The following is a 267,762-nucleotide window of genomic DNA, read 5'->3' on the forward strand; positions in this document are numbered from 1 at the left end:
CAAACATACGATTTGTTGTTTTTTTATCAAAAAAACCAACACACAACCAAACAAAAGTTTAGTTGTATAAAAAACAACAACAACGCCAAAAGAAACAAAACACAAAAAAAAAACAAAATACGCAAAGCTTGCACATCCAAACATACGTTTTTTTGTCAAAAAAACCAACACACAACCAAACAAACGTTTAGTTGTATAAAAAACAACAACAACAACGCCAAAGCAACAACCATACGTTTTGTTGCTTTTTTGTCAAAGCATGCAATACATTGTGTTTTTTGATGAAATTTTCAGAGGTTGTCTCGGATTTTTGCTCATATCTCCGTTATTTATGGACGGATTTTGCTGATTTTAAATAGCAAAATTCTCGAAAGTATGTCTGACAGAATTGTTGAAGATTTGGATCCCGGAGATATCTGGGGCCTTCAGAAAATTGATTTCAACAGACAGACAGACGGACAGACAGACAGACAGACAGACAGACAGACAGACAGACAGACAGACAGACAGACAGACAGACAGACAGACAGACAGACAGACAGACAGACAGACAGACAGACAGACAGACAGACAGACAGACGGACATGGCTTAATCGACTCCGCTATCTATAAGGATCCAGAATATATATACTTTATAGGGTCGGAAATGAAAAATGTAGAAATTACAAACGGAATGACAAACTTATATATACCCTTCTCACGAAGCTGAAGGGTATAAAAATAATATACGGAAAGTGTTAAAAGCATAGTTTGTAAGCTTATTCTTGAAGACAACTTTAATTTTAAGAAAATTTTTTCCTTTTTTTTGTTAAAATGGGTAAGAAAACAAAGAAGAAAAAATTCGTGAACATATTTTAAAATTGAGGAAAGGTGGGAATTCGTTAAGTTCAATTGCTAAAATTGTAGGACGTGCAAAGTATATAGTGCAGACTTTAAAAAAAAAAAATTCTGAGTCTCAATCCCTAGAAAAAAATTTCCCCTAGATTTGAGAGATTTATAAAAAGTGTTGTTAGTAAAAATCCTAAAACAACAGCCTTGGAAATTCGAAACACTTTGGAAAATGTCCAAAATATTAATGTTTATTCAGAAACAGTGCGAAGTATTTTGCAAAAAAGCGGATTCCATAGCCGCGTACCAAGACAAAAATTAATAGGCGAAATAAACGACTTCGCAGTTAAAGTGCGGACAAATCAAAAGATTTCTGAGCGAATATGCATTTTAGTGATGAAAGCAAGTACAATTTATTCAGTTGTGAAGGGAAACAAAAAATTTGGCACAAACCTAATGAAGAGCTGCCTCCGAAGAACCTCATTCCAACAGTTAAGCATGGTGGTGGTTCGGTCATGGTTTGGGACTGCATGTCGGCGAATGGAGTTGGAAAACTGTGATTTGTGGAAACAAATATGGACCGATTTTTTCATTTAGACATTTTGAAAAGCTGTTTGAAATATTCCGCATGTGTTTTGGGTTTTAGTGGTGCCTGGTATTTACAGCAGGACAACGACCCCAAGCACACTTCGCCTGTTGTCAAAGGATGGCTGCTCTATAACGTCCCGAAACAACTCCATTTGCCTCCCCAATCACCAGACCTGAATCCCATAGAACATTTATGGGATGAATTGGAACGGCGCATTCGAAAAAAAACTTACAGGAACAAACAAGAACTTAAAGGTGGCTTGGAGTATGAGTGGAATCAAATAACGTCTGAGACAACAAAAAAACAGGTATTTTCAATGAGGAATCGATTGAGGACAGTAATTGAGGCAAAAGGAGGTCCAATAAAATACGAATAAAATAATATATACCTGAAATTATTTTTCTACATTAATCTTTTTTTACAGTACGTATCTGTGTTTTTTTATAAAATTGAAGTTTTTAATTTTAAATTTAAATATTGAAATCAATATTTGTGTTCATTTAAAATAGTTTGGTTTATTTACTTTTTTTAAATATCACCAATTTTTGTAAAATTAAAGAATTTTTAAGGGGTTTGGAAAAGCAAATCCCGCAATTCCCAAAAATCAAACTAAAAATCTAAATTTTCGCATTTTTTGGAATTTTGCCCAAGCTTGTTACAAGTGATTTCTAAATCGTTTTGATTTGTTGGGTATACATTCCAAATTTAAGCAATGGTAGCACTAACCTTTGCAGGCAGCAGCTGATTGTTTCTGTTTCCAATAAAAATCTGTTCCCAGTACTCTCAAAAATTGAGTAACCATTGTTTACAACACTCAATACCAACCAGCTGATTGCTGTAAGAGTGGAAACAGCAATTAAGAACAATCATCTGTTTGTTGCCAACCACCAATTTAACAGGGAACATTTGTAATTTAGCTAAACACTCAATTACAAAACAACTGTTAAGGGAGAAATCTTGCAAGCTCATGCGCATTTAGTGAGCGAGAACTTAAATAACACAAGAGTTGAGTAAACAAGGTGAGCACCAACATAACAGCTCACTCAATGGATGAGTGTATTAAAGAAAAACTATAAAAACCCTGCATGGCAACCGGCCGGAATAGTAGCTTTGTAGCACTGCTGGTTAACGCGAGTTTAAGTAGAGGGAAGCGAACAAATTTGTCAAGAACACAGAATGTGAACAACTCTGTTAAAGTAAAGAACTAAAAACCAGGCAAATATTACACACAACGACAAAAATACGAAGCTTTAATAAAAGAAAAATTGTTGCAAATTTTAAGAATTTTACATGTTTTTTTAAGTTTTTTCATACATGAAATTGTGTATTAGTGTGTTTGTTGTTTTATTTTTTTTTAAGTGTTTGGCTTGAACATTTTCGCATTTTGTTTTAAAACGTTTGTTGGTTATTTTAAGACGAACTATATAAATAATTAATAGTTAGGAAAATAAAATAAGAAGACAATGATGACGATGTTTTAATGTAAAATGTGTGAAAACAGATGGAAAAAGTAAAAAAAAAAGAAATAATGGAAGTTGTGTGAACTTTTTGTTACTGCAATATTTTTCCATTTCTGCAGCAATAGACAATAAATCTGCCCTTAGCAACAAACTAAAAACGAATTAAATTTCATTTAATTAGTTTTCTTTTTGCCAAATACATACCTACAATAACAAAAATTACAACAGCTCTTTAAAGAGTTTAAAAGTTTTCAACTAATTCCAAGGGAATGAAGAAAGAACAAAGAAAATAAGCAAATTACACGCGTGAGTGCCTGCAGTTAAAAAGTCATAAATAATTAACGCCGCAAACATACTTCAACATTTTGTTGTTTAAATACAATAAAATTACACATTTTCTATCTACTACTAGTATTTAATTTCCTTTTACGTAAACTTGCCTTTCAAAACAACAAAAAGAAAATTGTCAGGTTAATTTTTCTTTTTACAATTTTTCTTTTTAACTGTCAACCGAATTTGAGAATAATCACTGTGAGAGTGTAAATATCACACGCACTCAAATGAACACTTTAGTATTATAGTATGTGTATTTGTTTGTGTTTAATTCAAGACAACGGTTAATTTTTGTATGCTTTTTATACAGTGCTTGACTAAACAAAAATACCAACAACAACAACAATTAAATAAACTTTTATATAAAAAAGATAATTTTTATAACAGAAGGAACAATAATCCACTCAAAAAAAAAAGTTAGCGTAATTTTTGTTTTTCGAATTAAGTTGTGATAAAATTTAACAAAATTTTGAAAGAAAATATAAAAATAAAGTTTGAAGCTTACGCTTTTATAAAGAAGCTTTACGTTCAAAATTTGTGTGAAAAACCCGTCAACACGTTACCACCAAGTCCCGCACTTGAAGCTGCTGTAGAGGCAACAACAATTGATCAATGTTGTTTTCATAACATCAACAATTGCTCTGCTGCCAACTGCCATCCGGCTAATTCCACAACATTTTCATCATCTTTAGCACAAGCATTGCCGCTAGCCGCTTTGTCTACAAGTTCACCTGCAACGCCTGCTGCTGCTGTTAGCATATCAACGCATAGACCGCCGGTTTCTTCGTGTACAACCGCCACAGTTACAACGAATTTATCATCATCAGCTCCTCCAGCTTCGCGTAGCAGCAGCAACGTTTTGATCGGTTTGGATCACATCTTCACATCATTCCTAATGAAAATGGAAGTTTTGTCCGTGCAAAATCATCACATTCAAAAGCAATTTGGTGTTATTGGTTCAACAAAGGTTAAAAAAGGTAAGTCTATCTTATTTATTTAAACAATGTTTGATAGGTTATTAAAAATCGAAGTTAGTTAAATAATTGAAATTAAAATACATAGAATTAATTAGCGAATCATTCATGCACTGAATTAGCAAAATTTAGAATTCATTTTTCTCACACAAAAAAATTATTGGAATGAAATTTTAGTCAATTCAAATGAATTTGGTAAAATTGAATTTCGATTCGTTTCCAATTCAAATGAATATGTCAAAGAGAATTGCAATTCATTTGAATTGAATTAATTGAAACGAATTAGAAAAAAGAATTAGCAATTCATTTTCAACTCAATTTTTGTACTGAATATTTTTACTTTGGTAGGAGAAATTTCCATTTTTCATTCCCCCTAGAATAGAATTTGATTGATTGCAACTCATTTTTGATTTCTAATTCATTTGAATGAATTCAAAATCAATTCAATTCAAACTAATTGGAAATGAATTGCAACTCACTTTAACAAATTCATTTGAATTGGAAAAGAATTGCAACTAATTTTTACAAATTCATTTGAATTGGAAATGAATTGAAATTCATTTCTGAATTGAAATTCATTTCAGTCTAATTTGTTTGAATTGATTAAAAATTCATTTAATTCTTTTTTGTTGTGAAAAGAATTAATTAAAATTAAGCTAATTCGTAACGAATTAAAATCAAAAAAGAATGATTCATTTACAGCTCTGGTACATACCTACATTGTTAAACACAATGGGAGTAAGAGTAAATCGTTTACTGTGTCTGTACTTTCAGTTTGAACTAGGGATGCCAATCCCGAAATCACGATCCCGAAAATCCCGGGATTTTTCGGGATCGGGATTTCCCGAATCCCGGGATTTGTGAAAAAGAATCCCGGGATTTTTCGGGATTAACAAATCCCGAAATATTATGAGATTTTTTATATTTTAGGAAGATTTTTGAAGCACCCAAAATACTTAGAAAGCTAAATTTCAGCATATTTATAATAATCTCTCTTCAAATCCAAACGCAGCCAGATTTTTTCATTTGAATCAGGAAGCAGCACGTCTCCCTTCCATTGAAAGGCTTTTACACAATTTACACTTTTACGAAATTTATGTTCAAGTTATTTTCTGAAGGGGCAAATGTAGTCCGATTTCCGCAGTACTTTACAGTATAATTTCAGAGTACTTACAACTTATTTTGTGCAAAATTTTGTAAGGATTGCCGCATAATCAAGATATTTATGACTGCTCAAACAGTACTCCGTGGGGCAATTGTATGGAGCTAGGGGAAATCATGGACCATTTATTTTAATTTAATGCATTAGTTTTTGATTTGTTATATTTTTACTTAAATATATTAATGAAATCAATAGTTTTTATTGTTGAATTTGATGTTTTTGACGTTTAACTAAAATCCCGAAGTCCCGAAAAATCCCGAAATCCCGAAAAATCCCGGGATCCCGAAAAATCCCGGGGTCCCGAAAAATCCCGGGATCCCGGGATTTACATTTCTAAAATTCCGAATCCCGGGATTTGTAAAACCCAGTCCCGTTTGGCATCCCTAGTTTGAACGTATCTAAAATTTAGATTCCAAATCATACTTTTAATTGTCCTAGCTTCAGCTCAGAAAAACAACTTTGTCTTAATAAGAAACGTCATTAAATGTTGTGATAAATATTTGGCAAGTACAGACACGGGTAAATGAGGCGAGTAGTAATCGAATAGTTTTTAGAACCTCTTTTAAGAGCTAGTTTCTTATTTGTCAGTAAAACGCAGCTTAACACGCTGTTATATTAAACCTGAAACATATTTTGCCGGGATTTAACCAATGATTGTGTTTCTCACTAATGGATTAATTTTGTCTGAAAATACTTTTCAGTCAAATCACATGTGCATTCCTCAAAATTTTTCATATAAATATGGCAATACTTTAAATTTTATTAGAAAAAGCAACCCCGTACATGACTTGTTTTGTAAATTTTAACTTTGTAAAAGAAAAAGTGACATTAAAGTATATAAAATGTATATTAAAAATTATGTTTATGTTAATAAAGCAAATCAACACATGGAGCTGCTGTGCTGAATTGTTTATTTTATTTTTCATCTGATTGTGCTTTGGCATTTTATACTTAGGTTTAACTTACCAATGATGCTCAGTTAAACCTAGATTATATAGTAAATAAACAATAAGTGAGAAACGTTTTTTACAATAATTTGTTACAACACATACCTACAACATTTTCTTCAATGGTTATCAAATGGCGTACAAATGAATTAGTAATGGAATACCACATTTGTACAATAATTGTAAAATCAGAATATTTGAACTTAAACCAGTATTATTGATACATTTTTGTGTAGGTTTACGACTGCTTTTATAGGTATATTTTCAAAAACAAATAAGAAATTTTAAACACACATAAATTGTTGTGGGGAACTTTCAACATAAGGTATGGCAGCTCCTAGAAGTAAATCAGAAAATAAAAGAATCATTTCGAAAGGATATTGTTGCAATACAGATCCCGTAATTGCGACCGGAATTTACGGGAATTTTTTTTTTAATATCCAGGAAACTTTTATCCAAACATTTGTTTCCTGCATAGATAAAATAAATTTGTTGTAGTTTGTTGCCAGTTGATTATATCCATAGATTTTTTCGATACTAGCAACAGAAAATGATGATTTAAAGAACCGAATTTTGCCGACCCAATTAAAATTTTTCAGCCCAAGGCGAATTTATTCGGTGATTTAGGCGGAATCATTTGATTATCAATAAATTCGGCTAAAATAATCAAAAATATTTTCTCTGAGTCACATGAACAGAAAAACGGGAAAATTAACATTTCTCGACAAATACAAATTGAAAAGTTAAGTTTTTAAAATAATAAAATCTCTAACCCCCATTAAAACGAAGTCTGGTTATGCCTTAACTAATAGTTATATTGTCGGTTAAAATTATTTTTGTATGAAAATTGTCAGTATAACTATTAGTTAAAACATAACCAGACTTCGTGTTACTGGGGGTAAGGATATTGATATACCTACTTATAATGAAAATAATGACATAATACTGGTTTATATTTATTTTACATACATTCTGATTTGGTATTTAACCTCGGACCTCTTAAATCTCTTTAAATCTTTATAACTCAAGATGTTAAGAAGCAGTTGAAGAAAGAAGTTTCGTAGAAGTAGTTCCGAAAGTGAAAATGACAAAAATCATTGAACAAAGAACAGTTTAAAACCCTCCCGAAAAGCTTCCAAATTGTTGGAAAATAACCATGGTTGCTTCTGTCATGGAAAATAACTAGGTTTTTAGACAAGTTATATAGCCTTCAAATAACTTGAAAATAATGCTCATTTAAGGCCGCACAATGGGGCAGAATCAAAATGTTTTGGAAATAAGTCTGGCATTTCTAAACGGCTCGTCCGATCGGGATAAAATTTGACATGGGCGGCGCTATGTTGGCTCAAAGTAGGGAACCTTCGACATGTGAAATTTTTAAACACGTGCAATTTTTTTTGTTTCCCATCCGATTTCAAAGTTTTTTATATTTTTGGAAAGCGATCGGCTAGGTCCCCTTTTTTAAAAATATAGGTCGAACTTTTGGACCGAACGGACTCGAATTTTTTTTTGTTTGGTTAGATAACTAAATTACGAATAACATACAAAATATTTCAGAGCAATATAAATTATGGAACCAAAAATAAACGATTTTCAATTTAAATATTCAAAAAATAGTTGATTTTTTGCTGTTTTTTGGGCGATATGGTGACTTAACTCTTTTTTATTAAAAATAAACTTACTTTAAGAACATATAACAATTTTATATTTTACTATAAGGTATCTTTACGAAGAACATTTTGGTATAAAAAACATATCCTATTTTTCGAGTATGTCGCCCCTATTCCCTTCGGAATGTGACCTATTTTTTATCAAAATTTCAACTTTGGGCCACACTTTCTAAAATCCCAAAGCTGGGATCAAAAAACGGGAATGAAATTACAAAAGCAGTAATTTCATTCATAGCGAATCAACATCTCTGAATTAGGTCAATATCACTTATAATTTGTAAGTACCTTAATCTGATTTCCTCAAAATAAATACATACATATGTACCTATTAACTTATTGTAGAATATTTATAAATGAAAATAAACCACAGTGTTATATAAAATATATAGATATAGACTACTTCTTTTAAATCATCACTTTGCTAAGTTCATATTCAAACTGACGATGTTCTCCACAATTGTTTATACATAAATCCATATTAAAATACCACAAAACAAATTAAATGTTCATTCTTAATTACGAATTCTTTAGAAACGGTTTTTCAACACACAAAATAATAAAAAAAAAATAACTATGATGTACATCTGTAGTTACATATGTATTTTTATACAATATATAAATTAAAAAAATACAGTTAAAACAAATTTGAAAAGGTCATAAATTTACATGTCATCAAAATTGAAAAGTACTTTTGAAAGATTTGTAAGTGTTTTTAATAATTCCACTTGATTTGAAAAGGTCAGGCACAGTACAAATTTGTTACACACTTCAGTCATGTCTACAATCATCATACACTCATTATCTCGTTATATTTGTGTACAATTTCAACCACCTCATAAATGTTTGAATGTAAAATTGATTTCAAAAATATACGTATGAATTTATGTACAAATAATATGTAAATGTACATACCTACAACATGACTCTGTATCGTCCATTAAATACCCGCAATCATTTATTCAAACACTAAACTGGAGGAGAACAAAAAAAAACACGTTACTTTTTTGTGAGTTTGTAATTTATTTTAACGTGCATAAGTCATTTCAATTACATCTTTTCCAATTCATTTAATATTTATGCAAATTCTACCAAATATTTTGTATTGTTTCTTCAATCGTTACTCAAAAAAAAAAAAACAACCCTTTTTAATGCTAAAAAAAATTATGCCACAATTTACAAAATGTCACGATATATTTATTAGACAAGAAATTGTAATGAACAAAAAACCAACATAAATTAAAGTCGTAATAGAAGTGTTAGAAATAAAAAATGGAATGCCCATAAAATGGCTGGCTACGTTTTTGAATAATTATGCAAAACCGGTAATAAAACATAATTTTATATAACGGTCATTGTGGTTAACACATATTGTAAGGATGTTCATTATAAACTCAATAAACAAGAGTTTTTCAACATGAAATTATAATTTATATTAGTTATTAAATTTGGCATTTAGTTTTAACGGAATCGAAATCTATACAGAATTATCTATCTAAAAATTCGAAAGTCGAATTTTGAAGTTACATATTTATTCTGCACTAGCTGACCCGGTGCGCTTCGCCACCTCAATTAGAAGAAAATAGTACTATTAAGTCTCCCACTTTTGTATTCGCATTCACTAAACCATAAGTCAAGTTTGAATTTTAAATTTGTATAGCATTTCCAATATTATCAACTAATTTTGTTTCTATAATACTTAATATTTAATAAGTTATCACAAAACCGAAAAAAAAACCGAATCAGATCGGTTGTAAATTTTTTAAAACCGAAACAGCGGTTTTGAAATCCTTTTCAAAAAAGTACCATTAGAATAAAGAAAAAGTACCAAAAAGTCTCCCCCTAGAATTCTCACTCACTTAAAACCATATACGCTTAATTTCATATTTTTATGTCCATTATTACAGAAAATTCAAAAAGTACCATTTAAATATAGAAAACTTACCAAAAAGCAGCCACTTATGTATTCCCACTCACTCGGGTCCATATAAGCTTTATTTCATGTTTCTAGGTTCATTGGTGATGAAATTACAAAAAGTACCATTCGAATAAAGAAAAAGTACCAAAAAGTCTCCCCCTAGAATTCTCACTCACTTAGCACCATGTATGCTTAATTTCATGTTTCTAAGTCCATTGTTATAGAAAATTCAAAAAGTACCATTAGAAGAATAAAAAAGTGCCTATAGTTCAGTTCTCACATTTTGGTACCTAAATATAATCACCTATTTCTAACACTAACTTCACTCAGACACATATCAGCTAACTTTAATGTCGATAAGTGAAATAATTTAAAATATTAAAAATGTACCAAGTTTGAAATTTAAAAATATTCCATTTTGCAAAAATTGTTTATGTCTCAAAAGATTAAAATCTGTGTTAATGTGCACAATAATAAATATGTTTTAAAAAAATACCAAACTGTTTACCCGGATTTGGCCCAATATACACCTTGGCACTCGAGTTCCAAAAAACAATCTGTTAGTTAATTTTTCTATGAATCCAGGAACCAATGTTGAAAAAATGATCAAAATTGGCTTAATAATTTCAAATAAAATGTATTTTCCCGATTTTATTCCCTTTTTGGTACCTTTTTTATCCCCATTGCGGTGGTAAAATTTTATTCTAAGAAAAATCTGCATCGTGGTGGGAGTTGATAATAAAATTTTCGTATGTCTATGTCAAATTATAGAAAAACATATTTTATGAAAAAGTACCAAAAATAAACACAATTTTTATCCCTTAAGGGTTCGAATTTCCACAAAGTACCAAACTTACTTTTTTTTGATAAGTAAAGAATACAATTTAAATTTTGTTTCTATGTTTATTGGTTTAAAAGATACATAGGGTGCAAAAAAAGTACCAAAATACAGTTTTTATCCGTTTTCTCCCCTTTTTTCGAAAAAGTACGCAACACCTGTCAGCTTATTTTTTTTGTATCTTTATTAGTTTTGAAGATATAAGGTTACCGAATTTACCCTTTTTTACCCAAATCCCTTCTTATCGGATCGTTTTTGGGAGGGAGGAACCCACAGTTAAAATTTCATGGTTCAGCCATTTGGACTGTGCGATGATGAATCAGTCAGTCATTCCGTCAGTCAATAATGTTACTCTTTTATATATAAAGATAAACAACTGTTACGAACAAAATCAACTATTGTGAATGAAAAGTTCATGGGAATATCACGATAGCAATTTTCCCTTCGAGGGAAATGGATATTTCATGGGAACATAAATTTTGTCAAAGCTCTTTTCGACAATAAATGGTATAATTTTAAACCGAATTATACCATAGGACTCTACGACTCAAAATTAAGTTTGGGTGTCTCCACGTTTTGTTGTGTCATTTCAAAAGTTGAAATTTTACTTTCAGTATTACCCTTCCATCTAGCCCATTCTTATTTCACTTCCAGTCTGCTATAGAAAAAAAATCATATTTAGGTTATTACTGCAAAAATATTGCCTGTAATGAAATTTAAAATTTCATCCAACACTTTAGCTATTACTGCATGTTTACCCCGTATTACTGCATGTCCAGTATGAATGTATTTGTTGTCTCAAAGTTTGACTTGGCAACAATAACAGAGAGTAATGATGGTAAATGGAAAAAAAAACTGAAAGCCTAATACTGCTGTATTCCACTACGAGTATGACATGGATTATGCAACTTCCTGTTTTATCCTATCACCAATCGAGTGTATTAGGGTGGCCCCGTTTTATAAAGTGGTCCGATGTGGTTCTTACATGGAACCAATTATGGATCGATCTTCATAAAACTAGGAGTGTCTGTATATTTAAGTGATTTTTGAAAGTGGACCTAAAATGGGTCTATGATCAAATGTGGACCAATATACACAAAATCCAGCATATACAAGGTGGCGCAAAAGTAATCCTCCTATCAGAAAATGCTATAAATTTTGCGATTGGCCGCTAATGTCAGTTCTCTTTTGACATTTGTGTAGTAAACACATGCGAAATACACGTTAATAAACAATGTTACGCTACACTGCTCCAAAACGCGGAATATTGCTGACTATTTATTTGACCAATAATAAAATTAATTACAGCCAAAAAACATCGGAAGTTTACTTTTGCGCCACCAATATTACCAATCAGTGTAAAATTTCGATATATGTTTGATATCAATGTAGGTTAATGTGTTTTTTGGAAATGGTATTTATATTGGAGTTATGACCAATTATGGACCGATGTTCAAAACATTTTGTACAGCGATTTCTATATAAATATATTACAATTATTTATGATGAATAACAATATTTTTAAGAGATTTTTGCGTATTTAAGTGAGTTTAGGTAGTGGAGATATGGTCAAATATGGACCGATTCAAACAAAATTTAGTTTTGCGATTTATTTTTACATTAAACTCATGTTTGCTGAATTTTTTATGGATACTCTATTCTATAGGGTTTTATATGTATATCATGGACAGATTCTCGCCATTTTCAAAGAGACTTGTCCCTTTATCAGAAGAACAATATGTGCAAAATTGCATTATTATATTATCTGCAATATATTTGAAGAAAATAGCTAAATATTTTTGAAAGCTTGTCTTACGTTTTAGTCCATAACTCTAGTTCTACTTGACCGATTTTGCCCATTTTCAATATCAAGCATTTCTGATAAACAAAGAATATTTGAGAATTATTTCATTCCCCTAAGTTCAGAAGGACAGACATAGCTTGATCGTCTTAGATCTGCCATAAATATTTTGATGAGTTACAAACGAAATGACAAAATCAATATAACCGCTACCTTTTTGGCTCTAAATACTTTCACATAGTAACAATTTTCTCCTATTCAAATCATCTTGAAAAAAAGTTTTAAGAGATTTTGTTTTTTCAGTTGTGGTTGTCATTCTCGTGGAATTGCCCATATGTATGGACATACGGTTATTGGTATAACAACTTACAGAATTGATATTGTAGAACTAATAATGGTGATGGTTATAAATGAAGTAATCATTTATTTTAGTCGGGGCATTCCTAATATACTTATGTATGTATGCATACATGTAAATAACTGGATACATTCTCATACAAAGACAAGTAATGTAAATTAAAGGGAGTAAAATAAAATAGGAAAACAAAGTAGAAGCTAAGCAAAACTTTTACAATGGAAAACGGAAAAAAGTGTATGTGGCCCTACATTTGTAATTTTTTTGTTCTACATACGACATATAATTTTTAGTTCCGTTTCTCTAAAGTTTCAAAACAGTTAATATGTGTTTTTTTTTTGTTCCGGCAAATTGCAGTCAATTTAATTTTACAATTGAATACACTTTTCATAAGAAAAAAATTAAAAATGTACAACAGTACACTGTAGCAGGACAAGTTATAGTGTATTTTTTTCAAATGTAAACGCCTTGCAGTCCTTGGAACCAGTTCCGAATTGAACAAAACTACAATTGTTTATCAATCTTTGGCCATCTGTCTTCTGGCAAAAAATGTTGCACTTTTTTAACAGAGCTTAAGTGAAGTAATGGACTTTAAAGCAGGACTTGTGTGATATTATCAAGATCAATCCCAACAAATATGGACCCTTTTAAATACATATCTTTAAACAAATTCTGGAGTATGCCGAAATTCATTTTTTTAAGTGAGGGTCTGGAAATACATATATGTATGTATTTATATACATATGTACCTAGTGTAAAATTGAAGGCTGTTCCTGCCTTTACAAATGCAGGACAATTAGAAGGATAAACAAACATCAATAAATACTTGACCTGCATTTTATTAGATTTCACAGGAGATTGACTGAATTTTTATATTTTCCTTATTTTTTAATTACTTATATGTATGTACTTAGTTTAACAATTATTACATCATATTCCTAAATATATTTGTTTTGTAATAAATTTAATAAAAAGGAATATACTATGTATCTATAAATCAGGATACCTTAACACATTTTTTTTAAATAAAATGTCAGTTACGTCAATTGGTCTTATAAACGAAGACATGTCCAATACAATTAGTCACTCACTCGCACATTAACTAAAACTATTTCAATGGCTTTCCGTGCATTCAACAGAGAACAAATAAAAAAAAAATTGTGAAGGATATTTACCGGGTTTTTGCTACAATCGTTCATTTACCCGTTCGTTCGTTTGCTCATTCATTCATTTGTTCAGTCGCTTCTTTGGCAGTCACTGCTATAATTATCGTTACGAGAAGTTAGCAACAAGACAACAATTGTGGCTTGATTACAAGTACAACAAATTGTAAAGGAATAACTACACATATATAGAATACATACATACAATGCAATATCCCAGCAGTTCTATGAGACTGTCCCGAACTAGTGATTTTACCCATCATTTAGGGTGGGACTAGTTACTTCGATAGCAACGTGACTAGTTATTTTAACACGTGCTTGTCCTAAGCATTGTTTTGATTACAATGGGACTGTCTGAAAGCTGGTCCAAAGACTGTCCCGAACTAATGATTTTACCCATCATTTAGGGTGAGAACTACTTACTTCAATAGCCACGTGACTAGTTATGGTTACTTGATCAGCTACGTGACTAGTTATTTTAACACGTGCATGTCATAATCAGGGGGTCAATTGAACCTTTTTGATTATAATGAGACTGTCTGATAGCTGATCGAAAGTAGTCAACGCTTCTGGTGGGTAAAATAATGTGCAGTAGAAAAAAAGTTTAAAGTGACTTCACCATAGGTTACTAAGAGACACTAAAGTGACTATTGACTTCATGCTATGTTACATGGGATATCAGTATACTTAAGCAAAAATAAAAATAAACTGTATGAGAATTATATCAACACAATTTGTATAAAACCAGTTTGTACGAATTACTCACAGAACGATTGAAGTGACTACACTCCAGATTACTTAGAGACACTTAAGTGGCAATTGTCTAGATTACTTGGGACGTATAAAATAACCAATTGTCTTCTCTCTGCAGTACGAAGAGCACATACGTGTCAAATAACCAAAATATATAAATTGGAGTCAGCCAAGTGATTAGACATTTGTGACAATTGCTTCCTTTAAGGGATACATTGATTACTTGCTTAACTGCTGGTATTTGTATTTATTTCGTTATGTGTATGTACTCGTACGTACATATTTTACATCTTTTTTATTCATTTCTTTGTGGTTCTATTTGTTTATTTCGTTTCCCTTCTGTCAACAAGTTCACATATAAAAATACAGCAATCATTATACTTTAATTATGGGTGACCAACGACTACAACCGCCGTAACGGGCAGATTTGATTTATAGGTATTTTGTAGATTTTTAGATCTAAAACTAGCAGTGTTTTGCCTTACATATGTATAGTATTTATTTTTAGTGATTTATAGTCCATTCAGAATGACACGCATCGCAAACGTTCGAGTCAACGTATTTATATTGCTGCTTCAAACGAAAACTTACCATTGATGCTCAACTTAGTGTAAATTGAAGCTCAACCTAGCCCAAGTTAAACTAGATTTAAGCTCAAGCTAAACTCAACTCCCTAAACATATTGTTACATTTTTACCTTTTAAAAACAGTGGTTTATTTCATACTTTTGATTGCAAATAAAAGCAGTTTAGTAGTTTAAAATTTGTTACAAATCTTTATTTATTCAAAATGTACAACAACAACAGTTTAAATAGTTACTATGTGTTTTTAATCCACACACGTTTATAATGCACACACTTAAATTACACTTTTTAATGTACAAGACAGTTGATGTTAACTCTAACAGCGCAGTCACTATTATACACACTGCCATTTTCATTCCTGTAGTCTAGATTCTTAATGGTCAAAACTAGTACATACATATATTTGAATTCTAGAGCTTTCGATGTTCATGTTAGCATCTTAAACATTGAGTGTTTCGATACCTACCAACAATGCTAATAACTGCATGGTTACAGACCGTTAAATTCAAATCGCTATTGCAAATTCGTAAAAATATACTATTGAAGCTCATGTTAGACCACATAAAGACTTCTCAATGAAATCCAATTTAAACTAGATTTAACCTATGATTGTAGTCAACATAGACTGCATAAATACCTAACCCTACACTACATAAAGACCTACGTTTAAAGCTCAATTTAGAACATACAATTGAATACCTGGCTAAAGACCTGCGAATGAAACTCAACTTTGACTTCATAAAGACCTACGATTGAAGCTAAACTTACTTAAAAATCCAGGATTAAGAGTCTACTTAGACTACATAAACCATACCATATGAAGCTCAACTTAGAAATACGATTTCTCAGTTATGCCAACTGTGTTTTTTTAAGCCCGATAGAACGTATGAAAGTGTTAACTGTCAAACGAACTATCATACTACGCTTACTTTTTGACATTTGTGATCAGTATACTCTGGCAAATCATCATGAATATATTGTTATTTGAACAACGCTAACAAATTATCCAAATTTACTTTGAAAATTAGTTATAGATTCGCGCATCTTATAGACGACTGCTTTATCACAAAGTACCTATACAGAGGCGTCAAATTTGTTCAAAAACACTAAAATCAGCTTTTTTTGAAATTGTTTCGATAGAAAGAGAAAACAAATTTGCGGTTTAATACAGACAGTGCGTTAAAACAAACAACCATATAAATAAGCACAAAACCAAACCAGTTGAAATTGTTTCGAACGAAAGAGACAAATATATTTTTTTTGCCGTGTCGCCTCTGTATACTTTGTGGCTTTATTGCAAAATTATGTTCAGCTAAGAGGCTCATTTTTGTCTTTACGAATTTGTTAATAAACAAAATTGCCGCATGATTTTTGCCTGAAAATGTGGATGACATTGAACCGTGAAAGATCTGGTTTCAACAGGATGGCGCTGCGTGCCATATTCATAGCCATCAAGGTCTGAATATTATCGAAATCTCAACGAAATTTACAGTACATTAGTGTTGCCAGAACTCATTCTAAAAACATGCAATTCTGCATAAAAAGTGCCAAAAATGTAATCTGGTTATTTTGCAAAATAAAAGTGCATTTATGTTAATAAGATGCTCGTAGCATAGATAAATATCGTTACCTTAATAGACCCTAACTCGTGTTTTTTTTTAAGTCGAAATTTTAAAATGTGATATATGAGCGGACCTTTTATCGAAATAAACGAAAATATGGGCTTAAAAAAAAACACGAGTTAGGACCTTTCTATATTAAGGTAACGTATGTACCTACATTGATCGGAAACTCTCCTGTCAAAACCTAACTCAGTGGTGGGAATGTATTATTAAAAATACATATCCATATGTGAAAACATAAATATGTACATATGTATGTGATTTTTTGTGTAATATTTTTGTTAGTTTTTTTCTAGTTTCCGCTCTGCAAATATAAACGTACTTCTTTGTGCCATATAATTTGATCAATTAATTGTTTTTATTTAAATAGTGACTACGTCACTAGCTGACGCTGCATAAACGAAAAATAAAAAATAAGAACCAACAAAAAATACAAAACCAAGAAATTTCAAACCGGCTTGCGACATCGAAAAAAAATCATCATTTCTGTATGTTGTATTTTCCATTAGTTTTTTTATGTGTTTTGCAGCAAGCACGTACTTGCATGAGAACGGCTGATTTTACAGCTGAGTTACCAGGTGATATTCTGCAATACTGTTTCTTTTCCATTCCCACCCCTTTCAAAATATAAAAAAAGTATTCAAAACAAACAGCTTATATTTTCACTCAAAGAACAAACTACTTTGCGCTCTCATTATTTCTGGTAAAAAAACACTCAAATTTTAATATTTTTGTTTTGCAGACATACATAGTTGCCGGATGAATTTGATACAAAATCGTCAAAATTAAGGACATTTTTATACAGTGATTTGGTATTTTTATAGAAATATACAGGGTTAACGAATATAGGAATTTATAATATATTATTAAAGGTATTTTCAGACTACAATACAGAGTATTAAGACTTGTCAAAAACGTATGTAAACATAAATTGTATTCAAATAATACAAATGATATTTATTTTGATTTACGGTCTGTGTTGGTATTCACAAATGCTTTAAAACTATTCAAAAACTATAAATACAAATATGAAAAACTATAATGTGAAGAAAATAAAAATAAAGTTTGTTGAAAAATATCTAAGACCCCTTTCACACTAGGCAATTTAGTTGCGCAAGTCTCTTGTGTTTGTAGATGCCAGAGGTAATGTGGGGTTAAAGAGAAGAAAATTTTACATGCTGTTTTGTTGTTGGGCAAGAGACTTGCGCAACTAAATTGCCTAGTGTGATTTAATACTATGATTTCAATCATAGTATTAAATATTATTATTTCGATAATATTTTAATTTTGAAATGTATTAATACTATGGTATTTAATTAATGGGGTTTCTGATTTAATCGAGCAAATAATTTATCGAGGTTTAGATTTAATCTGTTAATTTTAAATTATTCGATTAACCGAATAATTTCCATTTTAAATTGAAAAAAAAACAAGAATTTTGTGTACTTATATAAGCATTTGGTTAATAAAAAGAACAAAAACATAGAAAACATATCATTTCAACAAAACAATAAACATCTTCTGAAATAATCTTTTAAAAAAAGAATATAATTTAAATGATTTCTTTTTAAAAGATTTTTTTTTTTTTGTGATTTTGTCACTGATTGTAGATGATGGAGAAATCGATAGTAAGGCATGATAAAGAATATCCAATTTCTCAGTGATAAAAGACTCGTTTCAGTAATGTCTTCAGTTTCGGCTATTACCATATCGTTCTCTTACTCATTAGGACAAAGTTCATCATAGAACATTCTAGAAAAATGGGTCATTTGCAAATTCCTTAGTGTCAGTTAGTACTATGCTTCAAAAAACTATTGCTAGAAGGTTAACCGATTAACGGTTAATCGATTGAATGCCCTAATTAATACACAGTATTGTCTGTAAACATAGAGAATAGACATAGAGCGGAAACTCTCCTGTCAAAGACCTAACTCAGTTGTCAAAAACCTAAATGGTGAGAATGTATTAGTAGATAAAAACTATGTGAAAACAAAAACAACACTCGTATGTGTGATTATTTTGAGTAATTTTTTTGTTTGATTTTTTTTCTAGTTTGTAAATTCCATAAATATAATATTGGAATCGACTTCAGCTTATCGTACAGCATATACTCATTTGGAATAGTTTTTAAAATAAATCAGAAATTAAATATCATGTTTGCAAATTTATTTAGACAAATTACTATATTGTACCGAAATTAAAAAAAAATCGTTAAATATAGGGCAAAAATCACCAAAGCGACAAAAAAATACATCAGGTAATACTCTTTTCAAATAACAACAGATGAGAGAATTTGTTAAATTGAGTTTTTTTGTTTGGTTTTGAGTTGAGTGTGATAGATAAGCTTTTTTAACTAGATGAGATTTTCTTGGTAAACATATGATTTCTGCACGCGACCAAGTAACAACAGTTCCTGACCTGCGCTTTACTGAGAAAACAGCTGTTTGCTAATTTCACGGACATGTGTTAAGTTAAACAAATGTGCAGAACAGTGTTGGGTAAAAAATAAAAAGGGGAAAATATATACCAGTTCAAATCAAGTTAGTTTGCTATAGAATGTAAAAAACTCATGTAAATGTGATACCAACATATATTTTAAAATGTTTATTTCAATATTAATGATCGTGTAGTTACTTAAAAATAAATGTATGTTTTCCTTTTATTTCTAGACTGGACAAGTTCCCTAACACCACCCTCATCAAGAGCAAATCTACAGGGTGAACCCACTACACCATCATCTACCGCCACCACAACTGTGTACAATTCTCTCCATAGCCCAATAGAACATTTCGACGTTGTTGATGGTCTTAAGCCGCAACATAATTCAGCTTATTTCACTCACGCTAACACCAGCCGCCATACTCATTCCTCCCACCACCACCACAGTCACAATTTTGACATGGAAACAGCAACTGCAGCTTCTGCATCACCCAAAGGTGGCATTGAGACATCTGGCAGTCCTCATTATGCATACAATAATAATCTCCTGTATTGTGCTCCCAATACCACAACAGTAGCCACCAACACCACAGCAGCATCTTCAATACACACGTCATATCATTCCCCTCTAGCCGGCATACCCATTGCCGCATTGTCCCCTTCGCCGGTCTCTTCGACTTTGTCCACACCCACCGAAGCCACAGAACATTTTGGCATTGCACACGATGACGATGTAGATGCGGCTGCTGTTAATGAACTTTCGCAGCGTTTGCAGGCTGAATTACGTGCTGCCAAAAGTCGTCATTTATCATGTACTGAAGTCTCCTTGCCTTGGGATTTAACACCTCGTATAGCGGCCGATATGATTAAAACATCGGAGAGGGAACCGTGTGGTGTTCGAGGTTGTGCTATTTTTATTGATTTTGAAGATGAGACAGGCAGTGCCAGGTAAGATTTGTGAAAAATCATAGCTTTAAAGGTCGCATGTTTCTTTACTTTTATTTAAGTTTTTATTGTTTTGTTTTTTATTTAACTAATTTGTATGCAATTTTTGATAAATAAGTTTAAATTAGTTATTTAAAACAATTAAGGTAATGATATTGAAATTGAACATGAACATTTATTTGGATTTGCTACAAAATAACACATTTTATCAGAACTAATGGGGGTTGTAGGCCTATCTGAGGACATACTAAAACCATTTTTAAAGATTTTGAAACACCCTCAAAATTGTGAGTTACATATTTTGAAAAAAATGTTTTAGGGTAGGTAGTAGTACTTTAGTACCTCACACACATTTTTAAACCTATTTCAAAATTATAAACAATTATGGATAGACAAAGAATTAAGCTTTCATAAAATGTATGCATAAAATATATATTCCATGAATTAGGTAAGTTTTTATAAAAAGTTTCGCATTTCTTTTTATTTTTTCGTAATTTTTTAAATAGATATTTTTCTCTGAAAACCTATTTTAGCACAGTGTTTTAAAGACAATTTTATATAGAAAAAAATGAAACATTACTTGTTAAAATCGGTTTATTATTTATCCTTTGTATAATTCTTTGAGACAAATAATAAAGTTCTTCAAGGTCAATAAGGATAAATTCAACAGTTTTTGCGCTCTCCTTGAAGTTGTTTTGTAAAAAGTTCACAGATTTGTTTGTATAAGTTTTCTTTTTTTCATTTGAGCTGGGGGAGAAAATACTTAAAAAGGTGTTAATGAAAAGTTGAATAAATTTTGCAATTTTCATCCGATTTGAAGAATCGAAAATAATGTTTTGTTAAGAACTAAATTTTATTTATAAATTTTTATAAGCTTTCATATAAAAATAGACAATGTAGACAATTAGTAGCTTTTCATTTTAGATATTCTTAACAAAAATAATACTTATAACTTAAAAATTTATCATAAACTTTAAAGCCTAATCAGTTTTAAAAAATCCGTTAAAAAAATTAAAGTCGGACAAAAGCTGACTATGTTATGGGTCGATTAGTTGACGAACATCACTGAAAACGTTTTTGAGGGTGTTTCTGAAATTTGTAATGTACTGAGGGAGACCTAGGTAATTTTTCAAGTTTTTTTTCACTTTAGTACCGTGTACTGCACACTCAAATTTTATTCCATTTCCATACTCAACATTTTCAACTTAGAACATACCAGAGTGAAGGAAAGAGACTCATAACTGTTTCGTTGATATGTGGGTGAAGTTAGCTACGAAAGTTAGCTCCGTTTTTTAACATTTCTATGTTAATGTATAAACTAACATAGCTCCTACTCAAAGACTGTTAAGTTATCAGAGCTGCTATATTACACTCAGTAAACATTTTATCAATAAAAACAAAAAAAAAGGGGTTTACCGATCATTCAGCTTTAATATATAATAACATATTTTTTGGATAAAAAAAAAATAAATATTTATTATGAACAATCGTTGATATTTTTGCTTGTACAGTATTATCTCCTTTTGAAATCCGAAAAATTGGCCAAAAATGGAAAGGTGCTCCTTATCTACTTAATGGGGTCGAAAGCCATGTATTCATAGATTTCAGAACTGTATTGCCTATATTCAGAATCAGTATAGCATTTTTGCAGGAGCATTTTCAAAATTATGAAATTGTGAATTTTGTCATATAAGGATTTTTTGAAATCCGAAAAATTGGCCAAAAATGGAAAGGTGCTCCTTATCTACTTAATGGGGTCGAAAGCCATGTATTCATAGATTTCAGAACTGTATTGCCTATATTCAGAATCAGTATAGCATTTTTGCAGCAGCATTTTCAAAATTATGAAATTGTGAATTTTGTCATATAAGGATTTTTTGAAATCCGAAAAATTGGCCAAAAATGGAAAGGTGCTCCTTATCTACTTAATGGGGTCGAAAGCCATGTATTCATAGATTTCAGAACTGTATTGCTTATATTCAGAATCAGTATAGCATTTTTGCAGCAGCATTTTCAAAATTATGAAATTGTGAATTTTGTCATATAAGGATTTTTTGAAATCCGAAAAATTGGCCAAAAATGGAAAGGTGCTCCTTATCTACTTAATGGGGTCGAAAGCCATGTATTCATAGATTTCAGAACTGTATTGCTTATATTCAGAATCAGTATAGCATTTTTGCAGCAGCATTTTCAAAATTATGAAATTGTGAATTTTGTCATATAAGGATTTTTTGAAATCCGAAAAATTGGCCAAAAATGGAAAGGTGCTCCTTATCTACTTAATGGGGTCGAAAGCCATGTATTCATAGATTTCAGAACTGTATTGCCTATATTCAGAATCAGTATAGCATTTTTGCAGGAGCATTTTCAAAATTATGAAATTGTGAATTTTGTCATATAAGGATTTTTTGAAATCCGAAAAATTGGCCAAAAATGGAAAGGTGCTCCTTATCTACTTAATGGGGTCGAAAGCCATGTATTCATAGATTTCAGAACTGTATTGCTTATATTCAGAATCAGTATAGCATTTTTGCAGCAGCATTTTCAAAATTATGAAATTGTGAATTTTGTCATATAAGGATTTTTTGAAATCCGAAAAATTGGCCAAAAATGGAAAGGTGCTCCTTATCTACTTAATGGGGTCGAAAGCCATGTATTCATAGATTTCAGAACTGTATTGCTTATATTCAGAATCAGTATAGCATTTTTGCAGCAGCATTTTCAAAATTATGAAATTGTGAATTTTGTCATATAAGGATTTTTTGAAATCCGAAAAATTGGCCAAAAATGGAAAGGTGCTCCTTATCTACTTAATGGGGTCGAAAGCCATGTATTCATAGATTTCAGAACTGTATTGCTTATATTCAGAATCAGTATAGCATTTTTGCAGCAGCATTTTCAAAATTATGAAATTGTGAATTTTGTCATATAAGGATTTTTTGAAATCCGAAAAATTGGCCAAAAATGGAAAGGTGCTCCTTATCTACTTAATGGGGTCGAAAGCCATGTATTCATAGATTTCAGAACTGTATTGCTTATATTCAGAATCAGTATAGCATTTTTGCAGCAGCATTTTCAAAATTATGAAATTGTGAATTTTGTCATATAAGGATTTTTTGAAATCCGAAAAATTGGCCAAAAATGGAAAGGTGCTCCTTATCTACTTAATGGGGTCGAAAGCCATGTATTCATAGATTTCAGAACTGTATTGCTTATATTCAGAATCAGTATAGCATTTTTGCAGCAGCATTTTCAAAATTATGAAATTGTGAATTTTGTCATATAAGGATTTTTTGAAATCCGAAAAATTGGCCAAAAATGGAAAGGTGCTCCTTATCTACTTAATGGGGTCGAAAGCCATGTATTCATAGATTTCAGAACTGTATTGCTTATATTCAGAATCAGTATAGCATTTTTGCAGCAGCATTTTCAAAATTATGAAATTGTGAATTTTGTCATATAAGGATTTTTTGAAATCCGAAAAATTGGCCAAAAATGGAAAGGTGCTCCTTATCTACTTAATGGGGTCGAAAGCCATGTATTCATAGATTTCAGAACTGTATTGCCTATATTCAGAATCAGTATAGCATTTTTGCAGGAGCATTTTCAAAATTATGAAATTGTGAATTTTGTCATATAAGGATTTTTTGAAATCCGAAAAATTGGCCAAAAATGGAAAGGTGCTCCTTATCTACTTAATGGGGTCGAAAGCCATGTATTCATAGATTTCAGAACTGTATTGCTTATATTCAGAATCAGTATAGCATTTTTGCAGCAGCATTTTCAAAATTATGAAATTGTGAATTTTGTCATATAAGGATTTTTTGAAATCCGAAAAATTGGCCAAAAATGGAAAGGTGCTCCTTATCTACTTAATGGGGTCGAAAGCCATGTATTCATAGATTTCAGAACTGTATTGCTTATATTCAGAATCAGTATAGCATTTTTGCAGCAGCATTTTCAAAATTATGAAATTGTGAATTTTGTCATATAAGGATTTTTTGAAATCCGAAAAATTGGCCAAAAATGGAAAGGTGCTCCTTATCTACTTAATGGGGTCGAAAGCCATGTATTCATAGATTTCAGAACTGTATTGCTTATATTCAGAATCAGTATAGCATTTTTGCAGCAGCATTTTCAAAATTATGAAATTGTGAATTTTGTCATATAAGGATTTTTTGAAATCCGAAAAATTGGCCAAAAATGGAAAGGTGCTCCTTATCTACTTAATGGGGTCGAAAGCCATGTATTCATAGATTTCAGAACTGTATTGCTTATATTCAGAATCAGTATAGCATTTTTGCAGCAGCATTTTCAAAATTATGAAATTGTGAATTTTGTCATATAAGGATTTTTTGAAATCCGAAAAATTGGCCAAAAATGGAAAGGTGCTCCTTATCTACTTAATGGGGTCGAAAGCCATGTATTCATAGATTTCAGAACTGTATTGCTTATATTCAGAATCAGTATAGCATTTTTGCAGCAGCATTTTCAAAATTATGAAATTGTGAATTTTGTCATATAAGGATTTTTTGAAATCCGAAAAATTGGCCAAAAATGGAAAGGTGCTCCTTATCTACTTAATGGGGTCGAAAGCCATGTATTCATAGATTTCAGAACTGTATTGCTTATATTCAGAATCAGTATAGCATTTTTGCAGCAGCATTTTCAAAATTATGAAATTGTGAATTTTGTCATATAAGGATTTTTTGAAATCCGAAAAATTGGCCAAAAATGGAAAGGTGCTCCTTATCTACTTAATGGGGTCGAAAGCCATGTATTCATAGATTTCAGAACTGTATTGCCTATATTCAGAATCAGTATAGCATTTTTGCAGGAGCATTTTCAAAATTATGAAATTGTGAATTTTGTCATATAAGGATTTTTTGAAATCCGAAAAATTGGCCAAAAATGGAAAGGTGCTCCTTATCTACTTAATGGGGTCGAAAGCCATGTATTCATAGATTTCAGAACTGTATTGCTTATATTCAGAATCAGTATAGCATTTTTGCAGCAGCATTTTCAAAATTATGAAATTGTGAATTTTGTCATATAAGGATTTTTTGAAATCCGAAAAATTGGCCAAAAATGGAAAGGTGCTCCTTATCTACTTAATGGGGTCGAAAGCCATGTATTCATAGATTTCAGAACTGTATTGCTTATATTCAGAATCAGTATAGCATTTTTGCAGCAGCATTTTCAAAATTATGAAATTGTGAATTTTGTCATATAAGGATTTTTTGAAATCCGAAAAATTGGCCAAAAATGGAAAGGTGCTCCTTATCTACTTAATGGGGTCGAAAGCCATGTATTCATAGATTTCAGAACTGTATTGCTTATATTCAGAATCAGTATAGCATTTTTGCAGCAGCATTTTCAAAATTATGAAATTGTGAATTTTGTCATATAAGGATTTTTTGAAATCCGAAAAATTGGCCAAAAATGGAAAGGTGCTCCTTATCTACTTAATGGGGTCGAAAGCCATGTATTCATAGATTTCAGAACTGTATTGCTTATATTCAGAATCAGTATAGCATTTTTGCAGCAGCATTTTCAAAATTATGAAATTGTGAATTTTGTCATATAAGGATTTTTTGAAATCCGAAAAATTGGCCAAAAATGGAAAGGTGCTCCTTATCTACTTAATGGGGTCGAAAGCCATGTATTCATAGATTTCAGAACTGTATTGCTTATATTCAGAATCAGTATAGCATTTTTGCAGCAGCATTTTCAAAATTATGAAATTGTGAATTTTGTCATATAAGGATTTTTTGAAATCCGAAAAATTGGCCAAAAATGGAAAGGTGCTCCTTATCTACTTAATGGGGTCGAAAGCCATGTATTCATAGATTTCAGAACTGTATTGCTTATATTCAGAATCAGTATAGCATTTTTGCAGCAGCATTTTCAAAATTATGAAATTGTGAATTTTGTCATATAAGGATTTTTTGAAATCCGAAAAATTGGCCAAAAATGGAAAGGTGCTCCTTATCTACTTAATGGGGTCGAAAGCCATGTATTCATAGATTTCAGAACTGTATTGCTTATATTCAGAATCAGTATAGCATTTTTGCAGCAGCATTTTCAAAATTATGAAATTGTGAATTTTGTCATATAAGGATTTTTTGAAATCCGAAAAATTGGCCAAAAATGGAAAGGTGCTCCTTATCTACTTAATGGGGTCGAAAGCCATGTATTCATAGATTTCAGAACTGTATTGCTTATATTCAGAATCAGTATAGCATTTTTGCAGCAGCATTTTCAAAATTATGAAATTGTGAATTTTGTCATATAAGGATTTTTTGAAATCCGAAAAATTGGCCAAAAATGGAAAGGTGCTCCTTATCTACTTAATGGGGTCGAAAGCCATGTATTCATAGATTTCAGAACTGTATTGCTTATATTCAGAATCAGTATAGCATTTTTGCAGCAGCATTTTCAAAATTATGAAATTGTGAATTTTGTCATATAAGGATTTTTTGAAATCCGAAAAATTGGCCAAAAATGGAAAGGTGCTCCTTATCTACTTAATGGGGTCGAAAGCCATGTATTCATAGATTTCAGAACTGTATTGCTTATATTCAGAATCAGTATAGCATTTTTGCAGCAGCATTTTCAAAATTATGAAATTGTGAATTTTGTCATATAAGGATTTTTTGAAATCCGAAAAATTGGCCAAAAATGGAAAGGTGCTCCTTATCTACTTAATGGGGTCGAAAGCCATGTATTCATAGATTTCAGAACTGTATTGCTTATATTCAGAATCAGTATAGCATTTTTGCAGGAGCATTTTCAAAATTATGAAATTGTGAATTTTGTCATATAAGGATTTTTTGAAATCCGAAAAATTGGCCAAAAATGGAAAGGTGCTCCTTATCTACTTAATGGGGTCGAAAGCCATGTATTCATAGATTTCAGAACTGTATTGCTTATATTCAGAATCAGTATAGCATTTTTGCAGCAGCATTTTCAAAATTATGAAATTGTGAATTTTGTCATATAAGGATTTTTTGAAATCCGAAAAATTGGCCAAAAATGGAAAGGTGCTCCTTATCTACTTAATGGGGTCGAAAGCCATGTATTCATAGATTTCAGAACTGTATTGCTTATATTCAGAATCAGTATAGCATTTTTGCAGCAGCATTTTCAAAATTATGAAATTGTGAATTTTGTCATATAAGGATTTTTTGAAATCCGAAAAATTGGCCAAAAATGGAAAGGTGCTCCTTATCTACTTAATGGGGTCGAAAGCCATGTATTCATAGATTTCAGAACTGTATTGCTTATATTCAGAATCAGTATAGCATTTTTGCAGCAGCATTTTCAAAATTATGAAATTGTGAATTTTGTCATATAAGGATTTTTTGAAATCCGAAAAATTGGCCAAAAATGGAAAGGTGCTCCTTATCTACTTAATGGGGTCGAAAGCCATGTATTCATAGATTTCAGAACTGTATTGCTTATATTCAGAATCAGTATAGCATTTTTGCAGCAGCATTTTCAAAATTATGAAATTGTGAATTTTGTCATATAAGGATTTTTTGAAATCCGAAAAATTGGCCAAAAATGGAAAGGTGCTCCTTATCTACTTAATGGGGTCGAAAGCCATGTATTCATAGATTTCAGAACTGTATTGCTTATATTCAGAATCAGTATAGCATTTTTGCAGCAGCATTTTCAAAATTATGAAATTGTGAATTTTGTCATATAAGGATTTTTTGAAATCCGAAAAATTGGCCAAAAATGGAAAGGTGCTCCTTATCTACTTAATGGGGTCGAAAGCCCAATTTTTCGGATTTCAGAACTGTATTGCTTATATTCAGAATCAGTATAGCATTTTTGCAGCAGCATTTTCAAAATTATGAAATTGTGAATTTTGTCATATAAGGATTTTTTGAAATCCGAAAAATTGGCCAAAAATGGAAAGGTGCTCCTTATCTACTTAATGGGGTCGAAAGCCATGTATTCATAGATTTCAGAACTGTATTGCTTATATTCAGAATCAGTATAGCATTTTTGCAGCAGCATTTTCAAAATTATGAAATTGTGAATTTTGTCATATAAGGATTTTTTGAAATCCGAAAAATTGGCCAAAAATGGAAAGGTGCTCCTTATCTACTTAATGGGGTCGAAAGCCATGTATTCATAGATTTCAGAACTGTATTGCTTATATTCAGAATCAGTATAGCATTTTTGCAGGAGCATTTTCAAAATTATGAAATTGTGAATTTTGTCATATAAGGATTTTTTGAAATCCGAAAAATTGGCCAAAAATGGAAAGGTGCTCCTTATCTACTTAATGGGGTCGAAAGCCATGTATTCATAGATTTCAGAACTGTATTGCTTATATTCAGAATCAGTATAGCATTTTTGCAGCAGCATTTTCAAAATTATGAAATTGTGAATTTTGTCATATAAGGATTTTTTGAAATCCGAAAAATTGGCCAAAAATGGAAAGGTGCTCCTTATCTACTTAATGGGGTCGAAAGCCATGTATTCATAGATTTCAGAACTGTATTGCTTATATTCAGAATCAGTATAGCATTTTTGCAGGAGCATTTTCAAAATTATGAAATTGTGAATTTTGTCATATAAGGATTTTTTGAAATCCGAAAAATTGGGCTTTCGACCCCATTAAGTAGATAAGGAGCACCTTTCCATTTTTGGCCAATTTTTCGGATTTCAAAAAATCCTTATATGACAAAATTCACAATTTCATAATTTTGAAAATGCTGCTGCAAAAATGCTATACTGATTCTGAATATAAGCAATACAGTTCTGAAATCTATGAATACATGGCTTTCGACCCCATTAAGTAGATAAGGAGCACCTTTCCATTTTTGGCCAATTTTTCGGATTTCAAAAAATCCTTATATGACAAAATTCACAATTTCATAATTTTGAAAATGCTGCTGCAAAAATGCTATACTGATTCTGAATATAAGCAATACAGTTCTGAAATCTATGAATACATGGCTTTCGACCCCATTAAGTAGATAAGGAGCACCTTTCCATTTTTGGCCAATTTTTCGGATTTCAAAAAATCCTTATATGACAAAATTCACAATTTCATAATTTTGAAAATGCTGCTGCAAAAATGCTATACTGATTCTGAATATAAGCAATACAGTTCTGAAATCTATGAATACATGGCTTTCGACCCCATTAAGTAGATAAGGAGCACCTTTCCATTTTTGGCCAATTTTTCGGATTTCAAAAAATCCTTATATGACAAAATTCACAATTTCATAATTTTGAAAATGCTGCTGCAAAAATGCTATACTGATTCTGAATATAAGCAATACAGTTCTGAAATCTATGAATACATGGCTTTCGACCCCATTAAGTAGATAAGGAGCACCTTTCCATTTTTGGCCAATTTTTCGGATTTCAAAAAATCCTTATATGACAAAATTCACAATTTCATAATTTTGAAAATGCTGCTGCAAAAATGCTATACTGATTCTGAATATAAGCAATACAGTTCTGAAATCTATGAATACATGGCTTTCGACCCCATTAAGTAGATAAGGAGCACCTTTCCATTTTTGGCCAATTTTTCGGATTTCAAAAAATCCTTATATGACAAAATTCACAATTTCATAATTTTGAAAATGCTGCTGCAAAAATGCTATACTGATTCTGAATATAAGCAATACAGTTCTGAAATCTATGAATACATGGCTTTCGACCCCATTAAGTAGATAAGGAGCACCTTTCCATTTTTGGCCAATTTTTCGGATTTCAAAAAATCCTTATATGACAAAATTCACAATTTCATAATTTTGAAAATGCTGCTGCAAAAATGCTATACTGATTCTGAATATAAGCAATACAGTTCTGAAATCTATGAATACATGGCTTTCGACCCCATTAAGTAGATAAGGAGCACCTTTCCATTTTTGGCCAATTTTTCGGATTTCAAAAAATCCTTATATGACAAAATTCACAATTTCATAATTTTGAAAATGCTGCTGCAAAAATGCTATACTGATTCTGAATATAAGCAATACAGTTCTGAAATCTATGAATACATGGCTTTCGACCCCATTAAGTAGATAAGGAGCACCTTTCCATTTTTGGCCAATTTTTCGGATTTCAAAAAATCCTTATATGACAAAATTCACAATTTCATAATTTTGAAAATGCTGCTGCAAAAATGCTATACTGATTCTGAATATAAGCAATACAGTTCTGAAATCTATGAATACATGGCTTTCGACCCCATTAAGTAGATAAGGAGCACCTTTCCATTTTTGGCCAATTTTTCGGATTTCAAAAAATCCTTATATGACAAAATTCACAATTTCATAATTTTGAAAATGCTGCTGCAAAAATGCTATACTGATTCTGAATATAAGCAATACAGTTCTGAAATCTATGAATACATGGCTTTCGACCCCATTAAGTAGATAAGGAGCACCTTTCCATTTTTGGCCAATTTTTCGGATTTCAAAAAATCCTTATATGACAAAATTCACAATTTCATAATTTTGAAAATGCTGCTGCAAAAATGCTATACTGATTCTGAATATAAGCAATACAGTTCTGAAATCTATGAATACATGGATTTCGACCCCATTAAATAGATAAGGAGCACCTTTCCATTTTTGGCCAATTTTTCGGATTTCAAAAAATCCTTATATGACAAAATTCACAATTTCATAATTTTGAAAATGCTGCTGCAAAAATGCTATACTGATTCTGAATATAAGCAATACAGTTCTGAAATCTATGAATACATGGCTTTCGACCCCATTAAGTAGATAAGGAGCACCTTTCCATTTTTGGCCAATTTTTCGGATTTCAAAAAATCCTTATATGACAAAATTCACAATTTCATAATTTTGAAAATGCTCCTGCAAAAATGCTATACTGATTCTGAATATAGGCAATACAGTTCTGAAATCTATGAATACATGGCTTTCGACCCCATTAAGTAGATAAGGAGCACCTTTCCATTTTTGGCCAATTTTTCGGATTTCAAAAAATCCTTATATGACAAAATTCACAATTTCATAATTTTGAAAATGCTGCTGCAAAAATGCTATACTGATTCTGAATATAAGCAATACAGTTCTGAAATCTATGAATACATGGCTTTCGACCCCATTAAGTAGATAAGGAGCACCTTTCCATTTTTGGCCAATTTTTCGGATTTCAAAAAATCCTTATATGACAAAATTCACAATTTCATAATTTTGAAAATGCTGCTGCAAAAATGCTATACTGATTCTGAATATAAGCAATACAGTTCTGAAATCTATGAATACATGGCTTTCGACCCCATTAAGTAGATAAGGAGCACCTTTCCATTTTTGGCCAATTTTTCGGATTTCAAAAAATCCTTATATGACAAAATTCACAATTTCATAATTTTGAAAATGCTCCTGCAAAAATGCTATACTGATTCTGAATATAGGCAATACAGTTCTGAAATCTATGAATACATGGCTTTCGACCCCATTAAGTAGATAAGGAGCACCTTTCCATTTTTGGCCAATTTTTCGGATTTCAAAAAATCCTTATATGACAAAATTCACAATTTCATAATTTTGAAAATGCTGCTGCAAAAATGCTATACTGATTCTGAATATAAGCAATACAGTTCTGAAATCTATGAATACATGGCTTTCGACCCCATTAAGTAGATAAGGAGCACCTTTCCATTTTTGGCCAATTTTTCGGATTTCAAAAAATCCTTATATGACAAAATTCACAATTTCATAATTTTGAAAATGCTGCTGCAAAAATGCTATACTGATTCTGAATATAAGCAATACAGTTCTGAAATCTATGAATACATGGCTTTCGACCCCATTAAGTAGATAAGGAGCACCTTTCCATTTTTGGCCAATTTTTCGGATTTCAAAAAATCCTTATATGACAAAATTCACAATTTCATAATTTTGAAAATGCTCCTGCAAAAATGCTATACTGATTCTGAATATAGGCAATACAGTTCTGAAATCTATGAATACATGGCTTTCGACCCCATTAAGTAGATAAGGAGCACCTTTCCATTTTTGGCCAATTTTTCGGATTTCAAAAAATCCTTATATGACAAAATTCACAATTTCATAATTTTGAAAATGCTGCTGCAAAAATGCTATACTGATTCTGAATATAAGCAATACAGTTCTGAAATCTATGAATACATGGCTTTCGACCCCATTAAGTAGATAAGGAGCACCTTTCCATTTTTGGCCAATTTTTCGGATTTCAAAAAATCCTTATATGACAAAATTCACAATTTCATAATTTTGAAAATGCTGCTGCAAAAATGCTATACTGATTCTGAATATAAGCAATACAGTTCTGAAATCTATGAATACATGGCTTTCGACCCCATTAAGTAGATAAGGAGCACCTTTCCATTTTTGGCCAATTTTTCGGATTTCAAAAAATCCTTATATGACAAAATTCACAATTTCATAATTTTGAAAATGCTGCTGCAAAAATGCTATACTGATTCTGAATATAAGCAATACAGTTCTGAAATCTATGAATACATGGCTTTCGACCCCATTAAGTAGATAAGGAGCACCTTTCCATTTTTGGCCAATTTTTCGGATTTCAAAAAATCCTTATATGACAAAATTCACAATTTCATAATTTTGAAAATGCTGCTGCAAAAATGCTATACTGATTCTGAATATAAGCAATACAGTTCTGAAATCTATGAATACATGGCTTTCGACCCCATTAAGTAGATAAGGAGCACCTTTCCATTTTTGGCCAATTTTTCGGATTTCAAAAAATCCTTATATGACAAAATTCACAATTTCATAATTTTGAAAATGCTGCTGCAAAAATGCTATACTGATTCTGAATATAAGCAATACAGTTCTGAAATCTATGAATACATGGATTTCGACCCCATTAAATAGATAAGGAGCACCTTTCCATTTTTGGCCAATTTTTCGGATTTCAAAAAATCCTTATATGACAAAATTCACAATTTCATAATTTTGAAAATGCTGCTGCAAAAATGCTATACTGATTCTGAATATAAGCAATACAGTTCTGAAATCTATGAATACATGGCTTTCGACCCCATTAAGTAGATAAGGAGCACCTTTCCATTTTTGGCCAATTTTTCGGATTTCAAAAAATCCTTATATGACAAAATTCACAATTTCATAATTTTGAAAATGCTCCTGCAAAAATGCTATACTGATTCTGAATATAGGCAATACAGTTCTGAAATCTATGAATACATGGCTTTCGACCCCATTAAGTAGATAAGGAGCACCTTTCCATTTTTGGCCAATTTTTCGGATTTCAAAAAATCCTTATATGACAAAATTCACAATTTCATAATTTTGAAAATGCTCCTGCAAAAATGCTATACTGATTCTGAATATAAGCAATACAGTTCTGAAATCTATGAATACATGGCTTTCGACCCCATTAAGTAGATAAGGAGCACCTTTCCATTTTTGGCCAATTTTTCGGATTTCAAAAAATCCTTATATGACAAAATTCACAATTTCATAATTTTGAAAATGCTGCTGCAAAAATGCTATACTGATTCTGAATATAAGCAATACAGTTCTGAAATCTATGAATACATGGCTTTCGACCCCATTAAGTAGATAAGGAGCACCTTTCCATTTTTGGTCAATTTTTCGGATTTCAAAAAATCCTTATATGACAAAATTCACAATTTCATAATTTTGAAAATGCTGCTGCAAAAATGCTATACTGATTCTGAATATAAGCAATACAGTTCTGAAATCTATGAATACATGGCTTTCGACCCCATTAAGTAGATAAGGAGCACCTTTCCATTTTGGCCAATTTTTCGGATTTCAAAAAATCCTTATATGACAAAATTCACAATTTCATAATTTTGAAAATGCTGCTGCAAAAATGCTATACTGATTCTGAATATAGGCAATACAGTTCTGAAATCTATGAATACATGGCTTTCGACCCCATTAAGTAGATAAGGAGCACCTTTCCATTTTTGGCCAATTTTTCGGATTTCAAAAGGAGATAATACTGTACAAGCAAAAATATCAACGATTGTTCATAATAAATATTTATTTTTTTTTTATCCAAAAAAAATGTTATTATATATTAAAGCTGAATGATCGGTAAACCCCTTTTTTTTTTGTTTTTATTGATAAAATGTTTACTGAGTGTAATATAAAGCAGCTCTGATAACTTAACAGTCTTTGAGTAGGAGCTATGTTAGTTTATACATTAACATAGAAATGTTAAAAAACGGAGCTAACTTTCGTAGCTAACTTCACCCACATTTCGTTGATTATTACCTTGGGAATTGGATGAATATCATATAAGAATTTCAGTAGATCCAAATATAACATGAAATGTATTCAACATGAAGTTATAAGCATTCAAAAATTTGTGTTACAATAGTTCGAAACCTTCCTTGGTATCTTTTAATAGAACGAGAGAAAAATTCTGATAATCTGGTCAAAGTCATACTTATTGGAGAAAGCTTACTGATTGATATAGTACTAGATTTAAAACATAGACATTGCCGAGTTTAAAAATAGCATTTGGAAACACCTTCCTGATCTTACCTTGAGTTTCATTCAAATCGCTATACATATATGATAAGTGTATCATGATAGGTCTGACTATTAGAAAAAGGATATTTAAAAACTATCGAAAACAACGATTTCCTTTTAATGAAACTCAAATGATAATTATATGATTTGTTGATTTTCAAAATCAACTGTTTGCCGAATAGCCTTTTATCGAAGTAAATTTTCTCGATATTTGTGTTCTATAATTATAAAGCTTTAAATTATTTCGGAAATTAATAGTTTGTCCAAATATATGTATGTATGGTTCTGTTTGGACTGAAGAAACAGCTTTACTCTATAAATAATTTTATATTTGACTAGGTATTTACATTATTTCTTTTTTTATTTTTCATTTTCAGGCGCATTGCTTCCTTTAAGGTTGATCCAAATACCGTTTCAACATTTGAATTATTTTTAACATTAAAACAAGACAAAGGTGGCTGGACTTCATTATTGCCACAATTTCTCAAGTAAGTGCCCAAACAAAAAGAAATTTACTTAACTGTTAATAACTAACTGTTTATTTCTTTTACGCTATTTATTTATACAACCACCTTTTCTACTCTCCATCTGTATTGTATTGTATCTCTTATACATATCTCCTATCTCTTTTACAGAAATCTTACCCGCAGCAGTACAATTTTAATAAGTCCACATTTTACATTACATAAACATAAACTTTATGCCTGTGAGTAGGAATTTTTTTTATAAATGAAAATGAAAAGAAATCAACCACAAAAACAACATAAGAAAAAACCACCTAAATGTACAAATGAAAAAGAAGAAAAACTGAAATCAGAAATCATTAAATATAAACAAATAAACGAATAAATAAATATAAACAACAAACACACACAAACAAAAAAGTTAAATGAAAACTGAAACCAAACAAAAATACGATAAAGATTGAAAAAAATATTAAAATATGAATAAGAAGATAAAGATGAGCTAGAAAAGGCGCTGTCAATTGTGTTTAATAATAATATTATTATTATTATAATTTAAGTACACATATACATATATAAATAACGATAACAAATAGTTAATCCCTCCGATTAAGATGAACAAGTTTTCGAAGAAAAAGAACATGATAATAATGAAGTAAATGAACAATTGAACTCGTTTATAAAACACTTTCTTATACATTTTAATTAATTTTTATTTTTCGTTCACCTTTACTTAAAATATTGTTTTGTAACAATGTCAAAACATAAATACCCAAAAAACTAAACTTGTAATAATGGGAAAACTTTGGACCATATTTTCACTTACAATCACTTACTATTATTCACTACTACTGACTTCTTTTCATCATGAACAACTCCACAACTCAATTCTTAAATACAATTATCAATAGAGATAATAAAAGAAAAAATTAATATCTCTTGTACTTTTTTAAGAATACGAAAAAACAAAACAAAATACTTTACACCTTAAAAAATACTTTCTTTAGAAAAACACCACAACACTTTGTATACTTTTTTTTAGAGAAAAAAAAAAAACTATAGTTTATATAAAAATACACACACTATTGAAAACCTGCAGAGTTGCAGGCAACTTTAAACATTAACAAAATTATTACACCAAATATTTAAATTCTAGAAAATAGCTACAAAACAAACAAAAATAAATATATTGACTGACTTTTTGGCAAAAACTAAAAAAAACAAAACAAAATTTTTGATAAAACCAAAGCAAATTAACAATTTCTTTGTTTAACAAAGTCTTATAAAAACAATAACAAATTAGAGAGTAACTGAATAATACATAAATAGTATTTAACAATTTATTAAATGTTTAGCCTATATAAAACAAAACTCGACAACTACATACATACAATACTTTTTAAAGTTTCCCATTTATACAAATTTTTATTTGTTTTTCTCTAAAATAAAAAAAAAATACAAATGCCTCCCCTACCCTCCTACCAAACCCACAAACGAACAAACAAGCAAATCAAGCAACTTAAAGGAAACGGAAATAAATACCAACCACAAGTTTCAGCAAACAAAAGTTAAGATTATTTTAACGTTTCCTTTACATGCTGCTGCTCTGCTTACTTTCATCTATCTACCAACAAACACTATCTATTTATTTAACTGAAAAAAAGAACTTGAACTTTTAAATCAAAAATAAATTAAAACCAAAAAAAAAACAATTCTCATTTAGCCAGTATTATCAATTTTTTTTATCAATATTATTTGTTTTATACATAAAAAAATAATTCCAAAAGAAACTCAATTTTAGTATAAACTATAAAAAACACAATATTAACTAAAAATTTGAATATGTAGTATTAGTATTAAGTAAAAAACAAAAAAACTCTTATCATTTGTTTAAAAAAAACATTCATTTGTAGCTGAGATTCATACTCAAAATTAACTGATGATAAAAACAAATAATTCTTAGAAATACAAACAAACAAAAACAAAGTCGATGTGATATTAAACTATAAATATAAATAATAATAATAACTATAATATTAATACATATATATATATATTAATTAGTAATTTATATTAAAAAAAATAAATCTAAAATGTTATAAAACCAAATACTAATTACATATGTATGTCTACATTAAATAGTTCATTTGTTTTAAAAATTTTTCTAGTTTCTTTAACATTTAGTATTTAAATTTATGCTTGTTTTCATTTTTGTTTATGTATGTGTTTTTTTTAAATTAAATATTTTCTTTTAAATATATAATGAAATTGATTTTCACCTAAAACATGTAAAGTGTTTCTTGAATTAAAAACATAAATTATTAACATACAAGTGCAGTGCATCCACGATTGGTAAACTCATTTAAGGCAACATTTAAACAAATTTTACTCGATTATGACAACTTTTCATGGACAATTCCAATTATTTGAATTTTTTCCTATTATCTCTATCAGAGAAGTATCTATCCATTGATTCTAAACCCGTATTTTTTTAAAAATTATTTGTTTCTAATCGAAAAATTATAGAGTCCGACCGAAAGCGGTTTTTTTTTTAATGACGAAAACGAACCTAATGTGCTATTAATTTTCAAAAAAAAAATAGTTACATTGTGTACTTCATTAATCTTGTTTTTTTCATCTTTAACTGAAGTCTTATTGAGGGAACAGTTTTTATTTACACAATGCTTAGACATTTTACAACTATTAACCTAATTTTTGACCTAGTACGAAACCAATTATTCCGTCTGACTCTAAAAAATTAACTATTCGTTAGTACTTTTGAATTCAAAAGTACTTAAACAATATTTATTTATCCCGTTTGACACTTCATTTCATGGATTGCTTACATACATGGTACTATCAGTTCTGTCATTGCTTAAATATTTATATTTTAAATCTTTTTTTTAAATATTAATACATATTTTTTAATTTACAAACTAATTTTAAAACAAATTCCACTTAACCATACTAAGGATTCTTAGCTATTAAAAAACAAATAAAGAAAAACATTTTGATTGTTTAAGAACACTGCTAAGCAAATTCTTAAATATTAAACACAAACTAAACGATGAATAATTTATAATAAAAAACTATAACAAAATGTTTTTTGCAAAGAAAAAAAAAATGAGATAAATAAAGTCATCTGTGTTATAAATTTAAATTTAAGCTATAAACTAAAATCAAATGAATTAAATAACAAATAAATAAATATATTTAAATTACACTGTAGGTACTCAAGAAATGAAAATATAATATATAATAAATATATAATAAATATAATTCTGTTTAATTCAACATCAGTAAGTAAACAAAACTATTTACTTAAAATATTTTGTTTCTTTTTTGTTATCTAAGAAATCTAAGAAATGTAGTAAAAATAGCAAGCAAACGAAATGATCCACAATTTAATAAATTTTTAGAAGTTAATTTCTTAACAGTAATTTTTTTTATCTCTGAGTGAATATGAAAACTTTGAAAATCTTTTAGGTTAAGACTGTTTGAGATATAAGTTGAAAACTGGTTTTAACTGTATACTTTCCCCATTCACTAATATTGCAAAATATCAATTGTAATTGAGAAATGTTCATGTCGTTGGTCAGATTTTGTCATCTCAAGTGTCAAAAGAAGGTGTATTTGTCCATTGTTATGTTAAACATTGGGAAAAACTCCCGGATTTTTTATTCATAATTGGTATGAATATTTCAAATGGAATTCTTAGTTATTTGAGAAATATTTAAATGAAAATTCTCAATTTCTTTTAAAATTTTCTTAATTTGGTATATATTTGTTCAATTTCTTTCGAAGACATTAAATTCAATTAACAATTTTGTTAGATTTCATGTAAAATCTAATTATTAATTTCAATTTAAAATTTGAAAAGATCAGTCAGTTATTAACAGAGCCTGATCAGAGACACGGAAAGAAAATTTATTTTAAAAATTTGTGTGCAAATCACTCTGTTTTTAATGTAATTTTAGAGTGTTTTCCATAAAAAAATGTTCCGTTCATGTTTCTGAATCATTATACCCTACATCACCATAGCGATGTAATTATTTCATTAACTTTCATTCGATCATATCAAGTAATTGCTGCTGAATTTAAATAATTTTTAATTTTTTTTATATTATTTTTGTATTAATTTATTTTAAAGGAATTTAAAAAAAAAAACAAAATGATTCTGAAAACAAAATGATTCTGATTATGAATTATTTTATTAGATTTATAAAAATAAACAAAAAACCACAAAACAATATTGTAAATTTTAATTATACTAAAATGAAAATGAAAAATAGAACCATATATGTGATCTATTTAATAAAAATAAAAACGTTTATGAAATAACTTAAGCCGGAAAATTGTTGCTGAGTTTTGCATTAAATTTAAATAAACATTTTTAAATTTAAAATATTAAAGCTTATTTAGACAAATAACATTAAAAAGTCAATTAAATATAAATCTTATAAAAAACCATCCAAAATCGTTTGAATATAAATTCTATAAAATTTTTGGTTAATAAGTTTAGAATTTTTGATAAAATTAATATTAAAATGACTACGGCCTACACTCATAATATGGCTGAATACTGTTTCCAGAAATTTGGTGCTTCCTCTACACCAATAGTTTAACTAGACTGAATTGATATTCATTGAAAATTTTATAATGGTTTTTACTTTCAGCCATTTCTCCATTTTAAGAAAACCTTACTATTAGAATTTGATAATAATGTAAGTTTTATGGGATTTTAAAATTCTGACATGAAATAATTAATAGTCATAGCCGGGCCTGTTATGGAAACCGAAACCTAGTAACTTTTTCGTTTTAAAACGAATCCACATTTTTTGGTTTTCTGCAAATCGAATCCACATAATTTTGCCTTCGAGTATATAATTTACGATTTGGAGAACAACATATTTTCAATCATTCGGTTTTAGAAACTCGTTTTTGTAAAACGATTCCGTTTACAGAACAGAGTGTTTTACTTGTTCGATTAAAATTGGGTTACTTACAAGAAAATACTTGAATTTGCATACATATGCAAATCGTTATTATTTTCTTTCGAATCGAACCCACAAGGATTCAAGTAGTGTCTAACGTATTTTCATTATATTCTTTATATTACGCTGGCATTTCCATTACTTTTAGTTCATTGGTTATTATATTAATTTCTAATTTATCTTTAAAAAAAGAACTACAATGAATAACTTTAAAACACCTTGTTAATTTGTAATTAATTTTAATGCAAAACTTGGAACCATTTTGCCAAATTAATGTAAATTTTTTTTTATTCAATAAGTTTTAATAAAATCTAAAATAAAACCAAATTAAAATGTGATGGTAAAGATATATATTAATAAATTGTTTTAATTAATTAAATATTCAAATAAAAAAACTAATACAAAACAATAAATACATTTTAACAACAATATCAAAGTGCTTTCTTAAAATTAATTTGCAAAATTTCTACAACAGTTAAATAAAGAGATTCACAGCATACTTTAAGGATTTCACGGAAAAAGTTGTTATATTAAAAAACAAATCCCTAAAGTAGGCTGCATTACTTAACAATCTAATGCTATAAAAAATGCTAACCGAATCCCTTAATTATTTGCTGTTTTTTTATTTTAATTTTTAAATGCATATATGTAGTGATATTAAAAAATATACAAAATTAAATCAGAAATATAAAAATCATACACGTCCAGTGGCTCCTCAAAGTTGAATGTAAGCTAAAAAAAAGCAGTTACGAAATTATTAAAGCAAATTGTATTTAAAATATACTCGTAACAATGATGATATTAGTTTTCATATGAGAGATCAAATACTTAAAACAATATACAAATAACTAAATTATTTTATATAAATACAACACACACAATAGTTTATACCAAAAATAATACAATTTCAAAACTACATAAATACAATAAAATCACTCTTTTGCAAACAATTTTTCTAAATGTTTAAAATAAAAAAAAATCTAATATTTGTGTTTTTCCATACAAAAAAAAAAATAGTAGGAAATATATGAAATTTATATGTATGTAAAGTTTTGTTTAAACAAATACAAGGAAAAGTGTGTAAAATGATAAATATGTAACTTTTTTAATAAAATTAAAATACAATTGACAAAAAATTGACTTATGGTTTTGAGAACAACGCAAACAAACAAACAAAAACAAAAAACACAAACAAATTATATAAATAATAAAACTTTTTTTCTAAGTAGTTTAAAAGAATACAAATAACAACAAATATTATTATATGTCTATCCCACCATGTGATTAAAAGCAAAAATATTATTATATATTTATTCAATTATTTACTATTAGTTTTAAACATTAACTACTTTTTAAAAATCGTATACTTATGGATATAATTTTACAATTTGTATTGAAAGTCCTCCCCATAAACTCTTTGAGTTCATACAAATTAGGGGTTATAGTTACAAGATTGAAATGTTAAATTGAATTTTGATTCCTCTATTTTACTTGGAATCTTTGTTAATTATTTAAGATGCTATTCATAAAAAAAACTCTGAAGAATAAACACTTAAATTTTTGTTTGTGTAAACAATTTGCTCTGTTTATGTGCTTTTCAAAATGATAGGTTTTAATTAAAATAGTAGGTTTTATAGCCTCGAAAACGCAATTGGCTTCCTTTCGATTATAACTTGAAATTTGTAAACCCCACAATATTAAGAACAAACAAGAAATTTTCAAACTCAACAAAATAGAGTACGTATTTCGTATCGATTCTATAAAAACTCAGGGCTGAGCTATATTTTGCAATAATTTTATTGATTATGTATTATTATTTTTAACATTTTCAATTAACAATTACATACCTACATATGTATATCAATAAACAACAAATAGTATTTTAAAAAATATGTATTTAAACAACAATATTAGTTAGTAAGTTAGTCGTTTTTCCAATTTTTAATATTTAGATGTCTATTTAAAATACAATTATCAAAATATAATGAAAAAAAAAAACAACACACAAACGAATTATTATTAAAAACATCAACAAATTAAATACTTTTTTATAAAACCCCAATACATACATAGTTCTTACTTAAAGCTTGTATATAATTTAATTTTTTTATAAATAATTTGTTTCATTAATTTATATTGTTCTTTTCTTTAAATTTAAGTAGCGCTTACTTGTTTAACAAATTGAAAATATAAAACAAACAATAAATAAATACTAAAATATATCAAAACCTAAAACAAACAAAAAATTGTAAGCAAAGTACATAAAATAATATAATTAACAAATTTTTTAGCAGTTAACAAATTCTTCACATAAAAAGCAAAAAAAAAAACAAATAAAATTTTCAAGTTTATATTAAATGTGCGTCGTGTATATGTGTCTGTTATTAATATTAAAACAAATACTATTTTATTCAAATATTTATGATAAAAACAACAAATACAAAAATAATTTGCAAATAAAGAAATATCAGGAGATATAAAAAGAAAAAATGTATTACAAGAAATAAATTTCAATAAAAATCTATATGAATGTTATTTTATTTAAATCGATTAAAAAGGTGAGTACCTATATTGATCGCCATTTATTAAACAGTTTTTCAGAATGAAAAACAAATTTCCAATTATTTACCTCAATATTGTTTATCCAATCAATTCCACTAAAGTTTCAATTTAAAAAACGACTCAAGTATCATTTAAGGCTCAATTCAAAATGGTTAAAATCCGTCCATGATTACACCTAGGCACCATACTCCCGGAATAAAGATTTAGTCCTGGGGCCGAATTACCGCATTCGTGTGAACTTTTGTATCGAAAAATAATTTTGATATCGAAATTATAATAAAATGTATTAAATTTCTTGCTCGATAGTTACCAATTGTTATCGATATCGGAGAAACATAGCATTTTTTTGCTGTCGACGTGAATTTGTGTTGACAACGACTAACAGAATAGGGGTGAATATATGTATATCAGGGAACACAAATAATCAGGTATGTCACTGACCAAGGCGAATCCATTCAAGGTGGTGGCAGTTCTACAAAAACAACAATTGGTCTTAACAAATGTCAAAAAAACAAACATGAAAAATTAAACAAATATGTATTAAAATTGAATGTAGTGTAGCTTTACTTATTTATGTAAAAAAATATTTTGTTAATAAGATTAGAATATGTAGATATTTAAATATAAAAACAAGCTTGACAACTGTTAGAACCGAAAAGCGAAAAAAAAGTAATCAGCTGTTTGACCACCTCCATACGAAAGTGAAAACTAAAGCGTTTTTAGTAGAGTATCCAAAAACCGGTTTTTTATTTATTGTTAACTCGACCGGATTCAGTTTTTTTAACTTTTTCTGCATTAACGGGCACGAGGATTTTCTCCTCCAGCATTCACTTAGCGTACACAAATTTTGTATGCAGAAAAATACTAATTTTTCTCTAATACCTCCGGATTTTTAAATACGTAATCTAGATTATTAATCGTATAAATAGGTCTTTGTTCCGAATTTTTCGTATTTTTTTAAACATCAAAAAATATTTTTTCGGAATTGTTAACTTTGGAGCCCCGACTTTTTTTCCAATTAGCGCAAAAAACTTAACTCATATTGATAACTTATAATGTAATCTAACAAATATTGTAAATTTTATGACGAATTCTATAATTAATTTAATGATATTGAACATATTTTAGACAAACATTAAAAAATTTTAGTCTGGCAAGCTTCCATATATTTTCGAAAATCATAAACAGCTGACAACTGAAAGCAAACCTGAAACCAAGGCGAATTTACGTGAGCCAAGATAGCGTCGACGAGATAGCGTCGATTTTGGGAATTTAAAAAACCGGGAAGTCGAAATACCCAATTTATGGGAATTAAGAAAATCGGGAAGTAAAAATACCCAATTATATAGTAATATTAATGTAAATGGAAATAAAAGCAAAAAACATAAAACCTAAGAAATACTAGAAAACTATAATTTAATTTTAACAAAAATTACTAGTTGGAATTTAGGTATAAGAAGGTTAATCAAAAATGGCAAAAAAAATCGTTGCTGATCTACCACGGGAAATATGGGAAGTGGCTCGGTACAAGCCATATATATTATGAAAGAAGACAGTTTTTGGAACATAATGAGACAATCGTGCTAAAAATCGTGTGAATGGTTCCAGAGAAAAATAGGTTCCTCCAAAATGGCCAAAAAAAATCGTTGCTGATTTATTATGGGAAATGTGGGAAGTGGCTCCGTAAAAGCCATATATATTATGAAAGAAGACAGTTTTTGGAACATAATGAGACAATCGTGCTAAAAATCGTGTGAATGGTTCCAGAGAAAAATAGGTTCCTCCAAAATGGCCAAAAAAAATCGTTGCTGATTTATTATGGGAAATGTGGGAAGTGGCTCGGTACAAGCCATATATATTATGAAAGAAGACAGTTTTTGGAACATAATGAGACAATCGTGCTAAAAATCGTGTGAATGGTTCCAGAGAAAAATAGGTTCCTCCAAAATGGCCAAAAAAAATCGTTGCTGATTTATTACGGGACACATGGGTAGTGGCTCGGTACAAGCCACATATATTATGAAAGTAGAGGGTTTTTGGAACCAAATGAGCCAATCGTGCTAAAAATCATGTGAATGGTTCCAGAGAAAAATAGGTGCCTCCAAAATGACCAAAAAAATCGTTGCTGATTTATAACGGGACACATGGGAAGTGGCTCGGTACAAGCCATATATAATATGAAAGTAGAGGGTTTTTGGAACAAAATGAACCAATCGTGTGAATGGTTCCAGAGAAAAATAGGTTCCTCCAAAATGGCCAAAAAAAATCGTTGCTGATTTATTACGGGACACATGGGAAGTGGCTCGGTACAAGCCATATATAATATGAATGTAGAGGGTTTTTGGAACAAAATGAGCCAATCGTGCTAAAAATCATGTGAATGGTTCCAGAGAAAAATAGGTGCCTCCAAAATGACCAAAAAAATCGTTGCTGATTTATAACGGGACACATGGGAAGTGGCTCGGTACAAGCCATATATAATATGAAAGTAGAGGGTTTTTGGAACAAAATGAACCAATCGTGCTAAAAATCGTGTGAATGGTTCCAGAGAAAAATGGGTTCCTCCAAAATGGCCAAAAAAAATCGTTGCTGATTTATTACGGGACACATGGGAAGTGGCTCGGTACAAGCCATATATAATATGAATGTAGAGGGTTTTTGGAACAAAATGAGCCAATCGTGCTAAAAATCGTGAGAGTGGTTCCATAAAAAAATTACTTCCTCCAAAATGGCCAAAAAAAATCGTTGCTGATTTATTATGGGAAATGTGGGTAGTGGCTCGGTACAAGCCATATATATTATGAAAGTAGACAGTTTTTGGAACATAATGAGACAATCGTGCTAAAAATCGTGTGAGTGGTTCCATAGAGAAATGACTTCCTCCAAAATGGCCAAAAAAAATCGTTGCTGATTTATTACGGGACACATGGGAAGTGGCTCGGTACAAGCCATATATATTATGAAAGAAGACAGTTTTTGGAACATACTGAGACAATCGTGCTAAAAATCGTGTGAATGGTTGCAGAGAAAAATGACTTCCTCCAAAATGGCCAAAAAAAATCGTTGCTGATTTATTACGGGACACATGGGAAGTGGCTCGGTACAAGCCATATATAATATGAATGTAGACAGTTTTTGGAACAAAATGAGCCAATCGTGCTAAAAATCGTGTGAATGGTTCCAGAGAAAAATAGGTTCCTCCAAAATGGCCAAAAAAAATCGTTGCTGATTTATTATAGGAAATGTGGGAAGTGGCTCGGTAAAAGCCATATATATTATGAAAGTAGACAGTTTTTGGAACATAATGAGACAATCGTGCTAAAAATCGTGTGAATGGTTCCAGAGAAAAATAGGTTCCTCCAAAATGGCCAAAAAAAATCGTTGCTGATTTATTACGGGACACATAGGAAGTGGCTCGGTACAAGCCATATATATTATGAAAGTAGACAGTTTTTGGAACATAATGAGACAATCGTGCTAAAAATCGTGTGAATGGTTGCAGAGAAAAATGACTTCCTCCAAAATGGCCAAAAAAAATCGTTGCTGATTTATTACGGGACACATGGGAAATGGCTCGGTACAAGCCATATATAATATTAATGTAGAGGGTTTTTGGAACAAAATGAGCCAATCGTGCTAAAAATCGTGTGAATGGTTCCAGAGAAAAATGACTTCCTCCAAAATGGCCAAAAAAAATCGTTGCTGATTTATTACGGGACACATGGGAAGTGGCTCGGTACAAGCCATATATAATATTAATGTAGAGGGTTTTTGGAACAAAATGAGCCAATCGTGCTAAAAATCGTGTGAATGGTTCCAGAGAAAAATAGGTTCCTCCAAAATGGCCAAAAAAAATCGTTGATGATTTATTACGAGACACATGGGAAGTGGCTCGGTACAAGCCATATATATTATGAAAGAAGACAGTTTTTGGAACATAATGAGACAATCGTGCTAAAAATCGTGTGAATGGTTCCAGAGAAAAATGACTTCCTCCAAAATGGCCAAAAAAAATCGTTGCTGATTTATTACGGGACACATGGGAAGTGGCTCGGTACAAGCCATATATATTATGAAAGAAGACAGTTTTTGGAACATAATGAGACAATCGTGCTAAAAATCGTGTGAATGGTTGCAGAGAAAAATGACTTCCTCCAAAATGGCCAAAAAAAATCGTTGCTGATTTATTATGGGAAACATGGGAAGTGGCTCGGTACAAGCCATATATAATATGAATGTAGACAGTTTTTGGAACAAAATGAGCCAATCGTGCTAAAAATCGTGTGAATGGTTGCAGAGAAAAAGGACTTCCTCCAAAATGGCCAAAAAAAATCGTTGCTGATTTATTACGGGACACATGGGAAGTGGCTCGGTACAAGCCATATATAATATGAATGTAGACAGTTTTTGGAACAAAATGAGCCAATCGTGCTAAAAATCGTGTGAATGGTTCCAGAGAAAAATGACTTCCTCCAAAATGGCCAAAAAAAATCGTTGCTGATTTATTACGGGACACATGGCCATTTTGGAGGAAGTCATTTTTCTCTGCAACCATTCACACGATTTTTAGCACGATTGTCTCATTATGTTCCAAAAACTGTCTTCTTTCATAATATATATGGCTTGTACCGAGCCACTTCCCATGTGTCCCGTAATAAATCATCAACGATTTTTTTTGGCCATTTTGGAGGAACCTATTTTTCTCTGGAACCATTCACACGATTTTTAGCACGATTGGCTCATTTTGTTCCAAAAACCCTCTACATTAATATTATATATGGCTTGTACCGAGCCACTTCCCATGTGTCCCGTAATAAATCAGCAACGATTTTTTTTGGCCATTTTGGAGGAAGTCATTTTTCTCTGGAACCATTCACACGATTTTTAGCACGATTGGCTCATTTTGTTCCAAAAACCCTCTACATTAATATTATATATGGCTTGTACCGAGCCACTTCCCATGTGTCCCGTAATAAATCAGCAACGATTTTTTTTGGCCATTTTGGAGGAAGTCATTTTTCTCTGGAACCATTCACACGATTTTTAGCACGATTGGCTCATTTTGTTCCAGAAACCCTCTACATTCATATTATATATGGCTTGTACCGAGCCACTTCCCATGTTTCCCATAATAAATCAGCAACGATTTTTTTTGGCCATTTTGGAGGAAGTCATTTTTCTCTGCAACCATTCACACGATTTTTAGCACGATTGTCTCATTATGTTCCAAAAACTATCTTCTTTCATAATATATATGGCTTGTACCGAGCCACTTCCCATGTGTCCCGTAATATATCATCAACGATTTTTTTTGGCCATTTTGGAGGAACCTATTTTTCTCTGGAACCATTCACACGATTTTTAGCACGATTGGCTCATTTTGTTCCAAAAACCCCCTACTTTCATATTATATATGGCTTGTACCGAGCCACTTCCCATGTGTCCCGTAATAAATCAGCAACGATTTTTTTTGGCCATTTTGGAGGAAGTCATTTTTCTCTGGAACCATTCACACGATTTTTAGCACGATTGTCTCATTATGTTCCAAAAACTGTCTTCTTTCATAATATATATGGCTTGTACCGAGCCACTTCCCATGTGTCCCGTAATAAATCAGCAACGATTTTTTTTGGCCATTTTGGAGGAAGTCATTTTTCTCTGGAACCATTCACACGATTTTTAGCACGATTGGCTCATTTTGTTCCAAAAACCCTCTACATTAATATTATATATGGATTGTACCGTCAATCCATATATAAGTCATTTTTCTCTGGAACCATTCACACGATTTTTAGCACGATTGGCTCATTTTGTTCCAAAAGCCCTCTACATTCATATTATATATGGCTTGTACCGAGCCACTTCCCATGTGTCCCGTAATAAATCAGCAACGATTTTTTTTGGCCATTTTGGAGGAAGTCATTTTTCTCTGCAACCATTCACACGATTTTTAGCACGATTGTCTCATTATGTTCCAAAAACTGTCTTCTTTCATAATATATATGGCTTGTACCGAGCCACTTCCCATGTGTCCCGTAATAAATCAGCAACGATTTTTTTGGCCATTTTGGAGGAAGTCATTTTTCTCTGGAACCATTCACACGATTTTTTGCACGATTGGCTCATTTTGTTCCAGAAACCCTCTACATTCATATTATATATGGCTTGTACCGAGCCACTTCCCATGTTTCCCATAATAAATCAGCAACGATTTTTTTTGGCCATTTTGGAGGAAGTCATTTTTCTCTGCAACCATTCACACGATTTTTAGCACGATTGTCTCATTATGTTCCAAAAACTGTCTTCTTTCATAATATATATGGCTTGTACCGAGCCACTTCCCATGTGTCCCGTAATAAATCATCAACGATTTTTTTTGGCCATTTTGGAGGAAGTCATTTTTCTCTGGAACCATTCACACGATTTTTAGCACGATTGGCTCATTTTGTTCCAAAAACCCTCTACATTAATATTATATATGGATTGTACCGTCAATCCATATATAAGTCATTTTTCTCTGGAACCATTCACACGATTTTTAGCACGATTGGCTCATTTTGTTCCAAAAGCCCTCTACATTCATATTATATATGGCTTGTACCGAGCCACTTCCCATGTGTCCCGTAATAAATCAGCAACGATTTTTTTTGGCCATTTTGGAGGAAGTCATTTTTCTCTGCAACCATTCACACGATTTTTAGCACGATTGTCTCATTATGTTCCAAAAACTGTCTTCTTTCATAATATATATGGCTTGTACCGAGCCACTTCCCATGTGTCCCGTAATAAATCATCAACGATTTTTTTTGGCCATTTTGGAGGAACCTATTTTTCTCTGGAACCATTCACACGATTTTTAGCACGATTGGCTCATTTTGTTCCAAAAACCCCCTACTTTCATATTATATATGGCTTGTACCGAGCCACTTCCCATGTGTCCCGTAATAAATCAGCAACGATTTTTTTTGGCCATTTTGGAGGAAGTCATTTTTCTCTGGAACCATTCACACGATTTTTAGCACGATTGTCTCATTATGTTCCAAAAACTGTCTTCTTTCATAATATATATGGCTTGTACCGAGCCACTTCCCATGTGTCCCGTAATAAATCATCAACGATTTTTTTTGGCCATTTTGGAGGAACCTATTTTTCTCTGGAACCATTCACACGATTTTTAGCACGATTGGCTCATTTTGTTCCAAAAACCCTCTACATTAGTATTATATATGGCTTGTACCGAGCCACTTCCCATGTGTCCCGTAATAAATCAGCAACGATTTTTTTTGGCCATTTTGGAGGAAGTCATTTTTCTCTGGAACCATTCACACGATTTTTAGCACGATTGGCTCATTTTGTTCCAAAAACCCTCTACATTAATATTATATATGGATTGTACCGAGCCACTTCCCATGTGTCCCGTAATAAATCAGCAACGATTTTTTTTGGCCATTTTGGAGGAAGTCATTTTTCTCTGGAACCATTCACACGATTTTTAGCACGATTGGCTCATTTTGTTCCAAAAGCCCTCTACATTCATATTATATATGGCTTGTACCGAGCCACTTCCCATGTTTCCCATAATAAATCAGCAACGATTTTTTTTGGCCATTTTGGAGGAAGTCATTTGTCTATGGAACCACTCACACGATTTTTAGCACGATTGGCTCATTTTGTTCCAAAAACCCTCTACATTCATATTATATATGGCTTGTACCGAGCCACTCCCCATGTGTCCCGTAATAAATCAGCAACGATTTTTTTGGCCATTTTAGAGGAACCTATTTTTCTCTGGAACCATTCACACGATTTTTAGCACGATTGGTTCATTTTGTTCCAAAAACCCTCTACTTTCATATTATATATGGCTTGTACCGAGCCACTTCCCATGTGTCCCGTTATAAATCAGCAACGATTTTTTTGGTCATTTTGGAGGCACCTATTTTTCTCTGGAACCATTCACACGATTTTTAGCACGATTGTCTCATTATGTTCCAAAAGCTGTCTTCTTTCATAATATATATGGCTTGTACCGAGCCACTTCCCACATTTCCCATAATAAATCAGCAACGATTTTTTTTTGGCCATTTTGTAGGAACCTATTTTTCTCTGGAACCATTCACACGATTTTTAGCACGATTGTCTCATTATGTTCCAAAAACTGTCTTCTTTCATAATATATATGGCTTTTACCGAGCCACTTCCCACATTTCCCATAATAAATCAGCAACGATTTTTTTGGCCATTTTGGAGGAACCTATTTTTCTCTGGAACCATTCACACGATTTTTAGCACGATTGTCTCATTATGTTCCAAAAACTGTCTTCTTTCATAATATATATGGCTTGTACCGAGCCACTTCCCATATTTCCCGTGGTAGATCAGCAACGATTTTTTTTGCCATTTTTGATTAACCTTCTTATACCTAAATTCCAACTAGTAATTTTTGTTAAAATTAAATTATAGTTTTCTAGTATTTCTTAGGTTTTATGTTTTTTGCTTTTATTTCCATTTGCATTAATATTACTATATAATTGGGTATTTTTACTTCCCGATTTTCTTAATTCCCATAAATTGGGTATTTCGACTTCCCGGTTTTATAAATTCCCAAAATCGACGCTATCTCGTCGACGCTATCTTGGCTCACGTGGCGAATTTATACAAGGTGGAGTCAGTCAATCAGCTGATTACTCTTTTTTCGCTTGTTTGGTTCTAACAACTGTCAAAGCTTGTTTTTATACTTCAATATCTACATATTCTAAGCTAATTAACAAAATATTTATATTTTGCATAAATACGTAAAGCCCTCACTATTCAATTATCTACACTATATTTAGTTTTAATACATATTTGTTTAATTTTTAATTTCTGTTTTTTGACATTTGTTAAGACCATTTGTTGTTTTTGTAGACAAAAGCAAATAAACTTTTTACAACAGAAAAGGTGTCTCTAGATTTTTATTAAATTTTAAGTGTTTTTTTAATAAAACAAGTAATTCTATAAGAAAATTAATAAAGGACATATTGTTTAATTTATTTTAATATTTTCCATGCAATAGCCGCAGAAATAACCAAGTGATTTGAAAACATTAGTGACTTTGTTGAACGTTTTAAAATCACAAAATTATGTGCTCAGAATACATTTTATATGATTTCAAACCACTTTTATAAAATGAGATTTGCAGAACATACCTGAATGTCGACTTTAACCCGCCTTAGAAATTGCAAATTGTTGTCAATAGTAGGCAAACGTTATCGATGTCTACGCAAATACCGTTATGTCGCCGACGATAAAATGGTATTTGCACGCCAGATTGGCTCAAATGGCTCATTTAATGGAACTGAGACGAGGGCGGTAATTTTTTCCCTGTTATAAGCATTTTGTATTTAAGGAAAGGGATTGACCCATTGATTAAAAGAACTTTCGTTCTATATAAGTTCGAAATTATATTACGACGAAATCTTAATCTGTTTATAGCAAAACGCTATATACAACACGAATTTGGTAGACAAAGAAATGTGAACAAAACAAACAAATAAATTTGTAAGACAATTTTTTCAAACAAATAAATTTGTAAGACAATTTTTTCGTAGTCTGTGGCACAAAATTTTTTAAAATGGAAAATTATAAAAATGTGTATATTGTTTACGTGTAAATTTTAATGAAAAAAAATTCTTGGTTGTTTTTTACATTTGCAAAATAAAACTCCACATGTACAATGGCAATTAAAAGTGAAATATTACAAAAATAAATGATTGCATCAAACTAAATCGGAAAGAAATTGAATTATTGCGGCAGAAAATTAAGACTAACACAAAATGAAAAGGGCAGTTACTAAAAATGAAACAAATATAGAACTATCTTATTTTTTGTCTCGTGACGCCTATGTATACTTTGTGGTTAAAAGTTAAGTTTTTGACGACCAAAAGTCATGGATTTGTTCACATAATAAATTAATTTATATTTTTGTTTTCACCATAATTATTATCCACCACTGTCATAATTTTATTGTAGTTTCAGTTAAGCGCCATCTATGACCTAGTAGAATAACAATAAGACAAAATATGAAACTTTAAAATACAACACTGCGATCATAAGTTTAAAACAGCTGTATATTGTACTATACTGCTGAACAGCTGATTATATTTTTCTTCACTTGTTTAGATAATTGAACTGTAAATTCACTTGTGTTTATTTTATAGAAAAATACAACATACCTAAAAGCAAAAAGAACAACACAGAACTTTGACAGTTCAATAACAAAATACCAGTTGTTATTGTACATGTGGTATTTGTTGTAGTTCTGTCGTCACCTTCTATAAATTCGCCTTGCTAGTAATCAACACTATAAGCGAGAGTGCTGCTGTAGAAAAATTTAGTTAGCTGGTGGCCGGCGACTAGGTAGGACCTTATTTAGTTGAGTGTGGGGTTTTACTCCCGTCAAATAAATAAAGTTAGCGAAGAGATAAGAGGTTTTACCCAATCTCCAAGTGGTTCCAGTCGTGGGATCGAGTATTTATTCCCGCCAGCTCTAATACAAATTGTGGTCGGTGAACATCAGAGGGGTTCTGTGGTTGTACCCAAACCGTTAATATATTCAACATAATTGCTAGTTACGGTAGTTGAGTTCGTGGTTATACGTCAATTTGTCTCAAGAAAGTGAAAAAACTAAACTGTAAAAAAAACATGTGAACGTGTCAAATAATATTGCAAATAGAAAGACTATTGAAATTAAAAAGGAAACAAATTAATAATCGTGATGTTAAAAGCTTCGAATTAATATTGTGTTTAAATGAATTTAAACTAGATCCGAACGGTAGTGTAGACGAACTTCGAAGGCGATGGTCCAAATTTATTGGTATGGAGCATAATGAAGGTGAATTAAAAAGCTTGATGGAGATTCAGACAAAACATGCAACACCAGTGACAAGTTTAGTTATACCATCGGAGCAGAATAAATTTAAATTGCCAGTGAAAGAAGAACATAGAGGTGAAAATAATTATGTGGCCACTCAAATGTTGGAAACATCACAAGCCGAGGCCACAACCGCAGTAATTGAGAAGACAAGAAAATGGGGAGTAAAATATGATGGGGCTGATGACCCTTTGGAGTTCATCGAACGAATCGAAGAATTATCACAAATGTACTGTGTAACATTAAACCAATTACCCCAAATTATGCCTGAATTTTTATGCAGTCGAGCACTTGTATGGTTCCGCAATAATAATAAAGTATGGACGAAATGGGACGAATTTAAATTTGACTTTTATAAATTTTTCCTGCCTCCCAGATACTATGAAAAATTAGAAGATGAAATTCAAAATCATATACAAAGGCCGAATGAAAATTTTAAAGATTATGTGCTATTTTTGCAGAATCTAATGAGACATTCTAAACTCACCGAATCTCAGAAATTAGAACGAATTTTCAGAAATTGTCAACCCGATTATCAATGGTATATCCGAAGAAAAGATTTTTCTTCATTGAACGAACTAATAATATTAGCCGAAGATTTAGAAAGTATAAAAACAACATCCCACCATAATCACGTTAATTCGTATGTGAGAAATGATTCTACAACATCCAGTGAACACCAACGCCTTAACCGCCATCCACATGAAGCTAGTGGCCGTCGAACTGACAATTCCAGAAATTCGACAGAACGGAGGCTCGCCGACCTCCCAAATAACCAATCCTCAGTAAACAAAACTTCATTAAAGTGCGAAGAAACTCGGATAACAGCAACGGTAATAATAGAGGATAAATTAATAACCTCTACCATTGACACTGGAGCTTCACGAAATTTTATGAAAGCAGAATTTGTGAATCAATTTAAAGGCGAATTAATGAAGGTTAGAGAAAACCTGGAAGTAATCTTAGCTGACGGAGCGCGAAAACAAATTACGGAGGGTGTTCAGTTTAATGTCACTTTTGGAAATAAAACAAAAAAATGTACCTTCTATTTAATGCCGGATTTCTTCGAAGATATATTGTTGGGATTAGAATTTCTACGAACCTTTAACACCACCATTAATTGTGCCGGATTATCCCTTAATTGTGAGTTCAAAAATACATTAAAAGATTTTTGTAAAAAGAATACTGAAGAACCAACGGAATTTGTAACTCAACAAGAAAAGGGACATCGAACAATCAAAGGAACCGAACTTTCGAAATTCAATAGTATCTCTGGTTTATCAAACACTGCCACACATAAAATAATCATGAAGGATTATAGTCCCATTAAGATTAGATATCCCCAAAGAAACCCTGCCATGCAGGCTATTATTGATGCGGAGGTAAATAAGTTGATCACTCGAGGACCATCAACAAGCCCTTATAGTTTTCCCATCACCTTAGCGAAAAATGGTGATTGGAGAGTATGTATGGACTACCGTCAACTAAACTCAAGCATAAGATTAACACCAGAAATAAAAAGAAAAATGGCTGACGAATTTGAAGATTCCCGAAAAAAATTTCGTCAGTCCTGCGAAAAGGAACAAACCAAAAAACGGCGGACTAATTTTCTCGACGACGACGATATACCATCCACCAGTCAACGCAAACATCGAACATCATCTTCATCATCCCCCATTTTGTCACCCACATCATCTTCAGTACCTATATCATCCCCAGCAACGTCTATGAACTATGAACATCGTCTGGAGACCCCAGCATTGATAGAATACCCCAATGATTACAAGCCAAGGTTTAATTATCGACTACAGTCTGCTGAATCAAACTCTACAAACATACAATCTAATCACAACATTTTTGCAACTGACTCGATGAGTATGTTCTATATTCCGGAAGTGGTAAATATAGGTGTAAGAGATGCGTTAGCAAAACGGAGACCAAACCAACGAGTAAAATTTATCAAAATTGTGAACGGCATCAAATATCAAGTCATAATATCAAGAAGCGGATGCCATAGGGTGGATATTGTCAACAAATGATAAATACGTTTCATCCGATTTTTTTTTATTTAAAATTTTTTTAAGACTATTTGTTTTTGGCTCACATAATAAATGAATTTAAATTTTTATTTTCACCATAATTATTATCCAATACTCATAATTTTATTTTAGTTTTAATTAAGAACCATATATGGCCTAGTAGGGCCATATATGGTTCTTATACTTCAAAATACAAAAATATGTGAATCCAATGCGTTGACTACTTTGGACCAGCTATCAGACAGGTGGAATTAGAGTAGAGGGTGGGTGTACAAAGTAAATAGTAATTTCGAATATCTGGGGAACTTTAACTATGAAAGTCTTCAAATTTTGCATGATTCCATCAGTGACATAAGGTTTAACCAAAAATGGGAGGGAAAAGAACACGAGGTGAGTCACCTTCCATACAAAATAAATAGTTACTTCTAAATATCTTGAGAATACATATAATTGCAAGATTCTTCAAACTTTGTCCGCATCGCTCTATATAAGTATCTCCCATATAAAGTAAATAGTTAATTTAGAATATCTGGAGAACTATAATTGTAAAAGTCTTTAAACTTTGTATGAATCAATTTATTATTATTGTATGGAGTTTAGCTAAAAATTAATCTATTCCTTATCACTACTAAGTGATTACAAAAAAAATTTTAATTTCGAGAGTCTGAATCACTTATACATATTTTTACGATGTTTGGCTGAAATTGGTCGGAAACGGGCTAGTAGGAATGACCCCTCCCATATAAAGGAAATGGTTATTATTGATGAATTATAATAGTTAAGTAAAGATACACATTATGGGTTAGCGTGTGGATTTTAGATTCGCTCACAAATTTGTTAAAATTATTCCTTTAAAAACATTTTAAAGCCTATTTTCGTGATTGTTTCTAAGGGTTGTTATAATATGATTATGAAACTTTCTGGTCATTATTAACTCGTTTATATCTGTGCTTAAAATTGACCAAGACAGCTAAATTAAAGATAAAACCAACGAATAATCGTACTCATATAAATAACCCAGTATTCATATCAATAACCCAGCAGATGATACAGTAATTTTAAACACTCTCAAAAACCTTCAATAGGCGTCATCAACATTGCGTAGATAATATGGCCCCTATTTATATCAATAACCCAGCAATTGGGAATTAAATACCTCGGTAAACATCTCTATCGTCGCCTTACAGGGAAATCCTCATAGCTGACTCAAATGAAATTCAAATCAATTCAATTGCCTCATTTTAAACTTCTACTTTATAATATTTGTTTACATTTGTGATATTTTTATAAAAATTCGAATATACTACAGATGTAAACGTGCCTTTGGAAAAAATATGTATAAAAATACTAAATAACGCTTGAATTCCACCCAAATCTTTTTTGATTGTATGGGCAGTGGCCGTGGATGATTTTGATAAAATTTAATGTTTTTCTTAACTTAGTCCATATAATTATCGGTGCCAAATTTCAATACTCTACAACCACTCCTTATAATTTTTGCACAAAAATGTATGAAGTCATCTCTCCTTGCGACGTAGAAGTATTAGAATCTAAATATTTGGTGTTGGAAATGGGAAAAATCTGTCCAACAAAAAAATGTCCACTCGACACACAGTGGGTTCGATGGTACCCAAAGTGGCATACTTAATGTGCTATTAAAAAATTATTAGTATAAATTTAATTTAAAATCCAATTTTTGTTTTACACAAAATTGTATAAATTTACAATTTTTTTTCAAAAAAGCCACAAAAGAGAATATTATAAATTTTTGTAATGAATAATCATAAATACATAAAAACACAAGTTTTTGAAAAAATGGAAAAAAATTTTTAACCTGTTAGGCGTTTCTTTGGTTTCGTTTTACCTTCTTAATAAAAAATATATTAAAATATTTGTATTATTCTGCATTCTCAAATTTACCACAAATATCCCAATTATCATAAGCTTCATTATAATCATTATCTTCATCATCATTATTATAATCTTCTTCATCATTATCATCATTACTATCTTCATCGTTGTTATCATTTACTGGTCTTGTTAAATAAATGACAACCAGAGTTTTTACACAAAAATGAAAATAAAAAAAATGGCTGGGCATTGTCTGGACTATACTATTCTAAAATCTATAAAACTAATTTCAACTATTACTAACTTATTACTTGTGGCCCATTAAATGCGGAAATTATCCCAATTTTGGACCTTTTTTAAAAAAAATATTAAAAATATATACACAATTTTTATAAAAAAAAATTTTACTATATACTTTAATACCTGATGTTGAAGGTTCCATTATAAAAGATTTACTTTTAATAGATTAAATACTAACAATAATCGCTTGAATTGTAAAAATTTCCAATTTTTTCACTTTTTTTAAAAACAGCAATAATTAACTAATTTTGACCGCTCACTGAAAAGAAAGTAAACAACTTAGTTGATTTATTTTTACAGCTAATGATCTAGAATTTTATCTACTTTTACCCTATAATATCAAAATTTATTATAAAAACTTTATTTCTAAATTTCAATTAATCACCACTTTTATACCATTTGAACCCAACGTGCAACGTTTAAAAACAATTCAAATACAAGGAGGCCGAACCTAAATTTGCTACAAATAGTTTTTGGGATTGAATTGTTAAAAAGTTTGGATCAAAAAATATGAAATACATTTAAAACCAAGGGCCAATTTAAATGCCACGGCAATTTATCATTGATATTTTCTAGTAAGAGATCGGGAGATCCAACTAAATGTGGTGGGTATATAAGATTCGGTACAGCCTAATATAACACGATTGGGAAGGTTTAGACAACATTGTGGGTTATAACTTCTAAACCAAACGATGTATAAATGTGTACATAGTTTTTAATGTTGTCTCAAGCAGTTTTTTAAGTTTTTTTTTTCTTTTTGCTGCTGAAAGGACAAGGCGGATTCACAATGTCTAAAAAATTTCTACAAGAAAGAAAACGAATTGTTTGTTGTTTATTTATTTTTAATATAACACATTTTCATTTTATTCATTATTTTTATTAAAACTCAGCAATGTTTTACAATTTCGATTTTTGTTTTGTTTTTTGTTGTATTATTATTGTTATTGTTGTTATAATTTATAATTATTTTATGTGTGTTTATATGTACGTATGTATGTATTTTGTCAGTTATGTATCTATGTATGTAAGTGTGTTTATATAATAGTGTTTGTATATATTTGGTGTAAACTTATAATTTAGTATATAAGTAAGTTTGTATATTACTAAATATAATAACATATGTATGTATGTATGAATTATACATATAAATACATGTACATAAGCATGTATGTTTTTGCAATATTTTATTTTAGGTTTTTCTGAATTTTGCACTAATAAAAATACACATTTTAGAATTAATTTGCTAGAAATATTGCGTGTTTTTTTGTTTGTTATATTTATTTTTTGTGTGGCAAAATATAATTAAATTTATTACATAAATTTTTTTTAACGCTTAAAATTAAGAACGGCAAATGCTAAAAAGATTTCAAAACAATCAATCATACATATTTATTCCATTATATATTTGTTTTCTTTCTCAATTCTTGTATTTCAAAAATTATATGTTTTTTTTTCTTTTTTTAATGTAATGTAAATTAATAAATTCTTTTAATTAATTAATTGTAGTTCATTTAATTGTTATTAACAATTGTATTTTAAATACAATAGTTGTTTTTGTTAGCTTTGTTTTGTTGTGTTTTTCTTACGTCTACTTAAATTACATGCTATGTTGTTTTGTTGGTTGTTTTGCTTGCTGGGTGTATTTTATAAATTAAGTAACAATTGTGATTGCATACTTTTAGGCTGAGGAATTATTTTTTTTTTATAAACAACTGACGTTGATGTGGTGTCTGTAGGTGTAATATGTGAAGTGAATGAGAGAGATAGAGAGAGAGAGAACGTTAGTGTGTGTGTAGGTGTGTTAGTGAGGGGAAGTTAAAATTTATTTGAAACAATCAAAGAGATTTCTTATTGTAGAATTTTAGTACTTTTTGTTTAGTTTTTTTCTAGTTTGAAACAGTTTTTTCATTATAGTCATTTAAAACTTAACTAATCTTTTTTTGTTGTTTTTTAGATTTTGCTGATTTTTTTTATTATTTTTATAACAATTTTTTAATAGAAAAATAGTTTTTTTTCCTTTATTAATTTTAATAATGTAGGTATTATTTATTATATTTATGCCAAGAGTTAAGTGTTTTTATTGTGATAGTTTTTGCTAATTAAAAGTGTGGACTAATTTTAATACATATACATAATTGATTTAGAATTTTTATAAAAAGTATAGAAAAGATCCATTTTTGTTGAAAACTTACAGATAAAAACAGTCGGAATTATGTTACTTGTTTTATTAACATGTATCTGCATTAAGTATTAAACATACTATTTTATTGGTTTTCATTACATACTCGTAGTAATTCCTACAAAATGTAAACATTTACTTACACATGTCGTATTTGAAATTTAGCACTCATCCAAAGTGCCCACAAATTTTTTCCAAAATGGCCACACATTTTTTAACAATTTTAAAGAATTTAAACTGGAAAATAATAGAGCTTTTTGCGGCTTGTGCAACCCTCAGTTACTGCATCATCGAAATTAATTTTTCAAAAAATAATTTGATTACTTTGTAAACAAAATCCTAAAAATCGTACTTCCCTGTGTAATTTACTTTTGAAACCATTCATAAACGAAATATCAATAATAATTTTAAGGAAATGTTTTGTCGTTTCTACCAACATCGAGTCCTTGCAAAAACCGTTGCCGCACTGTAGTTATTTTTTGGAATGTTTCTTGTAGACCTCTATTATAATTTTAATTATATTCAACTAGTTGACTGCGCCGGCTTCGCCCGGTAGCTATTTACTAATGTTAGTTCTTCAAGTTTCTCCAACCCACATACACCTGCTTGTTCTTATTTATTTGCAAATAAAATATCTAAATTTGTACTGCATACTTTAGGGAGCTTTTTTTATTGCAGTTGACTGGACTCAAAAAAAAATTCCGAGTTTTACCCGGAATTTTTTTTCTGTACAAACCATCTCCTGAATCGAATAAAAAAAAATCAGCCAAATCGCTCCAGCCGTTCTCACGTGATGCCATTACATACATGGACCATTTCATTTTTATATATAGAAGATTAGCAAATGCGTGTATAGTCAAGGATTATATAGAACAATGGTTTTCAAATGAGTGCAGGACTATCTGATGTAACGACTTTTTGCAAACTTGAAAATGAAAATTCGGATTTGGCTATTTTCTCTTAAATATAGAATATATATACGGATTTCAATCTTCTGTTGAAATTAGTCACAATTTTAAATGTTTTAATGCCAAACGAAATTTGTCAAAAAAATATCAATAGCTGAATTTATTCAGAAAATATATTGGAAATAAATCTGCCAAAGACGGTCACCAAATTGGTTCATTCAATTTCAAAGATTTTTAATATATTATTAAAGCCTTTGATTACGCATATCTCTAGATAACTCTCTAAGTTATACGTATTTGAAAATTTATACTTTAAATACATTGGTCTGGGTTTTTCAAAATATCGGACACAAATAATGACCGATTTTAATCCTGTTATAGTTGTTAAACAATAAATAAAAAATCATATGAAAAAGCAATATCTTTTACATGTCCAACAATAATCTATTTTGAAAATTGAGAAAAAGATGAATTTTTGTATTATTTTGGCAGAAAATCTATTACGCCCATCTGAATTTAACATATTTTATACTTATTTAAATTGTGAAAGTCTTGAATTTAAGAATTTTTTGCCCGATTAGCTGCTATTCCTCTTTGCTTCCTAGGAAACGAATTTCTTAATGAACTAAAGGTATTTTAACAAGGATACATTCAAAATATGCCTTAGGCCCTTCCGATTTTATTACATTTTTTGATTAGACTAAGTGTTCTAAAATCTGAAAGCTGGGATTCCAAAACAGTTTTATATACTATCATAAAAATTATATATTTTGATTCGCATAAATAGATTTTTAAGTCATTCGAATCTGTTGTGTAAGTAGTGAAGTGCCATAATTAGAATTTTAAATCATCAATTGTCAATGAAATACTATTTTTTAAGTCATCTAGTACGGTCTGATACTAGCAATTTACATTCAAATATATTTAAAGTTTGACAAAAAATAACTTCAACATGGATCCTTTTCAAAAAGAAATAGAAATCAAAATAAATAAAAAATTTTAATATTTTGAAAGTAGAGTGTGATTGTTTTATTATACTTGTTTTATTTTTAAGTGCTTTTAAAAGATTTTTAATTTATTATATAATTTAAAGATTTTGTTACTTTTTTGTATTATAAATAAATATTTTTGTTTTTAGTTATAATCAGACTACTTCTTTGTTTATTCCAATGATTACTTTTATAAATTTAATTTTGTTATACTTTACAAAGGAGGGGTTTAGGTTAAAGTTTTTAAATTTATTTGTGGTGTTTTTGTGAACAATTTATTTTCAACTTAAACTTGTGTAACTTCAATTCTTTACTCAATTTCTGTTTTCTCGAATACCAGTATAATTTCTAATTTTGAATGCTGATGTTTGGTTTACTTTGGCTGTTATTATTAAAAGTTATTTTTGTTTTATTACATTTTAACATTTAAAACTAAAATATGGTGTATAGTGTAATCAACGTGTAAAGCATTTTAAGCGTTTTATAATCTTCTTTGTCACTTATTGCCTGACTAAACAAAAACAGAGGTTAGGCTAATTTTAATTCAATTTATTTTTCTTTTCTTTCTTTTTCTTTTTAGAATTTTGCATTTTAAACTGAAAGCTTGCACGTATGTCACAGACATTCAATTCGTACGAAAGTGAAAACTAAAACCTATTTAGCTTCAATAGAAAAACAAAAAATTCCACTTTCAAATGAAAAAGGGGAAGTACCCAATAAGCATTGTTACTGGACTTCAAGTTGAAAGCAAGTGTAATTCAAGCCTTGAATTATAGTCAAGCAATTGAATTACAGTTGCATTATACTTTATTTCAATAGCATTCTCCAGTAAAAAGGAAATATAAATTCAAGCCATATGTTTTTTGTTTGAAAAATATTTAATTTTTTTAAATATTTTTCAAGTTTAAAACATAATAACATTTGCATTCAAGTCAAATTCCAACAAAATGTTGAATTTTTGAGGCTTTGGTGCTTATTGGGTAAAAATTAAAAATGTGTAAATAAAAGAAAAAAAATTTAATTTAGGAATGACAAATATATTACTTTCATAAGCCTTGTGCTTTAAAAAATTTTAAGTTGCTCCTTAAGGTATGTGAAGTTTTTGTAGCAAAATGCTTTTACGAAAGCTGAAGTAGCAAACCAAAACGTTACGAATTGGAACATACGATTATTTTCACTTTCGTACAGATCCTGTAACAGTTGTTTTTATTCATTAAAAATAAATGAAAATAGTTAAAAATATTTTAATACACTTTAAAACTTTCTACAAAAATTCTTGTTTTTTAATTAAAATATTAAGTTTGTGTTTATTTTCACAGTTTTAGCTTTCCTTGTGTAGTGTAACGCTATTTTCAATTGTATCTAAGAACATTCAGATTACAGAATATTAAAAATTCTAAATAAATATTCAATGTGAATTCAAATAAAGAAAGATATTGAATTCAAAACAATTTTAAATCTATATTTAACCTTAATAAGGTAAAAATAAAAATTTTGATTTAGAATTACAGGTTATAAAAAAAAACTAACAACTTAAAACCGACAACAAGCTTTTTAATTGAAATTTTAAAAATAAAATTTTAATGTTTGCAAAATTATACTTAAATTTAATTTTAATAAATGGTAATTGAATGGTATTATTATTAGCCATGTCCTGTATTTTTATAATTACAGAAACATACATAATAATTTGATGTCTTTATTACTGAAATCTTGTTTAGTCTCATTAGCAATAAAAATATAACTTAAAGTCAGCACTAACTACATATTTCAATTCAAATATTTATCAGATATTCTATTAAGCTACGTATACACGGTTGTCATAATCTTACAATATTGTCATAAAATGTTCAATAAATGGTTAACACCCATATGTTTCAACATAAGTTCTCATGGTTGTGTTAACCATTTTCTGTTCGTAGCTTTAGTTTTAACAATTCTTTAATTCAATCAAGTATGTATTCGTGTATTAAAAAACTAAATTTTCTATGTGTATTTTCTTCTAAATTTTGAGCATTGAATTCGATAATCTTTATAATTGAATATACAATTTTCGTTATTGGTTCAACTGTAATAAAAAAGTTATTGAAAATAATGTTTTCGTAATTGAAATCACATTTTAGTTTTTTTTGTGTGTTTTCAATTACGAAAATGTATTTTCAATAACTTTTTTTTATTAAATTTCAACCAATAACCAAAATTGTATAATCAAATTCAATAATCAAAATTTAAAAGAAAATATTAAAAAATTGTGTTTTCAGAATATCTGATAAATTTATGAATAGAAACGGTTTAAAAAACATTTTTTTCTGTATATATGTCTTAATATTCAATAAATTCATTCTCAACATCTAAAGCTACGTATACACGGTTGTCATATTCTTACAATATTGTCATAACATGCTCATAAAATGGTTAACACAACCATGAGAACTTATGTTGAAACATACGGGTGATAACCATTTATTGAACATTTTCTGACAATATTGTAAGAATATGACAACCGTGTATACGTAGCTTAATTCGTTAGCTTCATTCAAAGGCTTTTATATAAATATAATTCATTCATCGTAGAATTCATATATGAATTCATTGAACCATAGAATGATTAATTTTTGTTAATACAATTTGAATAAAATATTTTTTCTTTATTCAGTTTTTTTTTTAATCATTTACATAATGAATTGAACAAAAAGTAATAGATTTGAATTGAAGAAAAAATTAATCATGTAATACATTTTTGGCAACCGAACTTCAGTTGCATTGCCAAAGGCAACCACAAATTTCTAGTTGCCAATTTCGAAACAGTTGCCATAATAACGGATGCTAATAACGCAACTTTAGTTCAAATGATTATTGGGAAGAATCTAAATAACATAGAAGTTAACTAATCAGTATTTAACTCTGAATGAAACCTGTGGACTTGCGAAACACAGAAATACGGCTTAAACATAATATGTTGAATAACTGAAAATTTCCTTAAAAAAATTATAAACGGGCATAATAAATTATAGATAAACCCAGCTGTCACATAATTTTATCACAAAGCATACAGAGGTGACAATTTTGACGTTTCAAAAGAGCCTTAATCAATTGCTTGGTACAGCTATCATAGGAGAGCAAGGTATAATAATTGTTTTTGGTACCTAATTTTAAGTAAATCGTTTTATGACAGACCAGATTAAACAAAAACGTAATTTTTGCTAAAGAACTTGAATATACATTTTAAGAAAAACAAACAAATATCACTTAAATAACTGAAAGTGGTTTCATTCCAAAAAAAAAAAATGTTTCACATTTTTTGATGAAGCAAAATACGGGATTAATTTCACTTTCAATCGGAATGCAATTAAGTATCAAGGAGGAATATCTGTTTGAATTTATTTATTTTTGTTAACATTTTTTAGATACTACGTGCATTAACTAGTTTCCAACGAAAAGTGTGAAATAGCTGTTAGGTGTTTAACTTAAAACTTAATTTTTTTAGGAATATTGTAATGAAAAATTTTATAATCAAAAAAGTTAAATATTGATGTTTTTATTAAATGTATTTAGTTTAAAATGTTCTTTGAAAATAAAAAAATATATGTGCTAACCATAGTTCCGAATTGATTAATTAAATTTGGCTTGATTCACTAAAATCTTAATTTAAAAGAGTTATAAATGACAGCAATTTATTCCATAAAATCATTTTCGACAAAAAATTCTTTAGCTTCATTCCGGTCTTTATTGGAATAGAACCTTTTTATTATTGAATTAATTCGAAACGTAATTAATTCAATTAATTAAAATGTTAACACCACGTAACTAACAAATAATCGCCCCTGTTCTGTAAATCGAGTGATTTTAAAAACGATAAATTTTCAAAAACGAATAATTTTGTACATTGAAACAGGTTTGTTTACTGGAAATTAAAGTGAGTAAATCATGTCGATTCGTTTAACAGAACACCAAAACATGTGAATTTGTATTATAAACGAAAATGTTACAAAACAAGGGAGATAATCAAATATGAAATGATATCTGATTTCTCCATCATACAGATGTTGTGTGGCATCATTTTTTTCTCATCAATGAACACATGATTTGAAAAACACATTCAGTTCTGTCAATGAATCTGTAAGGAAGTAAAAACATTCCCATTTTCAATTCGTAACGTTTTGGTTTTACTTCTTCAGCTTTCATAGTTAGCGGAAGAAATTTTTATTTGTCGCTCCTTAAAGTATGCATGGAATTTTTTCATATTTTTATTTTCTCATTTTGAATATTTATACGTTTTCGTACGAAATTATTGTATGACAAACCTGATGACACGAAAAATAAATGCACTGTGACATTAAAACCATTCAAGATACGCAAAAATTATCTTTAACTAAATAGTATTCTATAAAAATAAGCAAAAAAAATGTGTTTAGTTATCTTTGAGCTACAATAGTAAAAAATATCGGAAACATGATTTAAGGTGACTTTTAGCAACTTATTTAGACCCTAAAGACGAATGACTATGTCAATTTGCAATTAAAAAAAATTTACTTGGGTTTTAACTTTAAAAATTCGTATCTTATGAAACTGATGTTGGATGTAATTAATTTAAAAAACGTGATGGAAATTTTCTCTAGTAAAACATTTTAAAAACAAAAAAAAAAAAACAGAAGTTTCTAATTGTATTTCAGAAAATTCTAATCATATTTCAGAAAATTCCAATTTGATTTCAGAAATTTCCAATTATATTTCAGAATTTTCTAATTGAATTTCAGAATATTCCAATTATATTTCAGAATTTTCCAATTGCATTTCAGAAATTTCCATTTGTATTTCAAAAAATTCTAATAGCTATACAAATGGCAATTTCTGAAGTACAATTAGAAACTTCTGAAATACATTTGGTAAAATCTGTAATACAATTAGAAACTTTTTAATTATAAATTTAAAAGTCTGAAATACAATTGGAAAATTCTGAACTACAATTAGAAATTTCTGAAATATAAATGGAAAGTTCTGAAATATAATTGAAATATTCTGAAATACAATTAGAAAATTCTGAAATTTAATTGGAAATTTCTGAATTACAATTAGAAACATCTGAAATATAATTGAAAATGGTGTAGATCAAGTCCAGTCAGTAAATCCCACTGCCTGGGGGTTAGTCCCTAATTCGATTCGAAAGGAAATCGTTTCAAATTACAATGTATTTATCACACAATTCCGCACATTTCCGTTTTCGGATTGAGTTACACAGTAACCGTCTCAGATAGATCACTTAGTATATGTATGTTCGGAAAACTGCATCTCAATAAATAAAGAACAGGATATTCATATAGTAGGTGAAAAATAATGTAAACGTAAACAATTTATAAAAAATTTATTTGTGGTGTAAACAATTCGCCTGACTAATGTGCACTGTTATAGAATATTGATGAATCAATCAAACGGTTCAATGCTTTACTGGACAATTTCTTTTTTTACAGATAGCCTTGTGTATGTATGTATCTCAAATGGCTGTTTCTAATTATTTATTTCTTTGGTGGAAACCATTGATGTATTCTCTCATAGATAACATGGAAAGGAATGTGTGAGTAAAAAACCTGAATCAATATTACAATATTAATATAATAGGAATCTATTTGTACAATATTTTGTTACTGCACTACCCGCATGTGTGTAATGGCAGTAATTTTAAAAAATAATTAATTAAAATTGTTACTACCTCGATGAAGAAATATAAAAAAGAAATTTCGTTAATTTGAAAACTGCATTGCAATTGTAATTTTGAAAACATACTGTGGGAGTGCAAAAGAAAAGATATTTAACATCAACATCTACTTAGGAATTGATAAATCAAATATTTTACATTTTAAAGAAAATAAATTCAATTGCCCAATTCACAATTGATGTCGTAGTATTGTAGCATTGTATGTCATAAATATTTTTCAAACAAATTTTTCGAAACAAAACATTAATAAAAAAATTACGACATACAACGATACGATGCTACGACACCAATTGTGAATTGGTCAAATATCTTCTCGAAAATATACATATAACAAAATTATATATTTTTATGTAAGTTCAGAATTTTTTAGAGTCTAAATAATGGCAACTGCCTAGTACTTTCTCTTGTACATAAGATTTGTTAGTTTAAAAAAAGGTTTTCTTATTTTGTCCAACTAATAAAAAAGATAACTAAGAAACCAACTAAATTTTAGACTATATTTAAATACAATTGAAAATGTCGCCTTTGTGAGTGTGTTTGAATTTCCATAATTAAACAAATATAATATTTGTTTGCTACACTTTATTGTTTCATGTATAATTTTCTGTGTTTTTTTTTTGTTTGTTTGTCGAACTAAAAAAAACATTATTTAAATTTTTTTTGTTTTTTTTTTTTGTATTTGTTTTATTTTGTTTTAATTTTTCATAATTAACATTTATTTTTCTTTCTTTATTTCTTAACTTGTTTTAAAACTATATTTAATATTTTGTTGTTTGTTTTTTTCTTACTTTTTTGTTTTCATTTGTTATAAAGGAGAGATAGTTTAGGGTTTTATTTATTTTTTTTTAATAAATTTATTTGTTTGTTGTGGTTGTTGTTGTTGATGTTGGTTTTTATTTTGTAGCAGTTGATGTTGTTGTTGTTAATGTTGTTGTAGTTTAGGAAAAGAGATAACAACAAAAGAATAATGGTAATAATAATAATAATAATTATAAGAGTAATAATAATTGTTTATATATTTAATCTAGATCAGCTATGCTGTGGTTGTTGAAGTGGTAGCATTTGTTGCTGTAGGAGCGTTACTAGCATTGCACTGTATTAGGCCTGTATTTTGCGCATATGGATGATTGTGATGGTGATGCACATTGTTGTGATGGTGATGATGATGATGGGGATGATGCGTGTGTGGATGATGTGCTAAATGATTGTTATTATTGAGATGAAAGTTTAAAGCGCCCGCGCCATTATTACCATTTGCCGTAACGGCCCCTACTGTCGACTGTTGTTCGGCTGTCGTGCAGGTGCTGTTCGTCGAGCAGGTGTTGGGAGTAGAAGTATGAGTGGAGGAGGTATTGTTAGTAGTAGAGGAAGCAGGAACTGCCGAAGTACAATAATGCATAGTATCACCAAATTCGCCACTACTTAAATCACCTAAAATACCGCCAATAAGACCGCCACCGCCACCAAACTGTTGTGACTTTAGATTGGCCTCGGGCTGTGTACATATTGGAGGCTGTGCCGTCGTATTACAATCCATTAAATTATTGTGTTGCCCTGAATTGACATCCTCTGCTAAACTCCCCTTAATTGAATCTACACCACTCCCACCACCACTGCCTCCTCCACCTCCTCCTGACGATGAGGAATTTGTTTCTGTTGCATCGTTTTGTGAACTACCACTGCCAGCATTGCCGCCGCCGGTTGTATCGTCGGTTAATCTTAAAGCCACTTCTAAATCACGTAAAACATCGGTCTCCTTTTCATCAATTAAATTAAAACGCCTGTGCAGAGCGGTCAAATGGGCAAATGTTAAATTAAGGTGCGTATGCAAACCCAACAGGGCGATTTCTCGGAAATGCGCCGCATACAGATGAGCTATCACATGAAATTGCAAGCGTAAAATTTTACGGGCAATCGATTCAAACGAACTTGGGAATTCGTTGGCATATTTGGTAGGAAATATCGATTCATCGCTGACTGTTTTTTGAGTAAATGTCATCACATAATCGATATATTGAGGAGCCGCTACGCGGGTCTTTTTACCTTTCTCATCAAACCATAAGTACGTTCTGAAAAAAATAAATCTAATTATAATTTGTTTTATAATTATTAAGTAAATGAAACTTACCTGTTGCCCGGTCCTGTCATATCGGGACAACCCGAAGTAGTACAAAATTCACTAATGGTGCCATAAACCAAATTCACATGTTCAAAAAGAGCCAAAGCTAAAAGAAGAGAGTGAGTGATAAAGAGAAAAAGAAAGTTAAAATCACCATCATTTTATTAAATTCATATTCTACTTATAAATATTCATTAATCAATTACTCTGCTTAAAAAAAGCAGCCATAAACAAATTTGAAATATAAATCAAATTGCCATAAAAGAAGAGAATGACTAATAAATAAAAACATTAAATAATTTGCATAAGTTTCAATTCAAAATTCAGTGGCTTGGGCTTGTGTTTGTCTTTTTTTTTTTTTTTTTTTTGATATTTATTTATAAAGAAAGTGAAAATAAATTATACTAAAAGCAACAACAACTACAACATACATATGTTTGTATTCAAATTAGTATTGTAAATTTGCTAAAACTTTTTAAGCCAAAAATAATAAATATGTATTACGTCTATATGTCTCTCTTCCTCATGGTGTTTCTTAAGCTTCTTTATATCTCTCTGAGTGTTTCTTTCTTCTTTTATAGTTTTTCTAAAAATCATCGCTAGATTGTTTAATAGTTTGATGTTGTTTTTATTTAAAATGTTTTTTATTGAATGGAAAATTAATACTTGTGATGTAATATTTGCAAATCTTTTGTTACTTATTTCTTTTTTTATTATTATGAAAGTTGTTTAAATTTTATATAAATAAATTCAACAAACAATAAAAAAAAAACTATCAAGAAAAAACTCTATTATTTAAGAATTTCTTTTAATACAACATGATATTCGGGTTTTTTTTAACTGTTGTATACGTATTTAAGTGGTGATCTTGTTGATTTCAAGGTTAAATAAAATTTGACATTTTAATTTAAAAAAAAAATACAAAATTTATTTTTAATTTTATTCTAATTCATAAATAATAACTAAAAAACTAACTAGTTTGTTCAGAATACTCCTACGTACATCTTAAACCCTAGAGTAAAACCAAGTTTTTAATCGCAATTTATTGATCGTAATTATTTTAACAGTCAAGAGATTTATATTGTTTAAAATTTATTATGAAACGCTGTGAATAAAAAAAATTTTCTCTGGGTTTTAGAATGATGTCAATATTTTTTAGTTAATTAACTGTTACTTAAAGTTTGATAACAATATTTTTATCATTCTTATTATATTTGGATTTTTTTATCAATCAATCAATCAATTATAGAATGGAAATATTGAAAGAATTTTTATTTGTTAAAATTTATTTTCTTTTTTATTATATTACACTACTCAACAAACTATAATCTTAAACAGGTCCTCTAGTTCCTATACTTTAGACATGTTGGCCTGTTTTTATACCCATCACCTTCGTGAGAAGGGTATATGTAAGTTTGTCATTCCGTTTGTAATTTCCACAATATTATTTTCCGACCCTATAAAGTATATATATTCTGGATCCTTATAGATCCAGATCTGTTTGTTGAAATCAATTTTCTGAAGACCCCAGATATCTTCGAGATCCAAATCTTCAATAATTCTGTCAGACATGCTTTCGAGAAGTTTCCTATTTAAAATCAGCAAAATCGGTCCTCGTTTTTTCACCTATATCTGGATTACTAAGACATTAATATAGACAATATGGATATCTAATGATAGATATTTTAAAGACCTTTGCAACGACGTATATAAAAACATAGTAAGTTGAACCTACAATGGGTCAAAATCGGAAAAAATATTTTATTTAAAAAAAAAATTGAAAAAACAAAAAAAAAATTTTTTAAAATTTAAAAAAAAAATTTTAAAATTTAAAAAAAATTAAAATAACAATTCGAAAATTTTTTTTCCAAAAAATTAAAAAAACAACTTTGGAAAAAAATAAATTTTGTTTACCAAAAAATATTTGAAATTTTTATTTGGAAGTATAATTTGGTGAAGGGTATATAACATTCGGCACGGCCGAATATAGCTCTCTTGTTTTAAATTAATTTGCTTAAAATTATGAAACTGTCTCTATATCAGCATATATACATTGTTTTAGTTTTAAAATTTGTTAATTTGTAAAACAATTTATAAATAATAATTAAAAAAATTACTATCTGCTCACTTTATCATTCCCATGACAATTTAAAGAAATTCACAATTTAATTTGGAATTTTCTCAATTTCAATTTGAAATTCTGAATTTTATTTTGAATATTTTTAATTTAAATTTGAAATTCTCAATATCATTTGGAATAATAGAGAAATTCACATAATCACACAAAATAATCATACCAGAGTTGGTTTTGTTTTCACATAGTTTTTTTTACTAATACATTCTCACCACTTAGGTTTTTGACAACTGAGTTAGGTATTTGCCAGCAGAGTTTCTCAATTTCAATGAAAAATGGTGTAGTTCCAAGTGTGAAAATTTCAAACAAAACATATTAATGAACGAATTAGTTCTAGAAACCATTCTGAAGACAGTTACTAAACTGGTTTCAGAAATGTTCCAAGTTAAAGGAACTTGCTCAGTCACTCTTCCGTAGATCATGTTCAGAAGGTAATTTCTCGATTTGGCCATGTCAACAAACAAAAAATCACAATTTTCGCATTTTGCCCATAAATTTCCTCTAGGGCTGGTAAAAGAATAATATGAATGATTTGAAATACATCACTGTTGCCCGTTTTGGTATTCCTTTTTTGACTTTGAATTAAATGTTTACGAAAACATTTAGGGATACCCCCTATTACTAAAATTAACTTGATTATTTTTTTTAAATTCAATTAATTTTTAATTAAAAAAACCTCTATAAAAATTACATTAATTATCTCTAACACTTTACATAAACTACATTGCAGTAGGTCAAATTAGCACATGAATGTGAATATACTACTAGTCATCTAAATTACTTATTAATAAATCGTAAATATACTCGTACTACAAATAGGAAATAAATTTCTAGATAAGATTACTGAACAGGTGTTTTCCTTTGTAATAATTTCCATTATTTTCATTGCAATTTCTGTGAAAATTGTTTATTGAGAAATATTTTCGCTATTTAATTAAACAATATTGGTTACGTGTACTTTTTTTCAAACTACAACCTACGTTTTTAATGGCGTTTAATAGAGGGGAATTACAACGACAATGAGAGTATAGTACGACGGTATTAGGGGGCATGATTTTGTAAGTTTTAGTTAGGTTTTTAAAAAGATTTAAAATTACTCAATTAGTTAATTTTTAATTCACAAAAATCTTAATTCAGAATTGAAAAATGTCAGCAATTCATTCTATAAAACAATCGTTAACAAAACAAATTCTTTAGCTTCATTCAAGGGCATTTATCTGGATAAAATTCATTCATTGTTGAATTAATTCCTTATAAAATTCATTAATTCAATGGTTAAATTTTTGTAAATTCAAATCTACTTCAAATTGAATGAAAATAAGTTTTTATTATTCAATATTTTTGTTTTGCTCATAGAGAAAATATACATAGAGCAGAAACTAGAAAAAAACTCAAACAAAAAATGTCATTCTCACCACTTATGTTTTTGACAACTGAGTTAGGTTTTTGACAGGAGAGTTTCCGATCTATGTGTATTTATCAGTGGTTTTGCTTTTAAACATTTACAAAATTAATTAAAAAAAATTCTAAACTAAAAAAAACTATTTGTAATAGATTTGAATTGAACCTATTTTGTATTATAAAGACAATTTTAATGATTCAAGGCGGAATTAATTCTATAATGAATGAATTTTCAAAAAAATTAACTCTACAAATACAACAAAGGAATCAAGCCTAAAAATTGATTCGTAATGAATTAAATTTTATTTCAGTTTTCTTTTTTCCTTTTGTATTTGTTTTGCGAAGTCGATATAGCCATGTCCGTCTGTCCGTCTGTATGTTGAAATCAACTTTCCGTAGTCCCCAAATAACTTACAAACATGATTGATACATCAATGTATCGGGAATTCTTCTTCAGCTCGGTTGCTATTTAAAATAGAGAAAATCGGCCCACAAATGGCTGAGATATAGGAAAAAACCGGGACAACCTCGATTTTTGGCCTATTTTTGATCTGGATTACTAAGTCATTAATATAGACAATTCGGATATCTAATGATAGATATTTGTAAGTAGATTGCAGCGATGTATATAAAGCTATAGTCATTTGGACCTACAATGGGTCCAAATCGGGAAAAATATTTTTTAACACGAATTTTTTAAATAAAAAAAAAATTTGGACAAATTTTGAAAAAAATTAAAAAACATTTTCGAAAAAACTTTTTTAAATTTTCAAAAACAATTTTGAAAAAAAAAAAAATTAGTTTAGTTTATAATAAGTATATAAGATGCGAATATAGTTCTCTTACTTGTTTAGTTCTAAATTTTGAATTTTTCTCTTGAAATTAGTTCTAAAAGTAGTAAAATCGGGGTATAATAGTCAGTTTTCGGTTTCGGATATAAGCCATAAAAAGTGCGGTTTCATAAAAAGTTCTAGAATATCACACAAGATCTAATGGAGCTACGTAAAAAATTTTTTTAATCATTTCCAAAATGTAACAAGCAATACTTACTATGTGATGCCAGCCATTCATTATAATCTAAACCAGCTGGTAGATCAACTAGAGCTTTGAGATCAGCTTCAGGTAATTTACGTTCTAAAACACTTTCTTCCAAATATAATTTGGTATCTGTTGAGTTTTGATCACCATCTCGTTCTTTGCGACGAGCTTTTCTGTAAGTAGACAAAAATAAAGATCGATATTTAATATCAAAACTAAGAAATCATAAATTTTACATATTATTTGATTAATAAATTAGAATATAATTCGCTTAAAGTTAAACTATATAGCTAGAGATATGTGTTTGAGTTTTTATTGCTGACAGCTTACCCAGCTACACATAAAATACTATCGACCGAGGTCTGTGCATAACGGTAAAAGGTACCAATTGTTTCACCAATTTTTGTCGGTAACGCTGTAACTTGCCACATAAAGCGTACAGTTTTTATAATACATTTAAATACAAATGATGTTGAACTATTCGGTGCAGACGCTGAGGTTTCAATATCTTTCATTTGTGTTGAAAAGTCTAGTTGCTGTTCTTGTTGTTGTGTGGGGGTGGTGGGTGTGATGACTTAATAATAGTTGTGTGTCTGAGTGTTTCGTGTTGGATTTTGTTTTGAAGGTGGGTTCGGGGGTTCGTAATTGCTTGATACAAAGTTCAAAGTAAAGTGTTTCTTTTGTATTTTCTTGGCTTTATTGTTGTTTAAGTTTCCAGGTGGTGCTTTTCAAGTGGTAATATTATTATTTTTGTTGTAAAACTTTGTGCTTTTTCCTTGTGTGTTTTTGTTGTTATAATAATACTTCTTTGGTAAAATTATGTTTTTTTTTTGTTTAAAATATGTTTAAATTTTTACATATTTTTTTGTTTTGTTTTTAGTTTTAATATATGATTTTTGTAAAAATAATGTTGTTTATTCAGTAGTTTTTAAGTTTTTTAAAATTTAACACAGCCATTTGTAGAAGTCAAGGTGGATTAACGTTTAAAACACGTCACGTTATTTAATACTTGTGATAAAAATGAACTTTAAACAATTATTAAATTTGGTGAAACACAAATATTGCTCTGCTAGTTCATTTGCAAAGGTTTTTCTAACAAATGAGTGCTTTTTTACGCGCTTTTGCTTTAGAATATTTTATATAAATAAATAAAAAAAAATTTTAAAATGAAATGAAAAAAAAAACTGTAATCTGATGGTTGGTTTTCAGTCGCTGTTATCAGCATTTAAACGTAAACGAATGAAATTTTAAATAATGAACAAAAAATAAAGAAAACAGCAACAACAAAAGCAATTTATTTTTAATAGTCTTGCCGTGGTGTTAGTGACTGACTACCTCTACTTTACTTGGTATACAAATAGCTGTACATACTCGTACCTACTGCCACTGATTAATGGGACCATAGTATTTGTTGTTTGGTATTTTTTGTTTACCAATTTCAAATACTATTTTCAATTTTACTCCTGGTATGTATGTAGTCTGTGGTTTGTAGCGGCAATTGTAACCGCAAACTAAAATCCTAAATAGTGGCAATCATTCGTACAAACAATCCTACAAATAAACATACGAATATAACAAACAACGCTTTATGTTTGTAAATATTTTTGGCACTAGTACGAATATTTATGCAGAGTTATAAAAGAATTTCATCATAGCATGAAATAATTAAATTTACCATACTTCAAATATTCAAAGAAAATAATAGCTGAAATTAGCAAAATCGAAATACCAGAACACATTATTTTTGAAACAAAAAATTTTATATAAAACAAGTAAGAGAGCTATATTCGTGCTGTGCCGAATCTTATATACCCGTCATCAAATTATACTTCAAAATAGAAATTTTAAATATTTTTAGGTAAACAAAATTTATTTTTTTTCCAAAGTTGTTTTTTTTTTTAATTTTTTGGAAAAAAAATTTCGAATTATTTTCAAATTTCAAATTTTTTGTTTTATTTTTTTTTTTTTAAATTTTAAAATTTTTTTGGTGAAAAAAAAATCGGTTTAAAAAATATTTTTTCCGATTTTGACCCATTGTAGGTCTAACTTACTATGGTCTTATATACCTCGTTGCAAAGGTCTTTGAAATATCATTAGATATCCATATTGTCTATATTAATGACTTAGTAATCCAGAATAGGTCAAAAATAGGTAAAAATCGAGGTTGTTTTGGTTTTTTCCTCATACTCAGCCATTTGTGGACCGATTTTGCTGATTTTAAATAGGAAACTTCACGAAAGCATGTCTGACAGAATTATTGAAGATTTGTATGCCGAAGATATCTGGGGTCTTCAGAAAATTGATTTCAACAGACAGACGGACGGACATGGCTTAATCGACTCCGCTATCTATAAGGATCCAGAATATATATATATATATAGGGTCGGAAAATTATATTGTGGAAATTACAAACGGAATGACAAACTTATATATACCCTTCTCACGAAGGTGAGAAAGTTTTTATTATTTCACAAATTTCTAATTATATTTCAGAAATTTCCAACTATATTTCAGAATTTTCTAAATGAAATTCTGAATATTCCAATTATATTTAATTGAATTTCTGAATATTCCAATTAAATTTCAGAATTTTCAAATTGTATTTCACAAATTTCCAATTGTATTTCAGAATTTTCCAATTGTATTTCAGAAATTTTCATTTGTATTTCATAAAATTCAAATGGCAATACCAATGGAAATTTCTGAAATAGAACTAGAAATTTCTGAAAAAATCTTGGAAAATTCTGAAACACAATAAGAAACTTTTTAAGTGTAAATTAAAAATTCTGAAATACAAATGGAAATTTCTGATATACAATTGGAAAATTATGAAATATAATTGGAAATTTTTTAAATTCAATTGGAAATTTCTGAAATACAATGTCATTCACCCCTATCGCGAATCAACATTTCACATGAAATATTTTCCCTTTTCCTTTTTTCGTTCATCAACTTTGTTCACGTGAAAAAAATTCCCCTTGTTGTGAAATTTTTAGATGGAATTTTGTAAACAATAAACAGCTGTTACGAACAAAATCAACTATTGTGAATGTAAAGTTCATCATGATATTCCCGATAGCAATTTTCCCTTCGAGGGAAATGAATATTTCATGGGAACAAAATTTCACATGTTATTGCCGATAGGGGTGATTATTATTATTATGTCATTATTTTCTCTAATTATGAATATCATTTGAAGTTTAATAATTTACAGCATCAAATAGTTCATTCACAATAAATGCTGATATGTATATACCGCGAAGAGTGCTTAATAAAATCCACACAGGTTCAACAATATTTTGGGACGATTTACAATCGGCTTATTGGGCCATAATAAAAAATTTACTGGTGAAGAATGGAGCCGTTGCTCTTGACTCAAATTACTGTAAAATATATAGATTTCGTAACAAACAACAAATTCACTCTTTTAAATTTCCCTCTCTGGTAGATACATTATTCTCACACTCCATTTTGGAATTAAAATGTATGTAAGTAAGTACCTACATATTCATATATTATAGTTTTGTTGAATTCTTTTACAAAAAAATGTACATATTTTTTTTTATTCTCTGTTGTTATCGCGAAGTTTTGACATTCGTTTAAAAATAATTTCAGTTCAAGGAAATCCTTTTAGTGTTTTTTTATTTTGGATGTTTTCATGATTTTAATATTGATTTAAAAAAAGAGTATACATATTTTTAGTACCAACTTTCATATCCATATAATAAGTACCACTCGTACCTTTTCGGCCTTTGTGAATAGTATGGCAGTAGTTGGCAGCAAAATCTTTTATGGGATTACCCAGCTTCCAGTAAAGTTTTTACTTTTTTTTTGTATTTTAACATGAAATGGTTTTTAATTTTTTTTTTAATCAAATTTTTAGCTGTAAGTCTAATTGATTTAATAATTCCTTTTGCTTGTCACAGTACATGTTTATTATAAAAATAATAAATATTAAATTAAACAGAAAACATATTCAATTTAGAATTCAAGTTCAGTTGCAAATACATTAAATATTTGATTCTCAAAAGCAAAAAAAAAAAAATGTAGTTTACTCAAACATAAATTTAATAACTATGTACATTTAATTAAGTTTAATGTACAAAGTAGTTAGTTTCCTTTTTATGTTATAATATTTAAGAAACAATTTTAAACACTATAACTTTTCATTGACTTTAAATAGTGTAACAAATTATATTTATTTAATTTAATTGTCTAACTAGTTACTTTAATATTATTATCATGATCTGTGGCAGCACAAAAGGTCAAATTTTTTATACTAAATTGTAGAGCATCCAGCGCGCTTTAATGCAGAACACATTGAATTCATAATTATTATTTTTAAATGTGTTTCTAATCAAAATTTAAGCATCTCATATAAAAATATATTTAAACATAAAAAACTCGTACATAATTATAAAGTATGTATACGGAATAATTTGAATATAATGTTTATAGAGATGTGCAAATATTGGAAACCACTTCCACTCAAATTAGATTTTAGCAAAAGTTTCCCATACCCAAAAGAAAGGCATTAAAACCAGGGGCCGAATTACTGCATTTGTGATCGAATGAGCTATTGTAATGAAAATCAACTTCGATATTGAAATTATCAGGCCTGTCACACATTTTGTTCGGAATGGTTTCAATTCCGTAGTTTTTATTTCGATCGATTTCGTTTTTGGTTCCTTCAGATTCCGTGTAACTTATTAATTCAAAAAATATTTAATAATTCTGTATTTCTGATATTAATTTGTCAGCGTTTTTATGTTAAAACATAATTGAAGTTTTTGGTACAGAAATTGATTAAACATTTTAGAAAAACAAATAATTACATTGAAATATCAATTCTACTTTGAAAACTGAAAGTGGTTTTATTCCGAAAGAAATTTTCGTTTTACTTTTTCTGAAGGAGCGAAATACGGAATTAATTTCACTTTCAATCGGAATTGAATTCTGTGACAGGCCTGATACTATTTCGATTATTAAGTCATGAATGTAGACAATATGGATATTTCAAAGACCTTTGCAACGGCGTATATAAGGCAAAAGTAAGTCGGACCTACAATGGGCCAAAATAGAGAAATATTTTTTTTAACCCAAAAATTTTTTTTTACAAAAAATTGTTTTCATTAATAAATTTAAAAAATGAAAGAAAAAAATTTCGCTAATAAATTAAAAAATTTGAATTTTTATTTAATTTTGTCCAAAGTAAACAGTTTTATTTTATGACGGAAAAAATAAAACTCCTCAAATGACGGGAAAATAAAACTTCTCAAATGAGTTTTTTTATGACGACTATTTAAAACTCTATTTTTAAGAGTTTCATGCGAACTTTTATTTTTACGTTGAATAATAACTGTGTTATATGAATTTTTATTTTTAAGGTAACAAAATACTGTTATAAAATAACTTTTTTGATATTTCTTGTAACAGTAACGGTCCCTGATCGTAAATAAAGGCATTAGCTTTCAGAAAATGAAATATTTGACCACTCTGTTAGAATACAAGATGAGATAAAGGATGTCAAAGTCGGCCTCCTCTGGTTTGCTCGAAACTTGTACAAATATGAACAGATTTAAATAAATTAATTTGTTATAAGTTTCGACGATGAAATTCTATAAGTTTTTGACAAATATTAATACTTAGTATTAATATAAATCCTTAAGAAGGATTTATAAGTTCCGACACGAATATAGTCAAAGGGTATCGGTATTCGGCAAAATGTTGCCCGATTTTCGAATACTGCATAAAACCCTAATTTTGAGCTTATTCGAAACTTTACTTAGTCCCCTTTTACAATGCAGAAATTGAAATGCAGACATTTTTCTCATTCTCTTTTGAACTAGCCTAAACCTTTTACAACCGCGAAATTAATAGACAGACAGAAATTTGTCGTTTCCTTTTTTCGTTGTTGATGCGTATGAATATTTGCATTGTCAAATGCATTTAAACATTGATGTGAGAAAAATGATATGAAGCAACAACATGAAAATTGCGAAAAGTGGAAAAGAGATACAAAAAATTTCTAGTACAGATGGTTGTGTACCAAGGCGAATTCATAAAAGGTGGTGTCAGTTCTACAAAAACAACGATTGGTCTTAACAAATGTCAAAAAACCAAAATGAAAAATTAAACAAATAAGTATTTAAACTTAATATAGTGTAGATATTTGAATAGTGAGGGCTTTACTTATTTATGTAAACAATAAATATTTTGTTAATAAGCTTAGAATATGTAGATATTTAAATATAAAACAAGCTTTGATAGTTGGTTGTAAAAAGCGAAAAAAAAAATTATCAGCTGTTTGACTGACTCCACCTTGTATAAATTCGCCTTGGTCGTGTACTACACACTCTGCCTCTTCAACCCCTCGCCTATAAACTTCGTCTGTCTGCCTTTCAATTTCTGCATTGTAAAAGGGGACTTATTAGTTTAATTGTTGTCTCTTCAACAATATCAAATAATACTAAAATATCAACTCTGTTTAATTAGTATCGAAATTTAGTTTGTCTTAAAATTTGGAATGTTAGAAGTTAATTTTATTTAATAATATTTTCTTACCTTTCAATTTTTAATTCAAATATTCTACAACAAAGAAATAATACTTCTGCCATAACATTTTATAATAAATCTTAACTAATCGTGCACATACTTTATAATAGAAAAAGCAAAAGTATAATTAGGAGATTATTTTGGAATATTCTTACAAAAGTTTGCTTTTTTTTTTCTTGTATAAGTTACAACCATTAATTGTTTTTGTTTCTATAGATATTTCAAAACTAGCAAAAGGAAAATAAAATAATATACTATGTATTTCAAAGTGTCAAATTACCATAAATCACTGAACCCACAACTTGCTGAAGTCATACTGTGACTTTAAAATTAAAAATTCTAATATTGTTCCTTAAAAGAAATTGATATTTTTTCCAATACCAGAATAATGTTTTGAGGATTTTGATGTGTAAGTAATAACGTCTTGCCTTTTTCTTACATTTATTTGTTGGGTTTTATTTAAAAATATCATTTGTATTTTCAAACAAAGAAGTTTATTCATTGAGTGAGGTTATATGCATCACTACCAACAACAACATCCAAGCTAATTAAGTTCACATTAGAGTACATATTACATTTAAGCGTTTTTTTTCATTCCGAGCTCTTTGTTACATTTTGTAAATACTCATACATCATCATGTTCGTTAAAAAAAAGCCCAGCTATACTTTAATGTATCAGGGATATTAGATTTATAAAAAAAATGTGTAATAATGAAAAAACACTTTACAAGGCCAGATAACAATGTGTATTTAGTGTTTTACCTATTGGACTTTTCTTTCAATATTACTATTAATGTTCAGCTGCATATGTTCGTAGTTACAGGGCATGGCCTGTGTAGTAGGGACACAGATATATTTATGACTATAATTGAGGAGCCGCAGAACAAAAGATAACTTCTAGAAATCTTCTAGAAAAAATCAATTACCCAAAATTATTAAATTTTCAAAAAAGTACCTTTTGTTCTGCGGCTCCTCAATTGTAAAATAATGTGAATAATGACAAAACCTTGGAATGAGAGTTTGTAAACTGAAAACTGATTCCAGTATACTGAAAACTGGTTTGTAAACTGAAAACTAGTTCGAAATCCTGAAATTTGAGGCTGAAACCTACTAAGCGACATTTGTTTTACGTCAACAATGCTGTCACAGCAACAAAACTCCATTATGTACATATTTATGATTTTAAATCAATTCTGGGGTATAACAAAAATTATTTATAAAATACTGTTCAATAAATTCTTCTTAATTTCGAAATTTTGTCTAGTTCCAATATAACAAACATTATTCGTCTCTAATAACTTGTGCCACCACTTTTCCTTTATCCATTTAATGTAAGTAGTTTTATTTTACATTGAGCATTATAATAGAATGATATCGTTTGCAAAATGATGTCACAATATCGTTGAACTTAACCAACCATTAAAATCAACGAATGGCTTTTTCATCACAGTTTAGCTGTTATCATCGAGTTTTTTTTTTTATTTTCTTTTATTATTTGCAGATAAAAATAAATGATGAATATACACAATTTATTTGTAATATGTTTACAAATAAAATTTCTTTGTTAATTTATTTTCTATTCAATATAATGAATAAGTTTTAAGACAGAATTAGTGCAAAGGTAACGTAAAGTTAAATAGGAAAAACAAACTCCTCCCTAAGACTGTTAGAGATGTGCCTCAGATTTTTTAAGAAAACCGGATTTCAATACCTTTTCCCTACTAAATCTACTTCTTTTTATTAATTTTATAACTTTCCGAAGCTGTGAAATTCGGCAGTGGAAGGAGAGACTTATTAACAATCGTATGTTTATATTTTGATACGATAAGTAAAATTGTTTACTGTGTTTGTTTTGATGTATTCAAACAGACATTCAAAATTCAAATGGTCTTTCAAGTTCTAATTTTATTGGAAAAACCTAATAAATATTAAACTACCATCACTACGAATAATTAAACGAATCAACACTTTTCAATTAAAAATATTAATTGAACCATTGAAACAGAAGAAAATTATTCAAATTAATTTAAATTGAAATAAATAAAAAAATTAATAAAAAAAACAAAAAAAATCAAACCATTAAAAACACCAGCAATCTTTTCTCAAATAAAAAAAACTATGTATAAACAAATTATTTGAAAAGAAATTGCCCATAATAACAATAGAAATTAATGCAAAAGAAATACCAATATTAAATGACGAATTGGCAAAAAAATCAGACCATATTAAAAATAAATATTTATTTTCTTTTTTTTGTTTAGAGAAACCTAATTATTCAAGGTGTTTTTATTTATATTTCAATTCAAATGGTGATAACAGAGACAGACAATTGTATGTGTGGTGGTATCAAACGTATTCCAGTAGAGCGAGGAAACATTTGAGGGCAAGGGTTAATTAAGAGCATGTTTTGAATTAAACAAAAATAAAACTAAATAACAAAATAAAAGGGAATTTAAAGTGCTGAAAACTTATACGAATAGTAGGCTATAGGTTAAAAAAATTATAAAAATAAGCAAAAAATATGTATGTTAAATTTTTGTATAAAAAAATATTTTATACTTATATAACTAAACTAAACAACTTTTTAGAAATGTTAAAGAACAATTTTTATAAAAATTTAATAAAAAATTGCTACATAAATTAAGTAAGACAGCAAATCATTTAAATTATTTGAATTTACTATTAAATATTGCAATTTTTTAGCATTTAAAAAGGAAATTAAGACCATTTTATTCCAATCATTTTAATTGAGTCATACTAACTTAAACCCCAAATGGCACACAAAGATTATACAAACTGAGTTTAACTGCTTTAAACTGACCCTTAATTTTAATCATCACATGCAATGCAAGATTACACATACATTATTGCACGTCTCTCTGTCTATGTGGTTTCGAAATCATTATCGTTTTCGCTTAAGCGCAACGCACACCATATGTTTTTTGTTTAATAAACTGATAATATTTAAATTGTTTTTTTTTATTATTTTTACTATTATAATTCAGTTTATTAGAAAAAAATTCCTAGAATAATAAAGGTAAACAATGACTTTGAGAATTGATAACAATATAAAGCTCAGAGAACGAAAATGTTATCACTGAAACACACAATCACATCATACATACGTACAAATGTAAAAAACAAAACCCCAACAAACATAAAAATAATAACAACAAAAACAAAAAAAGAAAACGAAATTTAAACTGTTGTTAGTGGGAGTGTTTGGGCACAGTAGTAAACAAAAAACAACCGTTAATTATCATTCTAACAGAGAGAGAGAATAACAAATAATAAAACAACAAAAAACATCAAATACATAACATAAAGCTAAAGCGCAATGTTATTCATTGAATATAAAACAAATCACATGTTTTCTATTAAGAAAATAAATTTTGTAAATTTGAAAGACTAAAATATCTATTATTGTTATTATTTTTAAACATATCAACGAAAAACAGTAAAAAACAATATCAGGAAGAAGCAGAATAAGGAAACAGACACAGTTGCATTTTTGTAAGTGTAATGATAAGATAGCGAATGTGTTAAATTGTAAAAGACAAAAGAAAATAATGAAGAAACAGGTGCTGAGAAAGAGAGTGGTGGGTGGGGGAGAGCCAGATTGACTTTCAGTAAAACTAATAATAATGACTGTAATTTTTGTCAATGTTTTAAAACAATTAAAAAAGACAACATAAAATACGTTGTAAGAATCTTATAAATGGAAATTAATGACAATATCATACATGAAATAATAATAAAGTTTACAATAGAGTGCAAAAATATACATATGTAGATCAAAACTTCTAACAAAAGCCATGTCAAATATTATGTATTGTGTTAAATATTGTGCATTGAATACCCAACAATGTCTCTATAATACCTCACTCCGAGTGAATTTGTAGTTAGGAGTGAGATTGAAAAAATCTTAGCATATTGAAATTGAAAATATTATTTTTATAGTTCTAATAGTGATGGAATTTATGAACCTTTTCCGGAAACCCTTACATTAAGGTTTTTATAGTGCTTTATGTCACTTTGTTCGAACAGGTAATCCATATCCTTTTTAAATCTACCACACTTTTGGAGACACCTTTTTTGTGCTCTTCAATTCTCTTTTAACAAGAGCCCACTATCTCTCCACTGGCCTTAGCTGCAGGCAGTTTGGAGGATTTGCCTATAGTGACAGGGTGCCAAATCAGGCCAAAAATAAGTGGACACATTAAGAAGTTTTATGCATGCAAGCATCCTCTTTTGTAAACATTGTTTGATGTAAATTTCGGTATTTATAGAGCCCTTTGTAACAAATGTCGGGCTTCTTTTGCTGCAACTGCATATTGCTTGCTAACAAAGAACTCTTTGGGAACATTTTCTGCTATTGGGTCTTAAACTTTTCTACAACATTCCCTCGAGCATCAGCAACATAAAAATATTGACCCGGAATAAAATGTTCCAGAACATTTTCGTCATCCATTATGCAGCAGGTATATTTTTTTTTTGTAAAATTTTACTTAAATTTCCGTGCTCTGTCTTTGGCCTCTAAATTTTTAGCAGAATTCCTACCAGGAACTTTTTGAGCGTTGTATGATTTTAAACCTGCATTGGCTTTAAGTTTTTGTATCAAATAGTCCGAGTACTGAGCTAACCGGACTGCTTTCCTATCGGATGTGATGGGAGCTTTTTTGAAAAGGCTTTCTATTTATTGGCTTTGGAAACATCAAGTCTTCTACCTGAACCAGCTTTTCTATCAACAGACAAGTTCTCTCGATACTGTTTAATAACATAGGAATCAGTTTGCTGGTAGACCTTTGATTGTTTGACAAACTTTTTGTAGCACCAAGTTGGGTTTTGTTGAAAATATTTAATAATTTTAGTTTCCACTTATTCTCGTCACTTATTTTAATCAGATTAACAAAATCGACATTAAACATAACAACTGACATACTTTTCAAAGGTAACTCGATCAAGAAAAAAAATCAAATAATACTTGTGTTAAAAGTTTTATGGAAAAACGTGTGTTAAGGTTTTTTCGATCTCAGTCCTTAAATAAATTTTATTAAGCTTTTTTTGTAATGGATTCAATATGAAATTAATTCTATAAAGAATAAATTTTCAAATGAATTCAAGAAAATTTGTATGATTCAATAAGGAATTAATTCTATAAAGAATAAATTCTCAAAGGAATGAATTCAATTGATGTACTAAGGAATTAAGCCTATGATTTAGTTCGTAATGTATTCATTAACGGAATGCTTAAGAGATCAAAAAATTGAATTAATTCTTTCGAAACATGTTACAATGGCAAATATTTAATATTAGATTCACATTGAATTAAATCGCCTAATCTTAATTGTTTCAATAAACATCGATTACGGTGATTCAAAAGCAATCTAGAAGATTATAAAAGCCCATGAATCATGGTTCTATGTATATGAATCATTCAAAATATGCCAAAACCAATAAAAGTGGGAATTCCCTTACCATACAAAACCGGTTGCTGTGATAGAAAATGTTGATAATGAGCGAGGAAACTGATACTGAAAGATCGTCAATGTGACTAATCGTGAACAGAGGGCATGCTTGCTGATTAGCTCCACTCGCATAAATTAAATATGTTATAAACATTTGGCCGCAAAAAATTATTTCGTAGGAATGTCTACAAAATTTTGTTTGGAAATAGAATTGCAAATAAATTGCATACATTCAAGAAAATTGTGTTGTTTCATAATTTGTTTATGAATTAGGACTATATTTTGAAGATTTTTAAATGGGTTGATATTTTAAAGAATTGATACTTTCTGCGAATTACCACACTATTGTATGTATTTAGAAACAGAAGAAGCGTGAACACCACTTCAACAAATTAACTGCCTTCAATTTTATTAATCAAGGTCTTTCGATGTGAAAAATATTGCAATATTTTTCAACTACTTTTTAAACATCACTGCACTCTTAAAACAGAGTGGGTACTTGTCAAGCTAAAAATATTTAATAAATATAATCAATAGTTTAATGTCTTTAAACTTTGTATTTATTGGCAAACACAGCGTAACAATCAGATCATAAATAATTACACATACGAGTAGTAGAAAACTAAAGATAGATGTAGCAGTTTTTATATCAAGAGTGCAGTGCAGCAGTGCATTTAACGGTTTAAATCATAATAAACAATTATGATTTTAAATATACATTATAGTTGAATAGATATAAAAGCATACTATAGAAACTGTTATACAAACATTCACATGCTTTAAAAATTGTCATAAATTCACATTAAAATACAAGTTCTCAGTCGGATCTCATACACTAGAAAAAATTATTATTTTTACATTTAATAAAAAAAAAAATAAAATATTTAAAAACAAAAGTTAATTTAGGTCAGTGTCAATATAAACAAATAACAAAAATTATTACTTTAATGCAAGTAAATACTAGGCAAGTGCTAATTAAATGTTTATTTTTTTAGTATTTAAAGTTTAAAACAAAATAAATAAAATATTTAGGTAAATTAATAAAGTACTAATAATTTACATTTGTTTAAAATATATTTTAGCCTATAATTTTTCTTAAGAATGCAGATTACAAACTGGCCACTTTATTTCTTTGCGTGTAATGATGTTTTTACAATAGCGCAACATCTGGTATAAATTACATTGGCTGTTTAAAACGTATGATTTTAATTGTTGTTTTAATTAAAAAACAAAAACAACTGCATTATATTGTGTGAATAAAAAACAACTTAATTTCTATGCAATATAATTATAAAATAATACTGCTTTTATTAAAAGCGCCAAAACACTATAGCTTTTTTTATGACAATTTAACAAAACAAATAAATATTTTATTGAAGTAGAAATAAAAAGAAAATAAACTTTCTAGCGTTTCTAGAATTAATAAGTTTAAATCAAAATTTAAATTTCAATAAAATAAAAATAATTTCAAAATAATAATAAAATATAACAGATTCTTTGTTTATGCTAACCAGGAAATAATTTAAATGTTATAATATAACAAACAAATACTAAAACTAATTTGCAAACAAACTATACTCATTATTATTTCTTAAAGTGTAAATTTCAAAGTAAACAATTTAATTAACGTCAACTTTGTACCTAAAGTCTCTTTTGATTCTTGTTTTTTGTTCCCTTTCTCTCGCTCTCTTGTTCAATGTTAATAATTAAAACAAAAAAACTGTTTTAAATTAGAATTAACAAAATGAAGAGAAAAACAAAATCATAGAAAATCAAACAATTTGAAAGTTTAATTAATAACAATTACCCCACACAAGAATACATATTAAAATAAAACAAATTGTATGAGGAAAGAAAATACAAATATTCATACGAATACTTATATGAACACATACAAATTGAAAGACCAAATAAACTTAGAAAATTCACAAGTGAATAAATATCAAGCTGTCAGAGAATTAAAGATATGAATACATTAATTTAAGTATCTGCAGAAAGTTGTCTGGTGTAATAGAACATATTATAATGTGTTTTAAATAAAAAACAAAGTTCAAACTCGCGTAATATTCAGGGCAAGTAATTGAGGGGACTTCCAAAGAATCATTAACAATTCTAATTTGGGTGGTAATACCATGACCATGGATGAATTTAAAAAAGTTGGTATACATCTGTCATTTCTTAACGAATAGTCTGATAATAAAACTTCATCTGTATATAAGGAGTGAGATCGAAAAACCATTAACACATATTTTTCCTTAAAACTTTTAAACCAAGTATTATTTGATTTTTGTTTTGATCAAGTTACCTTTGAAAAGTATGTCAATTCTTATGTTTAATGTCAAATATATTCATTTGTTGTTAATCTGATTAAAATGAGTGACGAGAAAAAAGTGCGTAATAAAATTATTAAATATTTCCAACAAAACCCAACTTGGTACTACAAAAAATTGGTAAAACAATCAAAGATGTGCCGTCAAACTGATTCCAATGTTATTAAACGGAATCGGGAGAACTTGTCCGTTGATAGACAACCTGGTTCAGGTAGAAGGAATGGTCCACATGATGTTTCCAAAGCCAATAAATAGAAAGCAGTTTCAAAAGAGCTCCCAACTCATTCGGTAGGAAAGCAATCCGTTTAGCACAGTACGAAAAGTTAAAACCAATGCAGTTTTAAAAACATACAAGGCTCTAAAAGTCCCTGACAGGAAATTTAGAGGCCAAAAATAGAGCACGGAAATTTAAGTACAAATTTTTAAAAAATATAAGTTTGTTCTGGAAAAGAAGCCAAATATTTGTTACAAAGGGCTCTATAAATACCGAAATTTACATCAAGGAATGTTTACAAAAGAGGATGCTTCCATTCATAAGACTTCTTAATGTGTCCACTAATTTTTGGCATTAGTTTTGGCATCGTGTCACTATGGTAAGCAAGGTCTTGAGTGGTACAAGAACAAATGTGGTATTTGTACCAAGAGAGGCAAATCCTCCAAACAGCCTGGAGCTAAGGCCAGTGCATTATAGGCAATTTCACCCATTTTTGTGGCCAAAACTATAAGGAATCACTGAACAAGTATGAAAATTGGTATACGGGGGTTTTCAGGGTTGCTGATTTCAAATTTAAAATGGCGGATCCAATATGGCGGCGTAAAATTTAACCCTCTAACCGGCCAATTTTATTTCGAGGTAAAATAATATACCAGGTTATTGTTTGAAAAAAAAAGAAATACGTTGGAATAAAAACAAACAAAAGACATGTTCACGTTCTTGTTTATCACAATAAGTAAATTGTTTGTCTCTTTACACATATTTACCGTTATAACGGGAAAAATAACCAAATAAAGCAGCATTACACACATTTAACATACCCGCCTAAAGGCAGCTTTGCCGGTTAGAGGGTTAAAATGTCTTTTGATTTACATGAAAATTGGTATATGGGGGTTTTCAGGGTTGCCGATTTCAAATCTGATGTAAAATTTTTCAAATTCAAAATGGCGGAGTAAAATTTAAAAAGTCTTTTGATTTACATGAAAATCAGTATATGGGGGTATTCTAGGTTGCTGATTTCGAATCTGAGGTAAACTTTTTCAAACTCAAAATTGCGGATCTAATATTGAGGGAACTCTTCCATCTAACAGAGATATTCTTAAAAAAAATTCGCAAATTTTTCCTAAACATAAGCCTATTCAACTTTAGTAACAACAACATTGTAAACTGCAGCATTCTTCTCCTCTTTCCTTTGTTCATCAAACCAAACTTCTGCAAGTTCGCTATTTTGCAAGCGGAGGCTGCCTACGAAAAATGAGATTTCTCAAAAATTGCACAAAAGTGCAACATGAAATTGATAAATTAAACTCAAAATTTTTCATTTAACACTTTCTGTTTGTTTAAAAGCTTATCCAAAATTAATTTTTCAGAAAAAATTATAAAAGGTTATGTCAGAAGTATGAGTTTTTTCGCCAAAAACATTTGTTTTACAAAATATTTTTCTTAAACTATTAAACACTTACTATCACTTTTGTTTTCCATATTTAATTTAAATTTATTTTTGTGTTTTAACTATTTAAATAAACTTAAAAATTCGACCAAATTACACTGTATATACAGCTTTCAACACATTTCTCACAAACAATGACTTTGGCCACTTGCTAAGCGTTCGCCGCGGCGCGCCGTTAATTTTTTACAAAAGCAAAACACGCCGTTATTTCCTTTAATGTATTCTTTATCAAATACCAACAACAAAAAGGCATTCCAGTGCAAAACATAACTTTTTGCCTCAAAAAATGGGTAAAATTACCTATAGTGCAGTGGAGAGATATTGGGCTCTTGTTAAAAGAGAATTGAATAGCACAAAAAATGTGTCCAAACGTGTGGCAGATTTTAAACGTAGATGGACTACTACAAAAAGAACTATAAAAACCTTAATGGAAGGGTTTCCGGAAAAGTGTTTGTAAGTTGTAAAAAAATCTAAACTGTAGGTTTAGTGGTATCTTTTCATTAACATTTATGTATGTATGTTACGATTTTTTCGACCTCACTCCATAAATAATTTTAGTTTTTTATGAATTAGTTTGGATTTTTCCCTATTTATTGAATATTTGGTGAAGTGTCCATTCTATTGTCAACCACTGTACATTCTGGTTCTGAATAATTATGCATTTCTTTAAGATTTAACTAAGTCGGTCTTCTTTAATATTTATATAGTATTTAAAATTTACGGGAATACCCAGAAATGGAAAAATTGTTTTTCATATTTATCGCAAATGAAAAAAGTCCGGGAAATTAGGAATAAATTTGACTTTAATTGTAGCTAGCTTTTGGTGACCATAAAACACATTACAGCGATTTCATTCTTTGTGAACACTGGGTGTCGTAATATTGACAACACTTATAATGAACGGGCAAAAGAGGCAAAAATTATTAAATACGGAAGAAGAAAAAAAAGTAAATAAATAAATAAATATACATATATATAAAAAAACAACAACAACAATAAGAACTAAAAAACTAAAAACCATTATAATCAAACTAGGTAATATGGTGTTGTATATAAAAAAAATACATATAGACAAAAAAAAAAAACTAAACGGAGAAAGACAATTTAAATGAAATAAAAAGAAAGAAAAAAATACACTGAAATTGTATAGTTTAAAGAACATGAAGAAGAGAAAAGGCAAGATAAAAAGCTTTTCGTTTCAAGAACAAATATTGCAATATACAACGAACCTAATAATAATTCAATAAATATGATCTTTTAAATGATCAAAGTCAATAAATATAAATACATTCATATAATAAACAAACTCTGGATACTCTTTGTATCTCAACGTTAAACAACAACAACGACAACAGCACAGAGGTGGGAGTGAGTAATGGAAGTGAAGTGGTTTTAGAATTTCAAAACAAAAAGGCTAAAGGTTGCACTTAGAGAAATAAAAAAAGCACTCATTTATAAGAAATTTAAAATTGTGTAATTCTTGTTTAAAAAAACAGAAATTAAAGAACAACATAATAGTATTTATTTTAATACAATAAAGTTCTTAGAATTAATAAATATTTTCTTTTTGGGGAAATCAAATGTTTTTTTATTTTTGGTTTAAAAAAGATGGATCAAAACGTTACATATTAAAATTAGAATGATTGCAGCAACAAATAAATGAAATTTTCGCACACACTTTGACAGCTTTTCAAATATAAAAAGAAAATTTAAATTTTATTCTAATAAAAAAAACACACACACACACGCGTTATTAAGACGTTCTTTTAAAAGTTTTTTTAATTCCAAATTTATTATTTATTTTAAGAATTTTATTAAATGACTAGGTAAATTTATGTTATTTCATTTAAACAAAATACAGGAAAAACGTTGACATTTTCTGGTGTTTTTTTTTTCTTCTTTATTTGCTTTCTTGTCAAGAGCTGACTCGATTTTTGTTATTTTTTTCTATTTAAATTTTAGTTTCTTTTAGTTTTTTTTTTGTTTGTGCTGTCGTCTCTTGGGTACTTCGCGTGCCGTTCAACTAAAAATCATATTTATTGTGGCGCATAGAAAGGTTGAGTCAGTTGAACAGTGTTGTATTGGGTAGATAGAGTAGAGTGTTGTATATAATCGTAGTGTTGAGTAGTTTAGTGTTGGTTTGTTGGGTTGGTTTGGTTGGTTGGTTGGCTGACTGGCGGGCTCGATGGCTTTGCCTTTGCCTTTGCCGATTATTTTATCATGATGATGATGATTGTTTCCTCAAGAACTTTTTGTTGTTGCAATTGTTGTCAAAAGAGCAACAACTAAACGTGTACATTATTATTTTATTTATTTATTCTTTTTATTATTTCTACAATACATTTATCGCTGTTGACGTAGTCGTGTTGTTGGTTTTTTGAGAGCTTTTTTTTTAATAATTCTGTAGCGTTTGTAATACACGGCGTTGTAAAAACAACAACAACAGTGGGAATATTAATTTTGTTTAAAACAATAATTATTTATTTTTTGCATTCTCTGCTAAAAATACATAATAAATACAATAATATTGCAATAACAACAATTTGCTTTTGTGAGAATTTTATAATGCATTTAACAAATGACGCGTTCATTTGTTTAATTAAAAATTTAAAGGAACAAATCTTTAAATGTTTTGCAAATATACCAAATACTTTTAAACAGTCATGGACGTAATACATAGAAAACAATTGTCGTCAAAAATTAGATCCCCAGCAACAACATGCAGTTACTAAACAACTTACTTTTCAATGACTACTTCATACCATCTGCATTACTAGGAAGTAGTTTGGTAATGTCTGCCCATATATAAATACTTGTTAATGAAATTCGAGTAATAACATTTTTGTTAATTCAAAACTACTAAACATTTAGAAGCTCGAGCTTTTCTGAGCCCCCAATGGCGAATAAACTTCAACTCAACCCAGGATCCGGTCGTATCACTGAAATATCCATTAGGATACCACCGCGTCCCCCCTTTGACGAAATAATCAGCTGGATTTGACCTCGTGGCAACCTAGAGGGCTAATTCTCGCATTCGTATACGAGAAAAAACATATTCGAACATTTGAGTTTTTTATCTTTGGAGTTCGTTTATGCGATGTCGAATAAAATGTATATTCAACATCTCTATAACGAGATTTTATTCGTAAGCTAAGGAGCATTCGAAATTTATTTCGATTATGAAAGCGCAATTGAACCGTACTAAATTAACTATTTCGTGCAACAAAGTCCGGTTGGACCACTGGTCCTTATTCGTTATAGCAAAAGCTTTAGCCTGCCCTCAGGTACCCTGATATAAGGTATATTCTCAGAACTTATTGTATATTGGCCAGTAGGTTTCTGGATCATTGGAAAGACAGTGTAAGGGATTTACTCCTAGACAACGAAATACCACCATATCAAGGCGACATAGGTTAGTTTCGGCTTAATAATAACCAGGTTCTAGACATATTGTACTACCAAGGAGCAGTGGGCAGGCATAAACTGTCAGTGTAGGACTAATGAATATTCCAGCTTAGGGATTTGTCAAGAATAATCCTAATATATTGTACAACATCAGAGATCTATTGTCGATCCGTCCAAAGGTGGCTTGATAAGTCTCAGAGATCGGCATCTTGTAAATGACACAACTATAGTCTTGATTGGGTTAATTGACAGTATTTCTTTACACGCACCATTTGAAGGTTAGATCCTGAATCTGCTGCATCCTTGCCGATATCGTTAAATCCGATGACAGATATGACCAGATCTTCACCGTAACCATATGTTCCCCACAGACAATCGATAATCAGGGTCCACAATAGAAGCGATAATGTGCCACATTGTGGACAGCATATGTTCATACATATGGTTTCCGATATTCCACTTCTGTCAAACTTAATGACCCTGGATGTCAGCATCTCCAGCGTCCAATTCCTAATCTCTAGCGTCTAGGATTCAAACACCGTAACATGATGCATAGCAATTACCGTTAATGTGACAGACTGGTAGTCTAATTGGAAGCATTGAATTGAACCGACTAATAAGTTTCCCCAAATTTACTTCAATGAATTTAAGTAAATTGAGCGATCGTTAAGATCAACCAAAAATATCAATATATTGTATAGTGTGAACAGTTAGCCCAGTATCTAGTTTAACACGATCTGAATTGACGCAATTGAATATTTGTATAAGTGAATGTAGGTGCATATATTTGTATGTGTAAATATTTTTTATACACCTTTTTATTTAAAATATCTGTCTAAATGCAACAGCTGTTTTTAATCTCAATTTTTTTTTCGGTTGTTTTGCAAAAAAGTGTATTTTTTTTTTGCACATTATCTGCCCAAAGTACATATTTGTTGTTGTTGTTGTGCCGACGAGCACTTTTAAATTGAACATTATTTTACTTTTGTTGTTTTTGTTCTAATTGCCAAGTTCAATATAAAGAAAGAACAAGACAAAAAAAAAACACAATTAATAAATTATGAATTGCAACAACAAGGCAATTTATTAGAAATTGTTGTTTCAATAAATTATTGTTAAAATTAATTTTAAATAAACAGCAATAGTCTGACTGATTTTATTCATTAAATATTCTTATTTGCAAATTGGCAAGATTTAAAATCTTATTTTTTTTTAATATTTTCAAAGTTTCTATTTATTTTGTACGATTAAACACAAAGTGTGTAAATAATCTGTTGAAAATAGCTAAGATAAATATATATTTTTAAGAAATCATTTAATAAATATTCATGATATTATTAAACACTGATGGTGTTTATGAAGATTATTATTTTACTCGTATTAATTTAATGTTATTTGTTTAATAATTTGTTTAAATAAAATAATTGATATTAAGAGAGGAAGATTTTTTAACAGGTCATCGATATGTTGGCTTATTAATTTAATTATTAACAAATTACATTTTTTGAAATGATTAATTACAATGAATAAATTAAAATTATTAGGTTCCATGATACATACGAGTATAAAGAAATAAATGTTCTTGCAAAAAGATTTATTGAATAAAAAGGAATTTTAAATTGCAAGTGAAATATTTCCATTGAGGTGCCATTACTAATTTCTATTGAATCTCAATATACCCAGCAGAAACTTTTCAATGAATACTGCATTACATAGAAGTAGTTTAGAATATTTTACTCATAAGTAGTTCTCTTTCTGATAAACTTCGTTTGAATATTTACTACATATTTTCCGAAGTACAGTCCTTTAATTATCAAAACAAATCATTAAATCCTTAATCCGACTGTGTTGCTGATGATCTGGCGAAAAAATGCGGCATGATGTCTGAGACATAGTCTTCCTATGAGGGATTCCGTTATCTAATTGCAAGCAGCAAATTAGTAATTTTTTCTATGAGGTGAATCCACCTGTACGATTACTAGAATGATATGGCCCCGACTAAACCGAAGACGGACAACATATCTTCTTGGCCTGACACGCTCACAATTAAGCAATGTAGTGGCGGTGATAACCGGACACTGAACTTTTGGCAACCATGCGAGGAGACTTTGCCTGCCCTTTAATAACTTCTGTAGAAATTGTCAAAATGAAGAGGAGTATGACACCATTTATCATCTTCTTTGTTATTGCCTAGGCATTAGGAGATTTACGCAACAGATTTCTGGCACATCGTTCCTTAAATAGTCTTTCTGAGCTATCGAACATGAAGATAGAATGCATCAATGCCTTCATTAGGAATAGCACCAATGACTGGTGCAAATATTCTCCTCACTTCTCCTCTTCTGACTACCTTCCCCTTCTCTTTTCATCTCTATCTGGCCATCTTCTATTTCTATTTTCAGGTTACACAAAGGGATCTAATGTTTGGACCCAAGTGAGCTGCTCTCATTCCTGTTTCTACCAAGCGGCTGCCTGTCAACCTAACCTACCTAATCCGACGAAGACCGAAATGGTACTTTATACCAGGAAATACAAAATGCCAGTTCTCAGGCCTATTCGATTGGATAGTATTAAACTGAATGATATTACTTTAGTTTTAGACTCTAAACTCTCGTGGAAATGTAAACCTCTGAACCTTTCACACTTGCAGGAAGATATTTGGAAAAGATGAGGGGTTTCATAACCGTTGGATGTACTCAGCGAGTGCTGGGCGATTCTTTCCCATCACGTACTTGTGTGGTAGAGGTTGCTGGATACCAAACCCCAATTCTATACAATTTGCAGGTATTCTCTTGTCTGACGATTTTTGACATACCACGCCTTGATATTTCCATTAGATACACTTCTGCTGGACATGACACAATTCTACAAAGCATGATCAGTACAATCTGGGGGCAGAAATCAGATTATGTGGTACCCAGAGATCTTTTAAAATGAGAATGGTGACCAGAGAAATTGTGCAGTATTAACCTACCCTGATGGTTCAAAGACTAAATCGTACACTGGCTCGTGAATTTATTCTGTGTTGTAACAAATCCACTGTTGTCCAAAGTTCTTTTCTGGAAAAAAAATTCGGTTGATACAGTTGCCACTGTCTTGACAATATTTTGTGGAGTGAGACTCTTGTCGTTCCGGAACGTAGATTCAATTGTTGTGGGAACGTGGAGAACTAGAGTCGTCGTCAATTGGAGAATCTCTACTGGGTTTTACAATTTCCTTGTCGTGTCGTGCTTAGATGGGTCCTGAGCTTGGGAATGACAATACCTACGAATGTGCCTGAGCTATACTTGTTGAACACCCAGAACGGGAAAGGATCCATTGGCTCTTGGTAGGGATACACTGACTTATAGGTACAATAACTGGGTAATGTATGATTGGACTAACGTCGGAACATATGTTTTACTCACATGATAACAAACCACTTTAAATTCGCCTAAAGTTAACCTAATTAATGATAATCTAAAATAAATCACATTAATTTGCAATAGTTTCACAAAATGTCTCTGTTATGACTGTGCATTTTAACTAATTGAAAATTTGTAAAAAATCTTAGAAAATTATGTTGAGCCACAGACTGTTAAATAATTAAAAAAATTAACATCCTCATTATTAAATCATTAGTCTCGGCTCGAAAACTTTTCAATTTATAATATTTATTTTTAATTCTTTTTTTTAGTAATATTTTTTGATATTTCATTGTTTCCATTTCAGCCATAATAAGCTCACATTTTGTTGTTAACAAATTTAGTATGATTTTTTCGTTAGAAGACAAAGTTAGAAAAGATTTCCAAAAACTAACAAAAAGAAAAACTAAAAAACTACAAATTATGTTTAACACCTTAGAAACTATAGCAGCAACAAGCAAGTTTAGTTGCAATAAATTACTGTTATTAGGTCTAATAATAAACATTTCACCTTTGAGTCATGAGTTGGAACAGCAAAGTCAAGCTACAACACTACCACCACCATCATCGTCATCATCATCATCAGCAACACAAAGCTCATCATCAGCAGATTATCTGATAGTAAAGGTGAAACACTTTGACATACATTTCTCTTCTATTACTTTTTAAGACATTTTCTTATTTTACTACATCATTTCTCATTTTGTCTGTGCTTTTACTTTCGTTTACTACTAACATATGTTTTGTGTGTTTCTTTTTAGCGTGATTTTGAGTTAATTTTTGAAAATTTCACTTGTTTACTCAATGACAAGTGGGTGGCCGATAACAAGCTGAAACATTCAACATTAGCGGCAGATCGTCTGCAAAATATGGAAAAACTTTCTTGCAGTCTAACGAAAAATGCCAAAAGACGTTATCTACAAATGGAAATGTCATTTAAACGTCAAGTTAATCAATTTAATTTCAATATTTTAATCATTTTACAACGTCCACGCCAATTGCGTGAACCACAATTCGTCTTGATGAACCTAACCTCTATAAATGGTTGTGACATATTGGCTTTGAAAAATCAAGTGACTTTGATGCATTGGGCTCGTAATGCTTTGCAGCATTATAGTAATTTTCCTCAAAAGTGTCCATTCAAAGCACATAGCTCGTATTATATACGTAATTTTAAATGGGACATGGAACAAATGCCATCGTTTTTTGTGGAGGCTCCGATAATAATCGAGTTTGCTTATGTATTTGATAATTCGACTAAAGTTGTGGGTTTAATAGAGGCGAAATTGGAATTGAAGTCGAATAAAAAGTTTTCAGTAATGTAATGTGGATGTGAGTATTTCAAGATAACAATAAATAAAATGTGAGAAAATCAATGTTTTCAAGGCTTAATTAGTTGAAATTAAAATTGAATATCCTAATCTGCTTAATGTTGGGTTTAAGTTAAACGGCGTTTAAAAGATCAAGGGATTAACTAATGTCAAGGAATTTATATGAGCAAGGTTATAAAATAGTTTCAAAAGCAAAAGGAAATGTGCTTTCTCAAACTAAATTCTACGAGACCTCGAATCATTAGAAATTTGTTTATTTTTATGATGGTTACAACCTCTACTGATATTAGAATTGTAAATATGCACCTAACAATAACAATAGTAAGCTAAACGACGAGAAGCTAAATTCACAAATCGAAGTCTATTCCACGAATCTAGCACAACTGCTCCTTGCGATCACTCCCCCTTCTGTTGATATTAGTGCTCAATAGTCTATGAGGCCATGATCTCCAAGAAGAAATTTGTTATTGAAAACTACAAGAATGGAACCAATATTTCCACGAGAAGTGTAAAGTCGCCGCCAAAGCTAAAAAAAACTAACATATATGACCACATGCAAACAATGTTGGAGCGATATCCAAAAGAAGTGGAATGACGACAATGCGAGGAAATAGAGAACTACGAAAACAGAAGCGACACCAGAAAATTCTAACATGAAAAATGGAATCTGGTGGCAGGCCAGTATGCTAAGGATTTGGAAGCGACATTTCTTCAACTTATTAGAGACAGAAGATCCCGATGAAGAAAGCAAACCACAACCAATCATTGACGAAAGTGTTGAATGTCCAAAACCTAATCTAAATGAGGTTAATGCGGCTTAAAATTAACAAGGTGCCGATGTAATACCGTATATGTAGCTGTATAAGACCGGAGATCAGTTGAGGAATTACATGCATCAGTTAGTCTGCACAATCTGGAAGAACTAATGCATGCATTCACATCTGCGTTCTATTACTCTAACTACTGCAGAATTTGTCTCTAATTCATCGAAGAATGAAGACAATACTCCATGAAATTATTCAACCTGCGGAAAAATACCCGTTTTGCCAACTACCGCGGAATAGCATTTTATCCATCGGATATAAGACCAACGAAAAACAAATCGATACATACGATAGATTCTAAAGCGAATTATTCATTCCGAATCATTCACTTCTAAAAGAGTTAACCGTTCCCTCGACAATTGGATCTAAGCTACGAGTTTCACTCGGCCAAAGATTGTCAACTCCGTAATACCTGTATTAACCCACATTTTTTTCCACAGGAAAAAACTTTGGATTACAGTGGAACTGTTACAACAACAAGAGATCTTAAACAGGTTGACAGCTTATTGTGTAATTTTAATGGAGACAGTTTTCGAAAAAGCTAAAGTTAATAAAGCTGGCACTGTTAACAACAAAGGATATGAATCCTCTCGTAATAGGACGATATCGTCAGAAGGATAGACAAAGTGTTACTGAAGCTTTTTCAGGAATTGAGAAGAAGGAATCGGCGAAAACGGGTTTGATGGTGAATGAGGACAATACGAAATATTGCTTGAAACTGACCGGCAAACGTACCGAAGAGAGCAAGGAGAAATAGTTAAGGCTAGCAGTTGATAGTATGAGTAAGTGGACGGACTTAGAATCGATATCAATTGAAATAATGAATGTAGATTCAACATTGGTCTAAGCTAACAATTCAAAAATAGAGACCTCCTCTCTCGACAAACTAAAATAACATTGTACAACACAATTATTCAGCTTGTCCTTCTTTATAGCTTTGAAACACGTATACTGGCGAAAATTGATGAAACCGTGCTCGGTGTATTCGAAAGAATGATCTTCCGCAATATTGGGGGCTAGGACATGTCAGTCTCATAAACCAGAACATTTTAGCGGGAAGTGGAAATACCAAAAAGAAGAATATATGAATATCCCTGCCATTGAACTGGAGAAAGCAGGCCAATTTTAGTATCGACTGCTGAAAACAACGTGGGGCTCCAAGCTTAATTCCAGGGCATTAGTGCCACTCCAACACTTTGCATGAACAACAGTCAATATGGAATGAAATATGCCGGAATAGGACAACTAGTTAGGAAACTGAGAGGCAAAAACCTAAGACTGTTGTTAAAAACCTAATTCATGAAAATCATACTCAAACTGCGTTGAAATATATATTTCTTCAATAATCTAGACGATTGATATGCAATTTCTTCCTGTATATACTCTTTTAGGGCTATTAAGGATGTGACTACTCGAAATTTCAATAAAATCAGAAGAATTTTCGGTTAAATGAAAATTATAAAAACTAGAATTATGGCAACCAGGAAAATTAGTTTCCAATTATAATTATTTTTAAATTTTTCAGTTAATACAAATATGACATTTTTTTCAATATACGAATTCATTTTTAAACCAATTTTTTGCACTTTTTAGCGTGTTTTGAGGTAATAAACGTCACGTTTTAGTCATTAATAGTTGACATTGTTGCTAGTAAATTGTAAATTGGCTTAATTGTTTGAAATTTTTTAAATTTCATGCCAAACTCTTTCAATAACCCAAATTTTCTAAACATGCTAACTAACAGGACAACATTAACACACATCAAAAGTCTAAAAAAATATATTTGTAATTTTGCCAAAAAGAAAATATCGTTTGTGGAAATCAGGGCCACTATTGTTGATTGATATTCGTATTACAAAAAAAAAACCTTGTTAAAATTATGATTTTCTATGAAGCAAGTCCTTGACTCAGACACTAGAGTTTGTGTGAAACCGTTAAGTAACTAAATTTTTTTGATGAGTGTATAATTTCATTTGAATTTTGAAATTTTTGATTTGTTGTTTTTCTTTTTATTTATTGTATAATTTTTTGTTTTACTATAATCATACGATTTGTTTAATTTTACTTTAGCCATGACTCATAGAGAGGCGACCCCTTTTTCCATGCTGAGTTACATACTACGTGCTTTATTTTTATTTCTTTGGCTTTGTGCAAATAAATCTATAATATTTGTGTTTAATTCTTTAAGCATTTTGTAAACAAACTGACTGTTGGTCTTTCGGACTGTACGTCTGTCTGTCCGTATGCATATTGAGTTGCCAATTTGCAAGCATAATTTTTCGTAAAGAAAAAAGGGAATAACTTACAATAAATGCTGCAGTTTTCATTTCATTTCAGTTGTGTTTTTTTGTTTGTTTGTTTTTGTTTGGGGTTTTAATATAGTGAATCATTTTAGTTTTATTAATTTTATAATTTATTTAGTTTTTGATTTTTTCCACGATTCTTAATAAATTTGTGTTAATTCATCAGTTTTTCGTTAGTAGAATTCCCAAGAATTTCATAACAAAGTTTTGCAAAATTTTGAAATTATAAGGAATTTAAAGAATATACAGTTTATAATTTATAGTGGTGTCATTAATTTTTATGCTGAAGAAAATATATTTTACAAAATTACGTCTTCAATATTGAATGTTGTTTAAATAGCCAATATTTAATAAAATTAGGTACCTTCTCATTTGTGACCCTTTGTACTTAAATATTTGATTTTTTAAAATGTTTATTTTTTTTAATTAGATCAAAGTTGTTTGATACTGTAACAACTTGTCTCATATTCAATTAAATTTCGTTTCTTTATTTACTAATTACGAAAATACGAAAAAAAATATTCAAAAAGTTGTATTTTTCGATACATTTCGTCAAAGTTTCAATCAAATTGAGCTTTTTTACTGCTTTTAAATATCACATTTTGTGCTTATATTCTAAACTATCTTTGATCGTGTCTTTATTAGTCCTTAATTGTATTTGTTTGGAAACTTATTTTAAGAATTATCAGGCGTTTGTTTCATAGTCTCCAAAATTCCCATTTTCTCATATTATTTCTATCAAAATAATCATTACTTACTCAGTTTAAAATACAAAAGTACAAGTATAGGTATAAAATTCCATGGTACTTACCTAAAAAGAAAAAAAGAAAGAAAAATTAATATTATTGAAAAAATATGAGATTGTATTACAGAGACAGATATTAATGAGTTTGGATAGATATTAAGGGCTTAATTCAGAATTAGGCCCTAAAATATTTGTCAAAGTCTTCAATTTTAAAGTTCAAACAAGTGCATATTTTTGTTGTTCTTTGGATGATTTGTTTAGCAACATTTAGAGAACTCAAGATAAATGTATTTCCGGCTAAAAATCAAGAGTAATTCCTAGTAAATTTGTTAACTAAACCTTAAAACAAAAAGTAATATTTTTTAATAAATCACTTATTTCTTAATAATAAATTCAAAGAAATCATTATTTTATTAGCCCCCCCCCCAGAATTGCATTCCGAGAAAGTGGATTATTTCCGTATTTTGCTTCTTCAGAAAATATTTTCTTACGGATTGAAATCATTTTCAGTTTATGTATTTGTTTTAAATTCTTTGTTAAATAAATCTGTTGAAAACAGTGGTATCGTTTCTGAACGAAATCGAGCATTTCATCCTAGACTGTCTACCGTTACCGCTAAACCACCGTTATCCCTAAAATAACTTTTAATTTCCACTACCGTTAACTTTAAAATGCCGTTACCGAACGATATAATCACCCCTATCGTGAAGTGAAGAACATGTGAAATTTATCTTCCCATGAAATAACCATTTCCCTCGAAGGGAAAATTGCTATCGTGATCTTTCTCTTAACTTTTCATTCACAATAGTTGATTTTGTTCGTAACAGCTGTTTATTGTTTACAAAATTCCATATAATAATTTCACATGGGGAATTTTTTCACATGAACAAAGTTTATGAGCGTAAAATGGGAAAAGGCAACATATTTCATGTAAAATATTCACCCCTATCGCCAATTATATGTGAAATTTATGTTCCCATGAAATACTCATTTCCCTGGAACATAATTAGATTCCAGACATCATTAGAATCCAGACTAAACAAACCACAGATTTTGGAGGACCTAAAAGGGGTCGTTATAGATATTTATTGTATGAAACTGAGAAAGGGAAATACTCTGAAATAAGCTCAGTTGCACATATTTCTTCTCCGAACTGATAACACAATTTCGAACTATTTAAGAATCAGTTAAATTAAAAGGTTTCATAAAAGGAAATACCTTAATCTAGTGCAACTCTAAAAAAAGGGCTTAGTAACAGATAGCAAACTTCTGAGTTATTATTAAACCCTAAATTGGAGTTGCTGCTTTAAACTTAATGGAATTTCAGTATTTTCATATTTTGGTTTCATAAAAGGGTTCCTAAAAAGAGCTTAATGAAAAAATGCGAAGAGATCTACAAAAAAAAACTTTTGAGTTATTATAAAGTGCAAAAGTTTTTTTTGTAGATCCGAATTTTTCCAGAAATTTTTAGAAAACACTTCCCGGAAGAATTGCCTATGAAAAAGGTTTCAATTTTAATATTTTTTCTTTTTTTTTTTGCTTTTGAAATATCTATTCGTAGAAAAAACTAATTTAAAGTCAATATTATTTCATTTACAAAACCTTCAACACATTCTCAAAGGGAACTAAATTTACATTTATTTACAATAACAAATATTGTAATATATTTTTTTTGTTAATTTTTATTCCATTAGAAATGTCAATAACTTTGTAAAGAACTAAATAACTAAAAACTAAAAAAAAAACACTTTAAAAATACAACAATTTCAATTTAAAACAACGACAAGAATTTACTAAATGAATAAAGACATTTTATTTAGTTTCTTATATTTTTTATTTATTTATTGATTGAAATAAACTATTCATAGTTGCTTCAAGTATTGAAAGAACAGAAAACGCGAAGCAACAAAAAAAAAACAAATATGTAAACAACACAATTTATTAATGACAGTAAACATTTGATACTTGTATTTGCTAGGGGTGGCAGTGTTGCCAAATTTAAAGTTTAAGAAGAGTTTAACTAAACTTGAAGTTTTAGCAATACCATTTAACCCAGAAATTATCCATCCCATAAAGAAGAGACTAGCCAGCAGTTTTACAAGTACTCAATGTATCCATTATATATTTTGGATTGTTTGACACATGTGTGCTGTTGTTCAAAGAGAATTGGTTACTTTTTACATCCCAAGTAATCTAGCTTGAAGTCAATTGTCACTTAAGTGTCTCTATGTAATCTAGAGAGTAGTCACTATAAAAGTTTATTTTGTTGTGTACTTTTTTGTGAGTGATACGTGCAAACAGATTTTATACAAATTGTGTTGATATAGTTATTTTACCCACTAGAAAATGATATAAATAATCTTTTATTTACATGAAATCACTGACCTTGAAATCCTGTATATATGAAACTATATAAACTATCTGTGGTAATCTGGTTTGTTTACAAGCAAACGGTTTTAGGTTTAGTAGATGTCTTTTTAACTGACTATTAGAGGTCAATTTGCTTCCATTAAAAACTATTTATGTAGCTAATTAAGTAACTAGTTAGGTGGCTAGTAAAGTATCTGATTCTATGTAACCGTTATGAGAATGCAATGCGTTGTCGACTTCGGACCATCTATTAGACAGTGTATTTGTAATCTATGAATTAGCTCCCTGCTTAGGACTCGCACATGTTGCAATATCTAGTCAAGTACATAGCTATTTATGTAACTAGGTCAACCTAAATGATGGGTAAAATCACTAGTTCGGGACAGTCATCCATAACTGCTGGGTAATCATAAAAATCCAAATCAAGAAATTAATATATTTTGTTTAAGGGCCATGTGAACTTTATAGGAGATATCAAATCACTGCCAGTCAATCAGTTAAAAGTAAACCAGGTTTGAAGAAGTTCTGAAACAAACGTATTTTCATTTTATCGCTAGGTCTCCACGTAGCAATTTTTATTGCTAAACACAAGCAATAACATCGGCAGAACAACAGCACAGCGATTGCTTATTACTTTAGGTGGAGAAAACATTTGTCACAAATACAAAATTTTCAACGCGAGAAGTTCTATGAAAAACGGATGTGTATTTTTCGTATATTTTGTGCTGAATGATTTTTTTTCACAAATTTCTTTGTTTTTATACCCTTCACCTTCGTGAGAAGGGTATATATAAGTTTGTCATTCCGTTTGTAATTTCTACATTTTTCATTTCCGACCCTATAAAGTATATATATTCTGGATCCTTATAGATAGCGGAGTCGATTAAGCCATGTCCGTCTGTCTGTCTGTCCGTCTGTCTGTTGAAATCAATTTTCTGAAGGCCCCAGATATCTCCGGGATCCAAATCTTCAACAATTCTGTCAGACATACTTTCGAGAATTTTGCTATTTAAAATCAGCAAAATCCGTCCATAAATAACGGAGATATGAGCAAAAATCCGAGACAACCTCTGAAAATTTCATTGGATGTGCATGCTTTGCGTATTTTGTTTCTTTTGGCGTTGTTTTTTATACAACAAAAAGTTGGTTTGGTTGTGTGTTGGTTTTTTTTACAAAAAAGCAACAAATCGTAGGTTTGGATGTGCATGCTTTGCGTATTTTGTTTTTCTTTTGTGTTTTGTTTCTTTGGCGTTGTTGTTTTTTATACAATTAAACGTATGTTTGGATGTGTGTTGGTTTCATTGGCTTGCGTATTTTGTTTTTGTTTTTTCTTTTGGTGTTTTGTTTCGTTTGGCGTTGTTGTTTTTTGTGTTCTTGATAAATTTAGGATGCTGTACGCTGAAAGTGGGCAATGTACATACATATATACTAATTATAAAAAATAATAATGCATCCACAACAAAGGTGAAGGGTATATAAGATTCGGCATAGCCGAATATAGCACTCTTACTTGTTTTACTTTTGGTACTTAAATAAATTAAATATGTATGAATTAATCGCACTGAATCATAGAAAGAAGATATTTTACATTAATGACAACTAAACTGACAGCTTATTGCTTAGCAATAATTGCTCAGGCAATCAGTAAAGCAATCATTGCGCAATGGATTACTACATATGGCAATATGCGATCTACACTCGCAAATTTCATTGAGGCAATCAAATTTGACAATTGCAGCAATAAATATTGCTACGTGGAGACCTGGGGTAAATAATAGGTATCATTCGATGATCCACAATGTTGGCAACACTATTACAATAACTATTTGCTGTTGTTGTAGTAATTTTATGACGTCGTTAGTTTTATTTTTTGCATTTAAATATTCAAAATGCTGTCAATTGATTGACAACGGTTTGTTTAATGTCTTTTAAACGGTCAATGGTTGGGTTTGTCTAAATGAATGAATTTTTGTGTTAGAGTTACGTGTAAGAGACCACTCACTGGTCGTTAGTCGAATGGCTGGCTGGTTGGTTGGTCAGTTGCCTGGTTCAGTTGATTCATTTGTTTAGTTTTATCGTTTCAATTGTTTATTCAAGGTATTTATTTTAAATTTGAACTTATAATGCCTTTAGCTAATAGAAATAAAATAAATATACATACAATCAAATTTAAATAGAAATAGGGAACAAAAATAGCAATAGCATTTGTAGTATTAGTACATTGGTTGGTTGGTTTATTTTTTTTTTTTGTTGTTTGCTCTATAAATTGGCCTTGACTTTCAGTACAAACCCCAATAAATACAGCGCAGAAATCAAGAATGAATGAATGAATAAATGCCAGTGTTTGTTGATCGTTGGTCGGTCATTTGTTCGTTACGTTGTTTGGGGTTTTTGTAAATGGAAATAAAAAATTAAAAATCATTTATTAAATGCTGTTTTTTTTTTGTTTTTTATTCTCCATTATTATGTATTTGTTTTGTACAATTAATTATATAAATTTCAAAATAGTTCACTGACTTGAAAAAATACTCAAATCCCCCAACGATCCACATCGAAAAAAGGAAATACGAGAGAACAATTATTTGGCTAATTAAACAAGGTCATAAATCTTAAAAATTGCCATATATTTGTTACGCTGTTCTTAAGCGGTATTTTAACATTTAACATTTTAATTTGATTTTACTTTAAATTAGCTAGAGTTTGTTTTGAAATAGAGCTGTTTCAATTTCAGCCAAGACTTTATAAATTAAATTTGACAGTAAACAAAATATTAACATTTTAAAAATGAATCATGAATCAAAATATTTGTCTAAATTGGATGTTACAATTTAAATATAAATAGAGAAAACAAGTTCCAAGGCGAATTTAATGAAAGTAATAAAAACGAATTAAATTTTTTTTTAAAATTTGTATGTGAAGAATAAAAATCGTTTATCAAATTCGTTATTTAAACTACACAGAGAAAACAGATTCGTAGTAGCAACCGAATGATTCGGTTGCACACATAGAATATTTCGGTTCCTTCAAGTCAGTTAAAAAAAAAGAATTTCGTTCGAAGCAACCAAATTTTTGTTACCCCTTCTAAAGTTTTTTAGACACAACTGTAAAATTCGGGTACTAAAGTAGAATCATTCGATTGGCAACAAATTCGGTTGCCATCACGAATACGTTTTCTCTGTGAACAAGAAACCTGATTTTGTTTAATTAAATCCATTTATATAAGTAGTGAAATCGAAAAAACCCTAACATATGTTTTTAATTAAAATTTTTAACCCAAGTATTATTTGCTTTTTTTTTTGATCAATTTACCTTTGAAAAGTATGTCAGTTATTATGTTTAATATCAATTATGTTCATTTGTTGTTAATCTAATTAAAATGATTGACAATAAAAATTGCGTACTAAAATTATTAAATATTTTCAACAAAACCCCAACTTGGTCCTACAAAAAAGTTGGCCAAAAAATCATAGGTCTGCCGTCAAACTGATTCCATTGTTATTAAGCAGTATCGGGAGAACTTGTCAGTTGATAGAAAACCTGGTTCAGGTAGAAGGAATGGTCCACATGATGTTTCTAAAGCCAATAAAATGAAAGCATTTTCAAAAGAGCTCCCAACACATCCGGTAGGAAAGCAGTCCGGTTAGCTCAGTACTCGGACTATTTGGTACGAAAAGTTAAAGCCAATGCAGGTTTAAAAACATACACGGCTCAAAAAGTTCCTGATAGGAACTCTGCTGTAGAAAGGTTTAGGACCTCAAAGCAGAAAATTTTCCCAAAAAGTTCTTGGTATGGCAAGCAATATGCAGTTGCGGCATGATTTGGCAAGCTCTTCAGTGGTACTAGAACAATAATGTGGCAAATCCTCCAAACAAAAGGTGTCCAAAAGTGTGGTAGATTTTAAACGGAGATGGACTACATGTTCAAACAAAACTTAATGGAAGGGTTTCAGGAAATGGTTAATAAATTCATAACTATTGGAGTTTATTATGTAACTCGTTCCGAAAAGAAATTCCCCCATGTTGTCAAAATTTTAGATGGAATTTTGTAAACAATAAACAGCTGTTACGAACAAAACTAACTATTGTGAATGAAAAGTTCAGGTGAATATCACGATAGCAATTTTCTCTTCGAGGGAAATGGATATTTCATGGGAACATAAATTTCACATGTTTTTCACGATAGGGATGATTAACTGTTTTGTTAAACATTTCGTTTACCGTTTTGTAAATGAAAAAAATGTCTAATAAGCTTAAGCTTTAAAATAATTTTGAGATTGAAATTTTGCTTTGTTGGAAGTGTAATATTACAGAATTTCTCTTAAAAGAAAAATCGTAAAATTTAAGATCCGTGAAAAAACATTAAGGATTTCTCTTGAATTTTACTGAATTCGCCATTGCATATTCTTTGGAACTTGTTTCCTCTATGAGACCGATTAAAAAGTCCAGCTCTCTTCCGAAATGAAAGGACGTTGGACGCACGACATCAAGCTTCCTTGACTGCCAGATCAGGGACTCTTAATGGACATAGGTCCAATAAAAAATAGTGGCGTGTGATATTTATCTCTTATAGTTGAGTTATACGAATTTGAAGATAAAAATTTCACTCTACATTGACCCAGATTTTTCATACAATAATATCGGACATATATTGTTTTGAGCAATTTCATCCGTTAAAAAATAAATAAGAAAATCATAAGAAGAAATTAAAAAAAAAACTAATTGATGGTAAATGTGAGTTCAAGTACCAAAAATAACCACTCTATTTGCTTTATGCAATAATATGTTAATCTCAATTAAAAAATTTCGTTTGTGTCCACATCTATTTTAAAATAAATCAAACCATATTCATTATAATTTAATTTAAAAACTAAACTAACCAACATTGTCTGTCTAAAAACTATGTATAACTTATGGCAGTTAATAGTTAAGCTTGTCTTGTTTAGCCAATCTTAACGCCCTGCAAAGATTTATTCTAACATGTAGGAAGTTGCTTTAAAACTAGCACACAGAAACCGACGAACAGACAGACCTTAAATAATTATTATGGTCTATGTAGTACATGTATGTTAATAAAAACTTCCGGCATTAATAAAAGAAAAACCTTTAAGTCAAAGATAACAAATATCAAACATTATTTGTTCACTATCCCCCAACGTGTCTTATCTAGAGATCAAGAAATCCTGCACATTTAAAAGACAGACAGACGGTAGTAATATTTGTATTGGGAATAAACACAACTTTGTAATATTTTAGATTGTTTGTATGGTTGGCTGAAAGGTAAAAATATCTAGTGAAAAAAAATCACTTAAACGATTTTAGTAATTTCAGCTTAGGATTTGAAATTTTGAGTTAAAATTAGGGAATCTTTAAAAATATCAACTAGAGTTTGTAATTTGGCTTTTTTTAAACGTCTGATTTGAAATCCAAATCCCCCTGGAAATTCTATTAGCTGTAGGGTAACGATTACGTTTTTAAAACGAATTCACAATAGAGTGTCCAAAAACCGGTTTCCGGTTTAACCGAAAAAGTGTACTTTGAAAAAACCCGGATAAAAAACATCTTTTAAAAAACCCGGATAAGTGGTTTTGGTTTTTGCCTTCAAAAAAACAGGTTAACCGGTGCTTATATTAAATTTTTATTTAATGGAAATTTAGCATTTTTGAATTCTTTATGCAATTATTTTAAATCTTTTATGAAATGTTGTCAAATGCGAAAATTTTCTATAAAATAAATCAATATTTTGGAAAATGGTATCAAAGTTTTTCATAAATATGTTTGAATGAGCTTTAGAAAATATATTTCATTAAAACCGGTTAACCGTATTACAAAAACCGGTTTGTAAAAAAACCGAAAATTTAAAAAACTGAAACCGGTGGAGTTTACAAAGAAGAAAAAACCGGTTGACCGGTTTTCGGTTTTGGATACTCTATACTTTCGAGTAAGCAAACCTATTAAATGTAAAAAATCCTGCGATTTGGATAATTATTCGTTTTTGAAAATCGCTCGTTTTTGAAATCACTCGATTTAAAGAACAGGGAGGTATATTAAAACTAAAATCGTTAGTGAAAGAGTTAAATTAAATACTATAATACAAATTTAAAAGCTCCTTTTTATAAAAATTTGTTATAACTTTAAAAATATTTCAATACTTAAGTCCTTTTCAACTGCAACCAGCGATATTGAGTAAATAAAGTAAGTATGAAAGCAAATAAATAAATTGTGGTACGTAGTAGTTAACATTTTTACATTGTTGTTGTTGTTGTTATTATTATTATCTAGTTTGTTGGAGCAGGTCAATGTGACACAGTTAGTTAAATAACATGGTTGGTAAGTGAGTTAGAGAGTGTACAACGGACAACTGGCCGCACTAACAAGAAAACACACGACTTGCATTTAACAACAATAAACAAGCCAGAAAACCAGGTAAACAACAATGTCAACCCAGTACACTAACGTCATCCCAATAGCAAACAGGAACCTTATTACACAGACACAAAAATGAAAACAGAAAAAAAAACTTTGACAGCCATGTGTTGGTATTTGTTTTATAAACAAACAAGTCATACTCATGGACTAACAACAAATGGCAACTCATGAGAGTGAGTGCACAGCAACAACAAAAAAACAGGAAATTCACTGTGTACAGAAGCACAAACAATTTTAACACTTTAACTAAAAAGTCTGGTTACGCTATTAAGTACCACAGGAGGGAATAAATAGGAGAATAAATTGCAAACAATAACAACATAAAGAAGGAGAAGAAGAAGAAAGGCTACAACAACAAAAAAACATACCTGTTTTTGTTGTATTAATAAACTATTGTGAATAATTCAAAATGATGAATGGATTGTAATTTTATTTATTGGTGACAATTTCTGTTCACAAAGCTGAACTTTATTATTACTATTACAAAATTAAACGATGATGGAGTGAAAATATTTAATATTGTGGTTTTTAAAGCCAAGTAAATGTTTATAATAAGGAAATTACTAAATGTGGTTTTTATTTGTTTGTTTGTTTTCTTTTTTCTTTATAAAAATAATAAATAAAATCATACTTGTACTTGTAAAATATAATCACAGTTCAGCGATAAATACTAAAATGTAGTTATGGATGTATGCTGTTTGCAAAAAGAAATACAGACATTTTGTACAAGAAGGAAAAAAGTTTTTAAATCCAATAAGATTCCCACAGAAACACAAAACTTTGAATTGTATTTCAATCTACTCCAACAATCAGTAGTATTAAGGCAGATCACAGTTGGCAAACACTTTTTTTCAGAATTCCTGTATTATAAAATTTGCAGCTGTATTCTCATGTCATTTATATATTCACCCCTATCGCGAATCAATATTTCATATGAAATATGTTCACTTTTCCCATTTTTCATTCATGAACTTTGTTCACGTGAAAAATAACACTAGCGAAGAACTATGGTCTAATGCATCCCGAAAAAGTCCACTGTTTTGTGTGGATTTTGGGCAGGCGGCGTCATTGGTCAATATTTCTTTGAGAACATAGGTCGATGATTATCAACTTCTTTTGGCCTGTATTTGTTGATATGCTCACCAACGCCATGTGGTTTCAACATGACGGCGCTACGTGCCACACAGCTCATGCCACATTGGACATTATGTACGAGCGATTTGAGGTCACGTTCGTCTTACGTGGAGAAGATCGTGTGATTTGACCCCGTTAGACTTTTTCTAATGGGGTTTTCTTAAGTCGCAGGTCTGTGCGAATAAGCCACAAACCACAGTGGCCCAATTCACCAATTGGGCCAATTCAGCCTGATTTATTTGTCACAGTCATGGAAAATTGGATATTTCGGATGCGCGACAACCAGCCAAGCCGTGGAAGAGATTTGCACGATGTTATATTCCAAACGAATAAAAAATGTCGATGATATTTCACACTCTTTGTTTTATTTAAGTTTAAAGATAGGAAGCTCTTAATGAGAGACCCTTGCAATTTAAGTGACAGTGATGGGAGAACATTTGTAATACATCCGAAAAGAAAAAGACTGGACCCCAAGTTCACAAATAATACAGCCAATTTTGGCGGTGGCAATATTAGGGTGTGGGGCAACAAATATTTCAAAAGGGACGATTGACATTGTGAAGCAGTACTAAAAAATAAGTGATATCCAATAAATTAATGAGTAACATTTTCTAAAAATTAAACCTTAAGTTTCCCTTGCTTTGTCAACAAAATATAAAAAATCAATAAAACTAACTATTTTCTCATATGTTTGCTGAAATCACATAATGAATACCCCTAATAACATCTCAAGTTGCAGTGTTGTAAAGTAAAGTTTTTTTTTTTAAAAAAAAACGTATTATTGCACATAAATACACTTAAACTTAAGTTTTAATCAGTTCTGAGATTTTTTACTTAAAAGTTTATTCAACTTTTTGTTTAATCTGTACAAAACAAAATAATTAATTTTAGTTTGTTTAAGTAATAACTGTTGTACATTAAATGCTTTAGAGGTAGTTATTTCATTTTATTGATTTCAAGCAGAAAACTAAACTTTTAATAGCAATTATTTGTTAAACATATTTACGTGCAAATTTTTAGATCAATTTTATTTTTTCTTGTGTTCAAGAAAAACATGTTTCCCAGTGCCTTGCCTTTCAATTGTACTTGTACATTATTTGCAAAATTTAACAAAGACAATTAATGTTTGCCAAAAAAAAATACGAAATACGTCAATACAAAATAATAATATTCCATGTCACACGATTTGTCTAAAATTAGCATGAATAAGATTAATTTAAAGGGAATTGGAATTGCAGTCTTTGAAATGAAGTCTTGGAAGTTTTATAATCAAAAATAGAGAGAAATCCCTTTAAAGTTATAAAACTGAAAAAAAGGTAACAAAATTTCTTGGAACCTAAATAATAGCTAAATAATTTAAAAAGTTTTTTCTTTTAATCACATTTAAATAGTTCCCTTTAAAAACTTGCATTATTTTTCATGACTGCATTGTATCAATTTGTTCTATATGCACTATGATAATCTTCTTTAAGAAAAAATCATGTATTAATAATAATAATAAAACTTGTTCTTTGTTCCCAAAGATAAATTTTATTTATTTACACTCAAAATAATAAATAGGTTAAGCAAAATAGTTCGTACAATATGAAATGTCTGGTCTGGTCGTTGCGATGTTTAACAAGTTTATTAAACTCATGGCAATATTTTATCAGAGAGTGTAGGTGTTGGCATCGTGGTGCTGTTTATGGCAGAAATTCTTGTTGTTGTTGTTTTTATTGTCATTGTTGCTGGCAACTAACTCCTAAACGACATTTGGGTTGACACAAAAACTAAAAGCAACAATTTGCTGCGACACAAATTTGAAAAAGAACATAAAGTGATTTTGACAAAATGTCATACTAAAAATGTAGTAAAAATTAATAGATAGAAAATGTTATAAAAATGTCAAATACTTAAGAGATTTATTTAGATCTTTAGGCATTGTGAATTTTATAAATATCTTTTAGAAAACCATATGAATCAAATGGGAGTTTAAGGTCAAGCAACTAAATATCTCATAATTTTAGTAACAAAAACATATTTTGAAGGGTCATTTACATACATTCTAGTTTATAAATCGATTCGATAATCTAAAAAACACATAAGTAAAAAACACATTTGGATTGCTTGAGAATGTAGCTTTCTAATAAGGTTAAGTAGCTAGCATAATTAGTACCCGATATAAATGCGGTTTAAGGCCTCAACTAAACTCTGCTATTAATGTTAAAACATAAAAATCAATAATCTACAAATGGAAGGAAATTATCAAAATGTTCCCAATCCAACAGAAGAAAACTTTAAGAATATATAATCAAAATCCCCAAAGTGTTTGCAATATATAAATATCGTGAAGTAAATACTATCTGAAGTCAGATTTTGGAACGATTCGAAACTGAATATTAGATCCATGTTTACAAATGACTCTTGTCTTGATATTACAGACCTTAAGTATAAATTAAGGCCGGTTTTAGAACTGATCCTGAAGTAACAAAATCGAGCGCTTTAAAGAAATCCTATAAATATATAATCCTCGTTAATCTCTTCTAAAATGTCTGTTTCCTAGAACAAAACCATCTGAACTATATCCTCAAAGTTAGTTGATAGATTGGTAAAATAATGTGTAACAGTCGTATCCCTAAAAATTTCGCTGATTTTGACAACCTAAGAAAGACTTTATTCCGTCTTAGAGAAGTAAAGGTCTACCAAAAAAGCACAAGTTCAGTTTTACCTGGATTCATGTTAAGTCCAGGGGGATTACTCCCTAATACGATTCGAAAGGAAATCTTTTCGAATTATAATGTAGCACACTTTTTCGAACATGTTCTTTTTCGGATTGAGTTACGCAGCATATTCAGCCCAATTATGAATAAAAATTCCCCGGGAGTTTTTTCCCTTTTCCCATTTTTCCTATTCAAATTCAATGGGGAAAAAACTCCCGGGGAATTTTTTTATTCATAATTGGGCTGATTATCCACACAGTATACTTGTATAATAATCAGTCAGAATTTGTATGATCCATTGCTTCACACCAAGTACCCACACCTTGTCTCTATCACTTTCAAAGATGCTCCTCCTAATTCCGATGTTGTGAGACGTTGTCTATGCATAGACATTACCCCCAACTTATAATCATTTCATAAATCCTACTTTATACCCGAAGATTGAACATTGTTAAGGAACCTTTGATATCCAAAAATCTTCCAAGGGTAGATCAACAATATGTATTCAATATATGGATCATAGAGTAGTTTTAAAATGGATCTATAGTAATGTAGCTATACTAACTGTACAAAAAATACTAGTTGAATATTGTTTTCAATATAATGAACATCAGATAGCTCTTTAATATAGGCATACTTTTTAATAGGGCAGACATTTGGTTGATTTGGGTCTTTTTTAACATATATGGATCATAGAATTGTTTTAAAGTGGTTTTAGAGTAAATTGCCGAAACCAAATCGGGACAAAATATGTTCATTAGAGGATAGAGTTTCCCCGTTTAAACATGGGTACTTAATTGAATCCGCGTCATCTTTATAACTTAAAATATCGAAAGGTATTTGGTCTCAAAAATAACTAGACACAATGAATATTACATTATTTTAGGTTAGGAATATTATAGTATTTTAGGTTACTTCCCACGACTATTTGACCTACACCCCGGACGTCCTAAGTCTCATTCGGCCAAAGATAAATAACCAACTGACTACTGTTCCATCCGAACATTTTTTCCCAAGGAAAAAAACTACTGACAACAGAGAAACTGTTACAAACAACCAGAATATATAAAGACATCGAATTGGAATACTTAAAATACAGAAAAACACAATGAATATTGCAGTATTTTAGGGGACAATTAAGAAGACTGCATAATGGACCGATTTGAATACGGATTCTTAATTGATTCCTAAGAAAAGGAATACTTACTAGTTTAGTTTATTTTTTTAAAAAATAACTCGATACAGTGTTTACGTTAATCTGAACCAAAACTAGATCTAGAACCAGTTCCATGAAGAGCGATTTCCAAAATTTGTATAATAGTCTTTAATAAGGTTTATTTTACATTCCTTAATTACGACCGAATGCATTCGAAGATGGAACAGGAACTAGCAACAGTTCCTTGAAGAGCATAGAAATTCAAAATGATCGATTTTCTAAATTTTTATAATTGTCTTTAATAAGAAGATTTATTTTAGATTCGTTAATTACGACCGAATGTATTCTGGGACGGAACAGAAAAATCTGAATACTAAAGCAAAACTTTCGAAACCAATAAAAGATGCATTAGAGAGGTTGCTAAGAGTTCAATAAAAAAGGATAGTTGTTAATATCACAGCTAATCTATTATAAAATAGAGCAATTTACTATTGGCCAATTACCAATAATGGAACAGGACCACGATCCACTATCATTAACATAATTTATAATTTTAAATAAAATAATATTAGAAAAAAAAAATAAACACAACATAAAACTTACGCAACTAAACCGCCCAGAAATGCAACCGGACCACCGCCAATTAAACGTATTTTACGATGACAGGAATCGAAAAGCGAGGTACGCGATGACGGTGGTGTTTGTGAGGTTGGTGACATTGATGTTGTTGTGGCAATGGGTGGCGAAGCAACGGCAACAGCTACTACTAACGAGGGTGGAGCAATGACACAGGCTGTTGTAGTTGCGGCAACACAAGCTGATAGGGATGATGAGGATGAGGACGAAGGAGGTGGTGGTGGCGTTGGTGTAATAGATCTACTTTTGGTTGTGGTAAATGATTTTATATAGTTATTGTTGTTGTTATTGTTATGATTAACGTTTTTGGTATTGTTGTTATTGTTGCTACTACTACTACTACTGCCACTATTTAAAATATTGGCAAAATAACCAGTACGTGTTGTTGTGCTGGCTGCTGGAGTTGCTGCTGCGGTTGTTGTTGATGACTTAGTTTCTTGAGTTGCAGCACCACCGGTTTTACAATTGTGATTGTTTTTATTGTTGTTGCTTAACCGTGTCTTGTCTTCGAAATCAAACAAACGTTTAGACGTTTTTCTAATTTCTGTCGTTTTTACTGAGGCTGCGGCTGCTGCAGTTGCTTTTGACTTTTTCGTTCTCATAAACGAAAATGGTGTTGTCGACAATAGACCACGACTGAGTAAGTGTTCTTTAAATGTGAATGTTGTTTGCGATGCTGTCGAAGATGAGGTTGATGATGATGATGAATTTGTTTTTGTGGTTTTCGCTGACACCGTTGACGAATCGGTGCTGGTTGAGGTTGTCGATAATGCCGAACAGCCCGATGACGACAGAGACGAGGTAGTAGAGGAGGACGACGACGATGATGAGGTTGAAAATTTTTTACTTTTCTTTAGTTTTTTGCTGCTGCTGTTGTTGCACGTATCAATAGTAGTAGTAGTTGTTTTTGCGGCTTGTAACTGTTTTTGTTGCTGTTTCTTTATGGGTAATTGATATTCGGCTGCAGTTGCTGTTGTTGTTGTGTTTGTTTCAATAAGATATTTCTGTTGTTTTTCTAGCTGTTGCTGTTGATGATGATAGATAAACGATTGTTGTAGCTGCTTAACTGTTGCTTTTGTGTTTTTGTTGTAGTTGGTATATTGATCATGATACTGGTACTTTGTACCTGCTGCTTGGAGTTTTTGTATCAATGGTGTCGTTGTTGTTGCATTTGTACCAATCTCAACAATATGCGTAGGTGTTCTCAACATTATCTTGGCATTAGTTTATACAAATTATTCTTGTGTTTTTTGTTTGTTTGGTTGTTTTGTTTTAAAAATTTTTGGTTTTAAAAGATTAAATTTACATTTAATATTTCACAGTTGTTGTTCTTGTCACTTTCTAAAATTTGTATAGGCGCTGTCATTATTACCGTTAGATACGATACAATAACAATATTCATAATTTTCATTAATTTCATAAGAAATTTTTCTTGAAGAAAAAATTATTTGTTCTTTTTCAAGAGTTTGTAAAAGATTACACCACCAGTCGTTTATACAATAAAATAATAATAATAAAATTTATATATATTTTTTTAAGTTCTTTTGTTTCTTTATTTTCTAGCTAGAATTTTATAAAAAGTTGGAATCATTAGTTAAATATTTGTTTGTCGTCTGTTTATTATTACATATTTGTTTGATGACATTCGTTGGATTGTTTGTTTTTATTTCTATTTCTTTTTTTTTGTAGTTTAACTCCTAAGCTGCTTCTTCTTTTAGTTTCTCTCTTGCCATTGTTGATATTTACTTTTACAAAGGAGGCAAAACAACAACAATAATAAAAAAAGTGTTTATTTCCTTTGTCTAAGAAAAATAAAACACAACAAAAACAAAACGGAAAATAAAGAAAAGTAAAACAACTCGTAGCTACATGAAATGACGTTTAACTATGACAATAAAATGTGGTGAGTGAGTGAGTGAATGATACCGAAGTGGGAAGATGAACCAAAATGTAAAACATTTTCATTGCATGGCACCATCTCACGACAATTTCATGGGAATATTTTGCTGTTTGTTTGTTTGTTTGTTTGATTTTCCAAGGCGACAGACGACAGACAAGACGTTGGAAAAAAATCTTTGTTGTGTCTCTTAGAGATTGGCAAATATTATTATTAGTTTTATCTTGGTAGTTTATAGTTTTAATTTAGTTTTCTTCTGTATTTGTTTTTTTTTGTCAGTTTTTATTTTCTTGTAATTTAATACCGTGCGTAAACTATTTTGCAATTTTACTATAAATCATATTAATGTTTGTTGCTGCCACTCCAAATATATAAATTTTCTCTTATTAAATGTTTGATGTGATGAAAAAAAATACAATGTGACATTTAAGTAGGACATAAACTCAGTTTCTAAACATTAAAAAACTAATTATGCTACAATTTTATTAATTTCTAATAATACAAGTATTAAAGGCCTAATTCATAATCGATTTTTGAATTAATTAAAGTTTTCTAAAACTAGTTTTATATGAAAAGTCTGTTTTATGAACCTTTGATTAATTTAAAAATTGATTATGAATATGGGTGTTAGATATTAATACGAATTTACATTTTTACAGAATACAATTAACACAAACAAATTGATGTTAAAAAATCTCAACATTTGGGAGGAAAATTAATATTACTAACCGGGAGGTTATCAACTTTAAAATTAGTTCTCGAACTGTTAACCACAGGGTAAATAAGTTTTTTTTTCTCGTGAATAAAACCTCTTTTTTCTAAAAAAAAAAACGTACTGCTCGTATACATTTTGTCATAGAACATTTAAACTGGCGAGTCAGAAATGGAATACTGTTTTCTTTTCGGATGAATTCAAATACAGTTTATTAGGCAGGGATGGGAGGAAAATTGTAAGACGGCCGAAGTGAAATAGACTGGATCCCAAGTACGTAATTTACACAGTCACCTCTTTTGGAAAAGATTTCCATTGTATTGTCAAATTTAAAATATTAGACGAAAAAAAACTAAACAAAATATGTTACGGAAAACTGTAATAAAATATGACATTTTATTTACATAGAAAAAGTTCAGCGCCTATGAGGTTAAGAAAACTAAACAATTATGAAAGAATTAACAATTTGGCCAAATATAAACATTTAAAAATATGTTTTAATTTTTTTTTATTGTAAAAATATCATTAAATATCATTTTATTGTAAATTACAGAAAATATTTTGTTTCATTTTATGCATTTTACTCTTACTAAACAATAATAATCTAACAAATTTGTGCTAAAAATAATAGTTACGCTTTTATGTACAAATATTTGCCTATAGCGTTTCATTACATTAAAATTCTATAAAAAAATAAGCAAAAATTGTTCTTTTTCAATTTAAGAGCTTTTTGCAATATGGGCAACACAGACAATGAGAGAATAACGGTTCGCTGTTTGGTTATGTTGCCGTCAGTGTTGCCACCAAGAAAATTATAAACTACACATGCCTCATTCCTAAATTACACATACGAGAAAAAATTACACATGTAATGTTCGTGATCGCAATAGGAAAAATGGTCTAAAGGTGATCCTATTGCGAATACAAGATTTTTAATTTTTAAATCGTACATGAAGACAAACGGTTTGTCACAGTGGATTATGGGATGTTTGGAACAAATACGATCACTTTAGTGTCAATGGACAAAATGATGGACAATTTCACTTGCGCAGATTTTAATTTATCCAGGAATTGGATATATGAAATTATTAAAGCAAAGTCAGCAATCTCTTTTTAGTGAAATTTTCAATCCCAATTACGATTTTAACAAATATTAATCAATGTTCATTCGGAGATAGTTCCATTGGAAATTGTTACATTTCTTTTAAATATTTAACAATACATATTTAAAAAAATAGCACACTGTTTGCCTTCGAATTTGAATTTTTTCCTCATTTATATTAAGGACCCAATTTTGTAATTCAAGTCACCTAAGTGATATTTATATGGATAGCAAAAACAAAATTTACAAAATTTGTTTTTGTTTTATATACAAAATTTTTAAATTATGAATGGCTAATCAATGCCTGAATTTTGTTGCGTTTTTTCTGGTGACGTGATTTACAAAATTAGGGCCTAAGTGCTATGAAATCAGTTTTGTTTTCAGTTTCAAACAGGCTTAATTTAGACAAAGTTAAATATTTTTTACTATTAGTTTAAAAATTATAACGAGAGAGAAAAATGGGAAAAAGTAAATGAACACTTTACCAGTAAAATCTTGTAAGTAAATAATTGTATAATTTTTGTAAAATATTGCGAACAACATAGCAATAATCTCCAAATTACTTATCGTAGTTTTCTGCAAATCTTAATGTTAATTTAGTCCAATCTTGATTCATATCTTCATACATATAATTCCATTATACTGAATAAAAAACGAGTACAATATAATAAATATGAATACCTACATTTAGAGATACTGGATTTGTTATTTATCAACTAAAATAGAGGATATAGCTACTTTTGAAATCTTAACAATACCACAAATGATTGAAGACATACATTGACAATAAATTATTTTGGATATAATTGGAATTTAAAATTACACATGAATTACACATTTATTCAATTACATATGGGCTACACATCCAAGTTAAAATTACACACAATATGTGTAATTACACATAAAGTGGCAACGCTGGTTGCCGTATTGACCATCAACGTTTTAAGGCTGCCATATTGAATTCAAAAAAGGATTTTTCTTGTTTATAAACATTTGAACGCAGCAAATAAGAAATTTGTTTCAAAATCAAATTCTTTAAATTATAAATGCTTCTGAAATTTATCATAATTAAATAGTTCTTTAGAATAATTCCTTTTAATTACAAACATTTTTCAATGTAATTATTTTAAGTACTAAGCAAAGTTTCCGACATTTATTAATTACAATTTTATACAAATATAAATTTAGCTAAACTTTTTAAGATTTGCATGTTTAATAAAAAAACACAAACAATTTTAAAATAGCAACAATTGTGTAGGCTAATGAATTATATAGAGGGGGTAGGTTGTTTGTAAATGAATAACAAACAAAATTAAATAAAATAAAATCACACCATCACGCAATTGCGTGATTTCATTCATATTTACATGTTTTTAATGTCATTTTAACATTTTATTTACATTTTTCAAAAATATTTATGGGATTATTTCAAAGCTTATCGCCACAAAATATAAAGTCTAATTTTATAAAAAAAAACAATAATAATACTATACAACACAAATTTTAATATTGTTGGAAAAAATAAGTTTTTATTTAAATATTCTGACTTGTTGCTGAAACAGCAAGACGAAAGCAATCTCAAAAGTTGTTTCATAGTTAAGCTGGTTTGATTCAAAATAAAACTTGTATTTTCTTATTTTATATTCAGCCGAATTATGAAAAAAAAATTCCCCGGGAAATTTAAAAGTTTGTTAGAACTTTTAAATTTGCTCTCGTACTTTAAATACAGTGTTGTTTTTTATTGTTGCTGAAACACCGAGTGTCAAAAACTACAACATAAACGAGTATGAGACTCACGAGTACATACCTACATGTCCATTTGACATGAACAAATAAAATTAGGAAATTAGAAAGAAATGAAATGAAAAAAAGCTCAAATAATCCAATTAGACAGTTTAAGAGGTTTATATTATGCTTGTTTATTTACAATTCAAATATTATAAAAAAAAACGAAAAATTTAGCAATTTGTTTAAAATATCATTTACCGTTTTATTCGGGTAATAAAATAAACAATTATCGAAATAAATTCAATGATGATTCGATAATATATATTTTTTATAAACAAATTGTTGGTAGCCTGTCAATGTTATTTTGTTTATTTATATTATATTTATTAATGTATGTATTTAAAACATGTTTATGATCACATCACTTTATACTAAACAGGTCGTATTTAAAAAGTTTAACTTAACTCTACAATTTAATGCCTTCTAAAGCTAATTAGCATTTCATTTGCATTTTGGTTAGAATGTGTTAATAGGCCAACCTCAGAGAACGTTTTTGTTATTGTACATTTAACGTAATCATAGAAACGAGCTCTCAATTGTCTCAAAAAAAAAATAACAATAAAAAGTAACAACAAAATACCTATAAAAAACAACTTAGAGTTTTGTATTAATCTATACTTAATTAACACTCTTGTTCGAATTAATAAAAATAACAAAGAACTAAACAGGCCTAGAGAAAAATACTAAAACCAGAGAGAGAGAGAGATATTTTATAAATAATGTTGATACTTTGACATTAAAAACAACTGTTTATATTTTACATTATGTCACATTAATTAATTTTTGTTTATACAAAAATGTGTGTTTTTCGTATTTGTTAAATTAAATATAAATATTGATGATTTATTTAGCTTTAAATAATTTAAAAATACTCATCGAAATTAATATGTTTAAATACTTCAAGTCATTTAATAATAAAAAAAAACTAAACATCATTGTAAGTAAGATTAATGATTACAAACATTGGGAAAATCATCAACTAAATTGACAGTTAATGTCAGTAGTAATCAACAATTTTTAATTATAGTAAGTGATGTCAACTTATACAAGGCGAAATATGAGCAATATTTATAATGTTTCATAGAAAGAAAGAAATTTTTAAGCTTAATGTACTAATTTGGTTTGCGGGTAAAAGTGGTTTAAATTAAATTGACATTATAAAACTTTAGTTAAATCATCTGCCTGAAAGAACTTAAAATTAAACCACTTAGCAAACATTTAAAGCATTTTAATTGATTATTTTAGTCAGTATTATAAAGTTTTTACTTTGAATTTATTCTCTATTAACGTGCCAGAAACGCTCTTTAAATAATTTGTAATTCAACAGTTTTCTAATTTGTAGAAATTACTTAATTTTAACATACGTTTTGACCAAGAATTTAAGAAAATATTTCCTGCTCAATCGCCAGATCTTCATCCCACAAAAAACCTATGGGAAATTGTAGATCGCAAAATAAGAACTCAAAATTATACCTCTTAAGGAATGAGATCGAAATAACCTAAACAAACATTTTTCCAAAACCCAACTTAATCCTTTAAAAAAGTGGCCAAACAATCAAAGGCCTGCCGTCAAACTGTTTCCAATGTTACTAAACAGTGTCGGGAGAACTTGTCCGTTGATAGAAACCCTGAAAGGAATGGTCCACATGATGTTTCTAAAGCATTTTCAAAAGAGCTCCCAACACATCCGGTTAGCTCAGTACTCGGACTATTTGGTACGAAAAGTTAAAGTCAATGCAGTTTTAAAAACATACAAGGCTCTAAAAGTTCCTGAAAAATGTAGTGGCCAAAGACAGAGCACGGAAGTTGAAGTCAAATCTTTATAAAAAAAATATACCTGCTGCATAATGGAAGAAGAAACGTATGTTCTGGAAAAATTTTCGCAGCTTCCGGGTAAATATTTTTATGTTGCTGATGTTGTAGAAAAGTTTAGGACCCAAATTTCGAAAATTTTCCCAAAAAGTTCTTGGTATGGCAAGCAATATATAGTTCCGGTAAAACAAGCCAAACATTTGTTACAAAGGGTTCTATAAATACCGAAATTTATATCAAGGAATGTTTTAAAAGAGTATACTTCCATTCAAAAGACTCCTTAATGTGTCCACTTATTTTTGGCCTGATTTGGCATCCTGCTATGGTAAGCAAGGTCTTGAGTGGTACAAGAACAATAATGTGGTATTTGTACCAAGAGAGGCAAATAATCCAAACATTCCTGGAGATAAGGCCAGTGGAGAGATATTGGGCTCTTGTTAAAAGAAAATTTAAGAGCACAAAAAGGTGTCCAAACAAAGTGACAGAAAGCATTTTAAAAAAACCTTAACGGAAGGATTTCCGGAAAAGGTTCATAAATTCCATCACTATTGATTAGAACTATAAAAATAATATTTTTTTGTAAGTGGTAATAATAATTTCAATCAAATAAAAAAATAATCAAAAGAGAAACCACTAAATCTCTTTTATGAATATTTTTGTATATTAAGATTTTTTTCGATCTCACTCTTTATATTGATTCTTAGCAGGGCTCTTTGAACAAGTACTCATGTAGATTTCTAATAATAAGTAATGCGGAGGGCAGGCATTAAAAAGTATGTTCATCAGTGATATAATTACCAAACCAAACAAAGATATACTAAGTTTTATTTTAGGAAATTTTTGTTATATTTAGCCAATTGTTTTTATTACATAACGGTAAATCATTTGAATTTGTTTAACATTTTCTTAACACAACCCAAAATCCCTTCATCTACAATAAAAATATTTACATACATATTTATATTTATTTGACTTTTTGTTAAGAGTTTCAAACAAAAACTTTGACATTTTTGTTCAACTTAACAAAGCACTTTTAGTTATTTAATTACTCATAAGCTGTAAAGAAAACTGATCTTAAACAAAATACCATAATAAACCTTTTCTTAAAGAAAATTGATAATATTTTTTCACTTTGTTTAAAAAAAATCTTAATTATTGTCATCATATTTCACAATGAAGTGAATAAGCTTTAATTTTTCAAAAAAACGGAGAAAAACATATACAAATAATGTGTATATTTATCACCTTGAACTTGATACAACCTTTTTTAGTTGTGTGTTTAAATGAATTTTCAAACAAACGGTAGTTTTGCTCCTCATCTTTCTAACTTTTTATTGTCTATCATAATTTTAATAACCCCCCATCACTGGAAATGTAATAAATGTTTATAGTGTTTGACACTTGGTGCTTTTGCTATTACTTCATAGTATGTACTTGTACAATTATCAGTTAGGTTCTATCTTTCATTTACATTAATTTGACACTTGATGACATTTTGACTTTTCTCTCTTTCAGTTATTCCACAACGCAAAATAAAGCACAAACATAACTACAAACATGTAGAGTTAGATAGATATGTATGTTTGTATTACACAGTTGTATTTAAAAGTGCTTTTGCACTTGATGTACTTTGGGCTGATGTTTGTTGTTGCTACTGCTGCTGATGACGTTAATGATAAAAATACCATTAATATATTTCATCAAAAAGAAATGAGAGAAAATAACGAACAAATTTCGTATGCAAAACATTCATTTCGTTGGTTTAATTTTTATTTCTATTTTGTTTCTGTTTTTTTTTTCGTGTTTGTTACCAATTGCAAGTTCAAGTATACAATATTATTTTTATTGTTGTTATTGTTTTCCTTAATTCACTTGTATCTCAAATATGTTTGTGCATACAATTCGCTTTTTTTTGTATTTTTATAATTTTTACGTTTTAAGAATTCTTAAAAAAGAAAGTTTCTTTTCTTTCAGTGCGCTCATGATGATGATTATAAATATTAAAATACTCGTAGTGTATGGTAAATTGACTGACTGCTTGCTTATGAACAGGGTTATTTTCGTATTCTTCTTCTTTTTTCTTTCAAACAATAATAAAAGTGTTAGTTCGTGCTTAATTTATGTTTTTTTTTTTTTGTTTTAAGTTTAAAGAAAAGTCAGAGTAAGATTTTGTAAAAAAAAAAGAAATATACTTCCTAGAGAAAGATATGACTTGATAATTTTTATTTTTTTAGGGTTTTCTGTGAAATTTATAAACTTTTTTTGTACAAGTATTAAAAATATGAGGAAAAGACGAATAAATAAGTACCTATACATATATCACGTTATTACGAAATCACTTCTAAGTAATCCAAATGATATATACATATGTAGTAGTTTTTGAAAAGTATCAAAGCAGTGATGACATGTCAATACCAAATCATTAAATTTAATGAATATTAAAACAATCTGTTGTTTAAAATCTTATCCTCATATTCATAACAAAATAATTCTGAAAATTTAAATTTAAAACTGTAATGAAAATCAGAGAAAAACCGAATCATAAAGATTGAAAAATAGAAAAATCATTGCTGCTAAAGTATCAAATATTTTATATATACGAGTAAAAAGATTCCAACAAAATCAACTACATTTCAGCCATAAAGTATCACTCAAGTCGTTATAAACCCCCATTTTTTAATTTTAACTATTTTCTACAAAATCATTTTAATTTCTATGAAATTGAATCAAAAACCGTGAAATGTCTGCATATGCACAGAAACTATCTTCTTCATATTATTATTTTTTTGTTGTTATCAAATGACATGTTAAAAACACGAAAATTATGAGGGCGTAGCATAATTTTTCTTAAAACAAAACGATTTCTTTTAAAGTAACAAACAATAAAAAAAACGTTAACCTTTTTTTATAATTTTGGGATTCTTTTAGGTAACTACTCTGTCTTAACAACCATTTGCTCCATTAAAAAAGGGATGTTTAGCACCCAATTATTTTTAATTTAATATTTTTGTTTATCCACCAACTACATACAAATCTTATTTGTAGTTTAATTTAATAAATTCTAATACAAGTGTTGCCAAACAAAAAGGGTTAAAGGTTAAACATAAAATTTCTTAACTTTTGTTTAACAAAAAACAAAAACACAATTGAATTAGTATGATAAATAGAGATTAAAATAATAACTGCCATGTCTTTTTTGGGTTAGAGAAAATATAAACAAAAGTTATGACATTCTAAAGCCAGGTGATTAAAGGGTTATTCAAGTGGTCAAACTGATTATTTTTGGCATCCTGTCTTAAGTGGTACGAAAGTATTTGTACCAAGAGAGGCAAATTCTACAAACTGCCTTGATCTAAAGCTAATGGAGATATATTGGGGACTTGTTAAAAAAAAAAATGTATTTCATGATATGAATCGGACCCGTACTTTGCCTGAAAACAGCCCTACTTCATAATATATTGACCCTTCGGCTGTCTTACAAAATTTTATTTAATTCCTTCATGAATTTTTCATAAAAATAAAACTAAAATCTCTATTATATGTATAACCTTACCACACTTGCAAATACAGTTTTTCAGAAAACTGAAAATTACTTTTTCTTTGATTTTTTGTTTTTTTTTCGTTAGCAAACACCAAAATTAACAATAATTTTTTGCCTTTTTTTGTATTTTTTTTCTCTCCTGTAATTATATATTAAACTATGGTTTATGCAAATTCTTTAAAAGAAATTGAGGTCACAACATTTTCATACTACGAAATACCAAATTGAAAATTAAAGTGAACAAAATGCTCTGAAACCACAATAATTTCGTTTAACCAGAAAAAACACACACAAATTTCTATTTCGTTTCAAAAGAAAACAAAGTGGTAATATACATGGTAATTTTACAATTTTCTTGGGTTTTTTTTGGGTAAAAATAATAATAATAAGGCTTTATGTGAATAGATATGGTGTGCTACAGTGACCCATATTAAGAAATGGCGACTATAATTTATAACTAACTACAAATTTGTATTTAACAAATTATTATCATTACAATGAAGATGATGACAATGTAAGTAAAACGCCTTCAACAATGCAAACAATAACTTATTGTGTATAACCAGAAATACATACTATATAATCTTGAAATTAAAGACAAAAATTATGATTTTGTAAACGCAGGGAAAATATCAAAAACAATAGTTTTATACAAATTATATGTAGTAGGTAGGTATATTCCTTTTAAACATTTCAAAGAAAACCCAAATGCAATTTTCACATTACACAAATAAATAACTAGACGTTTTATTGCTAAGGGAATAAACTTAAACATTGTTAACGTTAAAAAAAAATGCTGTACGTATTCTTTTACGTGTAGCAATTGTAGTGGCAGAAGTAGTAAACAACTACAAAAGGTAGTTATTTACAAGGTTGTGTTTTATGGTACTATTTACACAGTTGCTAGTGGGTGGGTGGTTTGGCAATACTATAAATAATAATACAGAGAGTACCAGCAACAACAAACACATAAACCAAGAAAATACCATAAAATGAAGGAAAAATAAAGTAACAACAACAAATCAGCATACATACATATAAAAACAATAACAATAAAACATAAGGAAAAAACATTGAGTAGAAGAAGACGAAAAAAACAAAAACAACAGCAATAAAAAAGGCAGCACAAACTTTAACAATAAGAAGAAAAAAAGGTTTAATAATAGAAAATTGTGAAAATTAAATTAAGACTTGAGCCATAAAAGTTAAGAAAAACTATAGTGGAAAGAAATAAAATTTAAATTAGTAATAAATAATGGTTGTTGTAATGGTGGCTGTGGTTGCTAGTGATTGCATTACATTGATGATGTTATTGTTATGCGGAGGGAGGGTACGGCTACTAAGTATCAAGTTAATCAAATCGTTTGTTAAAGTCTAAAGTACCTCGCTTTTTAAATTAAAATTATATAAAAGTAGCTAATTTTGTATGTTACCAACTGTGTTTTATATAAATACAACGACAATTATTATTTAACAATTTAAAAATTAGCAAATATTTATGCTAATTTTTTAATAAACAATTGTAGTTTATTATGATGTATTTGAAATTTATGCAATACAACTGTGAGGTATTTATTTCATTATTTTTTTCAATATTTATGAAAAAACCTACAAGACAATGACTTTTATTATTTGCAAAAATTGGAGGAATTATACACAGACTTGCAAAATTTGTTTACAAATTGTAGTTTAAAAGTAAACGAGGGTTTAAGGTTTTATTTGTTAAGTAAGTAAAGTGGTATTTCAAAAGTTTCCAAAATAATTTCCAATTTTGAAAACTTTTATGCACAAAATTCAACAAAATGTTTTAAAAATGGAAATTATTAAAACAAAAAAACAACTTATTAAAATATATTTCGTATTGCCATAAACAATTTTGAAAATTCTAATTATTTTAAAAGCATATTGTTATTTAAAAATTTCCGATTTTGAAGACTTTTATAAACAAACGTTTTTAAAAATTTAAAAAAAGTTAAAAACAAAAATATTTAAACTGGAAATAAAGCAACATAACACAAGTAAGAATCTTATATAAAAATTTTAAATAAAATTTTTTTTCCCGATTTTGACCTATTGTAAGTCCAACTTTGTGTAGCCTTATATACATCGTAGAATTCCCGATATATATCAATCATGTTGGTAAGATATTTGGGGGCTACGGAAAGTTGATTTAAACATACACACGGACAAAGCTATATCGACTAAATTTTCCATCTCTGCTACTACTCCATGTTGTTTGTCAAAAGTACTGTTGTTGCTGCAGTATAGCCAATGTTTGCAAATTAGAATTAAATTCCGCTGCTTTAACACTATTTGCCAACTAGTTGGTATTATTGAGTTACCAACCAACTACTTGTCTATAGATAAATTCAGTGTAGTATTTATTTATTTACTAGGTGTTTTTTTACTTTATTTAATAGAAGAGTGTTATAAAATTGTGGCAAAAAACTAAATTTCACACGCTGTTACACATTTGAATTGTTGGTTGCGACAGAGCTACAAAGTTTAGTGTAGCAAAAAAAAATTTAAGAAGCAAAATAATAATAAAAAAAAACAATACAATAACAAAGTGTAACAAATAATGAACAATTTAAGATATTGTTAAACCAAAAATAGTTAAGACTTGTTGGTTGGTAAGTTAAACAGAAAAAAAAACTACGACTTTGTGATGAAATCGACAAAATTTATGTACAAAATAAATCAATTTTAAAAACAACAGTTATTGTGTTGTTACTAACACAACACTTAGAAAAATTATTTGATAGAAAGCATATTTTATTTAAAAAAACAAAGATTTATTTTCCTTCTCAGTTGATATTTCATAATATTTTGGCAGATTTTCTAAGTAATTGAAAATTTTTAATTTTTTTCAGTGTATATCTAATGTTTTTCTAACATTTATCTAATAAAAGCTTAAGTTAACTAATTATTTCTTTAAAGAACTGTTGATTTATTAACAAAAAACTAACAAGATTTTGCACATTTTAAATTTGTTGTTAAAGCTAATTTTGTTAACAATTAGTTTACTTACAGTTTAATTAAATATTGAAAGAAAATCAATCAAATTAATTTAAGAAAAAAAAACATATTTATGCTATAAAACATTTTAAAATTTCTTGTTTGCACAATATTTCCTAAACAATTAATAATAACCAAATTCTAAGGAAACAATTTATGGATATTGCCATAAAAATAGTTAAAATTTAGTTTTATTAGTCTGTGTGTATTTAAAAATAAATGTTTGCTGCAGAAAAATATAACAAATTCCAAAAAATTCTAGGAAACATGTGAAAATAATAAATTTTATTTTCTGCAATTCCAATAATTCGTTGTATAAAAATATATTCTCTAAAAATATAGAACAAATTAGAAATTTGTATGGAATTTTTGTTTTATAAAGAACAATTTTTTTTTTATGTTTTTGTAAAAGACCTTCTAACAAAAATTTCCCCACCCCATAAATAAATATTTAATTTGGTTGCCATGCGTGCGCCAAACTTAATATTTTTTTTATAGTCATATGTAGGATTTGTGTGTTTTTTTTTGGCTACATGTCTAATCATTTGTAATTTATAACAATTTTTGGCATTGCAGTTGAAATTTACAGAAATATAAAGAGTACATTGAATTCACAATTATTAAATTTGTTATATATTTCATAAAAATTGTGTAAAGATTAATATATACAATTTTTAATAGCATTTTCAAATGTATGTCAGTCATATTATGACCAACTGATCTCGGACATTTAAGTTTTAGCTTGTCATAAAAATGTCATAAAGTGTTTGTACAAACATTTGAAAAAAAAAAACGTTTTAATTACTTTCAGTGAACAACAAATATTATTTGGCAATTGTTTTACTTATATTCTTTTGTTGGTTTGTGTTGAAAAATTGATTTGGATTTTTATAGAATTTTGGTGTACCATAAATAAATATTTACTTAAAATAAGATGTTTAAGTATTTTAAAAATAAATCGACTCTTATTTGTATCCTTCCCTTTTGTGATTCCATACTTTACTCAGGAAAATATAAGATTTTGTTCATTATAAAGAAAAATCAAATAACGCAAAAAACGCAATATAATACTCAAAAATTTAATAAAATAAATTGGGAGAACTCAAATCAGTTGATAATTTAGGTTCCAATTTCAATTTATTTTGCAAATACATATTTCTTTACTACAAATTTGACCCTATATGAAAACAATTCCTAGTCCGTTTTGAGGTTGTTAGTGTTGATCATAAACAGTTAGTATCACTTTTCGGCCATCAGTATTTATTAAGATAAATAAAATTTCCTTCAACATTAAAGAATGTGAATGACAAAAATTTCCCATGATTCATCACTTACTTGACAATTTAAATTTTATATTTAAATAATATATCAGCAAATATAAAACAACAAAGCAAAATTGGCAACACTAAACAAAGGAATGCCATATTTATATATAACGGTTAATAAAGGTAAAACTGTCATTATTTGTTTGTTTACTAAAATAGAATACACTAAAAAAAATCAATACCGCCATATTAAATTCCTCGCATTCTATATGTTGAAAAAAATTTAGGCCTGTATACACATTTGTATTTTGTTATCAGGTTAAATTAAGCGCAAAAAACCAAAGAATAAACATAATTAAAATAAAAGCAGCAACAATTTATAGAAAAAATAAGCAAAGAATCCAACAAATCTCTATAATTACTTATCGCTTGCCAACTGTCAAATACAAGGAACCATATAATAAAGAAAAGCAAAAAAAAGGAACAAGAAGCAGCAGCAGCGAAATTAGTAGAAGCAGAAAAAAGGAGCAGAAGAGAAAGAGAGGAATAAGAAACAAACAAACATATACTTATGAAATGCGTACATGTGAAATCCGTTAAACAGCATATAACTCGTCAGCGATTGATGACGACGATTATTTGGTTGTTGTTGTTGCTGTTGTTTCTGTTGCTGATTTTTCGAAATATGCGTATTTTGCTTTTGTTGGTATTGTTGTTGCGGTGGTTGACGCATCTGTGATACATTTGAAGATGATGACACATCACTTGTTGTTACTGTTGCTGCCGAAGAGTTATTGTTGTTGTTGCTGTTGCTGTTGGGGGTGTTGCTAGATTTATGGTTAAAATTGTGCAACGCATTTGTAGAACTGCTTGCAACTGCTGGTGCAGAAGAAAATAATGATAGTACGCCACCCATAAATCTACAGCCCGTCAACGTTAAGACGTTTGGGTCTGTAACTGTGTACGACGAGGTGGGAGAGTTTGTATTAGACGATAAAGGTGTAGTAGAGGTGGCAATACAAGTGTTAGCAGATGATGAAGTGCTGAGATTAAATATAATGCCAGGACAACAACAAAAACACATAAATTTTGTATTAATCGTTTACAAATGACACAAACTAAAGCTTTCAAATACCAAATCAGTCATCTATTTATAAAAAATCGTAGATTCTAAGGTTTTTATTTATCATAATATAACAATTTTGAAGGCTTTTAAATGTATTTTTTTTTAATTCTTTCATATATTTTTTTGTTTTGATTAATTAGCACTTTTTGTTATTATTGTATAATATTTGCATTGTATTTTTTCTTAATTTTTGCATTATACTATGTTTATTTAAATATGTATGTATACATATAATGAAAAATCAACAAAAACTCATTAAAAATACATCAAATTTTTTTATAAAAAAAAAATAAATAAAATTGTATGCATGAGCTGAATCCCGAATGGTTTTCGAAAGAATAACAGGAACCCGTAATGACGTTGGTGAATTTTTCTAAACACTCGCCAGTGTTTTAGAGCGTAGAGAGCGCCGAAAGCAAACAAGGTGTATTAGAAATAAAATTAAAGAAATCATCTGAATGAATTTTAGCATCAAAGTAAAAATATAAAAAAAACACAAAATTTGAAAACAACAAAGAAATCACACCATCATTTAAATACTACAACATATCGTCAACTAAAATGCAAAATAACGTAATTTTTCATAAGTTTACAGCAGAAGCAAGAAATAATATAAAATGGAAACTACTTGAGATATTAAAACAAAATTTTCAAATCTGAATTAGAAATATATTTAAAAAAAAATCATTGTTGTGTCTTACGTTATTTTGAATTGTTTTTCTCTGAAACCAAAATAACGTATAAATTTGCAGGAAAATATGAAAATATATTTTTTATTTTAAATAAAAGCTTTAGGAGTTTTTTATTTATTTTAATTGTTAATAACTACTTATTTAAACTAAAAAAGGTACTTTATTCAAATTTCAAAAGAAAAAACAAAATATTTCAATTTATTAAAAAACAAATTTGAATATTCTTAAGGTTTAAGAAAATCATGAAGATACGTTATTTTTAATTTTGGTTTTAACTTGGTTATTTTTGATAGTAGACGTAATCCCAAAAAAAAATCTATTTCGAATTTTTTGATGATACGTTGTTTTGCATTCCAGCTGACGATATGTTTATATGTAATATAGTCTAGTGTAATTTGTGTATGTGTAACGCTAGGTGTATGAGTGTGTAAATGTAAATGTATTGGTGAGTTATTTTCACTGCCATTTTGGTTAATGAAGATAAATGAGCAAAGCAGGTGACATTGACACTTTCATTTTGATTTTGCTATGTTGTGTTGTTTTCTTCGGTTTTTCTTTTGAATGTGTATTTTGGTTTATAGGGCTTTTTCGAGAGATAGAAAGAGCCGCCACCAGTAAGTAAGCAAATGGCCAAATGACAATGACTGACTAACAATAGGAAATATCCACGTAAAGATGTGTAAAATATTTTTTTTTTCTAAAACAGAAATGATGGGCATATTTTTTTTTTTATTTTAAAATGCTATTAATAAAATGCAAAAAAATGTAGGTACATATATAACGAAAATAGCAACAAAATTATAGTAAACAAAAACAGAAAATAATAATAAATATGTAAATGACAATTTAAAGAAATCTTCAATATGACACATGTGTAGAGCGTTTACACTGTCATCATTTTTTGTTGTTAACCAACTATTTGTGGTGTTTTTTTTTGTTTACAGAACTTTTTATTAGGTCAAAATCTGTTACATCATATCGATGTTTTGACGATGATACATAATTTTCAATTCATAATTTTATTCAGCAAGGTCAATAATGTTATTGTGCAATAAATGTTTGTCTGATTTTTATCACATTTAGCTCATCGGCCCCGATTATTTGAAATTTAAAAGAAGGGACATGTTTCAAAATATATAAACATAAATGTTGGGGCTAATTTTTATATAAAGATTAAGAAAATTTTTATTGAAAAATAAATATACAGATTTTTAAATATTTTTTTATTTTTCCCACAAAATCAGTTTTTTGGGCCGAGCTATAAGTAGTTTTGTATTTGGTTTAAAAAATAAAACTTCGCATTAATATTTAAAAAAGTTTAAAATTTCGCTAAAAAATTCAAAATATTATACCAACAGGCGAATTCAGTTAAATTGGAGCGAATTCACATTACCAAACTCTCAATCAACTGAATGTCAAACTCCATATGAAAACAAGTAATCCTCTGATAAACAGCAATTATTTTGTGAAAATTTCATCTTCCTAAGTCTTGCCCTCTAGGCCCAATCGTGTCCATCAAGCGGGTCTACGACCAATATTTCGAGGTATAGCAAACGGAATGACAAAATCAATATACCCCTCATCTGATTTGTCCGAATTTTTTAAGAATGATGGGTCAAAATGGAACCGTCCTTGGTATAATCCAACCTAGATCCATCAACTATCTGTTTCATAACGAAGAGCAAAATATGGTTGCATTAGATTACAGAATCCAAATAACAGTCGAAATAGATATACAGGTTGGACAAATTTGAGGTTATAAAGTAAATTGGCTGTCAAATGATGAAATATCAAGAGTTGAGCTGTCATCCTTTGCCATTAATTTAGTACAAACTTGGAAAAGTTTAAACATGTAGCGGTTATTGCCTCGTTCTTGTGATTTAACGCCGCTGGAGTGCATTTGAAAGACCGGCTTTACGTGAACAAACTACAAACAACTGATGTTCTGAAAGATGAAATTCGCCGCTATATTGACGAGATAAGCGAAACGTTTTTGCAAAATGTGGTTCAACACGCATGTTCGCTTTCCAATTAAGTCAAATATGAAGTTTACTTAAACTACTTTTACTCTGAATTAAACAACTGAGCCGTATTCACTTATTTCAAAATCCCTTCTTGGGTGAACCGTGAAAGAGAAACTGATGTGTAAATGTAGCTTTAGGCCGTTAAATGGCTGATTGTTTATAATTTCATTAATCGTTTTCATAATTTTGGTATTTGATGCTTTAATAATAAAAATTCATAATTCATTCTTTGTCTCATTTTAAAATCTTTTATCTAAACTATAAAAAACCAACTGACCATTAAATAATATTATACTTTAAGCCATAAACTATAAATTTTGTTGTGTTGCTTCAAAAAAATAAAAATAAAAAAATATTATTTCCGTCTGTTTAACCTTCATCTATGAAAATTGTTCTTTATTTATTATTTTTTTTTATATTTTGTTTGTTTTAAAGATTTCAACATTTCATCACATTTATTAGATGTGACTTGTTGTTATTGTTGCTGCTGTTAAAGATGACGACGCGTCGTTAGAGAAAGAGAAACAAGAATGACAATGATGATGATGCTGCTGCTGCTGATAATAATGATGGTGATAATCATGTTATTGGTGGCTGACGGTTTGTTTATTAAACGAAAATTAAATAAAAATTATAATAAAAAAAAAGAAAAAGAAAACTTGAGTATTTTGTTTATGAATGTACTCACATTCATATTATAACCCATAAATGAGATTCTTGGTGGTTTTATGACCAACATACACTCGACATATGTTTGGCTGTCGAACAACAAGTCATGTTATGAGATTTTTTTCATTATTTTGAACATATTATGTCAAAACTTTAGGTATGAAATTATTTACTAGAATTGCTGTCAAAAACCACTACATACTTGAAGAGAAAAAAGGCTTTATTAATTTTATTACTCTTCGTTGCAAGTATAAAGAGAGGACTACAAGAAAAAAACCCCCTCTAGATGGAAATCGAAAAAGCATTTAACGATAAAAAATCCACCGTTAAAGGTCAAACAGTCATTTATACTAAGTTTACGATACAGAGGAGTATCAGCAACAACAAAAGCAACAATATTAAACCAGTAACGAGTAATGGCTAAAAGAAGAAACGAAGAGAGAGAGGAACAAACAAATAAATTAAAAAAAAAACATTCACACAAAAAAGGCAATAAAAATTGCACACAAAAATTTAATTAAAACGAAAATAATACAATAATAAAAATAAAACAATATGTATATGGAAAATTACATTTATTTCTAATATAAACCTCAAAAAAAATAAAAACATCACATCTCATCTCACTGAAGTGTCCAAATGTTGGTGGAGGTAAAAGTTTTCAATAAAATCGTTCAGTTTATATTAAACTCAATTGTTGTTATTTCAATTCAATTGAAGTCAGATGTCAAAGTAATAACCGCTGTATAACAAAATAAAAATAAAAGGAAACAGCTGATGCATAGAGAAGAGCATTGGTCCGTTTGTGTATATATGTGTATTTGCAACAATAGAACGAACTTGTGTTTGTTAAAGGAAATGAAGCAGAAAAACTGCATAGCTGTCAGTATAGGGTTACCAAATTTTGCATATTAAAAAATGAGAAAAAATAGAAAACATTTCGAAAGGGTTGCTTATGCAAAAATTTAGTTGTTTGCTGTATAAAATTAGCTATAATCTAAGTAATTTCTTTAATTACCTATCTACTCTTTTTTTATTTAAATAGTACTTTTACTTAACTGAGCTATTAAATGTTTTTTTTACGATATCAGCTAAATTATACCACAAGTTGAAAAGGTATAGTACAGTGCTGGTCAAGTAATTAGAGTACATTTATGCAGAAATATATTCAAAACAATATATATTGAAAGTGAACAACCATGGGTTCCTAATAAAGGCTTATGCGGTTTTTTTAGACAAATACATTTTTTTTCTTCCACATTATGTACAAAATCGTATTTTTGTTACTATAACGGATATCTACCACAGATGAGTTGCTTTATCGAATCTTTCTCCTTATGACAATTTTACACTTAAATATAGATTCAATACTCTAACATGCGCAACCATCTAACAGACCTCTCGACACGGCTACCACAACTCAGGAAAAAACCCTGTAGCATAATCGACAACGGTCATTTTGACACCATACGGAGTGAGTTTTTTTGCCACCGTACGTTTACAATTTGTAAACAAACGGGTATGACTTTAAAACAGAATGTTTTCAAATTATACGCCGTCTCATCTCCCCGTGAATTACAAGACAGTTTATCATTAAGTTTTTTATTATTTGGATTTGGAAAGAGATCAAATTGACAACGGACGGTGTCAAATCTGCAACGGTATGGTATAATGTCTTCGTTGTCAAATTGGCACAGTTCGTGTACGATTTGTGCACACACGGGGTTGATAAACTATTTACCGAATGTTGTTAAATCATACACTGATGTGTTAATTTTTTCACGAGCATGAAAGCAGAACTTCAACCAATAAGTTAGTTAGCCGTTTCATCCCCAACGTTATTGCAAGTTGTGTCAGCATGACACAATCCAGAATAGAATAGCTCCAGGTTAGAATATCTTGCTATCACATTAAGATATACCCGGCATTCATAACCAATTAATAGCAGGTGTATACGGATATCAGATCTCGAACGTGACATCCCTTATGGAAGGTGGTTCATCCGTGATCGATACAGAAAATCGGCACATCACAAAATTATCGCATGGCCATATAACAGAGAATTGTTTAAACCCTTACCAAAAGTCCCACAAAAGCCACTGACTAATGACAGTCATATAAGGACTCTGAACAGATCACAATTTCTGGTGTATAGAGGACTTTCAGCTGTAAGCGAAACTCTAATTAACCGGTCAGTAAGCCAGTTCGTCCTGTTCGGCATATTATTGTCAGGTATGTCAACATTAACCAGTAACATAGCTCCAGGATAGGATGTCTCGAAAACTAATTATGATATCTTAGGATATACCCGTAACAACCACTATTTTGTCCAGTTAACTAGTCTTCTGAGTGTTGGCCTATTTAAGTTCATAATCTCCTTTTTTTCTCTTGGTTTGGGTTTCCCCATTGAATGTCGTTCTGCCAACATCTGATTAAGAGAACCCCGGTATTCATTAACCAATATAGATGTCATGTAGACACCAGAGATAGAGATTTAATCGCAGGTTTACTGTCAGTACATATACAGATCTCGGATATAAAGATCTCGAACTTGGCCTATGTAAGGGGACCTATCCGTGATCGATGAAGATAATCAACTTTCCAGTGCAATAGTCATTATTGTAGGAATGTATTATTTCCAAATTTTCATGCCCCTGCAATGCTGAGACTGACCGCCGAATTGCGTTCCCATGACAATTGGATCTACGCTCCGGAACGACCCGAATGTCTCTTCCAAAGATTGTCAACCCAGCGGCTTCCTATTTAGCGCACACGTGATCATTAGTACAGAAGTCTGCAGGATATTTTTGATAATCCCACAGTAGATTTAACTTAAGTATCATCTAACAAACCAGTATGTGTTTAGAGGTACCAGTACTTCACAGATATTTCACTGCAATGTCCGACGGTCTGAGTTCCACCACAATAAGGTGCGGTCAATACAGTTGCTCATTTTCAAAATATACTCTTGAATGAAGAACATACACTAGCTAATTGTCCTGATTTATGAACAATAAAACAATATTAGTCAAGGGTTATTTTGTTTAGAGGATCCAGAACAGTTTGGAATTCACAGCAGTGCCCAAAGGCTTGAGTTCAATTATTAGTCAACTGTCAAAGGTTTTTTGAAAAATACATGAGAATTTATAGAATTGAAAAATTAATTCCATAGCAAGTACAAATTGGCTGAGAGACAAGACGAGAGACGAATTCAAGGTATGGCTTTGGACAATAATTTTTATTAAATACTGATCTAAAAAAATGTGTCAGGAATGACTGTGTTGGGCTTTTCAGAAAACTAGATTCATTCGTAATCTTATATGAGAATATAAAATTTAACAAACAAAAACTATTTTTCTGATTTTAATAATTTTAAGAACAAATATCAATGCAGTGTTATTATTTATTTATATTGTTCCAAAACCAATGAAAGAATCTATTTATTTTGTAATGTAAATAGAAGATAATAACTATTTTTAAGTAAAGTAACAAAGATTAAAAGCACAATAGCCCAATTTCATCACCAAATATTTATTTAAAACCAAAATATTATTAATGCCTTATCGGAAAACAAAGAAATTAAAATATAGGTTAAGAAGCCTAATTCGTAACAATAAAAACTAAAAACAAAATGCCTAATGCAAAACTTTCTAAACAACAACATGGCAGTCCTGTTTATTTTATATTTTTTTTTGTTGGTTTGTTTCCTCTCAGCTAAGCTCCAACTCCAGCTGTTACAGTTATCCAAAGTGAGTAAAGTGACTCTCTGCTCCTCATTTTGGAGAATAAATAGAAAAAAAATACAAACATATGTTTTGTGCATAAAACCACAACAAAAACGATAACTGCAATTACTTGACAGTTGGGGAGGAAATTGTATGCGAGACTATGTACTCGAATGTGTGTGTATATACGAATGGCGTGTAGAATGGCAACATTTTGTTGTTGTTATTGAGTATTTTACACTGAAGTTGTGTAGTGTATGGGAATGAAGTCATGGAAAACTTATTTATACCAGTGTATTGCAAAGCCAGTAAGCGTGTCAGCAAAATCAAAAAACAAAAAAATAAACTTTATTTATATACTGACAACAATAACAACGTTAATAATGTTGGTAGAAGCGCAACATCAGTAGCAGCAATAAAAACAACAAAAACTACATATAATACGAGAGAACAAACACAGCAACACTTAATGTAAATGTAAATAAAATAATATTGAATATTTGAACAAAAGTGTGCTACATTTGAAACGAATCGAGAAATAAAAAAATAACTAAACAAAAACGCAAATACAACACAGTTTTTCTTTTTTCTTACATTTTCTTTACAAAGTGGGTAAGTAATTTTTATATCGTTATAAAGTTTATTTTCTGAAATGAAAAAAAAATTCTATAACGAAAAAAAGTACGGTAAGTTTTAAAAGAAAGTGTGGTTAGTCTAATGAGAAATATGTATCTATAAACTACAGGTAAAATTAAATTACATAGGGTACGTTTTTAAAAACGAACTGCGAACTCAACTCTGAATTCAGAAAGAAATATTCAAAATACAACAATTTCCTTTTGGTTAGTTACGCAAACTGTTACAAAGTGTCAAAAATTGTACCCACTTAGGCCAATAACTTGTTAAAGTGTCAAAGCCACTTCTTTAAAGATGTTAGAACTAGAACCGGTGCATAGCGCCATCTTTCTTGCAATGGCAATATAAAAGGAATTGAGTTAAAAAAACCCATCAATTATATTTTCAATTTTTGTCTTCATCGATTTCGATTACTTTCTATTTTCAAATATGGAAAACTTGAAATTATTACCGAAATCAATAAATCCTAATTGAAAAGAATAGCAACGCTTAGAAATCTAGAGAATTAATATTGCAACCTTCGATTAAAGGCTCCCATACGTGAAAAACATGAGAAATTTATGTGCCCTCGAAGGGAAAATTGCTATCGTGATATTCCCATGAACTTTTCATTCACAATAGTTGATTTTGTTCGTAACAGCTGTTTATTGTTTACAAAATTACATCCAAAAATTTCACAACATGGGGAATTTTTCACGTGAACAAAGTTTATGAACGAAAAATGGGAAAAGGGAAAATATTTATTGAGAAATATTTATTTGCAATAGGGGTGAATATTTTTGACAAATCATAATTGAACTTTTCATTCTTTTTCAAAATTCGTTTAGAAAATTGGTAAATAATCTTAGATTGTTGGTGAATTTTCTTTGATTTCATACTCCTAAAGTTTTTAAAGACATCCATCGAGAATCGCATTCGATGATAGGCACTTAATATGAATTATTGACGAGATATTCCATTACTATCCATTTTTTGGGACAGTAAAAATGCAGAGTGAACGCAATTTTAGTTGCAATAACCGAATTGATTGTTAATCGAACGATTCTGTTATACTGAGCGAAGTTTTCTGTTGTGGCTGAAATATTTTAGTTGAGATGACAAAAACTATAAATTATTTGATTGGCCACAAATTTAGTCATCACAGCGAAACTGTTTTCTGTATATGAGATATTGGGAGACCAACTTACGATGGCATCAAAGCTCTTCATTTACTGATTGAAAATTATTCCAAAAAGCAGTGTTTGCGCTTATCTTGTGTTATAAACCTTTACAAAGGGTTCACCTTCCATCCATGTTTAGTGTCATCACCTTAAATTGGTTAACCTTAGCCTCCCAAAATGGTCACGATTCTCTTTATGATAATGACTTCTGTCAGAAGTTTTTCATATTTTTTCAAATAAATTGGTTGAGCCATTTGCACAAAAAAGTAATATTTTCTTTCCGTAGTAAAACTAATGGCGAAAAATTTAAAATTTATTGTCTTATTTCAGAATATAAAATGCATAAATAGGACTGAAAAAGGGCAACATTTTTGCCATAGAATATCAATTTTAAGCGTATGCATTTAATTGTCAAGTGGTGGGGAAAATATCGAGGATTGTAGAAGACAAATAAAGGTCATATTATATAAAACTCTGATTAGTTAAAAGTATTTATGTGAATCAAGATATGAATCAATTTTCCTTTTGATACTGTTTAAAGAGTTTTGATATTTTAGTAATTTTATCAAGAACTTTTTGTTATTTATTTGGAAATTCTTAAAATTTTTATTTTATATTTTATTAAACTTTTACCGGATTTGTTGGTACTTTTACAGTAAATTATTCCAAAACTAATAACCTTTTTTTCGGTTGCCTTTTTTCTGCCCTCTTTATGTCATGAGTACTGGATGTTACACTTTAGCTTTTGAAAACTTTTTAATTTGATACCAAATCTGGAAGAATAAATGCATTACAGTACAAAAAATACGATTTTGTAAAAATGGGGCAGAAAAAAGGCAACATTTTGCACATTTTCTTGAAAAACAAACTTTAATAATTTGATTAATACAACTATAATTTTAAAATACCCCTTTATTGTAGTATTTACAATAATTTCAGTTGCATTTTCTTATTAACATGTAATTTGTTCAGCAGATTATTCGAATTAACTTCAACAAATTTCTCCTTTTTTAAATGGTCCCAAATTTATATTTTACTTGATCTTTTTTTACCTTTTATGGTATATTTTCGCGTATTAAGTATTTTTTGTCAATTATTTTTTTTTTAAAAAATTTTTGAATTTTTGCTTAGAAATTATTTGCAAATACCTACATGTTTCTTCAAATCTTTCTTGTCAAACTTACTGTATCTAAAAATTTGCAATAAACAAATAATATTTACAGAAACAGAAGCAAAAAAATAAAAAAATATAAAAAAGAAAACTGAAAAACTGCAACGGTATGCAGGCATTAGCAATATGTTGCGCTTGGTTGCATTAGCAGCAGTTGTCAGCAGCAGCAGCAGTACAATGTACAATAAAAACAAACTATAAATGTGTTGCTGAGTGAGTTGGAGTGGCAACAAAATACAAAAAAAAAATTAAAAATTGACTGAAAACTGACGTTGATGGCAATGTTTGTTGTTGATTTCAACAAAAACAATGATGATGTTGATGATGATAATGATGATTTTCTTTTAAATTTTTTTTTTATTATTATTTTTGCATGGCTAAACAACACGCAAAACATTTTAACAGAATTTTTATTATATTTGTATTTGTTGTTGTAAAAATTTAATTTAACAACTGTTGTTTTTACATTAATTAAATTTTAAAGTTATTTTTTTTTTTTTTATTCTACCAAAATAAAACTGGATTTGTCATTTATTTTTTAATATAAATATGTAGGTAGGTAGGTGTAAATTTACTCTTTTTGAAACACAACAAAGATTTTTTTCAGTAAATTTGATAATTATAATTTGTTAGCTTTAAGTGCTAAATTAAAATGCTTTTATTACCACAATATTTTTTTGTTTTAATATTTTATATTTTTACACCACTTAGGTATATGTTTATATAGGTATTTTATTTAATAAATTTTGTTTTATTTTTGCACTTCAGAACCTTCAACGTTTTCAATAAAATAAAATTCCATTTGCCTGTTAATAATTTGAAATTAAACACTTGAGTTGTTCGTTTAACGAAATATTCACAAAATATCAAAGTTTTTTTTATTTTAAACAATATTTAAATAATTAAAAGTGTTATAATAAACTTTATAAATAAAGAAACGTTTGAAAACGTGCACGTACACGTCACGTTAAATATCCGTGTATGAAGAGACCAGTGTTACCGCTATGATCTAATCATGCCAAAAGAAGATTTCATACTAAAGTTACTCTCGACTTGTTCTGCTGCCTGTGTATTTCTTTCTTGTGTGCTATTGTTGTCTGTCATCTGTTGTTTCACTGTATGCGACGACTGCGACTGCGAGTACAACAACGATGACGACTTGTTTGTTTGCTTACTGACTGACTGACTGGCCTTACTACTACAAAATTCAATACAAAACAATACAACACTGCTCTGCTGTTGCTGTTGCTGCGCCTGATATTTGGTACTTGGTGGTCTGGTCTGGTGGTGTTGCCATAAAATCCCACTTAAACTACAAAAACAATATCAGGCAGTAGTAGTAGAAGAAGAAAAAAACCAAAAACGTACATTAAACAAAACGGTAGTATAGAAATTTATATGGTAATTTGTGACTAACTCATGAGACTGTGTAGTTTTTCAACATGAGTCTCCTCTCTTGAGAGAGCGAGATATATGTAAATTTGCGAGACTATGAAAGCAGTGTTACCAAAACTTTAAGACCATATCCCAACAGATTGCGCTTAAAATAACGCCAGAAACCACTAAATCTTTAAATAAAACCACTGATTAAAACCGCTAAATTTTCATTTAACGAGTTATCAAGTAAAACTGTTTTAAAAACAAAAACACTTTTCATGGCGACGAAGGTAATTTTTAATAAAAATTGATTTGATTAAATTAAAATACATATACTTTACTGTCAAAATTCCATTAACCATCTGAGATTGCAGAAGTTCTTAAGTTTGATTTTACAATATTAACCCTAGCTCTGGCACCAATAATTTTCTACGAATTCTGGCACTATTTGCATTTGTAAATATGTGTAACATCGTATATATTCATATGTATATTATTGTTAAGGATACTCAAAAACCGTTAGGGATACTGGTAAAGCTGTCCATAACAATACCACAATAGGCCTAGGCAGCTTATGAAGTCAATTATTCTGTTTATTTGGAGATCTGCCATCAAAGCTCCTCCGATGTACTTCACTCAGCACTACCCTAACATAAGGGAATCCCAATATACATCCTCACATATATGATTGGTTGGTTTACGTGGTAGTTCCCTGCTCGCGAACAATCAAGTAGAGTCGAAAGGACACCGCTTTGAAAAGACCACACCACTCGTCAGAAGTAGTGTCATTTATATCGTAATGTATGCTAAAATGTTGAAATTTTAGACCCAATAGGTCATTAAGTCTAGACCCAGACCTACTAATAAGGTTGGCTAATATGTAGTTGCCCAGAAATCTGTGCATTTGACACTCAGGAATGGTTTCGCAGAGAAGGTGGAAAATCGTTTCCTCTTTTTCCCTATAATTGCAGTTACGACAATGGTCGTAAAAGCGGAGTCCAAGGCGACCTGCATGCTTGCCTACCATTCTCGGAGGTATAGTCCTGTATATTGAATATCTGGATTCTCCCTATAGCATTCTCTGGAACGGTGACAGAGTATGGTTCCGGTCCTATAAGTGTCCATGACATGGCACTTATGACTAAGTAACCATCATAATGTCAACGAGTACCTTTTAGAGATCTTATAGAGTAAATGACGACATTCGAGACCTTATATCAGGAGAAGATAAGTCCCCAGGTGTCCTCTGTCTATCCGACATAACAATGATCCTCAATTTCCCTCCCAAACATTAAGCAACCCAAATGAGGTTTTCATATATCTAAGCCAGAAACGTCATATATGCGCAAGCTTCTTTTATCAAATTATGTGGCCGAGGAACGTTATGGATGGCTGTTAGAGCATAAGTAGGGTAAGACTTAATGGCTCAGTAATAAAAAAAACTCGCTCCACTTCCGCATTTGACCATGGCATACAAATAATTTGCAAAGTAAAATCAGCTAGTTCTTTCGAAATATTATTTTCTTCGTAATTCTGATACTGCAAAAGCTTAAAACAAAACGATGTAGTATTTGAAAGATTTGTTTCAAATATGGAATAACATTTTTTTTATTGAAATGCACTATTTATTGAAAAACTATATATTTTTGTCTCTGTTTTTAGAAGCAGAAAGTAACAAGAATTACCTTAGAATCAATTGCTTCAACAGCGATATACAAAAATTTACAACACATCGTTGTCTTATTTCTGATTCCTTTTCAGAAATATTTCCATTGCATTCCATTGTATATTTTGCAGCTAGAAAAACCACTTAGCAGTGTTTTCCGAAAAATAGCTCCAGATCTAGCTGAAAAACCGCCGTTTTGGCAACACTGACTATAAAAGACAAAACAGAGAGCTAGTCTGCGAAAAATTGAGTAAAATAACAACCTGTGAGAATTTTCTTTTATCAAAAACAACAACCTGTGATGTTTGTTAGGTCATTTTATAAATTTCTCTTTAGTCATGTTTTTCTCTCTCCCATACATATCTACGTTTCATTTTATTCAATCATCAACAACAAAAAAAAAACACAATGCACATTGTACGTGGCTAGCTTGATAAGAATTTTGAATATTATTTGCTACAAATTCTTAAGTTTGAGATTAGTTGAAATATCAAACTATTTGGAAGCAATTTCATGAAAACAAAGTATCAAATTAACTATTCAAATTAAGACCTTAGCAATATATACTACAATGATCCTTGTGATGTCTCAATCTCAGACATTGTTGTGACAACAAAAACATGTCTGGAGGCTCCAATCGGCAATCCCGATATCAGACTCGGATGCTATCGGCTAATTACCGGTACAGTATTGAAAACGGATCGATTGATGACAACTATTGCCAAGAAAAACCGGATAAGAATTGGAATGTACAGACGCTCATTGAACCTTAATGGCTTAATCAACTGTGCAATGAATTCTTGAATTACAACCTGATAATATTAGGGTTGAGTGAAACATCGAAAGGACTTTCTTATTAATGCAGAATTGACAAAACATTTGGGAAACAGTTAGCATAAATGGAAAACCTGGTTGTCTGAACTAACGTGACAGCCGATTGTAGACAGAAAGTCAGCTAAACTCAGAAATGTGAGTTTGGAGGAGGACACAGTGACATTGACAAGCAAGTCAAATGAAATGCACGCGTACACAGATCATCTGGCAAGGGAAGCTAAAGCTGCAGCTGATCTACACCATAGATTTGTACCGCAAAACGAAAAAAATTACAATAAAATCTTTCATCTGCTCGAGTCCAGTAAAGAACAGCGCTGGCGAACTCAAAATCTCAAAAACTGAAGAGATGGACAAACCACTATACGGAACTGCTTGAAACACCAAGACAACCCAATGCAAAATCTATGCAACTGTGCTGAACATACGGTAAGTGCGAATATATCCATTAGCAGTCTTTTAGTGATGAAAGCCACCAACGCTATCAAGGCCTTATAAATCTACAAAGCCCCTGGAATTGATAACATCTCGCCAGAAAAGCTAAAATCTAATCCCAACGTCAGTGCGCTATTAATCCCCCGGATAATAGAATAATTTTGGAGAACGGAGTGCCTTCACGATGAGCTAAAGTAGCGTATTATTGTTAAAAAAAAACCAAAAATTGGAAATATGTCGGAGTGTACTAGCTGGAGGGGAATTACACTTTTGATTGATGATGAACAAGGTGGTAGTCGACTTATATCCGAATTGGAACCAGAACTACGTCCGGAGCAAGCTGGCTTTCGACCACGAAAATACTGTGTGGATCAAATAAACCCTCAAGTAAATAATCGTTGAACAGTCTGGAATATCTTCCTTATATCTCGTATTTATAGACATTGAGATATAATTTGATAAGCTCGCTCACAACACCATCTGGAAACCACTTGAATGCAAAGGCAGCCCACCAAAACTAATCTCTCTTATTAGAAGTCTATACAATGACTCTACTTGTAGGGTATGAGAACAATAAACGTACCGGGGTGCAGGGATGCGTCATGTCACCTCTACTGTTTAACATTGTTCTTGATGTAGCGGTTTTAAAATACTCCTATACGGAGAGAATTTACAATTAAGGCTTAATTTTGATTTTTTGTTTTTATATAACGATAAGGTAAGCTACTTTTTGCAGAATGTTTATTTGATTCAGTGTGAAGTCTCCCCTTATGAGTGCAAATGTAATATTTTAACGAGTAGAATTGCTCGTCGTATTCTCCAGTTACTTTTCCATGTCTCCAAGCGCCTGAGATAGTTGGCCAGAGCAAACATATTCGTTGTGGTAACCGTATATGATACCAATCGCATGATTGTATTGTCTACATAGATTTTATTTCGTTTTAGCAATAAACAGTCACTTCCTAAAGTTGAGTTACGATTTAAAAAACAAAATATTTGTCACATAATCCAAAATTTTGCAGCTCACGAAGACAGAATCATTTTATTGGATACAAATTCAGTTGTCACAGCGAAACAGTTTTCTCTGTGCGGGAGTTAAGTATTGCCGTATCATAAGTTAATTTCGAGATGGTAAATTTATCGCACACATGATAATCTGAAATATAGATCAAATAAAACATTGGTCCGAAATTTTTTTTCTCCATTACTCCTCTTGGGAGCATATGGCTTCCACAAAGCATCTCCATCTTCACGAGTTGTTGCGGTTGCTTTCGCATCTTCCCATGTAAGATTGTACTGTGCTAGATATTGGAGTATCGAGCGTCTCCATGTATTCTTTGGCCGACCGCGGCTTCTTGAACCTTGAGGGTTCCACTCTAGCGTCAACCTTGTTATACTGTCAGGATTCTTTCTGATAGTATGGCCGATACACCTCCATTTCCTACGTTCCGAAAATACCTCCTGTAAAACAGCTGCTTATATTCCATTCTTTTCTGTTACATAATCAACAAATAGTATTCTCATAAGATTCTCAACGAACCAATAGAATACAGAACAAATGAAATAGAAAACTTGATGGCTTTAACCGTTTTATCTGGACCAATCAAGAGTAAATTTATATAGGACTGGAATACATGGTGATTTAAATATAATATTCTTTGATTACATGTTATTTTTACAATGGCTGTTTTTCCGACATTCAAATTTTCACTTTCCCAAACCGGAGAAAAGTTAACCCGAAATTCAGTAACTTCCCCGCGTGCCTTTTTGAATCTTTCTTTGTAGTGGACAATTCACAATTTCATACTAATCGTATACACCGTAACGACGATGATATGAATGCTGCGAGCGACAGTGTGTGGTTCTATCCAGGAACATGACAACGCCATTTAGTGAGCACTACAGAGCCATAATTACCGTTTTTTAAGGGCTAAACGATCTTAAGTTTAAGCAGGATGACGACATGTCTGAGAACATACAAAATCTATATTTTGCGCAGATTGTTAGCAGAGCGCTTGCTACTCTGTCTCTCCAACTAAACCACTTAGAAATTTTGCATTAATTTCCATGTCTCAACAATAATTTCGCCATAATTTACTGTGACGTAGAAACTTTCGAAAAAATATTACTTGCAATTAACTCACTTTGAAAACTTATAAATTTACACACGTAGGTACCCTGGAGCACGGTTTATTGTATTATGGCTTTAAACTAAATTCACATAAAAAGTCAATACTCTTTGGAGTCTTATTACCATAATTCTAGATTTTCCAAACTTCAACTCAAGTAGTTAAAGGTTTTTTCTACAATCATTTTTTTCCACTTTTTTTTCTGTAGTTCGTTGCATTACGTGCCTGGCATTTATAAAATGGTCCATCATATCGAACAGAAATTAAACAAAACACAAATAACAAAAAAAAAAATAAACACCACTTGTTCTACGTCTACGAAAAAAGTATTTCCCTTCAAAGTGCCAGTTAGGCCGGTGTATTGTAGACTTTTTCTTGTTACTCATCCATTTTTATGAGTATTTCATCAATAAATCCAGTCACAGCTGGGATGCGAAATAATAAATGAACAAAGTACTAAAATATTTAAAAAAAAAATTCACCACGAAAAGTACTTTGATGAGATGGTACTAAAATGTTGGTTAGGTTTATTGTTTAATAATTTCTCAGGTTGGGAAAATCGTTATTGCACTAAAGAATTTTATTCTCGAAAAATGAGAATTATTATTATTTTTGCATTCGAATCCAGCAGTTCTAGGAGACTGTCTCGAACTAGTAATTTTACCTGTTATTTAGGGTGACAACTTGTTGCTTTAACACTAGTTACTTTAACGACTCTCCAAGATTTTACTTCTGGTGCGTAAAATAACTACTTTCTAAAGTGCAATACAAAATAAAGTGGCTACACTCTAGGTTACTTAGAGACACTAAAGCGCCAATTGACTTCACGCTAGATTATCTGGGATGTATAAAGTAACCAAATGACTTCTTTCTGCACTACAAAGAGCACATACGTGTCAAATGGCCCAAAATATATAATTTGGAGTCAGTCAAGTGATCAGACATTAGTGACAATTAATGTCCATAAGGGATACATCCAACTGCTGGGAAGCTACAAAATTTAATTGCCCTTTCCGTTGAAACCAAAGTAATTAATAATAAAAAAATGCCCAAATTTGAAATTATAATTATAAAACTGAAAGAGTAGGTTCCAAATATATTAGGTACATAAAAGTATTGCATGGTTTCAGTTGTACTCCAAAAAAAAAAGTACCGAATTTGTACCGATTTCTCATCACTAATGTTAACACATATGTTTTGTTTTTGTACAATATATAAAGTTTGAAACAGGGAGAAATCAAATACCAAAACCGTCAACGTCATGTTTAGTAGACATCAGAAATTAAAAAAAAAATAAAACAATTTTGTTTAGTTATTGTTCGTTCATTCAGCATATGAAATGAGAGAAAAGTGCACATAACAACCAAAATAACAACATCTAAAATAAAAATACGAGTATTTCTATCTGTCAGAATATGAAATACAAAAAATGAAAAGAAAAATCCATAATCAAAATGTTTGCTGTTTTGTTGTGGAAGATTGTTGGTTCATCGCGATGATGATATAGATATAAAAAACGCTGTGCATTTAGAAACTCATTCAACATATAGGGTGATTCATTTAGGGATACTTTTCTCTGTAGAAATTAAGAAGACAGAAAAACCGGTCACGGTTAAAACTGTTTACTATTGTTCAAAATTTCATCATGGAAAGGCTATAAGCCTGTATGGAAAGCTTAGGTACATTCCTTTAAGAGAAATAGACCTAAGCATTCTTTTGAGCAAAAAAATATTCGGCTGTGCCGAATCTTATATCCTTCACCAAATTATACTATAAAATAATTTTTTTAAATATTTTTAGGTAAAAAATTTTTTTTTTTTCGAAATTGTTTTTTAAAATTTTTTTTTCAAAATTTTTTTAAAAATGTTTTTTTCTGAAAAAAAACATGGTTTGATGAAAAAAAAAATTCGGGTTAAATAAATATTGTTCCGGTTTTTGACCCATTGTAGGTCCAACTTACTATAGCCGTGGACTTTGAAATATCTATCATTAGATATCCATTTTGTCTATATTCATGACTTAGTAATCCAGATATAGATCAAAAAAAGGTCAAAAATCGAGGTTGTCCTGGTTTTTTGTTCATATCCGTTATTTATGGACGGGTTTTTCTGATTTTAAATAGGAAACTTCTTGAAAGCATGTCTGACAGAAATATTGAAGATTTGGATACCGAAGATATCTGGGGTGTTCAGAAAATTGATTTCAACAAACAGACGGACATGGCTTAATCGACTCCGCTATCTATAAGGATCCAGAATATATTGTGGAAATTACAAATGGAATGACAATCTTATATATACCCTTCTCACGAAGGTGAAGGGTATAAAAATGGGTCCATTTTGGAAAGAAATGTTAGATTTTGAAAAAAAACGTCTAAAATTGTATATCTTGAGTTACAAAATATTTATTTTGATAGATATCCCACTCGCATTCCACTAAGCGACCAAAGGGTCTTCAAGGAAAAGCCCTAAGCTTTCTTTTGAGCAAAAAAAAATTTTAAAAAGGGCCCATTTTTAAAAAAGTTTTTGATTTTGCCAAAAAAAAATCAAAAATTGTATATTTTGAGTTACAAAATGTTTATTTTGATAGATATCCCACTCGCATTCCACTAAGCAACCAAAGGGTCTTCAAGGAAAAGCCCTAAGCTTTCTTTTGAGCAAAAAAATTAAAAAAGTTTTTGATTTTGGAAAAAAAAATATTAAAATTTTTTAATTTTTTTTTAAATATTTTTTTTTTATATTTGATTGAAGAAATAGCTATCTAAACTATTGGGACACATTTTTCTAAGAACAATAGGTAATAAGTTACATGGATAAGCTTGGCCAAAATGTCAAATTTTAACCCCCTCTAACTCAGAGAGTTATTGACCGCTCTTGCTGAAAAATTGTGTCTGAATTACTATCGAATATAACTAACCTTGGTGCAAATTTCATTCCGACCGGAAGACATCGATTTTAAAAGTTGGTTCTCTTGACATGAAATCCCCCATATATACAAAACAGTACCTTTAAATGAATCAAACCATTAGCGATGGTAAATTTAGTGCTTTAGTGCTTTCTTCAATACTTTTTCTTTATTTAAAACATAATAGGCAATGTTAAAATAAATAATGAAAGAAATATTTTGTGAATTAAATAACAATCAGAGCTACGAATAAATTAATTAAATTTAAGATTAATTCACTACATCTTTAATTCAAAATTAAAAAAAATGTGAGCAATTCATTCCATTACACTTTTCTCAACAAAACAAATTCTTTAGCTTCATTAAAAGGATCAAATTTAATCCAAAGTGAATGAAAATATTATTTCTTCATTTAGTTTGTTTTTGCTATGTGTTTAATCATTTCAAAAATTATCTTATAGATTTGAATTGAAGAAAAATTTAATCATTCGATAAATTGTATTAAACCATTTTGTAATGCTATCGAATTAAAGTAAACTTGAATAATTCAATAAGGCTTACGTCTATAAAGAATGAGTTCAATAAGTTTGAAGTACTAAAGAATTAAGTCTATGAATTAATTCGAAATTAATACTTTAATGAAATGGTTCGAAACACAGTTGTAATACAAAATTCAAAAAAATTTTCTTTTAACTCAATAAATTTAGTACTTTCAGTCTCAAAAAAGTACTTTTTTTGGTTTGAGTTCAATAGGATTTAAGAAAGTCTTTTTTGTATTATTTCGGTAACGTTATTTGAACGGTAATTGCAGTTCTTTCGGTAACGATATTTTACAAGGTAACGGTAATATTTCAATATTTAGGGCTTTTGGTGGTTCTGCACTTTGCGTTTTGTTTATAAATAGTTAGAATCACTGATGATACGTAGTATCTCCATATATGAGTGTATCTCGGTATATTTGTACGTAAATACAACAAAAGCAAACAAAAAAAAACTGGTATAAACAAAAAACACAACCGAGTTTTATATCTCTCTCTCTCTTTAGCTTCAATTGAGGTGACCAGATAAGTTATTTTACCCAACCGAATTGCAATATTTGTGATATCACCGTAATTCATTAATAGAAGCAAAAAAGCTATAAAAATTGCAGAAAAAATTCAATAAATAATCGTTTTTCAATACACCAAAGAAGAAAGTATTAACAAATCTCTACCATTTAATAAAGCAGACGTTTTTAAATAAAAATTTAGAATTGAAACCAAAATACTAGAGTCCGTCTGAAATCGGGGTTTTCAGGCTGTAACCGAACCGAACCTAATATTCGACTAAAAAGAAAACCGAAACTTTTCAAATGTACTATTAATTCCCGAAAAAATTATTATATTAATTTTAGAGCCTCTACTTTACATTGTTGACTCTATTGATAAGTTTTTTTGAGGAAATAGTTTTTACAAGATGCTTAGATATTTAAGTTATATTGAAAACTAGTTTCAATAGTGCAATAATTTTGAAGGGCGGTGATTTAAAGTGGCATATTTTTGATTTTAATTAAGATATTGACTTGAATTTTTTTTTGTAAGACCAAAAATTAACTTATCTAAACAAAAAAAATTTGTTCGGAATAAATGTGGATCAAATTGGTCCTAATATTTGCAATCCTATTGAAATTTTAGTTTTAGAAACTCAATAAATATGTAATATGTAATAAAATTTTTATTTATTAACAAAACGCAATGAAATTGTGTAAAAAACTTATCCAAAGGTCATAGGGAATCCCGCAATACATAAAAACTGGAGCAAAAATCCCAAAAATGGTATTTTTTACAATTTTGCTCATAGTGTCCACATTTCCTTCGGGGCTGGGAAAATACTTTGGGGATAAATAGGGAACACATCAAGGTTTGTAAAGCTGCTTTCCGTTTTCTGATCCCAGCTTTGGGATTTTAGAACATGTGGCCCAAATTTTAAATTTTGATAAAAAATAGGTCAAATTCCGAAGGTCGTAGGGGTGACATATTCGAAAAATATGACATGTTTTTTATACAAAAATGTTCTACGTAAAGATGCCTTACAGAAAAATATAAAATTGTTATATGTTCTTAAAGAAAGTTTATTTTTAATAAAAAACAAGTAAGAAAGTATGGTCGGTCAAGCCCGACCATATAATACCATACACTAAGTAAAAGAGCAAAAATATTTTTCTTTTAAAATTTCAATAATTTTTATTTTTGGGTGATTTTCGGAAGTGGGCTATATGGGAGCTATGACCAATTATGAACCGATCACCATGAAATTATGTCATGTGATTTATGTCTATATGAAAGTTAACTATGTTGAATTTTGTGTGTATACCAAAATTTTTAAGCGATTTATGCTTTTCGGAAGCGGGTCTATATGGGAGCTATGACTAATTATGGACCGATCGTAACAAAATTTGGTGAAATGAATTTTGTATATATAAAACTTATTTGGAGCGAAATTTGTGTAGTTACATATATAAATTAAACATTTATGACCGATAAAGTCCAATTTCGAGAGGACATTTGTATGGGGGCTAGGTGAAATAATGGACCGATTTAAGCCAGTTTCAATAGACTTTGTCCTAGGGCCGAAAAAATAATATGTACCAAAATTCATCAAAATTGCGACCTGTACTCTGCGCACAAGGTTATATGGACAGCCAGCCAGCCGACCAGACGGACGGACATCGTTTAATCGACTCAGAAAGTGATTCTAAGTCGATCGGTATACTTTAAGGTGGGTGTTAGACTAATATTTTTGGGCGTTACAAACATCTGCACAAACGCATTATACCCTCCCCACTATGGTAGTGTAGGTTATAAAGAGTTAAGTCATCTTTTCGACCAAAAAACAGCAAAAATCAACTATTTTTTTGAATATTTAAATTGAAAATCGTTTATTTTTGGATCCGTAATTGATATTGCTCTGAAATATTTTGTATGTTATTTGTAATTTAGTTGTATAACTGCAAAAAAAAAATTCGAGTCCATTCGGTCTAAGGTACGACCAATATTTTTAAGAAAGCGGATTAAGGTATTGCAATATTTTAAAATTTAAATTTTGAAATGCCTATAACTCGGAAATTATAAGAGATAAATAGCATAGTATTGGAAACAAAAAAATTGCGCGTGTTTAAAAATTTTACATGTCGAAGGTACCCTACTTTGAGCCCTCATGGCGCCACCCCTAGATCATTTGTATGGCCCATTTTAATAAATTAAACTCGAATACTCCTTGGCTACGCCTGAGTCAAATTCTATTTTGATCGGACCAGCCGTTTAGATATGCCAGATTTATTTCCAAAAATTTTGATTCTGCCCCACTGTGGAGTTTTATATTCGGCTGTGCCTAATATTGTAACCCCATCAATATGCAGATTTGGCCTTATATGAGGACTTGAATCTGATTGTTGGTGGGTATAAAAAATTATTTCACTTCTTAATTAAAAGTGATCATAATAATGCACTTATAGCTATGCATAATTATTTGTTGTCTGATTATAAAAAAACTTAATATTATGAAAATTTCAATACCATACTTCTCTAATTATGAATATCTTTGTCATACATACTTGTTTTAAGATGTCCTTTTAAGGGTTGCAATAAAATTTAGTTATTTAACTTAAAATTAATGACATTTGTATAACAAATCCACCCGTTAAAGATTTTCAACACCCCTCCAGTTCACATGTTTATTTTAACGATCAATTTATTAAACTTACCTAAAAAGAAACGAGATAAAAAAAGAGAAAGGAAGTAATTAATAAAAAACGTGTATTTAAATTAGGAAAATAAATTTAATATATGACATTAATTGCAAAAGGAGTAAAATTTGTTTCGTTTTAACAAGAACTGGGGATAGCAAAATTATATTAACATCTTGTTAAATTTATCTTTTAGGGAAAATCTCCCTCCTGCTGGTCACCTTACAAATGAAGTCATATGTTTTCTGTTTTGCAGTTTACATTTATTCTGTTTTGTGTTTTTGTTGCTATTACAGTCTAGTTGTTGTTGTTGCTGCTGCTCATAATGTTGTTGTGTTTAATGGTCTGATTATTTTTTATGAATAAAATTTTAATACAAGGTGGTTTGGAATATTTGTTTTTAATTGTGAGAATTGCTTAAACAAAAGAGAGAGACAGAGAGAAAATTAAATCTTGCCGCATACAGCTAAAATTGAATAAACAAAAAACAATATGTCAAACCGCATTACAACTTTTTAATTAATTTTTGAATAGTGAATGTGTCAAAATTTTAATGAAAACTATAAAATATTTAGCAAACGAAAAAAGGATTTTTTTAATTTCATTTTACCACAAAGAAACTTTTTGTTGCAGTTATAATTTTAACAACAATGATGGGCAGGGAATTTGAATTATGAAATATTGCCTGACGGATCTTATAACTTTTTTTCTGAATTAAAAAAAAATTAAATTATGATGTCAAACTTTATCAGTATGATAGGGGAATCGTTTGGCATCATTATCCCAGGTTAACAAAATTATCAGTTAGTGGCCTTTCGAGGCTTCCTTAATGTGACATATTTATATTTGAGTCAGAAACTTAGTGGAAGTTCCGTAGTGGGTTTTCAACAACAAAGTTTTGTAGTTTTTTTTAGACCTATGAGGTCAGTTTACTTTTTTAATATTTGGAATTTATCTCTGAAATATTCATAAACCTCTTCAAAGCTCCTGGAAAATATTAAAAATGGCTTCATAACGTGTCCAATAATACACACGAGTTCATAGACTCATAAGGTCATTTTATTTTTTTGAATATTTGGAATTTATCTCTGTAACCTCCACAAACATCTTTAACTATTCCGGAAAATCCTAAATACGCCTTCATAACTTTTCCAATATTATAGCAATTGGAAAATTCCTGCAATAAACCAAGTCATAAACTAAATTTAACTTAGTTTAAGTGATAAAAACTAAAGGTTAATTGCAGGTAGCAACCGCTGATTCGTCGGGGAATAACGCATACGTTAAAGGATTCAGCACCAAGATTCTAAATAGTAATACATACTTAGATTAAATGTTTTTTGTAGGATTTTCCATATTCTCCAATTTCAAGCGTGTTAAAACAAAAGAAATTTCCAAATATTTTGTACACAATTGTTCAATGTTGTCTTTAGAGCTGTCAAAACAATGGCAATTTCCAAATGTTAATCATTAAATAAATAATAACAGAGTGTTATTTAAAAAATGTCAAAGTAGGATACTGTTGAGAATTTTTAATAAAACGGATATAAATATTAATATAAAATCATAAAATCTAACTAAATCATTTTTTACCGATTTACCTAAAAATTAATTAAGAAAAGCAACTTATAATGTGCAAATGCACTGTGCACAGTGGGCAGAAACAAAATATTTTGAAAATAAATCTGCCATTTTTCTAAATAGCTTTGGAAGACGGACCCTAAACACACGTTTTTCCTTAAAACTTTTAACCCAAGAATTATTTAATTTTTTTCATCAAGTTACCCTTGAAAAGTATGTCAGTTATTATGTTTAATGACAGTCATGTTCATTTGTTGTTAATCTGATTAAAATGAGTGACAAGAAAAGAGTGCGTACTAAAATAATAAAATATTTTCAACAAAACCCAACTTGGTTCTACAAAAAGTATGGGGAGAACTGATAGAAAACCTTGTTCAGGTAGATGGGAATGGAATGAAAACATTTTTAAAAGAGCTCCCAACATAACCGATAGGCAAGGTTCAAAAACATACAAGGCTCAAAAAGTTCCTGCCAGGAACTCTGCTAAAAATTAGAGGCCAAAGACAGAGTACGGAAATTGAAAATTTACCAGCTACATAACGGACGACGAAACGTATGTTCTGGAAAACTTTTCCCAGCTTCCGGGTCAATATTTTTATGTTGCTGATGCTCGAGGGAATGTTGTAGAAAAGCTATATACAGTTGAGGCAAAAGAAGATAAATACTTGTTACAAAGGGCTATATAAATACCGAAATTTACGTCAAGGAATGTTTACAAAGACTTCTTAATTTGGCCTGATTAGGAATCCTGTCACTATGGTAAGCAAAGTCTTGAGTACAAGAACAATAATATGGTATTTGTACCAAGAGAGTTAAATCCTCCAAACTGCCTGAGGCTAAGGCCAGTGGAGAGATATTGGGCTCTTGTTAAAAGAGAATTGAAGAAGGTGTCCAAAAGTCCTGTTCGAACAAAGCGACAGAAAGCTCAATAATAATAACCTTAATGGAAGGGTTTCCGGATTAGGTTAATAAAATTCCCGAAAATTTAAAGTTTGAGATTTATTATTTTATTTTGGCAATTGCAGGATATCAAACTTTGAAGTTGAATATTGCTGAAATATTGATTTTGTACACAATTGTTCCATGTTGACCGTGATGCTGCCAAAACAATGGAGATTTTCAATACTAATCGTTAAATAAAGAATAACTGACTGGTATTTAAACAAATTCAAAGTAGGATACTATTGAGATTTTAAGACGGATAGAAAAATCAACTCAAAATCATAAAATTTTATCAAACTAAAGGTAGGGTTATTAGCACAAATTTGTTTGACGTGTTAACTCTTACAAGTGTTTTGTAAGATCAAACAGCATCAAATAAAATAAAACTAAATTTTTTGTTTTGAATCATCGTAAGTAAAATAAATTTTTGAAATAAATAAAAGAATTCAAATGTATTTTGTTTAGTGGTTACGTCTTTTTCGTCAAATATTTGTCATGTGTGACCCTAACTTAAGTAATTTTTACAATCTACATAAAAGAGATAAAATTTAAGGAACTACCACCAACTTTGCACAATGGTTTAGAAATATTTTATTATATCCTTCACCTTCGTGAGAATGATATATATAAGTTTGTCATTCCGTTTGTAATTTCCACAATATCGACTCCGCTAATTATAGATAGCGGAGTTGATTTAGCCATGTCCATCTGTCTGTTGAAATCAATTTTCTGAAGACCACAGATATCTTCGGGATCGAAATCTTCAATAATTCTGTCAGACATGCAGAAGTTTCCTATTTAAAATCAACAAAATCGGTCCACAAATGGCTGAGATATGAGGAAAAAACCAGGACAACCTCGATTTCTGGATATCTGTATTACTAAGTCATTAATATAGACAATATGGATATCTAATGATAGATATTTCAAAGACCTTTGCACCGACGTATATAAGACCTTAGTAAGTTGGACCTACATCGGTCAAAATCGGAAAAAAAAATATTTTAACCCGAATTTTTTTTTCACAAAAAAAAATTTGGAAAAACCAAAAAGAATTTTTTTAAAGTTACAAACAAAAAAAATTTCAAAGATTTCAAGAAAAAAATTTAAAATAACAATTCGAATTTTTTTTTATAAAAAATTTAAAAAAAAAACTTTGGAAAAATAAAATAAATTTTGTTTACCTAAAAATATTTAAAATTTGTATTTTGAAGTCTAATTTGGTGAAGGGTATATAAGATTCGGCACAGTCGAATATATGTAGCTCTCTTACTTGTTTTTAAAATAATTCGGTAGCTCGTGATCAATTTTTAGATATCCTAATGAAACTTTACACAGTCAAAGCTGAGGAAATTCTGAGACGATTTGTTTTTGCATGGTCTTGTAAATAAAGAAAAAAGCAAGAGTTATCAAGACATTGATCAACATTTTGGTAGTTGGATGTCAACGACAGTTCGCTATCATTAACGATTTCAATAAAACACCTAAATTCAAATAAATATTATATATTAAATTCCGCCTAAAAAGAAAGTACAAAGTGCTACCAAACATAAATTACAGAAATTTCCTTTATTAAAAATTCAATAAGTTTTATTTTTAAATTTGCACATGAGGTATACTTTAACATTCGTCTAATTTACATACAAATGAAAGACATTTAATAAATTAAATTCTGTATATAGAATTTTCAAATGCTTTTTATTAAGGAAAATTTCCATAAACCAGGAGAGATGACTGTGTTTGACCTTAATTAATATTGTAGGCTAAATACTAGCTAGAACCATTGACCATCATAAATGTGTTAATAAACATAGTTTTTTTTCAATTAAGATAAACTACGGGACAACAATCTTATCTTGCCACCCACATCATGCTGCTCTAGTGTAAACAAGTTCGTTTACAATTTTAAAGGATTTTAAAAAAATGTTGGGAATTGAAACAAAACAAAGAAATCTTTAAATTTTGAACTAATTTCGTAACATGCTTTTTGTGTTACATTGACTGATTCTACCTAATATCCATAAAAATTAAAAACAAACCAAAAAATACTGAATTAATTTACAGGCAAATCTAATAGCAACTAGTTTCGTTTCATGGGTTTATGGTTTTTGTATAATGCCAACACTCTCCACCATTCAATTTCGAAGTCTTCTTCTCTACAAAATTTAAGAATGAAAGAGCGAATGAAATATCTAAGCAGTTAGTTAGTACATTCTTAAGTAGAATCATGTATCCATGATTACTGTATAGAGTAAATGAAAGACAGACGAACAGAACCTAAAGCGCGTCAGTTCGACGGGGTATCGGCGACGTTAATAACAATGACAGCGATGACACACAAATATATTAGAGCAACAAAGAGATAGTTGAGATAGAGGTAGTAGTAGTAACACATCATTTATGTGAGTTATAGATAAAGAGAGAGAGAGAGTCCATAATATAAAAACAAGTTTTAAAATATTAAAGTCGATCGAACCCGACTCTTTGTTACAGTAGATTTTAGTATTCATAACATTTCTATTTTTTTTTCTTCTTTGTTTGTTTCTATTACTATCATAGCAATGGCGGTTACATCCTATATAATTCCACTACTGTTCAGTTCCTTATAATTCAGATATAACTGTTATACGTCTATGGTGGGCCTGGCATCCTTGCCATTACTAGATCATTGTAAGATAATTGTCTGACAATTTTTACTGTCAGATGTGCGAATTGTATGCATCTGACAATGGCACCATTGTCAAATAAATTATTTCTACTGGCAACACTGCGCATATGTATTTAAAAGCAATGTTTAACATAGGATCTGACAACTTTTGCCATACAACAATCTGACAACTGTGTAAACTGAAAATTTTTGTTGTCAGATAAATTTATTGTCTGGCAATGAAGTTGTAAGGTTTTCTTACAATCGTCTAAACTGACAATTTACCATTTGGTAACAATTTGTCAATGTCAGTACATTACCAGATCTGACAACCGTGTATACATAGCTTAACGTTGATCTTGATAAGCTGGGTGAATTTAACGAGTTTCACTCACATTCATGTTGTGTAGATCTGAAAAGTCGAAAGCGTTCGGACCCTGGAGGCTATAGTATACGAATCGACTCAGAATCACTCTCTAATTGATTGTTTTCTTCCATAATTTTGTGAAATTTTCAAATCAATTGTTGACTTTTTTTCAATTTTTAAAAAATAACTCGCTACAGAATGAAATACAAAGCAGGGCCGACCATTTAAAGCATGTAATCGGGAATATGTTCCTGATCTTCATAAGAAAAGGAGCAAATTTCTTAAAACATATTTCATTTGTTAGGCAAATACTTCAAATTATACTTCAAAATACAAATTTTAAATATTTTTAGGTAAACAAAATTAATTTTTTTTTCCAAAGTTGTTTTTTTTAAAAAAATGTTTTTGAATTGTAATTTAATTTTTTTTTTTTAAATTTTAAAAATAAATTTTTGGTTTTTTAAATTTTTTTTTAGAAAAAAAAAATTCGAGTTAAAAAATATTTTTTCCGATTTTGATCCATTGTAGGTCCAACTCGCACAGTGGCTCATTATCGTTTTTCATCGGCCAAAACTCTGTAACTTTTGAACCGATAGAGATATTTTAGAAATTTTTTTTTGATGGACATTTGAATTTTTCTCCAGTTTTAATTTCATTAAAATCGATATAGCAGTTGTTGAGCAATTTAAGGTTAATGTTGAACTTTTAATTTTTTATAGCATTTAGTATGAAAATGCGGATTTTTTTATTTTTTCATCAGCTTTACTTATTAGGTCGTGTGATTTATATGGAAGTTATTTGTGTTGAATTTTGTGTTTATAGCTACATTTTTAAGAGATCTCGTTAAAGTGATCTTCGGAAGCGGGTCTTATATGGGAGCTATGACTAATTATGGACCGATCGCCATGAAATTAGGTTGTGTGATTTAAGTCTATATGGTAGTTATTTCTGTTGAATTTTGTGTTTATACCAACAGTTTTAAGAGATTTATGCTCGTTAAAGTGATTTTCGGAAGCGGGCCTTATATGGGAGCTATGACTAATTATGGACCGATCATCATAAAATTAGGTGACATTAATTCAGTTTATATAAAACTTATTTGGAGCAAAATTTGTTTAGATACCTATATAAATTAACCATTAACGCGTTGTTACAAAGGTCTTTGAAATATCTATCATTAGATATCCATATTGTCTATATTAATGACTTAGTAATCCAGATATCGGTCAAAAATCGAGATTGTCCTGGTTTTTTCCTCATATCTCAGCCATTTGTGGACCAATTTTGCTGATTTTAAATAGGAAACTTCTCGAAAGCAATGTCTGAGAGAATTATTGAAGTTTTGGATCCCGAAGATATAAGGGTTTAAAAATGGTGAAATTTATAGCTTTCTAATCCCTTGTTTTAAAGCATAATTAGATTGTCACTGTGCAAAAGATACTTTTGAAAGATATAGTCAAAACGGCATTGATGTAGTATTAAAATAAACCTTAAAGGACCAATTATTTTAACATGGCGCCTTTTTAAAGGTTATAAAACTATTGACAAATTGTTAACTTTGGACAACAAATGGGCAACTGAAGTGATATGTGACTTGTCATGTGACTATTGTTCGGAATATTGCTCTATTATTAAGGGCAATAAGGAAAAGACATCAGGATATGTGAAATCTATACGTGAGTTCCGTACAAACTTCAGGAAATGATTGATGAGACCGGTTTGACAAAAAGTTCGATATGTGAACGCTTCTGAGTAATAAATTATATATATGGGGGATTTCATGTCAAGTGAACCAACTTTTGAAATCGATGTCTTCCGATCGGGATGAAATTTGCACCAAGGTTAGCTCTATTGGATAGTAACTCAGACACAATTTTTCAACAACATCGGTCGAGAACTCTCTGAGTTATAGGGGGTAAAATTTTGACAATTTGGTCAAACAGGGGTTTTTTCTTATCCATGTAACTTATTACCTATTGTTCTTAGCAAAATGTGTTCCAAATAGTATAGATAGCTATTTCTTCGATCTTTCGAAAAAAAATATTTAAAAAAAAAAAATAAAAAATTTTTAATATTTTTTTTCCGAAATCAAAAACTTTTTTGACTTTTTTTTAAAATACGCTATTTTTTTTATTTTTTTTTTTTTCTTAAAATAAAGTTTAGATATTTTCCTTGAACACCTACTTGGTCGCTTAGTGGGATGCGAGTGGGATATCTATCAAAATAAATATTTTGTAACTCAAAACATAAAATTTTTGACTTTTTTTGCAAAATCAAAAACTTTGTTGACTTTTTTTTTTCAAAATGGACCCTTTTTTAATTTTTTTTTTTAGGTCAAACAAAAGCTTAGATATTATCCTTGAAGACCCTTTTGGTCGCTTAGTGGGATGCGAGTGGGATATCTATCAAAATAAATATTTTTTAACTCAAGACTTAAAATTTTTGACTTTTTTTTTTGCAAATACGATTTTTTTTCCAAATGGGCCCTTTTTTTAAAATTTTTTTTGTAGTCAAAAGAAAGCTTAGGTCCATTCCTTTAAGATATTTTTAGTCCCTTAGTGGGATGCGAGTGGGATATCTATCAAAATAAATATTTTGTAACGCAAGACATACAATTTTTTTATTTTTTTTTGCAAAATCAAAATTTTTTTCCAATATGGGCCCTTTTTTAATTTTTTTTTTTTGCTCAAAAGAAAGCCTAGGTCCATTCCTTTAAGATATTTTTAGTCCCTTAGTGGGATGCGAGTGGGATATCTATCAAAATAAATATTTTGTAACGCAAGACATACAATTTTTTAATTTTTTTTTGCAAAATCGAAATTTTTTTCCAATATGGGACTTTTTTTTAAAAATTTTTTTTGCTCAAAAGAAAGCTTAGGTCTTTTCCTTTAAGACCTATTTTGTCACTTAGGAAGATGTGGGTAGGATATCTATTAAAATAAAAATGTTGTAACTCAAGACATTCAATTATTGACTTTTTTTTTGCAAATTCGAATTTTTTTTCAAAATGGGCCCTTTTTTAAAAATTTTTTTTTAGTCAAAAGAAAGCTTAGGTCCATTCCTTTAAGATATTTTAGGTCCCTTAGTGGGATACGAGTGGGATATCTATCAAAATAAATATTTTGTAACTCAAGATATACAATTTTTGATTTTTTGGCAAAATCAAAAACTTTTTTGACTTTTTTTTAAAATGGGCCCTTTTTGTAATTTTTTTTTTTGCTATAAAGAAAGCTTAGGCCTATTCCTTTAAGATGGTTTTGATCGCTTAGTGGGATGCGAGTGGGATATATATCAAAATAAATGTTTTGTAACTCAAGACATACAATTTTTGTGTTAAAACATTTATTTTGATAGATATCCCACTCGCATCCCACTAAGGGACTAAAAATATCTTAAAGGAATGGACCAAGGCTTTCTTTTGAGCAAAAAAAAAAAATTAAAAAAGGGCCCATATTGGAAAAAAATTTTGATTTTGCAAAAAAAAATTAAAAAATTGTATGTCTTGCGTTACAAAATATTTATTTTGATAGATATCCTACTCGCATCCCACTAAGGGACTAAAAATATCTTAAAGGAATGGACCTAAGCTTTCTTTTGACTACAAAAAAAATTTTAAAAAAAGGGCCCATTTGGAAAAAAAATCGTATTTGCAAAAAAAAAAGTCAAAAATTGTAAGTCTTGAGTTAAAAAATATTTATTTTGATAGATATCCCACTCGCATCCCACTAAGCGACCAAAAGGGTCTTCAAGGATAATATCTAAGCTTTTGTTTGACCTAAAAAAAAAGATTAAAAAAGGGTCCATTTTGAAAAAAAAAAGTCAACAAAGTTTTTGATTTTGCAAAAAAAGTCAAAAATTTTATGTTTTGAGTTACAAAATATTTATTTTGATAGATATCCCACTCGCATCCCACTAAGCGACCAAGTAGGTGTTCAAGGAAAATATATAAACTTTATTTTAAGAAAAAAAAAAAAATAAAAAAAAATAGCGTATTTTAAAAAAAAGTCAAAAAAGTTTTTGATTTCGGAAAAAAAATATTAAAAATTTTTTATTTTTTTTTTTAAATATTTTTTTTCGAAAGATCGAAGAAATAGCTATCTAACTATTTGGAACACATTTTGCTAAGAACAATAGGTAATAAGTTACATGGATAAGAAAAAACCCCTGTTTGACCAAATTGTCAAAATTTTACCCCCTATAACTCAGAGAGTTCTCGACCGATGTTGTTGAAAAATTGTGTCTGAGTTACTATCCAATAGAGCTAACCTTGGTGCAAATTTCATCCCGATCGGAAGACATCGATTTCAAAAGTTGGTTCACTTGACATGAAATCCCCCATATATAATTTCCTATAGAGCATTCTGAAGTTCACCAAGACCTAGAAAGTTAATTATCCTTCAAAACCAAACAATTGAGGCTTTCTCATATCGATGAGGAAGCATCTAATAAGGATCAGAAACCAGAAACAGAAGAGTAGTCCTGGAGCTAAAACTTTTGGCGCTGATTTATGAGCTAGAGGTTTTGACATGGATGGTAGCAAATAAAACAACTTCATCTAACCATAAATATTGGTTAGATGAAGTTGAAATCATAGGAAAATAAATTGGTATAGTTTTAAGATCAATTGCTTGGATGACATCGCAAGCCTATCTTAAAAGACAGCCGAAAATCAATCCTAATTTTCGGCTGTAAATTAAAATGCACTCCTAATCTGAATAATCGAGTTAGAAAGTCGCATGCAGTATTAATCAGATTTTTATACCCTTCACCTTCGTGAGAAGGGTATATATAAGTTTGTCTTTCCGTTTGTAATTTCCACAATATAATTTTCCGACCCTATAAAGTATATATATTCTGGATCCTTATAGATAGCGGAGTCGATTAAGCAATGTCAGTCTGTCTGTTAAAATCAACTTTCCGAAGCCCCCAAATAACTTACATACACGATTCATATCTCCGGAATTTTTGCTATTTAAAATATAGAAAATCGGTCCACAAATGGCTGAGATATAAGGACAACCTCGATTTTTGTCATATATCTGGATTACTAAGACATTAATATAGACAATTTGGATATCTAATGATAAACATTTCAAAGAACTTTGCAACGACGTATATAAGACCATAGTAATTTAGACCTACAATGGGTCAAAACCGAAAATAATATTTTAATTCGAATTTTTTTAAAACTTTTTTTTAGCTAAATATTAAAACAAAAAATTTAAAAAAAAAACAAAAAAAAAATTTTAAATTTAAAAAAAATCAAATTTTAAAATATAAAAAAAAATTAAAGAAACAATTCCAAAAATTTTGTTTTCAAAAAAATTGTGAAGCGTTTATAAGCTCTCTTACTTGTTTCATTTAGATTAGAAAGCGGATTAGTGTGACATGGGACAGGCCTATATCCTCTTCAGATCTAAACATGAACCGATTTTTATATAATATTTCAACCTTTAGGTGTACAAATAAAATATTCGTCTGTTTTTTTTATTAAATTATATAAAAAGGTGTTAAACTAATAAATCACATTTTTAGTATATTAACAAATACACATCTCTCAAAGTGTAGGGTATATTAAATATACACTCACCACACTCCATAATAAACTAAAAACAAAATTTCAAGTTTGCAACTCTAGTTTTTGGAGGCAGGTCTTCTTACATTGTTGTTAGTTTTTATTAAGTCTTCATCAGAAACATCTACTATTCAAACATAAAATAAAACAGCCTAAAACTGTTTGTGCTGACTCTCATGAGCCAGAAAAATAAACACACATAGGCCGTTTTATAGACTACAGCAGGCTACTGGCTATCGGGCAATATTTTTTTTATATTATATATGTCATGTTGTTGTTTTGGTTTTTTTTTCTTAACTGAAGGTTTCACACAAACTGATAGTAGTTGTTATTGTAGCCGTCGTATGATGTTGTTGTGGTTGATAGTTTTTCGTATACATATTATTTTTGCTGTTGTTAAGAGCAGCAGAATAAAAAAATATGTTGTGAAGGACGAATTATTTAATAAAATATGCAAAGAATAACAAAATTATTAAAATAAACAAATAGAGTATATACAGTGGGTAAAGAGGTACCAATGAGTACTTTATAGCCAATTATAGGGGTAACATCGTGTAAAAATTAAGGGAAATTAAAGAACATATGTAGATTATTAGAAAATTTTGAAATGCAATCCCCATCATTTACTATGGAAAATTAAGGATACGAATAATGGACTTTACTTTAGAAACCAGAAACAAATGAGAAGTCCTGAATTTTTGACCAGGATGTTTTAAATGTAGTATCAAAGGAAACAACTTTCTTAGGCTCTGAATACAAATCGAGGTTCAAATCCTAATGGAATCAGATTGACAATGACCATAAGCACTAAGTGTTGAGGTAGCTATATAAGTCACTGGATATATTCAACCCCTGGTAAATAAATTGGAATACTTTTGTATTAGTTGCTAAGATGATCTTGTAAACTTGAGTGAGCCTGAAGCTATTGAAATAACACTCAGTGATTCTCGTAGTGATCCAATAGTGAACGAATGAAGGTACTCTCGCAACGGCAAATTCATGCTGAAAAGTAATGAACTGTCATTAGTGCAATTCCAACTGGGGTTATATCCCAAGTATACGTTATATTACCAACATCTCGGACTATGGTCTTAAATGAAAGCCTCCTAGATCTTACAACACTTAAATTGGGAGTAGTTGCATGTGCTGATGATATCGCCAATATGTCAGTTAATGACTAATTCCCGGATACTCTCTTCGGTGTTATGGAATGTACTATCAGGTAAATTAAGTCGGTGGACTAATTGTAGGGTATTAATACTCAAAAGAAGAGAAGATTCTAGGTGCGATTTTCGATTGTAAACTTAAATTGTCTCCTAATCTGAAGGAAAGAATTAAGTTTGAAAGGAGCATTCGGTAATGTTTTCCTGTCAGATATTAATCACCCCTATCGCGAATCAATATTTCACATGAAATATGTTCCCATTTCCCATTTTTCGTTCATAAACTTTGTTCACGTGAAAAAATTCCCCATGTTATGAAATTTTTGGATGGAATTTCGTAAACAATAAACAGCTGTTACGAACAAAATTAACTAATGTGAATGAAAAGTTCAGGGGAATATCACGATAGCAATTTCCCCTTCGAGGGAAATGGATATTTCATGGGAACATAAATTTCACATGTTTTTCACGATAAAAACCTAGGGTGTAAACCATGAATAATAAATTGGATATATACGGGACAATTGAGCCACTTAAGCTGGCCACACACGAAATGATTTGTTCGCCGGATTTGTGATTGAAAATTTTCTATTACTTGTGATTTTGTGCGCGTACAGCCTCATTAACAAGTCGAACACGAACAAATCGCTCTCACAAATCACTCGTGTGTGGCCAGCTTTACGTGGTGTCCTATAATATACGTACATACTCCTGCTTTATTCGCGGAACGGGAGAATATAATAGTTGCTCGAATCTACCGAAGCAATGTCCAATGTGCTGGAAATCGATCATTCACTTATTTATATCAAAGAATATGCTCTTAGGGCACAACATTATAGGATCCGCATCTCCATCTTAAATATGCAAATATCACTAAAAGAACACAGAAATGATTACATAAGGCCCGACATTGGGAAAAGGAGATCACCACAAATATTCCGGCAATAGATAACTAAAAGTCATTGAATCATTATAGCGAAGCAAATATAATGTATTTACCGATGGCTTTAAGAAAGAAAATGACACTGGAAATATGGAAACATGCGATATAGAAATAGAAATGTTATATCGAGGGTAGTCAGCTAGTGTCGCAGAGAGCTACTAGTTCTCAACAAACGAAAGTATTGAAACTATTTTGGGTAACAGATCTCAATAATATTGGAGGACGATGAATTAGCACAGATCGGTGTGGGTATTGATACGCACATCGCTATTCAAAACGATACGTTATAAAATCAGACTAGAAGCAAACATATTATGGAAGAATTGTCCGAGATGTTTACAGACAGAATTATTACAGGACATTGGATATAATACTCAACATTAGTAAATAGATGTTTTATGTAGGTATTATTGTGGGGATATAGGTTAGGTTCCGTGGCAGCCACTGTTAAAGCAGCACTGTTGGAAAAAAACCAAAATTGATTCTATTGTGATACCCAAGAAGCAGGTGTCTCAAGCGACACGAGAATATATGTTTCATTCCCGAAAGTTCCTGTAAGCATGAGAGAAAGTGAACGCCAAGAATTGAAAAGTAATTAAGAAAAATGCGAGTATCTCATAGTTGTTTTTTTCCAAACTGCCTGGCCTTAGCTCCAGGCAGTTTGGAGGATTTGCCTCTCTTGGTACAAATACCACAACATGATTGTTCTTCTACAACTCAAGACCTTGCTTACCATAGTGACAGGATGCCAAATCAGGTCAAAAATAAGTGGACACATTAAGAAGTCGTTTGTAAACATTTCTTGATGTAAATTTCGTAAATTTTTCCGCAACTGCATATTGCTTGCCATGCCAAGAACTTTTTGGGGAAATGTTCTGCTTTTGGGTCCTAAACTTTTCTACAACATTCCCTCGAGCATCAGCAACATACAAATATTGACCCGGAAGCTGCGAAAAATTTTACAGAACATAGGATTCGTAATTTTTTTATTAATTTTTTTTCAATTTCCGTGAACTGTCTTCTAAATTTTTTGTAGAGTTCCTGTCAGGAACTTTTTGAGTCTTGTATGTTTTTAAGCCTGTATTGGCTTTAACTTTTCTTACCAAATAGTCCGAGTACTGAGATAACCGGACTACTTTCCTACCGCATGTGTTGGGAGCTCTTTAGAAAATGCTTTCCATTCATTGTGTTTAGAAACATCATGTGGACCTTCTACCTGAACAATATTTAATAATTTATCTCCTCTCTCTAGTTAAACATGTATTCGTTGGTTTTCTTTCGTCATGTCAGCATCATATACTGGAGAGATTGACCTTGTGAATGCACAAGTGAATTCATTGGACCACTTGAGACATAATGCTCTTAGATATTTCCTTATGAAGATTCGATGATATTTTCAGAAAGGGTGATGAGGAAGAGGAGGACACAGTTCACTTGCTTCCGCAATGATCTGCATTATCGCGCAATGTTTTGGATATTTTTCAATCAGAATCTAGAGGACTTGAAGGAAATAAACGAAAATAGCGAAACTAAGGAATAGGATAACGCCTTTCACTTTCTCTGCCAATGATCTGCATTATCACACAATTGTCTTTAATGTTTTGGATCTTTTCTCTTTAAGAATCTAGAGGAAGAAAATACAAGAAGCTAGGGAAAACTTTTCTGAAATAATGCAAGGATGTCTAAACCTTTCCTATGAAGGTAACGATAAGGCAGGCCTATTTTTATTGTATTTTCGAAACTTTGAAAGATCAACACAGTTGGACATGACATCGCCAAACGTAAACTTTTGGCACTTAATTTTAAAAACTGTATTCTCTTTTAGTTTATTATACCCTTCACCTTCGTGAGAAGGGTATATATAAGTTTGTCATTCCGTTTGTAATTTCCACAATATAATTATCCGACCCTATAAAGTATATATATTCTGGATGCTTATAGATAGAGGAGTCGATTAAGCCATGTCCGTCTGTCTGTCAGACTTGCTTTCCAGAAGTTTCCTATTTAAAATCAGCAAAATCGGTTCACAAATGGTTGAGATATGAGGAAAAAACCAGGAAAACCTCGATTTTTTTTAACCTATTTTTTAGCTATATCTGGATTACTAAGTCATTAATATAGACAATATGGATATATAACGATAGATAAAGACCTTTGCAACGACGTCTATAAGACCATAGTAAGTTGGACCTACAATGGGTCAAAATCGGAAAAAATATTTTATAACCAGAATTTTTTTTCAACAAAAAAAATTTTCAAAAAACCCAAAAAATTTGTTTAAAATTTAAAAAAAAATTAAAATAACAATTCGAAAATTTTTAATACAATACAAAAAAATTAAAAAAACAACTTTGGAAAAAAAAATTTTGTTACCTAAAAATATTTAAAATTTGTATTTTGAAGTATAATTTGGTGAAGGGTATATAAGATTCGGCACAGCCGAATATAGCTCTCTTACTTGTTTTTAACAATAATTGTCACTGTATTAACTTAATAATAACACAAGTCATTTCTAATATAGTGGTTTCGTTTTCAAACAAAAATGGTCTATCAATGACTGTCCTGCACACATGTACTTGAAACTAATTTTACACACGCGTCAGGATTTCAATAAATTATAAATAATAATAATAATAATAACGAAAGCAAAAAATGTTAGTGTGTCAAAAAACAAAATTTTTCCTTTTGTTGTCTGTCCAAGCTCCAAATTCACGTATGGAAAGTGATTTGCCCTGCTCCTCTTTTGGTCTTTGAGTTGTTATTTGTTTTTTTTCTCTGTTTAACAAAGCACTCAACTATATTACAAAGGCTCTACTTTTTTCCATATCAATGATTTGTGGTAGTGACAGATGTGTCACTGTCTCTTTACATATTTAATTCGATTATAATGTACGAGTATGATGCCTTTTTTTCCTAAAAAAAATACATAAAAGCCAACAAAATACCAGAGGAGAGTAGACACATTACAAGCTGCCAGATTTAAGTAGACAGATTAAATTTTAGTAAATATAAGTATATTATGAACACAATCAGCCTACAATATCATCTTGGTTTTTTTTTGGTTAAATTTAAAACAAAGATAATCTGCTGTTGCTACCTTAAATATTTGTTTCGGCTTTATTTTTTTTTGTTTGAGTCATTTTAGTCATTTTATAAACTCAAAGAAGATTAATTACATGCTCAAGTAGATGGATTTTAGTGAATATTATTATTATTATATTTTCTTTGTTTCTTTTATACGACTTTAATTTAGGTTAATGACAAACGTCAGTAACACTTAGACATCCTGGGCAGAGGCTACGAACAGGTAAGGGATGCGGAAAGAATAGCATTAATGTTATTATGTCCTGCTACATTATTTAAGAATACAGCTTTTAAGTTCATTTAAAGTGAAATGAATTCATTATTATTAAAATTATATAATAAAATACGATTTTAGGATTAGTATAGCAGCAGGTAGGCTTGAAATTAATGATTTAAGCTTTTCATTCAGTTTTGTTGAAATGAAAAGCTAAATTAGTTTATTATTAAATAATAAATTAAACAATATTTCTTCTAACAGTCCAACTTAATACGACCTCGGACATTTTAAGTCATTCGCTGAAATTACTCTCTGCGTGGGCAATATCCATGGAAAACTGTGTTGTTGCTTTTCACCAAGAAAAGAAAAGTAACAAATTTAAATCTTCCCAAAATGAATGGGATAATTCTCGGGCTATTCAGTAATGAATAAGGTTTGATAGCAAATTGAATTGGGGAGAAAATAAGTATGAACGGATTGGGAATTCGTATGCTGCATTGTATTCATGTCAGAAGCTTATTGGAATGATTTTATTGGTTGTTCATAGAGTTTCGTGTTCGGTTTTAATCGAAGGCCTAAAACCGAAGCCGACAATTTTCCCTTTGTGAATTAATAATAATTCAGGATAACATGTCTCTATTTTCAAGTTTATTGGTTCATTGGAATGTGGATTTTAGCTCACTCAAAACGTATTATTAGAATTAAAAAAGTACCATAAAGACCCACTCATCATCATGAATGCCTAATTTCATATTTCTGGGCCCATTATTATTGAAAATGCAAAAGAAATGTACAACTAAAGTCACCTTTTGCGAATTCTAACCAAAGTACTATTACAATAAAGAAATAGTACTATTGCCAACTATTATGACATAAGCAAAAAATAATTTAATATAATAATAAGTACAACTAGAAGATAATTTGAAATCAAAGTAATTTCCTGATTATAGGTACCTTTTTGAAGAACGAAAAAGTACTCCTTAGTTTGGTTTAGATCTCTTTTTTTGGTATCATAATACCATTAAGCCCCCTACACTTGATTATTCCTTTACTGAGAAGCATATTAGAGAATATTAATATATAAAAGCTAACTAATTTAATATATTAAAAAAGTACCATTAAAAGAAAATGTACCAACTTTCCATTATCCTCATGAACACCCGTCAAGTTTGAATTTTAAATTTGTTAGCTTTTCCTATATTATCAACTGATTTTGTACTTGATATTTAATAAATTATCACAAAACCGACCAAAGCCGATCGGTTTTCAATTTTTTAAAACCGAAACCGCGGTTTTGAAATTCTTCGGTTTTTTGGAAACTCTAGTTATTCACGACTACAGCAATTCCTGCGATAAGAAACATGCGAACGGCTGCTCTGTAGATAAATTTTAAAGAGAAAGCAAAGACAATCCTTTTTATTTTTATTTGATTGAAGCAAACAGGATCATTGGAAACCGGAACGGTACGACACTCTGAAATAATAGCAGACATTGAAAGGAATTCAACAATGGACTACGAAATCACGCAGAATGTGATGGGAAACAAAATCCTATCGTTTTAATACGGATTGCTGTATATTCCAGGCGGAAACTTTATGCAACATCTATGGTAGCAAGACAAATATTGATGTTATAAAAGGAGTGAGATCGAAAAAACCTTAACACACGTTTTTCCAAAAAACTTTTAACCCAAATATTATTTGATTTTTTTTTTTTTTTTTGATCAAGTTACCTTTGAAAAGTATGTCAATTCTTATGTTTAATGTCAATTATGTTCATTTATTGTTAATCTGATTAAAATGAGTGACGAGAAAAAAGTGCGTACTAAAATCATTAAATATTTTCAACAAAACCCAACTTGGTCCTACAAAAAGTTGGCCAAACAATCAAAGGTCTGTCGTCAAACTGATTCCAATGTTATTAAACAGTATCGGGGAGAACTTGTCCGTTGATAGAAAATATGGTTCAAAAGATCTCCCAACACATCTATTAGGAAAGCAGTCCGGATAGCTCAGTACTCGGACTATTTGGTACGAAAAGTTAAAGCCAATGCAGGCTTAAAAACATACAAGGCTCAAAAAGTTCCTGACAGGAACTCTGCTAAAAATTTAGATACTAAAGACAGAGCACGGAAATTGAAGTGAAATTATATAAAAAAAATATACCTGCTGCATAATACATAACGAAATGTATGTTCCGGCAAAGTTTTCGCAGCTTCCGGTTCAATATATTTATGTTGCTGATGCTCAAGGGAATGTTGTAGAAAAGTTTAGGGCCCAAAAGCAGAATATTTTCCCAAAAACTTCTTGGTATGGCAAACAATATGCAGTTGCGGCAAAAGAAGCCAAACATTTGTTACAAAGGGCTCTATAAATATCGAAATTTGCATCAAGGAATGTTTACAAAAGAGGATGCTTCCATTCATAAGACTTCTTAATGTGTCGACTTATTTTTGGCCTGATTTGGCATCCTGTCACTATGCTAAGAAAGGTCTTGAGTGCTGCAAGAACAATAAAGTGGTATTTGTACCAAGAGAAGCAAATCCTCCAAACTGCCAGGAGCTAAGGCCAGTGGAGAGATATTGGGCTCTTGTGGAAAGAGAATTGAAGAGCACAAAAAAGGTGTACAAAAGTGGGGTAGATTTTAAACAAAGATGGACTACCTGTGCAAACAAAGTGAAAGAAAGCTCTTTAAAAACTTTAATAGAAGGGTTTCCGGAAAAGGTTCATAAATTCATCACTATTGATTAGAACTATAAAAATAATATTTTTGGTAAATTGCAATAAAAATATCAATCAAACAAAAACTGTAAAATCAAACTATATATTTAGTGGTTTCTTAGAAACTAACATAAAAGTTCAACTAATTTAAAGTTCAATTCAATATTTAAAAGATAAAATTTTATATTTAAATGGAAATTCGTTTTGGTTGGCAAAGAATTCAGTAAACAAGTCCACATTTGGTGGTATACATTTCATATAATAATTGTATGTTATTGATACATGTCACAGTGGGGCAGAATCGAAATTTTTTGGAAATAAATCTGGCATTTCTAAACGGCTGGTCCGATCCGAATAAAATTTGACGTGAGCGTATCCAAGGATGGGTCCTACAAATGATCCAGGGGCTGCGCTATGGGGGCTCAAAGTAGTGTGCAATATTAAATGTGCAATATTTTTGAAAGACTGAATTTTAAAAGTGGCATATTTTTGAATCTAATTGAGATATTGACTTGAAATTTTGTAATACCAAAAATTAACTTATCTAAACAAAAAAAAGGGTTTTAGCGGATCTCAACATAAATAAGTCTCCTGGGCCTGATGATATACCAGCACTGGTCTTGAAGCAGTGTTCTTCGACGCTAGCTCGTCCATTAGCTAACCTTTCAGCACTTTATACCGTGCCGGCAAATTTCCAGTATGTTGGAAGGTTGCTAATGTAACGCCAATTCCTAAAAAGGGAGAGGTAACAACCCTGAAAATTATCGCCCAATAACAATTTGTTCTGAACTTTCCAAAGTTATGGAGAGTATGGTTAACTACCATCTTGTGAAATATTTAGAGTCCAACAATTTACTCAGCGACCGGCAGTATGGCTTTCGTAGAGGACGCTCTACGGGAGACTTGCTAGCCTTCCTATCGGAAAAATGGTGTCGTTCCATACACCGTTTTGGCGAAAGTAAAGTGGTGGCTCTAGATATTTCTAAAGCGTTTGATAGAGTATGGCATGGTGCGCTTTTAGCAAAACTTATTGCTTTTGGTGTTGGTAATACCTTCTCTCGATTTATATCGAGCTTTCTCAGAGATCGCACTTACGAGTTGTTCTATATGGAATTTCATCAAACGAGTTCAAGATCAATTCAGGGGTACCGCAAGGCTCCGTCCTTGCTCCTACTCTATTTCTTATCTTTATAAACGACCTTCTACGTCAAACTTCCAACCCTATCTACTCTTTTGCAGATGACAGCAACATTTGCCATTCATATGCATTCAATTATAGACCAAGCCTGTCGGAGATTTGGGCAATGAGGCAAAATATGAATGATACGCTCAACCAAGATCTTGTGACAATCTCTGAATGGGGTTGTGCGAATAGAGTCGATTTTAATGCACGCAAGACTCAATGTTGTATGTTAACCCACAAACGCACAACATATCATGTTGCTCCATCTGTTTTTATGGTTGGTGTAAATATTAAGGAATCAGAAGCTCTTGATGTTCTAGGCATGAGTATTCAGTGCGATGTCCGCTGGACAAAACACATTTTTCGAGTGTCGAAAGAAGCCTTCAAGTGCCTTGGTTTTCTCAAACGGTGTAAGAAATACTTCACTCCATCTGATCTCCTTACTATTTACACCACTTATATCCGACCTAAAATGGAATACAACTCTCATGTGTGGGCCGGTACTTCGAAGTCTATTTTGTAGTTACTCGACCATGTACAGGAGAGGGCGAAGATGCTTATCGGTGACATTAGGGTATCCAGCTCTATTGACTCTCTGGAACATCGTCGCAATGTGGGTTGTGTTTCACTGTTCAACCGCTACTACAATGGTATGTGCTCTGCTGAAATTAGGGAACTTGTTCCCGAAACCCGTAGATTTTTACGCAACACTCGCTCTTCGGCAAGGGCACATCAATTCGTTGTCGACTGGACAGTAGATCGCACAACACATTACAGGGAAATTCGTTCTTTAGCCGTACTGTCCGTATGTGGAATAAGCTTCCTCCTGAAGTATTCCCAGTCACTTTCAATATAGGAAAATTCAAATCAAATGTCCACAAACACTACTCCCTCTATCCTCCCTCCCATAACCTATTTTCCTACACAATCCAACACAATGCTTTGCATGAGTAGGGGTCATCCCCTGAGTGCTGGTCCAAGAAAAAATAAAATAAATGAAATTTTCAACTTTTTTTTAAATCTGTCATTCTAAATAACAAAGTGTAAAAAAACTTGTCAAAAGGTCAGAGGGAATCCCGCAATTCCTAAAAATTGGAGCAAAAATCTCAAAAATGGTATCTTTTACAATTTTGCCCATAGGATCCACATTTCCTTCGGGGCTGGGAAAATGCTTTGGGGATAAATATCAAGGTTTTCAAAGCTACTTTCCGTTTTCTGATCCCAGCTTTGGGATTTTAGAACATGTGGCCCAATGTTGAATTTTTTTTAAAAAAAATAGATCAATTTCCGAAGGGCGTAAGGCCGATATATTCGAAAAATAGAACATATTTTTTATACCAAAATGTTCTTTGTAAAGATATCTTACTGAAAAACATAAAATTGTTCTATGTGCTTGAAGAAAGTTTTTTTTTAATAAAAAAAGAGCAAGTCACCTTTTCGCCCAAAAAAAACAACAAAAATTTACTATTTTTAATTTTGAAATTTTTAAATTGAAAATCGTTTATTTTTGGATTCATAATTGATATTGTTCTGAAATCTTTTGTATATTATTGGTAATTAATTTAGTTGCCTAACTAACTCCAAATTCTCCAATCTCGACTCCATTCGGTCCAAAAGTACGCCCTATATTTTTAAAAAAGCGGACCACGGTATGGCAAAATTTTAAAATTTTAATTTTTAAATGCCTATAACTTGGAAGTTATAAGAGATAAATAGCACAAATCGGAGGGGAAACAAAAAAATGGCACGTGTTTAAAAATTTTACATGTCGAAGGGACCCTTGTGCCACCATAGCCCCTGGAGTATTTTTAGGTCCCATTTTAATAACTTAAACTCGAATTCTCCTTGGCTACGCCCAATTTTATTCCGATCAGACCAGCCGTTTAGAAAATTTCGATTCTGCCTCACTGTGCATGTGTTGATTTTTTACATCCATTCAATTATATGAAAAAAATGCTGGAATTGACCGAAATTTCAAAATAAAAAAAAGAATATAAATGTATTTCTTACAATAAAATAAGAATTATTTATACAAAATTAATATTTTTGTAGAAAAAAACCCCTCTTTAACTATAAACAAAATTGCCAATAATTGAAATTACTTGTAGAATTAAGCTCTCCTGAAAACTGAAGAAGATATAGATAATATAGATAAATCTAATAGATTTAAATTTATAACTTTTCTTCTCTTTTCCACTTCCCAAAGAAGAGCAACTTTAAATTCATGGTGATGCAGTGTCAAGACTTCTTCTCACTCAATCATTAAGCCACAAGATCAACAAATATTAACTTTAATTGTTACAGTTTAACATATAATTATTGTCGATACAGTCATTCTATGAGAATACACAATTAAAGATCAAAGCAGGAATATCAATGTTGGGATCTACAGCAAACAAACTTCAATCATTCGCAGTTGTCGGGTAATTATAACAGATCTTTATGGCAGAAGACTCTTATATTTATCAATGTTTTTAATGTGCAACAACAACAACAATTGCTGGTAACTCCTCTTCATAAATCATTTGATGAAAATTACAATTATCATTAAAATTTTTAAATGGAAACTGAAAGAAAGAATGAACAAAAAAAAATAAATAAAACGACTGCGCTAAAGTTCAGGCCCACAGAGAGTTGCAACGGAGAAAAATCATAGACAAAAAGTAGCCAGCCATGCAACTCAGTTGTTGTGAATCTCCCTGAAAGAAACAGCAATAACAACAACTACAATAATAAACACTAAACTGTTTGTAAGAAGAACGAGGAGGTGCAGAGAAGTTGTAAAAGAAGAACAATATGGATAAATGGATAGAAAATCAAACTGGTCACGGTCTCTTTCACTAAAACAAAGCCAGTACAACAAATGTAGAAATATTCATACAAATTTAATAACAACAAAACTGCAATGGTGGTTGGTGGTCGATGGATGGATGGATGGTCGGTTGGTTAGTTGAATGAATGAATGGTTGGAAGTTGGAAGCGGGGTACACCATAAATGGCACGTCATTGGGATTGTAATGGCATAAAGAGTGGAACAAAATGAAAGGTAAGCAGTAAAGCAATTAGTACATACAAAAGTAATACACACTAAGAGAAGGGCAATCTAAAAACGTCTTTCAGAACTTAGCAAGTGTCATATTTTGAGCCGATTGCTGGAGAAATTATTAATAACATTTTTTGAAAAACCAGATAAAAGGGTATGCAGAAACTTGCAGTGATCTCTGGACTTGGTACTTGTAGGTTTATAAACTTTTTATTCTGAAAATAATTCTGTAGTTCTTGAACGAATGAAGATATTTCACTAACTATGTGACAATTCATTAAGATACCTAAAAATGTTAAAACTTTCAAGAGAAGTCAAGGTTTGTGAGACTGCTGAAGGGTAGACATAAGCACTATGAAAACCTTAGGACAAGAAGATTAACATTTTAATGGAACAAATTATACTATTAATTTTCAGATTAACATTTCCCATAAAAACCTAATTAGTGTAAAATTCGAACGGATTAAGATATACAGCCCAATTATGTATAAAAAATTCCGCGGGAGTTTGTTCCCCGGGAGTTTTTTCCATTGAATTTGAATAGGAAAAATGAGAAAAGGGAAAAATCTCCCGGGGAATTTTTATTCATAATTGGGCTGATAATAAAAGTTTGAAATTATATAGATTGAAAGGTCTTTTAATAAAATACCAAAGTTCCAAAAAATTAGTTTTGTCATAAAAGAGAATTTATATAAAATAAACAGAAAGGGCTGCATTGCTCGTACATCATTTAAAAGTGTGATTTCGTTTGTTTATTATTTTCTGCGGACAAAAACTATCACTCGTAACAATTCTAAGCCTGATATATACTAAGGAAGCTCTCCACAATCGAGGTATCTACACTCGAAACAAAAAATTCACTATATTGTGTTGTCCGAACGGAGATTGAAAGTGTGAGAGATCGTGGAAGCCATAGGCATCTCAAATAACTCAGTGGATTCAATTTTGAATGGTCACTTGGGTATGAGAAAGCTTGCCGCAAAATGGCTGCTGCATTTGCTCACAATCGAGTACACAAAAGCCTACGAATTGCACCCTCATCCGCCCTAATCACCGGATTTAGCGCCGATTTCTTGTTTTAAAACCTGAAGAAATGTATAGGCGAAAAGGGATTTGACTCCATCGATGAAATCATCCCACAAAAAATACCTATTTTGATGACCTGCAGAAACATTGGCCAAAGTGTATAGAATTAAAAGGAGACTATGTATGGATATTACAATTTCGAATGTAGCACTCGTTATTAAATTAATTGATGATTATAGGCCAGTTGAGGTGTTCATGCGCGAATTTTAATTGTAATGCTCTGGTTTTCAAGGAGCAACTTTTTAAACAATATTGCGATTATAGACAAGTAAATTTGATGCTATTGCTAGAAACAATCGATATCGTAATTGTAACAAAATGTACTAAATTTCATGCTCGATATCGAATGCCGTAATCTCAAATAAGAAAATTACGAACGATTTTACTCGATATCGAATGCGGTAATTCGGCCCCTGGTCTTGAAGCAGTGGTCTTCAACGCCAGCTCGTCCATTAGCTAACCTTCCAGCACTTTATACCGATCCGGAAAATTTCCTGTATGTTAGAAGCTTTCTAATGTAATGTCAATTCCTAAAAATGGAGAGGCTAACAACCCTGAAAATTATCGCCCAATATCAATTTGTTCTGCACTTTCCAAAGTCATGGAGAGTATGGTTAACTACAATCTTTTGAAATATTTAGAGTAAAGTGGTGGCTCTATATATTTCTAAGGCGTTTGATGACATGATTCCCTTTTAGCAAAACTTATTGCTTTTGGTGTTGGTAATAACTTCTTTAGATTTATATCGAGCTTTCTCACAGATCGCACTATACGAGTTGTTATAGATGGAATTTCATCAAACGAGTTCAAGATCTATTCAGGGGTAGCGCAAGGCTCCGTCCTTTCTCCAACTATATTTCTTATCTTTTTAAACGACCTTATACGTCAAACTTCCAACCCTATCTACTCTTTTGCAGATGATAGCAACATCAATTTGTTGTCAACTGGACAGTGGATCGCACAACACATTACAGGGAAAATTCGTTCTTTAGCCGTACTGTCCGTATGTGGCTTCCTCCGGAAGTCTTTCCTGTCACTTTCAATATAGGAAAATTGAACAAACACTACTCCCTCTATCCTCCATAACCTATTTTCCTAGTTTCAACACAATGATTTGCATGAGTAGGGGTAATCCCCTGACTGGTGGTCCAAGAAAAAAAAAATAGTGAATAATTAGAATTTTAAAGTCGTATTCTTCGCCCATTCTCCATTCGGAAGCCTTCCATAGATTATATTCTGTCATCGGAATAGGGTATTTGATATAGTTTCTGAGATTTAATAAGTTATTATTCTTTAAGGCGACATGTAATGTTCTTTTGCTCTGATTGTGATGAATCTTTTGTCTCGCCAGATTGTTTTTTTTTGTCTCGCATAAGAGACTCTATATTTCTAGGTTTGCAACTCTCCCAGAAGTCTGAGAGCGTCGATTAAGATATCTATAAGCATGTTGTCAGGACATTTACATTGTCAGTGAAATGTTTTAGGTGACTGTTCTCGTTCTTGGTTAAAGCTAAATTCGGGAATTTCATTTAGATCTGTAGGCCAATAAGTTGGTTGGCCTGTAGCTATTACATCTAGTCTGTTAGACGATATTGGCTTTAACAGAATGTTTTCTATCCCTAACCCTATGTATGTTGTTAGTAAAGCGTTGCAGGAATCGAACCCAGGCCGCAAATACCATACGAAGCTTAATTATCAAAGGCGCTAACCAATTAAGCTACAGCACTGCTATGCACTTTTCCTTCTATAAACTGTTTTTGTGCACTTTTATTAGATTTTTAGTTGCAAATTGATTTACCAAGATATTTGATAATAAAACTAAACTATTTGCAGCTAAATTTATTAAGTCATTAAGCTCAATAACATATAATGCACTTTTTAATCTGTTTCTCCAATGTTTCAAAACTACTTTTCAGCCTACCTTCCTATACATACGAGATATAAAAGAAAACAACAACAAATTAAATACGCATAATTGAAGCTAGACTAAAAACAAAAACACCTGCCGACACACAAAGTAACAGTTTTACAGAGCCAAAGAGAAAGGGGAAAAAAGAGAGCGAGAGTGCACTGGATACCTAAGGGTTCAGAAAAAGAACCTAAATCGAGCAAAATTCAAAGCAAACAGCTGTTTTTGTTTCAATAAATGAAAATTGTATATAATTTAAAGGAATTTTAGCAGTTTACTTGCTAAGACAATTAAGTCTAAAGGGGCAGCAACAAACAAATATTTGTATTATTTTTTTTTTGTTTTTGTGTGAATAAAGGGGCCGATTACTTGACACACAAAACCGAATAAAACATGTAATGTTTAATGCCAAAAGTAAATAAAGTGTTAATTAAGCACAAGAGACAAAAAGAAAACAATACACAAATATTAACTAAATATTTAAGAAGTTAAATTAAAAATAAAATATAAACAGCAAACAGAAACAAAAAAAAAATTCCAAAACAAGGTTAAACAACAACAATGCTAGCAGCAATAACAACTGAATGCTTTCACGTCAAATTAATTGATTTTAAGGAATTTCGAAAGGATACTCGTTCATACAAACCTGTCTTGAGGGGGCACTAATGTCATCGTAAAGTAAACAATAATATCTTAAGGCCATGGGGAGAAAAAAATATAAAAATAATGTAAAAAGTTGAGAAAAACATAAAACAAAAACAAAAGGAAGGAAATAAACAATAAAGTAGGAGAGAACATTTAATGAGAGGGTGTTAATATACATAAATGAATACAGATATTTATGGGTATTGCTGTTTACTTGAAGCATTGTTGTGCTGTTTTTTTTTTAGTATTTCTAATAAACGAGGTCTACGAGGGTCAGCTTATATTAATTTGTCTAATGTATATTCGATACAAATTGGTGTTGGATTATAGTTACTTTTGAATGTAGCTGGAAGAAGTTGGAAAATCTTTTACGAGCTCAATACAAATATTTTAATAGTCCAACGTTAGTCAGATAAAAATATCATTCAGACTAGTTCCCTTTTAGATTGCATATCATAATAGCAAAGTGAAGTTATCCTTGAATATAGGCAAGGTTTAATTTTGATTTCCCATTAATCTTATTAATTTCTAAAAGTCTTTATATCAAGAAACTATGTAAAAGCTCTAATATGTATTATCCCGTAAGTACTTCAGTTATGGAAACCAAATGAATTTCCTGTTACACTGCTTTACTAGCCAAATCAAACAAGAGCTTGATTATTTAAAAATTCCATGGAGAACAAATCTGTTACTGCTGTCTCTGGTTATTTCAAAATATAAATAACTGAATAGAATTTTATCAGCTTATACTAAAGCAAACAAAAAAGTCATAACCATGAGATGAAGAGGTAATCGGCTTTTAACCCTTTCACGACCATAAGACCATTTAGATAAAAGTAATCATTTTGTCTATTTAATGAGAATCAATTAGCGGCAAAAACACATATTTTGAAATTAAAACAAATTTTTATCGGATTTACTAGAATTTTGGTCGTAAAGTGCAAATTTCCGTTACGCATACTCATGTTTATTGACTATATATCAATGAACGCAACATGAATAATGATTTTATAGCTTTTTGTAACAAAAATGCACTTACCAGGCCGAATATATATCGCAATATAAAATTTAGAAATCAGTTTTACACTTAAAAACATTTTGGCACAATTCTTGAACACAGTACCAAAATACAATTGTCAATTTCCAAAGACAATAAAAAATAAATGCTGTAACCGAACTTGCTTTAATCTAAACACATTAGATTCGTTTACGAACTAATTTAAATTAAAATTGTGTCCATTCTTTTTTCGTTATTTAGTTATTCAATATTTTTGTGTTGGGACACCGGTGTCCCCGTGGTCGTCAAAGAGAGAGAGGTCGTCTGTATAGAGCACTAGGCTGGGCTCAAACAGTGCTCTTTTTGAAATAATATTAAGAAGACAATCCTTATAAAAGCAGCCTTGCGAACTCCAACGGGGATGCTAAACTGGATTTTAGTAGATTTAATGGCGATTGGTTCAAATATTATGAGGCCATGTCTTATCTTATAGATCACATACACTATTGCTTTCTAAGGGCTCTCATTTTGGAGATAAGGTATCGACAACTATCTGGAATTCAGGTGGGGTTATTTGTATATACTGACACTCAAGCCGCGAAAAAATCTCCGGCACTTATGTACACAATGAGGATGATGTTGCAGATGACTTGGTGAAACCATGCTATCCGATGGTGGTATAGAATTCATGTGACGTTTTGGCTACGTTTATACCACACATACGTGATGCTCACGAAGAACATGTTGCTCATAACTGACAACATGGTGGCGGCTATCATCGGGCATTGTAATAAATACTCATGCTAAAAGACTCGTACCTTACAATGACTTCTGCAGAAGCTGTCTTTGTCATTGTCCTGCACTAGGGAATTTACGTACTAAATTTCTGAGACATCATTCCTTCAGTAGCATTTCTAAATTATCGAATACAAGGTTAGGCTGGTACAGGAATCGATACCTTTATATCGCGCCATTGGGTGACCACGAACCGTCGAATGCTTGGAACTAGAGCTTTTCTTCTCAACTTATCTAAATATATTTATGTTTTAAAATTTAAATTTACCTATAAAGATCATAATGCTCCTCAATTCAATGACGGACAGTTCAAACCGTTCATCGAAGACTGCCGATACCACGAATTTGTTTCCTCTCAAACGCGGTAGTTATCAAGTTGATATATGATCCCTGCCTGGAAAACAATACAACGATCTGGAAGGCTTGTTGTTATAAAGAGATTAATACACAGTTTTAACCGAAATTTGGACATACGGAAACATTTGGGAGATATTTCATGAAATTACAACTTTTACACAATGTTTAAAATCAAAATACGTTTTTGTGTTCTATTAATAATATTTAAAAAATGTTTTTACTTCAAATAATTTTTGTTTCTCCTAAATTCTGAAATCGAATATTGGTCGGACTAAAAAAAATTATCATGAATATTTCTGGTCCCCCACAAGATCGTGTAGCTTGAAAAATTTGCTAAGCATGCCGGGACACACCAGTGGGGCGATCCAGAATCTTACATTGGTCGTAGGTATTGCCACTTCATTGCGATGTACAACGAAGATAACTTGAGAAGTTCATTGTCACCATCTTCCCACTAATATTCAATGACAGTAGGCTTATAAAGGGGTTTGTCTAGCGAATCCGAGGATGTAGTGCGAAGAGCACTATGCATTAGTTGTCCTACTACTAGTAAAAAGTGTGGACTATAGAGATTTTAAATTTTGGATCGTAGTACCCTACTTAGGTAGGATTGAAAATTTGCAACTGGAAATTTGGAAATTTCGCGTGTTCGACAGAACCAGTTAATTCCTCAACTGAAATCAAATTGAAATACTACTGCGAATAGCATCAAACCCTCGTTATTTATAAACTCACTACAAAACTGAAACGAAAAAAAAACAGTTTGTTATTAAACAATAAAAAAAGGTTAGATTTAATATTCATACACTAAATAAAGTGAGGGAGTGGTGCCAGCGTCGGTCGACATTGATCAAAAATGTACAACATTAAAATAAACGATGTGTTTTTGTTATTGCTGATAATGTTTGTTGAAGTTGTTGTTTGCTGATGTTGCTGTGCTTGTGCCCTATGCTTGGTTAACTGATGGCTCTGAATGATGTTGTTCAACAATGGACAGGAAGAAACTTCGTCATTGTTATTTGTTGCAGGAAAAAGAAATAACGTTTCCATATTGACAATGAATGATATTTAATACAGAAAACAAAAAATAAGTAAGTAATAATAAATTATGCAAAAAGAGCATGCAATTTTAAATAATAACAAGAGAAAAAAAAGTTATTAAAACAATAGAGAAAAATCAAGCAGGAACCTGCTGGTTTAATAAATTAATGACAACAGCAGCATGAACTCTGAAAAAATGTAAACCGGAATTGTATCCTTAATTGTAGGACACCTGCAGTAGATGTTAAACAACCCTTTAGCAAAATTATGTTTAAAAAAAAAATTTTGGTATTAAATAGGAAACGAAACAATTTGCCAGCAGGAATAAATGGGGGAGGAAATCCAGAGCAAAGTATATTATACAAGTGGTTAAAAGGGAAATATAATTTACAACAACAACAACGAAACTAAGTTTAAAACACTTAAATACCCTCGACTACTCCTCATACAATTTAAATTTAAGTAATAGAATCCTTGTTTAAAGGGGTTTATTTAATAAGAGCATTGCCCTTTATATCCTTTTTTTTGGGTATGTGCAAGTAGCCATGGAAACCAAAAGTAGGCATAGGAACATAGAACACATTTTGTTTAAAGAAAGTTAATCGAAATTGATACAGTTTTTCCGAGATTTAATCAGTAGATTAAATCATTTAAATAGTTTCCGTAAAACAGAATATGGTGAAAAATTAAAAAAATACTTATTACAACCATAATATAATCTCAACACAAGCTGGAATCAATAATATTACTGCTATAATATGATCATATAACCAAATATTGAATTGAATCTCCAAACTAAAGGCATATTTCAACATCGTTTAAAATCGATATGTCCTGGCATAGTATATTTGATGACATGAATTGGACCTTGCAAATAGACACGGTATTTTTTAGAAGTTAAGAAGTGTTTTTGCCCTGCCGCTAACTATTCGAGAACAAATTTCTAATTGCAGATTATTTATAACCTCCTAGGAAGTAATATTTTGGAATTTCTTAAACTCTCTTGCTATTAAATTAAATTGTCTTGGAGTACACAGAAAAAATTATATTTCAATTCAAACATTTAGCCCATATTGAATTAAATCAAGTATTCATTTGCTCAAAAACAAAATTTCTTGATATTTTCTATTGAATTTTGAGTTTTGAATTTGATTATTTTGACAATTGAATACACAATTTACGTTATTGGTTGAATTACAAATACAAAAATTATTGAATAATAACAAAAAATAACAAAAATGTGTTTTCAATTACGAAAATTATCTATTCAATAATTTGTATATTTGAAATTCAACCAATAACGAAAATTGTATATTCAATTGTCAAAATAATCAAATTCAAAACTCAAAATTCAATAGAAAATATCAAGAAATTTTGTTTTGGAGCAAATGAATACTTGATTTAATTATGAAATAATTGAAACCAGTTCAATATGTGACAAATATTTGAATTGAAATGGTTTTAGAAATAGTTTTTTCTGTGTAGGTTTATGAGGTTGTTGAGGTTTTACCGTTTTCGAAACAGCTGATTAATTAATTGAATTTTTTTTTTTGGTTCTTAAATCTTGACACTAGCCATTTTTAATAACTTTTTAAAAAACCGACTGTGGGAAAATATGAAATATGTTCCCTTTTCCCATTTTTCGTTCATAAACTTTGTTCACGTGAAAAAATTCCCCATGTTGTGAAATTATTGGATGGAATTTTGTAAACAATAAACAGCTGTTACGAACAAAATCAACTATTGTGAATGAAAAGTTCAGGGGAATATCACGATAGCAATTTTCCCTTCGAGGGAAATGGAAATTTCATGGGAACATAAATTTCAAATGTTCTTCACAATAGGGGTACGGTGAATATTAAATATAAAACTGTTGCTATTTCATAGAATCCCGAAGCTTATGTGATTATTTATTATTTCAATTTAATATTAAGGGGAATATCTGTTACCAGACGGCCTGATTACCAGATTTATACTACCGGAATCGAATTTAAAACAAGTAAGAAAGTATGGTCGGTCAAGCCCGACCATATTATACCCTACACTAAGTAAATGAGCAAAAACATTTTTCTTTTAAAATATCAATAATTTATATTCGTGAGTGATTTTCGGAAGTGGGCCTTATATGGGAGCTATGACCAATTATGGACCGATAACCATAAAATTAGATCGTATGATTTATGTATGAAAGTTATTTATGTTGAATTTTGTGTGTATAGCAACATTTTTAAGAGATTTATGCACGTTAAAGTTATATTCGGAAGCGGGTCTATATGGGAGCTATGACTAATTATGGACCGATGGTAGCAAAATTTGGTGACATGAATTTTGTATATACACATCTGCTCAAAATAATAGATACACCAAAATTTATTTTTTAAAAACGAAAAAAAATAATGGTATATTGTAAAATTATAAAAAAAATTCAGTCGATTTTTATTTATAGTTAAAAGGAGAGTAAAAAACAAAAACAAAATATTTCATAATTAATAATAAATATTATAAAGTAAATTAAATTTCTTAAAAATTTGGTGCTCATAATAATAGATACATTTTTAAAAATTCTTATTAAACAAAAGCTAATAAATTTTATCTTAAAAAAATTTGTTTATTATTAAAGTAAAGCTAGTATCCAGTATATCCACCTTTGTTTTGTAAAACTTTCTCCACTCTTCTGGGCATACTGGATATCAAGTTCTGACACTTCTCCAATGGAATCTCGTGCGTTTTCTCCCATAAATCGTCTTTATTTTTGAAAACTTCCTTCGAAAGCCTTATCTTTAATTCACTCCACAAGTTTTCTATTGGGTTTAAATCAGGGGATTGGCTGGGCCATCTTAAAACAGGTACGTCATTCTCCAAGAACCAGTTTTTAACTAATCTTGAACTATGTTTTGGGTCGTTGTCCTGCTGGAATGTCCATATTAATGGCATATTTTCCGATGCATATGGAAGCATTACGTTTTCCAATATGTCTCTATACCCACTAGCATTCATGGTATCTTCTATTCGGAATATCGGACCAACACCATTCCATGAAAAGCAACCCCAAACCATTATGTTTCCCCCGCCATGTTTTACCGTCTTTTTTGTAAATTTAACGTGGAATTCTTTTCCTTTTGGTCGGCGTACATTTCTTTGGACTGCATTACGAACTGTTTGTGGACTGATTTCGTTACATAGCTCCGCAGAAATAGCTTTCGATGATATGAAAGGGTCTTTTTTAACCATAAGGACGATCCGCCTATCTGTTTCTGGACTGGTTTTCTTTGGTCTACCGCGAGTTTCTCTTTTTTGTTTTTTAGATAAAGCATTTTGGACAAAATGTTAAGATCTTCCTATGCTCTTTGCTATTTCCCGTAATGATTTTCCTTGATTTCTCATCGTTTGAACAATTTTTTTCTCATCTTCGGTACAATGATGATTTCGTCCCATTTTCTTGAAAAGAGTCCTATTTTTTATAAAATTGTTGCTAAAATTTAAATTATACTTACTGTTTCACGTAAATAGGAACAAAAAATTGCACAAAAAAAAAATTGTATATAAACAAATTACAAATTACTGATGTGTATCTATTTTTATGAGCAAATAATTTTTTGTAATTCAAATAAATTCGTTTTTAAAAATCAACATGAAAGCAAATAGTTGCCAGATTTTTGACTGACATGACATTGCCAGATAGAAATTTTAATAATATGATGTATTCTTAACGCTTGCGAGGAAATTTTCAATGTTACCGCCATTTAAATTGTTTCCAATTAGGTGTATCTATTATTTTGAGCAGATGTGTATAAAACTTATTTGGAGCGGAATTTGTGGAGATACATATATAAATTAAACATTTATGACCGATAAAGTCCAATTTCGGGAGAACATTTGTATGGGGGCTAGGTGAAATAATAAACCGATTTCAAACAATTTCAATAGGCTTGGGCCTTGGGCCGAAAAAATAATATGTACGAAATTTGATGGAAATAACTTCAAAATTGCGACCTGTACTTTGCGCACAAGGTTTACATGGACAGACAACCAGCCAGACGGACGGACGATCATCGTTTAATTAACTCAGAAAGTGATTCTAAGTCGATCGGTATATTTTTGGGCGTTACAAACATCTGCACAAACGCATAATACCCTCCCCACTATGGTGGTGTAGCCTTGATTACTTCAATTTCTAACCTTTTAGTTTTATTTTAATAAAATCCATTCCAAAACCATTCATCAAAATTATTTCGGTACTGTAAGCATAACAAAATTCTAAATTATATTTAAATTTTTATAACGGAATATTAGCAAGGCGTTTTTTTATAAAATGTTTATCATTTTTAAATCAAATTATGATTGTGCATGATCATGTTATGATATTTTACGATTTAAGTTGGGTGTATGGCTTAATAATGAGGGATTTTTTTTTTTAATTTTTAGCTTTTATATTGAAACATTTGTACCTCTTCCCATCTTTCTGACAACATATGGATTCCGAGCAAAAAGAACTGCACAACTTTTGAGGCCAAGCACGAATCAAGCCAATATCGGATACTCTGTTCCAAAGTGAAGGGTACCCCAGAGAGAGCATTCTGCATCATCGGCACGATCTGGACTATAAAGCGTGTGAGGCAAAACTTCTCAACCACCTCATTCTAAATACTTTTTAACAGGTATTGCAACATGTGGCCGAGTGTTGTCATGATTGAATATTACATTTTCATGTCCGGCCGCATAGTTTGGTATAGGTTCCCTGAGATGGTCTGGTCAGATTTCAACAGCTCATAATAGATAGGACCCATTTGGTCCCACCAAATACAGAGCATTACCTTAACGCCATGGATATTTGGCTTTGGTGTCGATTCGACTGGTTGGCCGTGCTCCACGTACGATCTCTTGCGCTTTGGGATATCGTAATGAATCCATTTTTCATCGCAAGTAAGATTCGGTGCAAAAATGAATTTCTTTTACCGCAAGCATCATTTCGGACATGCAAAATCGTCTTTCAAGGTATATTGGATTCCCTGCTTTTTTATGAATTCTGCTGCTCGCAAACGCTTTGAAATTGCTGCTTGAGTAGCTCCCAATGATTATGCAAGCTCTTGTTGAGTTTTACAACAATCTTCTTGGAGCAATGCCTCCAATTCTTGATCATCAAACGTTTTTAGCTAGTCCTGGCGATCTTTGTCTTCGGCATCAAAATCACCACTTCTTAATTGAACAAACCTTTTCTCGCATATTCAAACCAATGGAACACATTCACCAAAAGCTTTAGTGAATAATCGGTGTGCTTCAGCGGCACTTTATTTCAAATTAAACAAGTAAAGAAAATCTTGCCGCATATGACGATACGTTGGTACAAAAATCGACAGTTTCGAAACAAAAAAACTTTTTTGTTTACCCTATAATGTTCAATAACTAAGTGAGAATAAATGACAGATATGTTGCCTTTATAATGACATTTAAGTTATTAAAAACCAAAACCGAGTTCAAAGGATACGCCATCTATTGTAAATCTCTTATTTTTAAGTCATACACCCAATTATTTACACATTAATAATATTATAAATCCAACCATAATATGGCTCTGTTCGAATTTCTTTAAGCTTTTAGATTTTCCAATAATCCTCATAAATTTGCTAGGAAAACAACACTTAAGACATTGTTTTATCAAGATTCTAACTAAATTTAACAATTTATCTTTTGTTTTTAATAAAAATCAACCTAAGGCTATTTTTGTTATAAATTCATAATTTATAATAAAAGCAAAAATAATCACCAGAATCTAAGTGAAAAACAACAATTAATCAATAGACTCAGATAAACGGTTTTATTGACAAAAACAAACAGACAGACAGACAGATGTGTGAATAATGAGACTTGAACAGAAAGTTGTTGTAAAATATTAGAAAGTTTAACGTTTTATATTTCAACATTTTTAATTTAAAACAATTAAATATTTAACAATTATAAGTTAGAAAGATTTTTACAAACAAACAACAGGAAAACGGCAACAAAATATGTATATAGCAAAACAATTCTAGACAAATAACACTGTAGACATTAGAAATTAATAATTCAATATGAAACTTAACGGCTAAATGTTTTAAATTAAATAAATAACAAAATAGACAAACAGCCAGCCAGGCACTTGCTCTATTAGAAAACAAAATACACAGAGAAATGGACAGCTCGCATTCGTTATAAATATTTTATTGTAGCTGGCAAGTTACTTGCACTCGTAATAACTGTTACCACTAGTATTGAGTTTGTTTCAAAATTGCATTATTGATCCAGCTATACCACTGTAAATTCTGTAGATACATATTTTTACAATTTTATACAATAAAACGGCATTGGGTTCTTATTAACTTTGGCCATAATTGAAAACAGTCTTCTTCAATGTTTTCTGTTTTAATATTCACTGCCGCAGTTGCAGGCAGCATCAGTAAAACGGCTGTTGATTTTCATTTCTTAGTTTATGCTTTTATCTTCCGTTTTATATTTGCTCGTTATTCGTTTTGTTTTTGCAATGACCTTTCCTTGGTACGTGAGTTAGTTCAAGTGTTGGATCACGCCAGTACCCTTCGATTGGCCTAGCAAATGTTAAATAAAACGCAGAGGTGTCCAGTTTATAAGAAACATAATGTAATAAATTCCCTAATGACATTACGAGGGTTATGAGGAGAGTTTTTGCAGATATCTTTACTGCATAAAACCACTGCCGAAGGCTATCGAAATTTCAATGACATTTAATAATTGAACTTGGAACATGTAGTTGTCTGCAAGAGAGCTGATTCATTTGATCTTATATGGCCACATCACAAAGCATTTTCATATATTTATTATAATAAATTATACTGAGAAAACAGATTCGTGATAGCAACCGAATTTGCTGTCAATCGAATGATTCTACCTTAGTAACAGAATTTTACAGTTGTGGATACAATATTTTAGAAGAGGCAACAAATGTTTGGTTGCCTCAACCGAAATTCTTCTTTATCACCAGACTTTCTGTTTATAGAATCGAAAAATTCTATGCTTGCAACCAATTCATTCGATTGGCAACAAATTCGGTTGCTATCACGAATCTGTTTTCTCTGTGTAATTTTTATTCCTACGAACAGAAAATGTGAATGTGAACAATTGTTGGTCCGTTTTTTTTCTGACGCTCTGCATAACATTCCTGACAGAACTTTGACTGAAGTTTTTAGAAACGTCATTCAGCATTTTAATAAAATTATTTTTACTTTATATTATAGTCCAATACCTTTTGTTAGGGTGACAATGGAGAATATTTTGTAATTCTAGGTATTTGTGATATTCCATATTGTGATCATCAAGTATTTTTAAATATACTTTTTAACAATCGAGTTAGGTCTTTGACAGGAGAGTTTCCGATCAAGTTCAATTTTTTATATGTAATAATAATAAATTGTAAAGTAATTTTGTTCCCATGAAATATCCATTTTCCTCGAAGGAAGAATTGCTATAGTGAATTCCCATGAACTTTTCATTCACAATAGTTGATTTTGTTCGTAGCAGCTGTTTATTGTTTACAAAATTCCATCTAAAAATTTCACAACATGGGGAATTTTTCACGTGAACAAAGTTGATGAACGAAAAAAGGAAAAGGGAAAATATTTCATGTGAAAGATTAATTCGCGATATGGGTGAATGTCTTCATATTTCACAATGGTTTGAAGATATTGTTATACAAAAAATGTCCGAAAATAATACTATTCTGTATGCTATGTATGCCCCGAAAGCCTACGAGTCGTGAAATATTAGGACATTATGACTCCATCGGGCCAAAATATTTTAGTTTTGATGTTTTTCCCAGGAAACGGGAACAGTTGTTGTCTTATGCTTCTTTCGATTTTCTAATCTGTCATATTTTTCTTTTTTTTTTTGTGGAAATCTTCTCATTAAAGCTTTTATAGTTGCTTCCGTTACCTTTTTGCACGAGATGGTCCACTTACGCTTAAAATCTGACATGTCCTGGAACACCTTTCCAGTCTTATTTAATTTTTTTTTTTGCAAGGGCACAATACCTTTCCAAAGGTCGTTTGAATGGTTTGAATGGTATTCAAACAATAATGTTTGAATACCATTCAAGGGCCTTTTTCCATAGTAAAATGATGCCAAATCGTGCCAGAAATTTGTAGACATCCCGTAATATATATTTCTGTGTTTATTTTGCCTGTTGTCACAAATGATTGGCAAATGGTTTGCCACGCAAGAATCTTCTTGGGGAATTTTGTTTGTATTTTTTGTCCGGCATTGTTCTTGAACATTATCCCGTCCCTCAGCCACATACAAATCTTGATTCGGAAGTTATGAAAAGTCTGCCAGCACATAAGTTTCATCATCCATCATACAACAGGTGTATTTTGTTAGAAAATTTGACCTCAAATTTTTCGCTAGTTCTTTTGCTTCTAATTTCATTACCGCATTGCGATTTGGAACTTTCTGAACTTTATTTGACTTCAAACCAGCATTAGCTTTGGCTCTGTGCATAAAAGAATCAGAGCATGTAACTTAACGAGCTGCTTTTATGATAGAAGTGTTCTATGCTCTTCGAAAGATTTGTTCGACTTCTTTTGCCTAACCAATATCTGTTAGACCTTTTTTTCTTCTTGCTGATCCAGGTTTTCTTTCAATGTTCAAGTCTTCCTTATACTGTTAAATGGCTTTTGAAACAGTTGGACGATGAACCTCTAGATCTTTTGCTATTTTTAAAAGTTGATATTTGATTTTTTTGAAGAGTTTAAATTATTTTTTCACGTACTTTTCGCAGTCTATATTGACCGAAATAACAGCAAAAAATTAATGATTTAGAAAAGATGTAAGGTATCTAACAAATTTTCAGAAGTTAACTTGATTAAAAAAATAATAATTTGTTGGACCAAGGATAAGTTTTGGCTGGACTAGTGTGTACAAGGTTTTTCTGACTCAATCGTTATGTCAATATTTTGTAAGACTTTTAAATTACTTAAGATTTATTGCGATAGATCATCCAGCACTTCGCCTTTAATAAATGAGGGCAGAAAAAAGGGCAACATTTTTCCCCAGAAAAGAAAACGATGACTTTTAGGTATTTTGCTAAGAAATTAATTGGACATTTGACGTTTTCCTACCATTTGTCAATGGAATTTAACGATGAACATGTTTTTTTCAGTTGATTAAAAATAATTTAGTTTCATAACAATATTTGAAACTAAATTTTTTAATTTCCAGTTCTAAATGGTAGCCTACTTTGAATTTAAAAAAACTCAAAAAACTCTAACATTGGTTTTTAATACTCACGAACTGTCTTTTATCGTCACGATAAAAATATCCAGAGATTAAGAAAATGGGGCTAAGTATGAACATTGAAAATGTTTTTAAAATATTAAAATCAGTACTAAAACAAGTTGGATATCAAATCCGAAAGATAAACGTATTTGCTTTAAAAGAACCCGTATTAGAAACAGCCTGTAGCAGTTTTAAACCGACTACCGTTATTTATTAATAAATATTTATTTTACTAAAATAAAAAAATTAACAACACCTGTCTTAACCACACAATTATGTACAACATTAATAACTATTTGTTTAAATATTCTTAATGAAAAACCATGCTTTAATATAAAATTTATTATTTTCAATTAAAGAAATATAAGTTTTTTATGTAAATTGATTAACCAGCCTTGCTTTCATAATTAATCAATAATATTCTCTCTACAACAAGTTCTCTTTTAGTCACCCTCTGTTTTATAGGTTCTCTTTCTTTTGGTTTCTACAAAAACAATCATAAACAAAAGAAATACACAAACATATGTTCATCCAAGTTGTTGTTTTTCTTTTTTACAAAAACAAAAATCAGCTGTTTTATAACCCAACTTATTCAACTGAGAAATAATTGCACAAAAACACATACAGTTTTTATTTCTTTCTTGTATTTTGGTTTTTCGTTCGTCAACTGAGGCAGCGGATAAACGTCGACAGCACAGTAACAGAACAGCTGACTTGGTAGAAAAACAACATCGAGATACATATAACAGTAATGCAAAGTAAATGGGAGCAGGAGAGGAAGAGAGAGTTTGCAAGAAGAGAAATCATGCTAAACAAAGAGTAAAATATATATAAATTACAGTCGAATATGGTTTTAATGAACTAAATGGGAATGGAAATTTTTTATATGCGTAAAAAAATGTACAAATTGTTAGTAATATATATTTTATTCGAAATTTGCATAATTTTTATCTTAATTTCATGGACAAGAAAATTTGTATACATTTTACTGAGCATTATCAACGTGACTACAGTAAAGTGTTCTTCTACAAACATATCCAGTTCGTTATAACCTTAATCGATGTTAAATACATACATTTTACAGCTGTGATACATTGTTTACATTTTCATACTTCAGTGTAAAACTGATGTTTTTATTTTTTCTTGTCATTATTGTTGTTGCTGTTCCTGGTTATTTGTAATGTAAATTCATTTTCATGCATTATAAATATTACTTTTAGCTGTGAATTCCAACTGTTCCGAAGATGTTAATGTTGTGCTCATGAAATTTATACACTGCGCAAAAATAATAGATTTCATGTTGTGTATCTGTAACTAACGTGTTTTTGTGTGTGCGTGTTTTACATCTCCAAAGACCTTGTGTAAATTCCCAGTATGTACGAGTATAAAATGTCCTTTTTTGTAGTTAGATTTCATTTTTATTGCATTGCATTGTATTCTATTTTATTTTATGATTGTGTTAAACTATCTGTGTTTCTGTTACGAATAATAATAATAATGACAAAAAGAACAACAAACATAGTGTCTACATATTTCTAAGAAGCCATATAAAGGAAGGGAAAGACTGAAAGAATGAAAAAAAAACTACGTAACTTCCTTTTGATAGAGTAAAGAATTGTTGTTGTATGAATAATGGATGCACCATTATAATTAGTTATATATATATTTGTTGTTGTTGCTGTAGTCAACAAACGGAAAGAGTTTAGTTCTTATTTTTATGTCGATTTAATAGATGATGCCGAAAGATGCCGAACAAAAGAACGTAATTATATTTTGTTGTTCTTAAGATTTTAAATTCCTTTATTTTATGTTAGTTTTTATGGAGCCATTCATTATTTAAAACATTTCTTAAAGGAACAAACTATTTAAAGGTAGATAAAATAAAGTTGTGTGGTTTTAGCTTCCTGACAAGTACATCTCTTGAGATTTGAAGATACCGCGGTTATTTTTACAAAGCAGATACAATTTTTCAAGTTTGTTGCTTTAAAAGTAAATTTGTGTATATTTTACCAATTTTAGCTGAACTATAAATGAACATAAATGTAACTATAATGATTTTCATGATCTTAAACAAAAAATAAAAAAAATTCACTTTTGAGGCTGACCATTTTGAAAAAAAAACGCAACATTTTTATTATTTTTAAATATTGAAAAAATAGCTATCTAAATTATTTGGGACACATTTTGCTAAGAACAATAAGTAATAAGTAGAGGGCGAATTTGTATGCATTTATTATTGGAAAATATGCTTAAAAAAAAATCAAAATATGACAATTGTCACATAAGTGTATCTAAGTAATCTATAATGTAGTCACTTTAAAAGTTAATTGTGTAGTGCATTTGCTTGTTATGTAACTAGTTGTCACCCTAAATGATACGTTAAATCACCAGTTCATGACAGTCTCCTGAAGCGATAACTGTGTATTTGAAGTTACAAAATCTTTCGATAATGAAATTTCTTTAAAACGAAATGAAAACAAATATGAATGTTTTTGATACATTTCATGAATTTTTGATATATAAAAAAACTCTAAACTTTTTTGATGCTAAGTAATTTGAAATGATAATTTTCAGTTGCTGATAGAGAAATGAATAATATTTAATGCCAGTTTCTTGTAGAGTTGGGCATAATCGTTCTTTTTACTGATTGGTCGTTTTTGTTCAGAACAAATAAATGAACAAGTTCGTTTTTTTTGTTCAGTTTTTCACTTCTATTCTGTGGTGTTTGACTGAACTAAGTGAATGAACAATTTCTCGCTTAATGTTTTTGCAGTGAACAAAACGAACAGGTCACTTCTGCTTTTGGAAAAAGAATTTGGAATATTATAACATGATTTTAATAACAAAAAAAAAGGAAAAGGAATTCAAATTCAAAATTCAAACAACATAAATCGCGTTTTCAAAATATAAGCTTCAAACATCTACAGTAATGTCAGACGACCAAAAAGAATAAAGTGAATAAAAAGAACAATAAAGAACAAGATGATTGAACAACTTCTCATTGTTCATTTGACTGAATTGTTCAATTGAACTTGTTCGTTCATGAACAACCCAACTCTAGTTTCTTGATGGCGAAAAATGTTAGTCGATAACATTTAATCCTATTTCTGTAACAACTCCGACAAAAAACCTTTTGTCCAGTTGCACATTGACGACATAAAATATTAAAAATTTCGATAATATGCATTTTGAAGATAAATATAACAAATTATCAATAAAATATGCAAAAATATGCCCTAACAAATCGATGCCATTTTACTGCAAAATGTGTGATTCGGATAGATAATTATTCTACATCGTATTTCGACGTTCGAGAAAAAACATGCATTTGAATATAAATCCGCCCCCTAGTAATAAGTTACATGGATGAGAAAAACAACTGTTTGGTAAAAATGTCAAATTTTGACCCCCTCTGACTCAGAGAGTTCTTGATCGATCTTATTGACAAATTGTATCTGAATATACAATAGGACTACCTTGACTGCAAATTTCATCACGATCGGAAGACATCGATTTCAAAAGTTGGTTCACTTGTTATGAAATCCCCCATATATAGATATTGGGTCCTTATGAAACATAAAGACGATATAGATATGTATGTTTGTCTTTCTAAAAATATTAATTGTCACTCAATTTCTTTTCTTTTAAGGGAATACCTACTATTTTTACCATTTTATGCAACAAATAAATATACTAACTTTATTCTGAAACTGGAAAACCCCTTGATCGTAAAGTGGTTGGAAAGTTTTGCCTCACCCGCTTAATAGTCCAGACCGTGCGCCGACCGACTACAATTTGTTTTTGTCGATGCAGAATTTTTTAGTTTCAAAAATAGCAATTTAACGATTTGACGATTTCTTTCCCGAAAATGACGATTTTCTGCATTGTGAAAATATGACACTATTTTATGAAATATTTAAAGAATTTTCTCATTTTGTTGGTGAATATGAAAAGCAATATTTACATTTTGAATTTTGTCAATTAAAATTTATAGATTTTAAATCAATTTTTGTAAATAAATTACTGAAATAAAACGGGAAAATTCTAAAGCAACTTTTTCTATTTTGAGAAAATTTATTCAGAATATAATGACATTACCCCATTCAATTGAAGCCGCCAAGCTTGAATTTATGCTTTAATCTAAGGCATTATGAACTTCCGAATGGACCACCTAAAGCGTGGTGCTATATTTTAATTAAATTATCTTTAAAAAGTAATGTCAGAGATTGTTCTTTCGGGTCATACTAAAATTCTATTTTATGTGTTTTATTTAAAATTAAAAAAACTTCTTAATGAAACTTTATATTCACCCCTATCACGAATCAATATTCCACATGAAATATTTTCTCTTTTCCTTTTTTCGTTCATCAACTTTGTTCACGTGAAAAAATTCCCCTTGTTGTGAAATTTTTAGATGGAATTTTGTAAACAATAAACAGCTGTTACGAACAAAATTAACTATTGTGAATGAAAAGTTCATCGTGATATTCCCGATAGCAATTTTCCCTTCGAGGGAAATGGATATTTCATGGGAACAAAATTTCACATTTTATTGCCGATAGGGGTGATTATAATTAAATTGAGTTTTACTTTTTTATTTTAGTGATCCCTTATTTATAAACTTCAATTTTAAGAAATGTTTTTTGATAAATGTGATGTTTTCGTTCACTTTTTAAATAGAAATTTAAAATTGCTGTTAGAAATATTGACCTTTTAAATTTTCCGATTTTTTTACGATTTTTAAAATTATTTTAGTGATCCCTTATTTATAAACTTCAATTTTAAGAAATGTTTTTTGATAAATGTGATGTTTTCGTTCACTTTTAAATAGAAATTTAAAATTGCTGTTAGAAATATTGACCTTTTAAATTTTCCGATTTTTTTACGATTTTTAAAATTCGAAAGGATGATTTTTTCTTTTTTATCGGGTTATTGACGATTTTTCGAAGTATCGCAGTATTAAAAAAAATATATAAAATTTTTTATAAAAAGACCTATAGCAAATATAAATTAATTTTAATCCAATAAAATAGTTTATTAGGTTTGTTGCGTGGCCTGTCTCAAAGTGTCTAAAAGGCGTAAATTCAACACCTCCTAAACAAGAGCCTTGTACATTATTATCAAAGTTATCCCCTTTCAGAAAGTGTTTTAAATCTTAAAAAAAAAATAATTTTCACTAAAGTTTAAAAGTATAAAAGCTGTGAATGTGGTTCGGATTGAACCAAACTATTTTTTACCAGAAACATGGTTATTGTGATTGTAAAAAGTCGATTGTGTACATGTGAAATGTTGAATATAGTTCTTTGGATAGCTTTTATACGATCATATTTTTATTATTAGAAAATATGGAAATCAAATTTCGAATTTTTAGTTATCCTTGTTTCGGCCATATCATGTTATTAACAGCGGATGTTCGCTGAGGGGGGTCAACGTATTTCCACATATCTTTGTCCATATATGTTGTACCAATTTATCCAAACATTTTTAATCAACTAAAAATATTAATACTAAATTTCATACCCCCTAGGTCCTTTTGTTTTAGCACTACGCACTTAAAATCCAGTCGATAAAAAATTAAAATATTTGTCCCTAAATAGCTGGCCGTCACAGTATATTGTGAAAGTTCTTCTTTCCAGGAAAATAAAACCATCAACCACTAAACCTAAAAACTAAATTTTTTTTTAATTTCAATGTACGACAAAAAATTAATTGAGATCCCATTTATTTGATTGAAAATGTTATTCCACATATGGGCGATCAAAATTTCCGTCTAATAAAGAAGTTGGTGTATTTTTTCACACTGGTACACAAAAATTGGACAAATTGTACCAGGTGTGGACCAAACTGAACAAGAGCACAACAAGAAGACTGTCGCAAGAGGTAAAAGAGGAAAGGTCTGTCGATGTATTAGACGATCTCTTCCATATTCCCCATATTAATACACTCACCACGATTACAATAGAGGAGAATAGAGAGTTTTTGCTTGAGCAGAGGAAAATAGGCCGCCTAGGCAACATGATAGTCATTGACATGTCACTTGTAGGCAATAAAAACGGCTGAAATTAATACCTTATCAACTGGTAAGTATTGAATATTGTGCAGACGAAGAATTTTATTATATTTATTCAATATGTATACATTTACAGTGCAATTCATATCATGGCTCAGAAGAAGGTTTTGTTCTATCCGAAGCTAACAAAAATTTGGTTAATTTTGCAGAAGTAAATGAACATTTTTGTCGAATGACTTCAGCGCTTTCGTAAGTGTGAAAACTAGAAACATTATTCATCGCTTCAACCTTGAAAATTGTCGAGGAAATTCACGTAGTAAACGACACCGCGGAAAGAGGCGTGAAAATGATGGAGGACTACAATAAAATTTGTATAGGAACGAAGAGGAGAAGCAATATTTGTCGGTGATTATCGCCAAAAATATTCGAGTTTTGAAAAAGGCGATTAATATAGCATTAAAGTGAAGAGCGTTCTGCATCGATCGAAACAAATAGTATTCGGACGGGGCAAGGTCTTGAATATAAGGCGGGTGAGGCAAAACTTCCCAATCACTTCATTCCAAATAGTTTTTAACAGGTATTGTATAATGTGGCTAAGCGTTGACATTATGGAATATTACGGTTTCATGTCTGGCCCCATATTCTGGGAGTTTTTCGGCAAATGCTCGCTTAAAACGAATCAGTTGCGCTCCGTATAGGTTCCTAGTGATGATCTGGCCAGATTTCAGCAGATCATAATAGATAGAAGACATTTGGTGCCACCAAATACAGAGCATTACCTTAGCGCCATGGATATTTGGCTTTGGTTGGTCGGGCTTCACATACGATTTCTTACGCTTCGGGTTATCATAATGGATCCATTTTTCATCGCAAGTAACAATTCGGTGCTAAAATAATTTTCTTTTATAGCGTTCAAGCATCATTTCGGTCATGCAAAATCGTCTTTCAAGGTATCTCGTATTCGTATATCTCGTATATATGGTACCCTATTTCCTTGCTTTTCGATGGATATTGCTTCTCGCAGCTTGAGTAGCTCCCAATGATTTTGCAAGCCCTTGTGGTGTTTTACAACAATCTTTATGGAGCAATGCCTGCAATTCTTGGTCTTAAAACTTTTTTGGCTGGCCTGGACGATCTTTGCCTTTCGTGACAAAATCACCAGGCACGTTGAAACCATCACTATAAGCTCTGATGGGCAATCGGCGTGCTTCAGCGGCACTTTTTTCAAATTAATGAAGTAAAGCAAAACTTCCCGCATATGACGCTTTGTTGGGAAAAAATTCGACATCAGAAGCAAACAAAATATTGTTTTTTACACTATAATGTTCAATAACTAAGTGAGAATAAATGACTGATATGCTCCCTTCAAAGTGACATATGCAATGTATTGTCAATCAAGCATTATTTAGTCATACACCTAATAAATAATTAAATTAAGCAGACTAGTTTGCAGAGGTAGACACGAGGAAGGTAAATTTCAAACTACACAATGTCTACAGAATAGAAACTAGACGACAAGCTTTCCAAGACCATACGGAAATAAGAGAATAAATTCTGATACGATTCAGAAATAATGTCTTAGTACAATTAAGAAAAGCTAAATGTGTACAGATTATAGGTAAAATTTTGTTTATTTTAAGACAGATATTCCACCTGTAGAACAGTTAACAGATATTAGCTATTTCAATTTTTATAATGCAGTAAAGAATTTCCAATTTATCCAGCACAAAAGTAATCCTTGTTTATGAAGAATTAACTGAATTTACCACAACGAAAATGTTTAATACTTTTATAAATTGACTTGTAATCCTTGTTTGACTATTTTTTAAGTAGTTTCCACTACCATTTCATAAATTTGAAACTAATTGAAAAATTTCTTTACTTTTTACCCTGTCAAAAATCTCCTTCAAGTTTAATTATAAAACGTTTTGTTTGTTCTTGTTGTTTTTGAATTTTGATTTACCTACAAAAACAGGTTACCGTCTCCTCAACATCCAACGGCAAGGAAAGTTGAGTAGCTGCCGTTGCTGCTGTTGAGTTATGGTTATGGTTGGCAGCATTGCGAGGCACAGCACGGCCAGGAACATGACGTGAAGCATGCAAAAATGTAGCGGCAAACGAAGACGACGATGAAGAAGACGTTTGATTTGTTGCCGTGGAAGACGCAGAAGGAGTTTGTGGCGTTGATTCGGCCTCAGCCAAAGGAACTTGAGAGTAACGAACTAAAATGGCGCGACTAACGCGATTACTTCCGGTTAAATTTGATATGGCCCAATTCATAATGAACGTTGTTGTTTTAATTTTAAGCCTATTTTTAGCTTAATATTTCGTGCATAGGCCAAACAACAACCAGCAATAACGACAACAACCTCATAGATTTTACTACGTTTTTTTTTTGTATAAATGTGATTTATATTCAAATTTTGTTTTGCAAATTTCTTGGGCTTGTTATATTTCTGTGTTTGTTGTTTTTTTTTATTGTTCTTATAAGTATTTTGCAATTTGCAACACAACCACCATGCACTACCAAGGAATGTCAAATTGAAACTGAAGCCCTGTGAATGACTCGAAAATTGTTGAAGAAATGTGTGTGCAACACAAACAACAACAATAACAACAACAAAAATACAAATAAACATCAGAGTCATTAGTGGCAGCAGCATGGATTGATGGTAATACTACGTAGTACGTACATATTTATGCACACTCCTCGTATGCATGTTAAATATATAAAAAATAGATGGAAAACAAAAAAAACAAAAAACAGTAAAGCAAAACATCATCACCGCCACCAACAAACCCAGTCAGTAGTTGTTGCACACCGACTCACTTAAGCTCAGGAATGGAGGTGTTGAGGTGAGGGGTGGCATGAAGGTGTTATTTGGTAGAAGGTACTCATTCACTCACTTTTCCACATGTGTGGTAATCATTAAAGCCATGTTTAAAATAAAAATCACACATGCATTAGGGTTTCGCTGGAGGTTTCCTGGGTTGGAAATTTTGTTAGTCCAGGAGATTTTTTTTTAAGATCAGTAAAGGGTACCAACCCAAATTGTAACTTTTACTTAAAATTGAATTGTGAAAATATATAAAAACACAAGCATCGATGCAACGATCAGAAAACTATTTGTCAACATCATAAAATTGTTGTCTAACTAATTTATTTTCGATCCACCTGATACTTTTGTTGCACAAGTATTTTTGTACTAATGAGACATAAACTAATAATCGACAAACGGAAAGAAGAATACGCCCAGAATATTTCCACAATCTAACGCCAGCAATGTTTTGAATAAGCATAATTGAACACGACGAAAAAGATTTTTCAAAACACTAGAAACAACAGTCCAAGAAAATGTTTATTATTATCCATGGATCCAGTACTACGACCCATAAGACCTTTCGTACATCCCATAATATCATCATAACAGGGTTCGTAAGAAGCCAATGGAACCCTTCGACCCCAATTTTACTGTTTTGTGCCAACATTGCCCAAAGTATCTATGACCTGTGACCAATGGAAAATAATCCCGTAAGTATTCTAAGAGTCGCTCTTTCAGACCGAATGAAACTTTTATGATTTGTCCTTTCACAGAGTCATTCACCCCTTTCACGAATGAATATTTCACATGAAATATGTTCCCTTTTCCCATTTTTCGTTCATCAACTTTGTTCACGTGAAAAATGTTCCCATGTTGTGAAATTTTTAGATGCAATTTTGTAAAAAAAATTGCTATTAAAAAAATCAACTATTGTGAATGCAAAGTTCATGGGAATATCACGATAGCAATTTTCCCTTCGAGTTAAATGGATATTTCATGGGAACACTAATTTCACATGTTATTGCCGATAGGGGTGATTGTAATTGTGAGTCAATAGTTTGGCTTCCCTGAACCCACTTAAGTTAAACTATTGTCGGGCGAGCCAGATGTTAAAGAAAGGTTCCATTCCTATTAAAGCTTGCCCCGACCTCTATTGCCAAACAATCGGACTGTTCGCCTCCAGAATGGCCGTAATGACCATGTAAGAAACACAGAGATGTAACGAGGTCCACGCCGACAGCCGACACGAATATCCGACATCACAAAAAACCAAAAGCTCCTTGATCTCTCCCACAAACGCTCAACAGCGCAGATGAGGATCGCGTTAATTTTCGTCCTGATTTCAAGACTGTCGGATATTGAAGGAAAACATGAATGTTACACTTAATCAAGATCTGACAATCTCTGAATGGGGTTGTGCGAATAGAGTAAATTACAATTTATACTTACAATGCAACCCAAACTCACGACGGATTATGGTGCTTCTATTTATAGGTTGTGTAAATATTAGGGAATCAGAAGCTTCATTGTGAAGTCCACTGAACTAAAAATATTTTTCAAGTGTCGAAAGTAGCATTCAAATGTATTGAATTTTTAAAACGATGTTAGAAATAATTCTCTTCATATCTCCTTACTATTTACACAACCTTCATTTTGGAGTTTCTCGATCGTAGACAGGAGAGGACATAGGTACTTATCGGTGACAAAGGTTATCCAACTCTATTGCTTCACTGAAGCATCGTCGCAATATGAATTGTGATTCACTGTTTTATGGACAATACAATGGAATGTGACCTGCAGGAATTAGGGAATATGTTTACGATATCAGCAGTTGTTTACGTAATACAGGTTCCTCAACAATAGTTCAACCATTTGTGTTAATTAGCCAGTAGATCGCACAACACAGTACAGAGGAAATTCGTTATTTACCCGTATCGTCCGTATGCGAAATGAACTTCCAGCTGAAGTCTGTCTTATTACTTTCAATTTAAATCGAATGGCCACAAACACTATTCACTCTATCCTCCCTCCCATAAACTATTTTCCTAGTTTCAAAATTATACACTGCTTAAATATTCATACTATGGTCAGTGCTGGTCCAACCAATACAAAAAAAACAATCGGTAACCTACAGGCTGCTACTCTAATATACGTGTCGTTCTCGAAAATCACAAGACTTCGCATGTGCCTCACTAGATCGCTACGGATCAAGAATATTAGTCATAATGCGGTCAGAAACCTTATGCAGGCCATGAGGAAAAAAATTAGAAAAGATTGAACCTGAGGATCAGGAATATTAGTCGGTTACATGAGGACATGAGGAGAAAAGTCAGAAAATAAGTCTGATAATGTCTGAACCTAAGGAACGTTAAGAAATTTAGATAAAACTCTGCATGTTATATCATAACCAGTTATTGATCGCTTATCTGTTGGAATGGTAACAGCTAAAAACTGCGAGACTTATACAAAAGCGAACATCAATCTGATTCAATACTTCAATTTTTAATTTAGATCCAGACATAGAGATTGAGAATTTTGGAAAATTCAGATCACTAATGCGAGCGTGACGGGTAACATAACGACATCTAATTATTCAGTCAAATTTCCACTTAATATTGAATTGATGAGATTTAGTTAAGGATGACATATGCCGAATCTGCCAGAAGCCTCTCCTGTACAGAAACCCTAACCCTAGCACACTCACAAATATTACAATTACAATAAAGCTAATAATAGTTAAAAAAAAGAAATGCATAAATATGCAAGCGTAATGGAGACGTTGTGCAGCAGCAGAAAACAAATGAAAAGAAAAACATTTTAACAAGGCCAAAGAGGGTGGTAATGACGATATAGAAGATGTTGATGGTGCTGTCACTGTTGCTGCCAATGTTTAAATAATTACTCATATTATAGCTGCAACACACATGCACCTCACTACTCTCATATGTACGTCTATTTAATGAATCTTAAAATAGTTTTTCTTTTCCCAACCCAAAGAAACAAAATTAAACCATTCATTAAATATTCTTCCATTCTGTAAAGAGTTAGTTCTTTGCTTCACTTCTCATATCAGCGACTTGAAGTCTACAAGTATTAAATAGTTAGTTGTTATAAAGAATACTTTTTTTTTTTTAATAAACATACAAGAATTGTTGGGTGCAGCAGCAGCAACATCATTATCATCATCATGATGGCAAACATCAGCGTCATCATTGCCATCATCACCGTCATCAACCAGCATTAGCAGCTCTACCGCATTCAACACAAAACTAATATTGTAAAACCGTAATTTAATTAAATGTAGGTTTTATTTTTTTACAATACTCGTAAATAGTTCTCGTATAATATACGTTTTTCTTTGCTCTTCCTCTTTATTGCCTGCTGGAAAATGGCAGTATGCAAAATATACTAAATAAAAGATACTAAACATTTAGAATATTAAGAAATCAGCTTAGAAAATAAATAGACATTTAAGGGTACTAGTAGACATCACAGAGAATTTTCCAAATATATATGTATATGTACGTACATGTTTGTAAGTTATATTCGAAAGAGATTCGTGTTAAAGACTTTGAGGCCAAGTATTTATTTATACAGTGTGGGAATAAGTAGTTGGAACGTAAATATTGTTAAGAGACAAGAAGATATTGTGGAATTTAAATGACTGCTGCACGACACAGCTTTATACATATTACGGGTTTAGTATTTATATTAGAAGTATTGGGTATTTTAAGTCAATCATTGAATGTATTTAAATTTTTTGAATATAAAAATTTCATTGTACTTCTCAACTTCCAAAACTTTAAAGTGTTCAAATATTTAGCAAAATAAGCGTAACCACTACTTTAGCAAATGTTTAGTTGATATTACATGACTTTTAGAAGAAGGAACATCATATACCACAATAATGCAGTAACTTTACCCATAACCGTTTGGATCGACCTGATGTAATTATATTAACAAAAAGAAAGCAGACTGACACGGCTTTGGAGATTTTACCGATCGCATATTCAATGATCTTTCGATGCTCTCCAATCAGAGAGGAAGTTTCATCTATCACCGCATCAGACGCTCTCTTCATTACTGCAGGTCAACACTTCCCAGCAAAAGCAGCGGGATTCGCAGAAGAGCATGTTGCCATTACATCCAATTTACCAATCCTGACGTCCCAAGTACATTGCGACATCAGCAACTGAGTAAATGAGGGCAAATTGACAAAATAGTTATATCATTTGAGGAACAGCAACTAGAGTTTAGAAATTATGAAGTTGTGATCTACAGTTCGGTATCTCTTAACTCGAATATGGATGACTATGTCGCTATTAAGTTTGCGGATACCACCAAATCCCACCATGCGTTTTTATTTAGCACTCTGAGAAAGACAAGGTGAAGTGTTGTTCGCTGACTTTACAACCTTCCAGTAGCGGAAATCCCACAGCTTTACAATCTAACCTTGCAAAGTTTTTAACCTGCCAGTGAATAGTCAGATTATACCAAATGCCAGAAAAAATGTGTAGTCATCCATATACTCAAACCTGGGTTCTGTCGCAAAGACTCTTGAGAATATTCTCCTCTTCCAGCTGACCCATCTACTAGGAACAGTAGTACATCATTAATAGCAACCAAATACCTGGGATCTGTCGCGAAGACTCTTGAGGATATTCTCCTCTTCCAGCTGACCCCACCATCTAGGAATAGAAGTACAACATCATTAACAGCGCTAGCCACTCAGATGTTCTTTCAGGACATCCTGTAGTTCACAATGTCCAACAACATGAAAAAACGGATCGTGAAAGTGGCCGCCAGTCCTGTCGCCATTCCTGTTAAATTACTACGTCGCTGATGTTCCCGAACCTCCTCGTTAATGATAATTGCTATCTGGAAATACACAACTTTTTCTCTGCGACTTTGTCCTGTAACTATCACCATCGCAGGCAACTTCACCACCTGGACGAAGAAGGTCGAAATTTCGACTGTAAACCAACAGTAAATGTTTGAGAACATTTTTGACAGCCTTTCTAAGCTATCTAAGCCAATGCCATTGCAATCACGCAGTTATTGCGCAGACTGGTTCTTCGTTGAGAAATATTCTAATCCGACAAAAATTATATTTATTATATCTTCGTTGAAAATTTAGCATGTTTATTTATTTATTTTCAGCAACTTAGCCTTATTGGCCATAACCGGTTATAAATTTCTACAGGGAGGACAAGAGTAGCTACGGTACAACTGATGTCGGAATGAAGCAACAGGCTTAATGCCCACAGATCTAGCGCGTACAATAACGTCCACAAGCTTGTGATCAGTGTTCTAATTAAGGTCAAATTTAAAGTATCCTGATCCAGAGTACTAAGAAGAGATTCATATAAAGCATCAACGTTTCTTCAGATAACATGATATATTTTTTGACGATACGCCATCGATAAACAAAAATGGGTTATGTTGACTGGGGGTCAACGAGCTAATTTGGAAAACCCTACAAGAAAAAGTATTTTGTAGTCAATTTACACGATCATTGTGGCCAACTCACGTCACATTCGCCATAAACTCAAAGCGTTCAATAGAATGTCCGTTGCCTCGTTCGCTGGCCAATGGAAATTTGTTATCATTGATCTGACCGCTGACATTGAAGAATTTTATGCAAGTTGTTTGCCTTTTTTACACCATTGACATTTGTTGGCCTTTTGCGTCTTTTCATGCTTCTCGATGATATTCCAGGAAATCCATTTAACTGTTTTTATCATTTAATTGCTTCAGTTATTGGGTTAGTTTAAAGTATTTAGTACATACTTTCAATGTTGAAAAATGTTGACTACTTATTTAAGTAATGCGATATTTATTATATCCTTTACCTTCGTATGTTTGTAATTCCGTTTGTAATTTCCACAATATAATTTTCCGACCCTATAAAGTACTATATATTCCCGATCCTTATAGATAGCGGAGTCGATTAAGCCATGTCCGTCTGTCTGTTGAAATCAACTTTCCGAAGCCCCCAAATAACTTACATACACGAATTTTGTTTACCTAAAAATATTTGAAATTTTTATTTTGAAATATAATTTGGTGAAGGGTATATACGATTCTGCATAGCCGAATATAGCTCTCTTACTTGTTTTTATTTAAATCCATCAACTGGGATTTTGTTTTACATTGATCTGACGAAAATTTGTCCCTGTCCCACATATTGTTTGTTACATTTCAATCACTTTTAACGTGTAAATTTATTCTAATGTGTAAAGAAATTTATTTTAATGATTGTCATTATGCGAGTGTGTAGTAGAGAAATGTTTAATTAAATTTAACGACAAACAATTTTCTAAATGGTTACAAGCAATTAAACAACAAGTCATGTTAAACAGCAAGATTTAGTCAAATTCATTTGACAAGAAATTAGGGATCGCACACAAGTAGAAACGTGTGGAGAATCAAGTGGAGCAGGTGATCATGTTTTTTTAGTTATGATTATATAGTTTATTTTTAGTCAAATTAATTCAATGAATTGAGTTTGTATTGTCATAACGAAGAAACTTAATTGAGACAAATGAACCACTTTAATTTCCTTTTAGAGTCTGAAATTTATTAAAGGACTCTTGTCAAAGAACATGTTTAAACAACATTAAAGGTTCCCTTATGACTTTTAATTAGATTTTATTTATTTCAAACCATTACGAGCTTCAAAAACCATTCATTCACAAGTCCTTCACTTACAATGCATTGTACTGATGAAGCCTCTAAAAGTTCGCTAACTTTCCTCCTAAATTTCCTTGACCCAACACACCAGTCAGTTTATTGTTATTAAATGCTGATATAAAATCGAATAAATAAAATCCCTTAAACAATTTCTTTGGTAGATTAAACAATTTAAAACTTTCCATATCAACAGCAACAGCAACAAAATACAAAAGTTTCTTAATATTCAAGTATTTCTTTTTGTTTCCTTTCAATGTTTTTTATTCTTTTATAATTCCATTGTTTTTTATTTTTTTTTTATTCCAAACATATCAGCAGCTCATTTAAGAAAATAAGAAGAAAAAAAATGCGAGAAAATAAGATTTAAAAGAAGAAAAAAAAACAATTTCAAGTACGGCACAAAATGAAAATACTTATTGAACATTAATCAGTATTTTATCCATAGATTTATTTCACTCTCCCTATTCAATAGTGGCAGCAACAATAACAATAATTAAACTATGTAATATGTATAATAGTAATAATATTAATATAAATTTTCAAGGTTCTTCATCTTTAAGTCTGCAGTTATATACACGTCCATGTTGTCGTTTAGTGCATGATTTCCATTTCATTCATTCGTTTAGAAAGACAGACAGACAGTCAGTCAGCCATTCACTGGATATGGAAGTAGCAATCAATGTGCCTTGTTTTTCTTTCTTGCACAGCTGAAAACGAAAATATAATGCGTGCAAAAAAGTACATGCACTCTTTTTTATACATCCGTCCTTATATCTACAGTTTAAAATACTGACAGTATATTCAATATTCATGATTACAGTATGGAGCAAAAGTGCAAATAAATAGACAATTTTGACATTGATTTTTGAAGCCAAGAGTAGCACAGCAAGTCACTAAAATAGTTTTACTATCAATTACCCAGCAAAAAATATTTCGGATTTGGAAGCAATAAATATGATTACTGCATCTTCTACTGCTACATTAATTGCATCCTAAAATTATTGCCTTACAAAAATGATTTTGGAAGGCATACGTTAAGCTATTCGAATAGGTGGTGAAGAACTTAGAAAAAATCAGCGCTTCTTGTTAGGCAATCACTGGTTTGTAAGATTTTATTGCTTCTCAGCAGCTCTAAAATCTATGTGCACAATTGTTTGCACATATTTAATTCGATGAAATCATGTTAATTTTAAAGCTTTGAAATATGCTTATTTTGGATTCCTTATGCAGAGCCTCTACGCGAGGAATCCCATATAAAAATCATCTAATCTTTCATGCGAAAGTATACAAGTGCTCTCTGCCTTACAAACCTGCTTCCGAGGAAGCACCATTTTTTGCTGGGTAAGTAATCGTGAATCTTTACATAATAAATAAACTTGAATTGTCTTGTAGATGGTTCTACATCACTGGTAGGAACTCATAGCTACCAGGGAACGAACATGATCGGTAAACAACGCGAAAATTAAGGATGTTCATAAAAAAGATCATATGGGCAATTCCATATCATCGTACGTAACATTTGTACGCCTATAGAGTGGAATAGATTTTGCAAAATTAAGAGTATCTGAAAAATAATTTGGTCTATATGTTCCATTCATAGACTACTATATTTGAAAATAATACAAAGCTTTCGAAACATTGTTGTCCAAAATATGGACGGAACTCATTTTGAGGTACATGTAGAAATATGCGAAAATTTTCGAATCGTGAGAGCAGTTATATTTTCTTTTAATTTCTTACACTAAACGAAATATTTTTTCTTTAAAATCCGTTATATTTAAATAAAAACAATCTTTGGATGATTTTATAATAAATAAAATTTAATATCGTACGTGACATACCGTACGTGACAGATTTTTCTCTTATAATAAAACAATATATATTCTGTAAATATATGCATACAAAAACTAAAAAAATTAATGGAAAATATTCATTCGGTTTCAATAAACAATTTTTTAATATCAAATAAACAATCAGAGTCAAATTCATTTCATACTATATGCTAATTCGGAACTTAGTTTTCGCCGCAATTTTAGCCTAAAACATGTCAATTAAATTAAAAAATTAAATATAGTCAGTTTTAACTAAACTATAAAATTTTGTAATAAGCTCTAAATACTTACACATAGTAATATTTTAGTGTTTTCTCCTATTCAAATCATCTTGAAAAAAAGTCTAAAGGGTTTTTGGGTTTTCGGTCCCATATGTGAAAAAAAAAATCACAAGCAATAACTGCTCAGATTACAACCGAAATAGAAAGTGCATAACATGTTATTATAATCCATATTCTAAACCATCTAATAGTCATTACAAATATAGACCATTTACCTTCGAAATATACAACTGAAATCTAATCTTAACAGCTAAAACAATTGAGAGTTGAAAGTAGTTTAATTCGGCTGTGCCGAATCTTATATACCTTCACCAAATTATACTTAAAAATATTTTTTTAAATATGTACTTTTATTTAACAAAATTAAAATTTTTTTTAAATTGTTTTAATTTTTTTCCAATTTTTTTAAAAATTAGTTCTTTCCAATTTTTTTTTTTTAATTTTTAAAAATTTTTTTTTTAGAAAACTAATTTATGAGAAAAAAAAATTTTTCATGAAAAAAAATTCGGGTTAAAAAATATTTTTCCCGATTTTGACCCATTGTAGGTCCAACTTACTATAGCCTTAATTACATCGTTGCAATGGACTTTGAAATATCTATCATTAGATATCCATATTGTCTATATTAATGACTTAGTAATCCAGATTTAGATCAAAAATAGGCCAAAAAACGAGGTTGTCCCGGTGTTTTCCGTATATCTCAGCCATTTATGTCTCGATTTTGTCGATTTTAAATTTCAACCGAGCCGGAAGAATTCCCTGATATATTGATGTATGAATCATGTATTTAAGTTATTTGGGGCTACGGGAAGTTGATTTCAACATACAGACGACAGACGTACATGGCTAGATCGACTTCGCTATCTATAACGATCCAATATATATATACTTTGTGGGGTCGCAAATGAAAAATGTAGAAATTACAAACAGAATGACAAACTTATATATACCCTTGCCACTCATGGCGAAGGGTATAAAAAAACAGTGGAATACAAAGTGAATGCATTCAAGAATTTTTATTTCATGATGAATTCATTCAAATTTTAATTCCATTCAAAGATTCATTCTGAAATTAATCATTATTTTACAACTACGCACTAGTTCTTCAGAAGTTCTGAAATTTTCTTCAACCTAACTCCAATAGATCTTCACTTAATGGATATTTTCGACTGAAGTGCAGTAAGTCTATCTGCCACTGAATGCTGGAGATCCAGAACGTATGGATTTTACTTCCCTCGCTCCTAAACCAAACCAACACAACACAACGCTCCTCACGGATCAATAATGGCTATGACTTAGATAAGGATCCGCTTTAATTATCTCTGAAACAGCAGTTTTTGTCGCAATAGAACTTAGGACCATTAAAAGCGAAATCTTTAGATGCTACCGTCAGAAGGCTAACAATAGATGGCGCTAAATGGAAACATGTAAAACTGCCAGACAATTGTAGCCAACATACAATGAGAAACTCAGTGCACAACTCTTGAATAAAAACAGTGATAACGGGTCTCTGGACGATTGGTAAGGATTGAGATTTATTGTGATACAAATTTCTGAATATGCAGATACAGATTTCTGAACATGCATGATCTATCTGAGACAACGGGTACCAGGTATATTCTATTTAAGTGCTTGTGTGTAAGGAGCAATCATGGAAAAATCATGAAAGGACGCAGAATGGAAAGCATGGATTGAGAAAGGCAACAAATTTACAGATTCATCCGTTTCAGAAGCCAAAACTCGCAAAGAAAGTGAAAAATAGTACTTCATGTCAAATGTAAAGCTCAGGATTCTCTGACAAGTTTGGATAAGTGGTCTTATTTGCACTATTTGCAAAGAATACACTGCAGAGTAATGGTATGGAATGACGTATTCTGCTATAACAATATACCATTCGTGTTTAAAACGGAAAAAAATAACCAGAGCACCCTACAAAAGGACCTTAGTAGACTTGTTTGGCGCCACATCATGTACTTGTCAATACGACAACAATCCAATTCACACTGACATAGCTATAAAACTGTGGATTCGTGAGAAAAAAACTGTCTAGTTGGCCTTTGAAACTATAGAGTCCTAGATCTCATACCGCTCACAGCCTAACATAATTTTTGATAATGTTGTTGTTGTAGCAGCGTGAACAATTTTACAATATTTAATCTGGGGGTTCTGCAAGTAGATCAAGTCCAAGAAGTTGTGATACTTCTACTGTGTGGATTAATAAATTCACTGGTCATAGTGAAGTAGGCTTGGCTGGTCAGTTGAATATGTGGATGGTGTGATGGGGATACTGACCATATGCTGGGCATAAGTTGAGGACGGCAAGGTCCAGAGGGCATTAAGCCTGTTGCACCATCCTGATCTTAGTTGTGCCAGAAAAACTTTTGTTTTATGCGGCAGAATCTTCTCGGCGTCTGCTATAGTTGGTGGGCGACCTCCAAGTACGACATTCATACGGTATCTTGCTACCGAGGAATTCATGGCGTGTCTATGAATGTTGTTCAAAGCTGACATAACTGCGATCAAATGGATCCTGCTCTCCTCGTCTTTTCTAAGGTCATGTCTGACATGCCTCGGGGAAAACTCCAACTGTGTGATATTGAAGTTTGAATGACTCCTCCGGTGACATCCCAGAAGGAACTATTGCGAACTATTTTTGTTCGCCACTGTAAGTTTGCGTGTATAGATAAGTTTTACATATACTACATAAATATAATACAATAAAAGGACAGAATGAATGAATGAATATTGTACGGTAGTCATGAATTTTTAATAAAACAATATGACACAGTATAATACCTACGGAACTACGGAATAGAAAATAGAATATTTAAAGAAGATGAAAACTTAGTGGAAAAATATATAAACTTAGAAGGTTGTGGCATGTTTTTTTCTTCGTTTTTGATACTGTTTCGTAAACGTACGACGTTTATTGTGTAAGATAAATTTAGCTAAAGTATATACACATGTAGCTACCAAGTTGAAAATCAATAATTTACAATTGTGGCAAAAACCTTCCTCGCACACTCACCCCCTCGCCGTTCTACTCCCTGCAAGCCGATTACAATTTAGCGTAAAAAACAGACACACACATAATCCAAAAACCCCCAGCAGTTAAGCATGTAGTCAATGTATCCCTTATAGACAGTAATTGTCACTTATGTCTTATCATTTGGCTAACTCCAATTTATATATTTTGGATCATTTGACACGTATGTGCTCTTTTTAGTGCAGAGAGAAAACAATTGGTTACTTTATATATCCCAGAAAATTGCCACTTAAGTGTCTCTTAGTAATCTAGAGTGTAGTCACTTTAAATGTTTTGTGAGTAATTCGTAAAAAATGGTTTTATACAAATTGTGTTGATATAATTCTCATACAGTTTATTTTTATTTTTGCTTAAGTATGCTGATATCCCATGTAACATAGCGTGAAGTCAAATGTCACTTCAGTGTCTCTTAGTAACCTATAGTGAAGTCACTTTAAACGTTTATTCTGTACTGCACTTTAATCTATTGGAAAGTTGTCGAAGGAAGGTTTGTTTACAAGCAATCGTTTATTGGACTAGCTATGATGATATGTCTTTTTAGATGACTATTTGAGGTTAATTAGCACAAATTATCCATGGTATAGAAGATACCGTTGAACATAGACAACAACTAGATAGGTAACTGAGAGCCAAAAATCTAAGTCTGTTGTCAGAAACCTAATTCATGAGAATGTATTGCATGTATTTTGTTTTTGTATCCCCCGTATGTGTGAAAAGAGAGTATTTTGTTCCCAATGAACTCAGGTCTCCGAGTTAAAATATGTTAAAATAAGTAGTTATGTAGCTGATCAAGTAACCAGTTAGGTAGCTAGTAAAGTAACTGACGCTATGTAACCAGTATGTGCATGAATGTGAATCCAATTCGTTGACTACTTTGGACCAGCTATCAGACAGTCTCATTGTAAACAACAAGGGTCAATTGACCCCCTGCTTTAAAATAACTTTAAATGATGGATAAAATCACTAGTTCGTGACTGTCTCCTAGAACAGCTGGGAAGTTAAGAAACAAATATATATATATGTGATGACGATGATGCTTCATTTACCCATCTAAACACAAACTATTGGCTACCAAAAGATAAAAATACAGACAGACAGATATGCATACACTCGTTTACAAAAGTAGTGTCATAGCCAAATACGAGTTTTCGGTTTGTAGGCAGGAGCTAAGACAGCAGTTGGAGTATGATAATGGCGATGGCGATGAAGACGAACATGACGAGGAGGTGTTAGTTAGACAACATAAGCTTAGTTCATGTTTGCTCGACGTTGATGAGATGCAGCTCTGACATGTGACACATTTCGCACTTAGTTGGTAATTATTAGTTTTTATAGTGTTTTATTATTTTCCCTCTTTTCATTCCTTCTTTATTTACTTTTCTCTCTTATTTATTTTTCATTTGTGTTTCTTTTTTCTACACACACACACTTAGTATGTGTGCCAACGAAAAAGCCTAGCAGACATTTTTATAACCCAGGAGGAGGCAGTGAAAATGTTTGTAATAGGAGGTTTGTTTTTATTGTACAGAAATAAGGTTGACAGATAGGTTGGAGAAGAAGAAGAAGTATTTGTTGTGATATTTATAGCCCTAAGAACTCAATTTAATTTAGCTTCGTAGTAATAAAAGTGTAATTGTTATTTTGGCTGGAAATGCTACACAATATATGGGAACAGCAAGGACAAGTAAACGTTGACTTTTATAGGCGGTATAAAGTAAAGCATTCTGGCGGTCTTGAAAACTTCAGATTTTGTATTGGAAAATGTCACCTGGTGACTTTCTTTATATGTTTCTGTAAGGTTATGTTTGTACATTATTGGAATAAATACCTGAGCGGATAAATGGAAAACTGCATTGGTATTGGTGAAACCACTCCTCATCCACTACAATTGGGTATTATAGGAGAACCGTACTCCGGACTATTGTAAAACGTGCGTGGAGGAGTTAGAAACTGCGGAGCACATCTGTTGCTGTTCGAAATTGCAAATCCATATTTAGTAGATGGGTAGACAAATCATCCATGATTTAGAAGATACCGTTGAATGTAATATTCTGCTCCATCAGGGAAATAAATGGGAACTCATATAAGGGCACATATTTCCAGTATTTTGTTTGTTGAAGTGATTCCCAATGAACTCATGTCTCGGAGTGGAGTTATACTAGGTACAGCACTGTTCTGTACTAAATTATAGGCCCCTAAATGTTTGTTCTTACAAGACGTTCAAGAAGCAATATGAAAATAGATATTTTTCAAACAGCTGAGCCCATGCTAATGTTTCCTACACTTGTTTGGTGGACTGATAGGCTTAAATACGAGCTCGTACAGTGTATATGGTTTAGAAGATACCGCTAAATGTAATTTAGATATCTTCTGCTTCTTACTTATAGTTAGGAAAGTTCCTTTGTTTTATTTTTAAAAGGAAATGATGCACAATGAACTCAATAGAGGTGTCGGAGTAGAGGTGTACTAGGTACATATTCTCATTTAAAATGGAGATAAAAAATTCTGCCATATAAACGGAGAGTTAATTTCTTATTTACGAATATCTAATAATTGTTCAAACAGTTAAGCCCATTCTAATGTATCCTGTAAGTAGGGTATTCGAATTATTCGATTTTTCTCTTGTTCGAATAAAACGAATAATTCGAATAAGAGATTTTAACTTGTTCGAATAATTCGATCACACGTTTAAAATTAATCGAATTATTCGAATAATATAAATTTTTTTAAAAAAAGTAAAGAATAAAGTTTTGATGTCGGTTTTTTAATATTTTATTGTTAAAGAAAAACAAAAAATAACATTAAAGTTAACAATTCAAGTATTGATAATGTTAAAAATATTCGAAAATAAAGTCCATCATTAAATTTTCATCAGAAATATTCTGATCAGATTAAATCCCGAAAAATGGAGCTACGTTTAAAAAAAAATTTGAGCTTGTTGGACATGGTCCTGAATTCAAGTACAATATAAATGTATTAAGAACTTTTTTATTTCTTTCATTAATTCGGGTTTTAAAATGAGTAACTAATTCTTTAGTAAATGAATTATTCACTTTATCTAAATTATTTATAACAAATTGTATTATACATCAAGCTCTATCAACGTTGCCGAATCTTTGCTTAATAAAGTGGTCTTGGGGAATTACACAATAAAGGGAATCTGTCCAAGGTTTGATATCATTCTCAGGCTAATTTGAAGTCAAAAAGTTTATTACCATGTTAGACAAATATGTTCAACGATGTTCAAAATCATATCATATAAACCTACGAGGTTAATAACATCATTTATATAATGTCATCATCAATATCACTTTCGACGTCCGTTTCAAAATCACATTCTCTGTCACATTCAACTCCACTTTAATCTAAGTTAAAATTTTGATTATTAATTGCGATTCTTCTAATATTTCGCCAGCTAAATAAATATTTTATTCCGTATCTTTTATTTTCATTGGTTCAAGTCCTAAGTTAAAAATTTTGAAAGATTTGTTTTTAGAATTGTAACTTCTTGCAGTAATATTTATATATTTATAAAAGGAGCTATCGGAACACTCATCTACAGTGATCGAAAGTCCCTTTGTCTTTAGTTATTTGTCGAATTTCAGAAACAATACAATTTTTGTGAGTCATTATTACTTATTTAAATTTTAAATTATGAAAAGTTTTAAGCAATTTAATAAATAAATAAAATTGTTCGAATTATTCGTTATTCGAAAATGGCCATTTTTAAATTGTTCGAATAATTATTCGTAAGAAATTATTCGATTAATCGAACGATCATTAGTCGAATGAATACCCTACCTGTAAGTCATTTTGGGAGAATCTTACTCCTTTCTTCGACATGTGGTGTGAACTTTTATATTACACTGATAAAGTCGGAAGTGTCTTTCAAACTTCTAGACAAATGGAGTGTTTTACAGATGATATAACGATATCCCTGAATTGTATTGTGGGCGTTTATACGACATTCAATTTGATTATTGAATGTGGGCATTTCTTAACGAGATGGCAAGTCATTTCCAAGATAATCATATCGCATAGAGCAGAATTTCCTCTTTAGAAGCAGAAGTTGGCCTTTTTCTCGGTATACTGGTTTAATGGTGTAATCGTATGATTCGTACGACTGCTCTAACGAACATTAAACAACATCAACTGTGGAAACTAGTTGATGTTCTTGTAACAGCTGTGCTGTCGTCGACGGTTCTTCTCTGGTTCATACAGCTGAAGCTGTATTGACAATAATGAAGATGAGACGGTTGACATCTTCTTTATCACTTTTCGGCCCAAGCAGATCGGAGAATCTATATACTAATTGGATTCTTTTACATACATTAATGAATTTGACGGCCGCGTTCAACTCATTGCAGTGGAAATGGTACTGAGTGAGTATTACACAGCTTGAAACTTGTTTGTCCATATATCACATCTATGCTAAAATGCCCAAATGTGTTAATGGGACAGCCAGTTTAACCTATCCTAATAGTTTCCAAATAATGTTCCTTCAACATATCTGAAACAAGCCCTTATTTGAATTTATACAAAATTATTATTTATAAAACATTTGAAACTTAACAACAACTTTGTAACTATTGTAATCATTCTGAAAGAAATTCAAAATAAATTAAATACTTTTTATCAAACTGTAGAGCATAATTTTGCTTTACTTTTCTTAACAATTCATTTTATTTTTCTTTATGCAAATACATATTTTTTTTTGAGCATTTTTATTAAACGATTTTTATATTCTTAGCAACAATAAGGAGCATCTTCGGTGAGTCAAAGGGAGAGAGTAAGAAAGAGTAAAAATAAATTTTTAAGAGCGTTTTAATTATGAACTTTTCACTGATTACTTTTAGTCAAGTACGAGTGAGTACGTTGTTGTTGTTTTTCAAAAAGCGAAAAAACAATTATAAAAATTTATTTTTATTTTGTTTCAAACTTAAATGTTGTTGAAAAATCATCATCATCATCATCAACAATTGCAATTTTACTTTTAATTATAAAGTTCAGTGACCACAAAAAAAGTGAACAATTTAATAATCGCACTTAAGATTATAAAAGGCGAGACATAATATTTAATTGTTAATAAAATAACAATACTGAAAATAAAATAATATTCAGGTATTGATTTTCGATTGTATTGATTTGATAGATAGCAGTTATTGTATTTATTGTAATTGTATGTACATAAAAAAGCGTTCAATATTTATTGACAATAAATAACATTGATAAAGTGTGCAACAAATATTTTGCAAATTCAACATTCTTTTAAATTTTCATGATGATATACAATTCCCAAATATAAGGTTTAAAGTTGGCCACTTTTGGAATGGATACGATTTCATTAATTAGATTACCGTTTAAGAAAATCAAAGCTTTCCTTTATATGTTGTTGTTGCACCAGATATAAAATCTTTAATTTATACTTCATTCACAATATATTAATATTGTGGCAAAATAAAATAAATTTCAGGATTTATAATTTCCAAAAATTCTGGAATTTTGGATTTTCCATTGGGTATTAATTAGTAAGAGTAAGTTATAAATTAATTGAAAACTCTTCATTTGTAAAACTACAAGAAAATTTCATTCTAATCATAAATTCAGTTTAAACATTCTAGCAATATTTTCCATTGTAACAATTTGATTAAAAAAAACATTTACAATTCTCTAAAATGTTATTAGTATTAATTTTTATTTTCTATTCACTTCATAATTCCTAATTTTATTTTGTTAGCAAATCTAAATCCATTTTCTATTTTGAATTGCATTCGTTCGTTAATTAGTTAAATTAATATTTAATTCACATTCTTTTGGATTTACCAGAATTTTAATTAAATATAAATACTAATGCAATGTTTTTCAAAAAGAAACTAGAATGAGTATCTTGGCGTTTTTATTGTACTTTTCAAGATAAATAATTAAAAAAATACTTTACGCTTTGATGATTTTAAGTTATGATTCAACTATAGGAAAGTTTATTTGTATTACAATTAATTCTAACTAAAAAGAAAATCATATACTAACTTAACAAAGTAAAAGCCATAGGCGTGGTACCAAATTCAATGCTTTTTAAAATTGTATTTTATACCTAATACAAAAAGGATGTAGTGATGAAGTGCCACCTTAATTGTTCTATCATACAATTGGATAAGGGAGTATAAGTTGAAAAAATCAGGAAACTGCACTAAGCAAATTTAGCATCCCTGGAAGTAGCTTCTTAGAATCCGAAATGACATGGGGATCATCATTTAGGATATTGTTGTATCTATTGCCATCAGACAACAATTATCAATACTATGACCGGTAATTAAATCAATTATTAATTCTTAAACTTGTCTTCCTAATAAGAAAAATAATATTAATATAGAATAAAACAAACTAACTCCAACACATCTCATTCATGAATATTATAGTAAAAATTCGTGTTTGGTTTTAACCGAAACTTCGGGGTTCTCGACCGACAATTATTGTTCTGTTATTGGATTTTATTTTTTTTTACAATTTTTAACAGAAAGCTTAAAAATTTTAAAATTTTAAACGAACTATTTATAATATTAAAATTTAATTTCAATTTAATTGGATAGAAAAAGCAGATATGACAGTGAATAACAAGATTTTAGACCCGTTTAAGGTTTTGAAGGTATTTAAGAGGTACAAGACAAAATATTCATAATTCAATCCATTACAAAAATTAAAAATATATCATCCTAGGTATAAGTCGATTTATCTGAAAAATTTCGAAAAGCCGAAATCAAATTTGAGTCCGATAAAATAACCATTTCCCTCAAAGGTAAAATTGCTATCACGGTATTCACATGAACTTTCACAAAAGTCGATTTTGATCGTAACAGCTGTTTATTGTTTACAAAATTCTATCTAAAATGTTTATGTGAACAAAGTTGAAGAACGAAAAATGGGAAAAGCGAACACATTTCATGTGAAATATTGATTGAGTTTACTAACTAAAAAATGTCGAAAACTTGGATTTTTAATTTTTGTTGTCATCATCTGAGTGGAATATGAATCATATTTGGCCCTAAGGGCTTGATTCTAAATAAATGAAATAAATAAATAAACCTGGCAAGTAAGTATTTTTATAAAATATAGGATGAGCACTCGAAAAAAGTCATATTTTCTTAAAGGTTCGAAGGTTCAAAATGTCGACTTTTAAAAATCGTAAAAATTAGCAAGATCGAAAAGTCGATCTTTTTCATTTACTAAGGATTACGAAGGATTAGAGTACGATTAGTTTCGTTGTAAAAATTTATTAATTTTGATTTAAATAATAGAAAAAACTTAAAATTTAATGAGTGTTTAGGAAAAATTCAGCAATTCTCCAAATTTAGTTTCAATCTGCCCTCTCACTTTACAATACATATTTTGTGGGCATTTTTTCTATTCTAAAAGCTAGTAAACATTTAAAACCTATTAAAAAAAGCTTCGAATTTTCATTTAAATATGTGGCCTGATTATACGTCACATTATTTTTGAAGGATTATAAATAAATCGTCAACATGAGTATGCAGTAGGAGTGAGTAAGAAGTGTGAAAATCAATGAAGAAACAACAATGGAATAACGACAAAAACAACAACGCATAAAAGTAACAAAATACCCCAACATCAACAAAAATAATTTCACCGAAACGCAATCCACCAAAACACGAACACCAATAAAAAAAAAAAACAGAAACAAAATCGAATACAACATACAACAAAGTACATACTTTACAAACATACGATATTCATTCAATTTCATACCAACTCCTTCCTGTGACATCAGAAAACTAATACAAAGTATGCATCGACAACTATAACAATAATAACAACAAAAAGTTGTTGTTCAACAAAAATAAAATCAGCAACAAAACAACGAAAAGCACAGAGTGCAAAAATAAAAGAAACAACAGTAATGCTGCTTGCTACAATCATATAGGCAGACGACTGCGACGACGACGAAAGAAGCACAAGAAGAGGTGACCAAAAGAAGTGAAAATATGAGAAAAACAACAAAATCACACACTGCTGAAAAATTGTGATAAAAACGAGGCCAATTGGCATCAAGCCAAATGGTGGATATCAAAAAAAATAATAAAAGAAAAACAAAAACCCCACTCGTATTCAAACCAACAATAACAGCAGTAGGAAAATTGCAAGTAACCCAAAACAATTCAAAGGAGGTGGAGAATTACGTCGAAATAAAAATAATTTGCAATAAACGAAAAAAACTAAAATTAATGGACACAAATGATTAACAACTTACCCCATTAACCAATCGACAGTGTCGCGTAGATATTCCGGAATACGCTCCAGTTTGGCGGCTATTTAACAAAAAAACACACAAATCTTTTAAAGAAAAACTTGTCACCTTTTTTGTCTTTCTATTTAAACAACTTTTCTTGCCTACAGAGTATTTTTTGTAACACAATCTAGTATTTTCTTCTTGGATTCCTGGTTTTTTTTATTATAGTACAATCTTGTAAAGTTAAACACTTTTTCTCTAAATTTACACTTTTTTCAATTTGAACACTGGCACTTAACTTAAATTGTTTCAATTATTCAATTTTTATTTAATATTTTTTTCCAATTTTTTCCTTTTTTCGAACAGTAAGAGTATTTTATTTTAAGTTTTGTAATCAGACCACAAAAATTTAACAAGAAAAATTTGTGTAAGCGAAGAAGAAACTGAAAACAGTAAATAAGAAGAGAAAAAATCTGATTTTGTATTTGTTGTTGCTGTTGCTGTAAAGAAGAAACAACAAAACTTTTTTTTAGCTTTTGCTCTTTACCAAATACAGCAGTAGAAAAGAGCCAAATATAGTCAAATCAAAATAAAAGTTGATAAAAGTCAGTTGTTTTTTGTGTTGTTGTTTACCCCACAAATGACATGCACACAACTTGGCTGCACTGATGATAAAAGAAAAAGGTTATATTGAAGGTTTAATAAAACAGCTGTTTGAAAAATAAAAACAATTCCACACAAAAATATAAACAACTGATAAACAAATATGTTTATTTGTTTACTCTACTATTTATTTATATTTATTAGAGTAATACAAAACGCATGATATGGACGGGATATATAAACCGAATGTTTTATGAAAGCAATTATCTTGATAAACATGTATGTTTGTATTTTAAACAAGTTCATTTATTTATTTTAATTTGATTAAGTACCTATGTACCTGTAACAGCTTTTATTCTAATATCAATCACATCTCAGTTTTCAATATCGATTTATTGAACACAATTATTGTACATACATACCTATAGATTTTTAAATTTATTAGAAGTTTTTAACAGTATGTATGTATTATTTCTTATTAGATACAAGTGCTGCCAAATTAATGCCACAATTAATAATTATAACGGCTGGTTTGTAAGTGTTACCCGATTGTCTACACTTTTGCTGCAATATCAATTAATTTCAAAATATTTAACGACAATTTAATTTATTCGAGTGCGATCCGTGCTTGTTGTGTATCGATATTAAGAATATAATTCTGTAGATAAAATTAATTATACACAAATATTTTTGAAACAGGAGTTCAATTTTTTTTCATTCAATTTTGGCCATATATCTAGATTATTATATGTCACACGTGTCCATATTTGTAGAGCATATATTTCCTACATTAACTTAACCTTTATTTTTACAAGCCCTTAACCATTTTCGAGATTTATTCTGATAATCTTGCATTTCTATCAATTTATACTCCCCGCAATATATTTGGAGAGAATAATGTACACTAAAGCAACACATTTTAAATGTTTATCCATTTAAAATGTGTAAGATTACACTGCGTAAATTTAAAACAAAATTTGTCCAAATTAGGGTTTTAATCCCACTAGATTTTATTCATTCAAATCAGATGAAAGTTTCTTACCAATCATAACCAATATACAGTGCAAAATACATAGTAGATAAGAGGTACAAATTCCTAAATATTTTTACATCAGACATTACGGGTATAAGATGCGATTTTATCGATATTCAGTCGCGTTGATGAATTTTCTAATTTGATTCGATGTTTTGGCAATTACATAAAAAGTATTTTTATTTGATACACAACTATTAATATCAGTTAACTGAAAACAATTGTATTCCGAATCATCAATTTGGATTTAGAAGAAAACACAGTACTATCGAACAAACCCATAGACTTGTAAATATGGTGAGAAAAGCGTTTGAAGAAAAGAAATACTGTTCTGCACTCTTCATCGACATCTCTCAAGCGTTTGATAAGGTATGGCATGCTGGATTAATATACAAATTGAGTCAAAATTTACCGGCAAACACACATAAGCTATTGGAAAGCTATTTAACTGGTCGAACATTTAAGGTTAAAGAGGGAAACTTTTTAAGTACTGCACAACCCATTGAAGCTGGAGTCCCCCAAGGCAGTATCCTGGGACCTTTTTTATATTTGATGTATTCGTCTGATATGCCAACTAACAATCGCACTCATACATCAACATTTGCTGATGATACTGCTATTCTAAGCATTCATGAAAACCCTCAAGAAGCGTCTCGTCACTTACAAAACCACATATTTGAATTAGAAAAATGGTTAAAACAATGGAAAATTAAAGTCAACGAGCAAAAATGTACACACATTACATTTACATTGCGTAGAGAATCATGCCCCCCTATTCATATCAATAACCAAACAATAATTCAACAATCGGAAGTGAAATACCTCGGAATACATCTCGATCGTCGCCTTACATGGAAAAGTCATATAGATGCAAAGTTGACTCAAATGAAATTGAAATCAATTCAAATTAATTGGCTTATTGGCAGAAACTCCACGCTTAGTTTAGATTGTAAACTTCTACTTTATAACATGATCATAAAACCGATATGGTGTTATGGCATACAGTTATGGGGCACGGCCTCAGCGTCAAATGTAGAAAAGATCCAAAGACGCCAAAACAAGTTTCTAAGAATGATCACAGTTGCCCCCTGGTATATCAAAAACGCGAATATACACAAAGATCTAAACGTGCCCATTGTAAAAACTGAAATCTCGAAAAACGTACAAAAATATTTAAAAAAACTTGAAGTTCACCCAAACCCGCTGGCCCGCAACATATTAGATAACCGTGGCCACACTCGATTAAGAAGGAGGGACACAGCAGACCTAATCTAGAAGGAAGAATGCCAATTTAACCAAAACAACCATGAACACAAAATTTTTTCGTCCGGCACTGGCTGGACTAATTAAATAATAATATTAGATATAAGATTTGAACCACTTATTGTTAGTTCATTAAATAATGAAGATACAATAAATAAATGATGAAAAAAAAAAAAAAAAACTATTAATATAAACTATTTAATTACTTTTTGATCGTTATTATGATTAGTTGATTTGTTTAATTGTTTCTTTGTGATTTGCACATAGAACTTTACACTAACTTCTAAACCAATAGAGATATTCAAAAACGAGTAAAAAGCTTTGGATTATGGAATAAATAAAATCTAGAAATCGTTTGCTTAAGAACATTTTTATTTTCGGCCAGGGTGGACCTTTTTGTGGAAATGCCCATATATTTGTATAAAAATTCCATATAATTGTGAATTCAAGCATAAAATTAAATTAACTACATATGAGAAAAATATGTAATATAATAGGATTAACCAAATAATAATTGTGCAATAAATTTGGATTCATTCATAGATTTTGAATTTCTATTAATTAATATATTGAAGCTCTTTAAGTTTACTTATACCTATTTGTCGCTGGCTGCGACCTGAGCCTATATGTTGAGGACAGCGAATTTAACCAGTCTCAAATAAATGAACCACAAATTTACAATTAATGATGCATATACTTGAGCAACCGTTTATTTCTAAAAAAAGAACTTATTACAAAAAAATAACTTATAAATATATTAAGCGACTTACCGCAGTCTTTATCCCCAACAAACTAAATTTTAATTCTAAAGCCAGTTATTACTGAGCCTACAAATTTCTTTTTGTTTATGTACTATTACAACAGTTCATTTCCAAATAAATAAACTGAACGAAAATACTGCAGTATAATTTAGGGACAAAAAGTGCGATTAGTTCGTAAACAAATATGAACAAAAGGGAATACAAAACAATATAAAAAAATCCTAACGGACAAATGAACCAAACAACAATGATCATACAATTGGTAAATAAGACAATTTAAGTAAACATTAAGGTAGCTCACAAACAATAAATATAAACAAACCGAAATAATTAAAATTAATAAAAATAAAAATCGTAATAAATTTAAATAAATAAATATATGAGCCATCGGCGACATTCCCACCCCCGTGGATCGGCAACGATTCACTACTCCAAATCAAGGACTGCTAGTTTGGAAACTGGGCGTTTAAGTATTCCACTACTTGTTTGGACATCAGCTCTTCGGATTACACCATCACTGCCAAGAAACACATTTACGACACGACCTCTCTTCCAATCTCGGCGGGAAACAGCTGGATCACAAATTAGTACAAGATCTCCCGGGGCCACAGGCTTCGTATGTTCGCACCATTTGGACCGTCTTGTAAGTGTGGGCAAATATTCCACAATCCATCTTTTCCAAAAATGATCTCGTAGCTGTCGAGCAATTCGCCACTGCTTCTTCAGTACCACTGGCTTTGTAATTTCAATACCTTCTGGCGTTTGAGCCGTATTTGCAGAACCCAACAAGAAATGATTAGGCGTCAATGGTTCTTCGTCTTCCGGACTGACAGGCAAGTGAGTCAATGGGCGAGAGTTCACGATGTTTTCAGCTTCAATTAAAAAACTTTGCAAGGTGTGCTCTTTTGGGGCGACTTCTTTTAGGGTTACTCTTAAAACCTTTTTAACACATTGAACCATTCGCTCCCATATTCCACCTTCTGCAGGATTATGTGGACAATTAAACTGCCATTCAATGCCCCTTGTGGACAACTCATCTTCAATTTTAACCAGATCAAATACTTCATCAAATCGCTGGGTTTCTTGGTTAACTCCAACAAAATTCTTTCCGTTATCACTCCGAATCTTCAACGGGGTGCCACGACGATTTATAAAATTCCGTATAGCCAAAATACACGAATCAGTAGATAGATCATAGGCCACTTCTAAATGTACAGCTCTGATTGTAAGGCACGTAAACAGGGCAACCCAACGTTTTTCATGGCGTCTACCAACAGTCACATTTAATGGGCCAAAATAGTCAACACCAGTATAAGTAAATGGCCGGACATATGGAGTTAGTCTATCACTTGGCAACGATCCCATAAAAGGAGCTACTGGAACAGCACGACGAATCTTACAAATGTTGCAATTTGATGTGGTATTACTCAACAGATTTCGAAGTCGTGGAATCCAGAATCTTTTCCTTATTTCGCCTATGGTAGCCTCAAAATTTTGATGTCTCATTTTATTATGCACATGGGCAACAAATAGTTGTGTAAAGCGGTGACAGGGCGACAAAATAATGGGGTGCCTGGCATCTAAAGGCAACCAACTCGCAGCATCAATACGACCGCTCACTCGAAGTAAATTATTTTCATCAAAATAAGGCGAAAGGGAAAATAACACGTTATCCTTTTTTAAAGAACCACCAGATTTTAAAACGTTTATTTCAAAAGCGAAACACTCTTCTTGGGACAGACGACACAGACTAGTTTCAGCAACCATTAACTCTTCAGCACACAGGCATCTCGAACCATTACATTTATCATATTTTCGGCAGCGATTGATAAATCTCAGAACCCAAGCCATTGTTCGTTTAAGCCTGAGAAATGAAGAAAAACGATTAAAATCAATTATTAAATTTGTACTAACCAGCATAACAAATTTGGGGCGTAGTTCTTCTTCACACAAATCATCAGATTTCTCAGAATTCTTATTCGGCCAGTCAGCTTCGTTTTCATACAAAAATTGTGGCCCTTGGAACCAACGTGTTTCAATGGAAAAATCAACTTCATTTTTAGCTCTTGTAGTATCATCGGCAACATTGAGAACTGTAGGCAACCATCTCCAAACATCTTCACTGGCATCAACAAAAATATACAGCTCTAACTCCAAGGGCAAACCATTTCCAAAATAAAATCGTGGAACCTTTACATGGACAACATTTCTTAGCTCTTGGCGCCATTTATTCCACATCGCTTGTAATGACGCAACAATGGGCAACATCTCGTCCCAAAGTACACTATGTCTCCTGAGCATTTCAAAACCAGCAACTTTATGTATTTCCTTCACATAATGGGCAATACAGGGCGAACAGGCAGCTCCAAACGTCATCACAAGCATCTCATACACTTCCGGTGGACCACTAGCATCATCTCGCCACAAGAACCTCTGCGAACACCTGTCTTCCTCAGCAACAACAACTTGATGAAACATTTCCTTTATGTCCCCACAAACAGCTACGGAACCGATTCTAAAATTAAATAAAACTGATGGCAACGGTTTGTACTGCTGAGGGCCTTTCAATAACTTTGAATTCAACGAGACACCTTCCACCTTTGCTGCTGCATCGAACACCATACGAATCTTCCCTGGCTTGTTAGGGTTTACGACACCAAAGTGGGGCAAGTACCATGTTCTCGGATGAAACGTATCGACTTCACTCAATGATAATTTGCGTACATACCGCTTCTGCAAATATTCACTCATTATTTGTTTATAGGCCGCACCAAATTCAGGATTATTTTTCATTTTTCTTTCCATTCCAAAAAATCTATTAAGGGCCATGGAATAGCTATCCGGCAGGACTACGTCATCATTACACCATAGTAGTCTGGATTCAAATCTTCCGGCAACCCTCTTCGTCGAATTTCTCAATATCTCTCGTGCACGTAAATCATCTCTTGACTCAATCACTGGTAGAGCCTTAACACCAAAATTTTCAGTTTCAAAATAATTTGCCACCAAATTATTTAAATTATCCAACTGTGTTAGCAAACATGTTTGGGTTCCAGGGCGACCTCCTTTCACGTTTCCAAAAACAACCCATCCAAGAGGAGTATTGGCAGCATATGGACCAGCATCTTCCAAAGGGACTATTTCATCGGGCAATCCTAAATGGCAATGGTCCAATCCAATTAGTACCTTTGGAGCCACACATTCATATGAGTTTAAAGGCACACCATGATTCTTTACTAAATCCGCATTAAAACTCTGACTAGGCAACTTCAAATTCGAGACACCATACACATTTTTCAAAGCATATTTCCTCTTCTTATTAACACCGCTCACATGAAGATCCACCACCATAACTGGTTCTTGTGCCGATTTACCACCATACCAACTCAAATTCAATTGACTTTGTCGACCATGCAGTCCAAGCTGTCTCACTAAAGAGCTATCCATCATCGTAACCGAAGAACCTTCATCTAGGAGTGCATAAGTTTCAATAGCACAATTTGGTCCATAAAGAACCACTGGGAGCACTCTGAACAACAAATCACTTCTTTCACTAGCACTGGAAACACAACTAAGCACTGGCTCGACTGTTGAAGCTCTCTCTGTTGGCGGCACATTTACGGATCGTTCACTTGGTTCATTAGGTTTAGTTTCATGCAGTAATTTATTGTGATTTCTTTGGCACTTTTCCACTGGACACTGCTTACGCCGACGACAATCTTTACTTGAATGGCCACCACTGAGACACGAAAAACATAACTTCAATCTCTTCACTTCACTCCATCTATTAGGCACACTCAATTCTAAAAATTTCTTACAATCAAAAATTTTATGTGGGCCAACACAATAAAAACATTTTAACTTACGTTCTGGGCCATCAGAAGCATATAAAACCACTTTTCGTTTTGGATCACTGTTAGATCTATTGCCACTTGAACTGCTTATTTGCACACTTCTTACCAAATTTGCAACACGCTGGAGCCAGGTACTATAATCCAAAATAGTCGGCAACTGAGGTAAAGTTGAAGCAAACTGGGCCCAATCCAAACGTTTGCTCATTGGCAGCTTCTGTACTAACTCCTCCATGAGTGTTGGATTCGACAAATGTTGATAACCATTGGCAGATTCCAAAAATGCTGCTAAATTTCTGACCTTAATGGAATACGGCACCAATTTATCGATCGCGTTTTCTGCTATGGGCTGAACTTCCTTCATCTGTTGCAATTGACATCGAATAAGCAACTCTGGGCGACCATATTGTAGCTTTAATTGCTCTATAACTGTTGGCACATTATTTGGGTGGATGAGCAACGACTTCACGCACTCTCTGGCTTCACCTTTCAAAGCCTTCTGCAATCTCAAACAATTTTCAAAATTATTGTACGAATATGCCGCTGTCGAATGTTCAAGGGCAGACAAAAACATTGGCCAGTCCTCGGGAGTACCACAAAATTCGGGCAGATCATAAAGTTTGCGTTGTACTGGCATGGGCACTGTAGCAGGGGAAACAATAAGAGGCTGAGATGTCATCAACTGGTCTGACTGACTAACATAGGAATATGGCGTTGGATTCCGGCGATCAACCATGTTCTCAGGGCCGCTGCTAATACTTTGGATGACTGGCGCATTATGTCCAATAACATTCGGCGTATTTAAATTTTGATTTGCTCTTAAAGCACGTTGAGCGTTTGCCAATTGAGCTTGCAGGATATCAATTTGTCGTTGCAGGTTCTCATTATCAGACGATATGGTTTGTGGTGGCTGGGTTCTCACATTAGGACCGGGCACTAACGGCGGCAGACTAAAGGGCTCTTCACTTGTTGAACTGAAAATGTTTTGCATTGATACAGCAGGTGTCGGTTCTCTAGGGGCACTTATAGAGGCACTAGTTACGGTTGTTGTCGTTCCGAGGGCAACAGAACTGACATTTTGTATCGACGGCATTTGAGAAACATTTGCTGAACTATTTGTTCCGGCAGGCGTGGAACTATTCACATTTTGGCTAGTTGCTGTCTGCAAACGAGAGCTTTTTCTAGATGGCGACCGTTGCATCTTGAATCACAAATATTTTCAAAGGGCACACAAATTCACAAATATTTAACAGCAACACACTCCAAATATTTTACAAAAAATTAATTTGTTCCGGCAGGCTTGGGGCTTCACAAAAATTCACAACTTAATTGCTATTCACTGCAGATTAAAATTTAATTGCTCCGGCAGCCAAGGAACCACACAATTTATCACAAATAAAAAACACAATTTGTTCCAGCAGGACAGGTTACAATACACACAAATTCAGCTTAAAGTTTTATTCGTTCCGGCGTGTAAGGAACCACAAAAATTTCATACTTTAGTTTAAACACTTGTACCGGCAGGCATGGGACGGCTTCACAATTATTTCTATTTGTTCCGGCAGCTTGGAACCACAAATTCACATAAAGTACAAGTAAAATGTTCCGGCAGGCAAGGAACCACAAGTTCGCTCAAAGGTTGCGAAATATAATTTGTTCCGACGGGCAAGGAACCACAAGATCGCTCAAAAAATTGCGAAATAAAATTTGTCGCTGGCTGCGACCTGAGCCTATATGTTGAGGACAGCGAATTTAACCAGTCTCAAATAAATGAACCACAAATTTACAATTAATGATGCATATACTTGAGCAACCGTTTATTTCTAAAAAAAGAACTTATTACAAAAAAATAACTTATAAATATATTAAGCGACTTACCGCAGTCTTTATCCCCAACAAACTAAATTTTAATTCTAAAGCCAGTTATTACTGAGCCTACAAATTTCTTTTTGTTTATGTACTATTACAACAGTTCATTTCCAAATAAATAAACTGAACGAAAATACTGCAGTATAATTTAGGGACAAAAAGTGCGATTAGTTCGTAAACAAATATGAACAAAAGGGAATACAAAACAATATAAAAAAATCCTAACGGACAAATGAACCAAACAACAATGATCATACAATTGGTAAATAAGACAATTTAAGTAAACATTAAGGTAGCTCACAAACAATAAATATAAACAAACCGAAATAATTAAAATTAATAAAAATAAAAATCGTAATAAATTTAAATAAATAAATATATGAGCCATCGGCGACACTATTTGTTTATTGAATACACATTTTAAAAAATATTGAAATTTTTGTTCGTCCCTATAATTTTTTCTAACACTGTATGAATAAATGTCACAAATCATCTGAAAAACACGTCGTGTAAATGGAGCTTAACAAAAACAATTTTCAAATATTCGAAATATAACGGTAGTTGGTTATTCTCCTTTAGTTACTTTGTTTGAAATCCCAATCTAATTAAAATTCTAGTGCGTTCTTATGCAGTGTTCTACAAAAATATGTATGTAAACTTCGTTCGGTCTTTTTAAAAAAATACTGTCGAAATTTCATTAAAAAAAATAATAAATCAAAGTATAAATAAAAATGAGCATACAAGATGAAAGTTTTCCATATGATGATGATTTAGAATTTTCTCGTAATTCGGGTAAAAATTTAGTTTTTCCTCACCACAAACCACGACGTACAAGTGCATTGGCGAATAATGAATCGATTGAAGGTCAACAACATGTTTCTACGAACTCGAATATTTCAACATCATCTCCTTTACAAAATCAAGATGATTCAATAGAATCTTCAAATGATTTTTGTCCGCCATCAGAGACCAGTGGCAAAACAAATGCCAGTGAACCTAATGATATGCAGGGTAAGATTTTAAGTAATTGATATTATGGAAGAGCAGACTAAAACATTTGTTTTATTTTATTAATATTTACTCTAGTTTATGAGGTTTTTGCTTTTGGTGTGAAACTTTTTAAGAAAGATAATACTAAAAATAACATTAAAATTGGAACAAAAAATAAAAATGAACCGAGTTATTTCTACATGTTTTCTTTTGTTTTCCCCATGACATTCCAACTACAGTTTCCTGGCATATGCTGGCCCAAAAACCCTTATAATTCCGTTCAAATCCGACACATTGGAGTCGATCGGAAGGAATGTGGTAAATAAAATATATTTGAATTCTTTTATTAATTTCAAAAACTTTTGATTCGAAACAATAATAAAATTTTCTGTAAAGTATAGCGAAAATCGGGCAACATTTGTCCATAGTCCCCATAAAACGACCCCCTCAGAAAATGACTTGAACTTTCAAAATTGTTTTATAATAATTAATATCGTAATGAAATTGGACATAAACAAGTTTTATATGAACCTAAATCTGTCTACCAACTTTTGTGAGGATAGATCCATAATTGATCCTATCCCCCATATAACCCCTATAGTTCATCTATAAAACTTATATCTCTATTCTATTATTTTTTATAGAAACTCAGAAGAAAAAATCAGAGTTCATACGTCACAATCCCAACAAATCAATTTCCTATCAGGACATACACTCAGAATACACCAAAAGACGTTTCAAACATGTTGAGAGTACAGTTGGTCGATACATTGCCGATATAAAGGCACAAGATAAAAAACGTCGAAATTCTGGCAAATTTCAGAGACATCGTTCTATGCCCGAGACACTACATGGAACCGAAACGACAGTACCGGAACTAAACAATGACTCTAAAATACATGGAGTGCTGCATCACAGTACCAACGATTTAGATCGCATACACGATCCTCACAATGATTTACAAAGTGATCCTGACACCGAAATCTATGATAATCTTACGACTACAACATCATCACTATCCACCAGAGATTTGGGTTCAGATGCTGGCATCTTATTGGACAAACAAACCTTTGAACAACTATTGAGCGATAAGGAGCGCAAAGATTATTTGCAAACAAAATTGGAGGAGAAAAATGCTGAAAATTGCCGTTTGAAATTGAATTTGGAAAAAATGCGTATTGAATATTCTGATTGCAAGGACAAACTGAAACAAATACAAACTCAACGATTCACTGGTTCATTTGGTAGCATAAATGCGGTGGCCAATTCATTGGGCCGAACATCGCTGCATAGTTTGTTGTATCCCCAAGAGTCTAGAGAAAAGTCTACACAAACGGATAGAATACTAACACCTTCACCCGTTCCTCCACTAAATAAACAAAACAATGATATGTTTGCTACACCACTTACGCCAGATTCCAATAATAATTCATTTGACCATGCTGCCGTGGGTATGTTGGCACCTGCTGCCCACAAAGTGTCAAAATGTGTAGCCACCATTCAACCGCTTTCACTGAATTTCAGCAATCTTGTTGAGCAAGATAGTCGTGATTTTAATAGCAGTAATATAAATACTACCATGGGTGAGTAAAGTCTACTAATTCACGAATCTATGAACTCTATTTCCCTCAGTCTCTGTGGGGCATATTGTGTAATTCGATTCGAATGTTTTTTTAATCGAATTGCCCCCTGGTATTTTAAACATTTTAAAATATGACACAGCCTTATTCATAATGAGAATATTTATGCTAACTTTCATTCCTAATCTAGGTTTTCTACGTCAACGTTCCAATTCTATAGCGGCCCGTAAAAAATCAACCCCTTTACCCGCGAATATCTCGAAAGTTAGTTCAACCGGCAGTAGTGTGCCTAGTAGCAGTGATTCTGCCATTGAAGTAACTGATTCGCCCAAAAATCAACGACAAAGTCGTCGTGAGGAATTCATTTATTATGAACAACGTTCTCAACGCTATTCTGTTCTAGAAACTCGTAACGCTGGTCGAAATTACCCGGATACTGACCATAGCACATCTCCCAATAACAATTCAATCGAGGACGGCAATGCTAGAGGAAATTCACGCAAACGCCATAATTTGCGGTCACGTGTGATGCGATTTTTTGGCGCTTGCACGAAATGTGAAGATCACAATTTGTCATTAGAAGCTGTCGATAAGTCTACACACTCGCAGATTCCACTTTTGGAAAAAAGTACACAGAATTATTGCCGTAATGTACGTTGAGATTTATCATGGTATAAGTAATGTTTATATGTATTTTTCTGCCCTACAACATTTTCAAATGAATTTTAGACTAAAGTATTAAATATTAGGCAAAATAAAGAATAATAAATTGCATTAGCAATTCCAGTATAAATATATTCAGTGCGAAATGAAAATAACAAACTAGTGAAATCTTTTGTCCGTTACTGGAGAAATTTAAGGATACAAATTATAACAATATTGATTTTTGAACAGATATGCCTTCTCAAGCATTAAATTATTTGCAGGTATTTGATGGAAATCGATTTCGAAAACGAAAATAGATGTTATGTATTTATTATTTGCGATTTTCCATTGTATAATGTTTAATTATTATAATTTTGAAGTTTAGGTCTGGTACCTTAATACTTTGAATAGTTGATCACCATTTATAATAAATTATTTTGGCTGACCTTAATCGTGATTTTCAGTATATATCATTTATAAACCTTTCATGCTATTCAATTAATACCACTTCATTCCAATCAATACTTAATTAAAATTCATTTGAAAATGTTTGAATTATTGTTTCAAAGCTTGTTCTACTTTTTACCCTCAAAAAGTTCTTCAAGCTGTTTTTTTTTTCTTGTAATAACTGTCCTTTAATATATTATTTGTTAGTGAATATTATTTGTAGTTATTTAATTCAAGAAATGGAATTACCATTTGGTTTATTAAGATCTTTTCATAAATAAAAAAATAATTTAATTAAAAAATACATAAGCATTCTTTAAGTAGTATCATTTTCAAAGCATTATTAAAAATATTTAGACTAATTTGTTGTTTATATAAATAAAAAAAAAACTATTATCAAAAAATTAATAATTGTATTTCCATAGTTAATTTAATAGCTCAAAAAAGTTTAGTCCGACTACTGTCGTTAAGATAAATTAATATTTATGTTTTCGAAGTCTACTCAGTTGTGTCCAAATTTACGATTACAATTTGTATGAATACCCAAATTATCTAGGATTAAATCTAATTTCTCGACTATCGAAAACCTGAACAATCCCGAATAATGGATAATATTGTAATGGGGCTTTCATTGACCTCTTCATATCCGTAAATTTAAATAAAACAGTGTGAGTGAGGTATCATCGACATTTTTAATTCGTTTGAAAGGCCTATTGACGCCATTATGTGTGGAATAAAAAAAATCGTGGAAATGTACATCGCGGCTTCGCTGGTTGACATGGGTTATGTTGGCTTTGAGGGGCGCTGTGTTAAGAAAAAGTCTAAAGGGGTCTCGGTGGCCAGTTCACATAACCTCCATGTGAGATGACCATGCCCTCAAATCACTCGAGGCCAAAAGAAGTTGGTAATCATCGACCTATAGCTCTTGCCGTTGGCGGTGATTGATTTGGCCAAAATCCACAACAGTGACTTTTTCGGGATGATTTGGATGCTCATGGATCGATCTCATGTGGGCCTCGCCGTAACGTTGCCCAAATAGAACACTAATATTGGTAAAAAAATTGTATCATTGTTTAATATTGTTGAACAAATTGAATAAATGACAGCCAATTCGATAGATGTAGCTTCAACAATATGGCCGCTATCAACTGTCAAAGTTCGGAAGTCCCTATATAGAAGCTGTTGCATGTTTCTTCATGATTTCTGTAATTATCACCTACATTTTATTGCAATAATAGATAAAACAAAAAGTATATATTTTCCAAAATGTGGTAGTTAAATAACGTAAATCCTTATGAAATTGTTTTGGTAAAACGTGTATATGTATGTATTAAACCGGTACATTTTTTTTTATTGAAAACAAAAATTTATTGTCGAATAATATAAAATAAAACACTAGTTTATCTTGATTAATTATAGTTAATATGCAAAATTTTAAATACAGTGTAATACATTGAATACATACAATTATAGAAAAATAAATACCAATACAATATATTTTGTGACAAAAAAAAATATGTAAAGATAATTATTATTAAAAAAATAAATAAACAATATAGAAAAAAAGAAAAAAAAATCAAAACAAATTATTCAACTAGTAATTAAGTTGTAATAAAGTTGTTAAAATGAAAGATTAACGAAAAATGTTAACAAAATAAATGTTTAAAAACAATTTAGAAATAAATATTTGTTGACTACAAATTATCAATAGAATTTTAACATTATTTGGTTATATATAGAAGCAAAGCAACATTTTAGTAGGGAATGACCATTATTATTTAAATACCAATACAATATAAATTTAGAAAATCTTCAATTATTTATTTATTGATATCTGCGGTTAGGATCGTTGTAGTTTGGAGGCAAGTCCTAGAAATATACAAAAATTATATATGAAATATTAAACCATTTCTTAATAAAATATAATTATATTTTTGTATCATTATTTTACTCATAGATGGGGGTAGTGCACTAATTTTGCAGTTTGCACTAATACTTAGTGATAGTGCAAAATTAGTGAAATCATTTTGTTCATATTTAGTGCTGAGTTGAAAATTAGCAGCCTCACTAAGCAATAGTGATAATGAGTTAAAAAATTTTGCACTCAAAATTAAATTAGTTGATTTAAAAAAATGCAGTTTATTGCAACTTTTTTGTATGCACTAATTTGATTGCAACTTCAAATTGTGCACTAAATTTTTAAGTTCAAAATGGTTTAAGTTTATTCCTGTACACTAATTTAAAACTTAAGACTAATATTTCATTATAAATAACAATAAATATTTAAAAATTGTATTTTTCGAATTTGGATTCATCAATTTCATGACTACTCATTTTTGAAAATTTAGTGATAGTATGTTTAATGCAGCCTTTTTTTGATTGCAGGTTAAAATTTTGCACTACTTAATTGTAGTGCTAGTTAATTTTTTTTAGTGCTAGTTAAGAAATAAGCATTATCACTAAAGCTGATAAAAAATAGTGCAAACTAAATATTTTGCAATTTTAGTAAGTGATAGTGCAATGCTGATTTCAATCAACATTTAGTGCACTACCCCCAACTATGATTTTACTCTCCCTAATCTTATAAGCAGACATTAAAGTAAAATAACTCTTCCTTATAAGTAGTTCTATGTATTTGATAGGCCTCGTAATTGAGTGAATGAGGTCCATACTGCTGCAGGGTAATTGAGAAGATAGATTACCATGTATGTCGTTATAAGTGCAATTTGAAGCTTCTAAGGGCTTAGTTATATTATGCATCTACTGGTTGGTATAGGTGGCGTAATTTTTTAATTTTTCTACAAGAATTATTTCAAATACTTAAAAAATTAAGTATCGAACATTCGTTGGTTCTAATAGTGGGGTCACACGGTATGTATTGCATTTGTTTTGAGACACGGCATTTTTCCTCGTAAACATGTACATAACGTGTGTTCCATATTTATGTAAAATACATGTGTGTGTCTTATGACATTTTTACATACCGTGAGAGCACACCACGCACCCCCTTTAAGCTGTCATTGGTGTAGAGCAATCCACTGTTGCTTTCATAGCGATACTTCTGACCCGGAGGATCATTACCACCACAAAGGAGGCAATCACCATCTATATGATGGTGACTCAGAGCGAAAGAGAAATTAAAAGATCCCTATTTTCTCTTTACCTCACTTAAAAATTTATTAACACACTTGTTGGCGTTGTATAACGACTCGCAATTCCTATATTTTCATATAGAAACTGATTGTGATAATTCTTATGTTGATTTATAAATGGTACTCCATCAGGGTTTACCCAAATTGAAAAACTTTGAGTTAGTTCAAACGCCGTAAAACGTGAATCCTTATACGAAGCCTTACATCGCACATGTACCAGAACGAGACACAAAATTTTCGAAGCCAAGAAAACGAAAAAAAGCTTGATTGTACATAAGAAATAATGACAATGACGCGCCAGTTGTTAATCAACCCAAACCTACTTTTCGACTAAAACACATTTTCTGCCACCGTAGTGGATCTGAGATTCTTGACCTTAGACTACCTCTTTTTACACGACCTGAGGAGCCTGTCAGGGATGGAATTCAGAAGATGAAATGCCTTCGTTCGTGCGACTTATTGATTTCATTAAGGTTTCAATACGGTTAAAGGGGGTACTGATTTTGATTAACCATATATTCTGTTCGAATGGAAAAACAAATCGCATGAATCCCTACCCAAGTTCAGTTGTGTAATAACGACTTTTCAATTTATGTATGGTTTAAACAAATTTGTTGCAAATCGATCCACATTTAAGGAAATAAAAATCTTTTTTACAGTCGAGATTATCAACTGAAAACTTGAGTCCTTCTGTATAATATTTTTATACAATTTGGATTAGATTTGAATTAACAAATAGTTAAACATTCAAAAGTTGAATTAATTTTATAATGAATTAATTCAACAATGAATGAATTCTACTCTAACAAAAGCCATTGAATAAAGCTAAATAATATGTATCTTTTGTTGGGAATGATTTTATGGATTGAATTGCTGACGTTTTTTAATTCTAAATTAAGATTTTAATGAATTAAGCATAAATTGAGTAAATTAATTCGAAGCTCTGACTGATTTGCCCAAACTTGAATATCGATATAATTTATTTTTTTTTTAGCCGGGGACTTTTGAATCCATGTATTGTAAACACTCAGTTCTATAAATATAATTATAATAACAATAAATCGTATACAAACCTCATAAGCTGGTGGCATATCACTAGGCCCGGGTCTATTTTGACGTTGATTTTCAGTTGTATTAAAAGCACTTGCTAAGGCCTCTGCTTCTTTTGAATCTATTGTACAAAAATATTATTAAATAAGCACAATGGAAAATAATGTATATCTTTGAAACAATATAACAATATAAACACATATAAAGCTTACATTGATATATAGTTGATGTTTTTTGTTTTTGTTTTAAGAAGTATAATAAAATAAATTGGAAGATTTAGGTTTCACTACATTGAGATTCGTAATCTTGACAATTGAAAAAATTATATGGGTATAATAACTGGTACAAACATAAAGCCAGTTTGATAAGGATACAAATATTGGTAATAAACAGTGCTACCTGTAAATTAAAATTGTTATTTTTTAGAATTCTTATTCTTATTATAATAATTATAAGCAACAATTGCAGCAAAGCTCGGCTTTTGTTTTTCTCTTTATTTTACTTTATAATTCATTGATTACTTTGCCAATTGTTTTAAATACCTTTGTAAGAATTGTAATTGTGATCAAATAAGTTTTGGATATTAAGAAGTTTTCTTCTTTTTTAATAATCTGTGAATAAAAATATATGAAAGAAACAAAATATATTAGGATGGGAAACTTAATTTTCATGTTAGTTTCAATGGTAAGAAAAAATATTATATTAATAACAATTCAATGATGTAGCCAATTCGAAATGTCGAAAAAACTTTGGTAATAGTTAGAGAATTTTAAAGATTTCATCAAAAATATAAATTCCAAACATTTATAGAGAAAATTAGTAATGCTATTATTATTATTATTATTAATATTGATCATAAAATCAAAGATTTAGAGAACTTCTTTGCCGGTAGCAGAAAATTTAAAGACAAAGTTGGAATAAAATTTCAGATTTTAGAAGGTAGTTAATAAGAGGTTTATAAAACAGGGCTAAAAACAAATTTTGTATGGAAATTTTGCTTTATAAATCTTTCATTTTATAAAATTAAAAATTCTTTATGAATATGGCGGTTTATTTTTAGACTTTAGACGAACATACGTATGGTGTTTACTTAAAGCAAGACCGTAACAACTCTAGGTTTTAAATCAGTGGTAGACATTTTACTAATATTCTGTTATTTCATAAGTTACATAGATACTTTTCCATATTTAAAGAAAATTTATAATTTAATAATAAATTTTAACAATTATAAGTTAAATCTCTTACCACAGCCAATATTAATTAATAAAAAAGCAAATTTTGTAATAAAAATTAAATGAAATGAAAAATTTGGTTAAAAACATGATGAAAACATAAAAAATGAACAGAACAATGTAACAAAGTAAAAACTATAGAGCAAAATATAATTAAAACTTACTGGCTGGTGGTGCAGTGAAACCCATGCCACCTGCTGGTGGTGGAGGACCGCCAGCAGCTGGAGGATAAGGAGGAAAACCACCTCCAAATTGCTGTGGTTGTGGTGGGTATGGTGGATACCCGGATTGTGGGGGATACACGGGATAAGGTGGATAAGGTTGTGAAGGCGCTCCGTATGGAGGCGGTTGTGGATACCCACCTCCCCAGCCGCCAGTATGGGCTGGAGGTGCAGATGATTGTTGATTTTGTTGTTGGCGTTGTTGTTGACGTTCCTCCTCATCGGGTGGTGGCAAAGAGAAACCATTCCATGAGGGCATTTCCTCCTGTTGTTGAGACGAATTATTTGAGCCATTGCGTTGTTGTTGATTTTGGTTCTGGTTTTGTTGGTGCTGTTGTTGTGGTGGTGGCTGTTGAGGCATGCCAAAACCACTCCAATCCTGAGCTGGAGGATTATATGGCTGTGGATTGTATGGTTGTGGATTGTATGGCTGTTGTTGTTGTGGATTATAGGGATGTGTTGGAACCGATGGATACAATCCCTGAGCTTGTGGATTATATGCTGGTGGTGCTATATTGACAAGTTAAAAACAAATGTTTAAAGTATACAATTCTTCCGAATTATTAACACACACTAGATTTTGCAAAACAAAACATTACAACTAATACCAAGAGTTAAATTTAATTATAAAAAAACTCTAGTTTTAGTCAATTGTATTGTTTTTCCAAAAAAATAGTGTTTTAATTTTGCACAAAATTTTTTGAATTTAAAACAAAAGCCGAGGTTTCTTAAATCATAAATTAAGATTCATGAAATCAATACAAATTAAAGTGAAATATTGTACTTACGTCCCCCAATGCCTGGGTATGGTGGTGGATTATCACTCATAAAAACAGTATTCGGTGCTGGACCACTAAAGGCATCGTGTTGCGGCAACCAACCGTAGTAGCCAGGTGGTGGCTGATAGGCTGGTGGAGGTGCCTCATGCCAGTTACCTGAAGGTGTATATGGTGGTGGATCATCGTAGCCTCCACCACTATTATGGTAGTTGCTTTGGGCCGTTTTAGCAGCACGTAGCAATGCCATGCCATATTCAATAGCACCACCCGATTTAAAGTAAAGCTTAAATTTAACTTCACCCACAAAATTACCATTTGGTTGGGCACGTACTTTGCCCTTAATGTAGTTGGCTCCAAACACAGGTTGTTCAAGCTCGACCTGTAATAATAAATAGTCATTAAAAAGGTCTGTGCAGGGGAAGGGTTGTACAAAATTGTAAAACTTAGCATAAGAATAAAGCAGTGTTTATGTTTCTATTAATCGGATAATGGAAAATTGCACAAATTTAAAAAAAAAAAAATAATTCCGAAATTACTAAAGCCGACGACTCAAACTGAAAAATGTACGACGGCGTCGGCTTCTCAAAATGTATCTGCAAAGTCTATCCGCCGATAAAAATTGAAAACCGTTAGTTGAATATCTGTTAAGATTTAAGTTTCATTTCCAAATTTTGTGTTGTCTAACAGGCGCAAGGTTTCTTAATATGTACTACTTCGAATGGCTAGAGATGAAAGCCATTCCAATCTTGACTAGATGCGAGGGCTTAAGTGCATTCATTGCTAGGTTCGCTCCTTGTATGGTAAGGGCTTTATCATTAGGTGGGTGGTATATATGCCAAAGTGGTTGCCAGCAGTGCCGAGGGCCTGGATGGTTAGTGCTTAAATAAACTAACCACTAACAGCTTCCCTCAGCTTCAGGGCAAAAACCTGTTGTAATTTAGTTGCTTATTCCACGCTATGGCCTACAGGAAGGATAGAGGATCCGAGGGGGTTGATACGTATAGTACTCTAGAGGGACTTTCACTAAGGGACGTAAATGGCAGCATAATGGAGCATAAAGGACAAGTTAGGGAACTGGATGTGGACGGGCTTCTAAGATTCTCGATAGACTCTCTTGGTAAAACTTGTACCAATCAAAGTTTCGCGGAGATGGCTCTGCTCTTTGACGATGAGCTAGATATCACCGTGGTATCTGCTAACAGTCAGAAGGCAGATGGGTCACCTCAGATGATGACAAATCAGAAACCGTAGAACACATTTTGTGTAACTGTCCTAGATTACAAGGTCTCACACAAATATGGATAGGGTATAGATTCCACGATGAACTAAGGGTTATAGCTAAATACGATATATGCAAGCTTCATTGATTTATCAGAGTAATAGGCTGGCTATCCCGGTCTATACTTTTTTCTGTCCTTCAGACCGGGATTTTATTTTCGCCTCACTTTTATCATTTCATTTATTTTCTTCTTGTATTTTCCTGAAGGGTATCACGATGGATCCGATGGATATCCGAGTGGAATTGTATTTAATAGTACACACCCCTAATATCTAATATAATCTATACAACGAATATAAAAACTCATCGAATATTTTAAGTAAACATTTGTGTTCATTTGAATAATTTTCCAAACAATGTTAATTTTTTTTCTACATTTTGATCTAGAATTCATTGAACAATTCTAGCAGGGAGACGGTCACAATTCGGAATTTCATATTTTTGGAGCACTCTAAGGTTTATACATATGTAGTAATATACATTGAGTGGCAATACAATGGAATCTTTTTGGAAAACAATATTCCGTAATTTCGGTTTTCAAAAACATTACCCTTACCCAATATCTTCTATATAACATATAATAATCTCATATCACAATGTTTGTTTGAAATCCTCCGAAACGGCTAAAAAGATTTTTATGATATTTGGGAGCTTTGAGAATAGGTCGTAACGTATATTTCATACCGCTAGGTCATTGTATCCCTATAGAAAATTTGGTTTTAACATTTTTTTACCAAAAACTTTTTAGCATTTTTTTTTTATTTGGCATTAACTATACCTATAACCCACGTATTTTTTAGCCGAGATTTTAGTATTTTGTATGAGCAATATCCAATTATCCATATTTACCTATTTTTATGAAATGGTAGGTACGAGAATAGGTCGTAAGTATATTTCATAACGCTAGGTCATTAGGATGACCTTATCTTATCCACCCATTTTTTTTAAATATTTTTCGTCAAAAATACCTACATATAATGTCAAATTCACTTTGAATACATTTGTTATTTTTTATTTAACAACCAAAATAGAAATAATTTGTATGGCAGAACAACGTTTGCCGAGTCAGAAAGTATATGTATATTTCTATGATAGATTCAAATTTACTAGGCTTTCTATTAAAATATATTAAATTTCAGCATTTTAAAGCATTAACGTTTAACAAAAATACATTTATAGAGTTTGGTAAAACTTCCTAGCATTGTGAAAACAATGGAAAATTTTAAACTGCTACAAGAAAGACTAATATAAAAATAATTGGTCAATTCTCTTATCATGTCATATTGTCATAATGTCCTAATATTTCACAATGGTTTTTATTGCTTTTCAAGCAAAAAATGTCAATATGACTGATAAGAGACCTTGTGAATTGACCAAATATATAAGAAAACGATGTAAAAAGGACCTTGTTTTACGGTTATTACATTTTGATAATCAGCCCAATTATGAATAAAAATTCCCCGGGAGTTTTTCCCCTTTTCTAATTTTTCCTATTCAAATTCAATGGGCTGAATATGTTTTTATTGTATTTTTTTCGAACAGTAAGTTTTTTAAATAGTCAGAAAACTGGCTAGAGTCAAGATTTGAGAAAATTTTAAACTCAAAATAATAAACGATTTTAATGCTGGATTAAAGCAAACACTATTTGTGATAAATATTCAATTAATTAATCAACAGTTTAAAAAATTTGGGCGGAAGACCTCGTAAAACTATTTGAAGGAAATATAATTTAATAGAGTTTAAGAAATTAATAATTACTCTCCTTGAGGTTATCAATAATCTAAAATTGGAAATTAGTTCTCGAACTGTTAACCGCAGGACAAATTAGGCTAGACTTTGTTGATATCGGACCGAGACTAATTCCGTTCCCGAAAAATAATACAAAAATAAGTTTTTTTATACTAAATTAAGCCAAAACAAGTTAAAATTTTCAAATAATCAGTCAAAATTCAATTATGTGTGTATGTTAAAGATAAATCCTAAAAAAATCGCAGTTCGCTCAGTTCGAAAAAGGTCTTGTTCAAATAAGAATATATATAAACACATCTAAACCAGTATTATTGTCATTATTTTCTCTAAATATAAAAATCATTTGACGTTTTAATGTTAAGTATCTTAATAATTTTTGTAAGAACATAAAATTTAAATTTGTATTTAGTCGACCTAGTAGAAAAGGTAAATTTCCTGTTTGATAAAATCTAAGATTCCATTGTTTTGACAATACCACTGCGATGGGAACGCTTTTTTGTGGTGCATTAAGTATTGATCAAAATACAAATACATGTTACTGAACAAAGTAATAATTGTAAACAGAAGTTCTGCAAACAAATGCCTAGAAGTGTTTTTAAATATCGACCGCTTATAACAAAACTACATTTAAAGAAATGTGTAAAAATAATTCTATTAATATACTAAATACCTAGTACATACAACTATTATAAATATTAAACTTTTTATACCTACATATTTCAGTAGAATACACGTCATTAAATAATTAACTTACATCATTCATAGCAATAAACGGTGCACTAAATGACTGCATTTCATCGCCTGATTTTTTATTATTAAAAATCAACCGATGGGATGTCAAATAAATACGACCCTGCTTGGAGCCACGAAAAATCGGGTTGTCCTGGCCCGAAAAGTCCATCGATATGTTGTCGCTATGGATTAAGATGCTAGGAAATTTAAAAGAATAATTCATGAATTCCCCATTTGAAATGTAATTAATTTATATTAAATATGTATAAAACATCCATATGCATATAGTATACATGACTACATACATATTTATTTTTCCAAGACATTATTGGATTAAAATGGCAAAACTTTAGCGAAACTTTGTTTTGGTTTTTTTCAAACCACACAAACAACCATTCACACATACAAATTGCTGAATTTCATCACAAATATTGAAATATTTTCTATACTTACTATTCTCCAGCGTGTATTAATACGCCATTATTGGCGTGGGCTGTATTAACAGACATTTTCTCAGCGAGATTTTTTAATTTTTTTAAATTAAATTTCACTTAAAAAAACTATAATAATTTATCTGATTGTGACTATTTTGAAGGAGAAAATATTTCTGATAAGATTTTTTCTCGAAACGTCAAAACAAATGAATCACTTTTGTTTCAATTCCGTTGCAGACCGCTACCGCAAAATTTGAAAATGGCAATGCTTCAACAAACCTTCAAAGTTGTTATTAATTTTTGGTGAATTGAAGGCAAAAAGAAAAAGAAGTATTTTATTTATGGGACAAGTACGGGCGTTTCTTATTATCTTGTGTTAAAAATATATAAAAAATACTTTATAAAATAAAATATAACAGTTACAAATAGTTCAAGAATGTGTTAAATTCTTTGTTAATTTGTATTCATATGAAAAATGGCTTTTAATTACACTAATTTAGGCCATCAAGCTTTGGAAAATATGAGTAAGTATATTTTCATGGTTTTTAACAATGTGCAACTTTGATTTGTTTTAGCATGTAAAGAATAATTAATAAATAATTTAAGAGTTATGTTTTGAAGAATTTGATATTTAAATTTTATTTTTTTCGTGTTAAACAGCTAAAAAGTTATTTAATTTGTTTGTAATTTGTGGATTTCTGTATAAAATTTTTTTGCGACGCCATTTTTTTTCTTATTTTTTACATTTTGCTTTACTCTGAAAATTTATCACCGTACCTTTTAGTTTTCGTATGTTTTGCATGTCTTTGTTTTGATCAACGATTTCTAAACAAGTTAATTTATCATTTTGTTTTTTGTTTGTTTTGTTATCTCTTTACTTACTTTATTAAGCAGCTTTATTTTATTTTCGATTTCGTAATGTTGCCAGATTTTAAATAAGTTTATAAGCCATAGAAAATAAAAAAATCCCGAATTTTGATAAGTATTTAATTTAATTTTGCTGTCAAAGTTTTACAAACATTCCGAATTCATGTTTTTAAATAACATATTGGCTCACATATATTTTGGTTGCGTTCATTTGAAAAAGCTTGTTCAAAAGACCCACCTCCGATTAAATCCAAATTTTTAATAAATTTTTTTTTTAATTTTTAGTGCCATTTTTTAATACATTGGCCAATGGAGGCTCAGTACCACCACAGGTCAACTTTATGAATCATTTAGCTGCCGCTATTAACAATACACCTACCACGCATTCGGCTGTTACACTGCACAATACAGCGCAAACTACACCAACAGCAACAAGTAGTTTTAATGCAGCCAAAACTATAACAAAAACATCAAGACGCAATCCAGAGCCGCCACCACCACCTCGTCTAAGTTCCCCTAGCCCAACATGCAATCATGTCAAACCTAATCAAGGCACTGCTCCCATGGATTTGGAAAATGATTTGGAGAATGAAACACCCACGACAATTGCTTCATCCACGACAACAGCACAAAATGACGCTAAACCCAAAATAGCCACAGATAAAATGCCATCATTGAACATGCCAGATTCTAGTTTATATTTAAATGGCCTAATGGCTGGGCAAATGTGCGCGAATCCAGGATTTATGTTTTTTCCACCAAATCCAGCGGCTGGCACCGCTACTGCAAACACCTTAATGGATCCGGCCACTATGATGGCTGCTATGCAACAAATGCAGCAATATGGAGCGTACGCAAATAGTGGACTAACAGATCCTACATCCACAATGGATCCTACAAAACTAGGACAAACTGGTGTAGCAGGTAAGATCAAACCTTTTTGGAGAAATTTAACCGAGAACTTCTAAAGAATTAATTTTCTTTTGCAGACAATTTTAACGGCGCTCAAGTGGCCACAAAGGAAGTAATCAAAACCAAGAGCTGCATGCTTTTGCCGCCCAACCCAAATGCTCCACCACCAACCATACGCGACAGACCACCCGGTTGCCGAACGGTATTCGTAGGTGGCCTCCCAGACATTATAACCGAGGAAGTAGTACGTGAAATATTTGAAAGTTGTGGAGAAATCTCGACTTTGCGCATGTCCAAGAAAAACTTTTGCCATATACGTTTTCGCCAAGAAGAGTCCATAGACCGTGCCATTTATTTGAGCGGTTATCGAGTTCGTCTCAACAATACAAATGATCAAGCTAGTTTCGGGCGTCTGCATGTTGATTACGCCCAAGCCAGAGACGACCAGTACGACTATGAATGCAAACAGCGACAATTACAACGCGAACAACGTCATCGCGAACGCATGTCTTTGGATCGTTTACGTTCCCAGTCTCCGCCACCCATACCTCACTACACCGATCATGAAGCGTCTATGGTGGCTGATAGTTTACGCAGTAATGACACCTTTGTTAAGGCTGTACAGACGATAACCATATGGCTGGAACGTGGTGATTGCACCAAACGCAATGCCAATGTTTTCTACTCGATGATACAAAGCACTCATGCTCATGTTAGACGTTTGACAGGCGACAAACAACAATTGGAGGAGGATTTGCGTAAAGCACGTGAATGTTTTCGCAAACAAATGTTGACCATGTCCGCTCAGTGTAAGTTTATTTATCATAGATATTTAATTTATTTAGAATATAAAATGTTTTTTGGTTGTTGATGTTTGTTACACGGTATGTTTGTGTGATGAGATGTTAGCGTGTGTGTGGGTGTGAGTGTGTGAGGGATATATTTAGAATAGATCATGAGACAACAGTGCTGGATATAGAATGGATTTTAAATGGTTAAAACGTGACACAATTTTGAGGTAGTTTTGTGGTTTGTAAGTTAGTAATGTCCTGCAGTCGTAGAATATGCCCAGCCATGTAATTCTATTGTATTGTAGCCTTGGTCAATGACATAATCACATCGTCTGCATTCTACAAAAATTTACTAATTCTAGCCCTTATTAAACAGTGACCCGTTATCACCCTAAGAGTATTGTGGTCCTTGACATGTTTATTTTTGACCGTATTGTCCATGTAATTTTTCGGTCCGTTCTACTTTATTAGGATCGGTTGCAAGCAACAAGTACCAGAATTAATAATCTGCTGTCAACCATGCACTAGGAAATCTCAGATTCTAAGTACTAATCCCTAATCTTAAAGTTGCCTCAATCTTAATTTAATTGATGGCTCAATTGAAATGATAGGCCTAAAATCTTTGGGTTTTGAGTGGCTCTCCTTGCCAGTTTTTGGAATTCCTGTAAATATCTACCAGCTGAAATAATGCACCGTCGGGGTGTTTCATAATTGTTCCCTGGCCATATGTCCTGCTACTATACAGCCACGATAATGTTTACTGTTTCATCAGTAGTGTAAAGGTGTCAAGGCTAGATTCAATCCATTTGGCCAATAATCGGCGAAACCTTGATAAATTGTTTTAATTACTGTACGATAACTATGATGCCCTATTGTGTTTCAATCCACATAGATCCCAATTACATATTTTTGGACAAAACTTCAAAACTTTCTTTACTTGTAGTATTTTTCTCAACACTTTTATAAAAATATTCTTTTTAACCCATTTGTGACCAATAGATAAAAATAAGTCAAAATATTTTGAACAAAATTTAAGTTTTTGGCCAAAAAAAATATTTTTTTTTAAAGGCGAACTTTTGCGAAAGTTGTGATGATAGAATATAACTCTCAACATAACAGTATAATTTTGGTTTATTAAGTTTTGATGAGGTATTGGGAGGTTTTTTTATTCTCTTGTACATTTTTTACAAACAATTTAAATCAATTATTTTAATATCACTAAAGTAAAGTTACTTATTTCACATCTGTAAAAACGTTTTTATATATTTTTCTTTTAACAAAACTAATAACTATCTTTCATTTTAATAAAAACAATTATGATTATTATAATAATTACATGTATGCAATCCGGACTATAAAGTTATACAGATGCAATCAATCCGGATTCTAGAGTACACAATTTAATGAAAACTGATGTCCGGATTTCCGAACTGAATCGGCGTAAAGCTTATTTATAAAAACTGATCACAATGGGATCAATTTTGAATGGACCCATGTGAGCTGCTTGACGAAACCTAATTACATTTTCTGTTACTCTGAAGTGTGTTCTATTAAACTGCATCACTGTAAATAAGAATTCAAACATCGAGTTTTGGCTAGTGAGCTTAGCTCTTAACGTTGACATTTGATCATTAAGTTCCCTAGTTCACAATGACTGGTTTACGTTTGTCTTGTTTTTAAAGGCGGTTAAGTACTCACCACTGAAATAATAATAAATTATTAGATTCTTTGTCAAAATTTATAATCTATCCTTATCATTTCATGACAGGACAAATAATATATATTCCGCAATATAGAATTAACCAATCGCATATTTTATGATGTCCTTTTCGCCCATTTCAGATAATTTTTATAAATATTGTTCAATTTTCAGTTTATTTTGATATCTTAGCACTTACCGTTGACCTCTGATGCTTAAGTCCCTACTTTGGTCACTCTGTCAAGTCAAGTCATAACTATTGAAAGAATGATAATTTATTAGATTTAGTTCATTCTTAATTCGGAATTAAACGATTTCATTATTTCCATAAATCCATTCCTAACTTTAAATTCATTGAATGAAATTTATTTAAATAGAATACATTCAACCTTTGAATTATTTTGATTTCGAAAACGGAATTAAGAATTAATTCGTTCGAACCTTTGGGTAGAACATTGTCCTCTGTTGACGGGTCAAATAAATTAAATCTATCCCGTAACATAGACTTAAACAATCTCATCTTTTGATGTTCTTCCGATCCCATCAGTTGTCATAAAGGGAATAGTCATAAACAGGACGAAACAAAATAGTAATGGAACATAATGTCATATCAAATGGCAGTTTATTTAACAAAAGAACTGTTTCATTAAAGGTTTCTTTTACAAAATTATGTTCTCGTTTTTAAAACGTTGTATTCCTTTTAAAATCGCATTGTCTTGCTTATTCTCACTATTCCTTATTTTATTCTCGCTGTATCCCACACGTACAGAGTTTTATGGTACTATTTTCTTAACTGGACAGACACAATGTAATTTCCCTGAGGCATATCAGAAAGTACATTCGTCTAAACAAGGAGATCATTGGATCGAAGACAGTAGACGATAGCTTTGAATGACATTAATATCGCGGTCGCAGGTTATGTCACAATCGGGTACCATTATCAATTATTATTTGTTAAATTTAGTCTAAATTATATCAAAAAAACTACTTACTCACCTCAAAACTTTAAAAATTGTGTCATGGATTTTGGGAACTCATACTTATTTGTTTGGAAAAATAAACCCTTAATATTATACTCAAAAGAAAAAACAATAACATGAATTTAAATTAGTAATAAATTTTTTAAATAATTTTCAAAAAAATTTGCTCTTTAAAAACAAATCTCACATTATAAAAATCCAAAAGAAAAGGTAAAAGAAATACAAAATACATAAAATAAGTCTCTTTGGAACGAACTCTCATTAAGTCCAATTTCCATAATAAAGTGGCCATTTTTGATGCTGCTACTGAGAAAAGGTTTGTACGATGATGTAACTCTATCTCAGAATGCTCTTCATTATTGCGGGTAATTAAAAACATAAGACAATTCTAAAAAAAAATACACTGGTCAGACTCTTACGTGTGGATTATATTTTAATCATAAAGAAAAATGATAAATCAGACAAACAAAACTACATATTTATAGGTAATACACACTAACACAAATTTAAATTAAAAAAAAATAATAAATTTAAAAACAACAATGGTTCTAGTATTAAAATGTACATTTAGTATTATAGTACTAAATAAAACTACTACTTAATTTTTTTATGAGATGAAATAGAAAATTTCATAATTATACATATAATTAGTTTTTAGCTCCTTCTACTTACATATGAATTCCTCTTAAGTTTGTTTGAGTTTATTTATTTATTTATTTGTTTTTTTTTTCTTATTTAATTAATTTTTCTATTATTATTTTTAACTATGTATTATGTATCATTATTATTTGAAATTATATACTATTATTGCCTATTATATTATATACTATATATATATATATTCAGTCACTCAGATTGAAAAAGTGTTTAATGCTGCTAGTCACAAGAAGGTTTGGGACCATTTCACCAAAGCCCAAAGAAAAAACATCGATCAATGGAAGAAATTGGCCACGGTATGTATTGTTTAACCAGAAAATAAAACTGTAAGCTTTAATTTAAACAAAAACATCATTTAAATTGTTATTAATTGTCCATATTTATTATAGTTGTTGTTACTGCTAACAAATTATGAACATACATAAATATTTCTTTTTAATTTTTTTTTATTATTTTTCACATATTGAATTGTGCATGTTTAATACAATATCTTAATTATATTATTTACTTTTTTTATGATGGCTGTATTATATTTTGCTTCCTTTTGCTTACTAACTATATTTAAAAGCACTTTAGTATTTAATAAGTCTTTTGCATACAAATAACTAACAAATCATAACATAATTTATCGGGTAATCTTGAATTTACCTTACTTTAGATGAAAAATGCCCAAAAATGTGTTGAAGGATAGAACAACGGCTAAATATCAGATTTTTTATAAAATTAAAAAAATCTGAAGGTATAATAATTTTCGTGTTACAGTTTGGCAGAAAAACGTTGGCTTTTTTGTGTCCCTATACTCCCTAAACTCCTTATTGGTTAGTCAGAATATAGTGGTTTTCTGGTTTTACGAATAATATAATGTAAAGCACATTCGTTAAATTAAAAATTCATTAAAACGGAGTACTAAAGTATTAACTGTTTAATCAATAAAACAACGAACGCATTCAAGTAAATATTAATGAAAAATTCAAGTAGTATTTTTTAGTATTTAATTAATATATGGATAAAAACTCTTTTATTTTAAAAACTATTTTATTTCTAAAGTGTTTATAAAGTCTTTTATAGACTGCAATACTGAGTATTAATACTTTTCAAATTTAAAATATTATTAAATCCATCCGATTTGTCAAGAAATCATTTTGAAAAATACATCTCATATGAACACTAGGGATATAACTAATTTTGGCGAAATTTTTGGCATACCACCACTTGATGGGCAATATTGTATATGTAATGAAAAACATTATGTCATTTGGAATCAAAAGCATCACGCACCAACGCCGATTTCTAAAATAAACAAAAATGTTTTTTTCTCTGAAAAATTATATAAATAATTTCATATCTTTTTTTTTTGCAAATGTGAGGGATACTTCACTTATTTAAAAATTATCTTTTGAAGTATTTCCGCAGTTATTATTAGAATAAAATATATTGTATTTCAAAATAATTGAAAATATTTCATGAACAACTTTATTGCGTGAACTTTTTTAACAACCGCGAAAAAATAATACCTTGGTTTTTCATATTTTTTAATGCTCTATTCGACTATGCTATGCCAATTTGCATATTTGCAAAAAATGTCAATAGTTATGTCCCTAATGTACACGGTATTTTTTTTTTGTTATTTGTTGACGTTTTTCTTCAAATTTTTTGAAAATTAAATACAATTTTTCTTTACATTATGAAATTGTATTATGATAAATAAGTTTTTGACAAATATTAATGTGCTGTTTTTCTATAGCGAATGAGCGTTTTGAATGGACGTTTTACATGTATTTTGTTTTTGTTACAATAACAAAACACATGTTAAATTTCCACTCAAAGTACTCGTTCGCTATAGAAAAACAGCACATAATACTCAGTATTAAAACAGCACATTAATTAAAAAAAAAAAACACAAAATGTTGTGTCAATCTCACTCGAAAACGAACATGAGTTTTTTTAAATATTTTTTTAAATGTTTGTACCACAAATTTCAACTGTTGGATAAACGAACTGTTCTGCAGATATATACTACCAGCCATATGCATAAACATTTACAAAAGGTTTATAAACCAATTATAGGAAAATTTTCATAAAGTTGTATTCATAAACGATTAATAGCTTAAAATACCTTTGATAAACAATTGTTAAATGTAAAAATTTCTACTTTAAACCTACTTTAAGGAATTATTTTAGCTTTTTATCTTAAAAAAGAGGATTTTAAAGATAAATTTTTAATAATAGATGATACTATTGCAATTGCTAAACACAATTTCCACTCCGCTGGCGATTAAGTTCCATTTTAATAGTATATGATTTTGTTTGATATTCCTCCGGCAGTGAACTATATGAGGTTCACAAGTGAGTTTGATTGGCATTTTTGTCATTTATTTTTAACCTGCAACGCCATATAGTAATAAAATGTGTAAACATTGTGGATGAAGGTCAACAGAATCTAATATACCCACTCCGGAATTAAAACTATGTGTTTCCACATAGAAATTCATTAAATTTTGTTAAAATTTAACAAAATGTCAATTAAAATAAATTAATAAAATAAATTATAAAACAGTGATGTTTATTTTATCACAGAATATTCGTCATTCGAATACTTTAAATAATAATTGAAATAAACTATATAAAAAAGTTTGTACATTAATACATTTTAGCTTAATATAAATTTACTAGAATCAGATATACATTTTTTTATCTAAAAATTAGTTGTTATCTTCAAAAATGTATTATTACTAAAAACAATTATTGAAAAAAATAAAATTAACGAATATTTTATCCTAATTGAAAGCAACACTAACAACAAAAAAAGGGAAATAAATGAGAAGCATTGTCAGCTTAGACAAAAATCAGTACATTAGTTATTGTACCTTTATCAAACTTTTATGAATACAATACTTTTATAAATGGTTTTTAAAGCTAAAGTGTTCGTTAACAAAATTGTGTTTTAAATCTACAATCAGGTTTTTTATGCATATAGCCGTACGTTTATACGTAGCCTATTCGGAAATAAAAATAATTAGCAATACGGAAAATTCTTATTTTTTTAAATGCAAAAATGAATGAATTAAAAATTCTTGTTTGTCTTGCAATCCAATTAATGCAAAAACGCAATGAAATATTTAAAAAGTGAAAGAAAAACTAAAAGTGTTAAAAAATATGGCAATTACTACGTTTATACGTAGCCTATTCGCAAATAAAAATTATTTGCAATTAACTAACTCACTGTTTATAAGTCGGAAAATCTATGTTTTTATGTGATGCCGGATGGTAAACTTTAGTAAATAAAAGTAATGTTTTTGAACAAAATATGATAAATTTTTTATTTTTTAAATGCAAAAATGATAGAATCTAAAATTCATATTTGTCTCACAATCCAATTAATGCAAAAACACAATGAAATATTTAAAAAAAAGTCTTAATAAACTAAAAATGTTAAAACATATGGCAATGCTTAAAATCTTATTTGCAAATAGTGTCGTTAATCAGGAATTGTTTTCGTGAGTTAGCTATTCGCAAATAAAAAATTAATTCACTGTTTATACGGCTAATTCTTCTGCTTTCAATATATTTATTTGCGAATAAGTCGTGCGTATAAACGTAGTAATAGAGGAACAATACTGTTATCTTCTTATATATAAATAGGCCACACGTTTTTTTGTGGTACACTTTTAAGTATGTTATTGTCCACCAATATTGATGAAACCTATATGGTTTAAAAGATTATTTTCTCTAAATGTGCACAATATAAATTTTTTTTTAAAACTTCTTTCCATAAAAGTGTTAAAATGCGTTTTAAATTTGCTTGAAAAACAACAACAACATTTGTATGCACATCTAAATACACGTGTATTTGTACACAAACGTGAAAAATATTCTTGCGTGTACTCAAAGTAACTGTATAATTTTGTTATTAGTGGTCGAATATTGACCACCAGGCGATCCTAGTATACATTATTACTCAATCACATCCGGTAGGAAGTTATAACGTGCTAAATTTTGATGCCAACATTTAGATGATTTTCAACAACAGAGTATGATCGCTTTAAAAGCAGAAAGAATTAGAATTTTTAAAAAATACAGGACTATATAGAATTGACTGATTCATTGAGTAAATTAAGTTTATTTTTGTCTATAAAATAGTACGAAAATTTTGAAAAGTTCCACCAACTTTAAATATTTTATTTTAATTCTTAAAACTAACGTAAATGAGAATATATTATTCTAATTAATTTAAAAAAGTTTTTTACGCAGATACTATTAATTTATCAGTAAAATAAAAAAAATCCATGTGGTCCATGGAAATGAGAAATACCAAAATCGATTATAATAGTTACATAATTTTGTTTTAATTAATATACATTTAGGATAAAAAAGTACTTCGAGAACTTACAACTAAAATCGATTAAGCATCGGCACATATCGCTAGATCACTTTAAAACTACTCCATTACCACAATATTGAATATTATAAGAAATAGCTGAATCCACTAAATCCCCCTTAGATTCGCCCTATAAAAATATATTCCAGAGAGTGGATCCGTTGGCCATTACAAAAAATATTTGATCAAAAATTGGAAACCCAAGGACATCAGTCGAAATACTGGAGATAAGGAAAAGAGTCTTGAAAGAAAGAAACAAGCAATCGGTTAATTTTTGGTAGGGGATATATAAGTAATATTTATAAATTTATAGAATTGCATACAATTGTCCCTTCAAAATGGCTTATGACAAGGGTAATTTCTGCGCAGCATGTCAATCGCGATTTGTTTTTTCCCAGTCCACAGTTCTGTACAGCATGACAAGCTCTGATTCCACTCAGTTAATAAGCTTCAGTTTTTATCATGATAAAGGACTGATCGGAAAATGAAGCTAACAATGCCACATTATTCATCATCATCTTCAACACCTCCTTTTATTTCATTTCTTAAATATTGCCTGACAGCCGGGATCTGTTTAACAGATCTGTTAACTGGTTCTAGTTCTAACACTTTATATGAAACTATCCTGTCTCATTTTAATAGAGATGTCCTCTTTTTATATGTTGGATATTATAACACTGATCACAAAATTTAATTAAAATTTAAACCAGATTTGTTTCTGAAATTCTTTGATAAATGGTCAACTTTTTGCCACAGTTTGATTTGTAAAGTGATATCCCACTGGTGTGTTTGAAACAATGTTCACAAATTTCCCGCAGGGAAGAACTAAAATGCTCCCTTTGATGCAGTATCTTTAGACAAGGCAAAAATCCCGGTCCATAGTTCTACACAGCAAGTATAAGTCCTAAGATAATGCTGGTTTTATCATAAAATTACTAATGGTTCTCGTTTACGTTTCCCAATCAAAGAAGGAGCAGTCCGTCCGTATACTTAACTACGAGATAGCCGTAGTCAAATATTAGTTCTCACAAATCTTATTTGAAATTGTACATCTGACTTCTGGTATTTCGGTTCCATTTCCCCTATTAAAAATAAACTTTGATAATGATAATGACAACAAGACACAAACAAATTATTGTTTAAAGAACATTTTATTTAAATTTAAGAGTTTTTTTTTCTTTTCTGTCTAACGATTTAATATATTATTTAAATATCACTAAAATTACTAAAGTTTTAACTAAAAAATAGTATATTAAAATGCAGTATTTGTGAATAGTTTTTGTTCATTACAATTCTTGGTGCGTTAGTTAATAATATTTTATAATTTCTATACATATACATATTTACATGTTTAAATGTCATATTACATTCATTATTATTCCATTGCTTAGAACATTATTTCTTAAATAATTCTATTATTTTTTTGAGTGTAAACGTTTTAAAAGAAGAAAAACGAAGCTTCAATTTCTGAAATATTGGAATTTATAATTAAAAACTACTAAACGAATTGGTATTTTAATTTTTTTTTTAACAAACATGATCAAACATGTTTTGTTAAAAAAAGGTCAAAGGTAAGTAGTACACTGACTTAAAAAAAGGCAATGAAGGTATATTTAAGAAACTATTTCCCAAAAAAAAAGAAGGTTTAATAAACAATATTTATTTACAAATTTATTATTTACAAAAATAGTAGTATTAAATTTAAATAATTAACAGGATTCGTAAACACGTAATTACATATTTGTTTATTTGTTTGCTTAATAAACATTTAGGAGTTGCGATCAATACAAATTGAAGATGATGAAATGGAAATGTCTGATGAGGATCGTGATTATCAAACGGTTTCACATTCAAAACGTAAACGTTACGATAGTGATAATTTAAAGGTAATATACATATTTAATAGTTTTTTTTTGTTTCTGTGTAAGGTAATAGAAATTCTTTTTTAAACATGAATTTATGTTCATATGTTTTATAGGATGAAAACGAATCTTTACGTCATCAATTGGAAGCCATGCGCAATGAAATGAGTCTCGAGCGCACTGATCTCAAATATAATAGTGATTTTCGTGAAAAGCAAATGAAAGTTCTGCAAGAAACCATACGCAACATGCAGACACAATTGTTGCAAACTAAAATGCGTGAACAGAAAGATGCCAAAACCATAGAGCAACTGGAGAAACGTTTAAAAGAGGCGGGAGTTAAACAGCTATTGCTGAAAACCAAAATTCGTGAAACAAATGAAAAACTAAAAGATCGCGAAGCCTGTGCCTCAGTGTATTCCGAGTCGAGTGAAATACAAGATTTAGATGAGGAAATAGTATCACAGACAACCTCGAAAAAACAAGACAATTCGCAAATTATAGACATTGATGTGGACAAAAGTGACGATGAAGTGAAGATCATAGAAGATATTCAAGAAGTTGAAGAAATCCGTCAAAAATCCAAAGAAAAAGAAAACATTAAAGAACAGAAGGATAAAGAGGAAAGAGAAAAAACCTTAACCTTAGAAGTAACAACAGCCGATGAAAAACATCTAAATAAAAAATCCATGACAACTTTAATTGAGGTACATACATATTTTATCATACTATAATTTTAACCAACTTCTTATACTTATGTTATTTTATGTTTTTAGCCATTGCCTTTAGATGAGGCTAAACTTATAGCATTGGCCACAGCATATTTGCTAATACAACCCAATGGATCCTCTACTCAGACCATTTGTGCGTATATCAAAAATATCTGTAAAGACCCTCAACTACAAGAGCAACATTTAAATAACGTTCTACAAAAATATTCAAATATTTTTCAAACAAATGCCCTTATTGAAGAATCCATGGATGTCAAGGACCACCAGGGTGTGTTTTGGAAATGCTGCGCTTTAACTATGCAATCAAATTCATAAATTTATTTTTTATCATTTAAATTCAAAATTAAATTTTAAAAATTTTCGGAACAATCAACTGAAAAAGAGACCATTTTACATACATATATTACACCGTGCGAAATTGAACTTGAACTAGACCATATACACATATAACTACAGATATTATTAGGTAGAACTGCGTTTTTATTTTCTGATATTTTCTTCCTTTTAAAGGAATTTAAAGTTTTAAAGATAAAAAATGTCTTAAATAGGGTTGTTATTTATTCGAGTTTTATTTTAATCAAATAAATGCTTACATTTGCTTTTATTATTCGAGTGATTGATTAATTTTTAAAAGGTTTTTTAATTTTAAAGAGTCTTTCATTAAGCTCTTCCTATCTTTAAATTTCAATATAACAAAGTGTGTGTGAGATATCATCTACATTTTTTATTTGTGACTCGCATCCGAAATGTCCAATTTTCCTAGACTCTGGCGCAAAAATCAGGCTTCAGGCATGAAATCTTACGATCTCGGAGGACGGTTCATATGACCTCCTGGCCAAAGTCGCCAGCCCAAAATCCACACCAAACAGTGATTATTTTGGTATGTATTGGAAGCTCTTGGATCTCATGTGGATTGGTATCGTCCCAAACTCGACAATGCTGTTTGTTGACGCCTCATAGCTGAAGATGATTTTTTGATAAAAATTGGGGCCAGTTTCCAAATGCTTTTAGGCCCAAACTGAATAAATGACAGCGAATTTGACAGATGTATCTTCAACAATATCAACGGTCAAAGTTCGAAAGACCCTATTTGAAGACACTTTATATAGATAGAATTAATATGTACTATATTAGAGCATTTTAATTATATAAATTTTCCTTATATAATTTTGATTTAAAGACTTTAGGTTCCAAAGTATTTTTAACCCGAATAATGCTTTCAGTAATTTTTTAAACCTTTTAAATGAAAATTATTCTGAATTATATTTATATTGTTTATTATTAATTGGAAAATCATTCTAACTCATTGTAAGGTGTTTGTGTTTAAGGAGTCCTTCATAATATTGTGATCTTGGTGTGTTAATCCAAATTGTTTTCTTAGAAATTTGTATAACCTTTAAACTTTGAAGTCCTTTAAAAAGAATAAGAGAACAGAAAATGAAAAACTAATAACGCAGTTTTACTATATTCGATTTCTAGTTTCATGTGTATATGGTCTCGTTAAAGTAAAGTAAACAAATTTGAAATTGTCTCACGGTGTTATATAATATTAACATTTATTTGTTTGTTCTATTTTTGTAATACATACATATAAATTATAGAAGTATGTATATTAGGATGGGTCGAATTGTATGGACGATCAAAATGTAAAAAATCGTATAGCAGAAACGCAATCTACGGAAAATTCTAAGATAGTTTCCCTAAGAAACCATAGGTCTAAAATCAAATCATATCTTGCGCATTTCGTTTATCCAATAAAAAAAAAACTATTAAAAAAATAAATACTGAAATATCATTGGATAAAAGACGAAATGTTCAAGATAGGATTTGATTTTAGAGCTATGGTTTCTTGGGGAAAATTTCTTAGAATATTCCGTAGAATGCGTTTCTGTTATACGATTTTTCGTGAAAAAAATCGAACCACCCTAATGTATATATTGATTATACATAAAAATTTAAAAAAAAACATATACTCCTGCAATTAACAATTTAATTGGAATTGATAATATAAAAAACACGAAATATAAAGATTATAAATTTTCTAGCAAACGTTTCTTAATGTTACAAGACAAATTAATAAATAAAAGAACAAATATCAAACATTGTACTGTATAATATATTGCATTTAAATTATTTTGGAATTAATTTATGATCGATTACATAATTTTTTTTTATTTACGAATTCTAAAGATATTTATATACAGAAAATATCAATCAATTAGTTTGGGGTCAAACTATCAGCAAATGTCGACATAAATTTTGTATGAAAAACACATTTTCCTGACGAGAATGTCAAAAAGTACGATGAGGTATTAAATTTATAAACTGCTAATAAATAAGAAATTATGGTTACATTCCAGATAATTTTCACATCAACGAAACCAACATTTTCTAGTAAATAATTTCGAAAAATTTTTTAGGATGTATTGGAGTGGAAATTTCTAAAAAAATGGATTGAAACGAAGTGAAAACTTGACAAAAACTTCACAGCACTATGCGTTTTTTTTAACTAATTTTTTGCCAGGAAATTAGCGTGTCATCGTATAATAAAAAAGAATGTATACATAATCATTTTTATCGGCACACTTTCATAATATCAGCGTAAGCGATATATAAAATCGTGTGATCGTAATATTTTTACATCTTAATTCGCTAACATGTTATATAATTCTCAAATTCAAACATTTTCAGAAAAATTGCAAAATGTTTAAAAGATTTATTAAGTAGACATTTATGGACAATAGGCTAGGTTATTAAAATAAAGTACAATTTAAAAAAATTAACTTTAAAATTTCTTTTATAGTTAAGCTGAATATTTTCAAAATATTGCTATTTTCTTTAAATACATACATTACAGATAATCAGGCCTGTCACACATTTTGTTCGGATTGGTTTCAATTCCGTAGCTTTTATTCCGATCGATTTTGTTTATAAAAAATTTAATAATTCTACTTTTGTTACAGAAATTGATTAAACATTTTAGAAAAACAAATAATTACAAAGAAATATCAATTCCACTATGAAAACTGAAAGTGGTTTCATTCCGAAAAATATTTTCGTTTTACTTTTATCGGAATGGATTTCTGTGACAGGCCTGAATGTCATGGAAATTTGTATGATGATTTCCCGCAGTCCCCATACAAATTTCTTTCCGGAATATGAAATCACAAATCACAAATTTTGTTTAGATCGGTCCATATTTGACCGTAGCCCCATATATAGTCCACTTTCTAAAATTACTTAAATACGCATAAATCTCTCACAGAAAATCAAGCCAAAGTGAAGCTTATCCCAGAGAGAGCGTTCTGCATAGATCGAAGCAAATAGTAGTCAGCAACATTACAGCTTTCAATACATCACGGTACATGAACCGATCCATAATCCCATAAATTTTATGATTTGGAACAAATCTTTGACCAGAAAAGCAACACCAGACCATTACATTGCCACCTCCATGTTTAATTGTTCTTTTGTAATACTTAGGATTCAGTCTTTCTTCTTTTGGCCTGTGTACACGCCTTAATCCAGCGAACTTTTTATGTTGTATTTGGATTCGTCAGGGAACAGTACTGTCTTTCATTTTTGGACACTCCAGTCTATGTGGGCTTTGGCAAATTTCAGTCTAGCTTTCTTGTTCTTAGCTGATCGAAATGTTTTTGCTGGTCGTCAGCTGAATAATCGGGCTTCTACTACTCTTCTACGGATTGTTCTTTCACTAACGCATAATCTTAAACTTGTTCGTACTTGAATATCTTATGCTTTAGGATCTTTTTGTACTGCTCTTTTGATCAAGGAATCATAATATCGTGTTTTTTTCGCGAACGACCTCCAGAATGCACCGGTGATATGCGACCAGTCTTAACAAATTTTGAAACGAGCCTGGAAATAACTGATTTGTTAATTGAATATTTTTTACTCAATTCATGTAGTGATAAGCCCGTCTTCCAGTCTTCAATAACTTTAATTTTAAATTCACTGGAGTACTTGTTCCTTGTCATTGTTTTTTTCACAATAAACTGTATAAAACTTTAATTTTGCACACTACGTCTTCCTTTATTTTTATCTTTTGGAATTTTTAAGTCCATTCATTGTGATTCCCTATAACTCACATTGCAAATATGCAGTAGCGAATCAATTTTTTAAACATCTTATAAGATCTTGTTTTGTCCGTTGCGTTTTGAGTTTTTATATGATTTATCATTTTAAATCAATTTTTAATAAAATTATCTTTTACTAAATTAATATTATATGAACATTAACAATATTAGTTAATAATATATATGTATATACAAAATACATCCCAAAAAAGCCGTTTTTATCAAAAAAAAATTATGATTTGAAAAAATCCATTGAGGAGGTGCTTTAGTTATGGCCAATACTGTACGTTCTCTTACGTTTCGCGGTATAAAAAAATCGACGCACACAATTTTATGAAGATTGTTTCATAATTGGTTATAGCTCCCACATAAGCACCTATTCCGAAAAGCACTTAAATACGCATAAATCTCTTATATCGCTATCTCGTCGATATTTGATCGAATAATCCCCATATATACAGAAATCGCCGTACAACATTTTGTGAAGATCGGATAATTGGTCATAGCTCCCATATAAGGACCACTTGCGAAAAAGTAATATGTATGTGAAAATCGATAGAACAAAAATGGTATATATGTATATGTTTCGCCGATATCGATAACAAATGGTAACTATAATTTGTATAATTTTATAAGTTACAATAGTTACCAATTGTTATTGATATCGGCGAAACATACCATTGTCATTTATATAGTCGACAACGACTAACTAATAGGGGTGAATGTTTTTCACACTATGATGATTTATTTGTAAAAACCAAAATTTGTATACCCATATTGAACATTTTTAAACATGAATTTTAGCGGATTGACTGTGATTGACCGGATAATCCGCCAACTAGTACGAGTATTGAAAAAAATAATGAATGTAATAAACATTTCCATACAAAATCCTTGAAAAATCAAATAAATTAAGAAATAGCATTGGATCCACGTCTTGAAAACCCTTTAAAAATTATGCTTCGTATTGTTTGTTTGGTTTCGTCATGTAGTATTCAATTCAAATATTTATCACAAGTATGTGCTCAAAAACAAACCTTTCTAATATTTTCTACAGAATTTTGAGTTTTGAATTTCATCATTTTGGTAATTGGTTGAACCATAGAAAAATACACACGAGTGTTATTTTTGTTTTCACATAGTTTTTCTTAATAATACATTCTCAGCACTTATATTTTTGAGAACTGATTTAGGACTTTGACAGGAGAGTTCCAATCTATGTGTATTAATCTGTAGGTTGAAATTTAATAAAAACAAGTAAGAGAGCTATATTCGGCTGTGCCGAATCTTATATACCCTTCACCAAATTATACTTAAAAATATTTTAATTTAAACAAAATCAAAAATTTTTTTTTAATCTTTTAAAATTTTTAAAAAAAATTTTTTTTCCAAATTGTTTTTTAATATTTTTTAATAAAAGTTTTTTCAAATTTTTTTTTTTTTAATTTCTTTAATTAATTTTTTTGGAAAAAGAATTTATGACAAAAAAAAATTCGTGTTAAAAAATATTTTTTCCGATTTTGACCCACTGTAGGTCCAACTTACTATGGTCTTATATATATACGTCGTTGCAAAGGTCTTTGAAATATCTATCATTAGATATCCATATTGTCTATATTAATGACTTAGTAATCCAGATATAGGTCAAAAATCGAGGTTGTCCTAGTTTTTTCCTTATATCTCAGCCATTTGTGGACCGATTTTCTCGATTTTAAATAGCGACCGAGCCGGAAGAATTTCGGAGATATTGATGTATGAATCGTGTATGTTATTTGGGGGCTTCGGAAAGTTGATTTCAACACACAGACGGACATGGCTATATCGATTCCGCTATCTATAACGATCCAGAATATATATACTTTATTGGGTCGCAAATGAAAAATGTGGAAATTACAAACGGGATGACAAACTTATATATACCCTTGCCACTCATGGTGAAGGGTATAAAAAGAGTTCCTTTACACATTTAATGTATTGTGTTTGTTTTGCACATCACTGTGTCTCGTACACCAGTAGTAACATCATCACCCTGATAAAGGGTAAATACAATTGTTGCTTGCATACGCGTAAGTTCTAATTTAAATGATGAAATCTATTGTTGAGATGGGAAGCGTGATGACCAAGTTCATAACCTTTTATTGTTTTGTGCTTTTATTTTGTATATTAATCAAAAAATTAGATCACATTTTTTTTATGGCACGACACACCTTTCTTTCCACATGTTTTACTTTTCAGTAA

At 30.5% G+C, this 267,762-nt stretch overlaps 6 protein-coding genes across 13 annotated transcripts; 3 read left to right on the top strand and 3 right to left on the bottom strand.

The window, feature by feature from the left end:
• The first annotated feature begins 2,537 nt into the window (after positions 1 to 2,537).
• LOC135955045 (protein charybde-like) lies at positions 2,538 to 36,616 on the top strand. The gene is made up of 4 exons (XM_065505327.1): positions 2,538 to 4,187; positions 19,664 to 20,381; positions 35,299 to 35,409; positions 35,557 to 36,616. Exons 1-4 carry the CDS (start codon positions 4,106 to 4,108, stop codon positions 35,633 to 35,635), a joined length of 990 nt encoding a protein of 329 aa, XP_065361399.1. The 5' UTR covers positions 2,538 to 4,105; the 3' UTR covers positions 35,636 to 36,616.
• Positions 36,617 to 68,477: 31,861 nt separating this feature from the next.
• Mob2 (MOB kinase activator 2) lies at positions 68,478 to 225,309 on the bottom strand. Of its 4 annotated transcripts, none has more exons than XM_065505226.1 (4): positions 224,902 to 225,309; positions 74,537 to 74,697; positions 69,961 to 70,057; positions 68,478 to 69,901 (listed from the first exon to the last, which is right to left on the bottom strand). In XM_065505226.1, the coding sequence occupies exons 1-4, from the start codon at positions 224,904 to 224,906 to the stop codon at positions 68,866 to 68,868; spliced, it is 1,299 nt and encodes a 432-aa protein (XP_065361298.1). In that variant the 5' UTR covers positions 224,907 to 225,309; the 3' UTR covers positions 68,478 to 68,865. The 4 variants fall into 4 exon arrangements, with proteins under 4 accessions (XP_065361298.1, XP_065361296.1, XP_065361295.1 ...); XM_065505224.1 differs by lacking the exon at positions 224,902 to 225,309 and adding an exon at positions 132,693 to 133,249; XM_065505223.1 differs by lacking the exon at positions 224,902 to 225,309 and adding an exon at positions 116,941 to 118,437.
• Positions 203,891 to 204,367, bottom strand: LOC135954966 (MOB kinase activator-like 2). The gene has a single exon (XM_065505228.1). The coding sequence runs from the start codon at positions 204,242 to 204,244 to the stop codon at positions 203,924 to 203,926; it is 321 nt and encodes a 106-aa protein (XP_065361300.1). The 5' UTR covers positions 204,245 to 204,367; the 3' UTR covers positions 203,891 to 203,923.
• A 9,535-nt stretch (positions 225,310 to 234,844) lies between the features above and the next one.
• On the top strand, positions 234,845 to 237,573 carry swa (swallow). The gene is made up of 3 exons (XM_065504949.1): positions 234,845 to 235,271; positions 235,895 to 236,833; positions 237,021 to 237,573. Exons 1-3 carry the CDS (start codon positions 234,992 to 234,994, stop codon positions 237,488 to 237,490), a joined length of 1,689 nt encoding a protein of 562 aa, XP_065361021.1. The 5' UTR covers positions 234,845 to 234,991; the 3' UTR covers positions 237,491 to 237,573.
• Positions 237,574 to 239,321: 1,748 nt separating this feature from the next.
• On the bottom strand, positions 239,322 to 248,731 carry Wbp2 (WW domain binding protein 2). Of its 5 annotated transcripts, XR_010576214.1 has the most exons (8): positions 248,570 to 248,731; positions 248,139 to 248,313; positions 244,366 to 244,735; positions 243,521 to 244,087; positions 242,667 to 242,735; positions 242,337 to 242,523; positions 242,148 to 242,245; positions 239,675 to 239,791 (listed from the first exon to the last, which is right to left on the bottom strand). XR_010576214.1 is itself a non-coding variant. In XM_065503453.1 (6 exons), exons 1-6 carry the CDS (start codon positions 248,623 to 248,625, stop codon positions 239,747 to 239,749), a joined length of 1,113 nt encoding a protein of 370 aa, XP_065359525.1. In that variant the 5' UTR covers positions 248,626 to 248,731; the 3' UTR covers positions 239,322 to 239,746. The 5 variants fall into 5 exon arrangements, 2 of the variants coding, with proteins under 2 accessions (XP_065359525.1, XP_065359524.1); XR_010576215.1 differs by lacking the exon at positions 242,337 to 242,523; XM_065503453.1 differs by lacking the exons at positions 242,337 to 242,523; positions 242,667 to 242,735 and having other exon boundaries at positions 239,322 to 239,791; positions 243,719 to 244,087.
• Positions 248,732 to 248,917: 186 nt separating this feature from the next.
• Positions 248,918 to 263,542, top strand: LOC135953323 (ecto-NOX disulfide-thiol exchanger 2). The gene is made up of 7 exons (XM_065503163.1): positions 248,918 to 249,074; positions 249,703 to 250,341; positions 250,407 to 251,138; positions 254,646 to 254,752; positions 260,607 to 260,720; positions 260,813 to 261,403; positions 261,473 to 263,542. Exons 1-7 carry the CDS (start codon positions 249,026 to 249,028, stop codon positions 261,740 to 261,742), a joined length of 2,502 nt encoding a protein of 833 aa, XP_065359235.1. The 5' UTR covers positions 248,918 to 249,025; the 3' UTR covers positions 261,743 to 263,542.
• Positions 263,543 to 267,762: the final 4,220 nt, after the last annotated feature.

The sequence above is a fragment of the Calliphora vicina genome, chromosome 3 (assembly GCF_958450345.1).
Source record: "Calliphora vicina chromosome 3, idCalVici1.1, whole genome shotgun sequence".
Lineage (NCBI taxonomy): Eukaryota > Metazoa > Arthropoda > Insecta > Diptera > Calliphoridae > Calliphora > Calliphora vicina.

What these genes read in the sequence shown, in the direction of transcription:
- LOC135953323 (XM_065503163.1), top strand. Translation starts at nt 249,026, where the DNA reads ATGGCTTTTAATTACACTAATTTAGGCCATCAAGCTTTGGAAAATATG. An exon ending in TCAAGCTTTGGAAAATATGA is followed by an intron (nt 249,075 to 249,702) that starts GTAAGTATATTT and finishes TTTAATTTTTAG; the next exon opens with TGCCATTTTTTAATACATTG. An exon ending in GTTGACCATGTCCGCTCAGT is followed by an intron (nt 251,139 to 254,645) that starts GTAAGTTTATTT and finishes ATATATATTCAG; the next exon opens with TCACTCAGATTGAAAAAGTG.
- LOC135955045 (XM_065505327.1), top strand. Translation starts at nt 4,106, where the DNA reads ATGAAAATGGAAGTTTTGTCCGTGCAAAATCATCACATTCAAAAGCAA. An exon ending in GATGAGACAGGCAGTGCCAG is followed by an intron (nt 20,382 to 35,298) that starts GTAAGATTTGTG and finishes TTTCATTTTCAG; the next exon opens with GCGCATTGCTTCCTTTAAGG. An exon ending in TTATTGCCACAATTTCTCAA is followed by an intron (nt 35,410 to 35,556) that starts GTAAGTGCCCAA and finishes TCTCTTTTACAG; the next exon opens with AAATCTTACCCGCAGCAGTA.
- Mob2 (XM_065505223.1), bottom strand. Translation starts at nt 118,184, where the DNA reads ATGTTGAGAACACCTACGCATATTGTTGAGATTGGTACAAATGCAACA. An exon ending in TTTCTGGGCGGTTTAGTTGC is followed by an intron (nt 74,698 to 116,940) that starts GTAAGTTTTATG and finishes GTCTACTTACAG; the next exon opens with AAAAGCTCGTCGCAAAGAAC. An exon ending in ATGACAGGACCGGGCAACAG is followed by an intron (nt 69,902 to 69,960) that starts GTAAGTTTCATT and finishes TATTTTTTTCAG; the next exon opens with AACGTACTTATGGTTTGATG.
- LOC135954966 (XM_065505228.1), bottom strand. Translation starts at nt 204,244, where the DNA reads ATGAATTGGGCCATATCAAATTTAACCGGAAGTAATCGCGTTAGTCGC.
- swa (XM_065504949.1), top strand. Translation starts at nt 234,992, where the DNA reads ATGAGCATACAAGATGAAAGTTTTCCATATGATGATGATTTAGAATTT. An exon ending in TGAACCTAATGATATGCAGG is followed by an intron (nt 235,272 to 235,894) that starts GTAAGATTTTAA and finishes TATTTTTTATAG; the next exon opens with AAACTCAGAAGAAAAAATCA. An exon ending in TAATATAAATACTACCATGG is followed by an intron (nt 236,834 to 237,020) that starts GTGAGTAAAGTC and finishes TTCCTAATCTAG; the next exon opens with GTTTTCTACGTCAACGTTCC.
- Wbp2 (XM_065503452.1), bottom strand. Translation starts at nt 248,625, where the DNA reads ATGTCTGTTAATACAGCCCACGCCAATAATGGCGTATTAATACACGCT. An exon ending in TTTCACTGCACCACCAGCCA is followed by an intron (nt 242,246 to 243,520) that starts GTAAGTTTTAAT and finishes TTTGTACAATAG; the next exon opens with ATTCAAAAGAAGCAGAGGCC. An exon ending in ATATGCCACCAGCTTATGAG is followed by an intron (nt 239,792 to 242,147) that starts GTTTGTATACGA and finishes GTATATTTCTAG; the next exon opens with GACTTGCCTCCAAACTACAA.